The sequence below is a fragment of the Schistocerca serialis genome, chromosome 7, assembly GCF_023864345.2.
Source record: "Schistocerca serialis cubense isolate TAMUIC-IGC-003099 chromosome 7, iqSchSeri2.2, whole genome shotgun sequence".
Taxonomy (NCBI): domain Eukaryota; kingdom Metazoa; phylum Arthropoda; class Insecta; order Orthoptera; family Acrididae; genus Schistocerca; species Schistocerca serialis.
Genome location: NC_064644.1, coordinates 487854962 through 488143319, shown reverse-complemented (window position 1 = coordinate 488143319; position 288358 = coordinate 487854962). Strand labels below are relative to the sequence as shown.

Below are 288358 nucleotides of genomic sequence, written 5' to 3'. Positions count from 1 at the left end.
TCGTCAGGAGGGGAAGGAGACGTAGGAGCCTCTGGTGGATACCGATTGGTCTCCTCTGTGGCGAATGGTCTCATCCAAAGCAAGCAGAACACTGTTGCAGTAAATGATACTCTTCACTCCAACTAACTCCAACATCATTTTGCCCTATTCTCTGTACCAACGATTTGCCATTATATGTCCAAGACACAGACCTCTGCCAATGACTGCACGCATCAGCGTGCTGGGACTGATTATTCCTTCCTGTGAAGAAAGGAAATTATAAATAGGTGAGGATATCACTACAAAATAACAGTTACAATTTTGCTTCTTAACTACCCACAGGGAAAGAAAGACATTCATTTAAGACAATCAAGAGAACAGCCACAACCATCATTTCCCAGTTTTAATGTCCTTTTGGCAGAAAGGGTTCTAACTATGCTTAATTAACAGATAGAGTTAATAACTCATTCACGACAATAAAATATACAATTAAAATCACAACAACTTGTTAGACTTAACTCTTTGGCATAAGGTTTACAATACTCTAGTAGTCCTCAAGATCCATCCCCTCCTTGAACAGCTTCACATGAGATAAATGGAGGCTCAGTATTCGTTGATTCAGTTTTTGGGTATACAGTTAGAGTTCTCCGTGTGTTATACTGATGTCACAGAATTCAGTCCAGCGCAAACACACCTTCATTTTCAATCTTCTCAATTTTCCACATTATCGCGAAAGCTGTCCAACACATACTAAGTATTAGTCCACTATTCTGCCATCTAGAGGACGACACAGTTAACTCAGCTACATTCGTGCATTCCAACAGACCTTTGCATTCAGACAGCTCCTGCCATTAGCTGGAACGTGAATCATTCCCACCACAGGCCATGCTTAGATGGAATCATCCTAGAAAACTGGGCACGTATATGTTTTATCATTGTACTTACAATTAAATGTTACAATTGCAGTTTCAGTTGAATGACATTTGACAATGAGCGAAGTATCGGAAATACATCCTGCTGATGGCCGTGGGTTTGGAAATAGAAATATCTCTACCATTCTTATCAATTGAGATACTCTTCCCTCTGCTTTCATAGTATTCCACTGTCATTTCCTCTGCATATGCCAAAACATAAACACATACTTTATAAGCCTGATGCTCAAGGTGAACCTATCATGCATCCCCTACTACTACTAAGTATAATACTTCGTCAATAACTGATTCCCTATGATACAAAATAATACTGTCCCAAAATCAACGATGGGTGCGCATGTCTCATACGTTTTTCTTGCAAGTGCTACTGCTGTGTCTTAGAAAAAGAGGTTTAATCGTGTTACAAACTGCCAGATGTTAAGAAACCCGATCCCAACAACTACTGTATGTTACTGTCACAAGCAGTCTTGGTTCTACATGTGCACACAAGTATCCATGTTAAAAGCTATACTGGGCTTATAACTCGAGGTATGGCATTACCTCCGAATGAATTTTTTTTTTTTTTTCTAGACAAATACCGAGACGGTGATCGTAGGAGCGTAAATTATCAGACCAGCACTTCTATTACATGTAACCCACAATGCAACATTGTGATAAATTCGCTGAATTTTGAAAATGATTCGGCTAAGGAAAGTGTTATGAAACTGCTATCTGCAACTCCCACATGCTGCCGCGGCTAGATATTTCTATAGTATGTGTAACATATCCTATCTTGATACCATGTCATAGGTTCTGCAATATTTCGACTGCATTATAAGCGATGACTGACTGAGAAGGATCACAAACAGTAGTAGATGGTGTGCTGACTGAGGCCATAAGAAATGTACACTAGCTCTTCAGATTTCTAGTGTTACGCAGTCTGCTAGAAATGATATCTATGATTTGGAATCAAGTCCTTCCATTCAACCACATACCTCCGTTGGATCACAGCCACAAGTGAATCGTATTTCTGACACTCTCATATCTCGAAACGAGTCACCTTTCTCGAACCCATCTGCTAGCATAAAATTGTAATATGGTTTTAGTCAGCCCCTATGCATCTTGCAACTGCGCCCATTTTTACAGCTTTGCACATGTGATCATTTCAATTTAAGTTGGAACTGGGAAGATGTTGGAGAACGCCATATTCACCACCTTCTGCATCCTGTATTGAAACAGAACGATGTTAGTTAGTGCAACAGGACTGTGTTTTGACCACTCGGTGGAAATGTGCGTATTGTGGTGGGTGTCCAAATCAGATACAGATACTACAGCCCGAAGCACATCTGTGACCATTCACATCTATCAGCCCAACATGCTATCATTGTTATTCTGTACCATCCAATAGAGAAAAATTACGAACTATAAGAACTCCTCTAACTTCATCCGATATAGAACTCACCTAGGCACCAATGCTGGCATGATGATGCATAGCTGTGGCAGGGTTCCAGTGTGGAGTGAGAGATGTCTCAGTGCTTCCCAGAATAGCACAGGGTGCATTCCTCCTAGCAATTCTAACAGGGCATCCTGTCCACCCATCAAACTGCTGCTGCTGTCGGAGTGGAACAATCCTATTAAATATACAGGTATTGATCCACTGCAGAGACCAGTTAAAAGTCCCATCACCTGTACTGTAGGAGGATGATGGTATTCCGTGGACTATACTGTAAATCACAAGAGATGCTCCCTGTGGCCCTGTCTCATTGTTTGAAACATAATTTGTTTCTGCTGTAGCATGCTTCGTACATCGCCATACATTTTGTTTTTCTGCCATGACTTCGAGGTCTGTGTCAGATTCTAAACTGACATTAAGACGTTCTGATCCACGGCCTTTCGCAGAAAACTAGACATTGCACCATGTAAATCATGTTATTACTGCTGCTGCCATAACACGACACACACACACACACACACACACACACACAAATACTGGACGATTTTAAATAAAAGAGAATTACAAGTTACAACATAAGCAAATTGGGGGGATTTTTGCGGTGTTGAGGAGAGTTTCCCAACTGCTGTCCGAAAGTGATTCATGAGCTCTATATTTAAACTCATCTGTCACAGTGATGGAATACCTGATGGCTCTGCATTCCGTTTTGACTGATTCCTCACACTGCGATCGCAGTTTCAGTGCTATCCATCCCCAGAAAGTGCTGTCCCTCCACCAAAACTCTCTCTCGTACTCAAACAAGCGATGTCAGTCAATCATTATGTAGTAACCAACAGCGCACCAGTTGACGGATGGGATGGAAAAGACACCATCATTGTACTCTAATGATGAGCATCACAGATGATAGTGCGAACAATTTTAGCAATTTTACAGCAATTTCAACACCGACAAATGCTGAAACAGCATGTTTCCCAATTTCACTATCATAGTTAAACCACCCCTTCTCCACTTTGCGAGTATCATTGCGAACGTGGATAGATGACAGTTCAGTACACCCATTCGTTGTTAATTCCTGAACACATACACCATCAAAGTATATCAGAGAGTGCTCTACATATTTCTAACACCTCAAGCATAGTGATTAATTTACGATCTATCTCTATGCGTATGGGAGTCACAGAACATTCTCGCTGTCTTAGGGTAAAATTAGAGGGTGAAAGGCCCTCCACACAATGTCATTGACCAACCCACCCTGCAGCACCATTACCGATTTAATCTGCAACCGACCAGAAGTAGGCCGCTACTTTCCACATCTCATGAATGAATGGAGCTTGCCGAGTCCTCACCCACTCAAGCTCACAAGATTTCTCAAGATACGCCCATATCGAGGAGGTTAGCACTCCTTACCGATGTATAGCAACAGATTTGAAAGTGTCATGATGTAATAGCAGACTGTTACGAAGATCAAAAAATGAATGATTTTTATGCATGATGGATCTCCAGATGGATGGAGTTCGAAGCATTTTTACGTAAATCAATCAAATTATCAATTTTAAAGTATTATTCCAGAGTCCAGGAGCAGTACCTGGAAGCCATTGGTAAAAGCGAACATAAATACATGCACTCCTAGGGCTACAGCGTTCTGCACTTAAAATGGGCTATAATGTTAGATCACTTGCGTTTCCAACCTATCAGTCGTATGGAATGTAGCGCTGTTATTATTCCATTGTAAGATATACTTTTCAAGCACATGACATACATCCTTCTTCCTGGTTTCTCTACGATAACCTATGTTATCGAACCATCAAACAAGAAAACAGCTTCTGTCAAACATTTGCTCTGCATGATACAAGCACAATATGGCTTTCCAGAGACGTCCACTGTTCACATCCTATCATGGTTCAGAAATTATACTATGCCTGCATCAGGCCTATATAATATGATCATTAGTAACCGGGGATACGTCTTACAAGGAAACAGACAAACCCATAGCAGCATCAGACGTGAAAATTACACGTCATTCTGCCACTAACCCTGTAAGCACCACATCTTTCAGGCAAATGTATACACGGGGAATGCAGTACCTCACAAGAACCTATCACTAACTTAGTTATGACGCTTAAGTCTCGATTTTACACCCAAGATGCGATAGGGGGGAGGGGGGATAAATGATAGTTCGTTTAGAGGAGTGTGTCACATTTCATCACACATGAGATGGAAGTCCTCTGATGACCGACAGGTTTACTGTTAACGATCGTAAGTACACAGTGCTTTAAACCACATGCACAACATGCAGATGTATATGAGTCGAACGCAGGCTATGTCACGTGACTGATGCATGCTGATAGAACAGTGGAAAAATTAACCTGCAGCAACTTCTCCCCCTCTAGAATGCATCATCAGTCTGCCATTAAATTGTACCTCATTACAGCTCCATCTCACTCGATCACCCAGTCCACTCTCTGTTATCCTTTAGCGCAGATGCAAGTAAGGTTAGAGATGGATGGTTCTCTGTTCCTGAAAAGCATCAAATACAGTAGTCAACTCGCGTACATCACTGGTACCTCAATAGACATACAATATAATGCTACCTCGACGGAAAAAAATTGACTGCTTCCCTGATTCCCTTCGCTTCCATGTCGACGTTTTCTCGGATTCCTCTTGCTGCCGCATACTTGTTTCCATGTAGAAATTGCTCTGCGCGAACCAGAAGATACATTTCCTCACATTTCAGTGTATATTAGGTCAGTTTACACCTATTCACCGTCATTTTTCACAATTCTATCGATTTTTTAATGTTAGTTCTATCCATGCGATCATGACATAACCTTTCGTTCTGTGTTCTAAAACTGATTGTAAATGTAGCACAGCTGCCAACACCTAGCCCAAATGCACTGATCGGGAGGCGCAGTATGGCACAGTACTCTACTGTATCCAGTCACCTCAACATTTGGAGAGTGCTTGCTCTGTTTTCTGTATGTGCGTGTATATGCATTTGTTGCGGAAGGCAACACAGGCATCGCTTTCGAAATGCTTACTGAATCATGTTGGGACTCCGTTTAGAAAACAAGACTGTTCGATGCGCGTTTGCGTACCGAAACGATCGGCAAAATGGCAGGAAGATGCAGACTAGGGCCCCTGGTAACCTCCTCCATGCACACAGAAGTCATTATCCGATGTTAGGTTGTACAGTCTGTTAGTAAACGAGAGAGAGAGAGAGAGAGAGAGAGAGAGAGAGAGAGAGAGAGAGAGAGAGCCCACTTTGCCTACCCAACTACGTCAGAAGGCGCTTCCACAGGCTGCTTCACAATGTAATACCAGCCCTGGAGCCCTATTCTATATCGTTCATACCGATCCGTGCAGTAGGTTAGTTGCGGTAGTGACATAATTTTTGGTTCTTTATCCGAATTTCCTATTCAGTAAGCTTCTGAAACCTGTTACCGAATGGTGTTCCCGCAGACTTTTTGACAACTGTGACAAGAGGTTTTGGATTTCAGTATAGCCCTGTCATTAAGTGACCTGTGGTTTATTTACACCTACAATTTATTATTTTAAACATACTGAGATGTTTCAGCTTTGGATTTAGTGATTTTGTTACTAAACAATCAACACATGACACGTCTGGTCGGAAAGTGTGTTCATAATAGACTATTTTCCTTTGTTAGAAATATGGTTAGGTTAGGTTGTTACTGCAAATGATTACAGTGTAGTGGCGACTTCTGCCACCGAATGTATCAGGATGACCAGATGTAGCGGGAAGACATCGAATGTAGTGGGTGGATGCCAGGAGATGCTGTATTAAAACTCAGTGAGAACTTTCCAAATGATCCATTGTTTCCACTACAGTGCTCCGTTCACCTCGGTCCATGTCACAGGGTCCCACAATGCTGAGGCCACTGCCCCAGTGACCCAGTACAACACATTGCTGTGTGTCGGCCTTGTAGGACCACGTCGTCAGGGCTATGCCGCCACTGGTTCAGCGGTCTTCTTCCCTGTTGACTCAGCGCTGCTCCACTGGGAGCCGCCGAGCAGCCCGCTGCTTCCTTCTTCGTTGGCATAGCTGAGATCGCGCCGGCAACGACCGCCCGCGATCCGGAGTCCGAATCTGCGGCCCTCGCCTTGGGAAGTCTCCGGCGTGTGTCGGAGACGCCTACCCGCGGTAGCGAGCTGAAGAGTGGCCTGCCCTGGCTGACTGCGGACCCCACGTTGGCCTCAGAGGGTCGAACCAACGACTCGCCATGCACTGGGATGCTGGCGCCCCAACTGTTGCTGCATGTAGCCCAGTGGTGTAACACATCCCGCCGTCCAGGAGAGCTGCCATACTTGAATGAATTTCGTTAGAAAACGGCACCTATTTATACTCTGTTGTGCACCTCTGTTTTGCTAATGCGCCACTCCGAGTCACGTACACACCACACCCCGGTTGCGCCAGTGGGTCCCTTCTTCCTGTAACTTGCGACATGCATACTGCTGCGTTTACTCTTTTCAGCAGTTCGACGGCCCTGTGGTCTCCATTCAACTTCGCAATCGCTGGTCAACGTAACTTACTGCAATACGGCCCGCACCTGGCTCTAACTTGTATGCTACAAAATATTGCACCAAATCTAACTTCCCTATCTTAAACTGTGGTGCCACTACATTATTCATTATTCCCCTCTTCAGAAAGACGCAGTCCCAGGGTCGACGCTTAACTTGTTTGGGTCGGCACCTATGGCATATTTCCTTACAACCAGCAAACTTAAATGTGGTCTAGTCCCCTCTTAAAACCATGACATGAACCTAAACGTAAAAATTCCTTACTGGACGACCACTGCTCGATCAACCCCTTACCTACTCATCTCACGCCCTCGGTATCCAATCCACTGGGACTTGGACTACCCTTGGTTCGCTTTTGGAATTAGCTCTCCGCCTGATCAGAAAGAAAACAACACTTAACAAAGTTAAGGCTGCCATGACCTGGCTGCACAGTTTGGTTTAACAAGGTCAGATTCTGCCTTGGCAAAACTCTAAAGTGGCTTTTGGCCAGTACAGCTGTGGCTGCGTACTATTCAATTGCGTGACTCCTGAAGTTGACGCTGGCAGATGGAAGATTGGTCCTGTTATGTTACACTTAGTTCCATTGATCAAAATTCCGCTCCCCTCGAGCTCTATATGTTTCGCTTCTGCAAATACTCCCTGCTCAAAATAACTTGCTACTACTACAATTTTGTATCCACGATGTCCCTTGGATAGTTTATTCCTTTCCTACTGGTTAAAGATAACTGCACCGTGCACGTATCCCATATTTGTTACTTCACAGATTTTCCTCCAACATTCACTATTTTTGATCCAAACCCAACACCGATTGTGTGAGCACTTTCATCCTTAAATTTGGATTATATGAACTGGTGCAATAAACACGACTTCCCTGACCCATCACTGTCGATAACTAAAAGTTTAAACAGGAAATTGTACTACTCTGACATCGTTCAACACTTATTTATTACGGCTTTGCCTCTAAATTTACTCTGACGCATTTATTTCTCCAGAACTGTGTTTGATTTCTCCTCCAAGAACACTCCACATATGTCAGACGCTACACTTCTCCTTTCAATGACCTGAGGACATGGATCACCATCACCCTTCCTCCCTCTCGAAAAGGGCTGCTGCCACTAGCAGGCCCACAATACTCGAAACACACATAAAATACAATGCCTAATTAATCTATGCAAACGCAATGATACATAACAAGAAAACAAAAAGCGCCACAAATACTCCTCTACTTTCTAGATCTCAAAGCATATGGTACTTCATGCTGTACTGTATCTTCCTGGTTTTCTCTGTGCTTAGCACCTCTCTTCACTCTCTCTTTCTTCCACTTTCCTTCCTGTGACAGGCCTGGAATCACATCCGGGCAACCCTTAAATGGCCGTAGCCGCCCAATGTGTACTATCGTTGTTCTAGTTGGCAGCTGAAGCTTAACATTAACGGGGGATGTGGTTTCAACAACTTGGTATGGCCCTTGATACTTCGTGAGGAACTTCTTTGTTTTCCCTTTTTGTGTATGGGGGCTGGACAGCATAACCCATTGCCGCAATCTATACTGCGGTAAACTTACTCCCCACTTTACTGCGTCTTACTGCCTTTCCAAAGCATTTGTATTCGCCTTTTGTACCCGTTTCCATACATACCGAATTGTCCTTGTGAATTGACGTACAGATTCACCAGTCCTTCCTTTCTGCAGCTTCACTAAATCAAACGGTGACGGCCTTTTTCGCCCATACACTACCTCATATGGAGACAAACAGGTATTTGTATGGACTTTTGCATTGTATGCGTATAAAATATGCTTCAAATACTCGTCCCACTGATGGTGATGAGAATCCACATAAAGCTCAGCACCTTCCCGATTGTTCTGTGTACCCGTCCTGTCCTTCCGTTGGCCTGTGGATGCAACGCGCTCGTCCTCAACTTCTTTACGTTCAACAACTTACACAGTTCCTTCATTAAATCCCACATGAAGTTGGTCACTTGGTCAGTAATTATTGTCTCTGGTATACCAAACTTCAAAATCCAGTTGTTTACTAATGCCTGCGCGACCATTGCTGCCTGTTGATTTGGCATAGCCACCACCTCCACGTACCTCGAAAAATGGTCTATTATTGTCAGAACGAATCCGTTACCCGATGGTGTTCACCTAAAAGATCCTAAGACATCAATCCCGAGCAGAGAGAATGGACATGTTGCTTCCAGTAATCGTTGCATCTGTATCTGTTTCCGACTCAAATCTGCTCTCTGTGCACATGGTATACAATTCCTGACATACTGATCCACAGCTCCTTTCCTACTTCTCTACCAATACCTTTCCGCCACTCCCCTATTCGTCGCTCTACACCGTCCATCACCAGATAACACATGATCATGTGCTTCCTTGAAAACCTCATCCCTCAACTTCGCTTGCACTACTACCCTTGGCCCTAACTTTGTTTCCCTGCACAGAAGACCGTCGCACATATTAAATTGTGGCTGTGTCCGATATAATTCACAATCGTTGTCCGCGTCATGTAATTCTTGCCAAACTGCTACGTCATAAGCTATCACTTCTACTTTTGCCACCTTCCTACTCAGTGCATCCGCATTACCGTGCTTCTTCCCAGGCTTGTGTACCACCTTGTAGTCGAATTCACTAAGCCTCACAGCCCATCGAGCAAGTCTAGTGGACAGATCCTTCAATCCCAACAACCGCTTCAACTGTCGCTACCAGAAATCTTCTCCCATATAAATAAAATTTAAAATATGTGATTCCATAGATTACGCTAAGCATCTCCCTCTCAGTTGTTGAGTAATTCCTCTCTGATGCATTCAACTGCCTAGACGCATAGGTTACAGGATGTTCTTTCCCATTAACTTCCTAACAAAGAACACACCCCAATGCTTGATTCGACACATCGCATGCTAGTATACTCCTTTTCAAAATCTGGAAACACTAGACCTGGACTTGATGTTAACACTTCTTTCAGTTTGTCAAATGCTTTCTGATACTCTTCTGTCCACTCAAATTTCACACCCTTCCATAACAATCGCATCAACAGCTGTGCTAAATCTGCAAAACCCTCCACGAACTTGATAGAAATTACAAATTCCGATGAATGATTGCACTTCCTTAACTGTTTTCGGTTCCCGAATATCCCGTACAGCCTGTACCAACCTCGGATCTGTTTGCACTCCATCCTTACTGATAATATGACCCAAATATTTTACTTCCTCTAATGCAAAATGACACTTCTCCAGGCTTAACGTCAAACGAGCTGCTCTTAACCTCATAAAGACTCCCCTTAACCTCTGTCTATGTTGCTCCACTATAGTGTCATCCAAATAGACCAGACACTGCTGTGGTTTCAAACCCCTGAAACATTGCCGGAGCGTTTTTCAAACCGAATGGCATTCTAATGTACTGGGAATAGCCTCCAGGTGTGGAGAAAGGAGTTTTTGGACGATCCTCTGGAGCCACCTCTAACTGATGAGAACCACTTGTCAAATCCATCTTACAAAAGTACTGGCACTGTCCTAATTGATCCAAAGTCTCCGATATGTTTGGATTGGGGTATGCATCAGTTACTGTCTTATCTTGAGGTATCGGTAGTCACAAAAGAACCTGTATTTCTTAGTTCCATCCGCAGATTTTTAGGCACAAAGGCAATGCCCGCTCCCCAGCAACTATTACTGTGCTCTATAATACGTCCACAAGCTGCTTATGAATGAAATCCTCCACAATCAGCTGCAAATACCTCGATATTCTGTATGGTTTACGGTAAACAGGTGCTTCTTTCCCTGTTTGTATCATATGTTGAACTAATGGAGTTGCTGGTAACGGCCCTTGTGGAAAAAACAAATCCTTAAATTCCCGCAATAATTCTTTCCTATGCTGTCTTTCTCCTCCTTTCAAATGGTTAATTTTGTAACGCAATGCAGTTCTATCGGCAGTTAGTGGTTGATCGCTTCGCCTGCCTCTCGAACACCAGTCTTCATCATCTGGCACATCCAAATTTGCTACTAAAACTCCTTTCCTCAAATTCGCGTCTGTAGCGCTAAAATTATCCACGTTCACGGGAACTACTGGCCCATCGTTTCTCTCCTGTAGGGTACAACACTACATTTCACAAAACAACCCAATGGACCCAAAACTTCATTATCCTCCAATGCTTCAGTAACACATACCATACCCACAGGTAGATTCGACTCCATTCTTACCCAAAGCGATTTCCCGGTGCCACTAGACATACACTCATGTGAATTAAGTCTTAATGTTTATGTATGTGGTTCAATTGGTTTCTTCATTATATCGAACGCCCCTCACGACAGCTCTGGGTTGACAACAGTTTCCCCTAGACGAAATAACATTCCACCAAGTTCTACAGTTAGTTGTCCAAGGTCAATTTTGGCATGATGCTGATGCAAGAAATCTACCTCTAGGATCATGTCGTAGCCCTCGCTTACCCATGGTACTACCTCCATGCATGCATTAAAACGGACTTTCTCTATTCGAAGTCAACTGTCACCGACCCCAAAGGCGTGACCTCTTTATCGCCCACTCCAAGCAACCTATAACGTGGTGGGTCTAACTTCCTTCGTCCCATTATATTCTTAGTAGCCACTGACATTTGCGCCCCTGTGTCCAACAAAATCTTAAACTTTTTAGTTCCTATGGAGCTTGCCACTGAACATTACACTTCTGCATACGTATTCGTAGCATTGAAATTAAATGCGAGCTCCTTTAGGTGTGCCTTGGGGCCCCTCTGCCGTTTGACGATTGTTCACCTCTCCTATCTCCACTTCTCCATCTTCCACGCAACCGAGTTCCTCCCCTTCCTGTATTCCTTCGTGACTGGGTACATCGCCTCTGCATACGTCCCATATGACCACACTTATAACATTTTATGCCTGCTGTAAACACTGTTTTTCTCTCGCATACCCCTGTTGCCAAACCTATTTCCTCACATTGAATTTTCAGCTGAATGGCCGAATACAAATCTTTCGTAGTCCCTTCACATACTTTCAGTGACATATGCGCCGGTAACCCTCTCAAAAATACGTCAAGTGCCCTTTGCTCGGCCTCCTGCAACAGAACACCATTCGCTTCATCACTCTGACCCAACTCGTAAGTGTACTCATTAATTTCCCTTATCCTGTCCACAAATTTCTCCATCGTCTCCCCCTGTCTCTTTGACATTGTACTTAACCTCTCTCTAAAGTACCGAGCGCTATTCTGCTTTTTGTACCTTTGTAAAAGCCCTTCCCTTAACTGCTTAAACTGTCCTGCCTTCCTTAAGGCCTCAGAACACCTTCATATGTCTTCGCTTCACCCGCCAATCCGATCTTGGCTACATGTTACAACTGTTCATCAGGCCAACCATTCATCACAGCTGAAATTTCCATGTCTTCCACAAACGAACTCACATCCTCAGATGCCTTGCAAGAAAATAGAATAATCAGACTCGTGGCAGCTGGATCGATCTCCTGCACCGTAGGCAACAACGACTGATCAAATGCGGTTTCCTGCTCACTCCTAGATGTTAATTCATTTCTCAGCTACGTATTGTCTGCTGTCAATTGCGAAATCTTTTCCAGCAAGATCCGCACCATTTCTGGTTCTGACACACCTTGCGTCCTTGACTCTGCCATTGTGCTGCTTTTGTTCCCAGTTACTCCCGAAACAAAATATTTAAGTACAAGAACAACCTGACTTCCTACAGCTCCATATCATCACATTCAGGAACATCATATTCAAACCAATACAAAAGTAATTAAATGTCACGAAAACACATACAAATAAAATACATCTTACTGCCTCAAATACACTAATACTTACTCTGACAACAAAAAATACTATGCCTACGCAAAACATCTACAATGTGGCTTGCCAGGAGCCATACACACAAAAAAGAAAGAAAACGTCCAATACTCAATAAGAACAATTTTGTCAGCACTCACCACATTTTGTGACTGTAATGCAGGCGATGGGCTTGAACATCGTACTGTACAGACGATGTCTGCCATTCTGACACCAAATGTAATGGGAGGATGCCAAGAGGTGCAGTATTAAAACTTGGCGCTAACTTTCCAAATGATTCATTGTTTCCACTACAGCGCTCCATTCACCTCAGACCACGTTGCAGAGTGCCACAATGCTGAGGCCACCGCCCCAGTGACCCAGTACAATGTACTGCTGTGTGTCGGCCTTGTAGGACCACATCGTCAGAGCTGCGCCACAGCCGGCTCAGCGGTCTTCTGCCCCATTGACTCAGCGGTGCTCTGCTGGGAGCTGCTGAGCGGCCCGCTGCTTCCTGCCTCGCTGGCATAGCTGAGATCGTGCTGGCAACGACTGCCCGCGATCCAGCATCCAAATCTGCGGCCCTCACCTCAGAAAGTCTCTGGCGTGTGTCGGGAGCCGAGACAATTGCCCACGGTAGCAAGCTGAAGAGTGGCCCGCCGCTGGCTGGCTGCAGACCCCGCGTCGGGCTCAGAGGGGCAAACCAACAACCCGCTGTGGACTGGGATGCTGGCGCGTCATCTGTTGCTGCGTGTAGCCCGGTGGTGTGACATACCCCACCATGAGCTGACACACTTGAATGAATCTTGTTAGAAAACGGCACCTATTTATATTTGGCTGTGTGCCTCTGTTTTGCTAACGCGCCGCTCCAAGTCATGTACACACCACACCCCAGTTGCGCCAGTGGGCCCCTTCTTCCTGTAACTTGCAACATGCATACCACTGTGTTTACTCTTTTCAGCGGTTCGACAGCCCTGTGGCCTCAATTCCACTTTGCAACCACTGGTCGATGTAACTTACTGCAAACCGGCCCACACCTTGCTGTAACTTGTGTGCTCCAAAATGTTGCACCAAATCTAACTTTCCTATCTTAAACTGTGGTGCCGGTACAACAATATAAAAAAAATGTTTTCGGTCAGTATTCTCGCAAAATACCTGCTATTTTTATGCTATAGAGAGTTCAAAGGTCGTTAAATATCAAGACATTGGCTCTGCTTACATATGTTACACGAGTGTTTGCTGAAATTACTAGTGATTTCACATACTCTTTTCCCCAAATGGTTTACTAATACATTAGAAAAATGCGTTTAAAACTGTTATGTAACAATGCAAAGGAATTTTGTGAAGTCTGGTAGAGGAAATCTTCCAAAAGTTCATGTATTTACGGCTTACGACCGCATCATTTGGCAACGAAGTCAGCCTTCATCTCTCTAGAATGGAATTACATGAAATAAAGCACCGACAGCATGCGAGTTGTAGTAGCGAAGCTCATAAGGCAACGAACTGTGGTGTGGTCACATACTGCTGGGCCAAATATGTTTTTTTCCCTCTTCGCGTTTGTAAAACATGCTGAGACTTTGTTAATCGTCGAAGTAAAGTATTTTTCTGAAATATTCATTGTTTCTTACACGTAAGAGCAGCGCACTTTCTCAGTAATTTTCTATGTGTGAAACAACTGACAGTGACATTTATATTTTCTCCTGTCACAAATAATTCACCATTTTTTCTGAATGCGTAACGATTTCTAAGGGTGTGGTCAGACAGAAATCTAAGAGGGCAATTTAAAATTGCTGTGAATGAAACTAGCAGCAGTCCTTTTTATATTTTAGCTTGTTCCAAGTATTTATCTGCAATCGAATCCTTAACAGCAGTAGACAGAGACGAAAGATTCCTGCCACAATATTTTTAGACTATACCACCATATATGAAACATTTTGATTCATCAGGTGCATGTTATAAACTACAGCGAACTTCTATAGCTGCACTTGCTACACACTCTTGGAAAGATGATTTTTTCAAATTTTGTTTTTATGAACCAAATCGTTGTTGTGTCATAAAGGGAAGTAGGCTACTTCATCATTTGGATCTCTAAGAGTTAGTTACAACCACATTCTACGCATCTTCTTATTCTTTGACACTAACAATGCTTCAGGTTCATGGAGATGTGTTACGGCTATGCGACTAATTGAAGGCAGTTTATTCTCATATGTGTTTCACTTCTTTTATTTGTGAAGCATCATCACGAATAAAGGAAGCGAAGCGCGTATGACAATAACGAAACTTTCCAGAATGAGATTTTCACTCCGCAGCGGAGTGTGCGCCGATATGAAACTTCCTGAGATCGAGTCTAGGTCTGGCACACAGTTTTAATATGCCAGGAAGTTTAATAACGAAACTGCCTCCAATTAGTTGCATAGTCGCAATGTACCTCCATGAATTTTGAAGGAACTAAGGTACGGCAGAAAACAGCAAAAATGACTAATTTTTCGGGTATTTCTATAGATGTATTTGTACAATGTGGTACTACACTCCATCCCTAACTCATATTCTGAAACGTAAAATCCAAAACAAGAGGTCGATGTGAATGAGAATAAAATGACATAATGTGACATTTACAACATTTTCCAGCAGACAGTCAATATTGTATCGTTATCATGCATTCATGGAAGCCCGTGGTCAGCAAAATTTGAACAGTATTACGTACTCTAACCACACTTTTCGGTAGTGTGAAGAATGGCATGCCTTTGTTGGCTGCTAGCTGCTTCAAGTTCGTGCCGCTGTAGTGTGCATGCGCGGATCTGAGGCAGCTTTCTTTTCATTGGTTGGCGCGAGGAGAACTGACAACAGTGTTTTGGTTCACTAGGACCAAGGTTATTTAATAGGGAGGTTGGGCCCGAAGCTAAATTGGCTGTGATTTGCTGGCGCAGTGACGTCACTGTAGGAGCAAAGCGATGCAGCGGCTAGCACAGCAAGCGACTCTTACTAAGGACAAAAAACTACTTATAGCAGCAATAAGTTGTCATGAAATTATTTAACAGTTGATTTACCTGTTTAGATGTTTGCAGTGGAAGAAGAGTGCCACTGTCTTGATTTCCGCATCTGTGCTGCTTTCTGCATTTTATGCTTCGTATTGAGGAACCGCATACAAATGAAAAGTCGTGTTCTGACATACAGTTTTATAACTTGTGAAGAAAATTCCGGATATTTAGTTTGGACAGCAGTGCATATTGTTTTCACTATATTTTTTCCCTTGGAAATACTATCCAATCCATTAAATTCATTAAAAATTAGTTCAAACTGAGACACCTTATGTAGCCACTCATCTGTTGGAACTGTAAGCCCACCACGAGTAGGGCTTCAATCCAACCATAATTTTCATTTGTTGGAGGACTTCAAATGTCAGCAGACGGCGTTCCCAGTGTCTTGTCACAGTACTTCGCATGATATGCAAAGTAGCCAGCCAGGTAATGGAATCCTTCCGCAGAGCAGTCACATCCCTCTTTGACAGCAGATTCTTCTGGTGCAGGTTGAAGAGGAAAGTTAATATCTCGTTGCTCTTTTTCACCATCTATCATTTGCAGTGCTTCGCTCATGTCAGGCAAAATTCCTGTGAACAAATGTGACGTCAAAAATCCGTCACACTCATCTGCCTCTACTGATGTGTCACTTGACAGATGAATGTCATGAGCATTGTGTCCCAGCAGTAACAGCCGTAATCGATATTTTACTTCTCTTGGAGAAGGGTTCAAATGGAAATGACCAATTCCTCTGATCTGTGAGAAAAATTTTTCCAGTGCATCCTGGTTCAATCTTACAGTTAAAATATATGTCATTTGTAGTGGCTGAAGGTCTGAAAACGTCCAAATAATGACCGAACAGTTGTCAAAATGCCTTTCTGGAATGGGAGCAGGTGATTTGCATTGCCTACGCGCATTTTTTTGGCATATGGATACAGTCCTCTCAATAATCTTTTTTTAACATCCTTATGTATCCCATAACCACATGATAACGCATTCTTAATGTACCTCTGAGCATTCAGAATGTCAAATGCGTCGTTTGCTAACTGAAAAAAATTTGCTGCTTCCTCTTCAGGCATTAGGTACTTTACAGCTGTAGCTGTGGTACTCGAAAAAAGTTGCATTGCCAAATAAAACCTTGGACGCTCTCTCCCCTTGACATTGAGATGAAGCTATGGCAGTTTAGGACACAACTTCATTTCACTCCTACCTAATGCGAGCAGTCTTTCTGAAATAGATTTATTAACAATTTTCCCACTTGGAAGCTTTAGTCCGTCATCCAGAAAGTGGTCCCTCATTAATTTAAACAAATGTGGAACATCTGAAAACACCCAGATTCGTTTCTTTTCATACTGCGGATTGGAAAAGCACGAATTTGTTTCTGTCACATTAAAATCTTTCCACACAGATCGATTTTTTGTTCCAAGGTCGCACACTACCGCAATAACATCGTAACAGGCATTTTAAGGCAAAACTTTTACAAAGCACCGCGACAGCACCACAAACTAAAGCGAAACAACAACACCGATAAAGAAGCTCTTTTCGCGCCTCGACACAACGTGCTCCTATGCTGATGTCATGCGCAGCATGACGAAATATTCGCTGATCTGCGCAGGTCATTTGGGTCCCCCCTGGCTAGTTTTTTTTTTTTTTTTGTGGTTTTAGGGCGCACAACTTCAATGGTCATTAGCGCCCTGACTACGTTAAGAATGCACCACGAGGCACAAGTTTAAAACAACAACTAAAAGGGAAAACACGATAAAAGACAGACTGACAGGCATAGGATTAAAAAACAGCATCATCAAATGTCCTTAGAGAGGTGTGTCAAATTGATAAAACGAAGAACACGAGCAGCTGCTCGTGGGTCATCCGCTAAAATGGCTTCTAAAGTACATGGTAGGTTAAGATCTAGACGCAGTGTGTTAAAATCAGGACAGAACATTAAAATGTGGCGAACCGTCAGCAATTGCCCACATGGGCAGAACGGCGCCGACGCAGCCGTCAGCAAATGGCGATGGCTGAACCGGCAGTGGCCAATGCGTAACCGGGCCAAAACGACCTCCTCCCGCCGAGAAGGGCGGGAGGAGGACGTCCAAGCCGCGGGAAGAGGTTTCAAGGCCCGAAGCTTGTTGTCTGTAAGTGCAGCACAATCGGCATGCCACAGCGATAAAATGCGCCGACAAATTACCCTGCTACAATCTGATGAAGGGACACAACAAGAAGCTGTCCGAGGCTGGAGGACCGCAGCCTTGGCCGCGGCATCTGCGGCTTCGTTCCCAGGGATACCGACATGACCAGGGACCCACATAAAGCTAACCGGAGAACCGACGTCCACCAGCTGCTGAAGAGAGCGTTGGATCCGGTGCACGAAAGGGTGAACCGGATACGAATCACTGAGGGTCTGGATGGCGCTCAGGGAATAGGAGCAGATGACATAAGCAGAATGTCGGTGGCGGCAGATGTAAAGAACAGCCTGGTAGAGGGCAAAGAGCTCAGCTGTGAAGACCGAACAATGGCCATGGATCCGGTATTTGAAACTTTGTGCCCCGACAATAAAAGAACACCCGACCCCGTCATTGGTCTTTGAGCCATCTGTATAAATGAAGGTCATATTGATGAACTTTGAACGAAGTTCAACAAAACGGGAGTGGTAGACCGAACCGGGGTAACCTCTTTTGGGAGCGAGCTGAGGTCAAGGTGAACGAGGACCTGAGCCTGGAGCCAAGGTGGCGTGTGGCTCTCGCCCACTCGAAAGGTTGCAGGGAGTGAAAAATTAAGGTGTTGAAGGAGGCGACGAAAGCGAACTCCAGGGGGTAGCAGGGAGAGACATACAACCCGTATTGACGGTCGAGAGAGTCGTCAAAAAAGGAACGATAAGACGGGTGGTCGGGCATTGACAGTAGCCGACAGGCATACCGACAAAGCAGTATATCGCGCCGGTAGGTGAGTGGCAATTCGCCAGCGTCAGCATGAAGACTCTCTACGGGACTAGTATAAAACGCTCCGATCGCAAGTCGTAAACCCCGATGTTGTATGGAGTTGAGGCGGCGTAAGATGGATGGCCGTGCAGAGGAGTATACGAAGCTCCCATAATCCAGCTTGGAGCGGACGATCGACCGATATAGACGAAGCAGGATGGTTCGATCCGCTCCCCACGACATACCACTGAGAACACGGAGAACATTTAAAGAACGGGTACAACGGGCAGCCAAATATGACACATGTGGAGACCAGCTAAGTTTCCTGTCAAATGTAAGACCTAAAAATTTTGTTGTCTCCACGATTGGGAGAGCAATTCTCCTTATATTTTTTGTTGTAATATTTCTCTGTATTTAGGATAGGAATTTTTCTGTATTTATTATGTGATTGTAAAATGTGTCAGTATTTGCAATAGCAGAGATATGTTGCCAGAAGAGAACAATATCGTCAATTTGCAAGGAAATGTTAATAGTCAGCAATACTATTTAAGCACAATGCATTATGTATTCTTTGGTCTTCTCTGTTCAGAAGTCATTGCGGTAGGACACTGTGAAAGAGTTTTTTACGAATGGGTAGACTTCTTTTGTCTCTGTCTGGACTTAGCCGCCATTAGACGATGCGTTACGAATTAATGTGAGTTGTATTGTTGTTTGATCTGAATATATTAGAGTTTATCAAAAGTGTGAATTATTTATGTAAATTAGCTTGCCCACGTCATCTATAAAATTTCTTTAAGAATTTTTCAGCATTTTTTAGCGGTGTTGCTGGGCTGTGCCGCGGCCAACAATAGCAAACCCGTAAATCGGGAACAGATGCATAAAAATCAATGGTGAATTAAGAAATTGTTCTTCTTTTTCAGTGATCCTGTGGCTGATAAAATTTGAATTAATTATACGTTTGTGCATTCGTAGGCGGATAGGTAATGTTAGTTAACATTGAAATTTAAACAGTTTGGTTCTTTCAAAATATCTTAAATGTGTAATGAAGTAGGTTTGATCAGTGATAAATGTCGGCTTGGCAATAATTAAAACATTTTCTGCTGATAGAGATAATCTTGTGTTCTATGGCTAGTGCCGGGATAAAATTCAGTAAAAATATTTAACAAAAAAAACCCACTGCATCTGGAAGGTGTATGCCAAGGCCGAATGATTTAAAGGACTCAATTCTCAACCTAATATTCTTAACCAGTTCATATGAGTTCACGTAAATATTTTTTCTTTAGATGTACGTAATTCTTAAGAAAGTAAAAATTTTTATTACCACACGAAAATAAGAGAGTGGTTCTACAACAAAGTTCGCACGAAAGAAAATTAACTTAAAAGCAAAAGATAAAATTTATTATTCTTCTTTAACGAAATTTCAAATCAATTCAATTCATTACGACGATTTCGTTAAATTGGCGCCCAACGTGGGGCACGAATATGCAGTGGCCACTAAATACCCGTGAGATAACTAGGGAATTAATATAGTCGAACTTTATTGCAGAACATTTAATAATTTTTCTATGTATTGTATGTATTGCATAACCAATATTGTGTGGTAATACCTGTGTATGATTTTTTGCATGAGAACACTATGTACCCAGAGGCAAGCTGAAGAAGAGAGCTCAATATTTCGAAAAATTAATTACCTACCACAATATCAGGGGGCAGCTGCACCCAAGATAGATCACCAAAAGGTAAAGCTACAGTGTAGTTGTCCTGTGGGTAGTAAAGTAGCCTCAGTGCAGTGTTCTCGGATCATTAGTGGTGTGCTTGTTGTTAGTACTTTGTTTTAAAATAACAGGACATTTAGGTAGTTAGTCATTGTAGTATATAGTAAGTGTGTATTAGTTAATGTCCATTTCTTGTGTGATTATGTCAGTGAAACCTGAGTGTTAGGATATTTAGTTCAGATTTTATTTCTTTTGTTTACTATGGTTAGATTGCGTAGTCAGAAAGATATCAACATGGATAATGAGCAACAGTCAGTAAGTAGTGATACCGAGTTGGAAAGTGGGACACAAAGTAATGTTAGTGACGTAGTTCAGGAAGTACAATGTGAGAATCTGGGGGCAGAAGGACAAGAAATGTTGCCACTGCCACCCAGTGATTCAGTTGATAGCGGAAATACTGTGCCATCCGCAAGCACTGGACACGGACCAGAGACTGGTGTGATGTCAGAAGTGCAATCATTAAGAGTTATGTTCGAGCGCATGCTCAATTTCCAAGCTGAATTTGTACATATGCAAGCCGAGCGTGACCAGAGATTGGTAGCTGAATTTGCATGCAAACAAGCAGAACGCGATAAAGAACGTGATGCTAAACAAGCAGAGCGTGATAAAGAACGTGATGCTAAACAAGCAGAGCGTGACCGACGCCTGCATGAGAGGGACTTGCAGTTGATGCAAACTTTAGAAGTTATGCAAAGTGAGCTTGTTAGTTTGAAACAAAAATATGAAACCATACCCAAAACAGTGCATGAATTAAGCGAAAGAGTAGACAGTATTCAAGTGGCAAACGCCAATATTGTAGAGGAAATTAGTGTCCTGACTAACAGAGTCGAGCAATTGGAAATTGACACAACTCAAGTAATTGAGGACAAAGTGATCGAGCAAGTGCACAAAGTAGAAAGTGAAGTCATAAAAGAAATAGATCAGAAAGTGCACGCCGCGATTGAGGCCAGAGATGTGGGCTCAAGTGCGGATGTGCAGGATCTAAGAAAGATAGTGCACAAAGACATTCCGCTGTGGCAGCGGAGTGTGGACCGTCGTCTTGCCGAGATGGAGCTTAGCTTGCGGCATGACGAGGCACGGGCGTATGTCACGCCAGCCAGGTCCAACAATGATAGGCATATAAATACGGCAGTAAAAAATTGCGACTGCGAGACAGAACAGGCAACCAATGTAAGCGAAACAAATAAATGTCTTTCCAAAGTAGTGATTGAAGAAAGCTTGATTAGGAACCGACAGTTTCAGATCTTTACAACGGAGAAGAGATCTGTTCACCCTGTAGTGTTTATCAAGGGATTTAGAAACATTTTGCCTAGCGTTTGGAGTCATACCCAGAAAATACAGTCCGTTATGTCTTACATACAAGGAGATGCTGCATTATGGGCAACCGAAGCAGCTGACAGTTGTGATACATATGAGCAATTTGAAAAAGCATTCTTGGCCAAATATTGGTCAACATGTATCCAGGAGAGATTACGGAAGGAGGTATATAATCCAGAGCCGTATTCTCCACGACTAGGCAATTTGCGAAAATATTTCGAGAAGTACATTAATAAGACCCGTTACTGGGACGAACAGATTTCATCCCGGGATTTGATCAGACTTTTGAAATCACACTTGCCGATACATGTAAAGGAAAAACTTATACACGTGCCTGAAAATGATATGGAACATTTCTTGTCTGTTCTGGACTCAATTGACCTGATTCAGGAGGATGTTAAGGCAGCCTCTGAACAGGCTAGAAGTAACGGAAACGGTTATAGAAATGGTCGAAATAACACGCCTCCACCAAGTAATGGAAACGGCGGAGGTAATAATAGGAGACAAGAGTATGCACAAAACGGAAATAGAGGTAGAGACCGGAACGGCAATAGTCCGCCGGTGAATAATGACCGGAAAAGGAGGTTCGATGACCGGTATGAGCCAGGCCCACCAAGCAATAATAGATGGAAAAATGCCAGGGGGCCGAGCAATACTAATACTTATAATGATGCAAACCGAACTTGGCCGCAGAACCAGAGGCCCAGTCCGGACCGGCAAAACAGTGATAGGTATGACAATAACCGACCGCCACCACAAAATGCGCCAATTGCGCAACCGTGGCGGCCGACGCAACACAACGTGCACATAGTGGAGGTTAGTGACACAGAGCAGCCACACCCATCCACTAGCAATAATTCAACAAACTAGATGCAGCCGAGATACGCTCTCCATCGTCGGCTGAGGTTTGGAGTGAGAGCAGCCCGACACAGAACAAAACACCGAACAAAATCTGTATCCTTAGGTATAATGACGGGGTACAGATGGGAGATGAATTAATAACTGAACCATCCACGTGCGTAAAGGAGCACAAAGACAAAGTACAAACGATAATAGAGATCAAAATTAACAATATTGATGTGCAAGCGGTCGTAGATACAGGTGCTACTGTCAGTGTTATGAGTATGGACTTATTCAAAGTACTGGGAAAGGAAAGGCGTATGCTGACTTTTCCCGTGAATAATTGTAAAGTCACTGGAGCCATAAGTGCACAGCGACAAATAATTAAACTCCAAGTGCGGGTAGAGATGTATTTAGGGGATGAAGCCATAGCGTGCTCATTCCTGGTAGTAAAGGGTTTAAAGGTAGCCTGCATTTTGGGGGTAGATTTTTTAAGAGAAAGGGACGCAATAATCGACCTTTCTCGGGGAAAATTAAGCTTGATGAATGCTGGTAGGAGAATAGAATTGTCCATGCTCAGATCTGAAGAGGTACCTGTACCTAATTGTAACGCTATTAATATAAAGTGTAGGAATCAGTCGATACTACATTTAGACAATCATGGTCTAGGACAGAATCTCTATCATCCTGACGTACAAGGTGATCAATTAAAAGCAAATGTGGACGTACTAGTGAACAATGTATCACAGTCCGAGAATTTGAACTCTATGCAACAGCAGGAGTTGGTACAGTTATTATTTAATTATGCAGATGTATTTTCTGAACGACCAGGAATTGTTAAGGGATATCAGTACAATATCGAGGTGAAGCCTCACAAAACTTACTGTCGAGCCTCATACTCCATTCCTTGGCCCAAGAAGGAAAAAGTTTAGTAGAGAGAACATTTGGAGAGTTAAATAAATTTTTCAGGTTATACATTGCATATAAACACACAAGATGGCCAGATCTGATACCTAAGTTTGTAGAAGTTCACAACGCAACCCCGCAGGCTTCTACGGGGTATCCACCAAACGAGATTATAATGAATAATAATAGAGTTTTGAATGAGTGGCTGGCACCTTTGCCTAAGGTCCCAGTCATTCCTGAGCCTAAGGAAGAGAAGATAAGAAAAGCAGGGTGCAACCTTACCAGGTGCGCTCAGAAAAGGAAAGAAAAATATAATCGACATGTGACGAATAACCAAAAATTTAGTGTTGGGGACTTGGTACTCTTACGCAATCATCCTAAGTCCTCGGCACCCTTGAAACAGAATAGCAAGTGGCAATTGGTGTACAATGGACCTTTTAGAGTAGTAAGTGTGCCACATGAGTGTAGCTATCTCTTAGCAGATCCCCACTCAGGGAGAGTACGGGGACTGTATCCGTGTAAGGATGTAAAAGCATTCCTACAGTAAAAGACTAATAGTCCTATGTGGACACCATTCTTTTGTAAATAATGAACATTAATGATGTGTGATCTTTAGAGATAATGTACTAGTGTAGAAGTGTTTAGTTATAAGAATATGATTGACTTTCTCATGTGTATGGATATTTGTGTTATCTAGAACATGCTCTAAATGTTTGCACAGATAATCTGATTAGTGCAATTATTTGTAGTGTTAAGCTGTGACAGAGTTCAATCAAAAAGAACATTTTAGTAATGATTAGTTAGTGTACTACATAATTTTCTATGTGCCCAAATTTGAAATATTTCTTGGCACAATCTTTTCTATTATGTGTATGTATGTAGATATGTGTAGCTGTCAGATTGACAGATTCGAACCCAGAATAATATCAATAATATGAGGCCCTGAGAACTTAATTATCTCACCAATGTTATTAGAGAAAATAATGCACCCAGTAGTGACCCGAGGGCACCACGGGAGGCAAACTTGTTGCAAATTTATGTAATGCAAAGTTACGCACAAAGAAGCTTCAATTGAAGCATGTGTAGATTCAAACAGTAAAAAAGAGCTAGCCAGATACAGTCCAAGTCAATTTTTGCCTACAGAGACTACACTGTAGTTACGTAGGACGTTGATAGTAAAGTGTGACATGAGTTCAAAGGAGTTATTGAACAATATGCCTGAATCCGGTGGAATGCACAAATAAAATCTACTCGAACACGAATATAGATGACTTTTGGGCAAACTAATACCAAATTTTAATATTTTGTTACCATGTACGCAAATATCACACCTTGGTAAAGAGTTACGAATGTGCTATTACAAAGAAAAAATTTGCACAGCGGACATTGTAAATAAAAATAAAGGAACTTAAACAAAAGTGCAGTATTGTGTGGCAGAGACAGACAGTGACTGTTAAACCTGCAGCAATACGTCACGGAGTAGTTGTGTATAAGTGATAAAAAACTGTATCATCGCCGTGTGTGCAAATGGACAAGGAACTAGCACGACACGAACAGTGAACCGATAACGGACGGTGGATCAAGCTAGTGTCAAACTTTAACTCTTTGTGTGTCAAGGGACGCTAGGAAAGCGCATTGACTACAGAGATACATTTTGTCCAAAGGTGAAAACTTGCGTGTGACTAATGACAAGTCATGACATGGTGAAAAATATTGTATGCCCATAAAACGTGTTACTGTGACAACGAAACATTGTGCAAACCAGACTAGTGAAGGCCTACTGAGTAATAACTGCCACTAACTGTGTGCGTTCTTTCCCACAGCAGGAAAAATGCCTATAAGGATAGTACACTGTTTCTGAACTTGTTGCATGTTTCCTGGAGCACTGCAAGAAGACGTCGCACGGGCGAGCGGATATCCAACGCGCATCCGGCTACATCAGCTATGCAGCGGCCGCAGCAGCCCGTAGCAGACCAGACAGACAGCCACGCCCCTCCGCGCCGTAGCTGTCAACGCCGGGGGCGGTGACCTACACGGAGTCAGCGCGCCGCGCCGAGCGCCGCTCAACAATCACTCCGCACCGCTCACCAAATACAGCATTATTGATTTTTTTTATGTTCACATAAACTGAATAACATGTCAATGACTTCATTTCGATAAACATTGAACATTTACTACGTAGGCCAAGTGACCTTGTAGTGTATCACACGAATAATAGTATCACACACAAAACACTTCAGTCGAACTGTATGTGACTGTGATATTGTGTAACCGTTTGTGACGAACTGCATTTAATTCAAATGACCATGAACCAACTGGGATGGCTGGGCTCCGGCACAGTTTTGCCCAGGTTTTCTGTTTGCCTACGCCCAAATGGGGGAGCCATGAACTTATATAACCCTGGGACTAAATAAAAGAGCCATTCCGTAAAATATACAAGTGTAAGGAACGTTACTGGCACCATTGTGTCAAAGTGTAAAAACTCTTTGCCAAATGCTGCCAGGGGGCAATGTAACGTTCCCTGGCAAACTCAAATTATTAAAGAACAAGAGTTTATTTGTACCATATACGCCGCTCTGGGCAAGTTGTATATATAGTAATTATTGAACAAAAATATTACTGAATGTGGTGCAAAAGACATTTGTTATTCTCCTTATATTTTTTGTTGTAATATTTCTCTGTATTTAGGATAGGAATTTTTCTGTATTTATTATGTGATTGTAAAATGTGTCAGTATTTGCGATAGCAGAGATATGTTGCCAGAAGAGAATAATATCGTCAATTTGCAAGGAAATGTTAATAGTCAGCAATACTATTTAAGCACAATGCATTATGTATTCTTTGGTCTTCTCTGTTCAGAAGTCATTGCGGTAGGACACTGTGAAAGAGTTTTTTACGAATGGGTAGACTTCTTTTGTCTCTGTCTGGACTTAGCCGCCATTAGACGATGCGTTACGAATTAATGTGAGTTGTATTGTTGTTTGATCTGAATATATTAGAGTTTATCAAAAGTGTGAATTATTTATGTAAATTAGCTTGCCCACGTCATCTATAAAATTTCTTTAAGAATTTTTCAGCATTTTTTAGCGGTGTTGCTGGGCTGTGCCGCGACCAACAATAGCAAACCCGTAAATCGGGAACAGATGCATAAAAATCAATGGTGAATTAAGAAATTGTTCTTCTTTTTCAGTGATCCTGTGGCTGATAAAATTTGAATTAATTATACGTTTGTGCATTCGTAGGCGGATAGGTAATGTTAGTTAACATTGAAATTTAAACAGTTTGGTTCTTTCAAAATATCTTAAATGTGTAATGAAGTAGGTTTGATCAGTGATAAATGTCGGCTTGGCAATAATTAAAACATTTTCTGCTGATAGAGATAATCTTGTGTTCTATGGCTAGTGCCGGGATAAAATTCAGTAAAAATATTTAACAAAAAAAACCCACTGCATCTGGAAGGTGTATGCCAAGGCCGAATGATTTAAAGGACTCAATTCTCAACCTAATATTCTTAACCAGTTCATATGAGTTCACGTAAATATTATTTTTTCTTTAGATGTACGTAATTCTTAAGAAAGTAAAAATTTTTATTACCACACGAAAATAAGAGAGTGGTTCTACAACAAAGCTCGCACGAAAGAAAATTAACTTAAAAGCAAAAGTTAAATTTATTATTCTTCTTTAACGAAATTTCAAATCAATTCAATTCATTACGACGATTTCGTTAAAGTACGAAGAAGGAAACCTTTACCCGCAGGAGAAAGGTTCTTCAGCATCTGAATATGAATAGAATCAGGCCCTGGAGCGGAGGACCGTGATCGGCCAAGTGCGTTTTCGAGTTCCCGCATGGTGAATGGGGCATTATAACTTTCACGATTCGAGGAGCGGAAGTTAGGTGGCCTAGCCTCCTCTGCCTGTTTGCGGGGGAGGAAGGCAGGGTGGTAATGAGCGGAGCTCGAAACCTCGGCGAAAAAGCGGCCGAAGGCATTGGAGACATCCTCAGGGGCCACAAGGACGTCATTCGCGACCGTCAAGCCAGAAACTGGTGAGTGGACCTTAGTGAAAGATAGCCGGCGCAGGCTACCCCAGACAACAGAAGAAGGAGTAAAACTGTTGAAGGTGCTTGTGAAAGCAGCCCAGCTGGCTTTCTTGCTTTCTTTAATAATACGACGACACTGAGCACGTAATCGTTTATAATTGATACAATTCGCCACTGTAGGGTGGCGTTTAAAGCTGCGTAAAGCACGTCGACGAGCACGTAAAGCGTCTCTACATGCTGCAGTCCACCAGGGGACCGGTACGCGACGTGGAGAAGAAGTAGGGTGAGGGATGGAATATTCAGCAGCAGCGAGAATGATTTCCGTGAGGTGTGCGACCTGACGATTGCAGCTTGTGAAGGTTTGATCCTGAAAGGTCGCCCTGGAAGAGAAGAGCCCCCAGTCTGCCTTGGAGATGGTCCAACTAGAGGAGCACGGAGAGGGGGTATGCTGCAGGAGATGGATAACACACGGGAAGTGGTCGCTCGAATATGTATCAGAAAGTGCATACCACTCAAACCGGCGTGCAAGTTGGGGAGTACATATAGAGAGGTCTAAATGGGAATAGGTGTGAGATGTGTCCGAAAGAAAAGTAGGGGCGCCAGTATTGAGGCAGACAAGATCGAGCTGGTTGAAAAGGTCTGCTAACAGGGAGCCCCTCGGGCAGGATGCTGGAGAGCCCCAAAGGGGATGGTGGGCATTGAAGTCTCCAGTTAACAAAAATGGTGCAGGTAGCTGAGCAATAAGTTGCATCATGTCTGCCCTGGTAACGGCAGATGACGATGGAGTGTAAACGGTACAAATGGAAAATGTAAAAGTGGGGAGAGTAATGCGGATGGCAACTGCCTGCAGGCCGGTGTGCAACGTGATGGGATCGTAGTAAATATCATCCCGGACCAGCAACATAACCCCTCCATGAGCCGGGATACCTACCACAGGGGGTAGGTCAAAACGCACAGAGGTGTAGTGTGCCAAAGCAATTTCATCGCATGGGCGTAGCTTCGTTTCCTGGAGGGCTATGACAAGCGGACGGTGCAAGCGGAGCAGCAACTTCAAGTCCTCTCGGTTGGAGCGAATGCTGCGAATATTCCAGTGAATAAGTGCCATCATAAGAAGAAAGGAAGATGAAAGAATGGGTCACCTCGAAGGCCGCTGAGGGCCTGGCTTCGAGCGAGCACTGCCGCCGCTATCACTAGGCGGACAGTCATCGTCCATTGGGTCTATAGGTTCATCGGCCATCTTGGGAAGATGGCCGGGAGGGGGAGCTTCCTCCGCCAGTGAACGGCCAGATGTTCGGCTACCAGCGGTGCGGCCAGGCGAAACGGATGACGGCCTGGGGCGGCAACCGCTGGGTGGCGCAGGAGAAGAAATGCGCCGTGGCGGAGAAGGAGAACTGTGCTTCCTATGAGCCTTCTTGGAAGGACGTTTGGTGGAAGTACTGGTCGAAGGCTGGGAGGTCGAGGTACGTAGGAAGTCTGCACGGGACGGTTCCTTCTTGAAGGCCCGTGCATCTGACTTCTGGTTCTTCGTCTTGGCAGAAGCTGATGAAGGTGCTTGTGTCTGAGGGGTGACGGGAGGAAGAGGAGACGTCGACCGGGCGATCTTAGCACTGGCCGAACGGACGACCGTGGTGCTAAAGGTCAGATCGCATGTCTGGGTTGCCACCTCCCTGGTAGTCTGAGGAGAGGCGAGGACAGTACTGTATTTCCCCGCTGGGAGCAGCGTGGGCTTCCTACTAGCCAATAGCTTGCGAGCAGCCGAGGTGGACACTTTCTCTTTGACCCGAATTTCTTGGATACAGCGTTCTTCCTTATAGACACGACAGTCGCGGGAGGATGCGGCATGGTCACCCTGACAGTTCACACAACGAGGAGACGGAGGTGGACAGTCACCCTCATGGGCATCCCTGCCACAAGTGACACATTTAGCCGCATTGGAACAAGACTGTCGAGTGTGATTAAAACGCTGACACTGGTAGCAGCGCGTAGGTGTCGGGACATAGAGGCGAACAGAAATAACCTCGTAGCCCGCCTTGATGCGCGATGGCAGCTTAACACTATCGAAGGTCAAGAAAAGTGTCCGGGTTGGTACAAGGTCATTGTTGACCTTTTTCATGACCCTATGGACAGGCGTCACACCCTGCTCAGCGAGGAATGATTGAATCTCCTCGTCAGTCAATCCGTCGAGGGAGCTAGTATAGACCACACCACGAGACGAATTCAAAGTTTGGTGAGCCTCCACCCGTACAGGGAACGTGTACAGGAGTGTGGCCCGAAGCAGTTTTTGTGCCTGAAAGGCGCTCTCAGTTTCTAGTAATAAGGTACCGTTACGCAACTGGGTACAAGATTTGACAGATCCGGCTATGGCATCTACACCCTTCTGGATAACGAAAGGGTTGACAGAGGAAAAATCCTTTCCGTCCTCAGTTCGAGAAACGACGAGGAACTGTGGGGCAGGCGGTAGTACTTTTGTCACTGGTGGCTGGTCACGTTTCCGTTTTTGGGCAGAAGTCGAGACAGATGGAGTGAAATCCCCCATGATTGCCAGCGTCTCCGATGGCGCGCTCCTTCCTTGTGGGGACCCTCTCAGAGGGCACTCCCGCCTTAGGTGAATGTTTACACCCCAGGTCACACCTCCCGAGAAACAGACGGAGGGACCAATCGGCATGGTCAGAAGGTATCAGTTTGGGCAATCACCCCTCCCTGGGCCTGGCCTTTACCAGGGGGTACGTGCGTGCCTTACATGTCTACCCAGGGCGGGGAATTACGCGTTACCCCGTCACCGGCTACGCGTGCGAACGCGTGGGTCGGCCTTCAGGCACGCACAGGGAGGAAGGAAGAAGAGGAAAAAGAAGAGAGAGAGGGAGAGAGAGGACAGACTGTCTCAAACGCCGAGGCGGAGACCAGAGAAGGCAAGGAGAAGAAGGTAATGAGAAGGCAAGGAGAAGAAGGCAAGGGAAAGAGTAAGGAAGACAGTGAGGTGGAAAAGAGCAAAGAAAGGAACCAACCAAAGGAAGGAAGAAACGAGAAGTGAAAAAGCAAAATGACCGCAAATAGAGGTCGTGGAACCGTCCGTCTCCAGACGCAGGCGCTAACGACCCCGTTGATGGGGTGGGACTCCTTTTAGTCGCCTCTTACGACAGGCAGGAATACCTCGGGCCTATTCTAATCCCCGGACCCGCAGGGGGGTCCCCTGGCTAGGACCGTTTGGCATCTCTTTCGAAATGGTTACTGAATAATGTTGGGGTTTTGTGTCGAAAACAAGACCGTTCGGCGCGCTCGCATACTGAATCGGTTGGCTAAATGACGCGGCGCTCGCTTTAAATCTGTGGCAGCGTTTATTTTTAGATAAATGCGTTAAGACCAGACGGCATACAAAAGAAGATGGCTTCTTCGGAAACACAACATTATAGTGTAAATAATATTAACATAGGCATGGAAATCAGGATTCTATTACAAACATAGAACTGAATGCCTGTTCATGTGAACATATGTTCCTCTACTGCCATTCGTAAAACAAACCCCACATAATGCAATCGATCACTGAACGAACGGTCGTAGGTTAGGTACTAACCTAGTGCCAAAATTTATTTTCTTTTTTGTACATCACATTGTGCGGAACAGAGTACAATTTCTTATTGTGAGCATCGTAAATACAAGTTTAAACCATTCTGTACTCTCAATCAGGTTTAATTTTTTACTAGTTATGATAACTTTGTACAGCACCACTCACTATTTTTCGTTTTGTGTGCTAAGAGTGGCAGTTAGATTTCTATTTTGTAATTAAATTACCATTAAACCGTCCTATTAGCTCTTCAGACTTTTTTTGCTGTTCAAATGGATTGGAAACTAAGTAATAGAAATGTAAAATGGAGACAAAAACCGCCAGAAATGAATACAGTTAACTGAGTGGTTAAGTCGAGTTCCTGCAACCTTTCCCATTGCGACCAATATTCTCCTCCTTGTTGCACCTCTCCCTTCGGAAGGAATTCTGTGCAGTTTTCCTCCCTTTTTGTCTTGAAACGAACAGCCAAAAAAAGCACAACACTGAGGCACTATTCTACTTCAACCTTCGAAAATATACAACACTGCTATGCTTCTCATGTAACACTTCAGCCCACAATGTCACGTGACGCGGTTTCAGCCAATCCTTAACTGCAGACAGTGGCAAACGCAGGGGAAAAGGATGGCCCTACTTTTCTTTATACAGTCACCTAGAAAATCAGATATTTGATAAGATAACCACAAATGAAAGTTTCAAAATCATATATTGGTACAGATACGTGGATGACATTATTTGTCTGGTAGATGAGCCAAGTGAAAAAATAGATGCACTCCATTCAGAAATAAACAAAGCTCATCAGAACATAAAATTCACACTTGAAAAAGAAAAACAAAATCAAATAAATTTTCTTGACATTACAATTAAAAAAGAAAATGGTAAACATACATTTAACATCTTTAGAAAACCAACAGCCACAGACACAATAATACATTCCACATCCAACCACCCCCACAGCCAGAAACTTGCAGCACTAAGACACATGTTACATAGATTAAACAGAATCCCACTCAGCAAGAGAAACTATGAACAAGAAATGAGTACAATCATACCAATACCTAGGAACAACGGGTATGACACACATGTGGTACACAAGCTCAATCAAAAAATAAAAACGCAAATAAAAAACAAACACAACAGTTCCACAATACAAAAGAACTCACAAGCTGAAAACTTACAAACACACTCAACAAACACACACAATGACAACACTACACAGAAAAGAACCAGATGGTACACCATGACCTACACACATAAACTAACACACAGAGTTGCAAACATCCTAAAGAGACAGGGCTTCAAAATAGCATATAAGCCTGGGCAAACTCTTCAATCACACCTAAGCTAGCCAGCTACCAAGAGAGACAAACTCCAACAATCAGGAATATATAAACTTGAATGTCAAAGTTGTGATGCATACATAGGCATGACATGCAGGAATTTTGAAACAAGATACAAAGAACATATCAGATGTTGGAAGTATGAAACAAACCATTCCACATTTGCAGAGCATTTAAAACACTACAACCATCATCCTACAAACATGGAACAAGAAATGAAAATAATGAGAATAAGCAACCATGACAAACATCTTATACAAATGCAAGAAAACTTCCACATCCAGAAAGCCATAGCAGAAAACAAACATGTGATAAATGAACAAACACACATCAGCACAGGCTCCCTACTACACTTAGTAAAGGAAATGATAACATAAAACAGAAAATATTTAAAAAAAAAAGAAAACTGTTCCCCACATCATCTGGAGAGAGTCATAAGTTTGGGAATAACATTCGATCTTTGGCAAAAACATTTGACAGTCGGCAACAGAAACCAAAACGTTGCTTTAAAACAAGCGTTCAGTGCATAGTGTTGTGGAATGGGGGGAAAAAAACGCAAATTGGCGTTCATAAGAAGAAGAACAACACCAAAAATGCAACAGGAACGTAATATGTAGGAAATTGTCAACGCAACCTGTAAGTACAGTTCAAAACATTACTACTTAATAGGAAATACAAACCACCAGAACTGTTTATAACCTATAGGCACAATGACAAAAATGTAAATAAAATAGCTAAAATATGTACATATTCCAGGCCACTGATGATGCCTTGCAGAAAATAATAAGTAAAAATTATTAATATACTGTATTATTAACGTTCAATGCCGTGTGCCATATGTTGGCAGAATTTCGCACTTCTCCTTGTGAACCTGTTGTCTAGCTGCGATTTCAGTGACAAGCAGCAAGTAGAAGTCGCAAGCAGCAACTATAAAGCACAGTTTACATTCAACGCCATGTGCCATGTGACGGCCTACGTACGTGCTACTGCTTTTCTTTGTGAGACACTATCGAATCTATCTGCGATTTCCGCAACATGTCAGCAGATAGAAGTCACAAGTAGCAACTAAAAAACGCAATTAACATTAGATGCCATCTGTTGTCCTACGTCTGTACTTCTTTCTAAGGAGTTTGTGTCTCACGATATGGATGTCGTATATGCTTGAGGTCGAAGAAACGAACCAAGAAGATAATTTTCTCTGAGAAAAATTTTATACTCAGTTGAGAATTGGTGCAGCCGAGGACGTGAATGTCGAATAAAGGTTGTGCTAATCGACAGACCTATAGCAGAGCTTGAAATTTCAAAAACAGATTATGGATAAGGTTCTGATGAGTATTGTGATGCTTATTACACATACATATCGTACATAAACCAGTAAAAATGCAATCTGCTGTCTACCATGTCACTTTTACCAAACATTTAACAACTGTATTCACAGGTCTGATATTTTCCTCCAACAGTACAATACACAGTTAAACTTTTGTCTGTATTTTCAAATATTGCATTAGTACTATTCCCAATGTCAACTTGTAACAAAAGATCACTTCTTTCCACTGTTTTCAATTGCACATCATCAACCTTAAAACACGTAACCTTCCAACCTAACCTTTAGCTACGCTACAGGTCAGTCTGTCACCATAACCAACATTCAAGCTGAGGTGTGTGAACGGATCAGTATCACAGGTTAGCAAGTCTTTATCACTACAAGGCAGAACATTTTGGGTATGGGATGAAAGGTCAAAATGGAATTATTATAATTCACTCACAATGTAGTTCATATTATCACCCCTTTCAAATCACATGATGATTTCAATGACACAGTACCAATACTCACTTTGCACACTTATGGTATCAATTATTGCTCTTTTACACTGCTAGTTCTTCTAGGGTCGTTTTGAATCTTCATGACTCTTTCTTCTAGATGTGAATGTATACATAGAGCAGTCAGTAACCGAAATGGGAACTGCATTTGGAAAACCATGAGGATTATTAAACTTTTATACTGTTGCTAATTACTAGCAATACAATTCACACTATACAAGTCCTAATACTTCTGGTAATGAATGCACTGGAATGGGGAGAGGTTTCCCACTTTGCATAAACGATGCCCTTGCGTTCATTCACAAACTTGGAACTGACGAAGACAGTATAAAGATGTTGTGGCATATTTCCCAGTTCTCATATTTTCAATTATTGCTATCTCGAGTGACTGGGCAATGTGGTTCAGATACTTGTGAAGCTGTTAGAATCTGTATTCTAAACATGGTACTGGGTGGTTTTTGTGTTATGATTCTCAACATCACACTATCAATATTTTCACACTTGTTCCATTACTATAAACCTAAAGCCAAAGGAAGAACATAAGTAAAACATACTTAATACTGACTGTTTTGTTGAGATGTAATTTTGTCTGTGGGCAAACCTATTTTTCGTATATCACGTAACAACCGAGGAAAAATAGTTGGAAATATTAATAAACGTTTTGTCACTTGGGTTACTGGAACGTTACATTACGCCTTCATAAATAATCGCTTATACAGGGAGAACTTATTTCTTGGTTGCATTTGACACAGTTACCGAAAAGTAGCATTCACAGAAATCACTGAAACCGGAAAATCGCGGTTTAGCCCATCCCTAATTAACTGGCCGAGGGAGGGAGGGGGAGAGACTAGATGATTGCAACTTGTTTCTAAAGATAATTTGAATAAAAATTTGAGATGTGATGCTCTGAGTGGCAAGTATTAAGTAAAAGCTATCCATCATATTACTATAAAGAATAGGATACCTTAAGTTTCGAAATATAAAAACGGGGAAAAATGAGCCAGAAATTTACGAAAAGTGCATGTGAAAACCGGAGAAGAATATTCTTGCTATGGTGACTAACAGCGCACCATCTCTGGGACCTGATATCCGAACAAAAGAAACAAATGTTTCATTTTACCTTGAGCATCTTTACACGCAATCGGTGTCGTCAAAATGACGGGGTATGTGCAACTCCTCAACAAACTACTAAAAATAGAAAACAAGGAAAATTATTCTGGAAAAAAAACTAGAAAACAATCTCCGTTCTAGAGTATTCTGGCGTCTATGAAATTTCCAATCTGTCGAGTCTGAGGATGTTAATCAACGTATAATCTTTCCCGATTACAGTTGTATAAATAACATTTTTTTTATATAAAATACAAATGAAGCATTGAAAGTTAATTAATCTTCATACAACGACTAAGGACATTCCTTTGAACCTCAGTTATTTATAGCTTCTTTACCTACAGGTACTTTTGTGTTTTCATTTTCTCTCCCCTTTTTATCACAATAAACTTAGCACAAGTTCCCAAACAAAGAGGAGCCATAGCAGACTGCTTGCGCAATGAGGCAACGTCTGGACACAAGGACGTCATTGCACAGATGCGTTCTTCCACAGATTTTTGTGCATGCCCTTTTATTTCCGTGTGTCTGAGACTGCGCGCGATGAAAGAGGCATCGTATGGGCATCTCTAGAACTTCATTGCGAAATCGCTACTGCACCGTCAATCTGCTCGTTGGCAGCGCTTGCAAACGGCACAGCTTACTGTAAACATTCTCAAACTCACATTTTGCTTCCTTCGAAGCATTTTATAAACTTCCCTGGATATTAATTGTTGCATACCGGTACTCTGAGGGCTCGTGACTGAGCACTATGGGACTTAACATCTGAGGTCATCAGTCCCCTAGAACTTAGAACTACTTAAACCTAACTAACCTAAGGACATCACACACATCCACGCCCGAGGCAGGATTCAAACCTGTGACTGTAGCAGCAGTGCGGTTCCGGACTGAAAGCGCATAGAACCGCTCGGCCACAACGGCCGGCGAGCGCTCTTGAAACTGCACTTATGAGGCATTAATCATTGGCGTGGCATACCGGGAAGTGTTAACAACGTTAAAGTATATATAAAAAAATATACCTGTAAACTATACTCGTACAAACTACGCAAGTTTGTCGCAGTGTAAACTAATACTTCCGGCGATGTTACATTATATTAATACATTGTATATTCACCAAGTGCTCTCGATAATGCCCTTTTTTTTAAAAAAATTATGGTTGTATAAAATCAAGAACTTACTTTGCCAATGTAAATCTAAACACTAACATCCGTACCATAACCAAATATTAAATAACTGTAGTAGCCCAGCACATTTCTTCACTGGGAACGAACAGAATGGTATGTTATGTTTACTTCTAAGTAAGTGATGCTCACAGAAGGAGGTACCTGAAGTCACAATTATATACCCCATCTTTCAGATCTCTACGAGACAGCAGCAAACACATTTTAAGCATCTACTCACTTTTTTTAACAATCAGAAAATTTTCCAGAGTTGTTAAAAATTCATTTCTACAACTTGGCACTACACATCATTTGTAGCTTTTTTTTCACAATATAAATTCCAAAACTGTGCTACTTGAAGCAACTTTACGACTATAGTGAGACTTAAAAAATGTTTTGTGCCTGTTGGAATTGTGTGAAAAATATATTTCGTGTGAAACGGCAGCAAAGTGCAACATGTGGAATATAATAGACCTCTCTGGTTCTATTGTACGTTATGTACCATGTTTCTTGGTTTTGTGTTCAACGTGTTTTACCGGGAAGTGCAAATATAGTTACTGGCACTAAATGTGTTTTACTCACTATTACTTATTCACCTGTGTCGACTCTAAACAGTGCCCTTTGGAATTACTTTAATTTCTGTTTTTTCTTGTAAATTATTAAGTTTATGAAGAATAAAAGCATATTATGAGCATGAAATAATATATAATTTACTCAAGACGAGTATCAGAAAACACTCAAATATCTTATTATGTGGGGAATCGGGAAATTTTTCTCTCCAAATTTGGGGAATTTTAGCTAGATTTTTGGGAATTTGAATACTGGCATTGGCAACACTGGATGCAAGGAGAGCTAAGCGGATACTTCCCGTCTATGGTTCACATCGATGACCTTCCTGTTCAGAGACAGATCACCTAGATGGGATCCTAAAACAGCCAATGATGTCGCGTGCACCTTGTCCTTGGATCCATCGCATCAGGTCGTCGCTTACCGCTACCTCCAACCTCTCCTACAACTTGCATCTAATGAACTGTAACGTCTGTTATTTGACAAACGACATCAACAGCAACATTCCTTTTGTTGCGACCACTTTATGTTTCATAACCAAGGGACTTTCTGTTATTTACAGAAACAGTCGCCCTAATAACAAAGCACAGGAAACACTTGCGGGAAAACTAAAGCTACAGCGCAATGGGCTATGTTATGTCAATAATTGTAAATTGCATATTACAGTAAATTGTGTTTGAAATGTATTAAAATTCCAGCTGTTCATACTAATCCCCAACACCTAATTTTCTATTAGCAAGATGTTAAGAAATCCATAATAATTAGCTTGTATAACCAAATTTAATTGTAAGTGAATTATATCTTCCATATTAATAGTTAACTATTTAAATGAGGAGGAAAACTGTTACTTTCCAGATACTTGTTGATAACATAATACTTGATTTAATGTAACTACGTGTACCAACAATTTAATAGAATGGCCCCTGAGAAATGCAGCTGAATGGCTCTGCGAAGATCTATAACATTGTTTTAGCCATTCAGGGGTGCATTGTAACAAATTAATGTATCTCCCTATGCCAGAGATCAAATGGTAATGTATCTGTATCACTGCAAATGATTAGCATCACGTCCATAATTCTGCGTTTCATATTTTTCAAAACAATTGACACATGACAAGTCTCCTTATTACCTTTTGTCTCCTGACAGTCTTCATGTAAGGACGCATTTCTTTGTTCTCCGAGATTTCACTGATTTGTCCTATTCCTTCAGTAATAATGTATACAGATTTAGTTAATCTTTCAGCTACCGTATTTAACTGCAATGGGAAGTCACTGGTTTAGTGCAATGGCAACTGCACACCATCAAATACACATTTGTGTTTTTACAAGTCAAACCTTGCAACCTAAATTTCTTATTATGAAGTTCAATAACTGTTTCTGTGCAATGAAAATCATTTTTGGATTATACTTCATACCACCACAGTCCTCCATCACCTAGCTTTCCCACTCCACAATGACAACTCTGCCCTGACTAAAAGAAATTCAGCCAAGTATGATTTTTAATACTAGTTAACATTAAAATCCACATTATCAGGGTTGTGTGTGTGTGTGTGTGTGTGTGTGTGTGTGTGTGTGTGACAAAGATGATGTGACTTACCATACGAAAGCGCTGGCAGGTCGATAAGAACACAAACAGACACATACATAGACACAAAATTCAAGCTTTTGCAACACTGTTGCCTCATCAGGAAAGAGGGAAGGAGAGGGAAAGACGAAAGGAAGTGGGTTTTAAGGGAGAGGGTAAGGAGTCATTCCAATCCCGGGAGCGGAAAGACTTACCTTAGGGGGAAAAAAAGGACGGGTATACACTTGCGCGCGCGCGCGCGCGCCACACACACACACACACACACACACATATATCCATCCACACATATACAGACACAAGCAGACATTATATAAGATGAGGTGACTTACCGAACAAAAGCGCTGGCAGGTCGATAGACACACAAACAAACACACAAAATTCAAGCTTTCGCAACAAACTGTTGCCTCATCAGGAAAGAGGGAAGGAGAGGGGAAGACGAAAGGAAGTGGGTTTTAAGGGAGAGGGTAAGGAGTCATTCCAATCCCGGGAGCGGAAAGACTTACCTTAGGGGGAAAAAAGGACAGGTATACACTTGCACACACGCACATATCCATCCACACGGATGAATTTTGTGTGTATGTTTGTGTGTCTATCAACCTGCCAGCGCTTTTGTTCGGTAAGTCACCTCATCTTTGTTTTTTATATATAATTTTTCCCACGTGGAATGTTTCCTTCCATTTTATATATATATATATATATATATATATATATATATATATATATATATATATATATATATATATATATATATATATATATATATGCTCCTGCTGTGGTCACTGTGGTGCATCCTACCTCTATACAATCAGTTTTTGGAGGATTTAAGTTCAGTCATTCTATTACATATTCATTCTCTGAGAGATACATTACCACAAATCCATACAACCAACATGTTCAAGATGCGGTCTTCCACTGAAACTGAGCCAGAGACACTCATTCCACCTGTTGGGAGATCTGTGGAGTCTCTTTCAAGGGAGAATAATAGTTCCACATAAAGAAATGCCAGGAATGGATTAGGAATAACTCCATGTGTATGCCTGGGGGTTCATTCACGGTGTTGAAGAGGCTATTATGGCAGCCAATGAGGGAACAGTGTGTAACCAACTGCAAATTGTGGTACACATTGGGATGAACGATGCTGGTCGCGTAGGTTGCTCATGGAGTTTGAACAAACCTCACAATGTACAGGATTGTCCCCATAACTGATTGTGGCACCACAGGTCTGAATTGTGTGGAAGGACTGAACCAGGGACAACAAAGCTTCTGTAACAAGCTAGGCTGCGACAACTCTCCATCCTGTCCAGATTACAACAGCTGTAGCAGACCCAGAAGTAAGAGTGTGTGTGTGTGTGTGTGTGTGTGTGTGTGTGTGTGTGTGTGTGTGTGGGGGGGGGGGGGGGGGGGGGGGGGGGGGGGGGGGGGGGGGGGGGGGGGGGGGGGGAGGTGATCTGAGACAGATGAGAATATAAACTGTCACCGAGAGGGCCACCTGAGAGTGAGAAAGCCGGCCGGAGTGGCCATGCGGTTCTAGGCGCTACAGTCTGGAACCGAGCGGCCACTACGGTCACAGGTTCGAATCCTGGCCTCGGGCATGGATGTGGTGTGATGTCCTTAGGTTAGTTAGGTTTAATTAGTTCTAAGTTCTAGGCGACTGATGACCTCAGAAGTCGCATAGTGCTCAGAGCCATTTGAACCATTTGAGCCAAGAGTGAGGAAACCAACACAGAATCTGTGAGTTTTTTTTTAAATGAGCAGCATAGATGTAATTATAAAAACAATAATTATTCTCTGACATTGCAATGTAAAAAGTAGTAACACTCTTGCATCTTGGCTGGAGTAAAGGAAGTGTGCTGTCTGCTTCTGGAATGGTGATGAAAATGATCTGTGAGATCATGGACACAAAAAAGGATTTTGTTGTGGGACTTTAAAGAGGGAAAAGCATTGAGAAACTTTTCAGAAGATTGTAAATAACAAATGTATGTTAATTAATTGGATGATGGAACATCATGAAGATAACATATCTTACCTTTCATTAATCAGATTGCACGCTGTTTCCTTACTTTCAAAAATTGAATTTCAGCTTTTAGGTGAAAGAAAATCAGTACAAGAGAGTTTTGCTGTTGATGGAAGTAACCTATAACTAATCAGACCACATTGCACATACATGGAACCAGTTACATCTTTATTTTCAGAAAGAAGTGTAGCACGGCATTTATTCTCCGAGTAAGTAAACTAAAAAGCCATTTCGGGACAGTAACTCACATCGTGGCAGTTGGTGTATGTCTTCTTGTTAGATTATAGCAATGAGAGAGTATGCTAGATAGATGACTGACTGACGTGTCTCTCTCTCTCTCTCTCTCTCTCTCTCTCTCTCTCACACACACACACACACACACACACACACACACACACACACACACACACACAATGGCAATCAATTTACTGCTCCTCCCATCATCCAATATCTATAATATTCATGAACACCTGAAACTGAATGGTTCGATACTGCTTGGGGATGCCCACGTATGAATAAGTGTCACCAAATTTCTGGTGAATGCTGGCCAAATATTCTGTGAACAAGGTACACTGCTCCGACCTAATTGTACACTATTTAAAAATCTTCACACGTCACATATGATGATACAAATTTTTTTTTTACAGAAAATGTGGCACAGAACACGTGTTGGCAATGCATGTCTGTATAGAGTTAGAGGAAACCAGTGGGGGCAACAGAATGCCAACGAATGGCTATTAACTAGCTAATGCTGTTAATGCCCAATTGAATTATTTTTTGTGGGTGGCCACCCCTTCACATCAAGTTTTTGGTGTATATTGACATCTGTCCCCCCCCATGAACCATGGACCTTGCCGTTGGTGGGGAGGCTTGCGTGCCTCAGCGATACAGATAGCCGTACTGTAGGTGCAACCACAACGGAGGGGTATCTGTTGAGAGGCCAGACAAACGTGTGGTTCCTGAAGAGGGGCAGCAGCCTTTTCAGTAGTTGCAAGGGCAACAGTCTGGATGATTGACTGATCTGGCCTTGTAACAATAACCAAAACGGCCTTGCTGTGCTGGTACTGCGAACGGCTGAAAGAAAGGGGAAACTACAGCCGTAATTTTTCCCGAGGGCATGCAGCTTTACTTTATGATTAAATGATGATGGCGTCCTCTTGGGTAAAATATTCCGGAGGTAAAATAGTCCCCCATTCGGATCTCCGGGCGGGGACTACTCAAGAGGATGTCGTTATCAGGAGAAAGAAAACTGGCGTTCTACGGATCGGAGCGTGGACTGTCAGATCCCTTAATCAGGCAGGTAGGTTAGAAAATTTAAAAAGGGAAATGGATAGGTTGAAGTTAGATATAGTGGGAATTAGTGAAGTTCGGTGGCAGGAGGAACAAGACTTCTGGTCAGGTGACTACAGGGTTATAAACACAAAATCAAATAGGGGTAATGCAGGAGTAGGTTTAATAATGAATAGGAAAATAGGAATGCGGGTAAGCTACTACAAACACCATAGTGAACGCATTATTGTGGCCAAGATAGATACGAAGCCCACACCTACTACAGTAGTACAAGTTTATATGCCAACTGGCTCTGCAGATGACGAAGAAATTGAAGAAATGTATGATGAAATAAAAGAAATTATTCAGATTGTGAAGGGAGACGAAAATTTAATAGTCATGGGTGACTGGAATTCGAGTGTAGGAAACGGGAGAGAAGGAAACGTAGTAGGTGAATATGGATTGGGGCTAAGAAATGAAAGAGGAATCCGTCTGGTAGAATTTTGCACAGAGCACAACTTAATCATAGCTAACACTTGGTTTAAGAATCATGAAAGAAGGTTGTATACATGGAAGAACCCTGGAGATACTAAAATGTATGAGATAGATTATATAATGGTAAGACAGAGATTTAGGAACCAGGTTTTAAATTGTAAGACATTTCCAGGGGCAGATGTGGACTGACCACAATATAATGGTTATGACCTGTAGATTAAAACTGAAGAAACTGCAAAAAGGTGGGAATTTAAGGAGATGGGACCTGGATAAACTGAAAGAACCAGAAGTTGTACAGAGTTTCAGGGAGAGCATAAGGGAACAATTGACAGGAATGGGGGAAAGAAATACAGTAGAAGAAGAATGGGTAGCTTTGAGGGATGAAGTAGCGAAGGCAGCAGAGGATCAAGTAGGTAAAAAGATGAGGGCTAGTAGAAATCCTTGGGTAACAGAAGAAATATTGAATTTAATTGATGAAAGGAGAAAATATAAAAATGCAGTAAGTGAAACAGGCAAAAAGGAATACAAACGTCTCAAAAATGAGATCAACAGGAAGTGCAAAATGGCTAAGCAGGGATGGCTAGAGGACAAATGTAAGGATGTAGAGGCCTATCTCACTAGGGGTAAGATAGATACCGACTACAGGAAAATTAAAGAGACCTTTGGAGATAAGAGAACGACTTGTATGAATATCAAGAGCTCAGATGGAAACCCAGTTCTAAGCAAAGAAGGGAAAGCAGAAAGGTGGAAGGAGTATATAGAGGGTCTATACAAGGGCGATGTACTTGAGGACAATATTATGGAAATGGAAGAGGATGTAGATGAAGATGAAATGGGAGATATGATACCGCAAGAAGAGTTTGACAGAGCACTGAAAGACCTGAGTCGAAACAAGGCCCCCAGAGTAGACAACATTCCATTGGAACTACTGACGGCCTTGGGAGAGCCAGTCCTGACAAAACTCTACCATCTGGTGAGCAAGATGTATGAAACAGGCAAAATAACCTCAGACTTCAAGAAGAATATAATAATTCCAATCCCAAAGAAAGCAGGTGTTGACAGATGTGAAAATAACCGAACTATCAGTTTAATAAGTCACAGCTGCAAAATACTAACACGAATTCTTTACAGACGAATGGAAAAACTAGTAGAAGCCAACCTCGGGGAGTTTGGATTCCGTAGAAACACTGGAACACGTGAGGCATTACTGACCTTACGACTTATCTTAGAAGAAAGATTAAGGAAAGGCAAACCTACATTTCAAGCATTTGTAGACTTAGAGAAAGCTTTTGACAATGTTGACTGGACTACTCTCTTTCAAATTCTAAAGGTGGCAGGGGTAAAATACAGGGAACGAAAGGCTATTTACAATTTGTACAGAAACCAGATGGCAGTTATAAGAGTCGAGGGACATGAAAGGGAAACAGTGGTTGGGAAGGGAGTAAGACAGGGTTGTAGCCTCTCCCCGATGTTGTTCAATCTGTATATTGAGCAAGCAGTAAAGGAAACAAAAGAAAAATTCAGAGTAGGTATTAAAATTTATGGAGAAGAAATAAAAACTTTGAGGTTCGCCGATGACATTGCAATTCTGTCAGAGACAGCAAAGGACTTGGAAGAGCAGTTGAATGGAATGGACAGTGTCTTGAAAGGAGGATATAAGATGAACATCAACAAAAGCAAAACAAGGATAATGGAATGTAGTCTAATTAAGTCAGGTGATGCTGAGGGAATTAGATTAGGAAATGAGGCACTTAAAGTAGTAAAGGAGTTTTGATAAAATGGCTCTGAGCACTATGGGACTAAACATCTATGGTCATCAGTCCCCTAGAACTTAGAACTACTTAAACCTAACTAACCTAAGGACATCACACAACACCCAGCCATCACGAGGCAGAGAAAATCCCTGACCCCGCCGGGAATCGAACCCGGGAACCCGGGCGTGGGAAGCGAGAACGCTACCGCACGACCACGAGTTGCGGGCGGAGTTTTGATATTTGGGGAGCAAAATAACTGATGATGGTCGAAGTAGAGAGGATATAAAATGTAGGCTGGCAATGGCAGGGAAAGCGTTTCTGAAGAAGAGAAATTTGTTAACATCCAGTATTGATTTAAGTGTCGGGAAGCCATTTCTGGAAGTATTTGTATGGAGTGTAGCCATGTATGGAAGTGAAACATGGACGATAAATAGTTTGGACAAGAAGAGAATAGAAGCTTTCGAAATGTGGTGCTACAGAAGAATGCTGAAGATTAGATGGGTAGATCACATAACTAATGAAGTATTGAATAGGATTGGGGAGAAGAGAAGTTTGTGGCACAACTTGACCAGAAGAAGGGATCGGTTGGTAGGACATGTTCTGAGGCATCAAGGGATCACCAATTTAGTATTGGAGGGCAGCGTGGAGGGTAAAAATCGTAGAGGGAGACCAAGAGATGAATACACTAAGCAGATTCAGAAGGATGTAGGTTGCAGTAGGTACTGGGAGATGAAAAAGCTTGCACAGGATAGAGTAGCATGGAGAGCTGCATCAAACCAGTCTCAGGACTGAAGACCACAACAACAAACAACATTGACATCTGTTACTACTTTAGGAGTATCTGCCAAAATAGGACTCGTCAAATGAAATATGACACCCCCTCCCCTCCAGGGTACTATTTGTATTAACACTTATTTTAAAACTAATAATCTATCAAAGATCTAAAGTAAATATTAAAAATAAATATTTAAACTTCGTCTTTTGTTGAGTATATTACTCTTGGAGAGATGTCTATTACCCATATCCCAGTAATGCTTTAAATAATAGCATAAATGGAAAGTTTCCTCGCCCCAATATTCTGCTAAGTGGCCGGTCTCCAAAGCATTAATACTTTTTTATGTAGTAGAGAAAACATTCCGCATTACGTCTGTAGCAGAAATACTGTTCTGTCTATCTCATAGTGGTAGTGATCTTGTGATATGTTGCTTATTTTTTCACTGGTTCGAATGTGTTGACTTTTCCTGGTTATAAATTTTTGCACCTGAAATATATGTGTCAGCTGTGATTATGCCGATTTATTGGACTCATCAGCTGTCAAAAGTAATATTACAATTAAGAGTCTTCAACATAATATTGAAAACTCCTTGGAACACTTATAGTGTTGTTACATTGAGGATATTTACCTTGGGCTTGCTACACTCCTCTGACAGAGCATATAAAAATACCAAAGAAGCTACTTCATCTCATGGAATTACTGAGACCACCAGCCCACCTTGAAGACACGTGGTGTCCCTCAGCATACCTGCTTTATGAGGGGTGGTGGTGGTGGTGGTGGTGGTGGTGGTGGTGGTAGTGGTGGTGGAAAGAGCACTCTACTAGAGTGATGTATACCACCACAATATATTCTGTAGACACCTCAGCACTGTCACACCAAATTTACGTTTTCTTAGTGGAAATGTACAGTCAACAAGCCAAGTACGTTTATGAGTAGCAAAACTGTCTCTCACCTATCATTCATACCTTACAATTGTACAAGTAGGCTTTACTACAACTCACTTCCAGCACGCTACTCTTTTTCTGAAGCTATGTCTCACTTGCCACAAATAAAAGGGCTAACTACGTATCAACTACAGCAAACTGATTATGTTTACTAAAAAAGTAACTGCTGATTACTCAGTTATAGTAAATGGCTACTGTGTATCATGTTACCAATTTATAAATCAAATGAGCACATCAATATTTAACAAAGCATAATAGTTACCTGCATATCATAAGAAAATCAGCATTGGTACTTGGCATTCTGGTGATAGGAATCTTCATTCTTGAACTAGCATAACCATGTAACACATCACTATGGAACTGGCCATCATGCTATTTTTATTTAAATATGAAAATTTAGTTTGTGGTAAATTCCTAGTGGTTGACATAACTTTGTCATTTGCACTAAAGTCATATGAATGCAATTTCTCAGTGCTTTACACACTGTATTTGTATTTCTAATTTTGTTCCCCTCAGTTATCTTTGAGAAACCAATTTTGTTCTGTGTACAGTCATACTTAGATTTTGAGAAAAATTTCTTGGGCAAATTTTGCTCAGAAATTGAAAGAAAGCCAGGATTATTAGTGAAATTTGAAGTTGTCCAAATTATAGGGAAAGACATGGTAGTATGAAAGAATTTAGCAAAAATCAGATACACAAATTAGCCCATTTGGATGACTTTTTGATGAGCTTTCACAGATGATGCACTGTAAACGTTACTTGTAGAGATGCAATGAGATTTAGTTTATGGTCTAGATGACACCTCTGATCAGTTTTTGAGATATCTTCACACACTAGACAATTATGAAAAAGGTGAATAGACATAATCATAAGTTTTGATGATTTTGAGCAAAGCAAAGGAACAAAAAATTGGAGGAATACTGACCACAAGGTGTGACACATAAGCCTTCAGGAAGGTTTACATGCTTTGTAAACTGTGTTTGCAGCCACAGGATTCCTGCTACGCAGTGCAATTTTTCATTTCTTCGGGAGTTGTATTTGTAACATTGTTTAGAAACAAGTATACAATAGCAATGCCAATGTTACAAAGTTAGTCTGTGGAAGTTCTGTCTTGCTTTATTCACTTATGAGACATCCATACTCACCTCTTAATCATATCGTGGAAGAGTATTATCTGGAAGGTAGGATAAGTCAAGACAGATACTTGTTTAAAACACAAAACTTACACATTAGTAGAGCCTTGAGTGCTCATGCATATGAGGACTGTTTACACCCTGTGATACTGATATATTTTACACTTACAATTGACTTAAAACTCAGGTGATGTCAACCAAAATGCTTTGTTTTATTTACTATACTGTTTATGCACTGTTGCTAGTAAGTAACTCTCTTAGTTTTTTTATTTCACTGTCACATTTTCTATAAACACACAAATAATTACTTACCCTAATGATAGCACAACATGTGAAATAAGTAAATGACAACTTTAAATTAGACAAAATGTTTTCAAGTTTCACTATTACATAATGGATTTTTATAGGAATGGAATCCCTCATTTATTGATAAATTCAAGTTATCATCATGCATGTTTGTATAAAAGTGAAAGTACTCCAGGAGGAATCATCAGTAAATAAGCGGTGTTTCAATGGACTTTTATTCCATTAAAGTTTGTCCTCTGAAAACGTGTATAGGATGTCACATCATAGCACATCAAAATTACCTCCACATATCCAATGGCAATACTAACATAATGGAAAACACGGAAAAGTAACTAGATATGAATCCTGCTGGAACCTGCAGTTTGTAAAAACTTAACATTAGGTAAGTTCATAGGTTGTGGCAATTTTAGGTAGGTCAGGCAGTATATAGCCAATTGTTAATTTAATCCATTATGGAGGTACAGTACATCACCAAAGGCTACTATAATAAACCTAATTTGGTCCATGTTTTTATGAGCATGTTAAGCCTTAAACTTAATTCTGAGGAAACACCGTGAGAAAAAGAACTACTCCAAATCAAAAAGAAGTTGTTGGGTTCTCTTGACATTTCAGTCCATAGACAATGGATGAAGTCTAGAGCTTAATATCTCTTGGCCTCTGTCCCCAAACTGAAAAACAAAGCGGAAACCTGATAATTCTTCTGAATGAGATCTGCGAAATTTTTCTTTATTTATGGTCACCACTACTGTTACTACTATCATGTGGTTTGCACTGACTAGTTAATAGCAACAGGAGATTTTACCAAGTACTCATGGGGGGGGACGGGACCTTGGAAGCCCTTAACAATCAAGTATTCAGCTTATTAAATTTAAGGGCACTCCATAACCCTGGAGATAAATGACTGGTTTGAAAAACAAATGACCAACAAATATTGTTGTACAAATCTGTTATCTTCTTAATAAGAAATGTCTGTGATTTCATAACAGTTATTCTCAACAAAATTACCAACAACAGCAAAAGGCATATGCACTTTTACTACATAAGCTAAATGCTTTATTACTCTTCTTTCTAGATGAACACTATATGTAACAATTAAATGAATGGATGAATGGCAACAGGCAAAGTCTACAATACATTTAATATAAATCAGCAAAACACACACACACACACACACACACACACACACACACACACACACACACACACACACTTATTACACAATCAAATAATTACCAGGTTCATTATTCATTAAATGAGTGGAAATTGGGATGAGATCAGAAATTTTGTGTAATATTAAATTATGCATTTACATATTCTTGAATTCACCAGTTTTATTTAACATTAAAATATTTGGATTTTCACGTTCAAAGTCTGTCATTTCTCGCTCTCGTTCATCCTGACCCCATTCTCCCAATGTCTTCATCACGTCTGGCTGGTTCCTCCGCCACTCTTCCTCTTTCTGCAATCAACAGATTACTTCACAAACTCACTAAAGAATATAGTTCTCCACAGACCAGGCACATTATTCTAAGCGTACTGTAAATAATAAATTATCATAACACAGACAAAAACATTTTGTTAAAAGTAAAACTCAATCTCTATACATACAATTTTGTAATGAGTAAGTTAGAAGATACTAACTGAAAGAATAATTATAGAACAGCTGTACACATGACAAACAGCCACAACATACACTGTAACAGGTGTCAACATTTCACACCTGGCTCTCTACTAATGTCTGGCTCTAGCCCATGATCTTCTTTGATATTTGAGGCTTGAGAGGATGTGTCCTTAGAAACAGAATCTTTAGCATCTATTTCTTCAGATTTATCCTTTTTTATATCTGATGATGGACCTTTTGAATCATTACCACCTTTGGCGACCGCTTTCTTAAGAGGCGTTAGCGATTTCTTAGGAGGCGGTGGCGGAGCGAGTTCATCATCCTTTTCCACTATAACTTTTCCCCCATCCCACCAGCCATATGGCAAGTCACTTGGAACCTAATAGCAGAAGAACATGAGAAACAATACACAAGAAAAACACAGCAACTGTAGGTGTGGAACTCAGGAATTGTATTGTTTCTTCATCATGCTACATTTAAACTGTTTAGAATGGGGAAGGGGTGGTACTTCTGGGAATTATTAATTTTAGTATAACTGGCTTCCAAAACAGTTACTCTCTATTAATCCCAAAATTTACATTAATATCTGATGAGGAAACAGAAACCACATGCACAATGCAAATGAAATGCAATTTGTGTTAACAGTTACTAAAATAGATTTTTATTTCACAATGTGACAAATGATAAAAAATTGATGATTTACTAACATTTTTTCAGCAATCTAACTGCATGCTCTCCACCCACATACTCAATATGAATACAGCTTCACTCTATTATTTGATACACTGCGTACTGAATATAATTTTCCAAGACATGCTTCAGCTACTGATCACTTTGGGTTCTGAAGTGCAGAGGACTAAACTGACAGCTTCATTTTATGACACCCTAACTTAAGTGGAATTAACCAGGTATGATAGTCTGTTACCTCTGTACAACAACAGGAAGACAACATGAAAGCAATGGTGTTTGCAGACGACTTGATGTGGGGAAACAATGCATGCTTGTGAAGAAACTGGGTGACAGTATGGGATGAAATTATGTGAGATTCTTGTTACTTCTAGGGGGGGGGGGGGGCGGGGGGAATATATATATACTTGGGAAGTGTGATACAGGAAAACAGAAGAATGAGAGAGAATGTGCTGGCAGAAAGGCAAAATCATTCATACGAAGTTTTAGGAGCCTGGTTTGGAACAAAGGCATCCCACAAATAAGCAAAGAAGTGATATACATAAGCTACTACATCCTAATTTTGACCTATGTACCTGAAATATGGGTAATAATAAAGAGATGCAAGCAGATTACAGGCATTTGAAATAAAGTTTCCCCGGAAGTAGGAGAGAAGTAACAAGGGGAAACAAGATTAAGAATGAAAGGGTAAGGGAAATAGTGAAAGTGGAATCCTTGCAGAGCAGGATAGAAACATCTAGGCTAGGATGGTAAAGGCACTAAAAGAGAATGGAAATCATGAGGATTCCCAAGAAGATACATAAGACCTGAATGAACCCAGAAAGATGGTAGGAAAACAGGATTAGATGGCGAGGCTTATGTTCCAAATAGATCCAGCCTGAAGCTGGGAACTGCTGAAGATGATAATGATTAAAGATGATAATGATTACAATGCCTTAATTTAACATATTTAGAAAAACATTATTGTAAAGATTTTTCAAATTCATGTGTGCTCTTTTAATTTTTTCAGTCCTGATTGTAGCTCTTTTCCTCTTTTCACTTTTTACATTTATATTTTCACCCAGATATTTCAAATTTTCTGTTTTCTAGATGTTGCCATACTTGGTTTTTAAAATTCTTGGTGAGTTACTTTCATTAGTCATGTATTCTGTCTTCTCAAATGATATTTGTTAACATGCCTCCTCAGCTATTTCCTTCAGGAGTTCTGGTCTATTCTTTGTATTCTATGAGGCTCCATCTAATCATAACGAGATCGTCTGCAAAAGCCAAGCAATTTATTGCTTCTTTTGATCAACCCAACTTTATTAAGTTATTAACCTTTTGTTTTTCTTCTTATAACTTTCTCCAGCATATAGTTGAATAATAATGGCGACAAATCTTCTCCTTTTCTGATTCCTGATACAATTTGAAAAGGAATAGAACTTCTTCCAAAAAAGTTTAATTTTACATTTTGTTTTTGTAAGAGTATGTTTAGTTATTTCCAGAGTTTTCCTATCTACTGCAAATTCCTTGACAGTTTTAGGGTGGGAGCCTGTCTACTGAATCATTTTTTTAAATCAACAACATTAGCACTATCTTATTATTTGATATTCTCATATAACTAATTATTTATTTAGATATGTGTATCACACACAGCCATGCTGAGAGCAACTGTTAGCCATACCCAAAAATATACTGAAGATGCACTTTCATATGACCAACAAGTAACTCTGGACAGTCTTTATGCAGAACATGTCCATTTGTCTGAGGCAGCTTCATATTTATTCCAGTCTCTTCATGACCTCTAGACCCTCTGCCAACTTATTTCAGAAACTATTTCTATTTCACATTGCTTCTTTTTACAACAACGAAAACTCCTGGAGTGAGGACTTAAAAGTAGATAAACAGTACTAGCTTGAAAGCCAGTAGGGTATGTGCTGTTTCCTGCCTGTGTGTATTACATGTCAATCAGCTAAGTTGACATCATCTTGAATTTACTGCAGGATCCTAAAATCAAGATGACATCATATGCTTCAGTGGGACTCAGCAGCATCAGCGTCTCCCTTGAAGATGGCAGAGTGATGGATCACCGAAATATGGAGTTATGTTGCTTTTAGGATCCTGCAGCAAACCCAAGACAGGACTACCAAGAATCAGTTAAGTTACAGGTAAATTATTATTTTCTTAATTTTTATTTATTTCTCACTTTGATTACTAATTGTAGACTTATCTACTGGACAGAAGAGCCTTGTACATTTACCATTCTGTTCATTTCCCAATAAGTAATGTATTTGTCACCTCAGATCCCATCATTCATTACCATGCAGTTTAGCTTTATTAAAAATTCTTGCCATTTGGCCATATGATTTTTTAACAAAGGTGGAATAGCACATGGCCAATGCTCAACAGGTTGCCTGTTTTATCATTGCAAGCCTGGGCAGAAGCTTTTCCTGTCTCCAGCAGCTATTCAACCGTTTTCCAAAACATTTGCATCTCTTTGTAAGTATTCATGGACATCTCTATTACATCTTGTTGTTTGACAAGACCCAAGTTTTCTGTCAGAAAATATTCTGATAATCGTTATACCATACATCAAGGCACGGTCTGATTTGTTCAGCAATTAGCAGAGTACAAACGATCATTTGTCCTATCACTAAAATCTGGATTGTAGGTCATTCAATAGAAGTTGACATCTTCACAGTATTATAATTTAAAGTTGTGGAAACTCTCGCGAGACTGGCATTCAAAAATAGCCTCCTACCAGAAATGAGGCAATAGGCTACAAGTTGTGCTGTCTGTTGGGTATTTGGTTTCACTTTTTTGTTACTAATAAGCTATGTGTGGTATGTGTTTCTAATTGTGATTTTCAAAAATTCTAGAGATGGAATCAATGTGTATATTAAGGCACATGCTTGACATAACAAACCCCCTGCAAACTGACAAATTTAATAGAAGTGCCTAGGAAAAATGTGAATGATCTTTTTCTCCTCATCCAGACGCAGTCTGAAAATATTTACCAAGATCTTTTACTTTCCTATCACAATTATGCATGCTCTATGTGAGGGAATTAACCAGCAGATTTTGTCAGTTAGGCCTGAACTGTTAATGTAAAAGTAATATTTAGTAACTGGCGAGATTCAAACATCAGGCTGAAGTAGTGGCTAGGTCCAACATGTGAAAAGAACAGGACAGATTAATCTGTATGGATTAAGTTCTCAACATGCTTTCATTTAACCGGAAATGAAAAATAGAAGAGCCAATACCAGTATTTATTAGTAGAAACCTCATCAACATTACATGAAGGGCCAGGGAAAAAAAGAGCAGGCAACCTTTTTTTTTTCTTTTTTTAAAGATTTGTTGTTATAGCTCTATTCAGACTGATCATACGCACCTGTTGAGAGGCTAAAATTGAAGGTGGGGAGCCTCAGGTGAGTCCAGAGATATTAGCATATGAAGTTTTACCATAAAGGGAAAGAACCAGGTAAGCCAATTTGTCAGGGGAAGGAAGGAGGCAAATCAGTGGTGACACGAGAGGCCAAAGTAAACGTAAGGTCACCAAAAATATGCAGATATATTCAGAAAAGTCTAGAAACACGTGGATGTACGCACTTGGAAAAAAGAGGAAAGCATCCTACATTCTTCAACTGAGAATCATCATAGCTCGAAGAGCCACTGCAGCCTCAGATTCCGAGAAAACCAACTTGCCTGAAAATCTAAATATAAAGAACATGTACAATACTTTTAATCAAATTCATCCTGGCACGTTTGTATTATATGACATTTCAAAATGCTTTTCAAGCACAAAATCCAATGCTTTGTTTGGATAGCCTTGTGCTGAGTGTGAGGTATTCACAACAAAAATGAAAACTTTAACAATGGAGAAATGTATGGCACAAATTCTTCAGTTAACAACACACATTCCTCACTTGAAAAAAAGCTGAAGTGTTTGATGATTTGAAAATGAGGTCCAAACTGGAGGCAAAGAAAATCAACAAGAAGATGGCTATCTGAACATACTGCAAAAAAAAAAAAAAAGTGTCCCTTCAAAATATAGCATATGATTAATTCACTTTACATGGCAAATTTTAATGTGCTCATTCAAAACCCATTTTCTTGTAACAGGTGAATCCTTTTTTATCTTTATCCTGAATTCACTGTGAAAAAGAGGGTATGTGAAGTGATGTCATTCTTTTTTCACTTCATCATTCATGACTTGAATGAGGCCTCTAAAGAGACCTGTATAATCTGTGGTTCTGCTGGTAATCAAAATAAATACTTAGTCTTCTGCTTCATTCACTAGGCAACTCTCAAATTAGCAATCTGAAGAAGATCAAAATTACATTCCCTGTGTGTGGCCATCCATACTTCGAATGTTGGATTGTGGAACACACAGGCACTGATTTTCAAATGCCTGAAGATTTCAAGGAAATGATCGAAGTATGCAGATATAAGCCATCCTCTTGGATTCCAGTCAGTGTAAATCGAGAAACTGTGTTAGACTGGAAAACACTGCAAAATTCCATTTCAAAATGCAGCCTATTAAGATAATATTATCTGAATCCAGCCACTACTGTGTGCTGAAATATCAAAGGACTTATGGTGGAATGCAAACTGGCATAATAAGAACACCATTATGACAACCAAATCCGGGGTGTTTTAACTGCGCACAACTGTTTATAATGGTGTGCTTGATTTCGGAATTCCTTTCTTGTCTAATGTACAATAGCTTTGCAGTTACCTTCTGTTCACTGTAATATAACAATTGCATTCTTTATGCTGCATTTCCAGGCTAGAATGTAACATTTGCAAACTCTGGCAACCTTCACAGCAGCAAGATGGCAAAACTTCAGCTACCTCATTCCTAATTATGTTAAGTGAGAACTATTGCTGATCTATCATGACCAGAAATTCCTTTAGCCGTGTTTACTATGGAATTGCTGCCTTTTTTGCTTGAGTTACCTGTTTCTTTCCCTTTACAGAGTGACGTTTGATTGCATTTTTGGAAATTATCTCATTCTGGGAACACAATGGATGCCAATAAAACAATTTTCACATGCACCCAACCAAGAAGTTTTAATTGTGACATGAAAATTGTATATGTACTCATATACTGATGTTACCACAATTCAAACATTAAAAGATTGCTTTTTCTGGAGCTTAATAACAATTTATTTACCTGGTTTTCTCCCCTGCCCCTTCATATGTTCAACACTGAACAAAATATGAATAAAATGACCAAGCACAACAAGAACTGAGTGAAATTAATTAAGATTATTTGAACTATTTAAAAATATTATGTAACTGCTGTGCTTAACATTTTATAATTTAACTTTTTCCCTTTTTAATTCAAGATTGAATTTATTAACACAAAGCAAGGAACATTGAGATGTAATGCGGAAACTGTAAAAGGACCACAGCCAGATTTCCTTTTTCCTAACACAATGACAGCATCTATATGAATTGCACATTTGTCAGATTCCCTTTGGAGTTATTATTACAGAATAAATTCTGATGACTTGTCACTAGTAATGAAATGTTATGTGAGAAATGCATAACAAAGGCCGTGTAATTTATTGGCAACTGGCAACTAACAACTAATATTATACATAGGAAATCATAATTTATGGGAAAAAGCTGATGTAAGTGTAAATAAATGACAACACATGCAATAATATTCCAGAAAACATGGGTCCCCAAATGACCCATCTGCCATATAATTGTGACTGTGCTGCCACTGATTTCAGAGTTACATGTTGCCCTAGTTAGTATAAATGTATCCGGATATAAAAATTATGATGAAGTCCCCATCTAGTTGGGCTCAAATTTCACCCGTGTTTTACCTTAACAAGAAATTTACTGCAAATTTGTACCTGTAAGTGATGTTCCACGTGTCATCCTCACATTTGGATGCAATAACGCATTCAACTCTGCAGACTTACTAATTCTTTCAACTACTCCCTAACTGTCTTATAAATCTTGAAAAGTTTGTACAATTCGGGGTTTCTGTTCTACAATCATATCAATGGGTGTGCTGTACACTTATCTTTTGGGATGACCCCACACCCAAAATCCGCAGAGAGCAAGGTCCATGCCCTGTACAAACTATTCCTCTCTGCCCATAATGGTGTGTTAGGTGTCATCTTACATTGGCAGCAATATTTGTCAGTGCCTCATCATGTGTCCCAACAATGGGCCAAGTGCAGAAGTGAAGCATAATTAGTTATAAAGTTGTGTAAGTGGGTAAGCATAAAATTCAGCTAAATAACTGTGAAAGTTTTTGAACAGGGGCTGAAGGGAGGAGGGGGTGAGTCAAATACCACTTATTTTAAAGCATCAGTTACACATAGTAAATTTGTCGAGCAGAAAGTGATATCCACAATTTCAGAGTTTTCACAGTGGCTACCAAGTATACAATTTTCTGTGTTCAAGCCAAGTCATATTTCAGTTAAAACTTGAGTTCTTACGATACTCATTCACCATTTTCCTTATATGGAGGTAACAGTCAGGCTAATGTTATTTTCTTGTATTGTGCTCGTATAGCTTAATGCTGATGGAGTGATTTCACATGAGGTGTGATTTTTATGCAAATGTGGAAAAAAATGAAAAGACTGCAGCCCCTTGCCAACTCAAAGTTATGTGATGGATATCAAATTTCAATCTGGGAACACTCTATTTTTGAAGTACAACCCCAGAGTACAACACGATGATAGCCAATGCCTCTGTCAAATTTAATGGTTCATAGCTAAATTTCTACCACAATCACTATTACGAAGCCCCAGTAAGGTGAAGAATGAGGTAAGATCTTTGTATAAGATCTGATCAAAAAGTAAAGGATATTTTTTATTTCAGGGGCTTTATAATCTGATTTTCAACTTTTTACTATCATTGTCTTGTCGGTACACTTGTTCCTGATTTATGTCTGGATTTTCAGCTGTTATATTCATGTATTTTATTGCTCACAGTCTAAAGGCTGCACATGTTTTCAAAAGTTTGGCAAATTTTTACATTAGAAAAATATGGATCAAGGAATTTGCATTAAATTTTGCTAGAAAAATGTAATATAGTGCAGCATCACATTCAAAATGTCGACTCTAGCTTTTGGTGAATTTACCATGAGTAGGACAACAGTTTAGGAGAGGTATAAATTTTTCAAAGAGGGTTGAGAAGACATTAAAGACGACAATTGCTCTGGATGCCTTAGTGCATAAATTACTGACAATGATGAGGAAGAAGTAAAGAAAATAGTTCTGATAATGTCACCATATCCTTTTGCTGATGATGTTGGTATATCCTTTGGCTCATGACAAGCAATTTCTTTCAGATGTTTTGGGCATGACGTGTAGCAGCGAAGTTTCTTTCTGACATCATCGAATTTCAACAAAAAGCGAAGTTGCTCAGCAATTGTTGAATGAAGTCAACAATAATCCATAATTTCTAAAGAGGGTTACAAAAAGTGATGAAACGCGGGTATATGGGTATGACATTGCAACCAAGGCCCAATCAACCCATGGAAAGAGCCTGAAGACAAATTTGATCACATGTGAAGGTTCTTCTGACTGTTTTCTTTGATTACCATGCGACAGTGCACCAAGAGTTCCTATCTCATGGTCATACGATCAATAACGAATACTACCTGAAGTTACATGCTGTTCCTTTGAAGCAATCCGAAGGAAACTACCAGAATTGTGGCAAAAGCAACTGTAGAAACTGCATCGTGATAATGCTCCCACTAATACCTCAACACTTGCCCGCAATTTTTTGGCAAAAAACAAAACTTTTATGTTGCCTCGGCCATTATACTTGCTGGACATGGCCCCCTGCAACTTCTTTTTATTTCTGAGGCTGAAGAGAACCATGCAAGGAGGTCATTTTGCACCACTGACAAGATAAAAGCAGAATCACTGAAAGAGCTGAACACCATAACTGAAAGTGAGTTCCAGAAGTGCTTGCAAGATGGCAAAAACTGCTAGCACGAGCGTATTATATCTGAGGGGGATTATTTTGAAGGGGACAAAATCACTGACGATAAATGAATAACGCTTCTTTAAGAAAAACAATAATTCCCATTACTTTTTGATCACGCCTCATAACATCAAGAGAGGTACGTTATTTCATAGGCTACATTTTGTTACCACTGACGCTTCCCAATTTTTGAATCTGATACGACATTTACAGTTATCACAGTATACAGAGAGGGTGTGGGTTGTCCAACCTATAAATTTTGACATATTCATAAGACCCATTATAAACACCAGGTACTCTAAATCCAAGGAAGTCCTTTGACAAGCACAGCATACTTCAGTTTTCCGCAGTCATGCGGCTCTGATACCACTTTATTTAGCAGGTCTTCAATTTTGTTTCAGGTAGTACCACAGAATGGAGGCAGTGGCATCAGACAATGTTCGCATGATGGCCTAATAGGTTTAAGGTTTTGAGTTAAGACAAACACATCAGCTTCCTACGTACGCAACAATCCACCAGCTGCCCTCCTCCTGTTCAACTGCCAAGTGCAAAAATGGCAGGTAGTACTGCTCCTTTATCGGCAGTTTCCAACATGATTTTGTTCTCCTGATTTACCAGCAGGTTTGTATGTTATTTTTCTATGAGTAATTTAACGTGTCACTTCCAGCACGTTAGTTTTTCACTGTTCCTTATTATACAAAATCAAGAAATGAATAATGTGTCCATAATTACATGAATATTTCTTGTGCTCCTCAGAGGATACTCTTCAACAGAGTCGAAATTTTTTTTTTTTTTTTTTTTTTTTTGGTAGAGTCAGAGGACAATTCAGTTGAGAAATGTAATAAATATGCAACCGAATTTTTGTTCAGTACTTAAATTTTGTTCAGTACTTACATTCAGGAGCAAATCATTTGTACGGCTGATACACATATAGTTGAATATGACATTATCCTGGCTTTCAGGAGTATTAGTTCCTATGACCACAGAAGTTAACAGGCAATGCCCACGTATATTGCCTGTCGATTAACCAGGTTTCCACACTTACGCCATTCTCTATAACCTGTATCACTCGAGCCGATGGTTGATCCACCAATAGAAATAATCCGAACTACATACTGATGAGGCAGTCACCTCAGATGTATACAGGGAACTGAGGATGACATACATCTCAAAACCTGCCTACTGACAAACAACATATGTGAGCGTCACCTGTTGACCTCTATAGTCCATTTAGTGTGCTTAATGATGCTCTACGCCAATAATATGGCAGATGTGTCACACTAGCTCCTTCCCTTGGGAAGAGAAGGCTGAAAAGAAAAGGCAGTTTACTCAGATCCTTGGCTGCATGGATTCCGAAAATATCTTTCTTGTGAAACAGGCTCAGTATTTTATTCACATGAATTATACTGACAGGGAATCTCAAGTGGATTTCATATTTCTAAATTTCCAGAATGCTTTTGAGACCATTCTCACAAGTAGCCTGAAAACAAATAGTGTTCCTATGGAGTCTAATTTGTGCAAATGGATTTGAGATTTCTTGTCAGAAAGCTCACAGTTCATAGTACTTGATGGAAAGACACCAAGTAAAAGAGAACTGATATCTGGCGTGAACCAAGGAAGTGTTGTAGACTATCTGCTGTTACTAATCTATATAAATGATTTAGGAGACAACCTGAGCAGTCCTCGTAACTGTCTGCAGATGATTATGTCAATTATTATCTAGTGATGTCATGAAGATCTAAACCAGGTGCAAAGTCATTTAGACAAGTTATCCTCCGTACAGTGCAAAAAATGGCAACTGATCCTAAATAATGAAAAGTGTAAGGTCATCCAGAAAGTAATAGAAGAAAAAATGTTAAATTTCAGTGACATGATAAAATCACACAAATATAAAGGCTGTCAATTAAGCTAAATACTTAAGGATTACAATTACAAACAGTTTAAACTGGATCAACCACAGAAAAAAACCTTGTGGGGGAGGTATATCAAAGATGGTATTTTAGTGGCAGGAAATTTACAAGATGCAACAGATATACTATAGAGTCTGCCTACACCACGTTTGTCCATCCTCTTCCGTAGTATTGCTGTGCGGAATAAGATTCTCACTAGATACGACTCACGAAATCGAGAAAGTTCAAAGAAGGGAAGCTCATTATGTATAAGATTGGTAAATAAAATACCCTTATTCTTATTAATTGAAGCCAAAAAGAGGCTTATTACTGTTAATAAAAAACAGGGGAGAGAGTGTTTCACAGATACAATAGGCAAGTTGGGGTTGCAATAAAAAAAAATTAATGCAAGATCTTTTGACAAAATTTCGATCACCAACTCTCTCCCCCGAATGCAAGAATATTTTGTTGACTCTCACCCACATAGGGAGAAACAACCATAGTAATAAAATATGAAAAAGCAGAGCTCACACAGCAAAATTTAAGTGTTTGTTTTCTCATGCACTGGTCGAGAGAGGAGCTGTACAGAAATAGTCTGAAGGCGGTTCGATGAATCCTCTGATAGGCACGTAAGTGAGGACTGGGATCTGTGGCCCCTTTTTAACCATCCCTGCTCCATCACTCTTTCCTCCTAAAAATTATGTTAATTGTAAGATATACAGACTTCTTGTGATACTGCTCTATCAGATGAACTTCCATCAGTGTCCACAAGAATAACTTTTATCACTTCATTTCTGTTGAATGAAACCAGTTTCATGGTGTCTAATATAATTCATTCTTTGAAATAGCTTTATACAAGACGAGAAAGTGTTCGACGATGAGAAGCCTGTATAGTTTCGTGATGTCATGACATGGAATTTCACATTCCACAGTATTCTGCAGAGGGAATAACTACATAAGAGGAGTCAGAATTTTGTTTGGCGGAAAGGACTGTGGCTGACAAGATGCAAGATTGTGTCTTACATTGTAAGCAGAACTCAGGAGACACCTTATAAGATTTTGTAATTTTCAGTTAAAACCCATATTTGGTAGGTTTTACGATGTGATAACTAAATGTTCTATGAACATATGCTGTTCCAAAGCACCTGTATATTGATGGTATCTCAAAACATACATTACTATTGGTACAATTTGATGTAATAAAATGAATGGAAATGTCAAACAGGTGGTTTTAAGAATCTTGCTATTTGGTTGTTTTTGTGTTATAATTTGGGTGTTATGAAGACATGCCATCTCAAGGCAACAGTCCACTGAAGATTTATGAAAATAGCACTGTTCTCAGTATGATATTCACTGTAACTAAATGTCAGTTAATAATACACTGGTGCTTAGAGCCTTAACGAGCTTGTAACATAAAAGACGTATGTTCTACAAGTTTACCACAGTGTAATGGATAGATGCATGGGTTTGTGAAGTCACATGTGATCGGTTCATGACCCAAGCATGAACTGTTAGCGAAATCGGCTCCGGGGAGCGAAATCGGCTCCGGGGAGCGAACATAGCAATTTTATCCCATCCATCTGTAAGCAATCTGTTTGATTTGCAGTCTTAAAAAACATGTTGTCATAGTAGTTGTCTTCAGTCTGACCGTAAATTTATTCTCACTAATTTGATTCAATACTACTTCATTAGTTATCCAGCCTACTCATCTTTCTTATGCTTTCCAAAATCTCTGCTGTACAAGGCTACATTCCAGAAAAATAACTTCATTGAAGATTTTTTAACACTTAAATTAGTATTTCATCTTAATAACTATCTCTTTTTCAGAACACTATTTTTGCTATTGCCAGTCTACATTTTATATCATACCTACTTCCTCCTCTTTCCTTTCTACACAACAGTCTAGAAATTACTTTTTTTTGTCATAGCACTTTTATATATTCCTACCCCCTTTCGCCGTTCCATTCTTTGCTTGTTACTGGCTTGCCATCTGAGCTCTCGATATTCATACACACGCTTCTCTTTCCTCCTATGGGTGGCACCTATCTTATTCACAGTAATGCATGTTTCTACAGCTTTGCTTTTCTCCTCTAGCCATGCCTGCTTCCCCAATTTTCACTTCCTCTCAATTTTTAGACAAAGAGGCAGAAGCAGAGGAGTGAATAACAGACTGTCGATGGACAACTGTGGTAGGTGTCCTATGCACTGAGCTCGAGTAAATGACAAGAGGTATTAAGTTGTGTTTATTGGTAGTTGTTTAGGGTAAGGGTTGTAATACACTGAAGGTAAGGAGTAAGTTGTCTCAGAATAAGTGTTCTTTTAATGCTTATTTTGTCAGAGTATTGGCTGCTGGCAATATCACAGTACTGGCTGCGGCAGCAGTCCTCAGGTTGAAGGGAGGATGATGCTAGTCCGTGTCCTCAAGTTGCTGTACACCGAAGGTAAGGATGGGATTCTAACTGTGCCATTGCTGTAACTCTTCACCTGGAGCAGAGCTCTGGACACTGTGGAATCAGCAACTGGAGAGAGCAGTTCTTGTCACCAAACAAGATAATATGGTGGTCACCGGTCATCAAGTCACTAAGTTAATGCATGGGAGTTAAGGAATGAAGTGAGGAGGATGGACGTGTTTTCTGGGCTTCAATGGGGAGCCATGAGTAGGAGTGTGCTTAGAGAAGTTTCTGGGGAAAGTGAGAAGTTGTGCAAATCTTATGAACATTATGGTAACAGGAGCAGCAAGCACTGGAAGTTGTGCCGCATTCACTATGTCGACTGAAGAGAGTTGAATAGATGCTGAGGGGAAAATTTTGAAGACTGTATTCCAGCCACTGACATCATAGAGTGAAATAGGACTGTAGCAGTGGTGAGTAAGTTGGCACAGGGTAGCAAATCTACAGTGGAGTGGCATATCACACAGATAACAGGCTTGGCGAACGAAGTTTAGAACAATATGCATATGCTACGGAAGCTGACTAGCAAGGTGATGGAATGTGCAAAGACATCGGAGGACGACATAATTTGGCAGCTGCATGTGTTGGATGTAAGACTCACTACAACACAGCTGTTACAATCATTAACAAACAGCATGTGGGACACACAGATGGCAATGATGAGTTTGCAGGAAGCTATTCACCATGCATTACAAGGGCAGCTGACTCCAGTCCTATTATTACCAGAGCAATACTTGCTGGGATCACAAAGGATGCGAGGGAATTACCATCAAAGTTGGGGCTGATTACAGAGCCCAGTAAGCAGAGTTTACCTCCGTTACCATGTTCAGTTGATACAGGTGGGGACTGACCGGCTATGGTACTGGTTTGATTCCTTGTAGCAGGTAGTTTTGAACAGTTTATATGTTACACTATTCACCCCAATCAGTGAGAGTGGGGACCTTAGGGAAATTTGTACAGGTAAGGACTAGTTACTTACTGATCTCAGAAGGAGGTATAGACATGTAGTGGTGACAGAGGAGGGAGGAGGTTACGTGTGTCTGGCCAGAGTGATTCAAACTGGTGCAGATGCATGTATAGTGCAGCTGATTTTGGGCAAAACGAAAGTTGATGAATTTGTACAGGTAAGGACTAGTTACTTACTGATCTCAGAAGGAGGTATATACATGTAGTGGTGACAGAGGAGGGAGGAGGTTACTGTGTGTCTGGCCAGAGTGATTCAAACTGGTGCAGATGCATGTATAGTGCAGCTGATTTTGGGCAAAATGAAAGGATATGATTGTCCAAGGTATACTGTGGAACCTAAACCGTATTTCCAGTAAGCTGGATACCCCGGATTTATTACATATAGAAAACATGGCAGCAGTGGCAAGCTGCTACGACCATAGAAGGCTGTCACAGATAAAGTAAGTGGAGCTGGGGGGGCAGTGGGTCATTAATCAGTGGGATAGCATGTGACTAACAGGGTCACCCTCTCATCTACCAACCACAGTTGCATGAACTACCAAGTTGAACATAACAAAGCCACAGTTGTTCTCACGGATGGACCACTAAGAGGCACTCCCAATGCAGAATTTAACCTTCCTAAATAATACACTGAAACTGAACCTAATCCATTCCCTGAACCAACTGACAGCTCTGCACAACAGATAGATTTCAGCAAACCAGTTGATGAAGCATGTGCAGTGGTATTGGGAAGACAATGACGAGTGACTGGCCTTGAAAGTTATCACATGCAGTGCTATAATGGCAGTACCTCCGTTGTGTGTACCCTTAATCTGTCTTAGGCAGAGAGCCGCCAGTCAACCCAATCCACCTGAAGTGCAAATTCCGTGAGATTGGATCCCTAGAACATGATAATGACTATACATGGAACATTGTAGTGTGAATGTTGGTGAGACATGTATTCCTTAGAGTTTAAGAGGTCACAGAACAAGCCATTAGAGTAAGGGGGGAGATAAATGCCAAGGATACATTACAGCAGGACGAAAAAGTATAAAGGCAAGGTGTGACGTGTGTTCGAAGTCAACTAATGGACTATTAAGTGGAGTAGTAATAAGAAATTTATTAGCCTTTGAGGACATTTAGTGAAGAAGCTTTGTAGTTTAATTGCTGTCTCTGAACCTCGTGGGTTAAGCTCCCAGATAGTTTTGTGATGGAAACTTGTTATGAAAACTTGGGAATCTTAGGTGCAAATCAGTCTCAACTGGGGACCTGAGGGGTGAGGGGCAAATTTGAATACGATAGTGCAGTATCGCAGCAGCCGAAGGCCACCAGCAGGCCCTAGGTGTTGGCATTCCGATTATGGTAAGTGCTTTTGATGTAGTGCAAGACAGGCCCAGCTTGGCTGGGCCAGCATAGCATTAAACACTCTTCTTGCAGTACAGACAAGGAGATTTCTCTGCTTATGGATTTCAGCAGTGTTGTTGAAACCATAACTAGAAGCAGTGCATTGGAACAGGTGTGCTGCAAAATCATCATTTTGGTAGCAAATTCATTAATGACCTAGCAGTTCTACCAGGACATAGGGCCACATCAGGCAAGGTGCAACATGGAGCCACCAGCAGCAGTCATGAGTTCGGGTCTCCCGTCGCGATACCTGGTTCCTCCATTACAGCCACTTTCCAGAGTCAGAGCAAGGCTCATACCATAAGCAAGCAGAACTCCTGCCCAGAGACATGGGAGGGGGCAGGTGGAAGGGGGGTAGTGCAGGTCATATCCCAGGCATGGACGCCACATCCTGTCATCACTTTGTGGATTGTCACCCTTGGTAGAGTTGACTTCCACTGCAAGAATCCTGGTCGTCTTTGAGAACCGCTGACGCCGACTGCTCGTGGTGTGACTCGAGTAATGTGTGCTTGTGCCACCTACTGAGCACAGTCTTCAGCAAATGTTTGAAAATTGTTTCCCACTAAATAGAAAGACATCACAGCATCAAAACATCTTCCTCTGTCAACTTTCCTCTGTTTGGTTTTCGAAAGTTCTCTAACCAGAGAGGAATGAAGTCTACTACTGACACATTTCAACCTGTTACAACGCTGTGTCGTATATGAGAAATTAAAATGTGCAGGCTCAGAACATTTCTATATTATTTTGCACACCTACACACTGAACAGACTGAGCAAAACACACGGGGATGCCAACTGTCCTGTTTTATTCACAAAAATTTCAGTTCTCAGATTTGTATCTTAACTAGTCTTCCTGTCATTGTTTCTCATCTCTGCCACATGTACAGTCTCTCTTGTCACACAGCTCAATTGTTGACCAATGAACAGACAGTGATACACTTGCAGTGAGGGAAAGGACAGACAACATTGTACATGCCTCATCTTTGCCTCTATTCATCCTCATAACAGGAGTGTCCTAGTCCTCAGGTCAGAGTGACTGACATTTTCCCCCCATCTTTTTCACCGCGACACCTGAGAACTCACTGATTTTTCACATTTTCCTCTGTGTATGAATGGATTGGTTTCATTTACTGTAAACAGTGTCTGGTCTTACTGATCCCTTTGTCTGGCCTCATCCTCACAGCAGGTGCCCCCTCTCATCTTGAAGCCTGAGTGACCTACCCCTCCTCTCTGAAATTCCTTGACCTATAATGCTTTCCTCACTGAGGAAGGAACTCTTAGTTCCACAATCTAGGAAAAACATTATCATATGGATATACAATACTGCTCGCCACGTAGAGGAGATGTTCAGTGACAGACAGGCATAAAGAAGAGTGATCAATATATTCACCTTATCGAAGTTCTTCATGGAACATAGAAAACTCTCTCTCTCTCTCTCTCTCTCTCTCTCTCTCTCTCTCTCACACACACACACACACACACACAGATGAACAGCCGGCCAGTCAGCTCTCTGTGTGCTGCAGCCCGACTACAGCTGCATCTGACGTGAGTAGCAAACAAACTGGCTGTTGGCACTTGTCTTGGGTTCTTCCGCCGACGTTTGTCTGATGATTTGCCAGCATGAGTGGCTGGCATTGTCAAAGCTTCACCCTCCATTGCTGTTGGTTGACTAAAGCCGAGCTCACAGCCGCAGACTGTATGTACCTGGCGCGCCAACATCCGAGGGCTTTTCCATTGTCATTTCTGGGGCGGTTCTCCTCTTGCCACCTGTCACATATGTTCGCTGCAGCACGGGAAGCCAGAATCCATTTACCTTGAGGCTTTCCTCTTTCTTCTTGAAGCTGTTCCTGTGTTTGTGTATTTCAACAGCTTCTCTGAACAAGCAGGTGTTGTAGTCATTCTTACAGACAGAACTTCCGTGTCGGCGAACTTCACCACATGGTCAGTCTCAAACAGCGCATGCTCTGCCACAGCAGATTTCTCCACCTGTTTATATTCTGTAATCCTGGTGTTGATGGATCATCCAGTTATTTTAACATGAACTTTTCCGCATGTGCATGGTATGCGGTATATTCCTAGCATTGCATGTGGGACCCTTTTCTCCTTTGCCAATCTGAGACACTGATTTTCTTTGTTGGTTTGTAAATAACCTTTACACTGTTCTTGCACAATATATGGCCGATTCTGTCTGTCACTCTGGGAATGTATGGCAGAAAGGCCGTACCCGTCATTTCTTTTTCTACTTTCTCACTTCGCTGAGTGTTTGGCTCTTTTTTATACTTCTAATATTACTTGTGGAGTACCCACTGCTCCTCAGAACACTCTCCAAGTGTTATATTTCGCATCCAAGGTGCTATGGCTGACTTATTCGTCTTTCCCATGTTATGAGTGTCTTAATCATGCCTCTTTTCTGGCTCGGGTGGCAATTTGACAGTTTGTGCAGGTATTGGTCCGTGTGTGTCGGTTTTCGATACACGCTGTGACCCAGGTTTTCACCATCCCTTGTGACCAGCACATCTACCAATGGAAGTTTTTTGTCCTTCTCTACTTCCATAATAAATTTTATGTTGCCATGGAGACTGTTCAAGTGTCTTAGGAAGTCACCAAGCTGTTTCTCACCATGGCTGCACACAATGAAGATATCATTTATGTATCTGTACCACACTTGAGGTTTACAAGGTGCCAAGACCAGTGCCTGTGCTTCGAAGTGTTCCATGAAGAAGTTGGCCACCGTTGGACTAAGAGGAATACCCATGGTGATGCCTTCCAGCTGTTCATAGAAGTTTTCATTCCACATGAAATAGCTTGTGGTGAAACATGTATGGAAGAGCTTTGTGCTCCAGAGAGTCACTGAGTGGCACTTTTGTAAACAAACAAACAATATCAAAGCTGACCAGGGTGTCGTTTGGTGCAAGTTTTAGTTTCTACAGCTTCTCAATGAAATGTCCTGAGTCCTTAATGTATGTGTCAGTCTTCCCCACGTTTTGCTGGAGCAGAGAGGCCAAGTGTTTTGCAAGTTTATATGTCAGTGAGCCAGGAGCGCTAACAATCAGTCTTCTTAGGTAATCCATACAGCCGAGTTGGCAGGGTTTCTGGGTCTGTATGTCCATCGGCACAGAAAACGTCTTGATTAACCAATTCGTATTCAGTGTGATACGCTGTGTTGGATTTGGGATTGGAGTAGCAAACTTTGCTGAGGTGGGTAGTGAGTATAGTTGAGGTGCTGGGAGAAGAGAGTGAGGATAGGGGTGGGGTAAGATGCTATTAGCAGTTGTTTACGTCAAGAATATCACTTTGGGTGTCACATTCAGCAACTGCATGGTCTAGCTGTCTCTCAGCCACACTTTAGCAGTGGCGACTGGTGCAGACTGACCATTAGTTATCGCGTCCATGTAGAATGCAATACAGCGGTTGCAGGCACATTGGTAGATCACATGGATGCCTTCATCAGTGGCCTTGCCTTTGACGGTGCAGGAGATGCCAGTGGCAGGACTGGAGTAGGTGGTAGTGAGAGAATATATGCAAGTCTCCTATCTACAACTGTCTAGTACTACCCAAGACTGGAGCAACAGAACCACATTTTCTGCCAGGGTTTCAACTAACTCTAGGCATGTCCTGAAACAAGAGAAATCTTCACCACTATTCTCCTGCAGCGGTGCTCCACTGTCCACTCAACCTACACAATATCCTTGTCTGCCCCTATTCCACCCCTGCTCCCAACTCACTTCCTCATGGCTAGTATCTCAAAAATAGACCTAGATGAGAGACCTAAATACATCCTTCCTCTACCACCTGCTCCAGTCCTATATCAAGCCATCCCCTACATCATCAAAAGTATGACCATCTGTAAAATCAGCCATGTAATCTACCAGCGTAGCTGCAATCAATTGTGCCACATTTTACTTGGACGTGACAACTAACATCATATCTATTCACAGGAATGGCCGGCAACTGCCAAACGGTTGTAAGGAGATAGCTGCATCATCCAGCTGCTGAACATGATGCCCAATGCTAAGTGCCTGAGTTCAACGAGTGCTTTGCAGCCTTTGCCATCTGGTTTTTCCCACCAACACCAGCTGTTTTGATTTGCGCATGTGGGAACTTTCCCTACAACACATCCTTCGGTTCATGTAATTCCTATGGCCTCAACCTTTGCTTCCTTATCCATCTGTCTACCCTCTTTCCAGCCCGACATTCATCCTCTACCCAACCTATGAACCTGAATAGTCTTCACCTTCTCTACTGTCCCATCTGAAAATTCCCCCACCCCCCTCTCCCCCTGACTCCCGCGCACAGAATCCCTATGCTGGACCTAGCACCCCACCCCCCCTCATCCTGTTCCCACCATGTCCCTACACAATGACACCGGCAGCACCAGCATCTTCTCCCACCCCTATCCTACTATTCCTCCCCTTCCCACACCTCGTCTGCACCCCCAATACCCACGTTAGCAAGTTTGCGGCTCACTTCAGACACAATATTAGCTGGACCTTAGTGCCAGGAGATGACAATGGCCATATGTGTGCAAGTCATACTCATGGGCATGTGAGCCAGTTTTATTTTATTTACTTATTTATTTATTTATTATTATTATTATTTTTTTACATCAGATGAAGGACTTAACAGTCCTCTTCACTGTGCCTGTCTGCCACTCAATGCCTCCTCTATGTGGGGAATAACCATGTACCTTTTTTTATTATTGCTGTCAATCCATCTTAAAATCGAGGATTAATCCTCCCCCCACCCCCTCACCATTTTTAAATACGGCTTTCACCAGTATGATGGGAATACTCTTTGAAATTCTGAAGGTAGCAGGTACAAAATTTAGGTGGTAAAAGATTATATACAACTCTTACAGAAACACACTACAAGTGTAAGAGTCTAAGACATGGTAGGAGAAACAGTAATTGAGAAGGGCGTGAGACAGATCTGTAGTGTAGATGTTATTTAATCTGTTAACTGAGCAATCATCAGTAAAGGAAACTGAGCAGATTTTGGAAAGAAATAAAAATTTTGAGATTTGTTGATAGCATTGTAATTCTACAGAAATGGGAAAGGACCTGGAAGAGCTGTTTAATGGAATGGAGAGTGTCTATAAAATAAGTAAAATAAATAAATAACTAAAAAAAAAAAAAAAACAACTGAGTTTGAAGTGAAATACAGAAGACAAAAAAGCAGCTCAAACGAGAAGAGAATGGGAACATTCGAAATGTGATGCTACAAAAGAATGCTGAAGATTAGACATGTAGATCGAATAACTAAAAGAATTTATCAGTTGATAGGACACATCCACAGACGACCATTATCTGAACAAAATTCTATCTCAAAAATTATTTGAATAAATATATAATTCAAACATTTTTGATCACAGGTATAGGCTTTATTCATCTCTGTGAGTACAAATAATTATCTTTATTTCTTACTCGTCACTTCAGTAACAAGTAACAGACTGTTACTGCAATTTTTGTCTTTTTTTTCAACTGGCACTCTGTTGCCAACAACTAGTGTTTGTTATTCCAGTACAGCAAGGACTTATTTAATGGCAGTGTGATTTGGCAGCTCAGCAAATGAGTACCAGGCTACATCTCTAAAGGTTTGGGGTTCAGTCCCAAGCACATCCTATGAGTTCTCTGACACTTTTCAATTACTTCTCCTCTGTCAATGATTCATAAATGTGAAAAAAGCAATTTTCACTACAATTCTGAATGCATGTTAAACTACACATCTCCTTATAATGTGGCTAGTAAAGTATTGTGGTATTCAAATGAACCTTTGGTTTGTGGACAATTTTATTTTCTTTAAAGCTCAATAAATATAAAATAGGCAAATGGCCGAAGCAGTTACATTAACAACACAGCCCTTGCACTCGGCAGTACTTCCTCCCCTAGACGACATGTGGAAGCATTAATTTGGAATACCTTCTTCAGTTGTATCAATGTTTCTAAAACTAATGGTTGTGGATCCACTTTATGAGATGGTACAATTCTCTCTTATTTGGTGCTCTACAAAATAAGTGTGTAAAGGACTCTGTGATTGGTAATAGTAAACATTGGCAGACTTTAAACCTGCCACATCCTAAAACAGCAACATCAAGAGGCTCGTATGAAAACTGAATGTCACCACCAACCCTACCAAATTGTTGAGTTTTTCAGACTTCTAATTGAAAGATCAAGCAGAGAAGTATTGTGGCGATATGTTTGAGTTGCTCTGCTAGGATTGTTCAAATTAAGAGAAGAGCTAAGTCATCATCAAAAAACTGGAACCACTTAAAGTGAAACACAGTGATCGAGCTATTTAAGAATACTGCATTTACGTTGTTGTTGTTGATGATGATGATGTGATCTTCAGTCTGAAGACTGGTTTGATGCAGCTCTCCACGCTACTCTATCTTGCTCGAGCCTCTTCATCTCCGAATAACCACTGCAACTGACATCTTTCTGAATATGCTTACTTATTCACCCCTTTGTCTCCCTCTACAATTTTACCCCACCCCCCACTTCCCTCCATACTAAATTGGCGATCCCTTGATGTCTCGGAATGTATGCTATCAACTGATCCCTTCTTTTGGTCAAGTTGTGCCACAAATTCCTTGTCTCTTCAGTTCTATTCAGTAAATCTTCATTAGTTATGCGATTGAACCATCTAATCTTCAGCATTCTTCTGCAGCACCACATTTCGAAAGCTTCTATCCTCTTTTTATCTAAAGTGTTTATTGTTCATGTTTAACTTCCATATATGGCTACACTCCAGTCAAATATCTTCAGAAAAGACTTCCTAACACTTAGATCTTTATTTGATGTTAACAAATTTCTCTTCTTCAGAAATGCTTTTCTTGCCACTTCCAGTCCACATTTTATATACTCTCTACTTCTGCCATAATCACTTATTTTGCTGCCCAAACAGCAAAACTCATCTACTACTTTTAGTATCTCATTTCCTAATCTAATTGCCTTAGCATCACCTAATTAATTCAACTGCATTTCATTATCATTGTTTTGCTTTCTTTGACACTCATCTTATATCCTCCTGCCCATTCTGTTCAACTGCTCTTCCAAGTCCTTTGCTGTTTCTGACAGAATTAAGTCATCGCCAAACCTCAAAGTTCTTACTACTTCTCCCTGAACTTTCATTCCTTCTCTACATTTTCCTTTGGTTTCCTTTACTGCTTATTCAATGTGCATAATGAATAATATTGGAATAGGCTACAACCCTGTCTCACTCCCTTTTCAACCACGGTCTTCCTTTCATGCCCCTTGACTCTCATAACTGCCATCTGGTTTCTATACAACAGTGTTTCACTCCCTAATTTTATCCCTGCTACCTTCAGAATTTCTAAGAGAGCATCCCAGTAAACACTGTCAAAAGCTTTCTCAAAGTCCACAAATGCCACAAATGTAGGCTGGTCTTTCCTTAACACATCTTCTAAGATAAGTCGCAGGGTCAGTATCGCCTATCGCCTCGCGTGTTCCTACATATCTCCTGAAATCCAAAATGATTTCTACCAGTATTTCCATTGTCCTGTAAAGAATGTGTGTTAGTATTTTGCAACCAAAACTGACTGTTTTCTAATTTTCACACCTGTCAGCTACAGCTTTCTTTGGAATTGGAACTACTATATTCTTCTTGGAATCTGAGGTATTTCGCCTGTCTCAGACATCTTGCACACCAAACGGAAGAGTTCTGTAACGGCTGACTCTCTGAAGGCTATCAGTAGTTCTGATGGAATGTTTTCTACTCTCAAGGCCTTGTTTCAACTTTGATCTTTCAGATCTCTGTCCAATTCTTCTTGCAGTATCATATGTCTCATCTCATCTTCATCTCTACCTCTATTTCCCTTTCTATAATATTGCTTTGAAGTAAATCTCCCTTGTATAGACCCTCTATATACTTCTGCCAAATTTTGGCTTTCCCTTCTTTGCTTAAGATTTTTTTTTCACCAATTGAGCTCCTGATATTCATACAGCTTCTCTTTTGCCCAAGGCCCCTTTAAATTTCCTTTGGCGGCATGTATCTTTTCTCTAGTGAAATATGCTTCAAAATCCTGACATTTGTCTTCTAGCAACTCAATTTGCAAATTTGAACTTCCTGTCAATCTCATTTTTTAAAAATTCGTATTCCCTTTCACCTGCTTCATTTGCTGCATTTTTTAAATTTTCTCCTTTAATCAATTAGAATGAATACTCTTGTGCTATCCAACATTCCTACCAGGCCTTGTCTTTTTACCTATTTGATCCTCTGCTGCCTTCACTATTTCATCTCTTAAAGCTACCCTTTCATCTCTTAAAGCTACCCATTCATCTTCTGCAGTATTCCTTTCTGCTGTTCTAGTCAACCATTGAATAATGCTCTCCCTGAAGCTCTCAACAACCTCTGGTTCTTTGAACTTATCCCATCTCCTTAATATCCTACTTTTTTTCAATTTCTTCAATTTTAATCTTCTTCCTATTCTTCTTCTTCATGGACGGATCACTTAGGACCACATGTAATCAACATTTGTTGACCTTCTTTTTCGCCCAGTATTCCTTCATCAGCAACGAATGGGCTAGCTTTCATGGCTTAGACCACGTATGTCTGCTAGTTTTTTTTCTTCCTCAAAACCCCGTTTGTGTGGGATTTTTCTGATTCATTTCTGTCATGTAGATTTGGAGACCCTAATTTTCTCAGGTCTTCTTCCATCTGTTTGTATCGCTTCGGTCTTGTGGTTTTGTTCTTTAAAAATGTATGGATTTTGTGCATTAACCTGTTAAAGTCCATTCTTTCTAAATGCTTCATGAATTGGATTATTCTCATACGCATTGTGTCTGTTATTTTGGATATATTTTTATATATTTCTGCATTGGGTTTTGGATAATGCACACCATCTTCAGTTTTTGGTCCTAGGACTTTCCTCATCATTTTACATTCTTTCACTTCTAATTCCCCTTTTAGTGTTCTGTGTTGAAGGTTTAGTGTCTCAGATGTGTAGAGCGCTTCAGGTTTAATTACTGTTGTGTAGTGTCGTATTTTGCAGTTCTACGAGAGACTCTGTTGTAAACATTTTTGAACTGGACTCTTGATCTGACAGATTTCTTTTCATTACAATTTTCTGCAATCCATTCACCTAAATATTTAAATTCTTTTACTCGAGAGATGTAGTTATTACCAATTTTTAGATCAAAAGGTGCATCTTTGATGTCAGTCATCAATTTTTTTTTTTTTTCAAATTAAATTTGCAATCCTATTTTTGCTGCCTACTCTTGTAATAATTCTAGCTGTTTCTGTGCATCGGTAATGTCTTGGGCGATCAGTGCCATGTCATCAGAAATTTTGATCTACAGTTCATAATCAATCAATTTTGGTCAGAGTCCACATCTGGCCGTGGAAATGTCTTACTATTTTAAATTTGGTCCCTAAATCTCTGTCTAACCACAAACCGTGGACCTTTCCATCAGTGGGGTGGCTTTTGCGCCTCAGCGATAGAGATAGCCATACTGTAGGTACAACCACAGTGGAGGGATATCTGTTCAGAGGGGATATCTGTTCAGAGGGGATATCTGTTCAGAGGGGATATCTGTTCAGAGGGGATATCTGTTCAGAGGGGATATCTGTTCAGAGGGGATATCTGTTCAGAGGGGATATCTGTTCAGAGGGGATATCTGTTGAGAGGCCAGACAAACGTGTATGCCTGAAGAGGGGCAGCAGCAGCCTTTTCAGTAATTGCAGGGGCAACAGTCTGGATGGCTGACTGAACTGGTCTTGTAACATCAACCAAAATGGCCTTGCTGCACTGGTACTGCAAACGGTTGAAAACAAGGGGACACTACAGCCATAATTTTTCCTAAGGAAAGGCAGCTCTACTGTATGGTTAAATCATGATGGCGTTCTCTCGGGTAAAATATCCCACAAGTAAAACAGTCCCCCACTAGGATCTATGAGCGGAGACTATTCAGGAGGATGTTGCCATCAGGGGGAAACAAATCTGACATTCTATGGATTGGAACATAGAATGTTAGATCCCTTAATTGGGCAGGTAGGTTAGAAAATTTTAAAAGGGAAAGGGATACATTGAAGTTAGACATAGTGGGAATTGTGAAGTTTGGTGGCAGGAGTACCAGGAGTTCTGGTCAGGTGAATACAGGGTAATAAGAAGAAAAACAAATAGGGGTAATGCAGGAGTAGATTTAATAAAGAATAAGAAAACAGGAATGCAGGTAAGCTACTACGAACAGCATAGCGATGCTTTATTGTAGCCAAGGTAAGACATGAAGCCTTCACTTCCCACAGCAGTACAAGTTTACATGCCAATTAGCCATGCAGATGAAGAGGTTGAAGAAATGTATTATGAAATAAAAGAAATTATTCAGATTGCTAAAGTATACAAAAATTTAATCATGATGGGGGAATGGAATTCAATAGTAGGAAGAGAAGAAAAAAATAGTAGTTGATTATGGACCGGGGGAAAGGAACGGAAGAGGAAGCCGCCTGGAAGAATTTTGAACAGAACACGATTTAATCATCACTAACATTTGCTTTCAAAATCATAAAAGAAGGTTGTCTATGTGGAAGACACCAAAAGGTTTCAGATTGATTATATAATTGTGTTTATGCTCCCCCAAATGAAATGAGGACAAAACTGACACTGTCAAAGATAGCGATGAATCATCCGAGTATGTTTCACGAGATACATTTGACAGTAATTTTATTTTTTTTCATCCATTCTGTGATCCATCTGAATGCTGTTGAAGACCCATCTTTTTATTAAAATGGTAGACAATCTAAACATTTCAGATTACAGTATAAATGTAATTAGCCAAAGGAACAAAAATAAACCCGAAATTTAATGATTTCCTTAAGGAAAAAATTTCAGAAATAAAATTATTATTGAAGGACACGGGACACGAATGTACAGGAAGTTTTCATATGGTCAAGCTGAAGCACTGGACTGATGATAACCTCAAAATACAGTCTGGAACATCAGCACATCAGAGATTTCTTCAAGCTGATGAACGTGTAGCCATGATGCCAGATGAAATTTACAGAGAAAGTGTAGTTACTACTGTAAATGATGATGGAAGCAACTTTGTGAAAGTTTTCACCACCTAGCAAACAATGGAAAATCCATGATGGAATGTAACAATATTACAAGAAAGAAAGTTGCTACTCATCATATAATGAAGATGCCGAGCGCATATAGGCACAACAAAAAGACTTTTAAACTTAAAGCTTTCAGCCACACATGGTTTCAGTTGCCCGAGACTGCAGGGGTGTGTGTGTGTGTGTGTGTGTGTGATTTAGGATAAACATAGTGTAGGGCTGGCATTACAAGGTGGAATAGTTTGTACAGTACAATCAAACAATTACAGTAACTGTAGATCCAATTACATAGCACTTTGAGTTTGAAAAATGTTATGAGACACACTGAATTTGAGTACATAAAAGAATTTATAACATGTTCACGTCCTATTGCTAAAATTCAGGATATACTATAGGGCACAAAATAAGGAATTACAGACTTTTAGTTCCTGTTTGATGGCTCTATGTAAAAGGACGCGAAAACTGGAGGTTAAATATTGGAGCACACTGGCAACTTGCTATCGAGAAAGTGTTGAGAGACAATTAGCAGATTTTCTTTGCCTTCTACAACAAAGAGAGACCATGCAGGTATTGCAGTAACATCTTAACCACAATTTAAAAAGAAATGGTTCACCTTCATCACTGTCCACAATCAAGAAAGGCTTACAAGAAACTTCACACTTATAGTACCCACTGAATTGTTGCAGAAATCGGGTGATGAGACAGAAAATGACGTTCTGTCAGAAAAAGAAAAATGGCTTTATGATTTTGAATCAGATTCATTATGTTAGACCAAAGGCAAATTTAATTTTTTGCTCAATAAGATCACAATTTAACGTTCTCTGATTGTTACCCTGAAATGAAGACACTCTTCAGAGGATGTAACAGGCTGCTAATTCCCTTATGCACCTGTAAAATCTTCCAAAATAAAATGAACTATCTGATGAAATATTTGAAAAAGAAAAGTAAATCAAAAGCAACAAAATGCACACCTGTATTATAAATGACAAATAAGTGGAGCAGTAAATGTTTCTGGATTTGAAAATTATCTTTTTGTTTGTGAACCATTTTCTTCACAAATGGCATGTAAATATTTGTAATTCGTGTTAAGTAAATAACCATTTCAATAAATATTTTTATTTGTTATTCATGAACAATAATTTGTATCTTACTCATTATCAGTCATCTGAATAAATTTTGCCCAACTCTGGATACATCCTTAAATACCAAGGAATCATCAATTTAGTACTCAAGGGAAGTATGGGGGACAAAAACTGTAGAGGAAGATCAAGAGATGAATACAGTAAGTAGGTTCAAATGTATGTAGGTTGCAGTACTTATTCAGAGATGAAGAGGCTTGCAGAGGGTAGACTAGTGTGGATGACAATGATGACAACATGGGCAGCACTAGAATGTTGCCTCTGGCAGACAAATTTTCGCCAAGTATTTTGACGGTTTGTAAATTTATGGTTTTCTTAAGTGACATTTCTTTTCGATACAATTAAAGAATGAAATTTTACCAGATAGAAAAAGGAAGTTTATGCTAATAAACGTTTAGTTCAGGAGTGTGATGGAATGAGAGGCTACACTGGAGATAAAGTTCCCACCTTTGAATTAGAGAAAAAAACTAATGCTGGTTGGGAGGAACCAAGTGGTCTGTCTGATATAGCAGTGATTTAAGTGCCTTGAATCATGCTGGAGAACATGCTCAGCAACTAGGCACTGACTGGATGTTTGGAGGGGGACAGCTCCGTGCCCATTCACTGGTTCGGCAAATTATTGATGTATTCCATGAGGTTTTGGGATTATGGCCAGAGGATGTCTACATCTTGCTGTGATATTTTGGCTGAGGGTTTTATACCATAGACTGATGGTCCACATCACTAAGTTTACGAAAAAAAACTGGTACACAGGTGAATCAGCACAAACATGTTGTGCCAGGTAAAACAAAGCTTTGCAACTGCAATCTCAGTCTCTGGTAACCCGTCAAGAAAGATGGCACTGCAGCCGGACACAAAGTACTTGAATAATGATAACAAAACCAGCAGTTGTATTTGAATTTTTGTTGTTTAATTTTTTGAACACTGATACTAGTTTTGACACCATTTATCTTCAGGCCCCAAGCCTGAACAATTTTATGTGCAATGAACAGAATCATATGCAGTGGGCCAAAATTAACTGGATTCCATAACTCCCGTGGCAATAACATGACCAGCAGGGTCAGCCAACAACTTGTCTTTCACAACCCAATAAGTCAGCCACAGCCGAAAAAAGAATACATTCTATGGCTTGTGACAATTAGTTTTATTATGTCAAAACCTGAATTTTAGCTATGTGGCTCTCAATCCAACAGAGGGTGTGCACACACAGATGCGCCTGTGTGCCACAGATGGAGCCATATTTGAAGGAAGTGGTGAATTCAACAGAGTGTGCCCAAGCAACAGTAACTTTTGCACATGCACCTCAGGGCCAATTTTCAGTATAAACCTAGTGACATGAACAAGCAACTCCAATATAAAGCACACATATGACGACTGACTGAATGTTGTTAGACTAAATATTCTGGCAAATGACAACATCACCCAGCTGCTATCCTGAAACCTCACTGAATACTCATTACACTGGGGAAACCTCAAAAAATCACAAGTTGATGATCGTCTTAAAAAGCTATGAAACCACTGACGTTATATGCTGACTGACATGTTCACTGCACATGTCTGTCTACCTTCGACATTGTAGAAATTATCAATGGTGGCGATCGAGTAACTGGTAATGGTAGGGTGCTTGGGGCGCAAGTTTTACAGTGAGAACAATTTTAGCATCAGGAATCTTGGGGTAAAGATTGTGGCCTCTAAATATGATATGGTCAGCCAAGGATTTTGTCAAAGTCAAAATGGAGATGAAAGGGAATACTGGGTGGTTTGACAAGAATATCATGGAAAGATATTTCAGAGGTGACAACAGGAAGTGTTAGTCCAGACAGGGTAATCTGTCGACACATTTAGGGCAGGGAGATAAAGAGTGACAAGAAGAGCTGCTTCTGACACTTTTTGTAATTTTTAGATAGGTATAGAAGTTAAAAACCATCTTGTGTGAACAAGACAAATCATGGTAACATGGCAAATAATGAAATGCTCATTGCTTTCAATCAAGCAATGAAAAGTTGACGTGTCAACCTGAGAACTAATGGCAATGACAAAAAATTCCTTTTGTCAACGAGTGTGTCAAAGGCACTTCTCAGTGAACAATAAATTCTATTACCAAATGCATCGCTTTGCCTTCCCTTACACTACTCCACAACCAATCATTTTCCAAACAAAAATCTTGCTGAGTTGTTTGTAACAGAACGATTCAACATGCCTGTTCCACTCGGTGAACTGTTGAAATTCCCCACCAATTCTTTCACAATTTCCTGACTTTTATAAGCAAAATAATTTCCTGAGAATTTCACATTTTCTGACGTATCTCCACTAGAAATAATAAAGCCCATGTGTTTCGGAAATATAACAATGTTGAAGATTCATGTGCAATTTATCAGTTACAGATAAAAGCAAATAACTCGCAAATAGTACATTCATACTCTTAACAACAAAAGAATGACAACAAAGCTTTTACATACACTTACCTCTTTATCTCTCTGAGCAAACTTCTCAAACATGTTGGCATAGATCTTCTTCTCTCGACTCCTCTGCTCCTTTATCTTTACATTACAAATAACAATATTATTTGCTGCAGCTTTGTTTTCTGGTTCCAGTTTTAGAACTGCTTCAAAATCTGTTTTTGCCAATTCTGGTTCACCCATTCCCAAGTATGCCTGTTGACAACAATACAAAAAATTATGAACATATCCTAATGTATGATCAATATTTAGCACTGCTACACAATGCACATTAAAGCAGTGTCTGTGAGTGCCGTTTTGTTTCCTCTCAATTTTACTGCAGCTTAGTTTTATTTGTGGTTCTTCTGGATTCTATACTATAACTTCTTGTGTAATTATTCAGCACAATGTTTGAAACTCTATTGCATACATCTTCATGCATTTCACTAAAAGTATCAAAAGAAGTTGAGAGTTGTGTCTGAACTTACAGTACAACTTCTAAGTTCCGAGAACATTACTCTATGTGTATGCATATTTTACATACAAATAACAAATTCAGGTCACATACAGGACTAGGAATCTTATCAATCCAACTACCAAACATCCATTTTCGGAATCCAATGGGAATGTCAATGCCCTTATTACTGCAGTAATGTATTTATAACTAGTCTTCTGCACATAAGAGAAAAATAATAACTGTAGTTCTCCATATGAGGGTGTCCAACACCAGTTCTTACCACTCACTAGTATCACAATAGAAGATGTTACATTGTTATGCATGATAAGGCCCATAGATCTTAAGAGCCATGGAGTACATATTATTGCATCATTGTGCACAACGAACCAACCTTGAATGTTTCTAACTGTGTGAGGTTAGCCATTTTTAAAGATGTAAGTCCACCTGTGAATAATGCTTGTGCCACCGAACAAGTATTATCATCTAAACACATTACTAATCATCCTTCATTTTTGTGTGACCACACGATTCTCTGAAAACAGTATGATTACCTTAGCCACCAATAAACGTTAACAGCTATTGTTCACCACACACAAAAACAGACTGCTGAGTAGCAAAGGCAAACAATACCTCCATTTATCCCGACACTTAATGGAAGTGGATTCTATGTGACCTCCTTCCCCCTTTTTACAATTTCCCCAGTAAGAAGATTATCTGTGTTATCTGTAATTTATTTCAGCTCATCAGGTTCCCTGAGATCATGTAAGCTACAGCCACTTGATCAAGGAATAACTCAATTGTTTGATCATGAAATGATTCACTACTTAATTCACAGAAAGCTGATAAAAATATGTAAAAATAAAAATCAAAGACTACAATACAAAAGATTTGCAGCAGTATATACAATGTTTATCACCCTGTAAATAACCATAACATATTACGTGTTCATTTTTTCACACAATGTTATCCAACAATATAACAGTGAAAAGCTCTGAATTATTGCAAGAAACTGCTGTACAGGAGAAAATGAGGGCATTATAAGAAAAATACCAATTTAGATTTGAGATCACTAGAAGTATTCCACTCTGCTGGAAAGCTTTTGAGGATGAAACATCTAGAATAGAACACAACTTTTACTACAGTGGTTAAAGAAGTGTGAAGTTATTGTGACAATGAGGAAGAAGAGGAGAGTAGCAGTGGATGTAAGTGGTAGAGGGCAAGTAATAAAGACAATGAAAAGTTTCATGTGCCTGGAAAGCATTATAGGTGAAAGAGAAACGCAGGCCCATGGTTTTCTGCAGGGTGTAACAAGGCTAGCCTGGAGCAAATAGGTGCCACCAAAAAATAAGCAAAAGTTATAAATGAATGTTCTATGCTCCAAATACTCTCATATCCATTAGAAACATGGGAAGCGAAGAAAAAAAAAGGTGATCAAATTTCAAAGTAACAGAATAGGATTTACTAGAAAGGTTAGAGAAAGGAGTGTGTTGATGAGAGAAACATTGGAAGAGAAGCTCATGTAAGAGATTGCACGAGAGACAAGAGTAAGAGAGTATGGACATGTTAAAAGATTGCTATCGGGGGACACTCAAAATGGCTATATGAGGCAATAGATCTAGATGAAGACAGACACACACATGGACTGTGTGATGAAAAGAGGACAAAACTGGGCCAGAGTGGAGATGGAACCATGGTGGATAGCCACCAAAAAGGGGTCTGCAACCTGTACAAAATGGTAATGATGATGGTTAAAAAAGTTTCATCCAAATTCCTTTTTTGTTTGGTGTTCACTTACTGAATAGGGCAGTTCCTTTTGTTTCAATGAATCCATATTACAAACCACAAATCTCTAGAGGCAGTGAAACTACAGGGATGCTTGAGATACAATTCTGAGATGCCTGAACAATGCCCTTCATGAATTTCACTAACTAACACAATGGAGCACTCTGATTGTGTTTTTATGGGCTAAGAACATAATGCGTGAATGTCATGAATTGTTCCAAAATACAATACTGTATGATACAGTCATGAAAAAGAATGCAAAGTAAACAAATTTTTGCTTTTCGGATTATTCTTACAGTAAAGATAGCAGCATTTTGTTTCTGCACAAGATCCTGATTGTGATTGTGATAATGCTAACAGAGTTTTTAATCTGTCTTTAGTATTCAAAAGTTAAAATGATATCTCTCAATGTTTATTTGGTCACTTTTTGATATTAAAATTTCCCTTTTAGAATATCACTGTGATAGAGACAGTACGCACTGTGTTTTGTTTCAGTCGACCTATTTCCTGTGAAACAAGACCTAACGTTATTCACTACCCAATTGGCTCAATTATTTAAATTACATTTTGCGTCTATCATCATGACATAGTGTCGGTGAAAATAGAAAAAAATTCAAATCCTCTGGCATGTTTAGTGTCAGTTCACTGGCATAAGTTTAAGAAAACCTATGGATCCAGAATGGAAGCCTGTGGCATCCTCCCTTTACAAATTTCTAGTTAGATTTAAGTTTGTTTCCTAACTGTTGAAACAAGATTGCTGCCCTCAACTTTCGCAGGGGTAAATGAAATGTCACACACACACACACACACACACACACACACACACACACACACACACACACACACAATTTTTTTTTTATGATGGTGCGACCCTCTTTAACACCAAACTGAAAGTTTGATGACTTACACACATTACATTACTTTACAAAGAAATACGTTGATGAACTGACACAATGTAGGTGCTCAGGTTGTGTGTGTGCGCGTATGTGTGTGCGTGCGTGCACGCACACGGTTTCCCCCTTCTTCGTCCACTTGTATGCATAGCTAGCCAAAGGGTTTCCTGAAAGCTAGTGAAGTTTTCATTCCTTTTTTGTTTGTGCTTGTTGACAACTCAAGTTTATGTTTCAAGCAAAACTCTTCATTTTTACAGACGTTTCCTAACTACACAAGTTACATGTTTGTTTATATGTAGATGAAAGTTATCCATTATGGATGTTTAAAAACCGGTGACTATATTAAACAAATAGTCACTTTTTTTGAAATACTTGTTTATTCCATAAACCAGTTTTCTAACTTTTTCAGGCTAATCTTCAGATAGTGCAAAAGGAAGTTACATGACTATTTATAATTTGCTGCACTTTCCCTAGTGTTTTTTATTGCATTTATGGAAGTGATTATAAAGGAAATCAAAGAAACAGGAAATGGTGATCTCAATGCTTTAGTCTTTGGCTGATGCCGTGTGCATTTACAGAGAAACAAACAGGGAAGATTACGTGAATAGAACTCCAAGTTTAAAGACAGCGTAGAGGAGCAAAACAGTAGCAATAATTATGAGCAAGACACCTGTTAGGGCAACCTGGATTTAGACAGAAAGAAAATTGAATGTGTGGAAGCTTTCAATTACCTGGTATATTAAAGAACGGAATTGCCGAACTAAAAGTACATAACAGAGTAATAGCTGTATCTACATTTCCTCATGAAGTGCAGAACATTGTGTGGGACAAGAGAGTTCCTGTGAGAGCCAAACAGACCATGTTTAAAAGTTATCTCCTGCTGATCATTAAACACAGTGTGAAGTACTGCGTAATTAACAAGGCAGATTTGTGCAAGTTCAGGCAAGTAAAATGAATTTTCTATGATTAGCCTTGCAGAAGACTAGAAGAGAGAAAATTGGTAACAGAGATAAGAGGAGAGATATGCAAGTAGAAGTCAATGACAGAGACTGAGTAGAGCATGGTTTAAGTCATGGTTTGGACATGTGAAGATGATGATGGGCAACTGCCTGACAAAACAATACTTGATAGAAATGTGCAGTAGGAAAGACCAATACGACGACCCAGAAAAAGATGCCTGGATCAGATAAAGGAAGATATGGACACTATAGGAGAAAACTGGGGACAATATCAAGACAAGAAATAAAACAAGCAGAGCAAAAAGGAGGCCAATTGTTCATAAACAGTCTACCCAGCTTGCTGGCAGAATACAAAGATGATGGCGATGACGATGGGTATTGGCTCTTGATGCTGTGGTTGGCTTTGTAATTAGTATCCACTCAGCAGCTTCCACTGAGATGCCCATCACATAGGAAGCTGCTAGGTGGAGACTAATTACAAAGCCACATATCCGGTTGTAAATCAATCTTCAGCATCAAATTATGGAATAGTCAGGTAACTTCCACATGCACCATCTGAAGATGAGCCTGAAAAAGTTTGAAAACCTATTTACAGAATAAACGAGTATTTCCAAAAAAAGTGACTGGTTGCAGTTTTGTGTACTTATAATGTTTGTACATAGTTTGCAGTTTTATTGTTATATGCAATACTTTGATGCTTTAGATACAATTAAAATGAAGAAGACAAGAATTCATACTAGGAGGCACCACACAAATCCTCTGTTAACAGTACCTATAGCCTCAGTAATGGCTGTAACTTCGAAAGGAAAAAGGTTCACAAGTTTCTTCAGGTGTACCATATCCCAGCTGAAGCCGCTCTGTGGATCATTAGATCCCATAGAGCTACAAAGTTGCGGCAATGTCAATTTCTACGTTCCAACTGCTGTTCCAAATAATCTCTGACATTTTCTGTGGGTTTACCATCAGGTGATTTAGAGAGCCAATCGAGATTCAAATGATGACCGAACCATCAGTCAATTGAGACATTTACACATGCAGCCCCTTTGAACCAGCTACTGCCAGCTCAGATAAAGGGGAAGTTCACTTAGTAGTCATCCTGAAGACATATGAGCCTGTTGAAATAACCAGAATTAGTGGGCACAGGTCACAACACAAAAATCATCCTCTAAACACCCAAGACCCACCTGCAGCCGAACTATGCTCCACCATACACTGTGTTAAATGCCTAGTCGAAATGACAGCAAAGTCGACACCTCGTGTCATTTGAAAATGAGCAAAATAACGACTTATCAGAACGCACTACACATCTCCAGTGATCTGCTGCCCAGTTCCCGTGTCATTTAGCCCGATGATGATGATCAATTTTACATGCAGCTACAAGGAATGGCCATTTGCAAGTTATCCAACTACATGTGCCCAACACACACAATTTATTTAGAATCAGAAGGTGGATGGGGGATCAGTTTTGATAGTTACTTAGAATGCTATAACCAATAAGGTTTGAGGCTCTAACTTTTGTTTGTGTACCAAAATGATAACTAAGATAAATTGAGAGCTTTGCTTAGTGACCACTACTATTCACACATTAATTATATGCACGCTGTTTCAGGAGGAATAGTAAATATTTTAAGACACAACCCAGAACATACAACATGTCCAACTTTTACTTGTCAATTTTTGTTTGTTACAGAGATGAGTTTTCATTTCTTACGTTGGTACTCTAGTTCCTATGCATTTATCTATTATCTTCTTTAAGTTCAAGTTGTGTTAGAGTTTACAAAACTGAGTTTCTCAACAGTGACTATGGTTTGTTAGCCAAATGTATTGTATTGTTTAAGAGTGCAATGTAGATAATACAGTGGAGACTTCCTATGCTCATGGTGGTACATTTAAGAATGTTTACTCGCGTTTTCCCTAAACTGCCTGGGACTGGTGGGCAGCAAAGCAGGCATATTTCATTTGAGCATGCAAATAAATACTGTGGGCAAAGTAGATATTACACAGTTGACTGAACATAGTTCTTCGACAAGCTCACATAAATTTCTGCACATATTGGTGTTCCACATATGAGAATATAGTGAATATCATGTATGCACAGTCTCTATCTTTATCATTTACAGTGGATTCACACCTTACAGATGGATATGGTGTAAGACTGAAATTTTGTCTTTGGCTAACAGAAAAACACTTGAGTAATCACATTAATACGGCTTATTAATGAAACCACTTTCCCACATGATAGTACCAACAACACTAATAACCCAAATCTGTAGTTTGAGGAAAACCCACATGCCTTTGTTGAGACATTTTTAAGAACACTTCTCTGTAAATGTGAGATGCAGCGTGATAGACAACCTGTTGATTAAGCCTGTTATGTTACCCCATTATCTTGCAGTATTCTGTATCTAGACTTTCTTGAAAATGAGCAACCAGCATTATTAGATGAAGTAAAAACTCCATGGATGACTGACAAGTTCCCTGTATCTTACCGCTTTGGATTTCAATTGGTTGGGGAGGTTGAAAAGCTACTGATGGGGATGTTTGAAATTATAAAGACTATAAAGAAAAAGGAAACACAAGAGAAACTCATTGTTCAGATGAATTATGCTGCCCTCATGATGACAGAACAGCTACAAGTGGTGTTATCATGAGGATTTTAAATGCATTGAAGACTAAGGTAGACTTTATGAAAATCAACTTGGAACTTGATCATTTGCCTTCTTCAAAAACCTTGCGGAATTATTCGTTTCAATTACATACTAACAGCTTAATCTCTATAACTTTAAATAATAATGACAATATTACGATAGTGCTACTCACCATATAGCAGAGATGCTGAGTCACAGATAGGCACACTTTAAAGAATAGATTTTCTTTGATTTTGAAAGTAGATTGTTCCGTCCCTGGACTTAGATAAACTCTTATAGGTGTGTGTGTGTGTGTGTGTGTGTGTGTGTGTGTGTGTGTAGATCATAGTGTTGACTAGAGGTCATTCTTAGTCAGCGTAACATTATAGTTGGGAAACGGTTTTGGAAATGAAGCTGCTTCAATAACATTATTCTGTCATGCAGTCAGTTACAAACACACTCAGAGCATTTGTTTTTTCTTTCTTATTTTCTAGATAGAGAGAGAGAGAGAGAGAGAGAGAGAGAGAGAGAGAGAGAGAGAGAGAAGGATATTCTGAAAAGTAATTATCATTAAGATGATGATGATGATGATGACTGATAATGACAATGACAAGGATTATGTTGATAACAAGTACTTTGTTAAATATTTTGTGATCAATTTTAACATTATCTTAGTCTTCTTTTTTCCTCCCCCTAAGCCAAATGAGGCAATAGTATTTCTCATAGTGGTAAACATCTGAACTATTTCAAACCAATGGCTGAATTATTTCTGTACTCCGTTCATCATACAAATAAACGTGATGTAAACAAACCACATATGACGATTGGGCAGAAGTCATAGCACATGTGCACTTTGAAGTAGTTCCTACTTATGTATTAGATCTTTCATTATTAAGTTACATTAAATGAAACAAAGATATTATAAAGTATTAACAGCCATCAACGTTATTCTTAATCACGCTTTAGCTATGTGATTTTTATTTAAAAAATTGTAGACAGTCACAGTCTCTGTATTGTGCTCATATTGTCATGCTGTTAATACAGCAGTATGAAAATGACTGAGGCTGCGTCCTGCCCTGTAGTGAAACGCACATGTGAACACTGCTAAAAAGGACAACAAATAGGTTGTTCTTAAGGTTTTTCATAAATTTAAAGAAAAGAAGTCAGTTTTGAAGTTTTCCGGAGGACTATATTTGATACAATTGAGTTTCAATACACACAGGACATGTACTGGAATCTGAAATGTAATAGATTGATAATGTTGTGCAGTTCTGTTCATGGAATGCTGATTTTGAGTCTCACCTTGGTCATACTTTTTTTTTATTCAATTTGAAATACCTACATCTCATAAATAAAATTCATCACTTTTTTAAATGAATAATGGACATCTTCTTGTTTCTAGTTACATATTGCATGCCACTTTCCTGTTTTCATAAACTCTTAATTATCAATGTTTTATGAAAAAAGGGGGTGCTTAATTTAAGAAAAAAAAATTAAATTTTTTATGACAAAAATGAAAAACCAAATATTCTTAATCTGCACTATGTCCATTGTTTTATACCACAGATGTAGTCTCACACGAGCCAGAGTGATAAGTGTCATAACATGAAAAGCAATCCTTTCCACAGCATTGAGCACACCATACAAATGCTGTATTTTTACATTTCTACTGTGCCATTACAATATGAACGCAACAGAGCTGATATGGAGCCCAGTTAAGGGATTTGTCATGAGAAATAATAAGACTGTTAAGCAATCAGGCATACTGGAACTAATGCATGCAGCTTTTGCACATGTCACTACCGAAAACTGGTGGTGGTGGTGGTGGTGGTGGTGGTGGTAGTAGTAGTAGTAGTAGAAGAGGGATTTTGTGGGCACACGACAACAAGGTCTTCAGCGCCCGTTCAGTATCGCAGTGAGACAAGTGTCAAGAAAAAAAAACTCAGAACATTGACATAAAACGGAACATAAAACACGGGGAACAATCATTGAAAAATATGTGCTCACCCACACCGAAGCATTGGATGAAGCAGGGCGTCAGCAGTAAAACATGGACAACACAGGAAGAAAATGGTAGAGGGAGCTAAAACAATGTAGCAGATGGAAGTGGCTGGCTGACCGCAAGGAAAAAAGGGAGGGGTCAGCCACTCTGCAATACACTAAAACCTCCAGCCTAAAAGTTTAGGCCAGAGTCCAGACACATCACAAAACTTAAAAACCCCAGACACACACGTCTCATCGTTAGCTAAAACACAAGGCAGATCCCCAGCAACTTGTGCTTCTGCCCTTGCATCATGGTATAAAATGCAGTCTGTTAAAATGTGCCGGACAGAGATGTGCACACCACAAGCATCACAAAACGGAGGATCCTCCTCCTGTAATAAATAGCTATGCGTCAGTGGACAGTGCCCGATCCGAAGACGTGTGAGGGCCACCTCTTCCCGCCTGAGCAACCGGCAGGAGGAACGCCACGGCCGAGTGGTTGACTTGACCGACCGCAGTTTATTGGTCGTCACCGCCAGCCATTCGTCCTCCCACAACTCCATGCACTTCCTGTGGAGTGCAGCGATGACTGACTGCAAGGGGATAGGACACTGGACCACATCCTGCTCTCTGCAGGCCTCCTTGGCAGCCCGATCAGCCTGTTCATTGCCCCATATGCTGACATGACCAGGCACCCAGCAGAAGGACACCTCTTTATCTCGCTGTTGGAGCAAGTACAGTTGGTCATGTATCAGCTGGACCATCTCCTCAGTCGGGTATAGGTTCTGCAGTGATTGTAAGGCACTAAGAGAATCGGAGCAGAGAAGAAATCGATCGCCCCAAACACGATCCATCTGCTCCAGTGCCTTCAGGATCGCGTGGAGCTCTGCTGCGAAAACGATATATTCAGCAGGGAGGCGAATCCGGGTAACATGATCAGGGAACACCACAGAACAGCCAAGGAAAGTCTCCTGTTTGGAGCCATCAGTATAAACGACAGTGAAACCGTGATGCACATCTAAAATGTTAAAAAACAGAGATTGGAACGTAAAATCTGGTGTGCCATCTTTCTTAAAATTAGTCAAATCTAAAATAAGTTTGGGTATCCGGAGGAGCCAAGGTGAAGATCTGCTCCAACCGCGACGTAGAACACGAAGACCAGCCATAGACATCGCACCTAGGCAATCCTGTGCGCGAATCCCATAGGGCTGCGTCGCACGTTGCTGGTTATGAAACATTCGTGCAAGAGGAGGCTGAGCAACCGTATGGTATGCAGGGGTGTATGGTGTGGACAAAGTTTTATATGCCTGGCGCACTGTAAGTAGCCGACGCCGCATATGAAGTGGCGGTTCACCAGCCTCTGCACAGAGGCTTGGGATGGGGCTAGTTCGGAATGCCCCAGTGGCCAACTGAAGCCCTTCATGGTGCACAACGTCCAACAACTTTAAGTAAGAAGGCCTCGCAGACCCATACACCGTGCACCCATAATCGAGCCGAGATCGCACAAACGCCCTGTAAAACTGGAGCAGACAAGTCCTGTCAGCTCCCCATGTACTGTGGTTAAGACATTTTAAAATACTTAAAGCCTTAAGTGACCGCCGTTTCAGGTCTTTAAGATGAGGTAACCACGTGAGCTTTGAGTCAAAAATGAGCCCCAGAAATCTCACCGTGTCTTTAAAAGTAAGAATAGTGTCCCTCATCCTCAACTCAGGAAAGGTTAAAATCGAACGAGAACGGTTAAAAAGAACACATACAGACTTCTTGGTGGAAAACTTAAAACCACTCTTCTGCGCCCAGTCATCCAAATGCCTAATCGTAAGTTGCAACTGACGAGTTGTCGTTGCAAGGCTTGAAGAAGAGCAAAACAAAGAGAAATCATCCACAAACAAAGAACACTGGACAGGACTTTTCACTATGGACGTAATGCTATTAATACCGATGGCAAAGAGAGTCACACTTAAAACGCTACCCTGAGGGACACCGTTCTCCTGCGCAAAGCGATCAGACAGGACATCACCAATTCGGTATCTAAAATATCGTGGCGAGAGGAAAGACTGAATAAAAAGAGGAAGACAACCACGAAAACCCCATTCGTGAAGCTGCTCCAGGATGAGACGCCTCCAAGTGGTATCGTAGGCCTTCTCGATGTCGAAAAATACACCGAGAAGGTGATGACGGCGTAGGAAAGCTTGCTGTATTGCCGCCTCCAGGAGGGCAAGGTTATCTAAGGTGGAACGAAACCTCCTGATCCCACACTGAAAGCGACTAAGGAGTTGCCGGGATTCTAACATACAGACAAGGCGGCGGTTGACCATCCGCTCCAAGGTCTTCCCTATGCAACTAGTGAGGGCAACACTACGGTAGCTACTTGGGCTCGTGTGGTCTTTCCCAGGTTTTAAAAAAGGGATTAAAACTGCCTCACGCCACGCGTCAGGAAAGTGACCCTACGCCCAAATGGCATTAAAAAGTGCGAGGAGGATTTCTCTGTTGCGCATTGTGAGGTGCCATAGCATACTGTAATGGATCCTGTCGTGACCAGGGGATGTGTCACGAGCTCCAGACAATGCAGAATCCAGCTCCCACATAGAAAATGGGCAGTTGTAAATTGCATGAGAAGTGGACTGGAAGTCCAGACTACATCTCTCAGCAACGGCTCTATGGCGCTGGAAACCTGGATCCTGACTGGTTGTTGCAGGAACTGTGGCAAAATACGCTGCCATAGTCTGGGCAATGTCTCGCGGATCCGTGTGGAGAGTGCCGTTATTCATTACAGCAGCTATGGGGCACCTCCCTCCTCTGCCAGAAATTCTCCTGATGGTCTCCCACACAATGCAACTGTTGGTGGAACGATTAATGGTGTTCAGGAACTGTTGCCATGACCTCTTCTTGCTCTCACGAATAATGCGGCGACATCTTTTCCTCGCCACCTGAAAGGCTGCAAGATTCTCAGCAGTCGGCCGACACTTGAACCGATGCAGAGCTGCACGCCTTGTCCTGATTGCAGAGCGGCATTCGGCACTCCACCAAGGCACAGGTGGCCTCTTCTGGTGGCCTGTGGAATGGATGCTGCAACGGCGTGGTTGACCATTTTGGTAATATGATCCACCCACACTTCAACATTCGCACAGTGTTCGAATTGGGCCTACTGGATATAAAGTGTCCAGTCAGCTCCACTGAGCACTCATTGTGGTGGTCTCTTTTCGGGGCCCAGACCATCTGGCAGGTGAATCCAGATTGGGAAATGATCACTGGCGTGCAAGTCAGCGACCACTTCCCAGTGAGCACTGGGGGCAAGAGCTGGAGAGCAAAGCGAGAGATCAATGGCAGAGAACGACCCAGTCACTGCGCAGAAATGAGTACTCTGTCCTCCATTGAGCAAGTAGGCGCAGGATGACAGGAGAAGCCTCTCAAGTGTTCTACCCCTGGGGCAGGTAATGGCAGAGCCCCAAAGCACATTGTGGGCATTAAAATCACCACAAATAATGAATGGCTGGGGGAGCTGTGTAAGAAGGTTGGTGAGGGCCACTTCATCAAGTGCATCATGTGGGGGCAAGTAAAGCGAGCATACAGTCAATGGAAGACGCACGTGCACAGACACAGCGACAGCCTGTAAAGGCGTCGTAAGTGAGAGAGGCGAGGAGGGGTAGTCCGTCCTGACGAAAATACCTACGCCTCCTCTAGCTCTCTCTCCACGCAGGTCGTCCTTTTTGTGGAGTGTATAGCCTTGTATCTCAGGGGAGTATGATAGATGGAAATAAGTCTCCTGGAGACAGAGACACAGTGGTCTACCCTGCGATAGTAGACGAAGTTCCTCCACATGCGTCCTGAACGCTTGCAAGTTCCACTGAAGTATGGGAGCCATCTATGATGGGGGTAGCACCTTCATCGTGTCTCTCCGACGGGGTGGGGAGACTGCAGCAGGTGGAGGGGCAGGCGTGGGGCGAGATGATTTCCCCACACATACATCGGAATCCATCAACAATGGGGAAGAGTCAGATGAAGCCTCACGGAAAACAACATCTGCATGGTCAGACGGTTTACTACAGGATTTGACCCACTGTTGATGCTGTATGGGAGCTTTCTGCGGTTTGGTGGGCTTTGGGGGAGGTGATGTGGGAGTGGTAATGGCTGTACTGGGCTTCGGAACATCCTCACCTGTTGGAGGCGTTAGGGGTGGGCCCAAGTTCGCCACTGTACCGTTGTCTGCCATTCGAATAGGGGCTACTGGCTCTGAAACACTGGCTGCGCTGCAAGTGCACTGACAGCTGCATGTATTAGTGCCAACACTCACCACCTCTGTCGGCATTGAGGCATCGACTTTTGGAGTAGGCTTCTGAACCAGCGAGGCAAAAGATGTAGCAAATGTGGGAGGTTGCATAGACTTAAAGATCTTCTTGACCTCACCATAGGGGATACGCTTAGTTGTTTTTATTTCCTGGACTTTGCGTTCCTCTAAAAATATTCGGCAGTCCCTACTCCAAACAGGGTGGTTCCCAGAGCAATTGATACATTTGGCTGGAGAGGAGCAACCAACTCCGTCATGAGCAGCTGTACCACAGTTGCCACAAGTCACGTCACCTTTGCATGCTAAGGTGGTATGCCCAAAATGCTGGCATTTGAAACAGCGCATTGGGGTCGGGAAATAAGGCCTCACACTAAGGCGAAGAAAGCCAGCTTTCACATGTTCAGGAAGTTTCGTGCTACTGAAGGTTAGAATAAAGGAGTTGGATTTGACAAGATTGCCATCAACCCTCCTCATGATATGTTGAACATCAACGATACCTGCCGGAGCCCACTCACGTTGCAGTTCTTCCTTGGGAATGTCAACTAGATCCCGGCACGTCACAACACCTTTGCTGTAGTTCAAGGTGCTGTGCAGTTCAGTGTATATGGCATACTCTCCAAGGCATTTAGCAGACTGAAGTTCAGTCGCTTGCTGGGAAGTGGAAGTTTCCACTAGCAAGGTCCCATTAAGTAAGCGCTTCACCGATTTTAAGGAGCCACAGATGCCCTCCAAACCCTTTTGTATATAGAAGGGCGAAACCTTCTCAGAACTACCCTCCTTCCATTTTACAATGAGAAACACGTTCTGATTACCAGAATGCATTCTGTTACTAAAGACTTGACTTGTCAAAGAAGTGCCGGAGTCAGGGGGACTGACTGCACGAGCCCTCTTAAGAGACTGGGTGTTAGAACCTTCCAGCGGCCCACCCTTTCCGCTGGGAGGAAGAAAAGAGGATTTCGATGGATCCGTCTCGGTCCCACGAGCAGCTAGGGAACTACAAGTCCACCTAGACAGAGCCCCGCGTGCCTAGGTAAGCCTTATACAACTGAGGTGTTGCAGGTTCCCCACAGGTTGCCCGCTAACGACTGTTCCACCTCAACAACCATGCATCTCATCAGCGCGCAGCACACCTTGAGTTGAAGGGTTGTTTATAGAGGTTTATTCCATCCTCGCGATCCGGGCGGTCAAGCCAAGATCCCCACTCCCTGAGACACACAACATTCCACCGCCGCGCCGCACAGTGGTCGTTGAAGTACGCCCAGAGCTTACGGTGACAGAGGACAGGCGGCGCTTACCAGTCCCCAGCTCAGGAACCCCGGGGTCGCCAAGCCCATACCCAGCAAATGAATGCTGAGCCCCTGGGAGCCGAAAACTGGTGGGATACAGAATGGCACATCAGGAAAGAGGAGAAAATGCAGCGCCCGAGTGACTCCGTGGATTGTTCATTGACTCATTATCAACGTAGCAGACAACAGTTCCAGAAATGAAATGGATTTCTCGGTTTCGGATAAGGAAGGAGCTAAGAGATTACCAGATGACTGACTTTAATACCTTCAGTTGCTTCAGTATTAAACAACATGGTGAAATCCTTGCAGTTGCTTTTGCATCACACATAACTCACTCACAAAAATTACCCTGTTTTTAAGTTAGGAATTTTCATCACTCTTGTTTGTAATTAGAATACTATGTTAGGTGAGAATGAGAACATCTTATCCTTTCTTCCAGTCACCAAAAAAGCATGCGGTAGAGTTGGAGTTTTGTAGATTATTATTTTATGCTCTTTAAAAGTTAAATGATCATCGAAGCTATGTTGTTTCTCTGCAACTGGTCACATCACTGCAGGTTAGCTGTACCAGCTGACTGATCAGCGCCATACAAGTTAAATGCGCTGGTAAATGCTTGCAAATCTAATCAAATTCAAGCAAACGCGAAGGAATACAGGGTGTAATGTTTATATCCAGTTTATTCTTATTACGAACACAGTATACTACCAATATGTTTTAAGTAAATAATTTTTTTAAAACTACTGCTAATAATGTAAAATACAGTTAGTGAAATCTAGTCCTATGAGCAATATATAAAGGGCCAAAGAAGAGTCGGATATTGAGAGATTACTGTGAAGGACACGGGCTGCCACATACTCACATAAACATTATCAGGAACTGGCAGTTTGAAAGGGTTCTCATTGTGGGCCTCAATTTGGCCAGCTGGTCGAATTATGCATTATCTAGATCTGTGGCATACTCACATGCAACAGTGGCTCAATGTTGAACTGTGTGGGAATGTGAGGGCAGCATCATCATCATCATCATCAAGTTTCCAGTCATCCACATCTAATGGCCACAATGAATGATTGCTTTGATGTTGACCAAATAATGGACTCCCTGCAACATTGTGTGTCATCCCGCACCATTATGTGGATACTAGCAGCAGGTGTACTACAGAATTACAGTTCCACGTATTTGCTGCTGTTACAACAACAACAACATAAAATGCTGCATTTGGTGTGGTCACCTGACTAGGAAGCACGGACTGCTGATTAATGGTACCACATTGTAATTAGCAGTTAATCACAGTTTTGTATTACCCTGGATGATCTTCATCAATGAGTATGGCAGCAACGTGGGGAGAGTTTCCATTCTTCCAATGTTTTAAAGAGGCACAACAGTGTTACCTCTAGTGTCACAAAGTGGGGAGCCATTACTTCAGGTCACAGTTGGTAGTGACTGAGTTAGCTCCAATAGCAGAACAGTACAACACTGACGTCTTGCATTCTCACATGCAACCTATACTGCAACAACATTACGGTGGGATTTTTCAATAGGACAATGCTCATCCACACACGGTTTATGTCTCTATGAAATGTGTGAGGGATGCTGAGATATTCTTGTGACCAGCAAGATCCCCTGATATGTCACTGATAAAACACATGGGACCAGCTCAACCGTCTACTCCATCCCAGCACCACAAAGAGGATATTGAGCACGAGTTCGTCAGCTGTGGATCAGCCTGCCTCTGGAGAAAACATGATGACTTCCCAACCAAATCGGTGAATTCATCCGGGCTAGAAGGGATGCAACAGCATACTGATAAGTGAACTCAGTGTCAAATTCTTTATAAATTTGACTCAATTTTGTATGCACTTAAAAAAATATCACATAAACTCTCAACCTGCGAAGTTTCGTTTTGCTTCTGGGTGCTTCAATTTTTTGTCAGGCAGTTTATGTAGTCAGTAGGCTTATGCCTATGCAGCATTCACATTCTGCCTTTAAACTTCTTTAATGTCTGACTCTACAGTTTTAATTTTGCACCAACAGCTCTCAGTTGTCATGGCGTAATGAATTCTTGTAGCCTTACTGATGCAATTCTTCTGCAGTGTAGTCTGTAGTGAAATTGTGTTTGTCATCATCAACTGCAAAGATAGTCACACTTCTTGAAGGTAAGCAATGGTGAACACATTTCTCTTCACAAGTTTAACATATTCTTACTGGTATTTCCTTTTTATTCAGAAAACCCACCATATAGAATGACATGTTCCTTGTTGTGACTTGGCAAGACAACCAAGCCACTATGAGATAGCCGAAAGGCACGCGTTGAAGCTCACGCAGGCTGGCGTGAGGTCTGGAACAGTTAAAGGAGTTGAGTCTAGTAAAAAAACGTACGTAGCTTCTGGAATACTTAACTTTAATCCATAATTGGTGAACATCGCTCTTGATGGTACATGCATCACAAGATAAATAGCAAATGATAAAGGCGCCTTGCTAGGTCGTAGCAAATGACGTAGCTGAAGGCTATGCTAACTATCGTCTCGGCAAATGAGAGCGTAATTTGTAAGTGAACCATCGCTAGCAAAGTCGGCTGTACAACTGGGGTCGAGTGCTAGGAAGTGTCTCTAGACCTGCCGTGTGGATACTAACGGACCGCGGCCAATTTAAAGGCTATCACCTAGCAAGTGTGGTGTCTGGCGGTGACACCACATTCCTTACTGCTACTTCTTCCAAATTTGTACATATTTCCTCTCATAATTTTTGTTTTATCACTTTCAGATACTGAATCAGAACTTCCAAATCTGAGTGTTCAAGTTCCAAGTGTTCATTTTATGTAAGTCTTCCTTAGACCAAACTTACAATTTGGTGAGACTTTTCGGATATTTTCATTTGTGTGAGCCTGTCTATCTTACCAGACAGCATAAAAACTGAGGTGCTGGGTTTAATAATATATGCTCAATAATCTGCACTAACCTGCCCACGGCGAAATAATCCCTTCTCACTGGATGGTTGTACCTCGAGAGCTTTGTTACACTGTTCACGTGCTTCAAAGTGTTCCTCAAGCTTGAGGTAACACATGGCAAGATTTAAGTGTCCAGCCAGTAGAAGTGATTTTCGTTCTGGTTCCTTCTCTTCTTCAAAGCCTGAAATAAAATAGAGATAATATGGGCATAGTGCAACCACAAATGTTTTTACAGTGCTATAAGATATCAAGCACAGATCAATACCGTGGGGAAAATTATTTATGAGACCACAAACCTTCATGCACTCGACAACAACAAAAAGAATTAGTTTATGAAATTAGTGTTAAGCACGCATTTTTATCATAAGTAACTGTGTGCTGGACAAGTGCTTTGAGCTTAATAAACAGAAAGCACCAACCTTCTCCTACACGAAATTTTGCTTTCCATTTAGAAAAACAAGACTTTTGGTCAAACAAGCAGAAAAGCAAATTACAAAACTTTATCTAAAGGTATTCTTTCAAATTTAACAAATTAAAACATTATTAATTTACTTTGCAACATTTAGGGGCCTGGAAATTTAGCTAGCCTACTTATTTTTGGGCAAAATCAGCATCTGTGAATGATCAGACATATAGTTTCAAAAAGTTGGCCTGCTATATGCCCGAAGACAAAACCGATAGCAAACTCACAGTGATTGAAGATAAAAAAATAATAGAGAATAAATAGTTTTTATTCTCCATAAAAGTGGAATGTTTGCTTTAGTGAAAATTTCAACAGTTACCACCCCCCTTACAGAGGGACCACACTTCCTTACAATTTTCCCAATAAATCGAAGTCAACCATTTGCCTTCCCTACTACTGGCCTTATGTGATCATTCTGTTTCATATCATTTTGCTATGTTATGCCTGGATATGTAATCTACATAACTGTGTCCAGAAGCACACTCTGAATGCTCTATTCAAACATTGTTTCTCTTTCTTATTGACATCAACTTGCATCTTCATATATTTAGAACAAGTTGTAATTCATCACATCAATTAGAAATTTTGTCAAAGTCATCTTGTACCCCTCTACAATCAGTCGACAACACAGTTTCATCAGCAAACAGCCTATCCATTAGAACACTTATGCATATTGAGAACAAGATGCCTGTTACACTTCGTTGGGGCACCGCTGATGATACCATCATCTCTGATGAACACTCGCCATTGGAGGACTATGTAATGGATTCTATAACTTCAAAAGTCTTTGAGCCAGTCAAATAACTGGGAACCTATTCCATACGCTCAGGTCTTCTTTAACAGAGGGGCACTGTGTCAAACACTTTTCAGAAATCTATAAATATGGAATCTGCCTGCATCCCATAAATCCACGGTTCCCAGGAAATCATGCGAGAAAATGGCACAGTGAGTTTCGTCCAAGTATGCTTTCTAAATCCGTCCTTACCTGTGGACAGAACCTTTTCCATCTCAAGCAAATTTATTACATTTGAACTGCGAATATGTTAATAAAGTCTGCACAGAATCAATGTTAAGGTTATTTATCTGCAATTTTGCAGGTCCGTTCTTTGGAGCCAGCTACTTTTTCTTCTAGTTGCTTGGGATTTTGCACAGGGTGAGAAATTTGTGACAAATGACGTACTGTATTCTCTGTAAAACTGAATAGGGGTTCCATCTGGATCCGGCTTATCACAAATGAAATTTTTTCAGGTCGTAGTGACATAATATTTTCTGAGTTCCAAAGCAGAAGAAACCTTTAAACTTCGCAGCACATTAAAACTGTGTGGCAGACCAGGACCAAAGTCTACAACCTGGTCTTTCAAGGGCAGCACTCCTACCGACTGAGCTATCTGGTTAGGACTGGTGACTCTAAACAGTGCACACCCCTGCAAATTGAGTCACCCTGAAAATAATCCTCTTGGCTATGGACAGTCTAGCAAGATACACACCAGAGCTGCTGTGAAGTGAGGGAGCAGGAGGGAGGTGCCAACAGTAGTGACACTACGAACACAGGCAATGGTCACAGCTCGGTAAAGACACAGTCTATAAAATCTGTGTGTCCAGATTCCAATTCCTGCCTGGCATGCAGTTCTAATCTGTCAGCAAGTTTCAAAACCGTACACACACTGCTGCAGAGTGAAAGACTCATTCTTGAAGAAATCTCATTCTGAGCTGTCTCCAACCGGGAATTTTATTGTTTTCATCTTCCTTTTGTGATAATTCTTTAAGTGAAAAATTTAAATCTTACAGACATGTAGCACTAACTTATTAAAGCATTTAGGGGTTTAATAATAATTATTTTAAATTTAGAGTGCACAACATCTGGATTGTTAGTGCCAATATTGTTTCAATGGGGAGGTGATTAATTACACGATCTAAAATGGTACAGATAGGTACAGTTATACAGGCACACCCCAAAAACTTCTACGAACAGTAAGTGTCATTTACACTTACAGGTTACCCAAATCTAAGAAACTGCAGGTGTCCAAGACCGGTGTCAAATTCAGAGGCTACTTGAAACAACTCTGTTTTACTTTGGTGGCTAGAGAAAAGTAAGCCACACACAGACTTCGCTGACCACAGCTCATTGTCCATCATTTCCAATTACTCATCCTTCAAATGATGTGCGGCCTCATGCAGTAAGTGAGACTACCACATATGGGGGAATTGTATACTGTACCGCAGTAAGCAATGTGAGACCGTACTCAGTACCCACATTTGCTAGTCCATTTCTCCAAATTCCTGTATGGCCAGGAATCTGGCTTACTTTCACCTTGTCCTCCGATGTTACAGGCAAAGGAGAGTACTCTGTATCGAATGAACCGATTTCTGGACCCCAGCACAGAACTCAGTCAGGTACTACAGGCACCTCAAGCAGTGTTAGTCCCCTACAGCAGACAGTGTTTGTGTGCTTCACCTGCATAGGTCTCCTAGGACCTGTGGCTATGACAATTCAAGATTTTTAGAGGTTTAAAAGCCTCAATTTCTTAAATTCCCTTCCAAGTGGCAACATACCATATCATAACTAAAAGAATGGTCACAGATCCTACCTAACACTTATCATACTCAACGCTGCAAAATGGGTTAATTAAGAATGTGTAGAAAAAAACTTTAAATCGACATGCAATCATTTCTCTGTGAGCACCGAAAGCTTTTACTCTGATGCAATTTTGTCTCCAATCAGTATGCTGCTATTGCAATAGTGGATGTAAGGTAACAGTTAAGAAACTCATTTTTTGTAATGTATATTGCGCTGGCCTTTGACAATGGACATAATATGACTGACAGCAATAGCAAAGATAGAAGCATTGGGGATCCCTCGAGGGGAACTACTGTGCAACTCCAACTAGTCTTTACATACTGTAGGCCTTACTGCATAGTTGCCAATGAGGTACTGTCTGCAGCAGAGTCACGTTATTGATCGTAGAATGACATCATCTGAACTAAAACTGAAAGGGAAATTTAAGACGTCAGTTTGTGATCCAATCCAATGTCATTGTTATACAGCTACTGAGCACAACACCAAGATGACCAGCAACACAACACATTGACAATGACAGAAGTGTTAGGGAGACTTTTTTTCTCCAAATGTCTAGCAAGTTTCCTCTCAACAGGATGAAAACAATCAGTTATTGACAACATACATAAAAGACAGTTGTAATTGGCAAGCTTTCAGAGCCAGTGACTCCTCCTTCAGGCAGAAAGGTTGAGCGGGAAGGAAGAGGGATGAAGGAAAAGTAATGAAGAGGTCTAGGAAAAGGGGTAGATTTGGGCAAAGTCACCCAGAACCGCAGGTCAGGGGAGACTTACCGTACAGGATGAGAAGGAAAGACTGATTGTTGGGGATTGCATTGGACGAAATTTGAAAACCTGAGAGCTTAAAGGTGGAAGACAAAGTAATACGCAGACAGAGATTACTGCTTAAATCTCATGCAAGAGCTAATATGAGTGAAAAACTAAGTGCATTGTATGTAACAGAGGTGGGAAGGAGGCGGTGAAAAATAGACGGGAAAGACAATGAAAGATGTAGAAAACTGTACGTCACAGTGAAGAAATGTTGAGATGGAAAAAATTAAAATAAATTAAGGCCAGGAGCCCTATTCTGTATCTTTCCATCATTCTGCCAATTGGTTTGGTACGCAAGCACACCGAACGGTCTTATTTTCGAAGGAGAGCCCCAACATTATTCTGTAACCATTTCGGAAGCGATGCCAAAAGGTTCTAGCAAACCTAAACGCTCAGTTCTCCTCGCGCCAACCAATCATTTTTTCTGTTTTCCGTTGTTCCTTAGTTGCTTCAAAATTCATGGAGGTATGTTCGGTCTATGCAACTAATTGAAGGCAGTATGTTTATTGCAATATGCATTTTGCCTCTTTTATTCATGATGATGATTCACAAATAAAAGAAGCAAAACAAGTATGGGAATAAACTGCCTTCAATCAGTTGCATACACGGGACACATCTCCACAAACCCGAAAAACTGTTTAAGAGATTGTCAAAGAATAAGATGCACAGAATGTGGTTGTAACTTGTTCCTAGGGATCCAAATGATGAAGTAGCCTACTTCCCTATATGATGCATTACCGATTCTGTTCTGAAAAACAAAATTTTAAAAATGCATTTTCGAGAGCAGGTGGTGAGTGCAGCTATAGACGTTCGTTGTAGTTTATAACATGCATCTGATGAATCAAAATGTTTCATATATGGTGGTACGGTCTGAAAATATTGGGGCATGAATCTTTCATCTCTGTCTACTGTTTTACAGGATTTGATCACAGATAAATATTTGTGACAAGCTAGAGTATAAAGACGATTGCTGCTAGTTTCATTCACAGTAATTTAAGTTGTGCTCTTAGATTCCTGTCTGACCACACTCTTGGAAATTGCTATGTATTCAGAAAAAAATAATGAATTATTTGTGACAACGAAAAAGTATACATGTCACATAAATTTTATCTTTCATTTCTCAAACACATGGAAGTCATGAAATCGAAGATAATCATTACTGAGAAAGCGCACTCTTACTTGTAAATAACGAATATTTGAGAAAAACACTTAACTTTGTTAATATTCAAAGTCTCAGAATGTGTTACAAACATTACAAACACGAAGAGAGAGAGAGGGGGGGGATTGTGCCCATCAGTGTGCGAACAGATGAACTTGTAGTTTGTTGCCCTACCAAATTCGCTACTACAACTCATGTGCTTACAGGGCTTGATTCCACATAATTCCAGTCGAGAGGGACGCAGGCTGACTTTTTTGCGGAATGATGCAAGCATAAGCCATAAATGCACGAAATTTTGGAATGTCCCCTAACACGTTTAACAAAATTCCTTTGCATTGTTACTTAAACGTTTTAAACCCATTTCGATCATTAATAAGCAAGTCATTTGCGGAAAAAAGTATGCCAAGTCACTAGTAACTTCTGCTAACCCTCATGTGATATACGTAAGCAGAGCCAACCTTTTGAAATTCAATGATTTTTTAATCTCTTAATTACGTAAAAACAACAGGTATTTTGTGAGAATATTGACCGAAACTATTTTTTTATGTTATAATCATTCACAGAAACAACAATACAAACCATATTAATAACAAAGGAAAACAGTCCGTTATGAACTCACTTTCCACCCAGACACGTCCTGGTGGTTCTTCAGTAACACAATCACTAAATCTGAAGCGAAAACCACTCAATTTTTAAAATAACCAACTCTAGGTGTAAATAAACCACAATGAACCGAACAAGAGGGCCATATCGAAATCCAAAACCTCTCGGTACAGTTAACGAAAAATCACCAGGAGGACCGATCGGTAACAGGTCTCAGAAGCTTACTGAGTAGGAACTTCAGATAAAGAACTGAAAATGACGTCACTACCAAGGCTAACCTACTGCACCGATCAGTATGAATGATACAGAATAGGGCTCCAGGTGGGTGGCAGGAACCAAGGACATGTTGTTGTGCTAGTTCCCACCTGCGGAGTTCTCGGAAACTGGTGTCAGGTGCCAAGGTAATGAATGTCATGTTGTAGAGCATGCTCTGCAACAGAATATTGCGAGTTGCCAATATACACCCTCTGCCTCTGGCCATTCATCCTAATCAATTAGCACTGATTAGGATGAATGGGCAGAGGCAGAGGGAGTACACTGGCGACTCGCAATATCGTGTTACATCACATTAAAGATGTCTCCAAAATGCACCACTTTTAGTGTAGTTTGTTGAACATGTTACCAGTTCATATTGTGATATCTTCAGCCTCATGGTACATTGCAATTATCAACGAAGTGATAAGGGCGAGGGAACCCTAACAAGAACTCCCTCACAATGCAACTATAAAAAGAAACTTGCTAATAAACACATTTTACTCCTCAAATGCCATCAGCAAGCAAAGAAATTCCCCAACTGATGGTAACGGCACATTCTGTGTCTTTTTTTTTTTCTCTAATTATTCATACAACTCATGCTAGGTGGTGATGTTTCACCATATTCTCGTGCACTCTACTGAGACATTTGTAAACTTGGTGTGTCTTTCGTATGTAAATAGAACTGCCAATGCGAGAAACAATAAAGTACCTTTAACAGTATTAAAACATCAATTAATGATGCACCAATGCATAATTAGATGTACAGATTTGAGAGTGAAAGTTGTCACTATGCAGACTGTCTTTCAATGCAAACAGAAGAATGTGAAAATCAAGTGGAGACTGGTAGTACATCCTCAGGCTATGCAAACTGAGTCTTCTGGAAGCCCATAAAATCTGTAGTCCATATAACCTATGACCCCAACCTCTAAGAGCTAACTGGAATTTTGAGGCATAGCTACTACCTGTCCAAACAAAAGAGTCACTCGAGATGAACAATTCCAAAATAGTTGCTGTTATTATTTAAGCCTGTGTCCAGCTGATATTTAAGTCTGTATCCCTCTCACAGCCTTTAACTATGAGCCATGCCTGATCAGGATGTAGCAGTTTTTCCACAAAGTGGTGACTTTCCTTCAGCTGGCATAATCATAATCACTAACATTATTAAGCTATATAGTAAAAGCTAACCATTGATACAGTGAACATCTTAATGAGTTGTTTCTCTCTTGTTAATGTATATGTTGGTTCATTCAAATTTGTCTCTGATGGGATCTAAAGAATGCAATAAATGCCTGCCCACTGTTTTGTCATACCATGCTTTTGGTAAAAAGATATTGCTGAAGACGACTTTCTTGTTTCCAAAAAACAAATTCATAGCTGAAAGGCAACCACTAATGACACCGAAGAACATTCCAAACGAAGCTCCCCAACCTGCACAGTGAGGTGGAGCCTCACTGGGAAAGTCATGTGAATAGAGGAGGAGAGTACACACAAAATAAAATTATTATTTAAAAATGTTTGGCTAGTATTTGAATAAATTTTGTGTATTGGCTGACTGAGTTCCTAAATGTTATAATGAATACAGCATGTTCTAATTAACTGCCAAGAAGCATAATATTCCCTATTTTCAGAAATGAAAGTGGCGCAGTTAAATATTTAACTACAGTAAGTTCACCTTCTGCTTTATAAAATTATGTTTTTGAAAAAAGTCAAGCGAGCAACATTTCAGCTAACCAGTGTGGCTTTGTTAAAGAGTGCACTGCAACTGACCTCATATTTTCTCTGTATCAGTTCTCTCAAACACAAAGAGAAGACCATATCATAAAGAATGGTAGAGTTGAAGATGACAGAACAAAATCCAGTTTGAGCTTTTGCTCTAACAACAGTTCGGACAGTCACTGAGCACAGAAACAATGGACAATCAAAGTCTGGATATCAGGACAGGGACTGGACAATGAGCCCTCTCAATCTAGGTCCAGATTCTCAACTACTGCACTATCTAACTTCACATACTGTTAAAACACAAAACACTGCTCTTCTAGATTGGGAATAAATCATCTAACCAAGCTCTACACCACATAATCTGGTGGGATCTACAGGACAATGCACCCCATCTCTTAACTGATTGGGGTTGAATGTTTTACAAGAAAATCAACACCCATGTACACATCAAGGGTCGTCATTAGTCACCACCACCACCACCACAACCAGCATTTTCATCTACTTATGTACCTGGAAACTCTTCCATTTGTGAAATATTTTAAATTAAAGATTGAAATTTACGAGACTTCTTGCCACATCAGTTCAATGTAAAACCTCGAGCTTTCACCCTGAACTGACGCGGCAAGAAATGTGAGAATGTTTTGTACACCAGTGCAGTTGCGAAAGGCTTCGCTCTCATTGAAATTTACCGACTACAGTTGACTGTGTTTCCATCTACAAAGTGATGGAATGTTGGGCAACAACATTAGACACTGAAAGGCACATCTATATTATGAAATTCATTGTTCCACACCCATACTCAACTACATACAATAAAACTTTACTTACCTCTCATAAAAAATTGGATTATTACACAAACATTATTTTGCTTAAGTCTGTTTCCTGACAGATCCTTGCAGATATTGAGCCACTGAACATGAATCTAGCACTTATTATTCTATAGTGTTTGTATTTTGACTGATACTGATTGTTTTACTATCTGAAAATAGACTTCAGAGAAAGAAGTTGTATGTGTTGACTGCAACATCCGCTATATGGCAGTGAGTTTGTGTATTAGATTAGATTAGATTAGATTAATACTTGTTCCATAGATCATGAATACGACACTTCGTAATGATGTGGAACGTGTCAGATTAACAAAATATGTCTGTACAAGATATTACATTACACAAAATATTGCAGGACACTAATGTTTAGGTTGTTTTTTTCTCCCTTAATTTATATTTAAAAATTCAGCCAATGAGTAGAAGGAGTTGTCATCTAGAAATTCTTTCAATTTATTTTTAAATGTTAGTTGGCTATCTGTCAGGCTTTTGATGCTGTTTGGTAGGTGACCAAAGACTTTTGTGGCAGCATAATTTACCCCTTTCTGTGCCAAAGTCGGATTTAACCCTGCATAGTGAAGATCATTCTTTCTCCTGGTGTTATAGCTATGCACACTGCTATTACTTTTGAACTGGGTTGGATTATTAACAACAAATTTCATAAGTGAATATATATACTGTGAGGATCCCTAGATCATTAAATAGATGTCTGCAAAGTGACCGTGGGTGGGCTCCAGCAATTATTCTGATTACACATTTTTGAGCAATGAATACTTTTCTACTCAACGATGAATTACCCCAGAATATGATGCCATATGAAAGCAGTGAATGAAAGTAGGCATAGTAAGCTAATTTACTGAGATTCTTATCACCAAAATTTGCAATAACCCTAATAGCATATGTAGCTGAACTCAGACGTTTCAGCAGACCATCAATGTGTTGCTTCCAGTTTAACCTCTCATCAATGGACACACCTAAAAAGTTTGAAAATTCTACCTTAGCTACAGACTTCTGTTCAAAGTCTATATTTATTACTGGAGTTGTGCCATTTACTGTACGGAACTGTATATACTGTGTTTTATCAAAATTTAAAGACAGTCCGTTTGCTGAGAACCACTTAATAATTTTGTGAAAAACATCATTTACAATTACATCACTTTGTTCTTGGTTTTTGGATGTTATTGCTATACCTGTATCATGAGCAAAAAGAACTAACTTTGCATCTTCATCTATGTGGAATGGTAAGTCATTAATGTATATCAAGAACAGTAAAGGACCTAAGATCGAACCCTGTGGGACCCCGTACTTGATTTAAATAGTTGGTCATATTACACATTCATCATATTAATTTCTTTGCAGGTGAGTGTTTTATAGCCTGGCCACACTTTCAAAAAAGTTTGACAAAGAGACACACTGTAACATCTTATTAGCTGAGATAGCATATAACATACGAGTAAAGCTATTCATTACTTTCTGTTTATCTTTGATTGAGCTTGCAATTGTCACCACAAACATAAGCACATTTAATCTTTATTTCACAATGCAAATTACAGGCAGACTCTTTCTGCTATGTGTGCGGCTCTTATATTCGACCAAAATAAGTTATAAACCATATTATCCCTGGAAATATGTTCTGTTCTCTTTGGAAAGCTAATTTTGGTTTGGCCATAACAGATCTCGATAAACGATGGGTGTCACATGTAACATGTGGTAACTGTCTATTTACATTGGAACAATGTTTGCCTAGTAGAAGAAAAAGTATGACATCCACTATGCCAAGAGTGTGGAGGAAACCCAGTAACCATCATAATTATTGCTATTTTTGTATGGTGGACTTTAAACATTTCAAGAAGGGCAAGAGCTGACATCAGCTGCAGTATCCTGTCATACCGTCCTCCAGAGCATCAACCTCGCATGATGAAATTCTGACGATTCCTTCACCTTCAGCTGAAATAGTGTATGCCGCAACAACAAACGACACAAATAGTCCAGATTAATATTTTAGCGACAGTGGCACAAAGGAACCTCATTTGCTGAATCAGCAGGAGTTACATGATTTAATCAGAGATTATATCTGTCCAAAAGTAAGTCTAAATTTTTAGTTTCACAACTCAATCCTTCAACTGCTACAAAGTCGCTCACTGCTTTCTGTGGAGAACGCAGCTTTGTTGTTGCACTATACAGTTGGCCATGCTGCGAGACCTCCTTCCAGCCATTACCTGTATACTGGTTCTGTCACATGGACTGGTTTTTCTCTGCTGAGCAGTTCTGGAATGCTGGGGATGATGATTTCATCTGACACTCTGGGTTTTGCCGCCACAAATATAAAATAATTATAGCTACTCTAACAACTTAAATTTTTCACAATAAAACTCCTATAGAAATGAATCACTGCATAGATAAACATGCAGGAATGTTAATATTGTGTCATGTCTCAGATTTACACCTTTCTTGGGAGTTTTTACTAGGTTGTTAGAAGCCTACGATGAATGCAAAGTGTCATTTTCGAGTCATGTCAGTAACTTCAGTGTTCTTTCACAGTTTCTTTTCCATAAACCTGCTGTCATATTTCTCCAGCAGGGACACGACTTCCTCAAATCCTGCCCTGAAATGAGATCCATCCTTCATGAAATTCTCCCCACTCCACCAAGAGTGTCTTTCCGCCGTCTACCTAACCTTCGTAACCTCTTAGTTCATCCCTATGAAATCCCCAAACCACCTTCCCTACCCTCTGGCTCCTACCCTTGTAACCGCCCCCGGTGTAAAACCTGTCCCATGCACCCTCCCACCACCACTTACTCCAGTCCTGTAACCCGGAAGGTGTACACGATCAAAGGCAGAGCCACGTGTGAAAGCACCCACGTGATTTACCAACTGACCTGCCTACACTGTGAAGCTTTCTATGTGGGAATGACCAGCAACAAACTGTCCATTCGCATGAATGGACACAGGCAGACAGTGTTTGTTGGTAATGAGCATCACCCTGTGGCTAAATATGCCTTGGTGCACGGCCAGCACATCTTGGCACAGTGTTACACCGTCCGGGTTATCTGGATACTTCCCATTAACACCAACCTGTCAGAACTCCGGAGATGGGAACTTGCCCTTCAGTATATCCTCTCTTTTCGTTACCCGCCAGGCCTCAACCTCCGCTAATTTCAAGTTGCCGCCACTCATACCTCACCTGTCATTCAACAACATCTTTGCCTATGTACTTCCGCCTCGACTGACATCTCTGCCCAAACTCTTTGCCTTTACAAATGTCTGCTTGTGTATGTGCGGATGGATATGTGTATGTATGCGAGTGTATACCCGTCCTCTTTTCCCCCTAAGGTAAGTCTTTCTGCTCCCGGGATTGGAATGACTCCTTACCCCTCTCCCTTAAAACCCACATCCTTTCGTCTTTCCCTCTCCGATGTGGGTTTTAAGGGAGAGGGTAAGGTGTCATTCCAATCCCGGGAGCAGAAAGACTTACCTTAGGGGGAAAAAAGACAGGTATACACTCGCACACACACACATATCCATCCGCACATACACAGACACAAGCAGACATTTGTAAAGGCAAAGAGTTTGGGCAGAGATGTCAGTTGAGGCGGAAGTACAGAGGCAAAGATGTTGAAAGACAGGTGAGGTATGAGTGGCGGCAGCTTGAAATTAGCGGAGGTTGAGGCCTGGCGGATAACGAGAAGAGAGGATATACTGCAGGACAAGTTCCCATCTGACAGGTTGGTGTTAGTGGGAAGTATCCAGATAACCCGGACGGTGTAACACTGTGCCAAGATGTGCTGGCCGTGCACCAAGGCATGTTTAGCCACAGGGTGATCCTCATTACCAACAAACACTGTCTGCCTGTGTCCATTCATGCGAATGGACAGTTTGTTGCTGGTCATTCCCACATAGAAAGCTTCACAGTGTAGGCAGGTCAGTTGGTAAATCACGTGGGTGCTTTCACACGTGGCTCTGCCTTTGATCGTGTACACCTTCCGGGTTACAGGACTGGAGTAGGTGGTGGTGGGAGGGTGCATTGGACAGGTTTTACACCGGGGGCGGTTACAAGGGTAGGAGCCAGAGGGTAAGGAAGGTGGTTTGAGGATTTCATAGGGATGAACTAAGAAGTTACGAAGGTTAGGTGGACGGCGGAAAGACACTCTTGGTGGAGTGGGGAGGATTTCATGAAGGATGGATCTCATTTCAGGGCAGGATTTGAGGAAGTCGTATCCCTGCTGGAGAGATCGTCCCGGAAAGTATCCTATCACAAGTGGGGCACTTTTGTGGTTCTTCTGTGGGAGGTTCTGGATTTGAGGGGACGAGCAAGTGGCTCTGGTTATTTGCTTCTGTACCAGGTCGGGAGGGTAGTTGCGGGATGTGAAAGCTGTTTTCAGGTTGTTGGTGTAATGGTTTAGGGATTCCGGACTGGAGCAGATTCGTTTGCCACGAAGACCTAGGGTGTAGGGAAGGGACCGTTTGATGCGGAATGGGTGGCAGCTGTCATAATGGAGGTACTGTTGCTTGTTGGTGGGTTTGATGTGGACGGACATGTGAAGCTGACCATTGGACAGATGGAGGTCAACGTCAAGGAAAGTGGCATGCGATTTGGAGTAGGACCAGGTGAATCGGATGGAACCAAAGGAGTTGAGGTTGGAGAGGAAATTCTGGAGTTCTTTTTCACTGTGAGTCCAGATCATGAAGATGTCATCAATAAATCTGTACCAAACTTTGGGTTGGCAGGCCTGGGTAATGTTTGGTGCAGATTTATTGATGACATCTTCATGATCTGGATCACCCTGTGGCTAAACATGCCTTGGTGCACGGCCAGCACATCTTGGCACAGTGTTACACCGTCCGGGTTATCTGGATACTTCCCACTAACACCAACCTGTTAGAACTCCGGAGATGGGAACTTGTCCTTCAGTATATCCTCTCTTCTCGTTATCCACCAGGCCTCAACCTTCGCTAATTTCAAGTTGCTGCCACTCATAGCTCACACGTCTTTCAACATCTTTGCCTATGTACTTCCGCCTCGACTGACATCTCTGCCCAAACTCTTTGCCTTTACAAATGTCTGCTTGTGTCTGTGTATGTGTGGATGGATATGTGTGTGTGTGTGCGCGAGTGTATACCCGTCCTTTTTTCCCCCTAAGGTAAGTCTTTCTGCTCCCGGGATTGGAATGACTCCTTACCCTCTCCCTTAAAACCCACTTCCTTTCGTCTTTCCCTCTCCTTCCCTCTTTCCTGATGAGGCAACAGTTTGTTGCGAAAGCCTGAATTTTGTGTGTATGTATGTGTCTGTCTGTGTTTCTATCGACCTGCCAGCGCTTTCGTATGGTAAGTCACATCATCTTTGTTTTTAAATATATTTTTCCCGCGTGGAATGTTTCCCTATATATATATATATATATATATATATATATATATATATATATATATATATATATATATATATATATATATTTCAGAACTGTAACAAATCAAGGAAAGGATGAATCTACCAGGATTATCACTCTAATACATCAGCAGTTGTTGGGAACCGAAGTAATAACAGTTTTGTTCAAATTTCTTGATTCTGCTAATGAATTAATGACGCAATTGTAGCAGCTATGCAGGCTGCTAATGAATTACTTACTATCCAGTTTTAACCCTTTCAGACCCTCTAGCTACAATTGTGGACATTTAACTTTTACTGTGTCTTAGTTGCAACTGAAGTATTTTTCTCCAATGGAAACCTGAGGTACACATTTGTGAATGTTCAACCTTTTCACCATGCACAAGTGCTGCCAACTATTGGCCATCACTACGAAAATATCGACAAGTCAATGAAGCACTGCACAGCAGCTCGTGATCACCAGACTATATGGATGTGGTTGGTTCATTGTATTCCACTGTATAATTGAATACTGTTATTGTTATTTTGCATGGCAATTATTGAATGATCATTTTGCTATTTATTACAATACAAAATAATTCTTAATTAGTTATTTTAGTCCATAAAGTGAAGCCAAATGTGAAAGTATGTTTTGAAAATGAGTACATATTTTCACTAAATAATCACCTAAGAGCATAAATAAAGATTTTCCTTACTCCAGAGAAAATTCAGGTCTGAAAGGGCTAAGAATACTATTTGGTGAAAAAATTTGGTTCTTTCACATCCTACAGTATATTTTCGGTCGATAAAGGACTGAATTTCTTTTTGTTCTTCATTATAGTTACTGTGCTACAACAAGTTAAACTGAACAAAATCTTAAGATTTTTGCATAGGTCAAAAACCATTGCATATGGTTCATTTTACATCAGTGACTGTGATGTTTGAAATGCAGATAACATACTGAAATTGTATTTAAAGCTGTGAGCAGAGCTATATATATACACTGTTCTGAAAATATTTGTGCTTACTGCTACGGGAGGGGTTGCACTTATGTTCTGGCCCAGCGCAACATGAACTACGTGGTTGTAGCACTCGTCATAATTTATTAATGGTTCAAGATATCGAAACAAGTGTGTGTATTGCCATATGATTAATACTCAAAACTTTTTTTTATCTATTGACATACAGTAGTAACTGCAATTTTTTTTCAGTGGGAAGATGAACTTTTCTACAACATTTAATATCTCATCAAAAAAGAATGTTTTGGCACTGTACACATTAGTATTTACGATATTCTATGTGGGACACACAGCTTTAATCAAAATCTGCTTGTTGTTATGTCACAAGATGTATTTATTTACAACTTATGGAATGCATTATAGCTGCACGTAATGATATTAGCTTGTCAATTACTCTGTACAGCAACACTACTGCAATGGTCTTTATAATGAGGCGTCTGATTACTTCAGTTTCTTTTAAACTGTGACATCAAGTATCATGTGTAATTGCCTGTCACCATCTTCACGATTTCTTCATCTGTACAACCACAACAGCATGCCATTTTCTCAATCATAAACGAAGATGAAAACAGCAACACAAGATCACGGCAGCAAATACACAGATGCTGATCAATGAAGAGCATCTGAGCACCAGGGCTGAAATGCAGCTACTTCGCTGCTTTACCTGACCTTTAAGTGCCTCGAGTATTGACAGGTCCAGAACACACAGAGACCCAAGTGGCTTGCCATGTTAACACGTTGAGATCACAAATGCAGCATTCTAGAGCACTGACAAAAGGACTGAAGGTAGAGGTAAATGCAGCCAGAGCATCGCAGGCCAGGGGATGCATTAACATGTCCAGAACAGTCAAAGGATTAAAGAGTGGAACACTCTACTTCCTTCCAGTAAAATATTGAAGTATAAAATCAGACACACACAGTTTTCAAGCTACTTTGTAACACAAGATTCTCTGTTTTACTGTTCTGACATAAGTCATCTGTTTGATCAAAACAGTTTTCTGTACAAACCAAACAAGTGGCATTTGTTTATGGACAGTTCCAAAAGTAGTTTAAAGAGCATACTGTCACACAATGGAAACCTGCATCCATCTATTCCAGCTGCACACACTGTCCATCTGGAGGAAAATTACTCCCGTGTGAATTTGGTGCTGAAAAAAATTCTGTACGATTATCACATTAATGTGATCGCCATCAAGGGCCTGAAAAACCACCTTTTGCAGTGTGGGCCACTGCAAGATGTGCAGAAAGAGTGTCAATGAGGTTCTAGAAGATACTGACAGGGGTTTGGAGCCATCTCAACTCCAACGCCATGGCCAATTGTGTTAGGTTTCTCGGCTGAGGGACCTACGGAATGAACAGACCAACTGAGGTGGTCCCACTGATTCTTGCCTGGTTTTAAATAGGTGGAGTTTGGTGACAATGGCGGTACTGTAAACTTATCCTGGTGCTCTTTGAAACACACATGTACAATGCAAGCTGTGTTACATGTTGCATTGTCCTGCTAGTAGATGCTATCGTGTCAAGGAAAGACAAATTGCATGTAGGAGTGCACTTGGTGCCCAAGGATAGAGGCATATTCGTATTGATCCATTGTGCCTTCCAAAATGACGAGTTCGCCCAGGGAATGCCACAAAAACCTTCTCGAGAGCATAATGTCCCCTCCTTCAGTCTGGAGCCTTCCAACTATTGTTGCCAAGTGATTGCTTTCAGATGTTTCACGCCATACATAGTGATTGCCTTCTACCCGATGGAGCATAAAATTTGCTTCATCTGAAAAAGCCAGCCAGCTGTGGCCACTCAGTTGATGTCCAGTTGCAGTACTGGTGTGCAAATCCAAACTCTCATCATCGAAGAACAGCAGTGAGCATGTGTGCATGAACCAGGCACTTTCTGGGTAGGCCCATATGAAATGGTCATTGATGAGACACTGTTGGTAGCTCTCTGCTTCATCTGGCCAGTCCATTGCTCAACAGCTGCACATCTATTTGCCTGCATATATCTCCTCAGCTGTTGTTCACCCAAGTCACCTATAGCCTGTGGTGCTTCACAGTTGTTTTGGCATCGGATTTTGGTAACGCCATTTTGCGATGCATGTTATACTCTAACCATTGCACAGGGTGTATACGTGGACAAGGAAAAGAAATTCCCGGGTTTTTCCCAGATACCCCATTTAAAAAATATACTTTTTCCTGGGCGAGAATACAATTTTTCCATGCTAAGTTTTCTGTAGATTTTTCCTTTGGAACTGTAAAACTTATCACTCCTTTGAATGATTAACGTTTTAACACTAGCATAGAACTAAAAGAGAAGTTTTGGAAAGACCTTTGAGGTGCAGCAACATAAATGCTGCAGATTTTAGCATTACGAAAGTATAAATTCGAATTGTACCAAACACAGCATGTTAGTTTCCGGAGCGTTGAAATCGAGATTGCGATGTCCTTTTGTAAGCTAATCATATCTCATGCCACGTGATCTCGCCAGCCGATGACAGCAGATATTCAGAGCATAGGACACGTGATGTAGTCAGGCAATAGCAAGATCACTGTTACGTAGTGCGAACACACAAAGAGGAAAAGTTAATGGTTTACCTTAATATAAATCCCACAGCTACAAGAAAAGTTAAGTTTTCACATATAATATTGGTCTCGAATATTAATAAGCTAAGCTTTCACGTGTAATATTGATCTTTTTTGTGTGTGTTACACTTTAAGACACGTCACACAAATGTGTCAGCAAATTTACAATAATGACATAAGTGTCTGGTCTCCCGGGCTCGAAATTCCTGTACGTGGCTGGTCCTCAAAGCGTTCACTTTTAAACGCTCTGTGATTTAAGAAATTCATCACACTTTCTCACACGTAATGTAATTCATCTTGCGTAAAAATAAATTTACTTTAAAAGTAACGCTTTTCGAACCACAGTTCGCAATACTATCCCGAGACTGTAAGAAATAGATTCGATTTAGCAGCTGCCAGAGAGCGCCAGGAAACAGGCATTATTGCGCGTGCACAGCTGCAGTGGTGTAGGAAGTCTGCATGTATAAAGCACTAAGAGAGCTTACATTACGCCATAAAAGATACAGGACATCAGAGGATATTCCAAAAGCATCGGATTTTCGTGAACCATACTAAAATGCATAATTGGGCTTGAAGTGCACATTGTTTTTTTTTCCAGATCCACAATGAAGCAGGTCCCATCTGATATTAGGCTTTTCAGTGTGGTTTTTGGGCTGTAAATTTTCTGGGAGTACCAGTACAGTACCATCTCATATTTGGTTCTTTATTATGGCATAAGGCCATACACGGCAGAAGATGAAAACGTGCACTTGAAATTCAGCGAACAGTTGGAACTATCCAGTAATGTGGAACGAAACACTTTGTTTCAAATAAATTGATTGCCTCAGTGAAAAGATTAATAAAGCCAAATTTCTCTTTAGCAAACTTACAAAAATAACTTCACTGTTCCACAAGGCGATTAATGCTTAACTGCTAATAATTTGGAAATAAAATCAGAAAACTGGAACTAATAATATATTATTGCCCTCCGTAATTATGTGAATGTATTACAATTCATTTGACAGCTCCGGGCTGCAGAAATCCGTTTTGTTTTAATTTGACGTGGGAGCTGTAAACTAAGAGGAAGTAGTGAAATCACTTGATGCAAACAGGGGTCAGGTGGAAAATAGCCCCCTCCCCACTACAACTCAGAGAACTGTGCACATGCGCGAATGTGGCAGATAGGGCGAGCGAGAAAAAATTTTCTCGTTAGCATCTGGCTGTTTGCTGCCGACACAACTAACAGCCACATTTCAAGTAGCGGGAAGCGGGAGAAGGTCTTGCTTATACGCGAGTCAACTGCGCATGCGGATGAGCCCGCTGGCAACTGCTCAAATGAACCTAATGTAAACAGTTGTGACGTCACGCTCAAAGAAAACAATTTATTGTTACTAAGTATTACATAGTCTTCACCGTAAGGCCTTGACATATATTTGCTGTTTGCAGACGCTTGTGCATGCGTGGTGTTTTGTTGTTGCAAATGGCGCAGTTACTTTGACATTTAAGTTTTATTTTTCCCCCCCCCTCTCGTTTATATTTTATTGCTGCAGTATCATTCTCCAGTAGCAGGATACAGTAACATTCTTTGCTAGAGCAGCAATTCTTACCATTCAAAATTTCAAAAATTTAACTGAAAGCTAAATCAATGAAAAATTCCAGGAACTCCGAAAAATTCCCAGGTTTTTCCCGGTTTTCTCCCGGATGAAAAAATTCCCGAGGTTTTCCCAGTTGTCCCGGGTCGTATACACCCTGTTGCAGCATGTAAACAGTTCAGGGGAATATTAACTATTTTGGAAATATTTCCATTTTTGGACCAAAAACCAATGATCATGCCCTTTTGGAAGTCACATAAAACAATCCGTTTCCACATTAAGACAATGACTGCACCATTTTCCGCGACCCCCACCTCGCTTTGTATACCCTCCTCTGCTACTGCTCCCATTTACCATCTGTGAGTGATTATTGCACACTGACATCTAACATAGACAGTGGCCCCATTAATTTGACTGGGTCATGTAGGTGGTGACTTAAAAATGCTTAGTTTCCTATTGGGTTTACAAAGTGGATTCACAAAATCTCTGGCTCTGGGATAGTTTGGTCAACAAGCAAACACTGTGTACAAATGGTATGACCAGAAAGAAAAAAAAATCTAATTCCAGACAGTCACAATGTAATAAATCCAGCTCTTGTACCATGGGATAAGGTCTTGCTACAGACTCTGCATATAAAACACAGACTGGTTGAACAGTTGATCCAGTGACAGTTTAAAAAGCAAATGTTTCCTAACTTGTCACCAGCTAAAACTGTGGGCTGCATTTTCACAGGGCTTCAGATTTGTTCAATGTTGAATAGTGATGAACTGACACAAAAAATGTCTGACATAAAGAAAAAAAAGAATGGGAAGCCTTTCATGCTTCAGTAACTTGATTTCTTGTGCAGAATCAAAGTGAGACATGTAATGGACAGTTTAAATCCCTCATTGAATGATATAGAACTCTTGGTTGTAGAAAGTTTCTCGAGCTGCACATGCTTCATCCACACCTGGACTTCTTTAGGGAAAACTTGAGAGACTTAAGTGAAGAACATGGAGAGTGCTTTCTCAAAGACATGGAAAGCAGATATAAAGAAAAATGGGACTGTGTTATGATGGATGACCATATTTAGGGACTGGTTTGTAACAAAGAGATGGCTGCCCATAAAAGAATAAGGACAACAAATCTTCACTTCTTATTGAATTTTCAGTTTAGTTGTGATTATGCTGGGGACACCGACAGTTAACATTCTTTTACATGTGTGTGCTGTGCTTACAATGACACTTTTTGAGTTTTCATTAGCAAATTACAGAAGTAATGACACTGAATATACTAAAGTAATGATGCCCAATTATTTCATTATTTTATATACTCTTTACTACTGCAGTGTAAAGAAATCACATACACTAAACCATTGAAACTGCGGCAAAGCAGATGCGATATCTGTGATCAGCACACAGGCAGATTAACTACAAACCACCAAAAAATAAATATAAGCAGAAATTGATAAAATTAGCGTATTTGTGTTATTAGTACTATTATTGTTAACAATGAATAACAACCGTAATCATCTAGAGTAAGATAGTACACGGCTGCTATAAACGATTCGATTCATTTCCAAGTTCTATGCTTTTCAAAGTATTATATGTACAAATGTGACCGACGTGTGAATGGAACTATACACTCACCAAGTTTGCATTGTGCCCACCAGCTGTTGTTATGAGTAGACCATATTGACAAAATGGCAACAAAGCAAGAAAGAGTTCTTGTGCACTGGAATCTGCAAGATGTTTATCTTTTAAAACAGTGTAGCATACACATTCAGAAGGAATTATGGGAAAAAACTGCCATGTAAACAGAAAAGTACCAATCTAGCAAGAAAGTGTATCAGATGCAACTGTGGAGAGGGTGAGGGAGAATTTTGTATGCAGACTGAAACAAACCAACGATCCACACAAGCGACGAACTTTAAATAATGCAGAAAACTGTGTAGAAATATTTTACGATGGCAGTTATATTTCAAACCATACCAACTGCAACTCTTGCAACAATTACAACTGGAATATTATGGGGGGGTACCTCCAATTTTGCATCACAATGGAGGAGGAACTCAAGGATGATCATTTCACCTCCAAGTTGATATTTAGCAACAAAGCGACCTCCCATTTACATGGAAATGTTAATAGCCCAAATGTGACGGTGTGAGACACTGAACATCCTCACAAAAATTGTGGCGCATGAATAAAGTTAACCGAAGTTTAATGTTTTCTGTGCACTGTCACAGATGGAGCTGCACTTGCAACTGATGCTGTTTCCACAACTGACTGCTGATTCCAAGAATTTCATCTTTCAACAAAATGGAGCACCATCCACATTGGAGCATCAATGATCATCACTACCTAAACAATGAACTTCCACATCACTGTTGGGTGTAGTGGTGAAGATGATGTCGCACTACAGCCTTGGCCCTCCAAGTCGTCTGCTCCAACACCTTATGAATTTTTCTTTGTGTATACATTAAGGACTGTGGATACGCTCAGAGTGCTTGAATGCTGCTGTGATGACCACAGATATGGAACAAACTAGACTACTGCTTGGACGTGTGCCTTGAGAGCAGGGCAGCACTCTTAGAACATTTGTAGAGTGCAAAACGTAAACTTGGTGGGTTTACAGTTCTATTCGTGCACCATTTTTGTACAAGTCACACTTTGGAAAACACAGATCCTTTAAAACGAATGAATCATTTATTGCAGCTCTGTACAGTTGGAATTAATTTGTACATTGCATTGAAGTACTAGTACAACTACACTCCTGGAAATTGAAATAAGAACACCGTGAATTCATTGTCCCAGGAAGGGGAAACTTTATTGATACATTCCTGGGGTCAGATACATCACATGATCACACTGACAGAACCACAGGCACATAGACACAGGCAACAGAGCATGCACAATGTCGGCACTAGTACAGTGTATATCCACCTTTCGCAGCAATGCAGGCTGCTATTCTCCCATGGAGACGAGCGTAGAGATGCTGGATGTAGTCCTGTGGAACGGCTTGCCATGCCATTTCCACCTGGCACCTCAGTTGGACCAGCGTTCGTGCTGGACGTGCAGACCGCGTGAGACGACGCTTCATCCAGTCCCAAACATGCTCAATGGGGGACAGATACGGAGATCTTGCTGGCCAGGGTAGTTGACTTACACCTTCTAGAGCACGTTGGGTGGCACGGGATACATGCGGACGTGCATTGTCCTGTTGGAACAGCAAGTTCCCTTGCCGGTCTAGGAATGGTAGAACGATGGGTTCGATGACGGTTTGGATGTACCGTGCACTATTCAGTGTCCCCTCGACGATCACCAGTGGTGTACGGCCAGTGTAGGAGATCGCTCCCCACACCATGATGTCGGGTGTTGGCCCTGTGTGCCTCGGTCGTATGCAGTCCTGATTGTGGCGCTCACCTGCACGGCGCCAAACACGCATACGACCATCATTGGCACCAAGGCAGAAGCGACTCTCATCGCTGAAGACGACACGTCTCCATTCGTCCCTACATTCACGCCTGTCGCGACACCACTGGAGGCGGGCTGCACGATGTTGGGGCGTGAGCGGAAGACGGCCTAACGGTGTGCGGGACCGTAGCCCAGGTTCATGGAGACGGTTGCGAATGGTCCTCGCCGATACCCCAGGAGCAACAGTGTCCCTAATTTGCTGGGAAGTGGCGGTGCGGTCCCCTACGGCACTGCGTAGGATCCTACGGTCTTGGCGTGCATCCGTGCGTCGCTGCGGTCCGGTCCCAGGTCGACGGGCACGGGCACCTTCCGCCGACCACTGGCGACAACATCGATGTACTGTGGAGACCTCACGCCCCACGTGTTGAGCAATTCGGCGGTACGTCCACCCGGCCTCCCGCATGCCCACTATACGCCCTCGCTCAAAGTCCGTCAACTGCACATACGGTTAACGTCCACGCTGTCGCGGCATGCTACCAGTGTTAAAGACTGCGATGGAGCTCCGTATGCCACGGCAAACTGGCTGACACTGACGGCGGCGGTGCACAAATGCTGCGCAGCTAGCGCCATTCGACGGCCAACACCGCGGTTCCTGGTGTGTCCGCTGTGCCGTGCGTGTGATCATTGCTTGTACAGCCCTCTCGCAGTGTCCGGAGCAAGTATGGTGGGTCTGACACACCGGTGTCAATGTGTTCTTTTTTCCATTTCCAGGAGTGTATATGGAGTGGGATTGGGGGGGGGGGGGGATGGAGAGGACAAACTCTTCAAGGAGATTAAGTGATTGAGTACATTATTCTCTGCGCCTTTGTCAGTGTATGACTTCGACATATATTATGCAGATCACCTCCTCCCTCCGTCTGTCTGCTCCTTCCCCCTCTGCCTGTCCATCTCCTCCTGTACAAACTGCCAACCTCATCCTAAGCACTCAATACTGTCCACATTTTGTTGATCTTACAGGTTGATGTAAAGTGACAACTGCGCTTCCTACCCACAAATCATACAATGTATTTAAATGAAATGATTGCCAACATTTGACATGTTTTATTTCACAACTGCAGTTTCAGCTGTAGAGCCATTTTCAAGCGCAAGGTATAAAACAAAAGTTGTAGGGCATAATGTGAAACCATTCGGTAAACAATACAATGATAGGAGCAGTACAAAGTTGCAACCTTGCACTTGAAATTGGCTTTACAGCTGAAATTGCCACAGTGAAATAAATGAATAATAAAAACTTCCAGTCTAATGGTGGCAGTGATTTCATTTAAAAAGTATATTATGACTGTGATCCCCAGCCAGGGAAAAAATCATCATACATGATTTCCACGTTGTAAAGCCTGATGTGTACAACACCGAACATGAGTAAACCAGTATGAAGCATTAGTTACACCACAGTGAATGGAAGTGAACACAAGCAATTCAGCATTCAAAGACAAATCACCAGCATTCATTACCATTCATGAACAAGTGGTTACAAAAGAGAGGACAAGAGAACGAGCTTCGTGTACCAACTCTACTAAGTAGCTTTTTGTTGAAAAAATATTCTCATACAGGTTCAACAGCACTGGTAGTGTGAATGTAAATCTTTGATATTGAGACAGGATTATTTTTCCGGCCGTTTTTGACAAAGAAAGCAAAAAGGGGTAGGAAAATGAGGATGTCGGTACCTGAATTTTTATGTAATTGTGAAATATGTTGAGATAGTGCACATAAACCTGAACTGCAGCTCCAAGCTTCTTTAGGATTACTCCAAAACTTTGCACATACATTGGTTGAGGCTTTTCATTGGTTGCTCATTATACCTGAGAAGGAAATTTAAATGCAGAGCATCATTTACCAAAAATGTGCAATTGGATGATTGATTGGTGCTACAAAATTTCTACCATGCTTTAACAAAATCTTTTTAGGCAACCTGGTAAGAAATATGAGGCACAAAACATGTGCATGAGGACATGTGTATGACGAGGTGTTGATAATGTAGCATTTGAATACACCAAGATTCAGGTTTAGTAGGTCTAGAGGATTTGGGCAATAGGGGAAGGAAACCACTTCCTGCTGATTATGCACGTTTCTTTATGATTTGAGTATCCACAGTAACTGGAAATTGCCCATTTCATATTTTATGTCTAATTCGGGACTAAATATGTGGATTTATTGGGACTCTTACAGGAGCTAATTATTTTACAGCAAAACAAAATTGGTCGTTTGTGATCCGAAAGCCAGCAATCAAAGCCTGCCAAGCATTTATAGGTTACACCAGAAAGACTATTTCAGTGTAAATGGATAGTGAGTACTTGCTACTTATGATGCTCCAGAGATATATATAACAAATCATACAAAACAATCTGCTTATTAGTAACACAATTTTCAACAATGCTGTTGTTTCATTTGAAGACATTACACTGGCACATAATACCAACCAGATGATGAAAAAAAAAAAAAAAAAAAAAAAAAAAAAAAAAAAAAAAAAAAAAAAAAATATGCAGGAAGTTGTTAAAACCCACTGACCGTCATTTACAACCTGATTCATTGAAGAATGAACATGAAAATGGCAGTTTAAATCCTCAGTCACTGTTGCTGCAGCTGTCACAACACGTACAGGAACCAAAGATTTGCAGAGCGATGTAGCTGAAAACACATGTGGTTTTATCGAATTTATGAGCAATTTGTTTGCTGTTTTGAATAGCAGGACAGCAATTTCATCTAATCCATATAGGGATTCATTACTACAACAGTGCCCAGCACAGCGTTTTCCTCTAATTCATGTAGAGGTTCATTACTACAACAATGTCCGCTAGTAATGGCTACAATAGGTCAGACAACACAAATTGTAGAAGTGACAAAATGACAGGTAAAATCACAACACCGCCATGCATTACAGGACTGATAGACTGTTTGTTAATGATATGGCTCAGTTCTTTTTAGAAGAACAATCTGTTCGCGTTAAGTTTTTACTGAACAGCAGGTTGAAGCAAGATGACCTAGAGAATTTATTTCCAGAGTCCCATCAGAAAGATGGCTACTATTGGAACCCAACAGCAAGAACACTAAGGTGTTTGTTCCGAACCAGCACTATTAATTCGCTAACTGACCTTTCAAACTGTGTGAGTGACACTGATAAGACGCTATTACCGAACACATGGGATTTGGAAAAGGCAGATGAACTTCAGCACTTAAACAGCTCTGGAAATGTGGAGATCCGTAACACTCCCTGTTCCTTTGTGGATGATCATGTCAGTACCATCAAGGCTGAAGAATATCCGTCTTCCACTCAGAAAGCCCTTTCTTCTGAACAGTGTTCAGTAGCATATTTTGCTGGCTATTTAGCACATAAATGCATACATAAGTGTGGCCTTTTAAGATGTAAGGAGACACTTACTTGTAGCAAAGAGGTTCAAGAGAAGAGAGAATTATTTATTCTCCACTAAAGTTATGTAACTGGCAATTGTCAAGCAGTATTATTGAGACATCTTTACAGGCATATGAGTCTTATTTTTGTGCAGTTTACTTTAAAGAGAAATATGAAGTGTAGGATCTTAACAACATGAAATCTGGAAGCAGCTGGTTAATGATATATGTGGAGAACACAGACTTTTTATCTTAAATCATGTTGCTAAATGCAAATTATTTTGCAGTTTTGAAACTATGCTCAAAGACAAGTTTTGTAAAACTCTCTCAAAACTTACTTAAAATTATTTATATTGTGTTGAAGAGACAAATAAAAAATCTGGTACACTTTACTAATTGATTCCCTTGTCTTTTCGTAATCACTCTGCCCTATTTAACTTTAAGAAGTGACGTTAAATGTGAGCAAAACAGTATTGTTTGTGAGAGTAGTATGTGTGCTGGCCATATGCTGAAGAGGTTTACAGACTCTCTTAAGGTTAATAGCGTTCTTTAAGACATAGTTCTTCAGTGTATAGGAGAAATGACATTCATTTCCAACTAACTATAATCAGAAGCAAAATATGGTTGTCATTAAGAATGCATGCTAAAATTTCTTAGTAAGGAAACCAAAAACTGTTTCTTAAGCTTCTTTACTGCCTCAGTGTGCATGAAATGTCCATTTAAACTTCAGGTAATTTCCTTACATCCAGTGTGCTAAACAGAGGATTATGTCTGGAGTGTCAGAGCGTTGATACCCTATGATACCCAAGTTTCATTCACCATAGGAACTTCGCCCAAATAATTTGCTTCATTGAGTCTTCTACGTCTGTTATTCATCACTTCAATTTTATTTGATGTACTGAAAAAGTGTGTATTTTATTGCACATGTTCATTTTAGCATCAGGCAGGAGCTGTTGGATGCAAAAACACAGTGAATGGACCAGTGGTGGGTGCCTGTATACTTGGGTCATCCACAACTGTGTAGCACTGAAACTTATGGGTGATAGCTTGTATTCAGAAACTGGAAATTTATTCACGCTGTTGCTAGCATGAATTTATTCATATTGTTGCTAATGTCTGATAAGCAGTACTTTGAACCCAAAACCTGTCAGCTTCTGACAAGTAACTATAGTTTGTTTATAGTTGCATTGGTGCAATGTATGTTCAATATTTGTCACTACATTAACTGATTAAATACAAAAAAACTCAAGAAAAAATAGAAAGCTTTTTAGTGTTACATCTGCATGTGGAGATTTTTTTTACCCCATAATCCACATCAAATAAGCTGCAGAACAGAGAAGGTGGCGAGTTTACAAAATCTGACAATTTATCCAAAAGCTTGTATAGCAATACACCCTGCATTCAAACATTACATCGTGAGATATGTTTATCATCATTACTTTTCATTTATTTATTTATTCTGCATGTAACTGTAAGAAATATCCCTGCAGTAGAAATAAACTTCATTTGTAGAATTACTGGAGCTAACATGTAACAGAGGTCCCAATGCCATGACACCTAGGTCAATGAGTGTCATAGCGTCAAGTGCAACATCTGTTGTCCAATGGAAAAATTATTTATGCAGTACCTGTTCTGCCCTTTTATTCTCGTGTTCGACACACATACTGCACACATCCCCTCTTTGTGTCCACCCCCTCCTGACCCATCTCTCTGTCTGCTCATCCCTCCGCCCACCACATCAACCTGTTCATCTCCTCCATCCAACTGTCTGTTTCTCCATTTCTCTCCCTCTGTCCATCTCTTCCAGCCACTCTCTCCAATCATACTTCCTTCCCCTCCCTATGTCCAACTCTTCCTCCGCACTCTCCATCTCTGCCCATCTCACATCTCCCCCCCCCCCCCCCCATGCTCTCCCTGTAACCCCATCTCTCTCTGCCCATCACCACCTCCTCCCTCCATTTGTCAACCTCATCCTCTCCTCCCCCTCTCTTGCTATCCACCTCCTCTGTTCCCTCACATTATCGATCTCCTGCTCCCATCACTCCATATTCAGCGGTTGCCCCTGCCCCCCTGCCATAACCATTCATTTCCATCAGCTTTCTCTTTCTCAGTGTCACAACGCTCCTCCTCCTGCCCCCTCACACGTATCCAGCCCCTCCTGCTGCCCCCCCCCCCCCCCCCTCTAGTCCTCCTTTCATCTACCACTCTCAACCTTCCCTGCCCCTCCCCTTCTCCTCACAGTACCCATCAACATGTACATCAACTGCGGGGCAATCTTCTACTACTAAGTAAGATTTTTATCCCTCGAGTGTGGGTGCCGCACAAAGCAGGTGGATATGGGTGGCCAATGCTACTACTACATTTAATATGCCTACACACTGGTGGCTGGCAGGCCGATTCCCACACAACACATCTGTCATGCAGGGAAAAGTGTGTGGCAGGGACTGAAAACACACATGTTGGTTTGTATCTAACACTTCTTTTGCAGGCTACAAAACCTCACAGTGCTGATACTTGTGAAGTTTACTCTTTGCATACCAAATTTGGTTGAAATCTATTCAGGGGTTTGGGAGGACACACACACACACACACACACACACACACACACACACACACACAATCACACATACATTGCGCAATGCCAATAACTGATTCAACATTTTGTAATACTTATGTGACCGTCTTGTATAATGTAATAACTAAAACTCTACTGATGGAGCACTAACAAATACTTACCTGTCTCATGCTCTAAGAAGTTCACTATCTTTTTATACATTTTAACAGCCAATGCATATTTGCCAGCTTTAAAATAATTCGTTCCCTTCTCTTTGAAAAATTTTGCTTGTTCAATTTTCTCATCAGCGTCTAGAGACCATGCTTCTTTTGCCTAGGAGTAAAATAAACAACCATTAAAAACCAATTTAGCTCATTTTTCTTCATAATGACAAGAGAGGCAATAAAGTGTACACTTTCATCACTGGCCTCTTCACACCCAGATCTTGGCTGTGAATTGGCACAACTTTGGGTTGCTTTTTATGACACTGCAAAATAAATGTAATAGGAATATGGTTCTTGTATCATTTAACAGGGAAAAGAATGAATGTTACAGGAATATAACCCACAATTTCTGTATAGAATGTTAGGGATCTATAGCATAGGATCTCTGAGTTTCTGCTTAATTTTAGTGATTTCAGTTGCTTCTCAATGCAATCAATATGAATTAGAATAGACCCTTCTTCACCATACAGAGGATGTATTTAATAGCAGACTGACACAATTAATATTAGACTGTTATACTTTAGTTATCAGACCAAATCCTTCATTAGAATTCTATCTATTATGCATTCACTGCATTCTCTGTGCTGTGAGTAGCAATCAAACCTAATTTATATTATTATTTCAGTATGGGTTTTCCATTGTTTATTATCGATAAAGGCATAGTCCATATCAATTCAGGCAGGCTAGGAAAAAATCTTACCTTCATAGTCTCTGATGTTATTGAATTTAACATATGTTAAAATGAAGGACTAAGTAAGGAACACTTTTTTTTGTTTTCTCCAAAAAATTTCTGCTTTGAGATACAGCCCTCCAAAGATAACACTGTGCATACCATTTTGAAGATGCGAATCTTGGAAAAAGTTTTAAAATTCTGTATTTCTAGAACAGTTCTAAATATTTTGTTAGTTTTTTTATTTGAAAGATAATTGCTTTATGATTACAAAGAAATCCTCCATTTGGACTTATCTGTCAAAGTTCTTTTACTATGGCGTTCTGAACTTTTTTTATAATTTATGGATTTCTTTTTCAAAAATGCCAATCCATAAAGTTTCGAATTTTTTCCCTTGTCGATTAATACCATATAGTTTCACAATCCCTGAAAAGGAGAGCTTCCACTTTTATGTTGAACAGGTTTTATAAACAACTGAAATTTTTCCCATACATAGAACCTGTTTTATTACATTATCACATAAATCAAAACCTAGCCTTATTGAACATAATTTTATTTCTGCAAGATGAGCAAGAGACTCATTTTTCAAGCATTTTAAATAGTTCCAAAATGTATGTGAAAGATCCATGACTTAAAAGGTTTCAATCTAAGCAAACTTCTGTGCCCTCAGTTTTGTACTGAAATTAGGCAGACAATGAACTAAAAATGTGTTCCACTGCTTCAGTATCTTCCTTTGATATAGAGTGATGCCTTCCTGTTGAACCAATAACAACTGGAGCACTTACAATCTAGGAAGTTAGCACTGATGGCGGCATTTCTGTCCTTCAGCTGGAAACCTATATCCAGCAGCTGGTCCATGTGGTAGCATGAAGTTCACCACAATTTCATTGAACTCATAACTGGTGTCTATAATCTCTGAAATTCACCGGTCACACACACACACACACACACACACACACACACACACACACACACACACACACACCCCTTCTCAGGTTGTGAATCTGAATATTATCCTGGTGCTGCTGAGGTGTTGGCCGAACGAACGAAATTTTTTCTTTCTTGCTCCTTAAAGTGCGTGCAATAAGAGTTCGCCTATCACTGAGTCCAAAAATGTGTCTTCTGAATTCTCTTCACAGGAGTAGTTTGTGTGGAGCATTCTTTTTTCTGCTCACAAAATTCTTCGATTTCCTCTTTGGACAAAAGAATGAAGGCCATGGAAGTGTAAGATTTCACGACCCTCATAAAATCCTGAGCATTCTGAATCACAGCTGTATTTGGTTTTGAAAGATTATGTTTTGTAGCTTGGTGCTTCAGCAGGCCTCCTACACCATCACAAGGATCCTTCCCATGACTAGTAGCACTGTATACCCAGTCAGTTGGCATAAGCGACTTACTTGATTCAAAAAGTTGGTAACGATTTTTAAAATGACTAGGAGCACCATCAGAATGATGATGATCTTCTCTGCCCCTGTTTTCAGTTGAAGAATTTTGCAGATTGATAGCAAAGCATGTGCCGAGTCATGTCCTGTGTCATCACTTACAGCTGCAACACTTGTGGTCTTATTCTGAAAATATGTCACTCCTATAAAAATTGAAACCTGGTCATTACTCTAATGATGTCCTTGTACTTCTTGTGGGAGAATTGCTGACCAGTTCTCAGCAAAATCACAGTGAAGCACTAAACATAGTTCTCCAGAATTTGTTGTTGCAATTTCTTCAGATGCTGGTGTGTTACTGCTTTCACTGAACATTTACCAAGTTCATCAATAAAACTGTCAAAGGCAACATTTTCTTCGTTAGTTTATTTTCCTCACATGTCGCATAGGTAATTTCTGCGGAGTTATCTGCTACATCTTCCAGGCCAAGTGCCTGTAAAGACAGTCCTCCCTTTCCAGGGCAGTCACCACATTCTTGAAACAAACAAGTCTCTCACTTTACATCACACGCCCTACTAAGGTGTCACATGTCACATGCTCCAGTAAGTTCTTCAAAGTCACCACACAAAATTCAAAATTCGCGCAGTACGCACGTAAACAGACATCTAGGTGGGTGTGGAACTATCCATTTAGGTCGTAGTGCACAAGATTTTTATCTTCCAATATGGGAAGTTGTATAGTTGCTCATATAAATTGCAAGTTTCTTTAATACTGCGAGTCATGTACCTCTTCACTTTCACAGCTTTTTGACCTTCAGCTGTTACAGTTACAGTGTCTTTTGTTGGCACTCTGGTGAGAACAGTCCCATTTATCTTCCACATAAAATGCCAGCACTATTTGAACTTTAGCTGCTTCTACAGAATGCCCATAATAGAGATCTGGTCTTCCAAAGACTCCTTTACAGACCTCACACTTCTTGATTTGTCTACCATGTACTTTGATACTGATGGAACGTGGTTCAAAATTGTTTTCTTTGAAAATATCTCTCGAATAATAGTTGAAACTTGCACCTTTTCACTGAAGAATGCACAATATCCAACAGCTGAATTTATATTTGTGAAAAATTCCTGGCAAGAGGTGCAAGATTGCTTTGGTTCATTTTCTTCTGAAGATGGAATGTCTACTTTGAAGAGTGTGGTCAGTTTTGCTGTAGCGTATTCATCTATAACTTTAGTAATTTCTCTGGGCTTTCTTGATGCATAGAGCTTATGACTCACTTCACTGACCACAGTTTCTTAACAGGGCTAACACCCTCCTCTGTAGTTGACTGATTCAGGGTATTTAATTTTTTATCTATTGATGCAAAATCTGCATCATCTGCTCCATGGGAGGCTTCACCTTGTTCTGATACTGTCACTGTTGTTATTCTGTCAAAACATTTAGAACACAAAAAGTCGTCACTGGAAAGATCTTCACTTTGAAACAGAGTCTTCAAATGAGAACACTTATTCCCAACCTGAACAAAGTCTGTTATTTTGTTTGTTCTTATATCTCACTATTTTATGGATATCAAACATATAACACAAATTGGAAAGAAAAGAAAAACCACAAGAACAAAGGAAAGGCAATGAATCCTAAAAGGAACAAAAGAGGACCAGAAAACAACAGAGACACTAGAAACAGAAGTGAGTAAAACAAGAAAGCAGATTACAATGGCTGGCTGACCACAATTTTTTTTTTAAAAAAAAAAAAAAAAAAAAAGCCACATTAAAACTTCCAGCCTAAAAGCACTAGGGTGCAGGACACAGAAGGACAAAGGACATGTGCTAAAACCTACATAGATGTATAAAACTCACTCTAATGGATAAAACTTAAAACTAAAGCTGCAGCTGAGGCATCGTCGCCCAACATCGAAGGTGGGGAGCTGGGAGAGTTAAAAGTCCGCCGAAGAGCGGTTAAAAGTGGGCAGTCCAAAAAGAGGTGGACAACTGTCGTTTGGGAGTCACAGTGACACAGAGGTGGGTCCTTGCGACAGAGTAGGTGACCATGTGTTAACCATGTATGGCCAATGTGGAGCTGGCAGAAGACAACTGATTCCCTGTAAGAGGACCGCATGGAAGATTTCCATACATTCCTCCACTAGATTTCCACACATTCGCTGTCTCCTTAATGATATGTGGCTTGTTGCGCGTACTGTTATGCCATTCCGTCTCCCAAAGCCTGAAAACCCTGCGCTGTAAGACAGAGCGCAGGTCAGCTTTGGAGATACCCGTCTCCAGAAGTGATTTCTGCGTCGCCTGTTTGACCAGCCTGTCAGCAAGTTCATTGCCTGCGATTCCAACGTGTCCAGGGGTCCAGACAAACACCACTGAACGATGGGACCGCTCCAAGGCATAGATGGACTCCTGGATGCACACTACCAGAGGATGGCGAGGGTAGCACTGGTCGACAGCTTGTAGGCTACTCAATGAGTCAGTACACAGCAGAAATGACGCGTCAGGGCACGAGCGGATGTGCTCAAAAGCACGAGATATGGCTGCCACCTCTACAGTGAAAACACTACAGCCATCTGGGAAGGAGTGCTGTTCAATATGTCCTCCATGAACATATGCAAAGCCTACGTGACCATAAGCCGTCGAGCCGTCGGTGTAAACCACTTCAGAGCCCCGGAACACGTCAAGAATCGAGAGGGAGTGACAGCGGCGAGCCGCAGGGTTAACGGAGTCCTTAGGGCCACATGAAATGTCCAGACGAAGCTGAGGCCGAGGCATACACCATGGAGGCATACATGATAGGACTGCAAGTAGAGGTGGTAAAAGGAAGGACTCCAGTTCGGAGAGAAGGAACTGCATCCGAACCGGAATCATTAGCCCCAACCTGAAGCACCAATGCGGGGACATGGACTGCCATGGGCGGGAAAAGGAGATGGTAATTCAGATGCTCAGGAGAACTACGAATGTGTGCAATGTAACTGGCAAGCAATTGTGCATGTCTAATTTGCAATGGAGGGACCCTAGCCTCCAACAGTACACTGGTCACCGGACTCGTCCTAAAAAGCTCCTGTCGCTAGTCGAACCCCGCAGTAGTGCTCAGGGTTGAGTAAATGCAACGCTGAGGGTGCCGCCGAACCATAAACCACACTCCCACAGTCAATTTGGGATTGGACAAAGGCTCTGTAGAGCCACAGCAGCGTAGAGCGGTGCCAGCACTTCTGATTAAGATGACGAAGATGAGGAAGCCAAGTCAATCAAGTGTCAAAAACAAGTCCTAAGAATCAATATGTCTCCACTACAGTGAGTGGATAGTCATGAAGGTGATGTTCTGGGACCAGATGAATGGCACGATGCTGACAGAAGAGCATCACACATGACTTTGCGGCTGAAAACTGGGAGCCTTGGGCTACAGACCATAACTGAGCCTTGTGGATGGCTCCCTGTAGGCAAAGCTCAGCAACACCAGTACTGGAGCAGCAGTACGAAATGCAGAAGTCGTCTACATACAGAGAAGGTGAGACGGGCGGCCCTACAGCTGCTGCTAGACCATTTATGGCCATAGTGAGACGGGCGGCCCGACAGCTACTTCTAGACCATTAACGGCCATTAAAAATAGAGACACACTCAATGGATCTGATCAGGCCCAGGAGCTGTGTCAGGGCAATGTGCAAGGGCAGTGAGGAGCTCCCTCTCTGTAAATGGGGCATTATAGGATTCACTGTGGCGTGTAGTGAATTAGAGGACGTTCCCTTCCGGCCACCGTTTGAGAGTGCTAAAAGCTGGGCTGATTCTTCGATGCAGAGGCTCGAGCAAAGTGCTTGGAAATTGCGTTTGCGTTGGTAGATAACACGCCATTTATGGTAACACCAGGAACACCTGTTTGGGCCTGGTACCCGAAAAGACATATGACCTTTGCCAGACTTGGGAAGGCGACTTATGGCACCCAATGTTTGAGAAATATCTTTCCCAACACTCCTGCTCCTGTCGCTTGATAAGTTTGCGGATTCGGGCACGGAGCCATTTAAAGGCTGTGAGGTGCTCCGGGGAAGGGTGCCGCCTATGCCGCTGTAGAGCTCGCGAACGTTCCTTAACTGCTTCAGCGTCTTCCGGTGACCACCAAGGGACTACCTTACGCCTCGGGCACCCTTAAGTGCGAGGGATCGCGTTTTCTTTCACAGAAACAATTGTTGTAGTCACCTGCTCAACCATCACATCGATGTTACCGTGTGGGGGAAATTCAACAGTAACATCAGAGGTGAAAGTTCCCCAGTCCGTCTTGTTTAAAGCCCATATGGGTAGGTGTCCGTGGGCCTGAAGCTGGGGCAGTAATAGGAAGATGGGAAAGAGTTCACTACCCCACAGATCATCAAGTGCTCACCACGGGATAGATGGGAGAATTCGTTGGCTGCAAATTGATAAATCAATGGCCCAGTAACTACCATGAGCCACACTGAAATGTGTGGCGGCCCCAGTATTTAAGAGGCAGAGGTCGAACTGAGACAGTAAAGTTTCGACATCTCTGCCTCGGCCAGTAAGCACAGTGCCACCCCACAAGGGGTTATGGGTGTTAAAATTTCCCAAAAGTAAGAAAGGTTTAGGAAGTTGATCAATCAGTGCAGCTAATACATTCAGGGTTACGGCACCATCTGGAGGAAGATATACATTGCAGACAGTTATTTCCTGTGTCGTCCTTATTCTGACAGTCACAGGTTCAAGAGGGGTTTGAAGGGACACACAGTGTCATCACAGACTGAATTTAGGACATAAACGCAAACTTCCACCTGACACTCATTATAGTCGCTACGGTTCCTGTAATATCACTTATAGCTGCAGAGGAGAGGGATCCGCATTGCCAGGAACCAGGTTTCTTGGAGGGCAATGCAGATAGCATGAGTAAAGCTTAACAGTTGCCGTAGCTCAGACAGACAGTGGAAAAAACCGCCGTAATTCCACAGGAGGATGACATCATTGCGAGACTGGGAAGGCATGGAACATACAATGAGATAGTTTATGCCTCAGAGTCACATGCTGCCACCGACTTATTGCCTGAGCAGTCTATGTCCATTTTGTCTGAGGGTCTGGCAAAATCTAGGTCCTCAGCAGATGCCACAATCTCCACCCCATCCTCAGACAGACCTTGTGGGTAGCGGTGGTGTGGGCGCCACCAGAATTTTCTTGGTCTTCGGGGTTTTCTTTTTGAATTTCTCTCACTGCTCCTTGGGTTCCCCTAGCTGGGAGGACTTCACTGGCTCAGTCTCCGGGACTGAGGATGAGTGTGGAGGCCTATGACCAGCTGCTTTCGGTCTCTTCAGCCACTGGCAGATGTCATCTTTCCCACTAGCATAAACCTGGGAAGGGAGGGACCCAATGGACCCCTTCCTAGCGAGAGAAGCCGAAGAAGACTTACACTTCTCCGGCTTGGATGTGGGGACGGACGTCCCCCATGGTTGGGGGGGGGGGGGGGGTTGTGTTGCTCCTGAAGCCGGGGTGCAGGAGCAACAGGGAGGGAAATGCCCCCCACCATCAAAGGGGCAAGTGTAGTCTTCCAGCTCTGAGAGGTGACTGGGGTTGTTGGAGCTGATTGTGCCAGAACTGTTGTAGCGGCGGCATAAGACGATGTCACACAGTCATACATACAGGACGCAGGCACTCAAATTTTCTCTTAGCCTCAGTGTAGGTCAGTCGGCCCAGGGTCTTGTACACCAAGATTTTCCTCTTTCTGGAGAATACTGCAGTCTGGTGAGCAAGGCATATGGTGCTCTCAGCACATGACACAGATGGGATGCGGGGTACGTGGAGTAATGGGATGTGATGGGCATCCGCAATCTCGACATGTGATGCTGGAAGTACAGGAAGTACTGGAAGGCGAATGGCCGAAATTCCAGCACTTAAAGCACTGCATTGGGGGAGGGATATAGGGCTTCACATCACAGCGGTAGACCATCACCTTGACCTTTTTGGGCAATGTATCACCCTCGAAAGCCAAGATGAAGGCACCGGTGGTAACCTGATCATCCTTAGGACCATGGTGGACATGCCGAACGTAATTTACACACTGCCACTCTAAATTGGCGTGCAACTCATCATCAGACTGCAAAAGAAGGTCCCTGTGAAATATTATACCCTGGACCATATTTAAGCTCTTATGTGGCATGATGGTTACAGAAACATCCCCCATCTTGTCACAAGCGAGTAACACCTGTGACTGGGCAGAGGATGCTGTTTTGATCAAGACTGAACTAGATCTCATTTTGGACAAGCCTTCCACCTCCCCGAACTTGTCCTCTAAATGCTCAACAAAAAAGTGAGGCTTCATTGTCGTGAAAGATTCCCCATCAGCTCTTGAACATACAAGGTAGCGGGGCGAATAAGATCCGCTGCCATCCTTAGCCTGCCAATCTTCCCATGGTGTGGCCAGGGAAGGGAATGGTTTGAGATCGTACTTCTGTGCACAGAATTGAGCTCATGAATGCTTAGAAACTGTTGGTGTTTCACCACCAGCAAGAGATGATGGACAACGCTTCATCGTGTGTCATCTGCCCTGATGTCACCCACTCCCACCAGGGGCCCTCCACACAGGCACCACCCAGCTGCAGAAAAGGCTACCTGGTAGGATGGCCATTGTCTGGAATCCCGATGCCCCAGGGGGATGGGCATCTACCACTTGGCATACGTGGGGAGTTAACGGTGCAGGCATCATCAGCAGAGCGATCCCTATGTGGTCAGGGGGCTACAACCCTGACAACAGGGTACATGGCGGCCCCAAGACAACGGACTGGCTACCGTGCTGGATATCAGGTGCAAAGAAGTCCATGGTCATTGTCGACCCTACTGCTATCGAACACTACCTTTCCAGACGCCCTATGGATTCCAAACCAACAACCTCCTTCCTAGTCGCCATGATCAACTATATCCTCACCCACAATTACTTCTCCTTTTAAAGTATTACCTACAAACAAGTCCAGGGTATGGCTATGGGCAACCACATGGCACCATCCTGTGCCAACCTATTCATGGACCATCTAGAAGAATCATTCCTAAAAAACCTAGAATCCTAAACCCCTCACCTGGTTCAGATTCACTGATGAAATCTTTGCTATCTGGATTGAAGGTGAGAACACCCTTTTCAAATTCCTCCAGAACCTCAACAACTTACACTCTTCGCCAGGGTTTCAATTACCTCTCATCATGCCCTGAAATGAGAAATTTCCTGCACACTACGTTTCCCACCCCTCCTACCGTGGTATTCCACCGTCCACAAAACCTACACAATATACAACACAACCCCTAGTCCCAATCCCTTACCTCATGGTCATACCCCTGTAATAAGAGCTAGATGCAAGACCTGTCCCATACATCCTCATACCACCATCTACTCCAGTCTGGTCACTAACATCACCTATCCCACCAAAGGCAGGGCTACCTGTGAAACCAGTTATGTGATTTACAAGCTAAGCTGCAACCACTGTGATGCATTTTGTGTAGGCATGAAAACCAACAAGCTGTCTGTCAGTATGAATGGCCACCGACAAACTGTGGGAAAAAAACAAGTGGACCACCCTGTTGCTGAACACGCTGCCAAACATGATATCCCTGATCTCAATTTCTGCTTCACAGCCTGTGCCATATGGATCCTTCCCACCAACACCAGCTTTTCTGAATTGAAATTCATCCTATGTTCCCGTAACCCTCCTGGCCTCAACCTTCGTTAGTCACTGTCTTCACCCATCCAGCCCCCTCCCTGTTCCCACTCCAGCACTACACAGCCATCATTGCACCGCCACACCCAGTCTTTTAATTTCTTTTTATGTCTCTGATTTCTGCACTTACCTCCCCTCCCCACCTTCTCTCCTGCCCTCCGTCTAAACTGCAACACTTCACTGTCCGCCACCCCCATCATGCTATCCCTCCCCCTCCCTGCCCCAGAATTCTCCTTACCCTACCCAGTCGCCACTCCCATCATGCACTGGTGCTGCTGCTCGCAGTGTGGTTTCAATCATCTGAGACTCCAGACATGTGTGCAAGTTGCGTTCGCATTTGCGCGCGCGCGCGGGCGGGCACACGTGTGTGTGTGTGTGTGTGTGTGTGTGTGTGTGTGTGTGTGTGTGTGTGTGTGTGTGTGTGTGTGTGTGTGTTGCTGACAAAGGCCTTAATAGCCAAAAACTATAATAGTGAGACTCTTTTTGTTGTGCCTAAAGCAACTCAGCATCTCCGCTATATGGTGAGTAGCAACTTTCTTTCTCTGATATTCTTCTATGGATGTGCAAGTAGTCAGCATACTTCACTCTCCTGTGGCCCCAGTCAGCAGACATTTCAAACAGACAGTAACTGTGTCAACTGGCAAATACCTCACAAAAACACAGAACTCACTGGATGGTCTCATATTTCTTAGAAGCTTCTTCAGTAAACAAATTAATACTGAACAACTACAATACAGAAAACTTCAATGAACAACCATGACAAAGAAACTGACAAGAAACTACAATAAAGTGTAAGGAGTAACTGCAACAAAGAAAGTTATAAGAAGTAATTGCAACACAGAAATTGATAAGAAATAACTGCAACAAAGAAAATGGAAATAAACACTGTAACAATGAAATTAGTAAGAAGCTACTTCAGTAAGACATACACTACCCCTGAAAGTTAAAAAAATGATTTTTAAAAATAAAACCTGCCCAACTTAAAAGTGGAAGCTCTCCTTTACAGAGAATGTAGTACTACATTGTACTAATCAACAGAAAAAAATCTAACTTATCTGGATTGGCATTTATGAAATAAATAAATAAAAATCTGCAAATTATAAAAAAATCAAAAGGCGACAGTAAAAGAACTTTGAGAGATATGTCCAAATGGAGGATACCAATTATCTTTCAAATAAAAAAAAACTCTTAACAAAATAACTAGAACTGTTACAGAGATACAGCATTTAAAAATTTTTTCCAAAATTCGCACCTTCAAAATGGTGTTGGCAGTGTCACCTTTTGAGGCCTGTATCTCGGGGCAGGAATTTTTTGGAGAAAACAAAAAGACACTTGTTTCTTACTTATTCCTGAATTTTAACATACAGTAAATTCAATAACATCCGAGACTATGCCTGATGTGGTACAGATTATGCCTACAATTTTTTTTTTTTTTTGCAGTGGCATGAATTATACCTGCATGGTGCTACTGCAATTTCCTTTACAAAGGAACATTTCAAAACAGTATTTGGAAGCAGAGTTCAGCATTTCTGCTTTTCATTTGCTGCCCTCAATTTCAACTCTTGTGTCATTCATTAGCGTCTGGGCATTAACTTTGGTGCCAATGACAGGCTTTACATATGACCAGAATTTCTTTTTTTACAAGATGTCTTTCTATAAGACTATGCTAGTTGTTGAACGGTTTGTGCATAGCCTCTTTATAGCCAAACTTTTTCCATTTAGCATTTTTATAGCAATAGCCCTGTATCACTTCACACGTGTATCTTTGTAAGACATAGCTATGTATTTTTCACACAAAAATCATGTTTTTGTAAACAAACAACACACACCTGTCAATATGTTGGTATGCAAACAATATCAATATGTTGGTACGTAAACAAGAAACAGTCAACCTGTCACATGGCCATCTAAATAACAACCAGCATGTATATTACTCTGTAAAACTACATGGGAAAAGTTGAAGTATTGGAGATGTCAACCACTACATTTAGCTTCTCACTACTACATAACGTTTCTGCATAATATTATCCTCCTCGCGTAATGGGCTCTTCTCACTGTTTTCCAAACTTTTTTGTTACATTTAGAGAACTTCTCTCTTCCTCTCATTTTGAAAAAGGAGTGCAAGTAAAAATATAAAGCCACTTTTATCAAAAACATTTGTAACACTTCTACAACTGCATTTTCAAACTATACATTTACTTTCATAAAATTACATGGATATTATAAAAGTATTGATGATGAACTAATTAACTGCTCAATTAATCACATGCATGATAGAAACAATGTAAATAAATTAACATAAAATGAAATCCCACTATCTTCTCGAGATCTTTGTGTTGAAGGCCCATTTGTCAGTTCCCAAGCAAATCGTATCTATCACACAGCAAATAATTAAGTTAAATTATGTTACCTTTTCAAAATTTTTTAGTTCCACTTCATACTCAATTTCAGCATTTCCTGGTATGTTTAAGTCAGGCTTGCCTTCCTTTTTAAATGCATATTTTGGTTTTATGATGATTCTTGACTTTTCTCCCTTTTTAAATTTTTCCAGGGCTTTTTCTACACCTTCACAGATTCCATATTCACTTCCTTCACCAAGTGGAAAAGTAACGCTTCTTTCTTCGAAAATATTCCCGTTGTGTTTACCAACCAAATTAACTGTTGAGAAAATAAGTTAATGAAACTATATCACAATACCGTCAGCAAATAAAAAATGCCAGCAGTTGCTGAAGAACCATCCTTTATGAGTAATTACCTTCAACTGTTGCCCCATCATTTGGACTACTATAGCCTTCACCTTGAATAATTTGGTATCGCGTTATACTGCCATCCTTTTTTGGCGATATGTCTTCTCCTTGCCAGTCAATAACCTCAATCTGAAACAACAGTGCACCAATGATCAACTATTAATGTTTATATCACCTATCAATATATCTTATACACACACACACACACACACACACACACACAAACACACACACACACACACACATACAAAACCACACCACTTTGGATAACTGAGTATTTAAGGCAGTCATACTGGAGCTATTTGAGGTACAGAAAGTCTGTAGCTTTTCCACTCTTAATTTTCTCAAATCTTCCTTGGGAAAGATTAATACAAATTACAAATGCTTACATTTATGTTCTTCATTTGCTACAAGCACTGTAAAAAATGGTTTCCCTCTGAATCACAACACTGCATTGTGTTGTCTTCAAGGCCAAGCACAAGTGTCACGTGATCAGGATATTTTGAACACTATTCACTGTTACACAACACTTCACGTGGTTAAACATTTAAAAATGAGTACACAAAATAGTGAAGCATAGCAATAAGTATGTTGTTCTTTTACATTACGCATTCAACAAGTTTCTATATGAAATTATGCTTCAGGAATAAGAGGAGTTTAAGAATAAATATTCACAGTTTCTTTTTAACGTTAACTTTTCTCGCTATCAAGCATTTTAAATCATTGGAAAGGGATCAAAAATTGTCTATGGGATATAATTCGCTTATTTTTAAGCTAAAGTTGATGACACTGGAAGTATCTTTATGCAGTGCTGACCAATCAATACCATTACCTGCAATGAATTTTTAAAATAAACTTTTCAGACAATATGAATACTATTGTGACTGAAATATCTACCTATTTAAAGAAGCATTGAAAAGTAGATTGTTTTCAAGCAGTTCATGACAATATATATATCTCATTGCAAAATAAGAAGTGTTACAAGCGAAGGGTTTTTCACTTATTAAATTTTGCTCAAAAATATTGCTAAATGAAAGGAATAGCCCCCGTAAGTGAACACTCCAGTGTTGTCAGTAAGAAACAAAATAAAAGACCAAGGACACAACCAATGAACCAGCACATTGAGTAGAAAAAAATTATTTTGGTTCTGCCGAACTGAAGCACAATAACTGGCATAAAAATTGCAATGTTGAGATGTAATTATTTATTAGCACAAATATAGCCATGGTTTGTTGAAAATTCTAGGATTTGGTGGCCTACTACCAGTCAAAGAAATATCCACTATAGTACGTTTAAAATAAGTTGCAGATTTTCACAATTCAATACGGTGCAAGTGGAGAGAAGCATATTGTTGAGAGTGTGAGTAGTTCATGATAATACCAGATCTATTCATTGCAGGACCTGGCAGGCTCACTTGACTGCGTTAACAGAAAGCTGTGCAAGCTGGACAGTCTGAGATCTATCTCAAACGATTTTACAGATACTATTTGGTAATAAACTCTCATTGTCACACATCTTACAGTTTAATTCATCAGCTTCATGACGACGTGTCTATCATTTTGACAATGGTCATAGTAGTTGTGGTATTTCAATAGTAGGTAAACTACTGCAAGAAAAATAAGTATCGCTATGAATTCATGTTTGTTGTGTGTTAGGTTACATGTTGCTGTATATTAGATGTAGATAATATATTGAATTATTCTTTAAGCTTGGAAGGATATCACAGCCTGTTCCCAAACTTGAGAAAATGGAATGTATGTAAAGTGCTCTGTCAAACTTGCCCATCAGCGAAAAAACTAGAATGAAATATTCATAAATTCCTCGTATCTCATAAATGGTAGATATAGAAACAAGATTTTGGCAAGGGACAGCAGACAGAGATGAGTGTGTTTTGCCATACGATTAATATGCAAAACTTCCGCATCTGCCACGATAATCAAGCGACTACAGATTTTTCCAATAAAATAATGTAATTGTTGATGGCCATCAAAAGATGGTGAAATGAAAACTGCTGTAGGTTTTGTAACAATACAAGTGAAGAAGTTATAAGTTTACTTTTATGCTGAAAATGAGCTGTTTCATAAACTGTCGACCTGTCTTGCACCAAGTTGTTAGTCATAATACACTATATCGGCATTCTGTCACAATTTTGACTGCATTAGAATGTTACTGAGACAAATATTTCTATACTTGACAAAGACACTGCTTTCAACATGGCAACAAGAGAAGTTATGTATTCCTTAAAACTCATCATGGTCCTCCATGAATCAATGTCTCCTCAATTACCTTCTTGGGAGGGCCGACAATTCAAGATCATTCCTCTAGTGTAACATTTGCAGTGGCTTCTTTCACCAGCATTTCAACCTCAGTGAGCACAAACCTCTTGTTCGTTATGACAGTTTCGGCAATGTCAGTCATCCAAAAAGGGTGAAAATGCCTGAAAACATCATGCAGACATGCGCTGTGTTTCAAACCAATCCCAGGAAATCGCTCAGACGAGCAGCACAACAGACCGGGATCAACCAGAAGACACTGCGACAAATGTTTGTTCAAGATGTGCATCGCTTCCCATAAAAAATTCAAACCAATCAGCCATGAAGCCCCAGGGCCACGGAACAGCACTTGTGTTCCGCCAACACTATTGTACACAGAGTTGATGAACAGGACTTTGATGTGAATACAGTTTGGTTTAGCGATGAAGCCCACTTTCATTTGAATGGGTTCATCATTAATCAAAATTTGCACATTTCATGGACCGAGTAGTTTCGTCACCCTCAATGAGTGAGTGGCTGTGTAGTGTGCAATTTCCAGACACAGAACAATGGGTGCAATATTCCTCGATGGCATGGTGACTACCGAACAGTACGTGAAGGTTTTGGAAGATGATTTCATCCCTGTTATCGAAAGTGACCCTGACTTCGACAAGATGTGGTTCATGCAAGACAAAGCTCGAACTCATCGAAGCAGGATGGTGTTTGATGTCCTGGGGGAGCACTTTGGGGACCTCATTCTGCCTCTGGGATGCCCAGAGGCCACTGGCATATGCCTCGATTGGCCAACATATTTTCTGGATCTGAACACATGCGGTTAATTTCATGTGAAATCACCCAGTGGCCATTGCCCTTGTGTCACAGATTTTTCTGAAAATTTGGTGTAAGAATATGTACATAAAGAGTTATGGTTAAAATATTTATTCTGGATTTTTTTGACCAAAATTGTAATTAGGAGACCATTTTGAAATGTGGGCCCCTTCTACCAACTGGCATTGAGAAACAAAGTGCCTTGTAAGTTTGTAACCACTATAACTTTTTTTATTTATGAATCAATTTTATACAATTTGGTGTCATTCGAAAGTAAAAGAATAGAGCTATAACACAAAAATTATTAAAGTGCTGTATCTAAGCAACAAATATTTGAAAATTTGTAATTAATGCAATTTTTCCCCAGCCGAATCACAAGTTTCACCATCAGAATTTTTGTTTCAAATAATTTCTACTGACATACTTTTCAAAAGATCAGAAGGGTATTTGTCCTCTCTTGTTAGATCTTACACTTTTTCAATAATGCTGTAATAATTAATTGCTTCAAATAGCTAATCAACAATACATGAAACAACAATGAAAAATTCAGTCCAGTAGCAACACACACATGCAACACAGGCTGTGTGCGTTATGTTTTTTGTCTCTGTGCACTTCATACATCTGGAGGACTTTTTTGTCTTGATTTTGTGCTTCTTACATAAGCAGCCATTCTGTCTGATAAGTTATTTGAAAGTACAGCCGAACCCCTCAATATAATAACGTTCGGGAAATAGAGCCCCTCAATATGAGATAGTGAAAAGGAACGATTGAAATTAAAAAGAGAAAGAATTCATCTAATCCATGCATAGTTGCGCAGTAACATATAACCCGGGAGACTTAATGTAACTTCGATAAGTGCAAGGGTTGCAATTTTTCAGCGTATTACAGTGCTCTCTGATGTATAATTTTTATGAAGCGACGCTAGACCACCCAATCATATTATAACCTACAAACGGTTGTTGTAGTAGATGCTTTGTTTAATTGTGACTCGTTATCGGATGTTTTAGTGAATTTTATTTATCAAATATTATAATGAGTCAAAAAAGATTACGTATTTTATTTAATGTCATTTTTCCGTGTGTTTTTTTATATCAATTATCATTAGAAATAATGATATATTCATGTATTATTATTATTATTATTATTATTATTATTATTATTATTTATTAATAATAAATAATTTTGTTTCATACAAAATTATATTATGATCAATGATAATTCATTTAAAAATACATTGCATTAAAATTTAGTGATATTTATAACACCACAATGAAGGTTTTTTTTATTAGTTATTACTTTTTATTTTATTATTTATTCACTATAAATTTATAATTCATTACACACACACACACACACACACACACACACACACTTGAAATATATATTAACTTCAAACCAATTATTAATCCACTCAATTTTAACAATATATAACCAAGTAATCAATAAATAATTATTAATTATTTTGTCATTGATTTTGTTACTGACAGTTGAAAGTTAATTTTTAGGTATTTCATTTTAAAGGCCGTTAAGACTTTATCAATAGTACATTTTTACAGTTATAAGTGTCTTACATATTTTCACAGAATTTAAAAAAAATATTTTCTTTATTTATGTAAAATTTATTACTTATAGACAATAATTCAAATAAAATAAATAAAACAAATTATAATAAACATAATTCAATTCCACACGCGGAGGTTTTATGTATAATAGCATCTGATTGACTGCCATAAAATACGTCACACTATCAAGTTGAGGGGTTTTAGATTATCATATTGGGGGTTTTACATTATCATATTGGGGTTTTACATATCGAGGGATCCGACTATAATACAAAGTTGTTCCTTAATGTGAATATTAGAGATCACTTAATAAAGTGGTCTATAAACTCTTTCTCATTTCCCCCTTACAGATTCTTCTAGTACAGTCTTGAATAATTAGAGAACAAGAAAAAGTTTCAAACCATCCAGTTCTTTTCTGGAACATATATAGTTGATTAAAAATCACAATGGAAAACAAATGTTCTTTAGGTTTTGTGTCGGCAGTTGTGTGTCAGAAGAAAAGTAGAGGCAGTGAAGAGCTTGATTTAATAGATATGTCAAGCCTGAATCGCGCTTGTGTGTCAGAAGAAAAGTAGGGGCAGTGAAGAGCTTGATTTAATAGATATGTCAAGCCTGAATCGCGCAGATATTGAATTACTGAAGCTAAAAAGCACCTGTGAAAATATTGAGAGTGTTTGCTCTTCTCACAAAACGCTCTATTTAGGATAATTTGAATACAGACAAAGAATTTGCTCTGACCCTTTTAAGAAACACAGTAAAACGACTGCTAAGTGATCTTTGAAACCTAATTCTTTAACCATGGCAAGGAAATATAAAACCCTTGGACTTATCCCAGGTACCAAGCTGTGCATAACATACTGTAAGGACATTTTATCTCCTACAGGGATAACCTTCCAGGGATGGATGAATGTGAAGTTCAAGACAAGAATATACACCAGATCCATCTACAGCTATTCAAAAACTTAATGAAAGTTGTGAATTACTTGAAATTTCACAATTTAAGATTACCAAGAGAGAACCAGACAGGCATCTCTAATACATTCAATCCAAGTCTCGTCGCTTAGCTTTAAAATTCCAGCAAACAGCATAAGAAGTGCTACATGTTCCAGTGAAAAATGTGTCTGAAGAAACTGGCAGTGCTGAATGTACAGACTGTAATATTTTAATGCAAAAACTTAAAGAGAAATTCAGCAGAAGTTCTATTAAAGAAAAACTACAAATACTTACCTTAGCACCAGCTTCATAGATAAAGAAAAAAAAATCCATTTTTTTAACACTACCTAATACATGGTAAAGAAATCGAGGGTATTGTTAAAAGAAGATTGTATTTTGTCAAAAGGGAGTTATAAAGTGGGAAACAGAATAGGTGAGGATGTGGAAAAACATGTCCAGAATTATTACTGTGAAGATTATATAAGTCGCATTTCTGCAAATAAAAGAGATTGTCTGTCCCTTCAGAAAAGGCAAAAGAGTGTATGAGACAAAAAGACTAATTTTACATAATCTGAAAGATGTATACTTAGCTTTCAGAGAAAAATACCCTGAAGATAATATTGGGTTTACTAAATTTTGCGAACTTAGGCCAAAAGAATGTGTTACTGTAAACAGTCCTAGAATGCATAACGTATGTGTATGCAAGTATCACCAAAACGTAAAACTGTTGATGCATGCTGCACATGTGAAAGAACCGTACACTGAACTTCTACAGAAACCTGTGTGCAATCTGCAAAATGAGGAGTGCACGCTGCATCGCTGTTCTCAGTGTCCTGACAAATATGAACTGTGCAATTTTTTAATGGAGCTGGAGTCCTCACAAGATTGTACAAATGTTGTATTCAAACAATGGATGCAAACTGATTGTCCTACACTGGAGACATTAATGAAGACAACCGATGAATTTGTTGAGTATCTCATGCAAAAACTTCAAAACTTAACATCATTATGTATCAAAATCTCAGAGTCACTACTTCAAATCAAGCAAAGAAACTCTCCCTGATACTACATGCATCATCATAGTGGATTTTGCAGAGAACTAAACCTGTTTGCTTCAGGATGCTGCACAAGGACTTTGCGTTCAAGTGGTTCTCTTTCACTTTAAGCTCCTGATCTTTCAGGGGATAATGCCGTATTTATTTCTTTGTAAGAATAGCCTTTTGTTTTGAAGGCAGTTCTTCAATGAATGACCTTGTCCTTCAAGCACTGTTGTTCAGATTCTTTTAGCTTGTTGTTTTGATAACTTCTCTTTTATGCTTTAGATGGTGACTGGAATTTCTGTGAAGGTTTCTTAAGTTCCATCGGGTTCTCTAAGTATCTGTACAGCCATAAGTAAATTTGATCTCCTTTCTCTTTTTCCACAGTGAATTATATATTTAGAAAATTTAGAAATTCTCCATGTTCTTTTTCTCCACGAGGCTATACCCTCTCTGTCCAAGAAGTACCATGTTCTTGGCATATAAATAATGCTGACATCTTTAACAACAGGTGTCATTCAACCAGTCAGTTGTGAGCAGACAGTGTTATGTAGTGGACGTGGGACTGTTATGTGTTGACACTGTTGTGTCACAAATCACAATGAGATGTCGTCTCCAAATCAAGGGCGACGTATCCAAGGCCTTCGCCTGGAACCACAGCAATACAGGCACACTTTACACATTGCCCTGTTCTGGCTCTGCAGGAGACACTGTCTTGGCATACAGAAACAGCAACAGTACAGCAAGCATAAAGTATCAACCAAACCAAGTTGTACAGGGTCCAAAATATGCCAGTCTGTTTTGAAGTGGAGCTCCAGCCAGCATATGGGAATGTGTAGCACTAGCTTCACCACAAGGTGTGTCAGCCTTGATACCGGTGACTTGTACATCCCGCACCACAAGCAGAAGCACTACTTTGCCTCTGCGAATAACGCACCATCCAAGCATCTAGCAGATATCACTCCATCGGGCTCATATTTAGGACGGTGCCAGGCCACACTCAGGCAGCTAAGTCTGCTGAGCCACTACAAGTAATTCCGAAGCAGAACAATTACCAGAATCTACAAAACATGCTTCCAGCAGGAGCCATATATGGAGGATACTGCACTGCAGTCACCAAGAGCAGGCAGTCATCATCCAGGGAACTTCTGACTTTGCCTCTGGTGGACTCAGCCATCACCATACTACCAACAGGACTTAAACTTTGTCATATTTGCTGCCTAGCATCCAGGGGTAACCGATTATTATCCCTATTGTAAACTGGTTCAGAGACTCCCAACATTGTGATTCCTTTTGTGGAACTTATAATCTTTGAAGCGTTTTCATGGACAGAGACTATGAGATCATCATCAAACACTAATTTGTGTTTAAGTCCAGCCAGGACACTAAGTCAAGGCTGAATAAGTTTGTTTGTATTTTTATGTGGAGTTAAAACGAATACTAATTGACTAAAATCTGATGCAATCTGTTACTAGCTGTGCGCTAGCATGTGTGACACTTCAAGGTATTCAAGACATTTTCCAGAATGTTTCGAAGAAGAGAAAAGCGTGTGCAAAGTTTGTCCTGCACACTTTGACAACCCACTCAAAAACAATGACAAAGACTTGACTGAAATTAAAAATGCAGACAATTCCTTTCTGGAAAAATCATCACAAGTGACGAGACTGTGTAATCAACACAAACCTACAACAAAACAACAAAATGGAGAACAGGTCTCTGATGGTTCGCCATGTCTGAAGGAGGTGTGAATGCGATGTGCGAATTCAACAACATCCCAAAGGACTTTTCCGATAGCTCTAAATGGTTGTATCAACATTCTGTGTTGTACTGAAGTGCGAAGAGACTATGTAGAACACCTAAAGCATTAAAACCACCAATTCAAACTTTCGCCTATTTCTTACTAATTTACTCTGTAATCTTTTTGGATTCATGGTATATAATGAAAGTATCATCAATGTACTGAAATGAAAATAAGGATTTCTTCTTCACCCTTCCAAGCGCAGCTTCTTCAAATTTTTCCGTACAAATATTCGCCACAACTAAAATGAGTGGGTTCTCTATAGCCACATCATCAGTTTGCTCATAGAATTTGTTCTCCCCTTGCAAGTATGTTGATGTGAGAATGTTTAACGAGATTCGCCATATCCTTTGTGAAAATACTTTCCAACTGTGATGTGACCTCATCAGGCATAGCAATAGTAAACAGTGATACAATACTGAAGCTGCCCACATCACTTGAATTCAATAAAACACACACAGATCAACCAGGATATTTCTTAGGACCAAACCACCTAGTAGTAACTTAATGAAAGATGAGGTGAAAGCTCTCCAAGATTTAAATTCTGATAAAGACTTTCTAATTCTTCGAGCATATACAGGGAATGCTACAGGGATAATGAAGAAAGGCAACTACTCAAAGAAAGTCTGGATGTACTAGAACTAGGAAGATACAGAGGGCTTAAGTGACATCCCATAACTCCTGTCCTTAGGGCAACGAATAATCTACTAAAAGCCTCTTTGATTTCTCCAATTGTCAAGAAAAATTTCATCAAATCAAAAGCGTTGCCACCAATATTTTTTTGGTTTATCAAAAATTCATGAACCTGCATTCCATTAAGACCTAATGTTAGAGTTTATTGACTGACTGGCCTATGGAACTGCTGACATTTGGCCACTCTCATACGGCCATTTATGAATAAAAACTGACAATCTTAAACATTATGGTAATTTTATCATAAAATGAAAATCCTTTAGGTTTAGGAGTAGATAAACCTGCCTTAAAAAATACAAGAGCATTTGCCATCTGAGCTACAAGTATATAGTGACAGTAACAGATTGTGCACTGGGACCAAATTCATTTCCTCGTTCCTATGCTTTCATTAAAATTCAACCATTACTACGGCATGATATACAGAGAGGCCACAGAAATTCGGAAGCTCAAAAACAACTTCAATAGAAAAGGGAGGGGACTGACAGACCAGTTGTCGGTGCTAGTGCTAAATAAAGCAAATTAGCATCAACTCTTCTCTTCTATAATCTCCATAAAACATGCTGGGGTGGCTCCATAATCTGATAACATTATATATCACCCGCTGCATGGACACAAACAGTTTGGCTTACTGAGCTTTTAACTACTTCCAGAATCCTAACAGCCTCTGATTACTTTCAGAAACCTGACAGCCTCTGATTATGTCTCCAACATTGGAAGACTACATGCCAGGCAAACACTTATACCTTGGAGCACTGACTAATCACAACGCAACAGAAAGTCACTATATGCAAATACCAGCTGTGAAAGTGTGCACTGTATGGGCAAATAACAAGAAACATACCTCAAACACAAGTGTTGCATCTGGTGGGATTTTTGGTGGGCTTCCTGATTTTCCATAGGCGTATTCAGACTTGCATGTCAGAACAGCTACTTCACCTTTCTTCATAGTTGCAACACCAATGTCCCATGCTTGTATGACAGTTCCTGTAAGTATATTTTTTATGAGTTGCTTTTTGTTGTGCGACTTACAGCCAACTTATCATGCAATAAGAAATATTAGTCAATGACAACTCCTCTTTTTATGTTGATGACTTACAGTGTTTCAGATAATACAATGAGATTAGTCTTAACTTAAAAATACAAGACTTAACTTTACATTCTGAAATTACTAGCAAAAGAAAATCAACAGTATGGGAGGAAAAAGTATACGAGGTTTGTGAGAAAAGTAATGAGACAGATTTTTTTATCTAATAAAGCTTTTATTTTTTTCAAACAACGATATTGTCTTTTTCAAAGTAGTTCCCTTTGGCAGCTACACATCAGCAGATTAGTTGTTCCAGTCCTGGTAGCAGAACTGAATCGTTTCAACTGGTAGGACCTTTAACATGTCGGTCACATTCCTCTGAATGCTCTCCTGACTCTAAAAGTGAGGTACTTTTAAGACATTTTTCAATTTCAAGAAAATAAAAAATCAAAAGGACTCAGCATAGGTGAATAGAAGGGTCTTGGAACAACAGGAGTGAGGTCAAAAATCCTGTGATGGAAGTGGCCATGTGACATGGGGTGCTACGGTGCGGCATCCATTTGTCTGGTCTCATTGATTCACTCTTTTCCTGAACTTCTGAAGGATATCTTTGCAGAACATTTGGTTGACAGTTTGTCCTGGAATTACAAATTCTTTATGCATGATACCCTCTACTGTCAAAAAAGCAAATCAGCACTGTTTTGCTCTTTGATTTGTTCATTCAAACTTTTTCTGCCAATGAGATGTCTTGGTAAGCCACTCTCACTTCGCTGCTTTTTTTCAGCATCATCCACAAAAATACAGGATTCCTAACTTGTGATCACACAACCCAAACATTTGTGGTCAGTGGCAATCCCCTCAAAAAGACCAACACACAAATTTCTTCGACTGCACTTCTGCTCAGCAGTTGTAAGGTTTTTTTGGCTTCATTTTGGCATAAACCTTTTGCATGTGCAAATCTTCAGTCAAAATGTGATGTACAGTGAGGGTGTTTAAGTTTAACATGTCACCCATCATCCTTACTGTTAAATGTTGATATGATCTCACAAGAGCAGGCACACATTCGACGTTTTCATCGGTTTCTGAAGTTGGGAGGTCTCCCAGAGCAAGCTTCAACATCTTCAATGTCTCTTGGCCTTCCAAAAAATGATTTGCGCCAGCAAAAAACTTGTGCTCTTGTTAAATAAAGTCCCCCATATGCCCATTTCAACTTTTTGAAGAAGTTCGCACTCACAGATTCCACAAGTTTAACACAAAACTTGATAACGATGCTCTAAATACTGCTGGTCTATATCCATAACACACAACAAAAACCTAACTTCACTGATGGCTCTCAAAAGTCACACGACACCGGTATGGAGCTGAAACTCTGACTGAACAACTGGAGGGAATGAACACATTGGTCTATCCAAGTAGAAGCCCAGCATTGCCAGACCACTCACAGTGTTGTCAGTATCATTACTTTTCTCACACACCTTGTATACCTGTCAATTAAGTTAAACAATAAAAACTGAGCTCCATGATTTGTTTCAGGTAGTGAGTAGCTTACAGTGAGCAGCGAAAAGATATAAATACCATGGACTTACATATAACCTTCGCATAACACCATGATTCCTACCCGACCACCTCATAAGACAATTTCCTAACAAACCACTATTTTGAATGGGAAGGCAATTAGCTTACCTCTGAACTTTAACTTTCAAATTTGTGTGTGACTGCTATGACGCTATCACTATCTGGACAGTTGTGAAAACTTACCATGACAGCTCTTTCCTAAAGTGACAGCATTTACTCTACAATTAAATGAAGTAGGTAGAAAGCACACTGTTATAGTATTATTCAGCTACCAGTTTACTTTAGAAACATACAAAAATGAATAGCTATAGTGTTGCTCTGTTTTCTAAACAATCACTGGGGATCTTGAGAGTGCAAAAAGCACAATTACTAAAATTCCTGTTTGCACAACCATGAGAACTATTAGCTGTATCCTAATGTAAAGTATCTATATAATAGTGAGCAGAAAGCTTTACAGTCTAAATGTTTAATTCTCTGGCAAACAACAGAGATACATCACCTACACCTACAACAACATCACCACTACCAGTACCACCACCACCCATTTCACATGTACTGCAGAATAACTGTCATCATTCCACCTTCCAAGAAGGTACATATACGGAAAAAAAAAAAAAAAAAAAAAATTATATGATCTGCCTTGAAGACTCTCCACAAATATGGTCTGAATGAAACAATAGGATACATTTTTGAAGACTACCTTCTTTGTACATTCCCACATTTTCTCTTAAGAGATTCACAAAGCATCAGTAATCACATTATACCAGTAACCCCATCCACCCACACCCTACTCACAGTTCATTAAAAAATCAAACTCCTTTCTATATGAGTAGTTTCAAATGTTCGATACTTTACAAATGAGTTAATTTGTTCAATATTTGACAACCATGCGAAACACTCAATGCATTGGTTTTATTAGCTTTGGATTACTCATCCACAGACTAATGAAAAAGTTTAGGAAAGGTTCAAAATTATATTTAAACAACTGCTGGAATTGGAAGTCAGAAAGTGCTCTAATTTTCAAACATCGGAGGAGTATAGTCTGGGTAATTTGTGCAGCATGAGTTACATTATCTCAAGATAAATATATATTTTCTAACTTTTAACACCTGTTGTACCATGTTAGATGTGTAACGCTAGATTATACCTTTTAATGAGTACATTACTACATTTTAAATTGGCCAATAACTATATGAAATATTGGAAATCCAATTTCAGTTGCCCTGGAAGCTGTTATATAGGCAATCTGCAACTGGGATTGTGAACCATTTCAGTAATTTGGTAATATAGGTAGAGCCTTTACCCTCTTTTTAATTGTGGTGCAATAGTGCCAAGTAGCCAACAGCAGCACAGTTTTAAATGCACTTGCACCTGGAAAAAGCATGAACCTACAAATCTAAATATCTGTTGCACTACATGTTTTCATGTAATTTCGTACAAATCTGATTCATGTACATATTGACTGGCACGGCCCGAATATGTTATAGTGAAATGTTCAATAGGAATGGAAAATGGTATGGCTTGTGATGCGAATATCTGCGAGGACCATTTGCATGCCTGCAATAAACAATGTTTTTGTTCTGATTTCTGTATGTATTATGCAATGTGTGCAACTATGAGTTTCACGCTACTTAGCATTGAAAATAGCTTAATTCTGACTGCAAAGAAGGACAGATAACATGTTTATAATGTGAATCTTAAAAGTTAAACAGGTTTATACACTGGCATAATATTTCTATTTTAATAGATCACACCGTACAAAAAAGCACATGTCTTTAATAGCATGTTACTGCATCACTGCATCTAAGCATGGCACTTTCTATGCACACATATTGTAATTTGAAAACCATTACATACACCCCTTGGCTTTGGAACTATGGATCCCGTATGTTGATAATTAGTGCTATAAGTGACCAAACTATGGACAATAACACTTATTCCAGCCGTGAGAAAAACCTCCAACAATTGAATGACTTAGCTCTGAATAGGTCATCATCGCTCAGTTCAGCCTATAATACATACTGTAATTACAACTGCAAAAAGTGACTGTTCACTGAAAAACAGAGCCACAGGTAAACCAAAAGGTCACACCTACAATTTATCAAGCCTTATTAATTAGTGTAAAATTTGCATGATAATGGTGATATACTTCTCCAAAATGCATAATGATTATAATGTCCGGCATCTGGTATCCCGGCCTGACGAGTTCGAAAGGCCACCAGAACCTACAAGACAGCCGCTAGGCAGCACTCCTGTCACCACCTCAGTGCTAGGAGCGGGCCAAGCCCCACGAACCAGCCTATCGGCACCAGTGGCTACACTATAAAGCTAGCAGCAGAAGAGCTATCCTATATCTCATCCAGAGGACTTCCTCACAAACCTTGTCAGCAGTGCATATTTTTCCAAGAGACCTTGCCAATGTTTATTTACAGATGCCACGGGATGAAGAATCGCAACACATTATCATCAGTACAGCATTAGGCTTGTACAAATACAAATGTCTGACCTTTGGAATCTCTTCTGCTCTGGCAATTTTGTAGAGTTACTTGAAACAGTTAACCACGTCCATTCCCACTGGTACCAGCAACTTAGATGAGTTACTAGTTAAGGGTGTTACGCACCAAGACCACCTGCACAACCTCTGCACCCACTCTACTATGTTGCATGATGGAGGGCTCAGGTGCTGCCTACACAAATACCAATTTTTTCAGGAGCCAGTGGAATACCTTGGACACTTGCTCACCATAGACGGGATTCAGCCCAATGATTGCAACATTTTGGCCGCTGACTCCCATATCTCCAAAACCGACACTAGTTGCAATTTTTTTTTTTTTTTTTTTTTTTTTTTTTTTTTTTTTTTTTTTTTTTTTTGTTGGGGGGGGGGGGGGGGGGGGGTAAAACAAATTATTAATCTAAATGGAAGAAGAGCATTCAGTTCCGTTGGTTGAATGCCTGTGAGCATTCTCATGTTCTTTTAGGGACTCTGAGGCAGTACCAGGGCTCCTTCACGGGACCGCGCCCGCGTGCTGCAGGCCACTCTTCTTCCGCACCTCCTTTAGGTGCCGCGCTTGCACCAACAGCGCATGTTAGCAAAATGTAGGGAACACCCACTTCAATAGGGAACAAGAGACACTTCTCTCGCCTATTGAGAAAAGCAAAATTGTCGTTTCCCCCCTTCCACCTAATAAATAATCCTAAGTGCGAGATGGCGGACGCTGCTAGCACTTCTCCTGCTGTTACCCGCAGTGAGACTGCAACACACGAGGCGCGAGGATCGACTGCACCCGCCGAAACTCGCGCCCCGCCCGCAACCGAAGGCAAGGGAGTGGCTGGCGACGCTCGACAGCTTGGCGCGAAAGCGCAAAAGCAGCTTGAGTCGTGCCGGCTAATCACTGGACTATTCGGGGCGGACGTCTCACCCACCAAAACAGCAACACTTAACATAACCTTACACTCCCCTGTCACTGGACAGTCATGTACCATTGTCCCACTGGACAGTCATGTACCATTGTCCCACCGACGCCGCAGCCTCAAGAGATCGAGGCAGCGGCAGCGGAAGTGGACACAAAACCACTACACAGAGCCCTGGCAGATGGAGGGCCCAAAACGCAGACCCAGAAAAACACCAACACAAATAAGCGAGCAACCAAACTTGCTAGGCAACTGAAAGGCGCTGTTGCCTGCACCTACTAACTCATCTCAGGCTAGCAACAATATTAACACAAAACAGAACACAAACACAGCTGTGGTGAAAAACAACAAAGCACACAAAGCCACAGCGGTGCCCACACAACACAAGACTGGTTTCCCCCCCAGTCGTTATACAAAACTATGGGAACCTTAGTGCCCTTAACACTGCATTCATGGAAAGGCACATAAACAGTACACTACATGCAAAGTACTCGGGGGATAGGGCCTCACTGTACGTTGCCACAGACAATGAATATAAAGATCTTCTGACCTTCCTCGAAGATAGAACACTACACGTACAGAACGCTGGATGTGAGAACCCAGCAGAACGTGATGAACGGAGTGGATCCCAGTACCCCCAACGAGACAGTACAGGCGGCGCTTTGTTATCTGGGATTCGACTGTAAAAGTGCCTCCCAGATGACAGGGTTCCGCACACACGCACCGCTACCACACTACATGGTTGAGTTAGCCAACATGGCTGATTCCCGCACCATCCTGCAGATAAAGAGCTTTCTGCTGATGGACGTACGTGTAGAACTTTACGAACCACCCAACGTCCCCCAACAATGTAACAACTGCCAGCGGTTCGGCCACTTGGCCCTCCGCTGCGGCCTGGCAACTCGTTGCCGTGGATGCGCTGGCAGTCACAGAACCAACATCTGCACACAAACACAGCCAAACCAGCGACGCTGTGCCAACTGCGGTGGGCCCCATGCAGCAAACTTCAGACAGTGCAGTACATACAAACAGGCGCTGAAACGTAAGACAAGAGCAGGGTACAGTACGAAATACCACGCCCAATGCCAGCGCTGAACCCAGTAAGGAACGGCGTAACGTTTGGCACGGTTGCACGCCCTGGCGGAACGGCACAGGCCGTGGAACCTCAGCGCCCTTCACACACACGCAAAACAACCGCTGCAACAGCTACACAACAGCCACAGACAACACCTGAAAGCCAACAAGCATCGGTACCAACACCTATGCCCCCAAACAACACGACCCCACTCCCTGAAATCGCGTGCTGCGAAGAAACGTACGCTATACAGGAAAACACATACACACAAGAACCCCCAGAACCCCAAGCCCAGAGGAGGAATAGACGTACACGTAAACACAGGGCGGGGAACACGAAATCACCACAACAGGCCACCCAGCAACAACAGATCAAAAACACACAGGAAAACGGTCAACAAGACACAGAGACTGTAACTCACACTACCATCCCCCTCATCACAGAAGTAACACAGGCGCCACAACCTCTGTCACAAAACAAACACAAATGCCACTCCTAACAACACACCAATACCCGGACAAGTGGCCGCTAACCCCACAACAGTACCTCAGGTTGCCACACCCAACACCAACACATCACCTGGGGGAATACTGGAAACACTATTCCCTCGACACACGACCGTTCAAATCCTTACCAAGGTACTGATGGCCGTCACTACACTCATCACCCAGCTCATAAGTGCCGAACCCGGGCAATACTGGGCTATCATACACACTGCCATCACAACACTCTTTCACACTCTTACATGAATAATATACCACACCCGGCCCATAACGCAAACCCGCACACACTATCACAGATCCTGTTCTGGAATGCAGACTCAATCCACAACAAAAGGGCAGAATTTGCCGCATTCATGGAGCGCAAGGGAATCCTTGTTGCGCTATTGAGCGAGACTAAGCTTAAACCGCACAAACAATTAAACTTTCCTGGCTACTGCGTCTATCGTACCGACCGACCGGGCGACGCTGTGGCAGGTGGAACTGCAATCGTCATACACAAAGACATTGAGCACACAAACTTAGAGCTCCCTGAACTGGAAAAAAATCGAGGCTACGGCCGTCAGAGTCAAGTTCAACGGAGCCTACACCACACTGATATCGGTTTACAAAAGCCCTGTAGGCATTTCAACACGCGATATCAGCACACTACTCAACATTTCACCGCGAGTAATAGTCGCTGGAGATCTGAACGCAAAACACCCAGAATGGAATTCACGCATACGAAATCCCAACGGCAAAAAACTGTACGACTGAACCGACGCACATTCCCTATCAGAGGGGACACAGGCCAGACGTGATAGACATGGCCCTCATCAAGGGCATTACATCGACACTCCACGTTGCCGTTGAAAACGATCTGCCCTCAAACCACCAACCTGTAATACTATACATTGAGGAAACACTGCAGCACATGGAACAATGCAAGATGTTGGACTACAGGCGTGCGAATTGGACATTGTTCAAGGAAACGCTCTAAAGCCACATCCCACCCATACACGAAATTAATGAAACAGCATAAATTGACGAGACAGTAGAAACCCTCACTAATGCTGTTCAGGACGCAATGGCGGGCACCATACCTGATCGCACCTCACAACACAGTGTGGCCCTGCCCCAGGAAATCATGGGCCTAATCTCAATGAGGAATCGCCTCAGGAGACAATGGCAGCACACCAGGCGTCAGTACTTCAAACGGCACATTAACAGGCTACAGGGCATCATACACGATAAAATACAAACACATAGAACACAACAGTGGAACCAAAAACTTGAAGGGCTGGACACCGCACGACCTGGCATGTGGCAACTAGCCCGACACTTCACCAGGGAGAAAATATACACCCCAACGCTTCAAGGGCCTGACGGATCTGCATACTCAGCGGAAGAGAAAGCAGAACTAATGGCCTGCACACTTGCAGCGTCATTCACACCAAACCTTGTACCATCAGATCAAGTGTTCACACTTTTTTTTTTTTTTTTTTTTTTTTTTTTTTTTTTTTTTTGGGGCGCAAAACTGCTATGGTCATTAGTGCCCGGTCAGTGACTTAGGAAACAGTACAAACCGAAAATGGAAACCAGCAGCAATGGGAATAAAACTCAAAAAATTGGAGAAACTAAAAGCAGAAGGAAGGCTTAAAAATCCACTACAGAAAGGGGTTGGTTGTCCCCAAAAAAAAAAAAAAGCTTCAAATGACTGACGTCGTTTCACTGGCACTAATAAACTCGAGAACGTGATCGGCCGAGCGCGTGTCATCTGCTAAAATTGACGATATATCAGGCGACAGCTGTAGACGGGCGCGTAACAGAGTAAAATAGGGGCACTCAATTAAAAGGTGTCTTACCGTCCACAGCTGAGAGCAGTGCGGACAGAGTGGGGGAGGATTGCTGCTTAAAAGATGTCGATGGCTAAAAAGACAGTGCCCTATCCGGAGTCTAGTTAAAATTACCTCCTCCCGACGACGGGTTCGGGAGGAAGAGGTCCAAGCACAAGAAAGAGCTTTCACGTCCCGTAATTTATTATGGGGAAGTGTCGACCAATGTGCGTGCCATAAAAGAACAACACGACGACATAAAAACGCTCCGTAGATCGGCGAAGGGAATCGATTGAATAGCTGGCCGAAGAAGAGAGACTGCAGCCTTGGCCGCAATATCGGCCGCCTCATTTCCACAGATACCAACGTGTCCCGTGAGCCAGAGGAACGCCACCGAGACGCCCCCCAGGTGGAGCAAGCGCAGACAGTCCTGAATCCAGTGGACCAGAGGGTGCACAGGGTAAAGAGCTTGGAGACTGAGGAGAGAGCTGAGAGAATCTGAGCAGATAACATAATGTATCCGCTGATGGCGGCGGATGTAGTGGACAGCCTGGAGAACAGCGTAAAGCTCCGCAGTATACGAGGTGTGGCTAGAAAAAAACCGGACTAATACTGGTGAAACAATAAAACGAATGCAATAAGGCTGAAAGTCGAGTGGCCTGTCACGTGACTCTCGCTCCGCCTACTGCTCGAGTTTCATCTGCATCCTGCACTCAGTCTGCCCGTGGCGTCTGTTTTAAGTAGTTGACGTTTTGTCTGTGCGTCGGAAAATGTTGAGTGTACAGAAAGAACAGCGTGTTAACATCAAATTTTGTTTCAAACTAGGAAAATCTGCAAGTGAAACGTTTGTAATATTACAACAAGTGTACGGCGATGATTGTTTATCGCGAACACAAGTGTTTGAGTGGTTTAAACGATTTTAAGATGGCCGCGAAGACACCAGTGATGACACTCGCACTGGCAGACCATTGTCAGCAAAAACTGATGCAAACATTGAAAAAATCGGTAAACTTGTTCGACAAGATCGCCGTTTAACAATCAGAGCAGTGTCTGAGTTAACAGGAGTTGACAAGGAAAGTGTTAGGCAGATTCTTTATGAAAGTTTCAACATGAACAAAGTGTGTTCAAAAATGGTTCCAAAGTGTCTCACAATTGAACAGAAGGAACGCCGAAGAATGATTTGTTCTGACATCCTGCGAAATATTGAAAGTGATCCCACCTTCTTAGAAAATGTTATTACTTGCGATGAATCGTGGTTTTTTACTTACGATCCCGAAACTAAACGCCAATCGATGCATTGGAAAACTCCTGGTTCTCCACGACAAAAAAAAGCACGAATGTCAAAATCGAAATTCAAGGCAATGATGATTGTTTTTTTTTGATATCAAAGGGATTGTGCACATTGATTGGGTACCAGAGGGACAAACAGTGAATCAGCATTACTACATTAGCGTCCTGGCTACCCTACGTGAGCGAGTACGGAGAAAATGGAACGATTTGTGGAGAAAAAGAGTCATGGATCCTTCACCAAGACAATGCCCCAGCACACAGTGCGTTGTCAGTGAAGACGTTTTTGGCAAAACACAACATTCCCATCTTAGATCATCCACCCTACTCACCTGATTTGGCCCCCTGTGACTTTTTTCTTTTCCCTAAAGTCCAGTCAGCTTTGAAAGGAACTAGATTTGAGACTGTTGAAGCAGTAAAAGAAAAAGCGATGGAAGTAATGTATGGACTTACTGAAAATGATCTACAGCATTGCTATGAACAGTGGAAAATTCGTATGGAGCGGTGTAGAGACCGAGGAGGAGAGTACATTGAAGGAGATAACATGAAATTGTAAATAATTGTAACTAAATGTTTTTTCCAGCATCAGTCCGGTTTTTTTCTAGCCGCACCTCGTAAACCGAACACTGGTCGGGAAGCCGAAAATGATTTGGGGTGTCGCCAACAATATAGGCACTCCCTACACCTCACGATGTTTTCGAGCCGTCGGTGTAAATAAATGTGGCTTCCTTCATTTGTGCACATAGAGCAGCAAATGCCTGACGATAAACAAGTGAACGGGTACCATCCTTGGGAAATTGACAAAGGTCACGGAGCAAGCAGATCCAGGGACGGAGCCAAGGCGGTGCTGTACACCAAGTTGTCAAGAAGGTTTTAGGAAAGCGGAAGGAAAGAGAATGGAGCAGTTGACGGAAGCAGACTCCCGGAGGTAGTAGGGAGGAGGGGCGGCCTGCATACCCTACATCAAAGGAGGCGTCGAAAAAAATGTCATGGGCTGGATTAGCAGGCATGGAAGACAGATGGCTAGCATAATGACTCAGAAGTACTGCTCGCCGATTGGACAGCGGAGGTTCAGCAGTCTCAGCATAAAGGCTTTCCACAGGGCTGGTGTAAAAAGCTCCAGACACTAAACGTAATCCACGGTGGTGGATAGAGTCGAGACGACGAAGAATAGACGGCTGAGCAGAGGAGTAAACTATGCTTCCATAGTCCAATTTCGAGCGCACTAAGGTGCGTTAGAGGCGGAGAAGGACCACTCGGTCCGCTCCCCAGGAGGTACCATTCAGGACACGGAGGGTGTTGAGCGATCGCAGACAGCGAGCCGAAAGATAGGAAACGTGGGAGGACCAGCACAGTTTTCTGTCAAACATAAGACCCAAGAATTTAGCGACGTCCGAAAATGGAAGGTTGACAGGTCCTAGATGTAAGGAGGGTGGAAGAAACTCCTTACGTCGCCAAAAATTAACACGAACGGTCTTACTGGGAGAAAAACGGAAGCCGGTTCCGGTGCTCCAAGAGTAGAGGCGATCGAGACATCCCTGAAGACGTCGTTCAAGAAGGCTGGTCCGTTGAGAGCTGTAGTAGATCGCAAAATCGTCCACAAAGAGGGAGCCCGAGACATCAGGAAGGAGACAATACATAATTGGATTTATGGCAATAGCAAACAGTACAACACTTAGCACAGAGCCCTGGGGTACCCCGTTTTCTTGGGAGAAAGTACAGGAGAGAGTAGTGTTCACCCGCACTCTATATGTGCGCTCTGCCATAAATTCATGAAGAAGAAGGGGCAGCCGACCTTGAAAGCCCCAAGAGAACAGTGTGCGGAGGTTGCCTGTCCTACAACAACAGGTATCGTATGCTCTCTCCAGATCAAAAAATATTGCTACTGTTTGGCGTTTCCGGAGAGAATTGTTCATGATATAAGTGGAGAGAGAAACAAGATGGTCAGCTGCAGAACGATGCTTTCGGAAACCGCATTGGGCAGGTGTTAAAAGACTGCGGGACTCCAGCCACCAAGCTAAACGGCAATTCTCCATACGCTCCAAAACCTTACAGACACTACTCGTGAGAGAAATGGGGCGATAGCTAGAGGGGAGATGTTTGTCCTTTCCAGGTTTCGGAACAGGAACGACGATAGCTTCCCGCCATCGTCTGGGGAAAGTACTGTCGGTCCAAATTTGATTATAAATGCGAAGGAGGTAACGCAGACTATGGGTTGATAAATGCAGCAACATTTGGATGTGGATACCATCCGGTCCTGGGGCGGAGGAGCGAGAAGAATAGAGTGCATGTTGGAGTTCCTGCATGGACAATACAGTATTATAGCTTTCGCGATTTTGAGAGAAGAAAGCAAGAGGTTGCACTTCCGCTGCACGTTTCTTTGGGAGAAACGCTGGCGGGTAATTTGAAGAGCTCGAAATCTCAGCAAAGTGTTTACCCAAGGAGTTAGAAATTGTGACGGGGTCCACTAACTTATCACGCGCGACAGTGAGCCCAGAGACTGGGGAAAAACTAGGCGCGCCTGATAACCGTAGAATCTGACTCCAAACTTTCGAGGAGGGAGTGAAGGTGTTAAATGAGCTGATAAAGAATTTCCAGCTTGCCTTCTTGCTATCACGGATGATACAACGGCATCGCGCACGGAACTGCTTATAGCGGACACAGTTGGCCAAAGTAGGATGGTGGCGGAAAACGCGAAGAGCACGTATTGCGTCACGGCATGCCTCGTTCCACCAAGGAACTGGGGGGCGCCGGGGCAATTCGGAGGTCCGTGGTATTGAACGTTCCGCAGCTGTAAGAAAAACGCTGTAATATGTGTGACCTCATCGTCGACGCTAGGAAAGTGACGGTCAACGAATGTCGCTAGAGACAAAAAAAGTGTCCAAAGGCTTGGGCAAACTTCCAGCGTCGCGGGTGCATACAGGGCAGTTGAGGCTGCAGTCTAAGGACACATGGAAAGTGGTCACTCGAGTGTGTATCATCAAGGGCGAACCATTCGAAGTGCCGAGCTAGCGGAACAGTAGCGACCGCAAGGGCCAAATGAGATAAATTTGCCGTGGAGGCAGACAAAAATGTGGGGACCCCAGTGTTGAGGCAGACTAGATCCGCTTGGTGGAAGACGTCTAGCAATAGTGAGCCACGTGGACAAGGATGTTGAGATTCCCAAAGCGGGTGGTGGGCATTGAAGGCCCCAACCAGCAAATAGGGGAGTGGAAGCTGACCAAGAAGATGAAGGAGATCAGCTCGTGCCATTGGTGTGGACGATGGAATGTATACAGTACAAAAAGAAAAGGTATATCCAGAAAGGGAAAGACGGACAAATACAGCTTGGAAGGAAGTGTTTAAATGGATTGGGTGATAATGGAGAGTTTCATGGAGAAGAATCATGAGTCCTCCATGGGCTGGAGTGCCTTCAACAGAGGGGAGATAAAAATCGGACGGACTGAAAATGGGGGAGAACAAAGCGGTCATGGGGACGCAGCTTTGTTTCCTGAAGACAGAAGATGACCGGCGAGTAGGATCGTAAGAGGATCGACAATTCATTCCGATTGACTCGAATGCCGCGGATATTCCAGTGGATAATGGACATAGGGTGAACAGAAAATGGAAGAATGTGACCAAGGTTGCCGTCAACTCAACGACTGCTCAGAGCTTGCAACCGACAGCATGGAATGGCATTCAGCCGAAGGCAGAAGATCCTGATCCATAGGTTGTTCAGGAGCAGCTCCTACCACCAGCGATTGGCCGGTTGATCGGCCGCCAGCAGTGCGCCTCCGCGACACAGAAGACGGCCGAGGGCGATTTCCGCCAGGTGGTGCTGTAGATGAGACACGTCGTGGCGGAGAAGGAGAGGAACTGGGTTTCTTATTAGCTTTCTTGGCAAGAATGATGTTTAGATGAAGGAGGAACTGATGGTTGTGAAGTTGGGGTATGTAAAAAATCTTCACGAGTATGGTCTTTTTTCAAAGTCTTGGTGTCTGACTTTTGGGCTAGAGATTTAGAAGAACCCGATGAAGGGTGAGCCGTAGAGTGGGCAGCCGAAAGTGGTGAGGTTGAACGGGCGATCTTTGCGCTGGCCGTTCTGACGACCGTGGCACTAAGGGTGAGGTCGCAAGTCTGCGTGGCCGCCTCCTTTGTTGGCCGAGGAGAAGCAAGGACAGTGCTGTATCTTCCTGTCTGAGGCACGGTGGGCTGTTGACTGGCGAATAATTTTCGAGCAGCAAAGGTCGACACCTTTTCCTTCACTCTGATTTCCTGGATGAGCTTTTCGTCTTTAAAAATGGGGCAATCTCGAGAGGAAGCAGCGTGGTCACCCATACAGTTGATGCAGCGAGGGGATGGAGGTGGCCAAGCACCCTCATGGGCATCCTTGCCACACGTAACACATTTGGCCGGATTGGAACAGGACTGGCTGGTGTGATTGAACCGCTGACACCGATAGAAATGCATAGGGTTTGGGACGTAAGGGCGAACGGAAATTATCTCATAGCCTGCTTTGATTTTGGATGGGAGTTGAACTTTGTCAAATGTCAAGAAGACAGTGCGGGTTGGAATGATGTTCGTGTCAACCCTTTTCATAACTCTATGAATAGCCGTTATGCCCTGGTCAGACAGGTAGTGCTGAATTTCGTAGTCAGACAATCCATCGAGGGAGCATGTATAAACGACTCCACGCGAGGAATTTAAAGTATGGTGCGGTTCCACCCGGACAGGGAAGGTGTGGAGCAGTGAAGTACGCAGGAGGGCACTGACTGTTTCTAACAACAAGGTCCCATTCCGTAATCTGGAACAACACTTTACAGGACCTGCAATTGCGTCGACACCTTTCTGAATAATGAAAGGGTTGACCATGGAGAAGTCGTGACCTACATCAGACCGAGAAACAACAAGGAACTGTGGCAACGATGGAAGAACTGTCTGTGGCTGAGACTCAGTGAACTTACGCTTGTGAGCAGACATAGTGGAAGGTGAGGAAACCATTGCGGAAGAATCCCCCATGATTACCGGCGTCTCCGATGGTGCGCTCCTCCCTTGTGGGGGCCCTCTCTGAGGGCACTCCTGCCTTAGGTGACTGTTCACACCTCAGGTCACACCTCCCGACAAACGGACGGAGGGAGCAATCGGCACTTTTGGAAGGTATCAGCTCGGGTAATCACCCCTCCCTGGGCCTGGCCGTTACCAGGGGGTACGTACGTGTCCACCTGTCTACCCGGGGTGGGGAATTACGCGTTACCCCGTCACTGGCTACGCACGAATATGCGTGGGTCGGCCTTCAGACACGCACAGGGAAGAAGAAAGAGAAAGGGAAAGAGAAAGGGAAAAACAAAGAAAGGGAAAGGAAAGAAGAGAGGTCTCAAACGCCGCAGCGGAGAAAAGGGTAAAGAGAAGAGGTAAGGAAAAGAGAAGGACAAAGGAAGGATGAAGACATACAAGCAGAGAAGGCGAGGAATGCGTTACATTTACGAGCGTCCGTCTCCGGACGTAGGCACAAACCATACTCCCAGAGGGGGAGAAAGGGAAGGAAAGAGCCAGAGGTGAGGGGAGGGGCAGCGAAGATAGGGGATAGGGAAGGATGCAGAAAAGGAAGGTATGCAGCCCTGAAAGGAAGGAGGGCCACATTAGCTCGGGGTCCCGTGCTCGTTACGCACGTATCCACAAAAGAGTTGTGGACCCCCTGGGGGGATGTGTGTTCACACTTGCTACTGACCAAGAGGTTACACGCATTCTAGCCCAAGCATCGCGCAATGACATTCGACATGCTAGCACAGCCGAAGTCTCCTGGGCTATAATGCATTTTGCTGCTAGGAAAGCCCCTGGTCATGATGGCATTCAAAACCGTGTCCTCCAGGAGTTCACAGATAAAGCAACTGAGTACCTAACACACATAACGAATGCCATACTAAAACACCAACACTTCCCCGCCTTTTGGAAGACGGCCAAGGTCCTGATGTTCAGGAAGCCGGGGAAAGACCACAGCCTCCCACAAAATTACCAACCCATCAGCCTTCTGAGCTCGCTCAGTAAGATTGTTGAGAAGGTGATCCTCAAACGCATCACTAGGCACTGCATAACAAATGACATCCTGAGACTGGAGCAATTCGGCTTCAGGAATCACCACTCCACAACACAACAACTCGTACGGGTCGTTGAACATATAACATATGGCTTCAACATAAACAAAGCTACAGGGGCGGTGTTTCTGGACATCGAAAAGGCTTTCGACCGTCTATGGCACAACGGCCTCATTCGCAAACTCAGTGACGCGGGATTCCCCGGTGGGCTGGTGCGTCTAATACACTCATACCTCACAGACAGGAGTTTCAACACTGATGTGCAGGGAAAACAATCAACACGACATGGTATACACGCGGGAGTACCCCAGGGAAGCATCTTAGGGCCCCTACTGTTTAACCTCTACATAAACGATCTCCCAACCACACACAACACACTAATGGCAATCTACGCGGATGACACAGCCATCCTCTGGCAAGATTGGAAACCATCAAACATTACGTCACACCTACAGACTGCACTCAGAGTGGCTGAGCCTTGGTTGGAGAAATGGCGTGTTAGAGTAAATGTCGACAAGTGTGAAGCTGTTCTGTTCATTAGAAGACCAAAGCAACTGCGCAAACACCGATACTCCAGACCAATAACTCTACATGCACGCCCAATACGTTTCCGTGAGAAAGTAAAATACCTCGGTGTCTGGCTGGACCGGAAATTACTCTGGGGGGACCACATACAACACATGACCAACCGAGCTAGCGCGAGGCTCAAACATCTCTACCCTATGCTCAACAGGTGTAGCACACTGAACAGAAGGGTGTCGAGGTCCATGTACATGACACTTATCCGACCCCTGATGACGTACGCAGCTCCTGTCTGGGGATACGCTGCGCCTACACGCCTGCGCCGTCTGCAGCTCATACAAAACAAAGTACTCAAAATCATAAGCAATGCTCCACGATACACACGCATTGCGAACCTTCACCAGCAATACCGACTTGAGACTCTCACGGGGGTAATCCACAAACTCACCACAAGACTATACAGAAACTCCAGACACTCGCAGAACCCGTTTATTCTGAATTTGGGGAACTACGACCACAACCATAGATGGAAACATAAAAGACCAAAAGACAAACTTGTAAGGACCTAACATCTATGGCCAAGCATACGCAAACATAACGGTACAGGTGAGCCTGTGTTAATCAGACGTCACTACTGGATATCCAGCTGGAATACACTGCCGAATAACTGGCACCACGCAGGGAAGCCGTACCGTAAACTGCATGCAGACAAGCTCCACACATCCCCCACACAGTGATATGATCTATGGCCGATCTCCCACTACTGTATAATGATCTTGATTGTTCCAGGAATGTGGCGGCTGCAGCAACTGGGATACATCGCCATCGCTTGCCACAGTAATGATGCATGATACCCATACTAACAAATCCAACCTTGCATGAACTATCGCAGCTAGTAAGCCACTACTGCCCATACTACCCATCCCACTGTCGCAGAGGTTTCTTTCCCCACAGCACGAGCCATGGTACTTTTTTCCCTCTGCTCTTCAAATCACTACCCTCACTCGCGTTTCGTCCACTATCTATCACCTGATGGACCGTGTTAATGCGTAGTCTTACCCAGATGCACGGATAACATCACAGCCCAGCATCCTGTGATCCACTTACTACATAAGTAACATGTTTACGGAGGTGACAGTAGAACTTTTGGTTTGGTCACCACATTGGTGCGGGCGTGGAAGGGCCCCATCTCTTTTAAAAAAAAAAAAACCAACTGAAGCAAATGTTACACTCTGTGCCCTGCCTTGTGTTCTTTCCTCCACTGCATCTCCTTGTTTTGGCTGCTGACACTTCCACCTATGGCACTGGTGCAGTGATGGCCCCCTGTAATAATGATGATACTGAGCAACCCATTGTCTATGCATCGAAGACAATGATGCTTGCTCAAAGAAACTACTCGCAGACTGAGAAAGAGGATTTAGCAGTTACCTCTGCCGTTAAGAAATTCCACATATACCTATTTGGGACTAAGTTTACTCTCATTACTGACCACAAACTATTAGTAGCACTCTTTGGGCCACATTCTCAGCATAAAAAGCAAATGGCTCAAAGGTTTCAGCGTTAGGTTCTTTTCCTTAGTTCTTACAGTCATACCATTAACAACCACCCTACCAAATAACACGCAAAAATGGATGCACTCTCTCATGTAACCTCATGACCAGACTCGGCATTTGACCAACATTAGATCTCATTTCCACATTGACATGTATCAATGCACCTTTGATAGTTTCTCCATTACTGCTACCCACATCGCTGCAGACACGCACTGTGATCCTACCTTATGGCCTGTCATGCATTACGTGCTACATGGTTGGCCCGCTTATTTTCCCAAATCTGGTCCAGAACTCCGGACCTGGGTTCCCCATTCTCATAGTTTGCCTGTTGTCAACAATGCTCTTCTCCTGGATGCAGATACCCGCCATGCCACCATCAGACTACTTTGCGCCCTCATATATTTGAACTACTCCATCATGGGCATTTGATTATGTTGCCGATGAAAGCTCTTTCTAGGCAGCATGCCTACTGGCCAGGACTGAACAAAGACCTGGAGGCCATGGTGTGTAGCTGTTCTACATGGCCCAACATCAGGCTGTTACTCCTCAATCTTTCATCTCCTGGCCCACTCCCTGTCACCCCTGGGACTTCATTCATTTGGACTTTGATGGTCCCTATCTGGGCTCTAGGTGGTTCATTGTAATGGATGGTTATTCCAATTACCCCACAAGGTTAGCACGGCATTCAACCTTATTAACACCATACTCGATGCACTTACCCAGTTTCCCGCCACTGAAGAGCTGCTCCGTACCCTCGTGTGTGACAATGGGCCCCATGTCCTGGCAACGGCCTTTGAAAAGTTCTGCAATGCCAATGGCATTAAACACCTGTTTAACCCACCTTTTCACCCATTCTCCAATGGCAAAGCAGAGCAGAGTTGGTTGGCTCGCTGGCTGTTGGAGTTAATAAGATCAAACTGCAAGGTCATCAGTTCCTTCATCCTATAGGTATCAAACCAACAATAACCCTCAGAAGAAGGGTATAAAAGGCAATTCCTGGGAAGCCTGATTTTAAGCAAGATACAATAAGACAGAGCTAAAATCAAAGAAAGTATGAAGGAAGCGAGAGGGGGAAAGGTGGGTGGGTCACTTTGCCCAGAATGCAGTCAGAGGTTCCCAGAGGATGGTATGCGGTGGGAGACCCACCCTCTGCATTGCACCGGCACCACCTCAGCTTCTGTTACTCCAAGGAAACGAGCAACACAGACAAGATGACAGAAGCTTAGGAAAGATAAAATTTTAAAAACAGGAAACACAAGAGAACAAGGAAAATAAAAAAGTGAGAAGGGTAGGGGCCAGGTCAGACTGCTGAGCACAGCCTGCCATGGGAACCCTGGGCCACAGCAATGTCATTGTTCAGCCAGGTGGTGGAAAAATCCACTGCAATTCCATTGGAGAATCATGCCGTTGGTACACTGTGAAGATGTGAAGAGACCAAGCGGACAGGTTATGTCCCAGGGTCACTTGTTGCCACTGGTTGAGAGGGTATGGTATCAAGACATAGGTTCTGACGCACCTTGTGTTGTACGATCTGCAGCCTCAGAGGCCACCGGGTTCACAGACACGGCCACGAAAGCGTAACATGTGGGAGCTGGTGGAGTGGGGGCCACCAGAATTTCCTTTGTCTTTGAATACTTCTTTTTGTCTTGCTTTCCTTTTGGTGGAATATTGTGGGAGGAGGGAGGGCTTCCCTGAATTAGCTTCAAGGACTGAAGAAGATCGTAAAACCCTATGACCAGCATCCTGTTGACTGCCTGATTGAGGGGGTTATGGCAGTAATCCACGAGGTCATCAGTCCCACAATTCAAAAGTTATGTGTATGAGATAGAAGCGTCCATGGAAAGTGGATGGATCAAGTCAGAGGGTTCAAACTATAAAGTGATGAAGCTACAAAGACACACACTAAAAAGCATAAAAGGATCGGTCAAATCTTCTGGATGAAAGAAGGATAAAAGAGTGATCATGGGCCTCAGACCCAGAAAACATGAAGAGAGGCCCCAACCACAACCACCCTGCCCCTGCTCCAGGAGGAAAGCAAAACCCTATAACTGAAAAGAAAAACCACTTTCCCAAAGCAAACCCGAGGTCCACTGCAACCATAAATGAATTGTCTACCAATATTAAGGACAAGGAATTTGGAAGGCTATAATTAGTACAAAGGGCCAAAAGAAGGGGACATTCCATCAATATATGGGATACTGTCAGTCTAGCTCCACAATCACATTGTGGGGGAGGCTTGTTATGTAAGAGAGAACAATTGGTAAGCCTAACATGACCGATGCTTAGAAGCATAAGACAGTGGACTCCTCCTGAGAGGAACAGAAAGAAGAGCACCAAACTGCAGTAGTCCCCTTGATTGTGCAGAGTTTATAACAGAGCAGTAGCACACCAGATGTCATTCCACTTTTAGACAAAAAGAGATTTTCTGTGAATACGCATATCTGCACCTTGAATCATGAAATGGAATTGGCGAGGCAGGTGGGGTGGTGGTGGTAAATATCTACCTTTCTAGCCAACAGGTCAGCCAGCTCATTCCCTGGGACACCCACAGGACTTGCGACCCAGAGAAAGACAACTGAGCAAGCGGCATAGCCAAAGGCAGAGAGGTCATGGATAGCAGAGATCAAAGGGTGATGAGAATAGCATCAATCTATAGCCTGCAGGCTGAACATTGAGTTGGTACACATTAATACAATGTGGCGCTGTTAATGGCTAACAGCTCTGCTGTTAACACACTCCATGGTCCCGGCAATAAATGCTGTTCCAAGCCAGTAGGAGTCATAAAAGCATATCCCTTCTTATCTATTGTTTTAGAACCAGCAGTTTAGAAGATGGTAGCACCCTGGAACACCTCAAGGATGGTATGTACAAGATGACAGAATACCATAGGGACGACATAGACCTCACACCCCTGGAATAGGTTGGTCCTAATCTGTGGTTGAGGCACCATCCAACGGGCGGCACAGGAAGAAATACATGGGGCACTTTCCAGGGACTGGATCCCGACAGAGGGAAGTGAGACGCATTCCAACTGCCAATCTCAACCAAGGGCAGGTATCAGGTGGGAGACATCCCTCATTTGCAAAGAGGGCAGGGAACACGGGATGGTCAGAAAATAAGTGAATGCATAAGAAACCATGAGATGTCTCCTTTATATTTGTAGAGGGGGAATCCTCGGTTCTGCGAGGAGGCTGTCGATGGTAGCAGTGTGAAAGGCACTCACCACAGTGATGAACACGGCAAGTACATTCAGAGTGGAAGGAGCTGCTGAGCCATAAACCTAACAATAATAATCTATTTGAGAAGACTATCACGTTCTGCACCCCAAGATGTGTGGGCCAGAAGGCAGAGAGAATTAAGCTTCTGCTTGCATGTAGTTTTCAGGTAGCAAATATGGGGCAGACACGTCAGATTTTTATAAAAAAGAAAGCCCAAGAAACGGAACTGAGCTACAACAGCAAAGCCCTGGTCACCTAAATAAAGTTCTGGATCCGAGTGTACTGTTGGTCTACGGCAAAAATGCATAACCTGCATCTTGGAGGAAGAAAAGAGGAAGCCATGGGAAAGGATCTGCGCAGAGGCCCATCGGATGGTGCCTTGGAACTGGTGTTCAGCAGATGCTACAGAGTGGGAGCTGCACCACATGTAAAAATCTTTGACATACAACACTGGGATACAATTCTCCTGGGTCTGAGGGGTGCCGACCAAAGTGCCAACTAAAACAGAACAGCTGGTGGGATAAAAACAAAAATTGGAAGATGGCCACAAAACCCCAGTCATGGAGGGTAACTAAAATGTGACAGCGCCAAGCTGTGTCATATGCCGTATGTAGGTCAAAGAAGACCACAAAAATGTGTCAGCAGTTAGTAAAAGGCTATCAGACTGCTGTTTTCAATCTGAGTAAATGGTCAGTTGTAGATCTTCCTTCTTGGAAGCCACACTGATATGGGGATAAAAGGCCCCAAAATTTGAGTACCTGGGGGCTAACCACCCTCTTGAACAGTTTACAAAGTATGTTGGTCAATCCGATTGGTTGTTAGCTGTTGAGAGACGAAATGTTCTTCCCAAGCTTAAGGACAGGGATAACTTTGCTGTCTTGCCACAGCAATGGGGAGACACCTGTGAGCAAAATGCGGTGGAAGACTCCGAGAGGTTGCCTCTGGATAATGTCCAAAGTGTTCGATCACCTGGTTGTGGATGGAATCTGGCCTACAGTTATGTCATGAGAAACGGTAAGACTCTGCACGAATTCTCACTCAGTGATGTGTTCATTACTGGCTTCGGGCTGGTGGGAGTTGAAATAGAGGGGGATTTCTTCAATTCATTACTTCTGCCAGAGAAAGGTAGCACGATGCCAATGCTGTCGCAAAGCGTGTTGTGAGGTGTTCTGCAAGGACCGATGGATCAGTACACAGAGCACACTGTCTGATAAGACCCTGGACAGCTGATTGTCGCTGGTGGTTCAGAAGGCTAAGGAGCTTGGATCAAACCTGCGATGAAAAGGCACACATCCCCAGGGAGGAAACACAGTGCTCCCAGCATTCCTTTTTACTCTGCTTAATAAGGTAGTGGTTGTTAGCATGCAGACAAGAGGGAGACCTGTGGGTAGGGGGATAGCAATGACAGTGGCATGAAGGATAGTGTAAGAGATGTCTTGTACGACCACATCAATACGTTCTGAGAGAGAGAGATGTCAAAGTGCACAGCAGACATGTATAAAGGCCAATTGGCTCTGCAGAATGTCCAATGTGAGGCCTGTGTGCCTGGCAGATGCAGGGGAACAATAAAATCACTGGAAAGTGGTCACTCACAAAGACAGTCATGCAGTGACCAACGCAGGAAAGCCACAAAAGCAGGGGAGGAAATCATGAGATCAATAGCAGAAAAGATACCATGAAAGGCAGTGATGTGGTTGGGGGAACCATTATTGGGGCGACACAAATCAAAGTCTATAATAAGTTGGTCAATATAAGACCCCTACCTGTTGAAAGGGCACTCCCATACAGGGGGTGGTATGCACTGAAGTCCTTGAGGAGGAGATACGAGGCAGAAGTTGCTGTATTAAGGTAGGGAGTTCAACATAAGAAAGTGTCTACCTGCAAGGAGATAAGACATTGCAAATAGTGATTGCTGGGGTCATTCACATTCGTGCTGCTATTTCTTCCAGGTTGGCATATTATGGAAGTGTGTTTCTTGAAGAGCAAGACAGAATGCAGAATAAGAGGAAACAAGGCATTGTATTTGCAGTAAGTGACGATAATATCTGTTGCAATTCCACTGGTTAGATGTAAAGAAGCTGAGCGCAGGTCATGCTACTCTGTCAGCGATTGTCACCGACATGAATGGGGTGACATTTATCAATGAGATCAGACTCAGGTTGTGAAAGGGGAGATGGCACATCCAGAGGCACTGAGAGGGGGGGAGGGGGGGGGCCTTTTCCTGGAACTTTCTTCTTCTCTTTCAGAGGACAAGGAGGGCAGGGCACAGAGGGAGATCATGCTTCTGCAAGATCTGGGATCAAAAGAGAGCAAATCTCCTTGAGCGCACAGAAACAGTGCATCTCATAGCAGAGTTGCGGTGGTAGCAGGCTTCCAGCCTGTGAGATGCCACGAGGAGGGATCCCACGGATGGTGGGGGAGGGGGTGGGGGAAGCAATCACCAGTGTGTACCACACAACGGGGCCTTTCTTCAGTTGGGGAGGGGAAGCAGCACCCGGAGAGAAGTTATCCTGGCCTGTTGAGTTCGAAATCCTGTCAGAACATGTAGATATACACAAAAACCGCTAGACAGTACTCCTAATACTTGTGAGTGCTGTTGATGCCCCTCAGTTGCAGGCGTGGGCCGCACCCTCCTACCAGCTGTGCTATAAAACTAGCAGTGCAGGGGCCCACACCTGTCATCTTGTGACTGCTCTAGTACCGTACCTCGTAAGCATCATTGCTTCGTTCCAGATACTGCTACATCTCAGATCTCGAGTTTGGTTTACACTCCAGACTTGTCATTCTGTCTTATTGCCTAGTTGTTCAGCCCTCGTGTTGCATTTTGTGACTTTCAGTGACTCACTGTCGGCGCCCTCGGCTGGTCGATCAGTGTCTCCTGGTCGTGTAAGATACCAGTTCCTACATGGGTAAAGTGGCCAAAGACCGCAGTCATAAGTGCACGAGGTGTGCCTGCTTGTGTGAATGTGTGTTTTCCTTTCTTTTATGGAGAACACTTTGGCCAAAAGCTTAGTCTGTAACAGTATTTTTGCTGTGACTGTTCGCAACTCAGTGCCATCTCTACGGTGAGTAGCAATCTATGCTTTTAATAATAGTTGATATTTGAACCTGGACTTTCAACTGTTTGTTTGGTTACAGGAATTTATATTCTCAACTGATATTTGTAACTCTCCAGCATTATCTATGTTTGCGTTTCAAATTAAATTTTATGAAATCCCTGAAATTCCCCAAATTTTCCAGATAAAATTTAATTCCCTGAGAATTCCAGATTTTGCTGAAGAATCGCCACCCTGCATTTCTACGTTCCAGGTATGTTTTGACGGGTTTTGTGACACAGGGTCGAGCACTGTCAAAAAAAAAAAAAAACATTTTTCATGTCTGTCACTGTATTGTGACCATTTGTCATTCTGTGCTCAGCTCAAATGCATCAACTGCTTGCAATAACAATCTCCTTCGACTGTTTCCATTAGTTTCAGTAGCATCAAAAACCTCTTCCAACACCATGCTGGTCTTCAAAGTAAAATTCACCATTCTTTGTGTGTTTAAACTATTCTCTGCAAGTTCTTTCACAAACAGGGTGTGTCACACTAGGTCCTACCCAGCATTTTATGAGCCTCAGCCACAGATTTCTTCACATTAAAGCAGAAAATTAAAACTTCCCACAAATGACAAGAACTGGTCTGAAAGCTGAAATATTCAATTGAGATGCAATCACAAATCAAGTGATATTTTATGGTACTATGTTTACAAAAGACTAAGTTTATCATGTGACACAATCTACAATCTGCAACAATCCTTACTGCTACTGTCATCTACTGCAAAACAGCACAAGCCAAGTTGTGGATCTAACAGCATTATACGTTTCCATGGCACAAAAGTGTAAGCATCATAGAATCAAACAAATTCTTAATAATAAATATTGAAGCTAATGGGACTTCTGTGGGTAAATAGCAGTTCTGGGCAGGGACAAATTAAAACCTGAAATAAGAGCAGCATGATCATGACGACAGTAAAATATGCAAAATGAAACAATAATACAGACATGGTAGAACATTAGTTCCAAAAAGCAAAAAACACACAATTAGAGACACAAACTGTGATTGTCATGGCCTATACAGGTCAAATAACCGATACTGATACAAAATCCAAAGGACATCAGCCAAAAGGCGATACCATTACACAGATCTAAAAATCATGAAAACTAACGACAGGCAGTATCCAAAACATCAGTTGACTAATGGAGTTCAAGTTAAAAGACCAATACCAACAGAGAAACCAAAAGCTTACACAACAAAAACGGCTTTGTCAAAACTAAGCATCACACTTAACAGACACAAAACTTTGCCATGGAAGAGAAATATAGATTCATGAGCAGAAATAACATCAAGGGATAGAGAAATATCAGGCAAACATTTTACCTATCAGCTAGGGCACATACATTTTCCCTATTACCTTCATAAACCACCAGAAAGCACAATAACTGCTACGGAAGCAAAGGGGAATTCACAGCAAACATAAACATAGCCAAAACCTTGCAGACAAACAAAAATTACACAAATTGAAATGTAGTGTGAGGAGGGCTATGCAAGAAGTGTTCAGCGAATTCCAAAATAAGGTTGTATGTACTGACTTGACAGAAAATCTGAAGAAATTTTGGTCTTGTGTCAAAGCGGTAGGTGGATCAAAACAAAATGTCCAGACACACCCTGACCAAAATGGTACTGAAACAGAGGATGACAGACTAAAGGCTGAAATACTAAATGTCTTTTTCCAAAGCCGTTTCACAGAGGAAGATAGCACTATAGTTCCTCCTCTACATTGTTGCACCAATGACAAAACGGTAGATATCGAAACGATGACAGAGGGATAGAAAAACAGTTAAAATCGCTTGAAAGAGGGAAGGATGCTGGACCTGATGGGATACCAGTTCGATTTCACACAGAGTACGCGAAGGAACTAGCCCCCCCCCCCTTCTTGCAGCGGTGTACCGTAGGTCTCTAGAAGAGCGTAGCATTCCAAAAGATTGGAAAAGGGCACAGGTCATCCCCATTTTCAAGAAGGGACGTCACACAGATGTGCAGACCAATATCTCTAACGTCGATCAGTTGTAGAATTTTGGAACACATATTATGTTTGAGTATAATGACTTTTCTGGAAACTAGAAATCTACTCTGTAGGAATTAGCATGGGTTCTGAAAAAGACGATCATGTGAAACCAAGCTCGTGCTATTCGTCCACGAAACTAAGAGGGTCATAGACACGGGTTCCCCAGTAGATGCCGTGTTTCTTGACTTCCGCAAGGCATTTGATACAGTTCCCTACAGTCGTTTAATGAACAAAGTAAGAGCAGATGGACTATTAGACCCATTGTGTGATTAGATGAACAGTTCCTAGATAACGGAATGCAGCATGTCATTCTCAATGGAGAGAAGTCTTCTGACGTAAGAGTGATTTCAGGTGTGCCGCAGTGGAGTGTCGTAGGACGGTTGCTATTCACAATATATATAAATGACCTTGTGGATAACACTGGAAATTCGCTGAGGCTTTTTGCGGATGATGCTGTAGTATATCAAGAGGTTGTAACAATGGAAAATTGTACTGAAATGCAGGAGGATCTGACATGAATTGGCGCATGGTGCAGGGAATGGCAACTGAATCACAATGTAGGCAAGTGTAATGCGCTGCAAATACATAGAAAGAAAGATCCTTTATCATTTAGCTACAATATAGCAGGTCAGCAACTGGAAGCAGTTAATTCCATAAATTATCTGGGAGTAGGCACTAGGAGCGATTTAAAATTGAATGACTATATAAAATTAATCATCGGTAAATCAGATGCCAGACTGAGATTCATTGGAAGAATCCTAAGGAAATGCAGTCCGAAAACAAAGGAAGTAGATTACAGAACACTTGTTCACCCACTGCTTGATTACTGCTCGCCGGTGTCGGATCCGTACCAAACAGGGTTGATAGAAGAGATCGAGAAGATCCAACGGAGAGTAGCGTGCTTCATTACAGGATCATTTAGTAATCTGTAAAGCATTACGGATATGATAGATAAACTCCAGTGGAAGACTCTGCAAGAGAGACGCTCAGTAGCTCGGTACGGGCTTTTGTTTAAGTTTCGAGAACATACCTTCACCGAGGAGTCAAGCAGTATATTGCTCCCTCCTACATATATCTCACGAAGAGACCATGAGGATAAAATCAGAGAGATTAGTAGTAGAGGGGTTTTTTGGGCGCACAACAGCAAGGTCTTCAGCGCCCGTTCAGCAACATAGTGAGACGGGTGTCAAGAAAAATCCCAGAACAGGAATATAAAACGGAACATAAAACACGGGGAACAATCGTTGAAAAATATGTGCTCACCCACACCGAAGTGTGGGATGAAGCAGAGTGTCAGCAGTAAAACAAGGACAACACAGGAAGAAAATGGTAGAGGGAGCTAAAACAATGTAGCAGATGGAAGTGGCTGGCTGACCGCAAGGAAAAAAGGGGAGGAGTCACCCACTCTGCAATACACTAAAACCTCCAGCCTAAAAGTTTAGGCCAATGTCCAGACACATCACAAAACTTAAAAACCCTAGACACACACGTCTCATCATTAGCTAAAACAGAAGGCAGATCCCCATCAACTTGTGCTTCTTCCCTTGCATCACGGTATAAATCAGTCTGTTAAAATGTGTCGGACAGAGATGCGCACACCACAAGCATCACAAAACAGAGGATCCTCCCGCCGTAATAAAAAGCTATGTGTGAGAGGACAGTGCCCGATCCGAAGACGTGTGAGAGCCACCTCTTCCCGCCTAAGCAATCGGCAGGAGGAACGCCACGGCCGAGTGGTTGACTTTACCAACCGCAGTTTACTGGCCGTCACCGCCAGCCATTCGTCCTCCCACAACTCCATGCACTTCCTGTGGAGTGCAGAGATGACTGACTGCAAGGGGATAGGACACTGGACCACATCCTGCTCTCTGCAGGCCTCCTTGGCAGTCCGATCAGCCTGTTCATTTTTTGTTTTTTTTTTTGTTTTGTTTTGTTTTTTGTTTTGGTTTTAGGGTGCAAAACTGCTATGGTCATTAGCGCCCGGTCCATGACTTAGGAAACAGTAAAAAACCGAAATTGAAAACCAGCAGCAATGGGAACGAAAGTCATAAAATTGGAGAAACTAAAAGTAGAAGGAAGGCTCAAAAATCCACTACAGAAAAGGGTTGGATGTCCCCAAAAAAGCTTCAAATGACTGACGTCATTTCACTGGCACTAATAAACTTGAGAACGCGGTCGGCTGAGCGCGTGTCATCTGCTAAAATCAACGATATATCAGGCGATAGCTGTAGACGGGAGCGTAACGGATTAAAATAGGGGCACTCAATTAAAATGTGTCTTACCGTCCACAGCTGAGAGCAGTGGGGACAGAGTGGGGGAGGATCGCCGCTTAAAAGATGTCGATGGCTAAAAACACAGTGCCCTATCCGGAGTCTAGTTAAAATTACCTCCTCCCGACGACGCGTTCGGGAGGAAGAGGTCCAAGCACAAGGAAGAGCTTTCACGTCCCGCAATTTATTATGGGGAAGTGTCGACCAAGGTGCGTACCATAAAAGAACAACTCGACGACACAAAACGCTCCGTACATCGGTGAAGAGAATCGACTGAATAGCTGGCCGAAGAAGAGAGACTGCAGCCTTGGCCGCTGTATCGACCGCCTCATTCCCACAGATACCAGCGTGTCCCGGGAGCCAGAGGAACGCCACTGAGACGCCCCCCAGGTGGAGCAAGCGCAGACAGTCCTCAATCCGGTGGACCAGAGAGTGCACAGGGTAAAGAGCTTGGAGACTGAGGAGAGAGCTGAGAGAATCTGAGCAGATAACGTACTGTATCCGCTGATGGCGGCGGATGTAGTGGACAGCCTGGAGAACAGTGTAAAGCTCCGCAGTATAAACCGAACACTGGTCGGGAAGCCGAAAGTGATTTGGGGTGTCGCCAACAATATAGGCACTCCCTACACCTAACAATGTTTTCGAGCCGTCGGTGTAAAGAAATGTGGCGTCCGTCATTTGTGCACATAGAGCAGCAAATGCCCGACGATAAACAAGTGAAGGGGTACCATCCTTGGGAAATCGACAAAGGTCACGGAGCAGGCAGATCCGGGGACGGAGCCAAGGCGGTGCTGTACACCAAGTTGTCAAGAAGGTTTTAGGAAAGCGGAAGGAAAGAGAATGGAGCAGTTGACGGAAGCAGACTCCCGGTGGTAGTAGGGAGGAGGGGCGGCTGCAAACCCTACATCAAAGGAGGAGTAGAAAAAAAGGTCATGGGCTGGATTAGCAGGCATGGAAGACAGATGGCTAGCATAACGACTCAGAAGGACTGCTCGCCGATTGGACAGCGGAACTTCAGCAGTCTCAGCAGAACGGCTTTCCACAGGGCTGGTGTAAAAAGCTCCAGACACTAAACGTAATCCATGGTGGTGGATAGAGTCGAGACGCTGAAGAATAGACGGCCGAGCAGAGGAGTAGACTATGCTTCCATAGTCCAATTTCGAGCACACTAAGGTGCGATAGAGGCGGAGAGGGACCACTCGGTCCGCTCCCCAGGAGGTACCATTCAGGACACGGAGGGTGTTAAGGGATCACAGACAGCGAGCCGAAAGATAGGAAACGTGGGAGGACCAGCACAGTTTTCTGTCAAACATAAGACCCAAGAATTTAGCGACATCTGAAAACGGAACGTTGACAGGTCCTAGATGTAAGGAGGGCGGAAGAAACTCCTTACGTCGCCAAAAATTAACACAAACGGTCTTACTGGGAGAAAAACGGAAGCCGGTTTCATCCTTGAAGACGTCATTCAAGAAGGCTGGTCCGTTGAGAGCTGTAGTAGATCGCAAAATCGTCCACAAAGAGGGAGCCCGAGACATCAGGAAGGAGACAATCCATAATTGGATTGATGGCAATGGCAAACAGTACAACACTCACCATGGAGCCCTGGGGTAACCCGTTTTCTTGGGAGAAAGTACGGGAGAGAGTAGTGTTCATCCGCACCCTAAATGTGCGCTCTGCCATAAATTCGCGAAGAAAAAGGGGCAGCCGACCTCGAAAGCCCCAAGAAAATAGTGTGCGGAGGATGCCTGTCCTCCAACAGGTATCGTATGCTCTCTCCAGATCAAAAAATATTGCTACTGTTTGGCGTTTCCGGCATGATATGAGTGGAGAGAGCAACAAGATGGTCAACTGCAGAACGATGCTTTCGGAACCCGCATTGGGCAGGTGATAAAAGACTGCGGGACTCCAGCCACCAAGCTAAACGGCAATTCTCCATACGCTCCAAAACCTTACAGACACTACTCGTGAGAGAAATGGGGCGATAGCTAGAGGGGTGATGTTTGTCCTTTCCAGGTTTCGGGACAGGAACGACGATAGCTTCCCGCCATCGTCTGGGAAAAGTACTGTCGGTCCAAATTCGATTATAAAGGCGAAGGAGGTAACGCAGACTATGGGTTGATAAATGCAGCAACATTTGGACGTGGATACCATCCGGTCCTGGGGCGGAGGAGCGAGAAGAAGAGAGTGCATGTAGGAGTTCCCGCAAGGAGAAAACAGTATTGTAGCTTTCGCGATTTTGAGAGGAGAAAGCAGGAGGTCGCACTTCCGCTGCGCGTTTCTTCGGGAGAAACGCTGGCGGGTAATTTGAAGAGCTTGAAATCTCAGCAAAGTGCTGACCCAATGAGTTAGAAATTGCGACGGGGTCCACTAATGTGTATGCGCGACAGTGAGCCCAGAGACCGGGGAGAAACTAGGCACGCCTGAGAACCGTCGAAGCCGACTCCAAACTTCCGAGGAGGGAGTGAAGGTGTTAAATGAGCTAATAAAGAATTTCCAGCTTGCCTTCTTGCTATCGCGGATGACATGACGGCATCGCGCTCGGAACTGCTTATAGCGGATACAGTTGGCCAAAGTAGGATGGTGGCGGAAAACGCGGAGAGCACGTCGCCGCTCACGTATTGCATCACGGCATGCCTTGTTCCACCAAGGAACTGGGGGGCGCCGGGGCAATTCGGAGGTGCGTGGTATTGAATGTTCCGCAGCTGTAAGAATAACGTCGGTAATATGTGTAACCTCATCGTCGACGCTGGGAAAGGGACGGTCATTGAATGTCGCTAGAGACGAAAAAAGTGTCCAATCGGCTTGGGCAAACTACCAGCGTCGCGGGCGCATACAGGGCAGTTGAGGCTGCAGTCTAAGGACACATGGAAAGTGGTCACTCGAGTGTGTATCATCAAGGGCGAACCATTCGAAGTGCCGAGCTAGCGGAACAGTACCGACCGCAAGGGCCAAATGAGATAAATTTGCCGTGGAGGCAGGCAAAAATGTGGGGACCCCAGTGTTGAGGCAGACTAGATCCGCTTGGTGGAAGACGTCTAGCAATAGTGAGCCACGTGGACAAGGATGTGGAGATCCCCAAAGCGGGTGGTGGGCACTGAAGTCCCCAACCAGCAAATAGGGGAGTGGAAGCTGACCAAGAAGATGAAGGAGATCAGCTCGTGCCATTGGTGTGGACGATGGAATGTATACAGTACAAAGAGAGAACTTGTATCCGGAAAGGGAAAAACGGACGGCGACAGCTTGGATGGAAGTGTTTAAATGGATTGGGTGATAATGGAGAGTTTCATGGAGAAGAATCATGAGTCCTCCATGTGCTGGAGAGCCTTCAACAGAGGGGAGATCATATCGGACAGACTGAAAATGAAGGAGAACAAAGCGGTCATGGGGACGCAGCTTTGTTTCCTGAAGACAGAAGATGACCGGCGAGTAGGATCGTAAGAGGATCGACAATTCATCCCGATTGGCTCGAATACCGCAGATATTCCAGTGGATAATGGACATAGGGTGAACAGAAAATGGAGGAATGTGACCAATGTCGCTGTCAACTCAATGACTGCTCTGAGATTGCGACCAACAGCATGGAATGGCATTCAGCCGAAGGCAGAAGATCCTGATCCATAGGTTGTTCAGGAGCAGCTCCCGCCACCAGCGATCGGCCGGTTGATCGGCCGCCAGCAGTGCGCCTCGGTGACACAGAAGACGGCCGAGGGCGATTTCCGCCACGTGGTGCTGTAGATGGGACACGCCTTGGCGGAGAAGGAGAGGAACTGGGTTTCTTTGTAGCCTTCTTGGAAGTATGATGTTTAGAGGAAGGAGGAACCGATGGTTGGGAAGTTGCCATACATAAAAACTCTTCACGAGTAGCTCTTTTTTCGAGGTCTTGGTGTCTGACTTTTGGGCTAGAGATTGAGCAGAACTCGACGAAGGGTGAGCCAGAGAGTGGGCAGGCGAAAGTGGTGAGGTTGAACGGGCGATCTTTGCGCTGGCCGATCTTACGACCATGGCACGAAAGGTGATGGCGCAAGTCTGCGTGGCCGCCTCCTTTGTTGGCCGAGGAGAAGCAAGGACAGTGCTGTATTTTCCTTTCTGAGGCACGGTGGGCTGTCGACTGGCGAATAATTTTCGAGCAGCAAAGGTCGACACCTTTTCCTTTACTCTAATTTCCTGGATGAGCTTTTCGTCCTTAAAATCGGGACAAACTCGAGAGGAAGCAGCGTGGTCACCCATACAGTTGATGCAGCGAGGGGATGGATATGGACAAGCACCCTCATGGGCATCCTTGCCACACGTAACACATTTGGCCGGATTGGAACAGGACTGGCTGGTGTGATTGAACCGCTGACACCGATAGCAATGCGTAGGGTTTGGGACGTAAGGGCGAATGGAAATTATTTCATAGCCTGCTTTGATTTTCGATGGGAGTTGAACTTTGTCAAATGTCAAGAAGACAGTGCGGGTTGGAATGATGTTCGTGTCAACCCTTTTCATAACCCTATGAACAGCCGTTACGCCCTGGTCAGACACGTAGTGCTGAATTTCGTCGTCAGACAATCCATCGAGGGAGCGTGTATAAACGACTCCACGCGAGGAATTTAAAGTACGGTGCGGTTCCACCCGGACAGGGAAGGTGTGGAGCAGTGAAGTACGCAGGAGGGCACTGACTGTTTCTAACAACAGGGTGCCATTCCATAATCTGAACAAGACTTTACAGGACATGCAATTGCGTCGACACCTTTCTGAATAATGAAAGGGTTGACCATGGAGAAGTCGTGACCTCCGTCAGACCGAGAAACAACAAGGAACTGTGGCAACGATGGAAGAACTGACTGTGACTGAGACTCAGTGAATTTACGTTTGTGAGCAGACATAGTGGAAGGTGAGGAAACCATTGCGGAAGAATCCCCCATGATTACCGGCGTCTCCGATGGTGCGCTCCTCCCTTGTGGGGGCCCTCTCTGAGGGCACTCCTGCCTTAGGTGACTGTTCACACCTCAGGTCACACCTCCCGACAAACGGACGGAGGGACCAATCGGCACTTTCGGAAGGTATCAGCTCGGGTAATCACCCCTCCCTGGGCCTGGCCATTACCAGGAGGTACGTACGTGTCCTACCTGTCTACCCGGGGCGGGGAATTACGCGTTACCCCGTCACCGGCTACGAACAAAAATGCGTGGGTCGGCCTTCAGACACGCACAGGGAGGAAGAAAGAGAAAGGGAAAGGAAAGAGGAGAGGTCTCAAACGCCGCAGCGGAGAAAAGGGTAAAGAGAAGAGGTAAGGAAAAGAGAAGGACAAAGGAAGGATGAAGACATACAAGCAAGGAAGGCGAAGAATGCGGTACATTTACAAGCGTCCGTCTCCGGACGTAGGCACAAACCATACTCCCAGAGGGGGAGAAAGGGAAGGAAAGAGCCAGAGGTGGGGGGGGGGGGGGGGGGGGGGGCGCGAAGATGGGGGACGGGGAAGGATGCGGAAAGGGAGGGTATGCAGCCCAGAAAGGAAGGAGGGCCACATTAGCTCGGGGTCCCGTGCTCGCTACGCACGTATCCACAAAAGAGTTGTGGACCCCCTGGGGGGGGCCTGTTCATTGCCCCATATTCCGACATGACCAGGCACCCAGCAGAAGGATACCTCTTTACCCTGCCATTGGAGCAAGTACAGTGGGTCATATATCAGCTGGACCATCTCCTCAGTCAGGTACAGGTTCTGCAGTGATTGTAAGGCACTAAGCGAATCGGAGCAGAGAAGAAATCGATCGCCTCGAACAAGATTAATCTGTTCCAGTGCCTTCAGGATCGCGTGGAGCTCTGCTGCGAAAACGGTATATTCAGCAGGGAGGCGAATCCGGGTAACATGATCAGGGAACACCACAGAACAGCCAAGGAAATTCACCTGTTTGGAGCCATCAGTGTAAACAACAGTGAAACCGTGATGCACATCTAAAATGTTAAAAAACAGAGATTGGAATGTAAAATCTGGTGTGCCATCTTTCTTAAAATTAGTCAAATCTAGAATAAGTTTGGGTCTCCGGAGGCTCCAACCGCGACGTAAAACACGAAGACCAGCCATAGACATCGCAGCGAGGAAATCCTGCGCGCAAATCCCATAGGGCTGCGTCGCACGTTGCCGGTTATGAAATAACTGTGCCAGAGGAGGCTGAGCAACCGTATGGTATGCAGGTGTGTATGGTGTGGACAAAGTTTTATACGCCTGGCGTACTGTAAGTAGCCGTTGCCACATATGAAGTGGCAGTTCACCAGCCTAGAGGCTTGGTATGGGGCTAGTTCGGAATGCCCCAGTGGCCAACCGAAGCCCTTCATGTAGCACAACGTCTAACATCTTTAAATTAGAAGGCCTCGCAGACCCATACACCGTGCACCCATAATCGAGCTGAAATCACACAAACGCCCTGTAAAACTGGAGCAGACAAGTCCTGTCAGCTCCCCATGAACTGTGGCTAAGACATTTTAAAATACTTAAAGCCTGAAGCGACCGTCGTTTCAGGTCTTTAAGATGAGGTAACCACGTGAGCTTCGAGTCAAAAATGAGCCCCAGAAATCTCACCGTGTCTTTAAAAGTAAGAATAGTGTCCCTCATCCTCAACTCAGGAAAGGTTAAAATCGAACGAGAACGGTTAAAAAGAACACATACAGACTTCTCGGTAGAAAACTTAAAACCACCCTTCTGCGCCCAGTCATCCAAACGTCTAATAGTAATTTGCAACTGACGCGTTGTCGTTGCAAGCCTTGAAGATGAGCAAAATAAAGAGAAATCATCCACAAACAAGGAACACTGGACAGGACTTTTCACTATGGACGTAATGCTATTAATAGCGATGGCAAAGAGAGTTACACTTAAGACGCTATCCTGAGGGGCACCGTTCTCCTGCTCAAAGCGATCAGACAGGACGTCACAAATTCGGTATCTAAAATATCGCGGCGAGAGGAAAGACTGAATAAAAAGAAGAAGACAACCACGAAAACCACATTCATGAAGCTGCTCCAGGATGAGACGCCTCCAAGTGGTATCGTATGCCTTCTCGATGTCGAAAAATACAGCTAGAAGATGATGACGGTGTAGGAAAGCTTGTTGTATAGCCGCCTCGAGGATGGCAAGGTTATCTAAGGTGGAACGAAACCTCCTGAACCCACACAGAAAGCGACTAAGGAGTTGCCGGGAATCTAACATCCAGACAAGGCGGCGGTTGACCATCCGCTCCTAGGTCTTCCCCATGCAACTAGTGAGGGCAACACTACGGTAGCTACTTGGGCTCGTGCGGTCTTTCCCAGGTTTTAAAAAAGGAATTAAAACTGCCTCACGCCACGCGTCAGGAAAGTGACCAGACGCCGAAATGGCATTAAAAAGTGCGAGGAGGATTTCTTTGTTGAGCATTGTGAGGTGCTATAGCATACTGTAATGGATCCTGTTGTGACCAGGGGATGTGTCACGAGCTCCAGACAATGCAGAATCCAGCTCCCACATAGAAAATTGGCTGTTGTAACCTTCATGAGAGGTGGACTGGAAGTCCAGACTACATCTCTCAGCAACGGCTCTATGGCGCTGGAAACCTGGATCCTGACTGGTTGTTGCAGTAACTGTGGCAAAATACGCTGCCATAGTCTGGGCAATGTCTCACGGATCCGTGTGGAGAGTGCCATTATTCATTACAGCAGCCATGGGGCAGCTCCTCCTCTGCCAGAAATTCTCCTGATGGCCTCTCACACAATGGAACTTTTTGGTGGAACGATTAATGGTGTTCAGGAACTGTTGCCATGACCTCTTCTTGCTCTCACGAATAATGTGGCGACATCTTGCCCTCGCCACCCGAAAGGCTGCAAGATTCTCAGCAGTCGGCCGACACTTGAACCGACGCAGAGCCGCACGCCTGGTCCTGATTGCAGAGCGGCATTCCGCACTCCACCAAGGCACAGGTGGCCTCTTCCGGTGGCCTGTGGAATGGATGCTGCAGCGGTGTGGTGGACAGTTTTGGTAATATGATCCACCCACACCTTAACATTCGCACAGTGTTCGAATTGGGCCTACTGGATATAAAGTGTTCAGTCAGCTCCACTCAGCACCCATCGTGGTGGTCTCCTTTTGGGGCCCACGCCATCTGTCAGGTGAATCCAGATTGGAAAATGATCACTGCCGTGGAAGTCAGTGACCACTTCCCAGTGGGCACTGGTGCCAAGAGCTGGAGAGCAAAGCGAGAGATCAGTGGCAGAGAATGACCCAGTTGCTGTGCAGAAATGAGTACTCTGTCCTCCATTGGGCAAGTACGCACAGGATGACAGGACAAGCCTCCCAATTGTTCTACCCCTCGGGCAGGTAATTGCAGAGCCCCAAAGCACATTGTGGGCATTAAAATCACCACAAATAATGAATGGCTGGGGGAGCTGTGTAAGAAGGTCGGTGAGGGCCACTTCATCAAGTGCGTCATGTGGGGGCAAGTAAAGTGAACAGACAGTCAATGGAAGACGCACATGCACAGACACAGCGACAGCCTGTAAAGTCGTCGTAAGCGAGAGAGGCGAGGACTGGTAGTCCGTCCTGACGAAAATACCTACACCTCCTCTAGCTCTCTCTCCACGTAGGTCGTCCTTTTTGTGGAGTGTATAGTGTCGTAGCTCAGGGGAGTATGAGGGATGGAAATAAGTCTCCTGGAGACAGAGACACAGTGGTCTACCCTGAGAGAGTAGACAAAGTTCCTCCACATGCTTCCTGAACCCTTGCAAGTTCCACTGAAGTATGGGAGCCATCTATGATGGGGGTAGCACCTTCATCCTGTCTCTCCGACGGGGCGGGGAGACTGCAGCAGGTGGAGGGGCAGGCATGGGGCGAGACGATTGCCCCACACATATGTCGTATTCCATCAACTCTGGGGAAGAGTCAGATGAAGCCACGCGTAAAACAACATCCACATGGTCAGACGGTTTACCACAGGATTTGACCCACTGTTGCTGCTGTACAGGAGCTTTCTGCGGTTTGGTGGGCTTTTGGGGAGCCGATGTGGCAGTGGTAATGGCTGTGCTGGGCCTCGGAACTGCCTCAGCTGTTGGAGCCGCCAGGGGCTGGCCCAAGTTCGCCACTGTACCCTTGTCTGCCATTCGAGTAGAGGCTACCGGCTCTGAAACACTGGCTGCATCGCAAGTGCACTGACAGCTGCAGGTATTAGTACCAATACTCACCACCTCTGTCTGCGTTGAGGCATCGGATTTTGGAGAAGGCTTTTGAACCAGGGAGCAAAAGATGTAGCAAATGTGGGAGGTTGCATCGACTTAAAGATCTTCTTGGCCTCACCATATGGGATACGCTGGGTTGTTTGTATTTCCTTAACTTTGCGTTCCTCTAAAAATATTCGGCAGTCCCTACTCCAAACAGGGTGGTTCCCAGAGCAATTGATACATCTGGCTGGAGATGGGCAACCAACTCCTTCATGAGCAGCCTTACCACAGTTGCCACAAGTCGCTTCACCTTTACATCCTAAGGTGGTATGCCCAAAACGCTGGCATTTAAAACAGCGCATTAGGGACGGGAAATAAGGCCGCTCACTAAGGCGAAGGAAGCCAGCTTTCACATGTTCAGGAAGTTTTGTGCTACTGAAGGTCAGAATAAAGGAGTCAGATTTCACAAGATTGCCATCAACCCTCTTCATGATATGTTGGACATCAACGATACCTTCTGGAGCCCACTCACGTTGCAGTTCGTCTTTGGCAATGCCGACTAGATCCCGGCATGTCACAACACCTTTGCTATAATTCAAGGTGGTATGCAGTTCAGTGTCTATGGCATACTCCCCAAGGCATTTAGCAGCTTGGAGGTTAGTTGCTTGCTGGGAAGTGGAAGTTTCCACAAGCAAGGTCCCATTACGCAAACGCTTCACTGATTTTAACAAGCCACAGATGCCCTCCAAACCCTTTTGTATATAGAAGGGCAAAACCTTCTCAAAACTACCCTCCTTCCATTTTACAATGAGAAACACGTTCTGATTACCAGAATGCATTCTGTTACTAAAGACTTGACTTGTCAAAGATGTGCTGCAGTCAGAGGGACTGACTGCACAAGCCCTCTTCAGAGACTGGGTGTTAGAACCTTCCAGCGGCCCACCATTCCTGCTGGGAGGAGGAAAAGAGGATTTCGAAGGATCCATCTCGGTCCCACGAGCAGCTAGGGAACTAGAAATCCACCTAGACAGAGTCCCGCATGACTAGGTAAGCCTTATACAACTGGAGTGCGGCAGGTGCCCCAGAGGTTGCCCGCTTGCGACTGTTCCACCCCAACAGCCATGCACCTTATAGGCACGCAACACACCGTAAGATTGAGAAGTTTTTATAGAGGTTTACCTTCCTCACAATCCAGGCGGTCAAGCCAAGATTACCATTCCCCGTAGCACACAACATTCCACCGCCGCACCATGTGGTGGTCGCTGAAGCACGTCTGGGGGTTACGGTGACAGGAGACTGGCGGCGCTGACCAGTCCCCAGCTCAGGACCCCGGGGTCGCCAAGCCCGTACACAGAAAATGAATGCTGAGCGCCTGGGGGTCAAAGAGATTAGAGCCCACACAGAGGCATACCGACTTTCTTCCCACAAACAGTACGAGACTGGAACAGAAGGAAAAACCGATAGAGGTACTCAAGGTAACCTCCGCCACACACCGTCAGGTGGCTTGCAGAGTATGGATGTACATGTAGAACCCTGAGGAACACACTTTTGCCAGCAGTGCTCATCCAGATGCAAGACATTAGAGCACCTTATGCCCTTCTCAACAAGATTTGATGATGATGTTGGATGTGGGATGCTCAACAGTATGGTCATCAGCGTCCTAACAAACTTGGCGGAGAGTTGGGTGGGGAGGGGTAGGAGGGGCAGATGTACACGACGGCTATCTCCACAAACGGAGTTGTTTATAACTCAAGTCCACCTTCCCTCCCCACCACTTTAGAGATGAGGCCTGAAAGTTCATCAAATTTCAAAACCCATGTGATACTGGTGTAAGTGTCAGCGAGGATGGTGCGCAGATCTCCTCCCAAATTGAGGACTGTCCTGATACTAGTGTATAAAACAGATGTTGCCAATATATGTGGAACCTAAAGTAGTACCACAAACTTTACAGAGTGGTGGATCCTCCTGCCAGAGGAGGAAACCACGTGTCGAAAGGGTACATCTTCTGCACAGTGTGACACATAACACACTACCTTGACGGAGTGTGGTGAGTAGTACCCAATTCTATTAGTGAATGACCTGAAGTCCGTCATGGTTGTGTAGTTGACTTGGCTAACAATAGTTTGGTGTCCACCACTTCCAGCCGTTCGATCTCCAACTGACGCACAATTCTTCTGTCAGATAATGAAATAACAGTGGACAAGGGGATGGCACATCGATATACAACACTATCTCGACATGCTTCTTTGGCTGCTTTGTTGGCTAAGCCATTTCTCTGTATCCCAATGTGTCCAGGTGGCCAGCAAAAGACCACTTCCCGGTAGTAGTCATATGTTGTTGTTGTTGTGGTCTTCAGTCCTGAGACTGATTTGATGCAGCTCTCCATGCTACTCTATCCTGTGCAAGCTTCTTCATCTCCCAGTACCTACTGCAACCTACATCCTTCTGAATCTGCTTAGTGTATTGATCTCTTGGTCTCCCTCTACGATTTTTACCCTCCACGCTGCCCTCCAATGCTAAATTTGTGATCCCTTGATGCCTCAAAACATGTCCAACCAACCGATCCCTTCTTCTAGTCAAGTTGTGCCACAAACTTCTCTTCTCCCCAATCCTATTCAATACCTCCTCATTAGTTACGTGATCTATCCACCTTACCAGCACACTGAACTTGAAATTTAAAATAGGGTGCGACATTGTGAGCTCTAGTGGGTAAAAACTACAACAAGCACAGTTAAAGTTCACCAAAACAATCCTCTAATGTGAGAAACTAAAACCAGTTTTACTGGTCCAACTTTCCAGCATAATTATGGTTAGGTGAAGTCACCTTATCATCACCAGATTGGAAGAAGATTTGAAGATCGTAAAGTGATTCAAAAATGAAGAACTTTTAACTGGGCTTCTGGCTACAGAGAAAATGCCACTAATAGCGATTGCACAGAGTGTGACACACAGTACACTGCCTTGAGGGACTCTAAACAAAGCACTCAGGAAGGAAATCACCAGTGAGAAATAGAAAGCGTCCGCCATCAAGGAAGAAGTGGCAGATGTCCACGTAGTCCCCACACCAGACACTGGCGAAGGATGTTGTATCTCCAAGTCATGTTATATGTCTTTTCAAGTGTAAAAAACACATTGACTAAATGGTTGTGGCGTAAGAAGACTCCTCTATTGCCATCACCAGTAGAATTAAGCTGTCAAGAATGGAGACTGGAAGTGTCTGAAACCACAATGTGGGCAGCACAGGTGGCCCCAGGAGTCTAGATGCCACATGAGGTGGTGTTGACCATATGCTCAGGAGGACTACCCACACAACTCATAAGGGCTACACACTGGTAGCTTTGGCAAGATCTTTGCCTGGTTTCCATAAAGGTATTAATATTGCTTCCTTCCAAGTGATGGGGTACTGTGATCAAACAAGATCTGACTGAAACAAGATATGAGCTTGTCTTTGGCTCCAGGGCACATATGACCGTACAGTATAATGAATCTGATCAGGTTGTGGAATAGCGACTCTGGCTGTAGACAGAGCTAATTCCAGTTTCCACCTCGAAAATGGAAGATTGCAGACCACCTCATTACATGAGAAGGGGCAGAGCCTCCTATGTCCATAGTCCTAAAGAATCTCTGAAACTCATGAGTTTGTCCAGAACATGCAGTGACAGTATAAAAAGTTTCAGCTGTAACCTGAGCCATGTCTTTAGGAGCATCCAAAAAGGCTCTATTTCTCAACACTACCAGACTCAATTTCTCAACAATACTGTAAGGCAAGGTGTACTGCTCTTGCCTGCAATCCGTCTTCTTGAGCCCCAAACTTGTGCAGTGGAAGTTGACCGATTAACAGAATTCTGATATTTCTCACAGGAGCTCTTTTTCCGTTCCTTTACCAATCGCCTCATTTGTGTTCTCACAGACATGAAGCCACAGTGATTTTCTGTAGTTGTATGGTGTTTAAATTGCTGCAAAGCTGCTCATCAGGCTCCGATTGCTGACAGACATTTGTCGTTCCACCAAGGGACATGCCGTTGTCTGAAGTGGTTGCTAGAATGGAGAATGGAATCAGCGGAAGGTTGTTGGACCATGCATGTAACATGATTCCCCTTCTCCTGGGCACATTCCTGCTGTTCAAAGATGACCTACTGACTATAACACAATCAATTTGCTCTTTGAAGCATCTATCTTTGCAGTCTCCTGTTGACCGCTGTCTGAGTAACCAGGCAGATACGCAATGGTAAGTGTGTCACTGAAGTGCAAACCTGTGGCCACTTCCCAATGAACTGAGTCTGCAATAAGTGGGGAGCAGAAACACAAGTCAATGGCTGATGCTAACGCTGTAGTTATAGAAAAGGGTGTCACCTAACTGGAGTTCAACAGGCTGATACACTTTAAATGGGCGAGATGCTCGATAATTTGTCGCCTGAAGCATGTGGTAGCCAAGACCCACATCACATTATGTACACTGAAGACAGACAATGGGCATGAGACTGTGGGAAAGAGTTCTTGAGTGCCTCTGCATCCAATGGGCCATGAGATAGAAGATATGAAGAACATGTGATTTTTTTACGAGTACTTGCTCTGAAGGTGATTGTATGGCTGTGGTAAGAGGGACAAGAGAGGCGTTGTAGCTGCTGTCAACAAAAACAGCCATTCCACCATTAGCTCTGTCTCCAGTAAAATCTCCCTTCCTGTAGGGATGATGCAAGTGTGTCAGTGACGAAGTACATGCAGAATAGTCTCTCACGAGCTGTAATTCTTGGGATCAGTATCCATTCCATTGGAACAGAGATCTCTCTGTGAGAGCCACTGATTAATGACAGTTGCCTTCCTCCTCCTCACTTGTTGGTGGTGATTTACCTGTTAGGTCAGAGGGAATGTTAGACAGTGCCTTGTTCTCCAGTACCTGCATGTGGATCTCAATATCTTTGACAGTAAAATCACCATCAGAAAGGGAGATGATCACCAATCTGAAGGTTTTCCTGCCCGTGCAGTTTAAACATTTCGAATAAAGTGTACAAGAGTTGCCCACCTCATGAGCTGAGCCTCCACAATTTCCACATGTAGCCCTCCAGTTGCACGCCATACTGATTTGACCAAATCTGTGATCTTTGAAAATCAAATTTGTGTTGGTAACAAATGGTTGAACCTTAAGATGGACACAGTTTGCAAAAGTGTGTTTAGGTAATTATAGAGACTTGAACATTAGAATAAATTTTACATTTTTTCCAATGTGCCACTGACACTTCCTATAATTCTGCAGTTCCATGACAGCCATATTTTCCCATTCTTCACATAATTGCCTGGGTCCATCTCCATTGTGGCAGGAAACCACGCTTTTACAGAAATTATGAGTGCATTGCAATTCACCCTGAACAGGATAGTCACCTAAGGTCTAGCATACCCTGATGTGGCTGTTTCGACTAGAACTGTTCAATTATATCTACATCTCTACTCTGCAAATAACTATGACGTAGTTTAACACTAAATTGATTTAACACTTTTTAAGCACCAAGAAATACCCCCAATGTCTCGTGTATACAGAAAGGGGAGTCCTGCTCAAAGGTTCCCACTGCCCTCTTCATTACAATGAAGCATTATGGTAGATTAGATCCTGTTATAATTCCGAGACCTTCTCGAGCAGACAACAGAGTTCTCTTTGTTGGATGGGTATAGGTACTGGAGGACAGTATACCCACCTTAGGTCGCTACACAGGTATCCCATGAGCCGCTAGGGAAACCAATGTTGATCCAAGAAGAGCCTTGTGTGACTGAGCAAGCCTTATACAATTGGGGGGAGGAGGGGGGGGGGGCAGAGGGGGGTGGGATGGGGGGAGGTGGCTGTGCTAGGTGCCCCAGGCATTTCCCAGCAGAAGCTATGATCTCAACAGCCACTCACCCCATCAACACACAGCACACCTCGATACAGGCCCCTGTTCTCTGAAACACACTATGTCCACTACTGTGCCCAATGAAGTTCTTAAATATGCCCAAAAGTTTACGATAAAAGAAGTCTTGCAGTGCCAGCTCATGAAAGCCATGGTCATCATGCCCATACGCAATCACGGCTGGTGGTTTGTTCTGTGAAAAAACAAATCCTCTCTGTTCCCTCAGTTGTGGGGCACTGTATGTAAGCCAACCCCCCCGCCCCCTGCTGAGGCATGTATGGCTTGGGTTGCTATGCTACCACTGGCAAAACCCTCAGCGTCTTAGATGCATGCAAACTGTCCTGCCAAACACTGAAGGCGTCTATGATAATGCTGTATCCCCCAGGAGAAACAGCAAATTTTTCAGCCCTGCAGAAACCATCAAGAGATTTCATTCATGCACCAGTCTCACAGTCACTAAACTTCAGGGTGTGGTTCACAACAAAGTGATTTTAGTATTACAGCCCTGCCACATTTAAGAAACTAGCCCAGGTAAGCTCATTCAGACACTTCTGCTATATATTCTTAATTGATTGAAGTTAAAACATGCACTCTACAGTTGTCAACACCTGAAATGCATCAGCAGAATCCCCACTCGAAGTAACAGTCCCAAAAACGAAAAGATGCACAACATGATGGCCATGTGCACCATTTCTCTTAGCGTACCAGAAAGAGATCCATCAACTTACATTACCTATCACCCCATGCCCCTGTTGGTCTCCTACATTTAATAACTTTGCCACATATCTCCCAACAAAAACAAAAATAATCTATTACTGTTCATACACAAACATATTTTTCCAAGGATGGCGTACCTGATTGAGGAATCTTAATAGGAATAGTATTCAACATAATTATAATGAGATCGGGTTCAAATTCACTAAAAGCATGTAACGCACCTGATGGACCATCACCACATTATCTTGGCAACATATCCACATGTAGTAACAATGCTGTTGTGCAATTCACATCAAGACCAGACAGTATAAATACACTAAAGAAAGTTCTGAAAGAATGCAAATAATTTAGGAGTGAAAAGTGAAATTGCCTGCAAAGTTTCTCTAGTTTTGCAAAGCAATAACTATTACTGGGTTACTCAAAGTTAATGTACGCTATTGTGACTGCTACTCACAAGCCATCCTACCTTTCCCCAACTGGAAGTCAAAAGGTTCTCCTCTGTCCCTGCTTGAATCGAACTTAGTTCCATCAGTTAAAGTGCCAATATAGTGCACAAAAACTTTACTTCCAGGAGCTGGTGTTTCAGAACCAGTTCCTTCTTTAATAATTTCCTTAAGAATTCCATTGTCTTTTTTTGGTGATATATCAACCGCGTTCGGCCCTGGCACATGCGGTTTACACTCCGATGTTTCCATTGCCTCAACAGTCATTTCTGCAAGAAATATATATTACACAGAAAAAAACTAACTGTACAATGATCGGCCACACACTCGTTCTGATTAACAACGAAACAAATTATTTTTCTTCACCGGCAAAATAATAATCAACTGTAAGGTACACACACAGAGCACTATTCCAAAACAAATGCTTGTTACAACGAAATCAAAACAAATCCTTACTTCGGGTACTTTAACTTCTCAAACTTGCGTAATAACAAAGCGAAACAGTCCCGATGAATTAATAAATGAGCCAGCCAAGGCGTAATATCGCCTCACGTCCTTCGAACTTTCTGCGTCTTGCGATACTGAGCTCTGCTACACTGTTTCTGTTTCCAGAATTTTCGCGACAAACGATGCCAACCATTCACAATTCAAAACAAATCGTTAACTGTTGATTAAAACGCTTTCTTATCATTTAGACTTTCACAATTAAATTATTTATGACTTTAAATAGATTTATTATTAATAACAACAGCTAAATCTGCCTCTTCGATTATTTTCGTGCAGGAAACGTTAATTTTTGTTGTGTTCTGCAGTTGGGTAGCAGCTAGCAGTGACCCAGCGTAAGTTGGGATCCTGACGAACTGTCTAATCGTTGTTTACCGGCTGACGGTGAATGATAACTGTAACTGAAGTTGAGCTATGCGCTTACGTAAACACTGAGCTCCACGATCTGAAAATTGTTTTTCGGGTAATGTCTACAGGAATTCATTACTTATTACGAGCATAAAATTTAGAATTATGTGAATGTAATTCGGATACCGGTAACTGTCTGTGCCACAAAACAGCTGTTCGCTCGAGAAATATTATTCCTGAAAGGCTTTCAAAAGAGCATTTTTTTTCTGTGATGTTGATAAATAATTACTGAATTATTAGGTTTAATGTGGATGCAGGCCACTAGAATTTAAGAGCTTTAAGTTCTTATAGTAGGCAACAAACCATAAATTGACGTGTAGTTAATTTTTTATTACCTCTCTGGAATTGTTGCGGTTTACGATGCGAGATCGTGTAGATTTTGCCTGTTATTCATCATTCCCACTTTGTGTACCGCCCATCTCATCATAAAGAAGAGCCTTCAGGGATGTGGCTACTTTTGTAAAGTAAACTGACAGCAAATTATGACTAGTGCTAATCGACTCAAACACATATTCTCTCCCTTTATATTACATTATACTTGTATGTTAGGGGAAAAACCAACACTTTCAAAAAAAGTGCTGTTATTGTCGAATATTTCAAATAAAATATTTTATCTTTATGTGTTATTCCTCTATAGATGTAGCCAGGACATACAAAATTTCAGTTACATGTATACATGTAATGTAAATCATATCTAATGCAGTCAAAACTTAATCACTCATAGATGAGTACTCAACATCAAATCCAAGCTGTCCCTAACATAAGCTGGATGAGATAAAAGGCATGAATAATCACACTTTTGTGTCCAAGTGAAATTACTCATCTTCACAATTTTAATCTTTAACCATTTCACTTTTGCAATGTACACCCTGCACTCACTAGTCTTCTCTGTGTTACACTATGTCAGCCTCACTTTGTAGGACCATGTCTATCCTAGGCACTTTTTTTTTTTTTTAAAAAAAAGAGAGAGAGAGAGAAAGCAGCATCAGTATCATTCTATGTAATGACCAGTCGGTATATTTTAAGAGTTTTTCCATTATTTCAGCATTCTGACGATTGAAGATATTGATGACAAAATTTGTTTCTGTACATTCCTTCCTGTCTTTCTCCATAAAATATATTACTGCCACATTTCCTGTGAGAACCTTTCCTACACTTTACATAAAATGGTATTAGCTGTCTGTAAGCTGGCAAAATCGAGATCTACCTGATACTGATATTTAGAGTTAGGCAGAGTTTACCTTCTTGAGGCCAAGTATTGAAAAGTATTGGGGAAGGAGTGGCTGGAGAGAGAGTCTTTTACTTTGTGTTGAGTTTTCCATTTTCCAGCCTGATGTCCACTGGCAACCTGTTAGACTTTTGCACCAGAATATAAATCACCATTCTGAACCCAAGGGAGGAATACATAGTCTACACAAAAATTATTTCTACTTCTATTATTGCAGTTGTTAAATGCTCAGAAATGTAAAATTTTGCACTTTAGAAAACAGAAAAATGTAGTATCACTGTTGGAATCAACTGACTCTTACAAATACTTGCGTGTAACACTTTGTAGGGATATGAAACAGAACGATCACATAGGTTCAGTCATGTTAAACAGCTGGTAGACTTCGATTTATTGGTAGAATACTGGAGGAGTGCAATCAGTCTACAAAGGAAATTGCTTACAAATCTCTCGTGCAACTGGTTCTAGGACATTGCTCAAGAGAGTGGGACTCATATCAGATAGGACTAACAGAGATGTTGAATGTATATAGAGAAGGGCAGCATGAATGGTCACAGGTTCGTTTAATCTGTGGGAGAGAGAGACAGACATACTGAAGGAACTGATGTGGAAGACTCTTGAAGATAGACATAAACTAAGTCTGTTTATAAGTTTCAAGCACTGGCTTTAAATGATTACTCTAGGAATATACTACAACCCCCTATGTATCACTCACATACACGTTATGAGGATAAGATTAGAATAATTACTGCGTGTACTGCATTCAAACATTCATTCTTTCCATGCTCCATACATGCATGGAACAGGAAGAAACCCTAATAACTAGTATAATGGGACATACCTTCTGCCATGCACCTCAGGGTGGTTTGCAGAGTATAGATGTAGATGTAGCAACTATCCTTTTCATAATATTGTTGCATCCATCTTGGATTTTCCACTGTTGATGTAGAGATAAAGACACGACATTGTTTGATGTTATTACTAAAAAAATCTCTGAAAGTGCTTGACCAATCTACTTCAGATTTTTAACCCTTGCCTTATTAAGCATTTATACAGAATAGACTACATATTTTTAATATATAAATGTATGTAATACAGATAGTATACTTGAAGGAAAAACATTTTTAAAATTTTGTGACCCATTTACTTCAGATTTGTACACAATACTCTAATAAACATTTGTGTGGGTATAGACTATACATTTTTAATATATATGAGAAAAGTTGTTAGTAAAAATAATGCAATGATTTATTTCAGATTTTTACTCGATACACTAATAAACATTCAGACAGACATAGGCTTTATACTTTTTTAAGCAACAATTTACAGGTTTTGTGTTAAAACAGGCTACAGGAAAGAAAATGCAAACCTGTACTCTACTGTGCTGGCAAAATATTAAGTTTAATTTTCTTTCTCACTCTCAGTTTTAACTACGATAGGGGGCATTTAAACCACTAAACAGATTGTGTCTCCCTTATATACTCTTTTTCCTTATACATAATTTTAAAGAAAAGTTTTACACAGTACATAACAGTGTGGTGCTTTTTTTTTCCCTTGGATTCTGTTTTAACAGAAAACAGGAAAGTTGTATTTATCTTTTCGACTTATGATTAGGATACCATTACAGAATAGGGATTATTTGAAGCTTTGTAATGTTACTCCTTTGCAGATTAAAACTATGTGAAATACTGTCATTCAAGCTGCTATCCTCACATATTGAGCAGCAGGAGAGGTGTCTGTCATACCCCAATTATGAATGATCCTGACTGATTCACCCACTCATTTTAATTACTTCAATTCCCGGTGAAGGTACTGTTTGCAGTAACAATAAACAAGGCTCTAGAGTGGGGGAGGAAGAGAGGACAGAGACAGAGGTGGGAGAGAATGGACATAGAGAGGGGGAAGGATGTGATGGGCAGAGAGGGAGGGGGGGAGGATGGGATAGAAAGAGATTTCATGGGCAGAGAGAGAGAGGGGGGGAAGATTAAGATGTATATCCAATTTGAATACATATATTAACTATTGTGAAGCATTTCTGAGTCTGCTAGTAAATTTTATAAACAGCAATAGTTGCAAATGTTAATAATTTTGCTAATAATAATTCTATAAGCATGATATAAATTTCATATAGGTTGTTGTTAATAACATTGCTAATAATAATTTTATAAGCATGATATAAATTTTATATAGGATGCGCTTGGGCCACGACTGCACTTTTTATTTGTCCACCACCACTCCTTGGCACACAGTTGAGGCAACGGATATTTTATATGTTTCTTTCGTATGTATATGAGAAGTCTACATGATGTTGTTTCCCATGAGTGGAAAGTGTTTTCATTGTATTGGTGGCACATATACATGTTAATAAGAATTTTCAGGAGCTTTGATAATGACAGCAAGATCCTGTCAAAACCAGTCATTGAGAAATAAAAGAAAAATGCCAGGCAATATTGGTTGCAGAGGATTTTCCTTTTCGAGAATAAATTTTAGTGCACTCGTGTCACTATTGCAAATCATTTTGGTATTTTCAATGAATATATCAGGTTTTTATTTTATACATTCAGTCAGTCAGCCACCTTTTAACTTGCTCAACGGGCACGTCGCCCGAGTCCCCATGCTACTGGGATTTTCAACTCGCTGACTCACTGTTATCTGCTGCACAGCACCTAGCCTGTACTAACCCTTGCCACAATGGAAATGCCACTCTGCCTAGACACTCAAAATGTCACAGATAGGGTGATAGGGCAGAGGATGGGCTGTCGGGTGGAAGGCACGAGTACAGTGTGTATGTGGAGATTGAAGCCAGGAGTAAAGGATGTGTTGCAAGGATGACTCCCATCTGACTAGTTCAGGAAAGCTGGTGCTGGGAGGGGGGGGGGGGGGGGTATCCAGATAGGACAGGTTGTGAAGCTGCCACTGAACTCAAGCATGTTGTGCTCAAAAGTGTGTGCCACCACTGGGTGGTCATCTCTGCTCTTGATCACAGTTTGGCATTACCCATTCATTCTGGTGAAGAACAGATTGTGGGTGATTGTATGTGGCATAGCTGTTTTCATAGGTAGCCTTGCCTCTAACAGGACTAGAGTAGGATGTGCCAGGTGGGTGAATAGGGCAAATCTTGCACCTGTTTCTTTCAAAGGGATTTGCAGGGGTTTGGGAGCACTAATGGCTTAGGGATGGACCAGTATGTTGTGTAGTTTGGATGGGTAACAGAAAACCACTTTAGGAAAGGTGTGAATGATCGTGCCATCTGGATCCTTTCCCCTAGCATCGGGTTTTGGAACTAGACAAGTGGGAGTTATCCTTGCAACACATCCTTGGCTCCCGTGATTCTCCTGGCCTCAGTCTCCACCAACCCACTGCTCATCCCCTTCCATTTCACTTTTCCATGTCATTGTCAAGCTAATGCACCCCCCCCCCCTCTCTCTCTCTCTCTCTCTCTCTCTCTCTCCTCTCTCTCTCTATCTCTATCTCTATCTCTTTCTTTTTCAAATTTTGCTTTGGTGTTAGACATTTTATATCACTGGGTAAGTAATCAGAAGTGTTAGTTGCAGCATTGTGCACCCATTTTTGTGCTAAAGATATTGTAGTTGCTCTTCTATTCCACGATCAGTTATCTCAACATTTTGGCATTTGTAAGGTGATTAAGGTGATTGGAAGGAGAGGTTGTGTTTATGGTTTTCCACGGAGAAACAATTTCAGGAGACCAAATTCAGTATTTCAGCCTTCTCTGTGTTATCTTCAATTTTGCAGCAGTATGAATGAATAGAGGGTTTCGAACCACATACTGATTTCACTTAAGACCAAAACATCGTAGGGTTTTTTACTCAGGTCAGTTGACAAAATTTTACTTTCAGTCATTGAAATCTTCTCTCATTGCTCTCCTTACTCTCATTTTTCCTTCATTCAGCTTTTGTTCATCAGCTAGATTTGGCTTCTGTTCAATCTGCAATGAAGCTCTCTTTGTTTATATGTACCTGTTTTCTAACATGGCCATTAAACCATGGTGGGTGTTTCCCATATCTTTTGACTTTGCTCGAAACGTACTTTTCTAAGGCATATTGAATGATGCTACTACTCAGATATTCTGCAAAAGTCCTGGTCATAGTTGCTAGCACAGCCTTATGATCACTGATACCTTCCTCTACATTAACTGATTTGATAATTTAAGGTCTGTTAGTTGCTAGGTGGTCATGGTGTTACCTTCATGAGTTGGTTCTCTAATGATCTGTTTAAAGTAATTTTCGGACAAGAGATTCAGAATATATGTCACATGAATCCTAGTCTCTGGCACCAGTTTGTGATAGCATAACTCTTCAGTGTGTACTTGGCAAGTTGATGTCACCCTCAATTACAATAGCATGAACGGATAAATTAGTAATGATATTCTGCAAGTTCTCTCTGAAGCACTCCACCACTTTAGCTCCTGACTCTGATGGTCTGTAAAAGCATTCAGTTACCATTTTTGATCGGCCTTTGATGCTAAGCTTCACCCAAATAATTCACATTTAGAATGTGCGATACCTTTGCTAGATATTATTGAATTGTTTACTGCAATAAATATGCCACCACCAATGGTGAATAACCTACCCCACATGTGAAATATTCCAATCTGAATGTAGGATTTGTCCCATCTAGAGGTCTACTGTATTTGCTACTTTCAATTCTGTTATTCTGTATTATATCATCCTCTCAATTTGTAACTTCCAGCATATACTTCATTCTGTGATGTGTCTGCTTCACTCTGCAGAACTCCAGAACAAGTTTATGAAGTTGAGAACTGCTTCTGAAAATTGTTCTGCATTCATTCAATCAGCACTCTCATTACAAATTGATTGGTATAATGCTTCATTACAAACATTCTCATTAGTGCTACTTTGAAAAACCCATTCATTACCATTACATGTGTGCTAATATCATGAAAAGTTTCAGGAGCATTCTTGCCAGTCAGTCACCACAACCAGTAGCAGTCATAGTGATTGTGCTAATTACTTGCTCATGCCACAACTGGTGGATATAAAGTCTGGCCTGCATCGAACTTTACATTGGATAGTTAACTACAAAAGAATGCACTACTGTAATATGAGGAATCAGTATATTCCAATTATAGAACATGTATGCAGCTAGTGTTCCGTATTTTCCATATCATGTGTTTCTGTAGTTTATATCAGCTTGTATCCTCCTGTATAGTTTTGGGTGTCCACTGACTCTGTACAAAATGAGAGGACAAATAAATACAGCATTACTACTACCAGCAACATTGCTCCTGCTCCTGCTTCTGCTTCTATGTGACTTATGGAAAGCATACAGTTACTAAAAATTTAATTGTTTTTAATGATAATAATAATAATAATAATAATAATAATAATAGTAATAATAATAAATTTTCAGAGCATTAATCAAATGTTATGTAAGACCTTTTCTGTTTCAGCTGATCCTCTGTCTTCTGTAAGATATGGCTGGTAGAAGTCTGTTTAGTGTTCTGAGACAATCCTGCTATGTTACCAGCTTTCACACTCGTTTGATCAGCAGTGGGACATTTAGATGTAAGCAAGAAGACTAATTCTTTATTGAGTGTTCTCCTTTTTAATAATTTGAACTAATGTGGGATCTTTTAAAATAGTGAGGGGAGTCCTTCCAAGTGCAGAAAATTACCAGCAGGGAAATCCAGTTGTAAAAACTGCTTTCCCATCAGGTCACCAGACAATAAAAGTATTGTTTGACAACCACAAAACAGCTGACTTCAAAACTATATGGGTAAGTTCATTTTTAATTTTCCCCTCCTTCGTCATCTGCTGTTCATGAAGTCAAGTGTGAGTTTCTACTGGTTGTTAGGCTCATCACCTTAAACTTTTTTTCTCAGATAGGCTATAATTATCATCAATAACATCAAGATTTTTCTGTGAAAGGTGTGTTTTGTTTAAAATGTAAGCAGGAGAAAGTGTCAAAATCAGCATTTCTCAAATGTGTGCTATAATGTGAGAAATCCGACAATTGTCGTGTAACTTCTTTACAATTTCAGCAAATTTCAGAATAGTAGTTTGAGAAATGCTGTAAACATTGGTATTGAGTGAATTCTTGTTTCAGTTAAGAGACAACTGCAAGTGTCCTCTCTGTGTTCACGAGGAGACTCGTCAGAAACTTTTAGACACTCCCTCGTTGGATGTGGGTATTAAGCCCAAGTCTTTGACAGTCACAGACTCTGGAAACCTGGTCATATCCTGGCAGGAAAAAGGGCAAGACCACATTTCAACATATGATTATAGTTGGTATGCATTGCTCCATGTTGACAATATCCCTTGGTTTTATTTTACGTTGAATCAAGGGAATTATTATTTTCTTTACCAACTTGTCATTTGTAAAGTGTTATTACAGGTAATGTTACATTACAGACAAAAATTTTGATGGATAAAGAAATGTTTGCTAGCTTTCATGGTACTGCTGTGTTCTGTTGTTTCAATCTGTGGCTTGTTTTCAGGAAATGATTCCATGAGCAGTAAGTTTAGAGAGTACTGGCCTTAATTTTATGGCTTCTGTAATGATTTACATAGTCACTATGTAACTCTGTTTTATAGGTTATACCGTTATGGGCAGAGTTTCATACATGAAACCTTTGAATCTGAATCTGATGGTCATCACATTTCACGCCCTCCATTAGTCTTGTGGGACAGAACAGAAATATGGAAAAATTTGCCAGAAATTTCATACAATGAAGTAGTCAGCAGTGAAGAAGGACTGCGTTCGTGGCTTGAAATGTTTTACAAATATGGAATAGCTTTAATGAGAAATGTACCACCAGTGCAGGTACAATTTGTTGTTATTCTCAATAAACTTGAAATTATATTGAAGCAGTTTGGACCACTTGAAACAGAAACTCAAATCTGATTAAAGTTTTGTTGCTTAAGTAAACAAAATTCTCTTTCCAGGGCCAGCTAGTTGAACTTGTGAAACGATTTGCATATGTGAAAGAGACACAGTATGGCCTGACATTTGATGTAGTCAACGAGCCTGACCCTCATGCTCATCCTGCATTCAGTGGCTTGTACCTGCACCATCACACTGACATGAACTATAGAGAGAAGAGCCCTGGAATGCAATTATTACACTGTCTGAAAGTAAGCATACTACACAAGATAATTATATTTTTCTATTGTCATTTGAAGAAGATACAGTACATTTTTTGGTAAAATTTGACTGAACATTGTTGACGAACCCATCCCGAATTATTTGTGGGTGGCAGTTATTGTGAACAGTTGTGAGTGGTTTACATGGCAGAGCAACTGTTGAACACAGTAGGTAGTGACGTAGTGAAAATGTAATGCATTTTCCGTTGCAGAAAAAAGAGTTGGCACTGTAAAGCAGCAACAGCCAGTGTGCAAACAGTTCACACTGAGTGAAATAACATAGTGTACTTTCCGGTATGTAGGTATTATCTGGTTAAAACCTTATTATTTGCAGCCTCATACTGTCCTCGCGCCATGCCATGGATTGTGTGGCCTCTCCTGCGGGTGGTTTGAGTCCTCCCATGGGCATGGGTGTGTGTGCGTTGTTCTTAGCATAAATTAGTTTAAGGTAGTTTATGTAGTCTGTAAGTCTAGGGACCGATGACATCAGCAGTTTGGTCCCTTAGGAATTCACACACATTTGAACATTTGAACTGCCCTCCCATTGGATGACCCAACTTGACACTTTGACAAAATTGTGGAAAGTATAACATGTGGGAGGCCCTTTGTAAAATTTAGTCCAGTAACTTATATACATATGAAGACATTCACACTGTAATAAAGTTAGCGTTGTGATGTCAGTTGTGTATGGCTGAGGACATAGTCTAGTGATGTGCATTGGTGAAGGAGGCCTGTAATGGGCCTCACAGGCAGTTTCCTAGAAGAGACAGCTGTCACAATTAGATTAATAGCACCACTATGAATAGATCCAAAGGAAAGTGTGGGGAACAATCAACATTATACAGTAGGACAGCTTGCTTTCCAAATAACCCAGAGGACTACTTATGTCTGTCTTAACAATTCGACAAACTCTTCTGGGGATTTGAAGCAGACAGATTATTAATAGTATGTTTTTGAGTGTTCTACTAATTTATAATTTCCATTTCATACACAATATTTCGATGACCGACTCAGCCGATATCTTAAGGTACTAAGAGTTTTTCTTCTATGTATACTCGCTGCCTGGGACTCGTCGAATTGTAGGCAGGGAGTACACGAAACAGCAAAGCTTGTAGCACCTGACAAAGATGGATGACCCCCCCCCCAGGGGGTCCACAACTCTTTTGTGGACACGTGCGTAGCGAGCACGGGACCCCGAGCTAATGTGGCCCTCCTTCCTTTCCGGGCTGCATACCATCCCTTCCCTTTCCGCATCCCTCCCCGTCCCCCATCTTCGCCCCCCCCCCCTCACCTCTGGCTCTTTCCTTCCCTTTCTCCCCCTCTGGGAGTATGGTTTGTGCCTATGTCCGGAGACGGACGCTCGAAACTGTTCCAAATTCCTTGCTTTCTAGACTTGCAAGTCCTCATCCTTCCTCTGTCCTTCTCTTTTCCTTCCCTCTTCTCCTTGCCCTTTTCTCCGCTGCGGCGTTTGAGACCCCCTCTTCTTTCCTTTCCCTTTCTCTTTTTTCCTCCCTGTGCGTGTCTGAAGGCCGACCCACGCACTGCCATGCGTAGCCGGTGACGGGGTAACGCGTAATTCCCCGCCCCGGGTAGACAGATAGGACACATACGTACCCCCTGGTAACGGCCAGGCCCAGGGAGGGGTGATTACCCGAGCTGATACCTTCCGAAAGTGCCGATTGGTCCCTCCGTCCGTTTGTCGGGAGGTGTGACCTGAGGTGTGAACAATCACCTAAGGCAGGTGTGCCCTCAGAGAGGGCCCCCACAAGGGAGGAGCGCGCCATCGGAGACGCCGGTAATCATGGGGGATTCTTCCGCAATGGTTTCCTCACCTTCCACTATGTCTGCTCACAAACGTAAGTTCACTGAGTCTCAGCCACAGACGGTTCTTCCATCGTTGCCACAGTTCCTTGTTGTTTCTCGGTCTGACGAAGGTCACGACTTTTCCACGGTCAACCCTTTCATTATTCAGAAAGGTGTCGACGCAATTGCAGGTCCTGTAAAGTCTTGTTCCAGATTACGGAATGGTACCCTGTTGTTAGAAACACACAGTGCCCTCCAGGCTCAAAAATTGCTGCGTACTTCTCTGCTCCACACCTTCCCTGTCCGGGTGGAACCGCACCGTACCTTAAATTCCTCACGTGGAGTCGTTTATACACGCTCCCTCGATGGATTGTCTGACGAAGAAATTCAGCACTACCTGTCTGACCAGGGCGTCACGGCTGTTCATCGGGTTATGAAAAGGGTTGACTCGAACATCATTCCAACCCGCACTGTATTCTTGACATTTGACAAAGTTCAACTCCCATCAAAAATCAAAGCAGGCTATGAGATAATTTCCGTTCGCCCTTATGTCCCAAACCCTACGCGTTGCTATCGATGTCAGTGGTTCAATCACACCAGCCAGTCCTGTTCCAATCCGGCCAAATGTGTTACGTGTGGCAAGGATGCCCATGAGGGTGCTTGTCCACCTCCATCCCCTCGCTGCATCAACTGTATGGGTGACCACGCTGCTTCCTCTCGAGATTGCCCCATTTTTAAGGACGAAAAGCTCATCCAGGAAATAAGAGTGAAGGAAAAGGTGTCGACCTTTGCTGCTCGAAAGTTACTCGCCAGTCGACAGCCCACCGTGCCTCAGAAAGGAAAATACAGCACTGTCCTTGCTTCTCCTCGGCCAACAAAGGAGGCGGCCACGCAGACTTGCGACCTCACATTTAGTACCACGGTCGTCAGATCGGCCAGCGCAAAGATCGCCCGTTCAACCTCACCACTTTCGCCTGCCCACTCTATGGCTCACCCTTCGTCGGGTTCTGCTAAATCTCGAGCCCAAAAGTCAGACGCCAAGTCTTCGAAAAAAGAGCATTCTCGTGAAGAGTTTTTACGTACTGCAACTTCCCAACCATCGGTTCCTCCTTCCTCTAAACATCATACCTCCAAGAAGGCTACAAAGAAACACAGTTCCTCTCCTTCTCCGCCAAGGCGTGTCCCATCTACAGCACCACCTGGCGGAAATCGCCCTCGGCCATCTTCTGTGTCGCCGAGGCGCACTGCTGGTGGCCGGTCAACTGGCCGATCGTTGGTGGCAGGAGCTGCTCCTGACCAACCTATGGATCAGGATCTTCTGCCTTCGACTGAATGCCATTCCATGCTGTCGGTCGCAAGCTCTGAGCAGTCGTTGAGTTGACAGCACCCTTGGTCACATTCCTCAATTTTCTGTTCACCCTATGTCCATTATCCACTGGAATATCCGCGGCATTCGAGCCAATCGGGATGAATTGTCGATCCTCTTACGATCCTACTCGCCGGTCGTCTTCTGTCTTCAGGAAACAAAGCTGCGTCCCCATGACCGCTTTGTTCTCCCTCATTTTCAGTCCGTCCGATTTTTATCTCCCCTCTGTTGAAGGCACTCCAGCACATGGAGGACTCATGATTCTGCTCCATGATACTCTCCATTATCACCCAATCCACTTAAACACTTCCTTCCAAGCTGTCGCCGTCCGTCTTTCCCTTTCTGGATACACGTTCTCTCTTTGTACGGTATACATTCCATCATCCACACCAATGGCACGAGCTGATCTCCTTCATCTTCTTGATCAGCTTCCACCCCCCTATTTGTTGGTTGGGGACTTCAATGCCCACCACCCGCTTTGGGGATCTCCACATCCTTGTCCACGTGGCTCACTATTGCTAGACGTCTTCCACCAAGCGGATCTAGTCTGCCTCAACACTGGGGTCCCCACATTTTTGTCTGCCTCCACGGCAAATTTATCTCATTTGGACCTTGCGGTCGGTACTGTTCCGCTAGCTCGGCGCTTCGAATGGTTCGCCCTTGATGACACACACTCGAGTGACCACTTTCCATGTGTTCTTAGACTGCAGCCTCAACTGCCATATATGCGCTCACGACGCTGGAAGTTTGCCCAAGCCGATTGGACACTTTTTTCGTCTCTAGCTACATTCGATGACCGTCGCTTTCCCTGCGTCGACGATGAGGTCACACATTTTACCGACGTTATTCTCACAGCTGCGGAACGTTCAATACCACGCACCTCCGAATTGCCCCGGCGCCCCCCAGTTCCTTGGTGGAACGAGGCATGCCGTGACGCAATACGTGCTCTTCGCGTTTTCCGCCACCATCCTACTTTGGCCAACTGTGTCCGCTATAAGCAGTTCCGTGCGCGATGCCGTTGTATCATCCGTGATAGCAAGAAGGCAAGCTGGAAATTCTTTATCAGCTCATTTAACACCTTCACTCCCTCCTCGAAAGTTTGGAGTCAGATTCTACGGTTATCAGGCGCGCCTAGTTTTTCCCCAGTCTCTGGGCTCACTGTCGCGCATGATACGTTAGTGGACCCCGTCACAATTTCTAACTCCATGGGTAAACACTTTGCTGAGATTTCGATCTCTTCAAATTACCCGCCAGCGTTTCTCCCGAAGAAACGTGCAGTGGAAGTGCGACATCTTGCTTTCTCCTCTCAAAATCACGAAAGCTACAATACTGTTTTCTCCATGCGGGAACTCCAACATGCCCTCTCTTCTTCTCACTCCGCCGCCCCAGGACCGGATGGTATCCATGTCCAAATGTTGCTGTATTTATCAACCCATAGCCTGCGTTACCTCCTTCGCCTTTATAATCGAATTTGGACCGACAGTACCTTTCCCAGGCGAGGGCGGGAAGCTATTGTCGTTCCCGTTCCGAAACCTGGAAAGGACAAACATCTCCCCTCTAGCTATCGCCCCATTTCTCTCACGAGTAGTGTCTGTAAGGTTTTGGAGCGTATGGTGAATTACCGTTTAGCTTGGTGGCTGGAATCCCGCAGTCTGTTAACACCAGCCCAATGCGGATTCCGAAAGCATCGTTCTGCCGTTGACCATCTTTTTGCTCTCTCCACTTATATCATGAACAATTTTCTCCGGAAACGCCAAACGGTAGCAATATTTTTTGATCTGGAGAGAGCATACGATACCTGTTGGAGGACAGGCATCCTCCGCACACTGTTCTCTTGGGGCTTTCGAGGCCGGCTGCCCCTTTTTCTTCGCGAATTTATGGCAGAGCGCACATTTAGGGTGCGGGTGAACACTACTCTCTCCCGTACTTTCTCCCAAGAAAACGGGGTACCCCAGGGCTCCGTGCTGAGTGTTGTACTGTTTGCCATCGCCATTAATCCAATTATGGATTGTCTCCTTCCTGATGTCTCAGGCTCCCTCTTTGTGGACGATTTTGCGATCTACTACAGCTCTCAACGGACCAGCCTTCTTGAAAGACGTCTTCAAGGATGTCTCGATCGCCTCCACTCGTGGAGCATCGAAACCGGCTTCCGTTTCTCACCCAGTAAGACCGTTTGTGTTAATTTTTGGCGACGTAAGGAGTTTCTTCCGCCCTCCTTACATCTAGGTCCTGTCAACCTTCCGTTTTCTGACGTCGCTAAATTCTTGGGTCTTATGTTTGACAGAAAACTGTGCTGGTCCTCCCACGTTTCCTATCTTTCGGCTCGCTGTCTGCGTTCCCTTAACACCCTCCGTGTCCTGAATGGTACATCCTGGGGAGTGGACCGAGTGGTCCTTCTCCGCCTCTATCGCGCCTTAGTGCGCTCGAAATTGGATTATGGAAGCATAGTCTATTCCTCTGCTCGGCCGTCTATTCTTCGGCGTCTCGACTCTATCCACCACCGTGGATTACATTTAGTGTCTGGAGCTTTTTACACCAGCCCTGTGGAAAGCCTTTATGCTGAGACTGCTGAACCTCCGCTGTCCAATTGGCGGGCAGTCCTTCTGAGTCGTTATGCTAGCCATCTGTCTTCCATGCCTGCTAATCCAGCCCATGACCTTTTTTTCGACGCCTCCTTTGATGTCGGGTATGCAGGCCGCTCCTCCTCCCTACTACTCCCGGGAGTCCGCTTCCGTCAACTGCTCCATTCTCTTTCCTTCCGCTTTCCTAAAACCTTCTTGACAACTTGGGGTACAGCACCGCCTTGGCTCCGTCCCCGGATCGACTTGCTCAGAGACCTATGTCAATTTCCCAAGGATGGTACCCCTACACTTGTTTACCATCGGGCATTTGCTGCTCTATGTGCACAAATGACGGAAGCCACATTTATTTACACCGACGGCTCGAAAACATAGTTAGGTGTAGGGAGTGCCTATATTGTTGGCGACACCCCAAATCACTTTCGGCTTCCCGACCAGTGTTCGGTTTATACTGCGGAGGTTTACGCTGTTCTCCAGGCTGTCCACTACATCCGCCGCCATCAGCGGATACAGTACGTAATCTGCTCAGATTCTCTCAGCTCTCTCTCCTAAGTCTCCAAGCTCTTTACCCTGTGCACCCTCTGGTCCACCGGATTCAGGACTTTCTGCGCTTGCTCCACCTAGGGGGCGTCTCAGTGGCGTTCCTCTGGCTCCCGGGACACGCTGGTATCTGTGGGAATGAGGCGGCCGATATAGCGGCCAAGGCTGCAGTCTCTCTTCCTCGGCCAGCTATTCAGTCTCTTCCGTTTACCGATCTACGGAGCGGTTTATGTCGCCAAGTTGCTCATTTATGGCATGCGTATTGGTCAACACTTCCCCATAATAAATTGCGGGAAGTGAAAGCCCTTCCTTGCGCTTGGACCTCTTCCTCCCGAACGCGTCGTCGGGAGGAGGTAATTTTAGCTAGACTCCGGATAGGGCACTGTCTTTTTAGTCATCGACATCTTTTAAGCGGTGATCCTCCCCCACTCTGTCCCCACTGCTCTCAGCTGTGGACGGTCAGACACCTTTTAATTGAATGCCCCTATTTTAATCCGTTACGCTCCCGTCTACAGCTATCGCCTGATCTATCGTCGATTTTAGCAGATGACGCGCGCTCAGCTGACCGCGTTCTACAGTTTATTAGTGACAGTGAAATGACGTCAGTCATTTGAAGCTTTTTTTGGGGGACAACCAACCCCTTTCTATAGTGGATTTTTAAGCATTCCTTCTGCCTTTAGTTTCTCAAATTTTATGACTTTGTTCCCATTGCTGCTGATTTTAAATTTCGTTTTTTCTCCTGTTTTTTACGTCACGGGCTGGGCGCTAATGACCATAGAAGTTTTGCGCCCTAAAACCACAAAAAAAAAAAAAAAAAGGTGGATGGGTTGGTCGTCAAAATACTGTGCATAAAATGGGAACAACCATTCTGTAGAACACATGGAAATGCATCATTAGTCAACCACACTAAAAAAAGCTGAGAGACTGCAGGCTGACTATATCTTAACAAATATTGACAGTGGCACTTTAACATAGATGGCATGAATCTGTAATTAAGCAACAATACATTAGTGCCAACAGAAAGGAGTGTACCACAAGTAGGGATATCTCTTAAGATTTTCACTGTGAGCAGTGTGTGGCTGACATCAGCTAAAAACATTCAAACTTCTGCTAGTATCAACAATGTTACTGAAGAGTCTTCTTTCTGAGTTGCAGCAGTGGCAGAGTTCCTCCTTTAAGAGTGAGAGGAAAAGATTGTGTTGCATAATTGGCTGCATGTCTTTTTGTTTGATGCAACGACTTGCTATGTTGATGAAAGATGAGATGAAACGATTAACACCCTGTCCCTGAGAGAAGAAATGTCCAACTTGGCCAGGAGCGACCTTGGGGCAGTGTCATTAACCACTAGACTGCATGCTGCAGACTCTTTAAGAATGGTAACTGTATTTCAAAGTACATCTCATTTTGAAATCTGTATTTCAAAGTACATCTCATTTTGAAATCAGTTGACACCATTTAAAAATACATCCAGTATGGAAATACACTTCACACAATCCTCCTACCATGTTATGTGGTTCTCATATGCTGATTCCTTTGGATATAATATTAAGTATCATCGAATTATATTGTACATTTTCACCAGTTTTGCTGTTGGTCATATGGAATACATCCAAAATTGCAAAGCAGTCACGCACGCAGCTCGAGGGAGGGTGTCCTTACCTGTTCCTTCTATTTCATATTGCTTTACAAAGTTACACATAGATATTTGATCGACATGATCATGTCAGGCAGTACACTACTGAGGCTGCATTTGACATTACTGGTTTGTTTTTCCTACTAGTCTACAATAACTTAGATTTTCATACATCTAGAGATATGTCATTCATCACATCAATTAAAAATTTTGTCCAAGTCATCTTGTACCATCCCTACGCTCCCTCAACGATGACAACTTTCCATACACTACAGCATCACCAGCAAACAGCCGCAGATTGCTGCTCACCCTGTCTACCAGATCATTTATGTACAGAGAAAATGACCGAGTCTCATCACATTTCCATTGGGCACTCTAGACAATACCCTCATCCCAGTTGAAAACTCGCCATCAAGGATAACATACTGGAGTCTGTTACTTAAGAAATCTTTGAGCCACTCAGATGCCTGGAAATGCCTGGGAACCTAGTCCTTCATTAACAGTCTACAATGCGGCTGGATGTCAAATGCTTTTTGGAAATCTAGGAATATTGAACCTTCCTCTTGACCTTCATTCTTAGGTCATAGGATGTCATGTGAGAAAAGGGCAGCTGAGGTTTGCACGAGCGATGCTTTCTGAAACCGTGCCAAGCATTGATAAAAGTTGTGCTTTCTCAAAGAAATTTATTATATTTGAACTGAGAATATGTTCAAGAATTCTGCAGCAAGCCAGTGGTAGATGCACACAATGCAGAGAGTGCTTAGTCCTGTACAGCATGTTAGGATTTCTTCTCCTTCCAGTGGTGTACAGAGCACATGAAGAACAGGTGCTGTAATTAGCCTGCTGTCTACACCAATGATATTTAGGGGGATGAAGAATACGTCCAGCATTTTTGTGTCATACTTGATATCAAATTTTTACAAGTAGGTTTCAACATAATAATTTATGTCTATCTTTGAGAGGTGCCCAGTCCCTGTTTTGCTACATTTCCAGACCACCTCCTGTGATTTAAACATACCTGTCATCATTCATGCTACACCTCTATATGTATATTTCATATCCCTCGTTAGTCCTATTTGGTGTGGTTGCTCACATTTGAAAAATATTCTAATGTCGGGTGTGCTAGTGTTTTGTAAACAATATCTTTTGTGGAGTGACCCCTCTGCAGGCCTCAGGTATTCCTGCCTGTCGTAAGAGGTGATTAAAAGGAGTCTTACACATTTCGGCCTTTATGTGATGGTCCCCTGTAGGATTTGACCTTCATTTTTCAAAATTTTCCCAAAGAGTGAACCAATTTAGGAAGGGCCCCTTACATGGTGCATTGTGTCCATCATGCGCTGAGCCCCATCACATCCTTCGTGGATCTGCACCTCTGCTCATTCTCCAACTGTTGGACAAGGTCAGCCTCCTGGGTGTGTATTTTTTCATCAACTGTGCAGTATCATTTTCTATGCTGATAATGATAATACACTTGTTTGCTTGGTTGCACCTAATATCCAGCACGGTAGCCAGTCTGTTTTGGTGGGGTCGCCATGTACCCTGTTGGTTGTAGCCCCCTGACCACACACGGATCATCACCGAGCAAGGTGGCGCAGTGGTTAGCACACTGGACTCGCATTCGGGAGGACGACGGTTCAATCCCGTCTCCGGCCATCCTGATTTAGGTTTTCCGTGATTTCCCTAAATCGCTTCGGGCAAATGCCGGGATGGTTCCTTTGAAAGGGCACGGCCGATTTCCTTCCCCATCCTTCCCTCACCCGAGCTTGCGCTCTGTCTCTAATGACCTCGTTGTCGACGGGACGTTAAACACTAATCTCCTCCTCCCACCTCACACACGGATCACTCTGCTGATGCCTGCGCCATTAACTCCCCACCTATGCCGAGGAGTAGATGCCCATTACCCTGGGGCGTCGGGACTCCTGGCAATGGCCATCCTGCCAGGTGGCCTTTGCTGCGGCTTGGTGACGCCCATGGGGAGGGCCCCTGATAGGAGTGGGTGGCATCAGGGCAGATGACAAACGATGAAGTGTAGTACATCATCTCTTGCTGGTGGTCAAACACCAGCAGTCTCTAAGCATTCACGGGCTCAGTTCAATGCCCAGAAGTATGATACCAAATCGTTCCCCTCCCTGGCCACACCATGGGAGGAATGTCAGACTAAGGATGGCAGTGGCTCTTATTCGCCCCTGTACCTTGTATGTTCAACAGCTGATGGAGGATCTTTCATGACAACGAAGCCTCAGTTTTTTGTTGAGCATTTAGAGGACAAGTTTGGGGAGGTGGAGGGCTTGTTCAAAATGAGATCTGGGTCAGTGTTGATCAAAACAGCATCCTCTGCCCAGTCACGGGTGTTAATCGCTTGTGATATGTTGGGGGATGTTTCTGTAACCATCACGCCTCATAAGAGCTTAAATATGGTCCAACGTATCATATTTCACAGGGACCTTTTTTTGCCGTCTGATGATGAGCTACACACCAATTTAGAGTGGCTATGTGTACATTTCGTTTGGGTGTCCACCAGGATCTGAGGGATAATCAGATTGATACTGCGACCTTCATCTTGGCCTTCGAAGGTAATGCATTGCCCGAGAAGGTCAAGGTGATGGTCTACCGCTGTGATGTAAAGCCCTATATCCCTCCCAATATGCAGTGCTTTAAATGCTGGAGGTTTGGCCATATGTCTTCCTCCTACACTTTCAGTGTTACATGTAGAGATGCCAATCACATCCCAATATTCCATGTGCCCTGCCTCCCATCTGTGTCAACTGTGGAGAGCAGCATTCACCTTGCTCGCCTGACTGCAGGATTTTCCAGAAATAAATGAAAATCATGGAGTACAAGACCCTGGACCAACTGACATACATTGAGGGTAAGAGGAAATTTGAACTCTTATATCCTGTACGTATGACATCATCTTACGCTGCTACTGCAGCAGTTCTTGCACCATCAGCTCCGCCAACTCCAGTCACCTCTCAGAGCCGTAAGTCTACACCTGCCCCCTTGATGGTGGGGTGCACTTCCCTCCCTGTTGCTCCTGCACCACCTACTTCGGGAGAAACACCCCCCAACCATCAGGGATATCAGTCCCCACTTCTGAGCCAGAGAAGTGTAAGTCTTCTTCGGCTCCTCTCGCTAGGAAGGGGTCCCTTCTTGGGTCACTCCCTTCCCAGGTTTCTGCTAGTGGGAAAGACGACACCCGCCAGTGGCTGAAAAGCCCAAAAGCAGCTGATCATAGGGCTTCACACTCATCCTCAGTCCCGGAGGCTGAATCAGTGAAGTCCTCCCAGCCATGGAAACTCAAGGAGCAGCGAGAGAACTCCAAACAGAAGATCCCCAAGACCAAGGGAATTGCGGTGGCACCCACATGACTGCTTCCTAAAAGCTCTGTGCCTGTGGATGAGGTGGAGATTCTGGCATCCACTGAGGATGTAGATGTTGCTGGACCCTCAGACACAATGGGTATAGACTGCTCAGGCAATACGTCGGTGGCAGCAGTTGACCCTGAGGTGTAAACTGCCTCATTGAATGTTCCAGGCCTTCCCAGTCTCACGATGACATCATCCTCCAGTGGACTTGTGGCGGTTTTTTTCACCGCCTGGCTGAGCTCCGGCAACTGTTAAGCTTTACACCTTCTTTCTGCATTGCCCTCCAGGAAACCTCATTCCCGGCAATGCGGACCCTTGCCCACCGCGGCTATAAGGGATATTACAGGAACCATAGCGACTTTAATAGAGTGTCAGGTGAAGTTTGCGTTTATGTCCTAAACTCAGTCTGTAATGAAACTGTGCTCCTTCAAACTCCTCTTGAAGCTGTGGCTGTCAGAATAAGGACGACACAGGAAATAACTGTCTGCAATGTATATCTTCCTCCAGATGGTGCAGTAACCCTGAATGTATTGGTTGCGCTGATTGATCAACTCCCTAAACCTTTCCTACTTTTGGGAGGTTTTAACGCCCATAACCCCTCGTGGGGTGGCACCATGCTTACTGGCCGAGGCAGAGATGTTGAAACTTTACTGTCTCAATTTGAAGTCTGCCTCTTAAATACTGGGGCCGCCACACATTTCAGTGTGGCTCATGGTAGTTACTTGGCCATTGATTGCAGCTCAGGGCTTCTCCCGTCTATCCACTGGTGAGCACATGACAACCTGTGTGGTACTGACCACTTCCCCATCTTCCTGTGACTGCCTCGGCGTCAGGCACATGGATGTCCTCCCAGATGGGCTTGAAACAAGGTGGACTGGGAAACTTTCACCTCTGCTGTCACTGTTGAATATCTCCCACAGGGAAACATTGATGTGATGGTTGAGCAGATGACAACAACAATTGTTTCTGCGGTAGAAAATACGATCCCTCGCACTTTATGGTGCCCGAGGTGTAAGGCAGTCCCTTGGTGGTCGCCGGAAGTGGCTAAAGCAATTAAGGAGCATCGGCAAGCTCTACAGTGGCATAAGCAGCACCCTTCCCTGGAGCACCTCACAGCCTTTAAATGGCTCCATGCCCGTGTTCGCCAACTTATCAAACGATGGAAGCAGGAGTGTTGGGAGAGATACAACTCGATCATTGTGAGCTGTACATCACCATCCTGAGTCTGGGCAAGGATCAAACGTGTTTTTGGGTACCAGACCCCAACAGGTGTTCCCGGTGTTAACATAAATGGCGTGTTATCTACCGATGCGATCATGATTGCCAAGCACTCTGCATCGGAGATTTACCCCCAGCCTTTAGCACTCTCAAATGGCAGCTGGAAGGGAAAGTCCTCTTGTTCAGTACACACCACAGTGAATCCTATAACGTCCCAAATGCAGAGTGGGAGCTCGTCAGTGCCCTTGCACATTGCCCCGACACTGCTCTTGGGCCAGACTGGATCTACAGTCAGATGATTAAACATCTCTTATCTGACTACAAGCGACATCTCCTCATTCTCTTCAACCGGGCCTGATGTGATAGCACCTTTCAATTGCAATGGTGGGAGAGCACCATCATTCCGGTGCTCAAACCCGGTAAAAACCTGCTTGATGTTGATAGCTATTGGCCCATCAGCCTCACCAACGTTCTTTGTAAGCTGCTGGAACGTATGGTGTTCCAGCAGTTGGATTGGGTCCTGGAGTCACACGGCATACTGGCTCCATGTCAGGGCGGCTTCCGCCAGGGTCACTCTGCTATTGATAATCTTGTGTCCCTCGAGTCTGCCATCTGAACAGCCTTTTCCAGATGCCAACACCTTGTTATCATCTTTTCATCTTTTCTGATTTACGAAAAGCATATGACACGACTTTGCAACATCATATCCTTGCCACATTATACGAGCAGGGTCACCAGGGCCTGCTCCTGATTTTGATCCAAAATTTTAATGTTGCTTCGTACTTTCCATATCCAAGTTGGTGCCTCCCATAGTTGCCCTCATATCCAGGAGAATGGCGCCCTGCAGGGCTCCGTATTGAGTGTATCTCTATTTTTAGTAGCCATTAATGGTGTAGCAGCAGCTGTAGGGCTGTCCATCTTTCCTTCGCTGTATGCAGACGACTTCTGCATCTCGTACTGCTCCACCAGTACTGGTGTTGCTGAGCGGCGCCTACAGTGAGCCATCCACAAGGAGCAGTCATGGGCTCTAGCCCACGGTTTCCAGTTTTCGGCCGCAAAGTCGTGTGTTATGCATTTCTGTCAGCATCATATTGTTCAATGACGATCCACTCACTGTAGTGGGGACATATCAATTCTTAGGACTGGTTTTCAGCACCAGATTGACCTGGCTTCCTAACCTTCGTCAGCTTAACCAGAAGTGCTAGCAGCATCTCAATGCTCTCTGCTGCCTGAGCAACACCAACTGGCGTGCAGATCGCTCTACGCTGCTGCAGCTCTACAGAGCCTTTGTTCAATCCTGCCTTGACTGTGGGTGTCTGGTTTATGGTTTGGCGGCACCCTCAGCATTGCATTTACTTGACCCAGTGCACCACTGTGGCATTTTCCTAGCGAAGGGAACTTTCAGGACGAGTTGGGTGACCAGCGTCCTGTTGGAGGCTGGAGTCCTCCCATTGAAGGTTAGGCATGCACAACTGCTGGCCAGTTACGTTGCACACATTCGTAATTCTCCTGTGTATCCGAATTACCATCTATTTTTCCCACCCATGGTGGTTCATCTCTGGCATCGGTGACCCAGGTCAGGGCTTCCAATTGCAGTTCGTGTCCAATCCATTCTTTCTGAACTGGATCCCTTGCCTTTAGCATCTATACTTGAGGTCCATTCACGTACCCCTCCATGGTTTGTACCTAGACCACAGATTCACCTCAACCTTTCATATGGCCCTAAGGACTCAGTTAACCCCACAGTTCTCTGCTGCCACTTCCTCTCAATTCTTGACATATACCGAGGCCGTGAAGGGTTTACTCCAACGGCTTGACGGCAGATGATCACGTCGGCTTTGCGTATGTCCATGGAGGACTTATTGAACAGCATTCCTTGCCCAATGGCTGCAGTGTTTTCACTGCCGAGCTGGTGCTCTTGAGCACATCAGTTCATGCCCTGGGGAGTCGTTTCTTCTGAGTACTGACTCCTTGAGAAGCCTACAAGCTATCGAACAGTGCTATTCTCATCACCTTTTGGTAGCGACCATCCATGAGTCCTTCTATGCCCTGGAATGGTCCAGTCGTTCAGTGGTGTTTGTCTGGACCCCTGGTTACGTCGGAATCCCAGGCAACGAACTTGCTGACAGACTAAGCAGAAACTGGTTATGGAGATTGGCTTTTCTGCAACTAACCTGTGTTGAGTACTACGCCACAAGGTTTTGAGGCTTTGGGAGATGGAATCACATAACTTCAGTATGCACAACAAACTGTGTGCCATTAAGGAGACTTCGAATGTGTGGAAGACCTCCACGTGGGCCTCTCGCAGGGACTCTGTGGTTCTCTTCGGCTCCACATTGGCTACACTTGGGTGACGCACGGCTACCTGCTGCGCCGTGATGACCCATCTCACTGTCGGTGCGGCACCTGGCTGACAGTGGCCCATATCTTGGTGAGCTGTCCTTCTTCGGCTGCCCTGTGACAGACTCTTCAATTACTGGACTTGTTGCCATTAATTTTAGCTGACAATGCCTCATTGGCTAATTAATTTTACATTTTATACGTGACAGTGTGTTTTATCATTCTATATAAGTCTTCACGCATGTCCTTTGTCCCTTTGTGTTCTCCACTCTGATGCTTTTAGGGTAGATGTTTTAATGTGTCGCAGAGTGGCTGGCTTTTCCTTTTTATTTTCATGGTTGGCCAGTCACGGTCATTTGCCCTTTTGTTTTTATCCCTTATTCCTGTGTCTTGCTTCTCTCTGTGGTTTTCTTTTCCTGTTTTGTCCATAGTAGTGTTGGTTGTCCTTCTGTCGTTCTTCTGGTTTTTCCTTTCTCCTGTTATTGTGCTGTGCATCTCCTTTCTTTTCTTCTTTCCCTTTTGTAATTATTTTACCGGGAACAAGGGACCGATGACCTCACAGCTTGGTTCCTTCCCCCCTCCTTTAAACCAACCAATCTTTTGTGGAGTGACTGCATTTTCTCAGCATCTCTTGAGTGAACTGAGTTCTGCCACTGGTCTTATGTACATCTTAGCCTGTGTGGTCATCCTACTTGATATCAGTATTAATTGTTCCACACAATTATTTGTATGAGTTGACCAATTGTAATTGTGAATGATTGATATTGTAGTTGTAGGACACAAAGAACAGAGGCGTTCGTGTGCACCCTCCTGTGCATGCGTGTGCAAGCGCACATGTGTGTGCATTTGTAGGACAGTACTTCATTAGAATAACCACATCAGCTGTGAAAAGGTTACTGTTAACCCCTTAATGCTGAGTGTCATGAATTCACATTGTACCAATGCTGTGCTAATAATTGTAAGGTTAAGACGAAAATTTAATAGTCATGGGCGACTGGAATTCGATAGTAGGAAAAGGAAGAGAAGGAAATGTAGTAGGTGAATATGGATTGGGGCTAAGAAATGAAAGAGGAAGCCGCCTGGTAGAATTTTGCACAGAGCATAACTTATTCATAGCTAACACTTGGTTCAAGAATCATGAAAGAAGGTTGTATACATGGAAGAACCCTGGAGATACTAGAAGGTTTCAGATAGATTATAGAATGGTAAGACAGAGATTTAGGAACCAGATTTTAAATTATAAGACATTTCCAGGGGCAGATGTGGACTCTGACCACAATCTATTGGTTATGAACTGTAGATTAAAACTGAAGAAACTGCAAAAAGGTGGGAATTTAAGGAGATGGGTCCTGGATAAACTGAAAGAACCAGAGGTTGTACAGAGTTTCAGGGAGAGCATAAGGAAACAATTGACAGGAATGGGGGAAAGAAATACAGCAGAAGAAGAATGGGTAGCTTTGAGGAATGAAATAGTGAATGCAGCAGAGGATCAAGTAGTTAAAAAGACGAGGGCTAGTAGAAATCCGTGGGTAACAGAAGAGATACTGAATTTAATTGATGAAAGGAGAAAATACAAAAATGCAGTAAATGAAGCAGGCAAAAAGGAATACAAATGTCTCAAAAATGAGATCGACAGGAAGTGCAAAATGGCTAAGCAGGGATGGCTAGGGGACAAATGTAAGGATGTAGAGGCTTATCTCACGATGGGTAAGATAGATACTGCCTACAGGAAAATTAAAGAGACCTTTGGAGAAAAGAGAACCACTTGCATGAATATCAAGAGCTCAGATGGAAACCCAGTTCTAAGCAAAGAAGGGAAAGCAGAAAGGTGGAAGGAGTATATAGAGGGTCTATACAGGGGCGATGTTCTTGAGGACAATATTATGGAAATGGAAGAGGATGTAGATGAAGATGAAATGGGAGATATGATACTGTGTGAAGAGTTTGACAGAGCACTGAAAGACCTAACTCTAAACAAGGCCCCGGGAGTAGACAACATTCCATTATAACTACTGACAGCCTTGGGAGTGACAGTCCTGACAAAACTCTACCATCTGGTGAGCAAGATGTATGAGACAGGCGAAATTCCCTCAGACTTCAAGAAGAATATAATTATTCCAATCCCAGAGAAAGCAGGTGTTGACAGATGTGAAAATTACCAAACTATCAGTTTAATAAGTCACTGCTACAAAATACTAACGCGAATTCTTTACAGATGAATGGAAAAACTAGTAGAAGCCAACCTCGGGGAGTTTGGATTCCGTAGAAACACTGGAACACGTGAGGCATTACTGACCTTACGACTTATCTTAGAAGAAAGATTAAGGAAAGGCAAATCTACGTTTCTAGCATTTGTAGACTTAGAGAAAGCTTTTGGCAATGTTGACTGGAATACTCTCTTTCAAATTCTGAAGGTGGCAGGGGTAAAATACAGGGAGCGAAAGGCTATGTACAATTTGTAGAGAAAGCAGATGGCAGTTATAAGAGTCGAGGGACATGAAAGGGAACCAGTGGTTGGGAAGGGAGTGAGACAGGGTTGTAGCCTCTCCCCGATGTTATTCAATCTGTGTATTGAGCAAGCAGTAAAGGAAACAAAAGAAAAGTTCAGTATTAAAATCCATGGAGAAGAAATAAAAACTTTGAAGTTTGCCGATGACATTGTAATTCTGTCAGAGACAGCAAAGGACTTGGAAGAGCAGTTGAACGGAATAGACAGTGTCTTGAAAGGAGAGTATATGATGAACATCAACAAAAGCAAAACAAGGATAATGGAATGTAGTCGAATTAAGTCGGGTGATGCTGAGGGAATTAGATTAGGAAATGAGACACTTATAGTAGTAAAGGAGTTTTGCTATTTGGGGAGCAAAATAACTGATGATGGTCAAAGTAGAGAGGATATAAAATGTAGACTGGCAATGACAAGGAAAGCGTTTGTGAAGTAGAGAAATTTGTTAACATCGAGTATTGATTTAAGTGTCAGGTAGTCATTTCTGAAAGTATTTGTATGGAGTGTAGCCATGTATGGAAGCGAAACCTGGACGATAAATAGTTTAGACAAGAAGAGAATAGAAGCTTTTGAAATGTGGTGCTACAGAAGAATGCTGAAGATTAGATTGGTAGATCACATAACTAATGACGAGGTATTGAATAGAATTGAGGAGAAGAGGAGTTTGTGGCACAACTTGACTAGAAGAAGGAATCGGTTGGTAGGACAAATTCTGAGGCATCAAGGGATCACCAATTTGGTACTGGAGGGCAGAGTGGAGGGTAAAAATCGTAGAGGGAGACCAAGGGATGAATACACTAAGCAGATTCAGAAGGATGTAGGCTGCAGTAGGTACTGGGAAATGAAGTTTGCACAGGATAGAGTAGCATGGAGAGCTGCATCAAATCAGTCTCAGGACTGAAGACCACAACAACAACAACAACAACAACAACAACAACAGTGTTGGTATGTTCTGATTCTGCATGAAGCTACCAGTGCTGCATTCTCCTGACTGTTTTGGGTACCTCCAAAGCACCACAATTTTTTATTTTTACCTTCATATAGAAATTTATTCTGGTATTAAGAGGTTAATATTGTCTGGCAACTTATTGATCTACAACACTAGCTATGCCCTGCAAGTACTGCTGTGCTTATTGTTCTTCATAGATAGCTTTTTGCCCACTGCTTCATCCTCATACGTATATGTCTGTATATGTCACACACACACACACACACACACACACACACACACACACACACACACACACACTCTCTCTCTCTCTCTCTCTCTCTCCCCCTCCCCCCCCCCCCCCCTCCCCGCAAATGTATGTGCTTATGTGTGGGGGAGGGGGGGAGGGGTGGGCAGGGACATTTGGTCCATACCCCCGTCCCATACATTCAAGATATTTCACACACATTTGTATTCGAATTTTGTCTGCATCGTCATCTGTTTTCTGACGAAACTTATCATTCAGCCAGTAACTCATTGTCATCTCGAGAAAAAGGGCTGTCACTGGCAACTGACCAACTCTCCACTTTTCTACTCTGTGCAACTCTATTCCACACTATATCTTCTGTGATCCCACTTCAAAAAAAAGGAAACCTAAAAAGTTACTAAACAAAAAGATCCATAAGAACACCTCTGTCAAGAGACATGAAATATCTAAGAATTATTAAAAAGAGGAAACAGAACACAACATATGAAAGATACGTACTTAGGAAAGCAATAGCAACTGTTGTCTTGCTTGCCTGGCCATACTGTCAGGGAAACAGTAAATGGCTGAGGGGATTGACTGGTGGAGGTGCACACCACATGTGACACAAAGAAAGTTATTTCACACAGCTATGGTAGGTGAGATGTACATACGATGAATGGGAAAACCAAATAAAAGAGTATGAATACTCTAAAAATAGGAAGAAGAGCATATGTACACCTAGCTATTAAACATGAAGGTGTGTAACCACCACATAAACAGATTTAAAAGAAAAAGTTAGAACCATCAACAAAATTATAATTAAAAGAGGAAATGCTCCAAACAAACAAAATGTTGATAAAACTTAAGTGGTAACCTGAAGTATGTCGTTGTTGTGTTGTTGTGGTCTTCAGTCCTGATACTGGTTTGATGCAGCTCTCCATGCTAATCTATCCTGTGCAAGCTCCTTCATCTCCCAGTACCTACTGCAACCTACATCCTTCTGAATCTGCTTAGTGTATTCATCTCTTGGTCTCCTTCTACGATTTTTACCCTCCATGCTGCCCTCCAATGCTAAATTTGTGATCCCTTGATGCCTCAGGACATGTCCTACCAACCGATCCCTTCTTCTAGTCAAGTTGTGCCACAAACTTCTCTTCTCCCCAATCCTATTCAGTACCTCCTCATTAGTTACGTGATCTACCCACCTAATCTTCAACATTCTTCTGTAGCACCACATTTCGAAAGCTTCTATTCTCTTCTTGTCCAAACTATTTATTGTCCATGTTTCACTTCCATACATGGCTACATTCCATATAAATACTTTCAGAAACGACTTCCTGACACTTAAATCTATACTCGATGTTAACAAATTTCTCTTCTTCACAAACGCTTTCCTTGCCATTGCCAGTCTACATTTTATATCCTCTCTACTTCGACCATCATCAGTTATTTTGCTCTCCAAATAGCAAAACTCCTTTACTACTATAAGTGTCTCATTTCCTAATCTAATTCCCTCAGCATCACCCGACTTAATTCGACTACATTCCATTATCCTCGTTTTGCTTTTGTTGATGTTCATCATATACCCTCCTTTCAAGACACTGTCCATTCCGTTCAACTGCTCTTCCAAGTCCTTTGCTGTCTCTGACAGAATTAAAATGTCATCGGCGAACCTCAAAGTTTTTATTTCTTCTCCCTGGATTTTAATACCTACTCCAAAAGTATGTCGTAATTAGCTCAAATATTTCTGTGGTACAAATCTGTATGTTCGTTAATAGTTTTATGGGTATGAGAGTGAAGGCTTTTTAGAATTTCTATCTCTTCAAGTACATTAAGTTTACTGCCTTTACCTATTGTGTTCAAGGTTGCCAAATTATTATTAATCTGTTAACTGATTATTCATCAAATGCATAGTCAAAGCTGACTTGGAATTTGCAACATCCTTACGTTCTTTAAATCTAGTAAGAAACTCTTTTCCCATTTGACCAATATATCTACTGTTACATTCCTGTCCTGCATTACAATTAGTACAAAATGCACCAGAGTTAGAAAATGGATCCTTCTTGTATGCTTCATGATTTATTAATTTAGTGCCATAACTTTTTAGTACAAGATATGCCGGAAGAATATTAGCTGTCAACAGCTTTCATCCAATCTTCTTGGATACATAACCATGATGTGGTATCCTGGAGAACCTAATATTGCTCTTTCATTCACCTGGGATGAGAGTGATGCCATTCTGTGTTTTGCCCACTTTCATTGGTATTCTCTTGTTCAGTTTATCAACCCTGGTTAGAGAGTAATGATTCTTTGTGGCAGTATATCTAATTATATCCAATTCTCTATCATATACCTTAGGCTTAAGCAGAACACTATTTAATCTGCCAGGAAGGGACCTAAAGATAGCAGTTTTGTACTTACATGGGTTGTCGGAAGCCATGACTAAGTGGTGGACTCCTTTCTATGTGTGTCGTACTGTAACGTTGCCATTTAACTTGATCTTCAAATCTAAGTATGGTCAAGTCCCCTTAATCTGATGTTGAACTGAAAAGCTAATTTTCCCATTGAATGTATTCAGTTTTTTGTGTGAACTGTTGCACTCTTCTTCATCAATCACATAGAGTACAAGTAAGATTCTCTTACGGTAGTCACTGAAGGCTTCTGCACTGCCCTGTCACCAGACAAATGTGTTATATTCTACATGTCTCTCTACCAGTTGCCCTATATGTTGTACACTTATTATGCAATATAGTCTGTTTCTTTAGAAGTGTCTTTATTGTGATTGTATACCATGAATGCTTCCTCCCATCATGAACTGTTCTGCTATGAATGTATTTATCCAGTGCATGGTCAACTATTCGTTTGAAACTTAAAGCATAGTTGTTCTACAGTCTCTTGTGCACAACTCCTCACTGAGATCTGACACTTCTGCCTCTTTGTGTAGTTTGCTGAACACAGAAATTTTGAACTTTTTTTTAGTTGCCCTTTGTACTTCAGTAATCATTGTTACTACTACTGCCTTATTATCACTGAGTTTCAATTAAGAAATCCTTGGACAGGTAAGGGTCTATTTGTTGCCATTAGATTCAATATGCTTCCATCACGAGTAGGCTTCCAAACTATCTGTTCTAGGTAGTTTTCAGAGAAGGCATGTAGTTTCCTAGAATGTATGTCATACTCACCACCTACTAAATAGTGAATGAAATAATTAATTGTGGGCTGATTACAGTTTTTTGTGATGAATACGGTACAATTGGGTAGCATATGTACTAGCAAACTGAGTTTTTCTCTAAAGTTTTTACTTGCATCTGGGGATGAGTGTGGTGGAGAATAGAAAGCACCAGTTAAAACTTAGGCGCAGCCTTCGTACTGAGTTGTGCCCAAACAATCTCAGATGCATCATCAGCTTGTATCACAGTGACCAGTTTTCTTGTCTGATTTAAAAAAACCTTTCGTGAGAGTTGGTAAATCTGTGTGAGCAGAGGAGTTGTCAATAGAGAGAACAGTTTTTCTTTATTTTATTATCAGCCTCCTTCAACTACATCTTAAATGTCTCTTATCCTCCAAGTCTTCGTGTCTCTCTCATAGTCAGTGTGTGGGGCCTTTATACATGCGGATAATTAAATTAAATTACTGTACTGTAAATTTAGATTGTACTTTCCCTTGGTCTTCCTTAAAGCTACTGAAAATTAACCCCATTAGAAAATTATAATTACTCAAACAGAAATGAAGGTGTCCTGTTCAGTATGAGAGCAACGTTGGCAGAAATCACCATCAGCCAGCATGGCTTGACCCCTCTATCAACATTTATTATGGCTGACACTTTTAGATTTTCATATGAGCATGTGACCTCCAGCAGTTAGCACTGTAATTGTTGCATTGGTAGTTTGTTTGGTCTCTGTGTGAACATTGTTGTGTGCAGTCATAGACGAGCGTCGTCTGTCCAGTTAAGGTACAATTACATTAAACTTAGCTTTCTCCCATTGTTGATAAACAAAACACAATTAAATAAATAATGAAAATTTATGTTACAGTTAAAAAGTGAACAACATATTTTAACAGAGGACTAAGTATGCAGTTAGGTGATGATATCTTTTTGTCGCTAAATTCGTCATTCGTGGGTGTTTCACTGAAAGATGTACTATATTGTTAGATTCATTATGGCAGGTTTTGTGAATGAACACTGAAGTGTCTGCAATTTTTTTTCGAGATTTGTGGATCTTGCCAAGGTGCAAGAAACAATAAGGTATGTTTTGTTTGCTTTAGTATTACTGTACTTTAGTCAGAGACTGCAGATAACAGTTTGGCACTAGGCACAAGTGGTCTGAGTTGGCAGTTTGCTGCTGCACTGTTATATTCCCACTCTCGTACAAAATGGGACACTCGATACAGTATATTAAACTGATGTGAACACTATTGTGGCAAACTTACCTTTGAGACAGCTTGAGCATTTTGATTTCCCTGTGACAAGAAAAGGCAGTTTGTCTATTCAAGTCATGTTTGCACAGAGAAAAATAGTGGGGTCCTACTTACATTTAAAATTATTGAGGCTTTCATGGGCCCTTGTTGACATATCGCATGTCAGCTTTTGTCTCAGAATCCTCAACCAATGTTTAATGATATTCCTAACGCTTCGCCAACAAGAATTGGCATTGTCCAAGTTTCCCCTCTACAGTTCACCACAAGTGATGAAACAGCTATACCCATTTACTTCGTCTGGCCTGGAGGTCTGGTGGTAAAGCACATGCCTGGAAACCAAAAGGCCATGGTACTGAATCCAGGTCAGACCACAGATTTTCGGTTTTTCCTTTAATCTGGGTTTCACCTCTCAATAGTACAGAGACTTACCAGAAATGCTATATGGCTTGGATTCCTCATTGAACTGTGAATAGTTCATCTTACATGAATTTATTATTTATTTATTTATTTTTTTGTATCAGTTTAACATTTAGCAATGAGACATATATTTACAGGTTGTTCAGAAGTAACTACATCTCTCAATTTCCACATTAGGTACATTACACTTTGACATTCTTTTGCAAACATGGCTGATGTGTTCTCTTCATGTTAACTTGTTAGCACGAAATTTTAAAAAATTTAACTGAGTTATGATTTGACAGTCCTAGCAGAAGATGGTGTGTCTTATCTGGGCTACACAAGTTTTTGGATGGGAACAATTTTGCTACATCATCAGATGACACAACAATAATTACTACCCATCAAGACACAAAGTACTGAAACAAATGTAACTGGGATCATTAGATGTTGTTTGACTGTTTTCAGTTTTTTAATTTTCAGGTTTTGTTCAGAAACTGTGAAATACAATATATGTAATTATCAATCAGTATTCTATTATTATTATTATTATTAAGAGTATATAAATCATAAGAAAACAGAGAAGTTTCAATTGACACTGACCTACAGATGATTGTGCTTCTTGAGTTAACTGAAAGCAGATTGCATGATTTGCAGTCAGTTGTCGAATTCCCGCTTCATGTTACTCGATGGCAACTATTTTGTAACACAATGACACTAGCATCTGTATAAGGTTGTTGACAGCTGCTCGAATACTTCCTTCACAATTTGTGGGAACTGACAGATGACCCTTTTTGCTTTGTTTGAGTTACTGTATGGTACTTTCGGATATTAATAGATATGTGTAATAATGCAAGAAGACACTTTTCTGGAAATGACAAGTAAGTGAAGACAGATGGCACTTCTTCAGGTTTCATGTTGCTGCACTTTGCTCAAGAAGGAATGTGATAACCGATCAATAATTGATAGCATTCTGTGGATAATTTTCCACCATTGACAGACATATTTTTGTCTGATAGCAGCTTATGAATCCTATTGTTATCTGCATGTCATACCAAAAGATTTGGTGATCGCAAGCACAGCAAGATACGGTTGGGAACATGTCAGTGTGTGCTAAGAATTTTCTCATTACTCTTTTCAGGTAATCCACACTCCTGGATGAATTTTTCCATTCTTATTTCCTCTCACTTGCTTCTCTGCCTTCAATATTGCTGGAAGACCTGCCACATTTACCAGGTGTCTTTGGTGGCTGGCCACAATTAGGCACATCAGGTGATGTTTGAAACATTCTGTAGTCAAGTCAGCATAAGAAGATCCCTGACAGCTAGCAGCACTTTTGAGCTGCAGGAGAAACAGTAGTCATCTTTAGAGCTGTGACTGCACTGAGCTGTTACCCTAGAGATGTTTTCAAAATCAGTTTCCTGATGTCTTTTGGTCTCATCATGTTCTGAAATTAGTGCTTGGTTTCAAAGAAAGCCATTTTGGGAGTTAGATATCACACCAAAGCAACTTATGTCCAAAATAGCTAGGCCTTGAAGAGATGAACTTTTTGACATCCTGTTTATGTGAAATATTTCAGATTTCTGCTCAAACTGATAATTAAGTGTTTCTTAATTACCCTGATTTCTTTCAAGCATTCAGACATTTTTTTGTAAAACTAGACCTCATGCTGTTCAGTTTGATACCCCATTTTTCCATTCCCCAGCCTATGTTTGGCTATGCAAATTTGGACAAAATCTCATTGTGTAACTAAGTTTTCAGTACACTCATGTATTTGACCAAAAAAGTACTACAAATAATGTGTAAGGTTGGCCTGAAAGAACATTATCATCATCTGTTCCCTAAGGTAAATAACATTGGCAGCTGTCAATCCTTATGCCTCACTGATCTATGTTCAGAACAATGTAACAGATTTTGACAGTAGAGAGACTGTACTACCATGAAACCATACGCAGAATGAGTTTTGATATTCCAAGGCACAGACTGTCAAAGACAGAAAATTCACCAAAAATGAACTGCTTGAAGTTCTTTAATACTTTAACAAATTTCCACTTTCTACTCTAACTGCATGTTTAAACAATTTCACGTTAGTTGACAATTCGTTATACCTATAAAAGACTTCTTTGATAATGTGATGTTAGTTAGTTAAATTTTCCGTACAATATTATTGCGCAAATGATCAAAAATTTTTATTGCTGCATATTGAACTCCCCTCTGAGCGAATGACAGTTTTAACAGTGGTTAATAAAGGTTATTTGTCCCCTCAAGTGTTGTAGGTATGTGCGTCACTGTTCTTCTCAAATCATGATTGGTTATTTATGACCAATTTTGTTAATGAAAATATGTGTTGTCATGGTGCAGTTAAAATGTGTAACTTCTTGAACAGGTGCCTAAATGACATCTGTAGGCAGACACCCCATGTTATTCTTACTGCTCACTTTTGTGCAATCACTACTTTCTTTCTAAGTGATGAGTTACACCACAAAGTTATTCTGTATGACATTGTTGAGTGGAAATATGTAGAATATGTCGGGTGCTTGATGCATTTGTTTCCAAGATTAGCAGCTATATGAAGAGCAAAAGTAGCTGAACTTAATTGTTTGAGAAGCTCAGTAATATGGTTTTTCAGTTAAGGTTGTCATCGGTATGTACAGCCAAAAATGGAGCATTCCCCCCCACCCGCTGGGGATAAAATTTTTGTCTTTTTGTAAAACATGCGATGCCCCATGTCCAGGCAATGCTCAGCTACCACTGAATTGTCAGGTTGCCCTAGATGTGTATGATGATGGAGTTTGACACAACGTTCTTGCATAGTTTGACACATCTACCCAGTATAAGATTTTCCACATTGCAAAAAGCACACCTTATGTCATTCCTTTGGCAGATTCTTTCTATTCTTGAAGACATGCTGACAAAATAGGACAAGAATGCCATTGAAATGGGGCCGTCCACTTCTTAATTTACATATGTGCTTTGAATTTGCTTAGAACAGAATGCACGGCGCATCTATCAGAATGGCCATTCTGTTGGAATACTGTTCTTAGGTGTAGCTCAGGAGGTAGACTGTTGGCATCTGAGACTACATGCTCCGTATGCGCAAAAGAGCGGAAGACACTACTGCATTGTGCATGGTGATGCCAACTTGGTGGCCTCCAAATATAACTCCATGTGAGTTGGTCTGCTATAGACACTATGTCTCACTGTAACATCAACTTTCTTTCGATTATGACATCCAGGAATGGTAAAATACCATCTTTTTCCACATCCATTGTGAACTGTATATTCGGCTGGAGCGAGTTAGATTCTGGAGAAACACAGGTAATGTCTTTATTCTGTGGGGGCACACCACAAATGTATCATGTACATATCATTAGAAGCAGGAAGGTTTGAGAGTTGCCAACTGCAGTGCTATTTCCTCGAAGTCTTCCATAAAATAGTTGACCACCATTGGAGGGAGAGAATTTCCCATGACGACACCGTCCCCTTGTCCAAAATACTGGTCATTCAGTCACGTCTTGCAGCAGCAGCAACCAACACATTTCAACACAAGCCCCACCAGGAAAGTTTAACATCAGCTCAGAAGAAAGGAAGGCTGTGTGAGGCTTGAGACTTCATCATTTTACGTGCTGACATGGTAACATCACTGTCCTTCTCTCATGAGCTGAATACAACAAGAAGATGGAGGAGATTCTTGATGTTCGTGCGTGCCCTAAGCTAAGAAAGGATCTGACTGGCAAGATCCAGAGAAAAACACTAGACCTTCTTAAGAAGAGTTTTATTCTTTCTAAAGTACTTAAGAGCGTACGCCAACTGGCTGCAGTCCCCCTCCCCCCTCCCCCCCTCCAAGACTCTACGGCCTTTCAGAGACACGTAAGGATGGGACTCCTCTTTGCCAAGTAGTGAGCAGCATTGGAGCTTCTACTCATTTTCTGTGCCAAACATCTTACTACACTGTTGAGACTGCTCATAGGCAAGTGTGACCACCATATCCAAAATTCAGAGGACTTCATAGGTCACCTGAAAATCCATAGCTGTTGGATTTTTTGGTTAGCTTTGACGTTGTATCTTTATTTATGAAAGTATCTCAGCAGGACATGTTAGAGCTTATCAGAAACTAGTTTGAGGAAGACATAGTGGCATTATTTAAACATGCACTTTCCTCATCTCGTTTCTTATCCAGTAACCAGTATTTTGAACAAGTGGGTAGTGTCTCCCATGGTGACCAACTGTTTTATGGAAGATGTTGAGGAAAAAGCACTGCAATCGGCAAGTCTCAAACTTTCCTGCTTCTGGTGGTATGTAGACGATACATTTGTGATGTGGCCTCACAGAATAATGATATTACACGTGTTTCTCTGGCGTCTGAACTCCCTCATCTGAACATTCAGTTCACAATAGAAGAGGAAATAGATGATATTTTACCATTCCTGAATGTCATGATCAGAAGGAAAGCTAATGGTACGGTGGGACTTAGTGCCTGTCGCAAACCAACTCCTACGAAGCCGTAGTTGGAGGCCACAAGTTGTCATCATCCTGTACAATGTGGTAGTGTCTTATGCTCCTTGGTGCATACAGAACATGTGGTCTCAAATGCCAACAGTCTACCTGCTGAGCTACAACACTTAAGAATGGTATTTCAACAGATCGGCTATTCCAATAGACAGATACGCCGTGCATTCTGTTCTAAGCAAATTCAAACCATGGATGTAAATGAAGATGTGGAGGCACCCACTTCAGTGGTGTTCTTACCCTATTTTGGCAGCATCTCCTCAAGAATAGACAGAATTCGCCAAAGGCACGACATCAAGTGTGCTCTTTGGCCACCAGCAAAATTGAGGGATTTATTGTGCTTGGTCAAAGATAACCTTGGCCTTAGGAAACGTGGTATGTATAAGATCTCATGCCAATGTGGAAAATCTTATATTGGGTAGACGTGCCAAACTGTGCAAGAATATTGTATCGAAAACCATCAACATACACACCTAGGGCAACCTGATAAATCAGCGGCAGCGGAGTATTGCCAGGACATGGGGCATCACACGCTTTATGAAAAGACGGAAATTTTATCCCCAGTGTCATCTTTCTGGGACTGTGTTGTTAAGGAGACTGTACATATCCATATGGCGGACACTCTTATCAGCAGGGATGTAGGTTTTCTATTAAGCACTGCCTGGAATCCAGTGCTGGCTGCCATCACATCAAAACAGGGAAAACCAGAACTTCCAATTCATGATTTGATGCAATGTAGTGCTGAGATTTAATTCAGCTTTTAACCACAGGAATGTCCGGCAGCACAGTCATCGCCCACAGCACATGCGCCGAAGGCCTTTCTGTGGCTCTCAAGTAGGGGGCACTAGGAGTGCCATTTTTTTTGTAACTGTGTGCATCTTCCCATGCACGCGAAGTGCCTGCTCTTGAACTGATAAATTTTGAAGCTGCTTCACAATTATCATAGGTTGTGCCTTGCAGCAGTAACACCAGCAACTACCATTGCCTGAAGATGTTGAGCTGTTGTATTGATGAAATATTGTGAGATTTACATAAAACGATTCGGTGGCAAGGAAATATAACATGCTGTCACTGACAAAGACTATGCCGTTGTATGTGGTCAGTGGCAAATAAAGAATAAACCTCAGTAGAGGATCTCTCTCTCTCTCTCCCTCCCTCCCTCTCTCTCTCTCTCTCTCTCTCTCTCTCTCTCTCTCTCTCTCTCTCTCTTTCTCTCTCCCTCCCTCTCTCTTCCTCCCCCCCCCCCCCCCTCAATAATAGTTGCACATTTTTGTTACTCATTGTCTTTGTCATAGTTATGAATTGAACATTAGTCTTATCTATTATAGAATACTGTTTTTGGAGTCATCAAAGCTTACTCATGCCATTGTCTCACTTTCAGGCAACAGATCCAAAAGAACTAGGCTGTGATCCTGGTGGTATGTCATTTTTTGTTGATGGGTTCCGTGTTGCTAAATGGCTGGAAGACAATGAGCCCGCAGCGTTTCATATTTTAACATCAACACCAATCAGATTTCAAATAAAAAACAAGGGGGTAAGTTCTTGATTCATCAAAGTTCCTACCAGAGCAAATGTGCCCTCAGTTTACTTATGCACTATGGCACACTCAGTGGCAGACTAAATTTGTTGGCGGCCCAGGGCAGCAAAACTAAGTGAGGCCCATGGTATGCTTAGATATTGATGTATTTGTAATGTACACATTGTAAAAAAAAAAAAAAAAAAAAGTGAAAAACATATATGTAATGGCTGACAAAAAAATTCAAGCATTTATTATGTGTGTATTCTATGCTGTAGTAAATGTAATACACATACTTGTAAGTTGTAGGTGAGAAACTTAGAATATGAATCAGCATTTAGAACACCAACCATCAGGTAGAATGCAAAGAAATAATAAAGAATAGACTAAGAAATTTACCTTTTATTTTATATGTCTGGAAACAAAGTTTGTACAATTATAATATCAGTTAGATTTGTAAACTTAGTATGTTTTTGTGTCTTTATTTTACCAAAATTATCGATAATATCATTGAAATCTATTTCATTTGTAAATTTTCTTTCGGTAGATAAAGTGGACAGATTGGCTAGCTGTTCGTGATTCATCCTCAAGCAAAGACAATTTTTTTTTAGTTTCAGTTTAGAAAAACTTCTCTTACATGATGTGACTAAGAGACAGATTGTCAAGAAGTACTCGATTATAAGTGGTGTACAGTGTAATGATTCACTGAAGTCGCATGTAATTATAAATTGAGGGATTTTTTGAGCTTTCCATCAAGCAGCAACATCCACACTCGTATCAGTTCCACATAGACGCCTACAAGACCTTTTTATATCTTGCAGCATCTGCTCCTTATCAAACTCATAATAAATTTCTACTGGATTCTCCGGTGCTACAGCCAGTGTGTCATCAGAAGTTTAAAGCATAAATATTATTTCAACAATGTGGAAAATTTTGGTGATTTCCTTCATGATCTTGTATCATTGTGACAGTTATTATATAAGTTGGTCTATGCATCCAGACATAGATTGATGAATTTCTTCTTGTATCAGTAGCTCAGTGCCATGAGTTACTTCACCAGCATTATTTTATTTACCTTCCTTCATAGCAATGGACATTGTTAATGCCCATATCATTGCATCTTTTAGTGCCAAAATTAATAGCATTGCTCATAATTGTAATTTGTTCCATCACTAAAAAGTCATTTTTGGAGACTGTGGATATTGTTGGGCTAAATTTACTTCCTGCAGTATTGTGTATTAAAAGTTGATGTAAGTCAAAAGGTTAAAATCACATATAGCTGGAAGGGTCAAGCTTGCTGCAGGTCTAGTATAAGGTTGGCTGTGATGAATCTTGCATGTCTTCCAAAATGCTCACCAATGTTAAACTGAATTCTATTGAACACTCCAGTGAGTGTCGGAACTAGTTTTAAACTTATTCTTTTTTATCTAAAAGTGATTCCCATGTATATGTAGAAAACAAGAAAAATGAATATTACTTCTCTGCAGTTCCAGATGATGCTAGAGGGAACACATGAGAATGTGTGAAGTCCACAAGGAATGCTTAGCACAGGGATCGAACAGAGCTTTTGGATTGACTTTTCGAATTTTTCATTGTACTCCTCCATGTAAACCCGACATTGATGCAGCATTGCCACACATTTGAGTTCTGCACAACACAATATCCCACCAATCTTTTTCCAGCTGCTGTTGAATATCTTTTAGCATATCCTGTGCAGTCTTCCCCAATGTAAAAGAAAAAGAAAAAAAATCCTAGGAAGGATTCTTTAACTTCCACAGTCTTGTCTTCTGTGTGGACATATCTAATTATTTGACTCATTTAGTTAGTTCCTTTTTCATCGGGAATGCTGTGAAAAGTTATTCCATAATATTTAACCTTTTTTATGTTTGCAGTAATTTTTTCCTTAACATGTTCACCCAAAATAAAAACAAATTCATTTTTTACCCCTTTTGAAAAATGAGGAGGCACTCCTTTGGCCTTTTAACAGACTTTTTAAGTTTTAAACACTGCTCTTTCAATATTGGATCATATTTTTCCATGAATTGCACCAGTTATAGGAAATGTCATCTGCTTTCTGATGTAATGTCTTCAAGGTGTCCAAGGAAAGCAAGGTTCTGCTGGGTTAAAAATAGTGCAGTATATGAAAGGTGATGTTTCTCTATTTTGTAGTGTCATTGACAAGCTTCTGATTATCTTTGACAATGGTTTTATTAAGTTTCAAGCCCATAGAGAGCTCTTTACAGTTTTCTAGATTTGATAGTGTTCAGGTGATGATTCAGGCTTCTATTTCTTTGGATTCAATTTCCACTACTGACAGAAGCCAGAAATAAATTTACTTTTGTTGGTATCGGCCTGTAGGCTCATAGTAGAGAGTAAATATACAACATTATGATCATAAATGCATGGCCATTTTGAATACTGTGTATAGCATTTTATTGTGACTGACAATAAAACCATTTTTTTTCAGTGGATAAAAAGGTTATTTTTTTTTATTTTACTGCTGTACTTGACAAACCATTGTTTGTTTGTTAAACTTTGTGGTTCTACAATTTGTGACACAACAAAGTGTTATTTGCTGTAAAAACAGTATAAAGAAAGAATTGAAGTTTTCAAAGGATTATAGACATTAAATGGTCCATACATTTCAGATCCTGATAGTATGTACTAGAAAATTTCAAGATGATGATAACCTAATTATTTATTTTTAGGGCTTTTCTTAATATATGATAATACAATCACTGTTTAAACCCTCTTAACATCCCATAACAAAAATCAGAGAAATAATCATTACATTAATTTCACAGTATTTGTAATTATTGAGCATTATGAAGAATGAAATGAAATGAAGTTAACAAGAAATTCAAGGTATTCTAAAGCACATGCCCACGCCAATTGTTTAGATCAGGGGCGGGCAGGAATCCTGCACGTGTGCGGTGCACTTGCACGTGTGCAGTAAACAGGTGCTCTGCGTGCACACAGGGGCAAGCTGGCCACCCGCTTCTCTCCCCTCCCCACCATACCGTCTCTCCACTTCCTCCTCTGTAATAAGTTTTGCTTCCTGGCCTGCTTTATTGAATGATGGAATAAGGTTAATACGAGTGCTTGAAAGAAATCATGGTTTGAAAGAGTACCTATTGCCTACGATACATTGTATTTAATTATCACAGGTGGAGTTTACAATATGTTTAATGTCTGGAACAAAATTTCTACATACAGACAAACGCAAACAGTTACGTAAATTTTCATTACTGATGTTTGCTCTTAACCGAGACTTATTAATTTTCATAACAGAAAATAATCTCTCGCAAACATATCTCGAGCCTAACATATTATCTTTGCGGCTTCACGATGGAGACAAGGAAACTCTTGCTGTAGAAAGTCGTGATAAAAATCTATTACATGTCTTGCCAAAAGGAACTTGTCTCTCATACAAGAATTACGCTGTAGAATCTACAGTGTAAATCTATTAATTCTATTTGGAAACTGGGATGAATATCATCTACAGAAACAGCAAATTGTCTCGAGAACTATTATAAACCTTGGGATAAGTATGATATATCCCCAAATCGCTTAAGAAATTCCTCTTTTATTGCACTAAGTACGGGAACATATTGAAATTTATTATAATGGCGTTCAATATTAAACTTCCGCTGACCAGCGAGAATACTGTCACATATTATACGTTTCGAATTTTCGCATTTTTGCACAAAGAAAAAATGATTCTCCCACTCCTTTTTAAAAGGTAGCAAATCTCCACTTCTCCGTTTCCTTGATTCACTCTGCTTTTTCTGGTTCTTGAAATACAACGTTCACTATGTAGTGGTCGCTCGCTTCAGTGTCCACAGCTTAGCCTGGTACTACACTGCTGCAACCTGCCGGCTGTCACCACTGTCCCATTCGACGATTGCACGCGAGCAGCACACCACACGTGCAGCGCTGTGTGCTCATGAGCCGTGTGCAACATTTGCCTGCCCCTGGTTTAAATTATCCATTTTCTGACAAGTATTCCTAGTGAGTTTCAAGTGGAAGTTGAAGGGGAAGTCCCACAGTGGCTTCTATTATCAGTTGGTCTCCTAACAAGTTAAAAGTTACAGCCCAATTTTATGACAATAAGGCCTGAAGAACGATTTAGGTTTCTTTCTATATCCTTACAGGGCATACATGGCTAAGCATTGCACCAATTAAGGAAGATGACCACAAATAATGGGACATGCTGCAGGAGCCGCGCAGGCTGGATCTGAGATATTATTCCTAAAGGCTAACAACTACAGTAAAATACCTCTTAATCAAGGAAGGTCTTGCTGTGGGTTGAGTATTTGGACAGGGCAGACCATGAATGGCTTGCAGCTTTTGCCTGGCATCATCTGGTGGTGTGGGTGTGACAAAACACTCTTCAGTGGCGCACTTGGCGGCAAAAGGGTTGCCAAGGTGACCAGGGATGGAATAGTAATAAACCCGTGCAGTACTCCTGGCATGCACTGCACTTCACTGCACTATTTACACTGCACTGCACACAGTATTCCAATTGCTTCTACTGGGAGGATGAACTGGAAATCTGGCATCAGACTTTGTACACTTGTAGTGAATTGAAACACCTCGAGGGGGTGCAGCTCGGGAAGACGGCACGGAAAAAGACGGTTGCACTCCGTTTAATAAACACACTGACACGGAACATGGGGTAAGAATTCTGCTGTTCGCGCACAACCTGGAAAAATGTGGCAGACGACAATGCGAGCCATGTGGTGTTGTGCAGCCAAACTGCAGATAGCATGACGGAGCACTGTTGCTGCATCGGAACAGAACAAGAGACTGCTCGAGCTTGGTTTGGCGTGAGTGGTGTCCACAAAGTATGGCCGTCCAAGCTCTCCCTCTGGTGGAAGTGACCAGTGAGGGTGTTGGAGGGGGCTGGTTTCTGGTCTGTGCAGCCTACTGTATGCTGCTACAGGTAGAAGCAGTGGAAGGAGTCACCAACAAGTTCCCTCCCCCCCCCCCCCCCCCCCCCCGTCCCCCCTCCCTCCCCTTTTGAGAGGAAAGCACCTGTGCCAAGTGCACAGAAAGTTGTTTGAAGCTTACTGAGGATGGTTGCTGGAGGGGCATGCACAAGGTTTTGCTGCCATGGTCATGCTAATGCTCATGCTCCCCCTGTGGGTCCGGGGTAAGAATAGGCCCGAGGTATTCCTGCCTGTCGTAAGAGGCGACTAAAAGGAGTTTCAACCGTTTCGGCCTTCTATGTGATGGTCCCCCTTGGGGTTTGACCTCCATTTTTCAAAATTCTACAGAAGTACGAGCCTTTTGGGGAAGGACGCCTTACATGGTGTACCACTGGTCCTAAGTGCACTAAGACCTTGGCACTCAGCATTGCACCGGCGTTGTAACCATACCCACTATTCCTCAAATTGGGCCTAAACGCCTGATGGGTTGTCCAAGTTACGCCCATAGTGCATCTCTATCTGCACCAGCGATCATGATGGACTTTCCATGGCACCAGAAATCCAGCACGGTAGCCAGCCCGTTGGGGTGGGGTCGTCATGTACCCTCTAGGTTGTAGCCCCCTGACAACACAGGGATCGTACTGCCGATACCTGAGCTGCACCCTCCCCACGTCGGCCAAGGAGTAGATGCCCGTCTCCTTGGGGCATCAGGACTCCCGGCAATGGTCATCCTGCCAGGTGGCCCTTGCTGCGGCTGGGTGGCGCCCGTGGGGAGAGCCCCTGGTCGGAGTGGGTGGTATCGGGGCGGACGTTTCGCAGATGAAACGTCAACACGTATCAGGTCGCTCTGCGGCCGAGTCTTTCAAAAGAAAAGGTACCGTTTCTAGTTCTGGTTCTCCTGCCCTTTCCCCCTTGGCCACTCCATGGGAGGAGGGACAGGCCCGCCGGCTTGGGGCGAAGTACTTCCCCCGCTATTTGGTCTGTTCTCGAACCGATGGGGGGACGTTCGCCACCTCCAAGCCCATGTTCTTTGTTCAGCACATTGAGGACGTCTTCGGGGAAATCGAGGCTCTCAGCAAGATGCGATCAGGGTCCGTTCTTATCAAGACCACCTCCGCCACACAGTCGGCGGCGCTCCAGGCGTGCGACCGCCTAGGGGACATCCCAGTATCCATTGTCCCACATCTGGCACTAAATAGGACGCAGGGGGTTATTTTTCATCGTGACCTCCTGCTACAATCTGATGAGCAGCTCAGGGCCAACCTGGAGCGCCGCGGCGTGCATTTCGTCCGGCGAGTGCAGCGCGGCCCCAAAGACCGTCGCATCGACACCGGGGCCTTTATCCTCACCTTCGAGGGGGACGTTCTCCCGGAGAAGGTAAAGGTGATGTGCTACCGGTGCGACGTGCGACCTTACGTCCCGCCTCCTATGCGCTGTTTTCGGTGTTTGCGCTTTGGGCACATGTCGTCACGGTGTGAGGCTGAGCCCCTTTGTGGCGATTGTGGACGTCCTCTTCGTGAGGAACATACATGCACCCCACCACCTCGGTGCATTAATTGTCCTGGCGTCCACTCGCCTAGATCCTCAGACTGCCCCGCCTATCAGAAGGAGAAGAAGATACAAGAAATTAAAACTTTGGATCGGCTCTCTTATTCTGAGGCCAGGAAGAAATATGACCGCCTTCATCCCGTGCCATTGACCACTTCGTTTGCCTCAGTTGTGTCCACTCCTTCCGCGGTATCCTCACCCCTATCCTGTCCCCCCTCCGCCTCCTCCGCCCATCAGGGGGCTCTGCCTCCGCCTCCCAAATCCCTCCCTTCCAAATCCTCCTCCCCCGTGGCCCCCACCCCCTCTGCCCCAGGGGCCACCCTTCCTCCTCCTCCTCCCCCCACGCCACCTGAGAAGCGATCCTCTTCTCAGGCGTCCATCGGGGAAACGTTCTGGACCCCAGCTTCCGAGGTCCGGCGTTCCAAAACGGACCCCGCGTGTGAGGACCTTCTTCGGGTCCAGCCCACCATTCCTGTGCCTCCTCGGCCTTCCAAGACGGCCTCCAAGAAGAAGTCTCTATCCCCCTCTCCACCCCGGCGCGTTTCGTCTGACGCCTCATCCGTGAGTCGCTGCTCCCGGCCGTCCTCAGTTTCGCCGGGACGCTCTGCTGCCAGGCGCTCCACCGGCCTTTCGTCGGCAAATGATGCGGCCCCTCCTACACAATCAGGGACAGCGGCCGCAGCTGGCGACGAGTCGATGGAACCGGATCCGCCTCCCGTCGGTTGTAGCGTTGTTCCCTCGCAACCTGGCCCTCCGCGGCCGTCGAGGTGACCAGCTCTTCCCCCGTCTCGTTCCCCCAACTTTTTGACTAGCGATGGCGTTGTTTCATTGGAACATAAGAGGTATTCGATCTAATCGGGAGGAATTACAACTGCTCCTCCGCCTGCACTGTCCGCTCGTCCTTGGTCTCCAGGAAACCAAGTTGCGCCCGACTGACCGTAGTGCCTTTACCCACTATACCTCGGAGCGGTATGACCTCACCCCTGTGTACGGTATCCCAGCTCATGGTGGGGTCATGTTGCTCGTTCGGGACGATGTCTATTACCATCCCATCCCATTGACCACCCCACTCCAAGCAATAGCTGTCCGCATTACTCTTTCTGCTTTTACTTTTTCAGTTTGTACCATCTACACTCCACCGTCATCTGCTGTTAGTCGGGCTGACATGATGCACCTGATCGTTCAGTTTCCCCCGCCGTTCTTATTGTTTGGCGACTTCAATGCCCATCATCCCCTTTGGGGCTCTCCTGCATCCTGTCAAAGAGGCTCACTCTTGGCAGATGTCTTCAACCATCTCAATCTTGTCTGCCTCAATACCAGCGCCCCGACTTTCCTCTCGGACTCTACTCATACCTACTCCCACTTGGACCTCTCGATCTGTTCTACCACTCTTGCCCGTTGGTTAGAGTGGTATGTCCTTTCTGACACCTATTCGAGCGACCACTTCCCCTGTGTCGTTCGTTTCCTGCACCACACCCCATCCCCATGTCCTTCGAGCTGGAACATACTGAAAGCTGACTGGGGACTTTACTCCTCCCTGGCGACCTTTCCGGACCACGATTTTCCCAGTTGTGACAGTCAGGTCGAATACCTCACGGCTGTTATCATCAATGCTGCCGAACGTTCCATTCCTCGTACTACTTCTTCTTCACGTCGCGTTTCCGTCCCCTGGTGGAACGAGGCTTGTAGGGACGCTATCCGTGCTCGACGACGTGCTTTATGCACCTTTCGCCGCCATCCTACGTTGGCGAATTGTATTGAATACAAACGACTCCGAGCGCAATGCCGTAGAATCATCAAAGACAGCAAAAAGGCTTGTTGGGCCTCTTTCACCAGCTCCTTTAACAGTTGTACTCCCTCTTCCGTCGTTTGGGGTAGCCTGCGCCGGCTGTAGGGCATTAAGGCCCACTCCTCGGTACCTGGCCTGTCCTCAGGTAACGAGGTCCTTGTTGATCCTGTGGCTGTCTCCAACGCCCTTGGCCGCTTTTTCGCGGAGGTTTCAAGCTCCGCCCATTACCACCCTGCCTTCCTTCCCAGGAAAGAGGCAGAAGAGGCTCGGCGACCTTCCTTCCACTCGCTGAATCTAGAAACTTGTAATGCCCCCTTTACTATGCGGGAACTCGAACGTGCGCTTGCACTGTCCCGATCCTCTGCTCCGGGGCCAGATGCCATTCACGTTCAGATGCTGGCACACCTTTCTCCGGCGGGCAAAAGCTTCCTTCTTCGTACCTACAATCGCGTCTGGACCGACGGTCAAGTCCCCAGGCGTTGGCATGACGCCGTTGTTGTTCCTATACCCAAACCCGGGAAGGATAGACACCTTCCTTCTAGTTACCGCCCCATTTCTCTTACAAGCTGTGTCTGTAAGGTGATGGAGCGCATGGTTAATGCTCGGTTTGTCTGGATTCTTGAATCTCGACGACTACTTACTAATGTCCAATGCGGCTTTCGTCGCCGCCGCTCCGCTGTTGACCACCTTGTGACCTTGTCGACATTCATCATGAACAACTTTTTGCGAAGGCGCCAAACGGTAGCCGTGTTCTTCGACTTGGAGAAGGCTTATGATACCTGTTGGAGAGGAGGTATCCTCCGCACTATGCACAGGTGGGGCCTACGCGGTCGCCTGCCCCTTTTTATTGATTCCTTTTTAACGGATCGAAAGTTTAGGGTACGTGTGGGTTCCGTATTGTCCGACGTCTTCCTCCAGGAAAACGGAGTGCCTCAGGGCTCCGTCTTGAGCGTAGCCCTTTTTGCCACCGCGATCAATCCAATTATGGATTGCATTCCACCTAATGTCTCAGGCTCTCTCTTTGTCGATGACTTCGCGATCTACTGCAGTGCCCAGATAACATGCCTCCTGGAGCGCTGCCTTCAGCGTTGTCTAGACAGCCTCTACTCATGGAGCGTGGCAAATGGCTTCCGGTTCTCTGAAGAGAAGACGGTTTGTATCAACTTTTGGCGATATAAAGCATTCCTTCCGCCATCCTTACATCTCGGTCCTGTTGTTCTCCCATTCGTGGACACAACTAAGTTTCTAGGGCTCACGTTGGACAGGAAACTGTGTTGGTCTCCACATGTCTCTTATTTGGCGGCCCGTTGTACACGTTCCCTTAATGTCCTCAGAGTTCTTAGCGGTTCATCTTGGGGAGCGGATCGCACTGTCCTGCTTCGCTTGTATCGGTCCATAGTCCGATCGAAGCTGGATTATGGGAGCTTCGTCTACTCGTCCGCTCGGCCATCCCTCTTACGCCGGCTCAACTCCATCCACCATCGGGGGATACGTCTTGCGACCGGAGCCTTCTACACTAGTCCTGTCTAGAGTCTTTATGCTGAAGCTGCCGAATTACCATTGACCTACCGGCGCGACGTACTGCTGTGTCGGTATGCCTGCCGGCTGTTGTCTATGCCCGACCACCCCTCTTACAAGTCCTTCTTCGCCGATTCTCTCGACCGTCAGTACGGGTTGTATGTGTCTGCCCTGCTGCCCCCCGGAGTCCGCTTCCGTCACCTGCTTCGACAATTGGATTTTGCCCTCCCTACCACCTTCAGAGAGGGTGAGAGCCCGACACCACCTTCGCTCCAGGCTCCGGTTCATATTTATCTCGACCTTAGCTCACTCCCGAAGGAGGGTACTCCGGCTGCAGTGTATTGCTCACGGTTTGTCGAACTTCGTGCTCGCCTTGCCGGTCACACCTTTATTTACACCGATGGCTCCAAAACTGACGATGGTGTCGGCTGTGCCTTTGTCGTCGGGGCCGCCACCTTTAAATACCAGCTCCTCGACCAATGTTCGAGCTTTATGGCCGAGCTTTTTGCTCTCCATCTGGCCGTTCAGTATGCCCGCCGCCACCACCATTCATCGTACGTACTCTGCTCTGACTCACTCAGTGCTCTTCAGAGCCTTGGAGCTCCCTATCCGGTCCATCCCTTGATTCAACGGATACAGCAGTCCCTCCATTCTTTCGCTGATAATGGTGGTTCTGTCAGCTTTCTGTGGGTTCCCGGACATGTAGGAGTGCCTGGGAATGAAGCTGCGGATGCTGCAGCCAAGGCTGCAGTCCTCCTGCCTCGGCCAGCCTCCCACTGTGTCCCGTCATCTGACGTTCGTGGGGATGTATGTAAGAGGCTTGTGTCGTTGTGGTGGGATGCTTGGTCATCCCTCCAAGGAAACAAGCTCCGGGCAGTAAAACCGCTCCCAACTGCTTGGACAACATCCTCCCGACCATCTCGGCGCGAGGAGGTCCTTCTGACCAGGTTGCGGATTGGGCATTGCCGGTTTAGCCACGCTACCTGCTCTCCGGTGACCCAGCCCCGCAGTGCCCTTGTGGTCAGGAATTAACAGTGCGCCATGTTTTATTGTCGTGTCCCCGTTTTAGTCAATTTCGTGTTGTCCTGTCCCTGCCATCTACTTTACCGGATGTTTTAGCTGATGACGCTCGAGCAGCGGCTCGTATTCTGCGTTTTATAACTTTAACTGGCTTGTCCAAAGACATTTAACCTTTTTACTTATTTTATCTGCATCTTTGTCAGGTCCTTCTGGTGTCCCCCCATCCCCTTGAGTTTTAACAGATTCCATGTGCTCTAACAACAGTGACTGGGCGCTAATGACCTCAGCAGTTGAGTGCCCTTAAACCCAACCCAAAAAAAAAAAAAAAATGCTCATGCTGTGGTTTCTGGTGAGCGGAAGGGCACAGGCAGCTCCTGTGTGCAGCATTTAGTGTGTATGTAGTAGTGTCGCTGCTCCAGTGGTGCAGGTGCTAGTGGCAGTGGTGACGACACTGTGTTGGGAGTGGTGGGTGCCTGTGGGGGCAGGGCACTGTCTGCTTCAGCTGGAGGCTGCAAAAATAGTAGTGCAGTGGTGAAATCAGGCTCCCAGGCTCTGAGGGGTGTGTCAGTCATGTTGCTGATTGGCAGTGGACCAGAGCTGCAGCACGGTGGTAGCTGGTGGTATTATAGGAAATGGAAATGCAGGTGGCTCCCAGAGACTGGAAGAGGCCAAGGTGAACTGGCATCCACAATCTGTAGTGATGTTGTGAGGACAACCAAAGCGGGACACACAGATCCGAATTAAGGCTGCAGCCACAGTTTCAGCTGAAATGTTGGGGGTAGAGGTGACCGCTGGCCATTGAGTAAATCTGTCAGTAATTGTCAGTTGGAGGAGGGTAGTGGACCAATAATGTCAAAGTGAAGGTACATGAACTGGTGTTGTGTGGGGGAAAGGCCACCACAGGGGAGTGGACGTACTGTCCGACCTTTGTGCACTGGCACGGAACACAGGATGGAGCCCTATTTCTGCAGTCACATATACCCAGCCAGATGAAGCATTGTTTCATGAGGGGGGCAGAAGCACAGATGCCTGGGTGTAAGAGGTCATGGACGCAGTCAAACGGCGGTTTTCGAAAGGCGGGAGTGAGGAAGGGGTGGGAGCGATCACTGGAACAGTCATGTTGTGAGGGATCCACAAGGACATCACACCAGAGCTTATGGTTGGAGCCAGATATGGATCTTAGCTGGAGAATGAGGCAAGAGTCTGCATTCTGAAGGGTGTGGGATAGGTCTGTTTCCCAATCTTGAGCAGTGGCCAGGGCGTTGTACCCTAAGTGTCAGGTGATGGCGCAGGAGCGGATAAGGCAATCTGCCACAATGTTATCGATACTGGCAACATGCCAGACATCAGTAATGAATTGTGTGATATACTCCTGTAGCCTAAGTTGTCGAGGCGAGATCTGGTCTCTGTCTTTCCTACAAAAACCAGAGGCGAGGGGATGGTGGTCTGTAAAGACGATGAAGACTCATCCCTTGATCGAAGATCCTAAGTAGTGAACGGCCTCGTGGACTGCAAGCAGCTCATGATCGTATCCATCCCAGCAATGTTGTGCATCAGAGAGCTTGGACAAAAACAAGGCGAGCAGTTTCCAGACATTTTCCATGTATTGTTGTATGGATGGCCCCATTAGCCATCTGGCCCACGTCTTCCACAATTGTGAGGGGGGCATTAGGATGGGGGTGGGCCAAAAGGGCCTCTTTGGTGAGGTCCCTTTTTGTTTTTTTGAAGTTCTTGATCATGGCCTGGGTCCAAGGGACCAGCTTGTTGCTTTTGTTTTTATCGCCATAGCGTACTGTAGTAAGGGGTTTTTGGTTGGCGGCGGTATCCTTAAGATGGTGACAAGAAAGGTTGACTGCCAATGAAATGCTGGAGGCTTTCGAAGATAGTAGGGCATGGAAAGTCCGCTACTTCTTATACCGTCATGGGGAGGGAGTGGGAGCTGGCAGCCGAGACTAATTGGCCAAGGAATTTGACCTTGCTCCCCCTAAAAATGCATTTTGCCTTGTTGAGGATCACTCCAGCTTTCTACAAGCGGGAAAAAATTTCGCGTAGATGTCAGTGATCTTCAGTAAGGTCTCAAGTAGATGAGTATATCGTGTAGGCAGGCAAAACACCCAGTGCGTGCCATGGGATATTGACCAAAAACTGCTGCCATGTTGGTGCAGCATGGCATAGATTGAACATCATGAATGCACTCTCAGGCGGGCTGAAAGGTGTGATTATGGCAGTTTTCTCAGTGTCTTCCAGGGCGACTGGTATTTGTATATACTTCAGCGCAATCTGTCTTACTCAGGGTAGTAGCTCCCAGGATGGCACCGTTGTAGGTGCAGAGGAGTGTTGACCAGATAGCAATCAGAGACGGTGCGGGCATTGAGTTTACGGTAATCACTGCAAGGGCACCAGGAACTGTCCTTGGAAGTGAAGAACTGAAGCCCAGGGACTTTTTGAAGGGAAAAGTACACTGACATGAGCAACTCTTCAAACTCCTTTTGTGCAGTTTTGCGCTTGTGCCGGGGAGGGCAGACATCCCAGAAAACCAAGGGGCCAGGGGTAGTGGCGAGGTAATGGATAGTGTCATGCTGAACATTTCAGGGGGCCTGAAACTGCCGGCTGTTTCATGGTGGAGCATTGTAGTGCTTCAAGAATTTTGGCGTAAATTCTAGAACCACTTGACCTTCCACCGTCTCGAACACACAGCATTTTAGATGTGAGTGGGGAGAAAGGAACCCTGTCTACTGCGCGTCACCTGTCTGTGTGTCTGAAGTTTATCGTGAGAAGACTGTAGACACGGCAGTTGAACAGCACCGACAAGTACTTGTTGGTCTGCCCATGGAAGTCGTAATGAAAGTGCGCAGCAGAACCAAGGAACTTCTATGTTTTCCTGTGCTGTTTTGTAACTCTGACTATTGTTAGTGACGAAAGAACAGTTGAATTGAAAAAAGATTTGTAGTAACTTTTAACTTGAACTTGCTAGAGGCAAGACAGGTGTATATTTCTGTATAATAGAGTTGTGATCAGCAAGCCAACTCTGTTGTAAATGTAACTGTGTTTCTAACATTTGGACACCCAAGGAGACTTACTTAACAGTGTTTATTCGTGTGGAGAGTGAGATTTGTAAAAGTTTGATGTTTAAATATACATCGTTAAGTGAAGCAAAAGAAACTGTGTACGTCTACATATTTTTATAAGTAGAAACAGTCTTGAGAAATTCTTGTTCCCAGCAATATAAGGCGGAGAAAAAGAGGAAGGCAGTTTACCACAGCAGACTAGCCAGCTAGGAAAGTCGGCTGACCATCTCAAGCAAGTCGTATTGTTAAAGAACTTGAAGTTTGCACACATGCTTCACCACTTCAAGTCGGCCAAAACGTTAGAATGTAGTGACCAGTGGAAAAAGACTCGATAAACAGGAATTATAAGACCAAAAATGAGAAAAGTGGATTTTGTATGTTGCCATAGCAACTAAACAAAATGCGATAAAGAATTTGCTCCGAAACTTCGGAACATGCTCGAGTAGTCAAAAGAGCAAAAATTTGGATTGAGAAATAGTGAAGAAGATTCCAGTGTATTTCTCTAAGAAGAAATATGCCAAGATCACGTTGACTAAGAAGATCTGGTGCGGGGAGTGGATAGCTCTCACACACATCACGGGGATGCAGATGCGGAAACCAATATCCGTCACTGCTGGCACCAGTTGCTGTTCATCGGTGGTGACCTACTTCCACATCTGCTCACCGACACCTATGCGGAAACCAACAACCAACACTGCTCACCGATGCTGATTCCACATTCGCTCACCGACGCAGCCCAAATTCTACGCCGGGTGAGCGTAAAACAGTACTTTATTGTTTTAATACAACATGGTATAAACTGTTGAATGAACTTTATTAGTGTAGTTATTATACTTAAAGTTAAATGCTCACAAGGACCAAAGCTGGTAAAAATATGAATAATGAACAGCAAGTTGGGGAAACTTCAGAACCAGTCATGGCTATGAGCGTTACAAATGATGGACCTGACTGGTCTGAGTTAGTAAATCTAATTAAGACTCAATTAAAAGCAACTCTAAGTGAAGAATTAGGTGTAATGAATTCTCGATTAGATGATCAATGTAAAACTTTAAATGCTAAGTTAGATGACCAGAGTCAACAGTCAAATGCTCAGAATGAAACTGTAAGGAAAGAAATAGGTTTGATACATTCTAGTTTAAATGCTCAGAGTGAAGTTCTAAATAACCAGAATGAAGCCTTGAATAGCCAAGCAACAAATCTAGTTTGTTAAATGCCAAAGTTGACACACAGAGCAAAGAATTTAGTAATCTATGCGAAGGCCTGGATATTTTAAATACTGAATTTGACACCCTAAATAGTAAAGTAGAAAATTTGAAATTAGATTTAAAGAAGGAATTGACTGATTCTTTAAACGTTCTTGTAAATCAAATGTTTACTCACTTCAATCAAAAACAGAAGGATAATTTTCAGGATCTGACAAAAAGATTAAAATTGAATATTGAGGAGAAATGTAATGGTCTAGAATTAGAGATTAATGGATTGGACGATATATGTAATGCTAAGTTTAATGCTGTAAATCAGGGATGGCATACTTTGAAAGAGAGCATTGATAAGCATAGTGAATTAATGCCTGTCATTCAGTCGCAAATTACGCGTGTAAGTACACAAGTAGACAGTGTAGAAAGAAGCTTCAAAGAGAAGATGGCAAGCTCTGATATCATAAATGTAAGTAGTTTGGAGGAACAGCTAGAGGAAATGATAAATTGAAAAGTTGCCATGAGAGTAACCTCCAGAACGTGTCACCTATTGTTTCTTCTGAACTTTCAGATACTCGAAAGGATATAGATGACATGTGGAAAGAATTCAAGCTTATTCAAAACAAAGTAAGAAAAAATGTATTGTCCCCTAATGTTGTGTTACCTAGTGAAGTGGTGATTGTTTTGCAATGGAGAGACTTTCAAACAAAATTTAACTAGAAGTACTGGTCTGCATTTGCTCAAGTGAAGTTAATATCAGATCCATGGGATCCAGGCGGAGTCATCTATCCCCCAAGGACGTTAACATTCTGAGTTAACAGGCAGAGTGATGACCGTCGGATCCCAAGTTGTTTTCGGTGTTTCTTCCAAACTAGTTTCCTTCAAATCTTAAACTATTCTGTAGTCTATTCCTACAATCTTAAACTATCCAATAATCTCATTACCTAGAAAACTGGATATGACTACAACTTAGGAGAATCACAGAATAAGAAAGTAAGTGATCTCTAAACATGAAATAAATGGAATAAGAATATTATGTCTGTGGAAAATATAATATAATGTGACAAACTCAACGACTGTTAGACTGTAGTGTATAATTTTCTATTTTGTATAGAATATTTTATGCCTTTTATGAGATGTGATGCAGATGGGAGGGTTTGTATCAGTTTTGAAAGGGGTGGGTATTGTGGATAAAAGCATGGTTTATGAGAACACATAAATCATGACTAACACAAAACAAACACCACACCTTTCAAACAACCCTCGCAAACAAGTGTGACTGATTCTTCACCATTATCCATTTCCATAGGGTTGCTAAGATTTCCTTCGGGGACCTCAAGGGTGAAGGTGGGAATGTCTGTTCTGTAGGAGACGATTTAACACCAAACCTCCTCTGGCATCTCACTCAAGTACCTCTGAGGTAGGGATCCTGGGGAAGGGGGGTGGGAACGGTTTCCTGTCTTTGGGGCTATCTTCTTTCTCTTCTTCGATCTTAGCAACCATTTCTATTTATTTCCTTTCTTACTTCTCATTTGAGGACCTATTTATTTTTTCCCTCTTCCCATATTCATCTACTTCCATTGCAGACATCCTTCCTGGTTTCTGTGGTTTCCAATAACCTACATCTTATTTTCAGATAAGAAGGCCAAAGAATCAGACTACACGAACACACATCCGCATACACACAAAATTACATTTATACACAAACATTAAAATTGCACACTAAAAACCTGTCACGATGTGAGAACTGTCAGGTATTGTAGGGGAAAGAATATGTGTACATAGGGAAACATAGACAAATAGGTACACAAACACTATGACGGTTCTACATCGCCTATTTATATAAAAACTATAAGGAGGATGCATGAGTAATGAAAGAGAACGCAAGCAAGATTGGAGTTAATTGCGATGCTTATTTAAGAAAAATCAGTGTAGCAAATACTCTGATAAATTGATGAATAGTAGAATAGTGAGACTTGAATTATAGGTAGACATAGCATATGGTAAGGGTATAGGAGTTGAGAAGTAGAGGAGGGCTCCAGGGATTAAATGATGTATTATAAAAGTGAATGTGAAGTGTAAAATAGATTTGTAGCTTTACCAGAAAATACTTAATTACAGTATACATAGAAATGTATACTAGGGTAATGAAGATAGGATAACCTGTGCTCTCAAAGGTGAACCAACATGCGACGTATAGGTACTGATCATAGGATATGGGGACAGTATCATGACAGAAGTCCTACATTTTATAGGGATTATTCTGGTAAGTTTGAATTCCATGCACAACTAGCATTATTACGTTTTATGTAAGGTTACGAGTGGCAAAAGGAACACTTTCAAAATTCCCAGGGTTCCTCCAAACTATAACAGATAATGAATTAGTACATACTTAGGAAAGGTAGTACAAAAGGTGAGAACTGAAAGTAAATTACTCATGTGTCATAAACACCTGAAATTTACGATTGAAAAATGAAGATAGTGTTCACGATTCCTAGATATTAAGAGCTGACTAAAACCTTGAGTGAAATGCTCACATTTTATTATCAAAGTAAAATGCGAAAAGAATATCTAAATAGTAAACAAAAGATTATTCACGATTATTAAAAGAAATGAAATGTATACTTTTGAAATGTGAATTGTTATTCTGTGTGATATTAATGTACAAAATGATTGTATAAAATAACGCGTGTTCGATCTGCGGGTGGGGGGTGGGGGGGGGGGGGATATGTAGTGCTATGAGAATTTTGGCATAAATCCTAGACCCACTCAGCCTTCCACCGTCTTGAACACACAATATTTTAGGTGTGAGTGGGGAGAAAGGAATCCTATCTACTGTGTGTCACCTGTCTGTATGTGCAGGTCCGAAGTTTATCGTGAAAAGACTGTAGATACGGCGGTCGAATGGCACCGACAAGTACTTGTTGGTCAGTCCATGGAAGTCATTATGAAAGTGCACAGCAATGCCAAGGAACTTCTGTGTTATTCTGTGCTGTTTTATAACTGTGACTATTGTTAGTGACGAAAGAACAGTTGAGTTGAAAAAAGATTTTTAGAAACTTTTAACTTGAACTTTCTAGAGGCAAGACAGGTGTATGATTTCTGTATAATAGTTGTGGTTAGCAAGCCAACTCTGTTGTAAATGTTTCTAACGTTTGGACACGTGAGGAGACTTACTTAACAGTATTTATTCATGTGGAGAGTGTGTTTTGTAAAAGTTTGATGTTTAAATATACGTCGTTGAGTGAAGCAAAAGAAACTGTGTACATCTACTTATTTTTATAAGTAGAAAGAGTCTTGAGAAATTTCTGTTCCCAGCAATATACTGCGGAGAAGAAGAGCGAGAGAGTTTGCCGCAGCAGGCTAACCAGCTAGGAAGGTCGGCTGGCTATCTCACATAAGTTGTATCGTTAAAGAAGTTGAAGTTTGCACACATACTTCACCACTTCAAGTCGTCCAAAACATTAGAGCATTAATTAAAAAAAATTAATTAATTTGCTATGTATTTGCTATGTATTTTTATAGGGTTTCTTAAAATTTCATTCTGATAAAGACATCCTTAGAGGTGTCAAAACCTAGGTCGATGTATGAAACAGTTCTTTGCAACTGTTTGGCTGTGTGATTTCTTTGCTGAAACTTATATACAGTTGCTGAGAGTTTAAAACTAAGATTTGTACCAGCCTAGGTATCTAAGTCTGTATCAAAATACAGAAACATCAGAAGAAAATTTTTAAACACACACATAGCTTTTGATTTTAATAAGCAGTGTAAAGAAAATGGACTTTTCCAAGTTACGTTAAATCCTATCTCAACATCAGACAGTGCATGAAAGAACCAAAAACTTTCCAGTGCTTAATACAAGAAAAAGGATGGATTAAATGAAGAGGCCTATGTTTTGTATCTTGAGCTCACCACTTTTTTGCATAGATTTTAATTTTCAAATTGATGCTTTTTCGCATTTTATTGATGGCGGAATGGATATCTAAAAGAATTGTGTTACAAAAAGAAACGAGAGAAACTAGCTAATCTTAAGAGCATTTTACCTGTAAAAAAAGCCTATTGTTAGCAGTTTCCAAAGGTCTGAGCATAAATTTTTCAACAGAATTCTGAACAAGACTGAGATAGATTTTACACCAGAAGAAACTGCCCTTTTGGAAAAAGGGCTTAAGTACAATGTAATGCCTAGGTCGTGATGTGTGCAGAATTTTTGAGAAACATGAAGTTAAAAACTCCTGTCATTGTGATTTTGATAAACTGATTAAAATATTAATGTCAAGCTAAAAGAAAACAATGCCCTTATAATGAATTCTGACCAAGGGAATGTTGTAATCATGCTACTCAGAATGAATTTGTATATAACTTTACAATTTTTTGAAGAGAATAACGTGTCTGAGGTAGATGAGGATCCAAACCACACAATTAATAGTGCTACATAATTGCTCAAACTGTTTAATAAAAAACAGCTTATTTATATGAATCCACAGGCTCCAAAATTGCACTCCCAGCTTAAAGTACATAAAATTCACCATAAAATATGTCCGATTATAAACAGTATGAATAGTGCATATCATGAGTTAGCAAGGTTTCTGCACAAAAAATAAAAAAGTCTATTTTGTACATAATTATTGTGTCATCACTAGCCAAAATCAAAGATTTGCAGTGTGATCAAGATACTAAATTATTTTCACTAGATATTACAAACCAAATATACTAATATACCTGTTTAAACAACTGTTAACATCGTTGAAAAAAACTATGTACTTTTAAAAAGGGTATTTTTGATGAGCAAATCACTGACCTAATTTGTTTGCTAAGAATAGTAGTAAAATACAACTATTTTGTTTTCACCATCAGACGAACGGCAGGCATCTTTGCGATTATTTTCATTTACTCACTGGAAGAAAAATTCTTCAACAATTGTTCATATGCTGATCTGGGTATTTTGGTGTATTCTTGGTATGTAGATGACATTCTGATCATATACAGCAGTTCCCTGGAAAGAATTGAACAGTTATTTTAAATTATTGGTAGTCTTCATGAAAAAATTAGCTTCACTTATGAATTAGAAAATAATAACTGTCAGCTTCATTACTTGGACCTGAGCATTGCTATTGATGACAGATTTTCCTTTTGCATTATTCAAAAAGCCACTAATACTTAGATTGTGCGCTCTAGTTCACTGCATCCTCATTTCCATAAAAAAGCAATTTTTTCATTCAGCCATTCATTGTACAGCTTCTGTACCATTGTCACCTAACAAGATGAATTTAATAAAAACTATTACAGCAGATAATGGCTATGGTCCCTCATTAGTTGTAAGGGTCGTCAAAGTTAAAACTGATGCTAAAGTGACTACTTTACGCATCAGTGCTGTTTCTAACAATAATGAGTACAAAAATGTGTCTTCTATTCCATTTTCAGGCCTTATTTTCTATAGAATTCATTGTCTTCTAGTTAAAAAATATGGATGCAAAGTTACCATTTCCACTAACAGTAACTTGTAAAAAAAAATCTTATTCACAATCTCAAGTCAACAGTTGTTCTTATAAACAGTTTAGGAATTTATAAAATCACTTGTGATACTTGGCCTGTTTGTTATGTAGGACAAACTGGAAGATCTTTCAGTGTCAGGTACAAGGAAAGTTAATTGGGAAAAAGAGGCACTAATCTGTGAATTGAACTTTTGCTGATAATCTATTAATTTCCAGTCACTAACCGAAAAGTGCTGAAAAATTTCCATTTTGCTTAGGGGAAAGAAAGGTTGTAGGCTTGATGTACTTGAAGAGCTGGAGATTTTCAAACATATTTCTAAGACCCATGGCCTCATCCTCAATGAACAGTTGCAATTAAGTAACAAAAACTTTTTCAACATGTTAAATCCACTGCTTGTGGAAATTTAATTCCTTTATTTTTTTACTATGTTTTCTTGCCTCTAGTTTCGAAACACCTTTTTCTTCGATTCTCATAGATGTATACTACTAAAGTTACTTTCATGCAGATATTTTTTGTGTTGTACAAATGTTCGTATAAATATTCTTTAATATCCTGTGTTTTACGTAAGGGTAATTTCTGTATAGCCTAATAGATGGCTCTGGTATACTTCATTTGTTCAACTTTTTTGTCATTTCAAAAGTAGAATAAGCTCTCTTCCTTTGTATTTTGTTTTTAGAATGACCTGTTGTTTAATTAAATTATTTCTGTTATATATCTCAGACGGCACATATGTCACTGTCTGCGCCTGATCGGTGGCGCAACTTGTAAGCCTTTTGGCCGATTGGTCCGATGTTTTTCCTAGCAAGGCATATGCACTGAATTCTTGAACATGTTTAATTTTAATTTTTGATTTGAGCGTATCTGCTTGAAACTCTGACCATCGCTTTCTCACAATATAATTTTATGCAACTAACCTATATCATGACAGTCGTCATCTTGGTTAGTAATTTTCTCAAACTTAATTTTCTGTTTATTATTTCACAGGGTTTCTTAAAATTTCATTCTGATGAAGACGTTCTTAGAGGTCTCAAAACCTATGACAATGTATCGAACAGTTATTTGCAACTGATTGACTGTGTGATTCCTGTGTTGGAATATGGATAAGTCGGAGCCAGTGTTGACAAGGTTGTGAACAGGAAACTAGTGTCATTGAAGCCCCATATGAATAGGCACTGTGAAGTGTCACAGCAGCTGAGTGTATGTACTCCCACTGGTTGCCAGGGTTTGGAGACTAGGAGCACAGAGGGCTGCATTTCTCACTAATCCTCTGGTGGTACCAGCAAGCTGTGCCTAATTCAGGGTGGTTGTGGTTGTCAGGGTATAGTTAGAACTGTGCCGACGGGAACAGCTGTTTTCACCCTGTTGGAATCGTGTGTAGAAGGCGGTCAGCACCTGGCAGCGGGTGCATGAGCTGTAGTTGGACCATGCTGGAAGTAAGTGCTGCCATCTCAGAGCTCAGGTGTGTCAGAGCTTGAGGTGAGGAGGGGTTGGTTGGTGAATAGCTGGCCAGAGCCACAAAGTGGTAGCTGACATTCTGTCTACAGCCATAGCGAGGAAGGAGTTCAGGGTTTTGAGCAGTTAATTGGCCAAGATCGTTGCATCACCTAATGGTAAATGGGTGTGTGAAGCCAGGGCAGCCTATACAGGGGCAGGAACGTGCAAGAGCCAGCAGTTTAGGAGCAAGCCATCAGGGAGGATGTGTGGTTTGGCTAGTGCTTGGATCTGATCCAGCAACAGGGACAGTCACATGTTGGTACACTGCTCAAATGATAACAAATTATGTGTCTGTTGCAGCTTCAATGGCATGATGCTGGATATGATACATTTTTTTAGTTAAGTCTAGCTGACAGAGGGGGATGGGTGTGAAACAACATCCCAGACTTGGGCAGTAGTGACCAGGTCAAGGTGGCCGATAACCATCTTGAATTTTGTTGAGTTGCTCGTAATAGAGCTACCTGTGAAAGCTGCCTCGATAGAAGCAAACCACAGGCAAGGGTCTCACAGGTTGAAAGGGGGCAAGTGAGCAGCAGCGCAACTGGAGGGGGGGTCTGCAGAGTCAGCTTGTGCTGGGTGCGCTGCTCAGTTGGTAAGCTGAGTCAAGCAGTTCTGTAGTGCTGACAGTTCCGTGTGCAGAGTTCCGACACCTCCGAAATGCTCGTAGGTGCTGGGGTGGGAGGAGTAATGGGGAGCTGCTGGCTAGAGAGCTCATTAGGCATGACAACTGTAGGGATGGGAACATGTGGCAGCAACAATGTGACTTAACAGTGCAGGGAGCGTGTCGTGGTATGTAGGATGGTGCTGCCAAGCAGTGTTGTGGAGAAAGAGGTGGCAAGACAGGGGAAGCAGGACACGCACACTGTGGACTGTGCAATACAATGTGAGCCATGTGTTGTCGTAGGAAGGAGTGTTCATTACACCTCATAGTAACACTGGCTTGACTAGGTGTGCAGCTGTTGGCTGCAGGAGGAGTGTGGATGGACCCAGGGAGGGGTGCAGAGGTGGTGTGCATGAAGGGAGTGTGTTTATGCAGGGGTGGTGAAGGCAAGGTGCAGATATGGGTGCGAACGGGATGCATCCAGCTGACCTAACGATTTCTGTACTTCTAAGGGGCATACATGCCTAAACAGTATGTTAATTATGGAAGATGACAAAAAATAGTGGGACATGCTGGAAGAGCCATTTGGGCTGGTTCTGAGATATTATTCCTAAAAGCTAACAACTACAGTAAAGTTCATGAGTTAATATCTTGTAATCAAGGAGGGATCACACTTGGAGGTGGTGTCTCTGGACAAAGTGGACCGTGAATGGCTTGTAGCTTTTGTCTGGAGTCATCTAGTGGAGTGGGAAAACTCGCTTCAGTGTTGCATGTGGCGGCAAAGGAGTTGCCAAGATGGCCAGGAATGGAATAGTAGTAAACCCACCTGATGCTCCTGGTGCACACTGCATTTCACTGCACTATTTACACTACAATGCAAGCAGTAGTCCATTTACTTATATTGGGAGAACAAACGAGGTGTCCAGCATCAGGCTTTGTACACCCGTAGTCAATAGAAGAACCTTGAGGGTGCGCAACTCAGGAAGATGGTGTGGAAAAATTGTGGTAACACTACTCTTAGTAAACGAACCATGACAGAACACTGACACTGAATGTGGGCTAAGAATTCTGCTGCGTGCACTTGCCCCAGCAAAATACAGGATACGATAATGTGAGCCATGTGGTGATGTGCAGGCGAGTTGGCGAGAGCAAGGCGGGAAAGTGTTGCCTTGTTGGAGCAGAACAAGAGACTGCTCAAGTGATGGTTCAGCCTCCGACGGAAGTGACCAGTGAAGGTATTGGGTGGGGGGGCTGGTTTCCTGTCTGTACAGCCCATCGTCTGCTGCTACAGGCGGTGGCAATGGAAGGAGTCACCCCAGGATCAAATTGATTGCCATTCTTTACTAGGTTCTTTACTGGTTGCAGTCTGCAGTCCAGTCACAGTAACCAGAGAGAGTGGTTATGTGCTTGTGAGTTGTGCTTGTGTGAATGTCTGTGTGTTTTCTATTTTGGAAGAAGGCATTTTTGCCAAAAGTTGAAATGTACAGTATAGCTCTCTTTTTATTATGCCTATCTGTGACATGGTGAGTAGCAATCTATCCTTTTCATAATATTGTTACTAGGCATATTGTTCCTTTTACGAAATCCAGTATCATATAATTTATATATTCATTGGATCTGTTATGTACTTTTTATGCTAAAGACCCCCAATAGAGTGAGTGAGCTGCACCCCTTATAAGGCAGCAAAAAATGATGTTGCAAAACGTTCCATTGTATAAAGTGTAGGTGATTCTGATGTTGATATTGGTGTCTACAGTTGGTAAAAACCATTGCTTAAATACAGATGACTGTTCTCTGTTCATCTAGTTGGATTCTCATATTAATAAAATGATCTTTATACTACTTATGTATAGCTTTTGAAAAAGTAATTTGTAGACTGTAATACTTTAGTTAAAAAATTAATAAATCACTGAGGCCGGCCGGAGTGGCCGAGTGGTTGTAGGCGCTGCAGTCTGGAACTGCACGACCGCTACGGTCGCAGGTTCGAATCTTGCCTTGGGCATAGATGTGTGTGATGTCCTTAGGTTAGTTAGTTCTAAGTTCTAGGGGACTGATAACCTCAGCAGTTAAGTACCATAGTGCTCACAGCCAATAAATCACTGGTAAGCAGCACGTACACACACATTGTTAAACTGTATTTATAGTGCATCTATGTGTTAAGTATTAGAAAACGTTTCAGGTAGAGTATTGCAGCTACAATTTTTACAGTCTTTAAGTTACATGCAACATTTTACAAAAGTTATAACAGTTCTGACCACACCCAGGGGCAATTGCCATAGCTGATAATAGGTAAGTAGGTACCTATATTTCTGTTTTCCAAATGTATGGAGTCTTTTATTCCAAACTGCCTCTTATTTGCTGCACATATTTTGTCTTGTTTGGGATTTAATTAAAAATGGTCTGGTCCTGGGAGTCTCCAAATCTCAGGGCTCTCTGCTTAGTTTGCCACTTGGAATACTGTGATTGCAATGAATGCTAGTGGGAAAGAATTTGTAGCAACCAGCCATAATTTTACTTTACAAATTAATTTTATTTCTCTTACTTTTTTTTTAGCCCAGGTACAGCAGGTGCACATGAAGAGTGACGCTACAAAAAATGAGTTAAGAGCCTTGACGGTTGCTTTCAATACTGGCATTGTTTTCTTTAGTCCAATAATTGTGTATACAGAAGCATTAGCAGAACTGATAGCTGCAGGCTAATTTTATATCAATCTGCAAAGTATTTATCAGTAGACTGTGATTTTTTTCAGTGTTACTTCTATAGCATTCAATAATTCTAATGATAATTTTTCTATGCCCTATTTGTATACAGAAGAAGACACATCTCCACACCACCTTCAGCAAGAGCTGCTCTCCACTGCCTCTGACAACCATGTACCTGCCAGCCCTCCCTCACGCATTACTAACTGGCAAACTTGCTGCCTTGTCAAAGCTTTAGTCCACGTATATGTATAGTTGTATTAATTTTCTTCTCTTACTATTAAAAGATAAATACATACGTTGATATAAATAGTGAAGATGATAAATTATCAGTTTCCTGTTTCAGGAACAATCTCATGGTTATATACATTAACAGTTTTAAAAGGGAACATTACACTTTGAACTCTTCTGTTGTATAACAGCAATTCTCTATTAAGTTCATCAGTTTATTCTTTGAGGTATTTAAATTAGCTGTCTTCATAATCATGTGGTAGTCTGCTGTAAAAGGAAGAAGAAGAAGAAGAAGAAGAAGAAGAAGAAATTATCCCTATTGTATGCGGGCTGCAATCTGCAGCCTTTTTATTACTTGTAATTCTCTGAAAGTTTTCCTGTAATGTACTTCACTGTTCATAACTCCATGTTCTGTTTTTGGTTTCACAATCATGATTACCTACAATATTTATGAAGAGTTGATGGTAATTATTTTATATTTTCTGAAAAATTTCTACAAGGCTGGGTGTTGTTTACCTTAGCTACCACTCTAACTGCCCTTTTCTGTAGTTTAAAAAGTTTCCCAGTGGAGACTGCTCCCGGCCCCTTCCTGGACCTCAGTACCATACCAAAGATGTGGATTTATCAATCCAAAACAAATATGATGTAAATGCTGTTTCCGTGACAGGTGTTCATCCACTGTGATACCCAAAAATTTGTGTTTATTTGTATAGCTAAATGCAACAGAGGTGTAAGTGGACTAGCATAGATTATAGTGAATCAGGAATTGCATTGTCATTTTTTCTTGATCTACAAGTAGCTTATTTGCAACAGGGAGTATTACTCAGATGAAATAGAAACTTTGATAACAACAGTAGTGTTCCAGGAGTTAATTTAGATCTTTCTAAAGCTTCAGTACTGTTAGTCATGAATTTTTTTTTTTAGATAAGTTGGAACCAAGGAGGATAAAAGGGATAGAAAACAAGTGCTTTTGATGATATTTGCAAAATAGATTGCAGGTTGTGGAACTCGCATCAGTGTAATAGTGATCAATGTTGAGGAATCTGTATTCACAACTGGTCAAGTCCTTAAGTCATTTCATTCTTGGTTCAGTGCCAGTTTGGAAAAATGAATCGTAACCACAGTCTACAGCTGATACTGGTCAGAAATGAGTTATAAAGAGTACAATGCACATAACTTTTAGGAATGTATGTTGATCAAGACTTCAGCTGGAAAGACCAGGTAGCTAAACTCTATTAGAGACTCAGTCCTGCATGTTTTTCTCTGAGAATTGTTTCTAAAGTTTGCTCCTCAGATAGTGCTAGAATGGCTTATTTTGTTTACTTTCTGCCCTTTGTAGCTCATGGAATAATTTTTTGGGATAAAATTAAAACATCTACATCTATACTCAGCAAACCACCGTGAGGTGCATGGTAGGGGATATGTCCCATTGTACCAGTAATTAGGATTTCGTCCTGTTCCATTCACATATGGAGCATAGATGCCTCCATGCACGCAGCAAATATTGTAATCTTATCCTCATGACCCCTGTATGAACAATTCATAGGGGGTTGTAGCATATCCCTAGAGTAATCATTTAAAGTGTTTCTTGAAACTTTGTTAATATACTTTCTTGGAATAGTTTATGTCTGTCTTTAAGAGTCTGCCATTTCAGTTCCTTCAGTATCTCTGTGACACCCTTTCATGGATACCACTAACCTGTGAGCATCGGTGCTGTCCTTCTCTGTATACATTCAATATCCCCTGTTGGTCCTATCTGGTACAGGTTCCACACACTTGCACAATATTCTAGGATAGGCTGTGCGAGTGATTTCTAAGCAGTCACGTTTGTAGACTAATTGCACTTCCCCAGTATTCTACCAATAAACCAAAGTCTACAGTCTGCTTTACCCCCGACTGAACTTAAGTGATTATTCCATTTCATATCTCTACAAAGTGTTACACCCACATATTTGTATGAGTTGGCTTATTCCAACAGTAGCCCATTGACATTATAGTTAAAGGATACTACATTTTCTCATTTTGTGAAGTACACAGTTTTACATTTCTGAACATTTAGAGCAAGTAGCCAATGTCTGCACCATGTTGAAATCTCATTAAGATCCAACTGAATATTTATGCAGCTTCTCTAAGATAGTACTTCATTAAAGATAACTGCATCACCTGTAAAAATAAATAAATAAATAAATAAATAATAATAAAAAAATGAAATAAAATTAAAAAAAAGTAAAAACACCTGATTTTACTTTTTATATTACATGCAAGTTCATTAATAAGCAACAGGAACAGCAAGGGTTCCAACACACTACCCTGGGGCACATCTGAATTGATTTTCACATCTGATGATGACCCTCCATCCAAGATAACACGCTGTGTCCTCACTACCAAAAGGTCCTCAATTCAGTCACAAGTTTCACTTGATACTCGATATCATTGTACTTTTGGCAATAAGCGTAGGTGCAGTAATGAGTCAAATGCTTTTTGGAAATCAAGAAATATTGCATCTAACTGACTATCTTGATCCAAAACTTTCAGTATGTCATGTGAGAAAATTGCAAGTTGGGTTTCGCATTATCGATGCTTTAGAAAACCATGCTGGTTGACATTGAGGAAGTCATTCTGTTCAAGATACCTCATTATGTTTAAGCTCAGAATATGCTCTTAAAATTCTGCAGCAAATTGATGTCAAGGATATTGGACAGTAGTTTTGTGGATCACTTCTACTACCCTTCTTGTAAATGGATGTGACTTGTACCTTTTTCCAAGAACTGGGCACGGTTTTTTGTTCGAGGGATCTACGATAGATTATTGTTCGAAAAGGAGATAACTCATATGCAAATTCAGTATAGAACCTGACAAGGATTCCATTGGGGCTTGGAGCTTTGTTCAATTTTAACGACTTCAGCTGTTTCTCAGCACTACTGACACTAATACTTATTTCATTCATCTTTTCAGTGGTAGTAGGGTTAAATTGGGCCACTCTCCTGGGTTTCCCATTGTAAAGGAACATTTGAAAGTGGAGTTAAGCATTTGACTTTTGTGTTGCTACCCTCTATTTCAGTTCATGTCTCATTTGCTGATGACTGGAAACTAGCTTTGGTGCCACTAACAGCATACAACCACAATTTCTGTGGATTTTTGTGAAATGTCGTTTGACAATATTGTGCTATGTTAGTCATTGAAGGCATCAGGCATTGCTCTTTTGCCAGCCGAACACATATAATTCAGCATCTCTCTATGTATAACCCTATGCTTTGTTTTACACCTATTGTGCAGTAATCTCTGTTTCTTTAGCAATGTCTTTACAGTGACTGTATAGCATGGAAGTTCCCTGCCATTATGAACTGTTCTACTGGGTACATATCTATCCAGTGCATGGTCAACTATCCTTTTAAACTTGATCTGGAGTTTCTCTACATGCTCCTGACCTGTGCTGAAAGTTTAAAGTTCCTGATTGAGATATGACATTACTGATTTTTTATCTAGCTAACTGAACAAACATGTATATCTTTCTTCCAGTTTTAGGCTGTTGTACTTTGGTAATCATTGTTGCCACAACCGAATCATGGTCACTGATGCCAGTTTTGATGTGGACATCCTCAAAGAGGTCAGCTCTATTTGTCACCATTGGATCAGTATACTGTATTTCCATCATGAGTGGGGTTCCCAACTATCTGTTTTACATAGTTTTCAGAGAAGGCATTTAGTAAAGTTTCACAGAATGTCCTATCATGTCCACCACTAACAAAACTTTAATTTTCCCAGTTAATTGTTGGATGATTAAAGTCTCCTCCAGTGTTTACAGTGTGATAGGGGAACTTATGTACAAGTTAACTGAGGTTTTCTCTAAAGTTTTCAGTTACATTAAGAGATGAGTCTGGTGAGCGATAGAAGGACCCAGTTATAATTTTATAACTGAGTCTTGCCCTAACAATCTCGCATGCCGTTTCAATTTCTATCTTGGTGAATTTGAGTTTATTGTCTACTGCAACAAATACACCACCTCCATTTCCCATTTGCCTGTCTTTTCAATATACATTTAAATTTCCCCCAAAAATCTCACTGCTATTAATTTCAGGTTTCTACCAGCTATCTGTACCTAGCATTATGTGAGCTTCACTGCTTTCCAGGAGTACTTCAAATTCTGACACTTTGTTGCGAATGTTTCGGCAGTTTACCATTAGGGTTTTAATACTCTCACCTGTGGGAGGCATTTCTTTTGATCTTACACTGATTCTTCGGGGTTTCCTACAGGTATCATTTCTGGATTGGATGGGATAAATTAAATGAAAGTCTCATACACAAGGATAAATTAGGTACTTTTATTATTTTACAATTGATGATTTACGCGTGCAGGGTTGATGTTTATTGTACAGGGGAAACAGTAATTTTCTCACAATCTTTTATAAATGCCACATTTTTACAGCTATGCGATTGTTTTAAAGTTTATTTAGAAAAACAAATTTGGTGTACATTCATAAAAAGTTTTCTCATCTGGTAGTTTGGCACCAAACCACACGTAATGCATTATCTCGCCAAAAATTGACAAAGATAGCTGATGGTGTGCAATGGATTCTGTTTTGATTCAGCCTCCTTGGGATTTGACTTCTTTTTTCTCTCTCTCAATGAGATAAAAGCAGAAGCTTTTTGATCATATTCTTTATCTGATGTTAAAAACAGGCATTACAGGGTTTCACTAGTGGAGGGCATTTGGCAGGGGAGTGGGGGGCAGGGCGGGGGGGGGGGGGGGGGAATTCAACTTGATGACTCTCAGATTATAATTCTTCACTCTTTCCACTGTGCCAACCATTGCATGAAAACCACGCTAACATAAATGACTCGTGCCTCACTTGAACCCTGCCAGAAATGCTGTTTTTTCTCCTAAATGCTTGGCCTTGTGGAAGTCCTGCTTCTGTCACTTTCATATCTGGCCAACCCCTGCATTTACTATAAATCTCGATGAAACTGGTGATGACGAGAAGGCGCAGTCCCTTTGTAAGGATGAATGAATAGATAAATAAAATAGAAAATAATGGTAATAATTGACAAAGGATGCATCATCTGCATTCCTTACAACCTTGTGATGTTGGTGTTCAGTTAAATCATTAAAGTACGTGGGGAATGGGAAAAGTCCGTATCTACTTTCTTGAAATGTCCTTTTGACTGATTTAGTTGTTAGTAACTGCTCATTTCTTTTATGCACTATCTTAACACACTGTTTCTTGACATTTCATGTAAGGTACCAAAAGAATGCAGAAGACGTTTAATGAAGCCTCTGACATACCTAATGAATACCTCCCTCTCCCATGGAGTATTCCCTGAACTCGCAAAAATCACAGACATTCTACTCGTGTGTAAGGAGGACATAAAAATGGATGTAAAAAAACTACAGACTAATATCATTAACCATTAACTACTATGGACATTGACAGGAACACAGTTACTGTGGTGGGGCCTCTCATACCACCTTTTTATTTATTTTATTTTATATAAACCCAGTGTTTTGATGAATACATATTTTCACGACGTTTTGTCATTCATTAAATTTCTTAGAAGTTGACTTTGTGCAAATTTGGATTTTTTCAACAACAATGCAGAATTTTAAACATTTAGACAAATAAAACAAAGCAAAATATGTGCCCCACCCCCCCCTCCCCCGGGGGCTCCCAGTTCTTTCATGAGTTCATGTGTGGCGCACATGGGGACCCGAGCTATTGCAGCTCATTCTTCATTCCCTAGCTGCTTTTCCTTCTCCCTGCCCCCTCCCTCCCTATCCCTGCTCCTTCCCCATTGCCACCTCCTTCCCCTCTCTTGGTGTTCTGCTTTGTGTCGACCTGGCTATTCCCCTGATGTCCTGTATCAGTTGCAATTTTTTTCCTTTTGCCTGTTCTTTCACCCTCTTAGTGTTTCGGTCCCCACTTGATGTTTGACCTCCACTTCAAAATTTCCAGTTTTTAGTGTGAGCCATATGGGCCTAGAATCTACGGTGGGGATTCCTCTCCCCCCTACCTTCCCCTCTCTCTTCCCCACTGTAGTTCCCCACTAGGTCACTAGCATGTGTAACCAGTCCATGTGGTGGGGCTGTTATGTACCCATATGGCTGAGCCCCCTGACAACACAGGGATCGCACTACTGATACCTGATCTGTTCCCTTCCCTTGTATGCCAAGGAGTGGTTGCTTGTCTTCTTGGGTCACCAGAACTCCCGGCAACGGCCGCCGTGCCAGACGGCCCTTGCTGTGGCTGGGTGGCGCCAATTGGGAGAGCCTTTGGTTGGAGTGGGTGGTATCAGAGCGGATGCTTGGCACGTCAATTGTATCAAGCTGCAAAAATCTGGCCGTTCTCACACACAGCCATCTCTTCGAATGATGAAGGATCCTTAAATGCTGTCTTGAATGACTTGGCAGCCTCCCCTTCCCTGGCTACTCCATGGGAGGAGGGCCAGGCTGAAACCTTTTCCCCGTTACCTCGTCTGTACTAGGACGGATGGAGACACATTCACCACCACAAAGCAATTGTTTTTCATGGAAAATATTAAGGACAAGTTTGGTGAAGTGGAGTCTATTAGTAACATGCGGTAGGGCTCCCTGTTGTTCAAACCTGCTTCTGCCACCCGGTTCACAGCTCTTCGTGCCTGTGATCCATCTTGCTAACGTCCCAGTGTCCATCACTCCTCACCAATCTCTGAATATGGTCCAGGGAGTGAGTTTTCGTAGGGACCTCACCCTGCAAACTGATGAAGAACTCTGGGCTAATCTGGAGTGGCGTGGCATTCATTTTGTTCGGCGTGTGCAGAAGGGTCACAAAGACAACCGCACCGATACTGGCGCCTTCATCCTGGCTTTTAAGGGGGAACCTGTGGTGTGGTGACTGTGGCCACCCCGTCCATGAGTGAACCCCTTGTGTTCTGCTGCCTGTGTGTGTTAATTGTGCTGACCACCACTCCCCTCTCTCACCGATTGCCCAGCTTACAAGAGAGAAAAGAAGATACAAGAATATAAATTCCTGTATCACCAGTCTTACACTGAGGCTCGCCAAAAGTATGAGAGACTCCATCTGGTGTCACTATCTTCATTTTTCCGTTACTTCCCCCCCTCCTCCCCCCTTCTCCTCCCCCTTCTCCTCCCCCTTCTCCTCCCCCTTCTCCTCCCCCTTCTCCTCCCCCTTCTCCACCCCCGTTCTCCTCCCCCTTCTCCTCCCCCTTCTCCACCCCCGTTCTCCTCCCCCCTTCCTCCACCCCCTTCTCCTCCTCCCTCCTCATCCTCCCCGTCCTCCTCCTCCCCCTCCTCCTCCTCCCCCTCCTCCTCCTCCCCCTCCTCCTCCTCCCCCTCCTCCTGCCCCTCCTCCTGCCCCTCCTCCTGCCCCTCCTCCTGCCCCTCCTCCTGCCCCTCCTCCTGCCCCTCCTCCTGCCCCTCCTCCTCCCCCTCCTCCCTCCTCTCCTCCCCCTCCTCCCCTCCTCCTCCTCCCCTCCTCCTCCTCCTCCCCCTACCCCTCCCCCTCTTCCCCCCTCCTCCTCCCCCTCCCCTCCTCCTACCCCCTCCTACACCTCCTCCCCCTCCTACCCCCTCCTACACTTCCACCCCCTCCTCCTCCCTCCCCTGCTCCCCCTCCTCCCCTCCTTCTCTTCCTCCCCTCCTCTTCCTCCCCCTCCTCTTCCTCCCCCACCTCTTCCTCTCCTTCCCCTCCCCCCTTCCTCCCCCCCTCCCCCGTCCCCGTCTTCCTACCCCTCCCCCTCCTACCCCTCCCCCTCCTACCCCTCCCCTACCCCTCATCCCCTCCCTCTCCTCCCCTCCCCTTCCTCCCCTCCCCTTCCTCCCCTCCCCTTCCTCCCCTCCCCTTCCTCCCCATCACACCCCTCCCCCTCCTCCCCTCCCCCTCCTCACATCCCCCTCCTACTCTCCCCCTCCACCCCTCCCCCTCTCCCCTCCACCTCCTCCCCAAACCCTCTTCCCCTCCCCCCTCTTCCCTTCTTTCCCTCCCCCCTCTTCCTTCTTTCCCTCCCCTCTTCCCTTCTTTCCTCCCCCCTCTTCCCTTCTTTCCCTTCCCCCTCTTCCCTTCTTTCCCTCCCCTCTTCCCCTCTTTCCCTCCCCCTCATCACCTCCCCCTCTTCCCCTACCCCTCTTCCCCTCCCCCCTTCCCCTCCCCCTCTTCCCATCCCCCTCTTCCCCCCTTTCCCTCCCCCTCTTCCTCTCACCCTCTTCCCCTCCCCTTCCTCCCCTCCCACTCTTCCTCCCCTCCCCCTCTTCCTCCCCTCCACCTCCTCCTGCCTCCTCCTCCTGCCCCCTCATCCTCCTCCTGCCCCCACATCCTCCTCCTGCCCCCTCATCCTCCTCCTGCCCCCTCCTCCTCCTCCTCCTCCTCCTCCTCCTCCTCCTCCTCCTGCCCCCTCCTCCTGCCCCCTCCTCCTTCTCCCCCTCCTCCTCCTCCCCCTCCTCCTCCTCCCCCTCCTCCTCCTCCCCCTCCTCCTCCTCCCCCTCCCCCCTCCCCCTCCTCCCCCTCCCCCTCCTCCTCCTCCCCTCCTCCTCCTCCCACTCCTCCTCCTCCCCCTCCTCCTCCTCCCCCTCCTCCTGCCCCCCTCCTCCTGGCCCCCCTCCTCCTGCCCCCCTCCTCCTGGCCCCCCTCCTCCTGGCCCCCCTCCTCCTGGCCCCCCTCCTCCTGCCCCCTCTTCCTGCCCCCTCTTCCTGCCCCCTCTTCCTGCCCCCTCTTCCTGCCCCCTCTTCCTGCCCCCTCTTCCTGCCCCCTCTTCCTGCCCCCTCTTCCTGCCCCCTCTTCCTGCCCCCTCTTCCTGCCCCCTCTTCCTGCCCCCTCTTCCTGCCCCCTCTTCCTGCCCCCTCTTCCTGCCCCCTCTTCCTGCCCCCTCTTCCTGCCCCCTCTTCCTGCCCCCTCTTCCTGCCCCCCTCTTCCTGCCCCCTCTTCCTGCCCCCTCTTCCTGCCCCCTCTTCCTGCCCCCTCTTCCTGCCCCCTCTTCCTGCCCCCTCTTCCTGCCCCCTCTTCCTGCCCCCTCTTCCTGCCCCCTCTTCCTGCCCCCTCTTCCTGCCCCCTCTTCCTGCCCCCTCTTCCTGCCCCCTCCTCCTGCCCCCTCCTCCTGCGCTCTCCTCCTCCCCCCTCCTCCTGCGCTCTCCTCCTCCCCCCTCCTCCTGCGCTCTCCTCCTCCCCCCCTCCTCCTGCCCCCTCTCACCATCCTCCTCCCCCTCCCCCTCCTCCTCCCCATCCCCCTCATCCCCATCCCCCTCCTCCCCATCCCCCTCCTCCTCATCCCCATCCCCCTCCTCCTCATCCCCCTCATCCCCATCCCCCTCCTCCCCACCCCCCTCATCCCCATCCCCCTCCTCCCCACCCCCCTCATCCCCATCCCCCTCAACCCCATCCCCCTCAACCCCATCCCCCTCAACCCCATCCCCCTCATCCCCATCCCCCTCATCCCCCTCCCCCCTCATCCCCCTCCCCCCTCATCCCCCTCCCCCCTCATCCCCCTCCCCCCTCATCTGCCTCCCCCCTCATCTGCCTCCCCCCCATCTGCCTCCCCCCCATCTGCCTCCCCCGTACTCGCCCTCCTCCCCCTCGCCCTCCTCCCCCTCGCCCTCCTCCCCCTCGCCCTCCTCCCCCTCGCCCTCCTCCCCCTCGCCCTCCTCCCCCTCGCCCTCCTCCCCCTCGCCCTCCTCCCCCTCGCCCTCCTCCCCCTCGCCCTCCTCCCCCTCGCCCTCCTCCCCCTCGCCCTCCTCCCCCTCGCCCTCCTCCCCCTCGCGCTCCTCCCCCTCGCGCTCCTCCCCCTCGCGCTCCTCCCCCTCGCGCTCCTCCCCCTCGCGCTCCTCCCCCTCGCGCTCCTCCCCCTCGCGCTCCTCCCCCTCGCGCTCCTCCCCCTCGCGCTCCTCCCCCTCGCGCTCCTCCCCCTCGCGCTCCTCCCCCTCGCGCTCCTCCCCCTCGCCCTCCTCCCCCTCGCGCTCCTCCCCCTCGCGCTCCTCCCCCTCGCGCTCCTCCCCCTCGCGCTCCTCCCCCTCGCCCTCCTCCCCCTCGCCCTCCTCCCCCTCGCCCTCCTCCCCCTCGCCCTCCTCCCCCTCGCCCTCCTCCCCCTCGCCCTCCTCCCCCTCGCCCTCCTCCCCCTCGCCCTCCTCCCCCTCGCCCTCCTCCCCCTCGCCCTCCTCCCCCTCGCCCTCCTCCCCCTCGCCCTCCTCCCCCTCGCCCTCCTCCCCCTCGCCCTCCTCCCCCTCGCCCTCCTCCCCTCCTCCCCCTCGCCCTCCTCCCCCTCGCCCTCCTCCCCCTCGCCCTCCTCCCCCTCGCCCTCCTCCCCCTCGCCCTCCTCCCCCTCGCCCTCCTCCCCCTCGCCCTCCTCCCCCTCGCCCTCCTCCCCCTCGCCCTCCTCCCCCTCGCCCTCCTCCCCCTCGCCCTCCTCCCCCTCGCCCTCCTCCCCCTCCCCCTCGCCCTCCTCCCCCTCGCCCTCGCCCTCCTCCCCCTCGCCCTCCTCCCCCTCGCCCTCCTCCCCCTCGCCCTCCTCCCCCTCGCCCTCCTCCCCTCGCCCTCGCCCTCCTCCCCCTCGCCCTCGCCCTCCTCCCCCTCGCCCTCGCCCTCCTCCCCCTCGCCCTCGCCCTCCTCCCCCTCGCCCTCGCCCTCCTCCCCCTCGCCCTCGCCCTCGCCCTCCTCCCCCTCGCCCTCCTCGCCCTCGCCCTCCTCCCCCTCGCCCTCCTCCCCCTCGCCCTCCTCCCCCTCCCCCTCCTCCCCCTCCCCCTCCTCCCCCTCCCCCTCCTCCCCCTCGCCCTCGCCCTCCTCCCCCTCGCCCTCGCCCTCCTCCCCCTCGCCCTCGCCCTCCTCCCCCTCGCCCTCGCCCTCCTCGCCCTCGCCCTCCTCCTCGCCCTCCTCGCCCTCCTCGCCCTCCCCCTCCTCCCCCTCGCCCTCCTCCCCCTCCCCCTCCTCCCCCTCGCCCTCCTCCCCCTCGCCCTCCTCCCCCTCCTCCCCCTCCCCCTCCTCCCCCTCGCCCTCCTCCCCCTCGCCCTCCTCCCCCTCCCCCTCCTCCCCCTCGCCCTCCTCCCCCTCGCCCTCCTCCCCCTCCTCCCTCTCCCCCTCCTCCCCCTCCCCCTCCCCCTCGCCCTCCTCCCCCTCCCCCTCGCCCTCCTCCCCCTCCCCCTCCCCCTCGCCCTCCTCCCCCTCCCCCTCCTACCTCTCCCCCTCCTCCCCCTCCCCCTCCTACCTCTCCCCCTCCTCCCCCTCCCCCTCGCCCTCCTCCCCCTCGCCCTCCTCCCCCTCCCCCTCGCCCTCCTCCCCCTCCCCCTCGCCCTCCTCCCCCTCCCCCTCGCCCTCCTCCCCCTCCCCCTCGCCCTCCTCCCCCTCCCCCTCGCCCTCCTCCCCCTCGCCCTCTTCCCCCTCGCCCTCCTCCCCCTCGCCCTCTTCCCCCTCGCCCTCCTCCCCCTCGTCCTCCTCCCCCTCGCCCTCCTCCCCCTCGCCCTCCTCCCCCTCGCCCTCCTCCCCCTCGCCCTCCTCCCCCTCGCCCTCCTCCCCCTCGCCCTCCTCCCCCTCGCCCTCCTCCCCCTCGCCCTCCTCCCCCTCGCCCTCCTCCCCCTCGCCCTCCTCCCCCTCGCCCTCCTCCCCCTCGCCCTCCTCCCCCTCGCCCTCGCCCTCCTCCCCCTCGCCCTCGCCCTCCTCCCCCTCGCCCTCGCCCTCCTCCCCCTCGCCCTCGCCCTCCTCCCCCTCGCCCTCGCCCTCCTCCCCCTCGCCCTCGCCCTCGCCCTCCTCCCCCTCGCCCTCCTCCCCCTCGCCCTCCTCGCCCTCGCCCTCCTCCCCCTCCCCCTCCTCCCCCTCGCCCTCGCCCTCCTCCCCCTCGCCCTCCTCCCCCTCGCCCTCCTCCCCCTCGCCCTCCTCCCCCTCGCCCTCCTCCCCCTCGCCCTCCTCCCCCTCGCCCTCCTCCCCCTCGCCCTCCTCCCCCTCGCCCTCCCCCTCCTCCCCCTCCTCCCCCTCACCCTCCTCCCCCTCTCCCTCCTCCTCCCCCTCGCCCCTCCCCCTCCCCCCTCCTCCTCCTCCCCCTCCCCCCTCCTCCTCCTCACCCTCCTCCCGTCCTCCTCACCCTCCCCCTCCTCCCCTCCTCCTCCTCACCCTCCTCCCGTCCTCCTCACCCTCCCCCTCCTCCCCTCCTCCTCACCCTCCCCCTCCTCCCCTCCTCCCCCCTCCTCCCGTCCTCCTCCCCCTCCCCCTCCTCCCCCTCCCCCCTCCTCCCGTCCTCCTCCCCCTCCTCCTCCTCCCCCTCCTCCTCCCCCCTTCTCCTCCTCCCCCCCCTCCTCCTCCTCCTACTCCTCCTCCTCCTACTCCTCCTCCTCCCCCCTCGCCCTGTCATTACCCCAGCCCCATCCCACTCTCCCCTCCACCTCCCATGCCATTCGTGTGACCTCTCCCCGGCTGAAGAAGTGCCCCCCTTCTTTGGCATTTGCCAGTGATTCGGCTCCCTCCCAGGAACCCTCTCCCTCTCTCTCAGGCCAGAAGACTGTTACCACCACTCGACCACGAGGCGTACCATCTGTGGGCCCCAAGGTTGCCTGCTCTCTTTCAGATCCTGATCTTGCAGATGCCTTTACTCCCCCTGTGTCCTGTCCTCCTCCACCTCTGAAAGAGAAGAAGAAGAAACTACTGACCAAGTGAGCTGACCTCCTCCTTGGCTCCTTCATATCTGCCTTGGACTCGCACCACACGATCATCCAGTGGAACTGCAACGGCTACTATTGTCACCTACCGGAAATGCAATGTCTTGTCTCCTCTTATTCTGCGTTCTGTCTTGTCCTCCAAGAAACGCATTTCCATGATGACCACTCTCCCACTTTACGTGGTTATTGGGTGTTCTGTCAGAACCGTGCTGGCCCTGGGATAGCATCTGGTGAGGGTCTGCACTTTCGTTCGCTCCAATGACCTTAGTGACTGGATCCCCCTACATACCACCTTGGAAATGATAGCGGTTAGAGTGCAAATGACTCCGGCAATCAGCATTTGCAATGTCTACCTCCCTCCAGGTAGGCCACTTGCTTATGTTGCACTATCTACCTTACTTCAGCAACTCCCACCCCCGTTTTTGCTCCTTGGGGATTTCAGTGCCCACCATCCACTGTGGGGGAGTGTTACATCAATGGCTCGAGGTATTCTAATCGACCAACTTATCATGGACTTCGATTTGTGTCTCCTCAACGATGGTTCCCCTACCCACTTCAGTGCCGCTCATGGCAGCTTCTCTGCTATCAATCTCGCAATCTCCTCCCCTGCACTCGTGGCTTCCCTACATTGGTCATCCCATGATGACCTTTGTGACAGTGATCACTTCCCAGTGCCACTGTCGTTCCCCTGCTGCCGCCAGGCAGACAGGCCCCCATGTTGGGCATTCTGCAGGACCAATTGGCCTTTATACATGTCTACTGTCCACTTTGACACCTCCCTCTCGAATTGATGTAGTCACGCACGTCATCTCTGCCGCTCTTCACCATGCTGCTGGCACTGCTGTCCTGCTATCCACATTACCCCCTCGTCATCGGCCGGTGCCATGGTGGACCAAGGACATCACAGTCACTGTCCAGGACCACTGATGGGTGCTGCAGCGATTTAAGCGACACCCCTCTCAGACCACCGTCCTCACTTTTAAGCATTGTGCTAAGGCTCATTACATTATTAATCAGAATAAAAAGGAGTGCTGGGAGTGTTGTGTTTCCTCCCTGAGGACATATGCCTCTTTATTGCAGGTTTGGTCGAACGGCCATAGCATTCTGGGCCGCCAGCAACAGTCAACTGTCCAGGCTCTGGACATCAAAGGAGCTCTGTGCACTGATCCATTGGTCCTCACAGAACACCTTGCAACACACTTTGTGATGGCATCATCGTCCGCTTCCTATCCTCCTGCCTTTCTCCAGCAGAAACGCAGAGTTGAACAGACCCCCATCCATTTCATCCCACATAACGTTGAGCCCTACAATGCTCCTTTCAATGAACGGGAATTGGTGCAGGGTCTTAGCTCTTCACGAGACACAGCCACAGGGCCAGACTCCATTCACAGTCAGATGATTCTACACTTAGATGTTACCCAGAGGCAACAGCTCCTCGGGGTCTTCAATCACATCTGGCTCACGGGTGCTTTTCCATCACAAAGGCGAGACAGTATAGTTATTCCTGTCCTTAAGCCCGGGAAAATCCCAACGTCTCTAGACAACATTAGCCTTACAAATGTGCTTTGTAAACTGCTTGAAAGGATGGTCAACTCCAGATTATGTTGGGTACTCGAATAAGTGTGGCTTCCAGGCAGGGCCGTCTCCAACTGACCATTTACTCCGATTGGAATCAACCATCTGACAGGCTTTTACTCACCGTTGGCACCTTGTCACAGTGTTCTTTGACCTACATAAGGCGAATGACATGGCTTGGTGCCATCACATTTTAGTTACCCTCCATGACTGGGGCTTCCGTGGTCCCCTTCTGATTTTTATGCATCAGTTTTTATCTTACCGGCTCTTCCGGGTTGGAGTTGGCATTTCACTCAGCACCCCTCAGGTTCAGGAGAATGGTATTTCACAGGGTTCTGTGTCAAGCTCTTCCTCATTGCCATAAATGGGCTTGTAACCTCTGGTGGGCCTCTGTTTACCCCGGCGTTGTACGTTGACAATTTTTACTTTTGGTGCAGCTCCCACTTGATGGTGTCTGCTGAGTGCCAGCTCCAAGGTGCCATCTGATGGACCTCTATGTGGGCCACCGCCCATGGCTTCCAGTTTTCCTCCTCCAAAATGTGGGTTATGCATTTTTTGTCATTGACCCACAGTACACCCTGATCCAGAACTTTATTTAGGCAACGAGCTCCTTGATGTTGTAACACGGTCCCATTTCTTGGGCCTTATTTTTGATAACAAGCTGACATGGCTTCCCCACATTCGTCACCTAAAGACTACATGCATGCAGAAGCTTAATGCTCTCCACCTCCTGGCCCACACATCTTGGGATGCAGACTGTTCCACTCTTCTCCATCTTTACCGTGCTCTGGTTTTGTCCAGAATCGATTATGGTAGTCAGGTTTGTGCCTCAGCAGCTCCTTCCACTTTGAAACTCCTTGACCATGATTGTGGGGTGCCTCTGGCTACTGGTGCCTTTCACTCTAATCCTGTTGATAGTCTCCTCACAGAAGCAAGGGTTTTCCTCTACATGTCCAACGGAGCCAATTCTCTGACCATCCTGTATACCCTGTGCTCTTCGCCAATGAGGGATGTCTCCCTCTTAACACCCGCCCACGGGTGAGATTGTCGGTTGGCATGCTTCTCACTACCCTCTGCCAGGATCTCCATCTGCACTCACTGGACTGCGCCCCGTGTATTTCCTCCTGTAACCCCCCCCCTCCCCCCCTAGACCACAGATTAAGACCGCTCTCTTCCAGGGTCCTAAGGTCTCTGTTGCTCCTATGGTTTACTGGCGTCTTGTACGTGCCCCTCTCGGAAGGAGTCCACTGTTTTATGTCGTTTACGCATTTTCCATACCCGGCTCACCTATTGTTTACTCCTACGTAATGACCCACCCCATAATGTGGTTATGGCACCAGACTGAAGATATCTCACATATTGGTGGCATGTCCCCTTCTTTCGACCCTTCATCCTAAGTATAGTCATCCTGCTTCCTTAAATTTAATATTAGCGGTTTCCTCTGTGAAAGTGATTTTTATTTCCAGGTATAAGGTTCTCCTTTCGTCTTGGGGCAGGGGCTTGTTGGTTGTGATTGGGACTCCTTGTGCAGTCTTCATGTGACCCCCCCCCCCCCCCCCCTTTACCAGTTTTTAGATTTGGTCCCACCTTTTATGCATATACTGTGTGTGTTTAATGTTCATTCTTTTATAATTTGACTCTTCTGACTGTAGCAGTTCACTTTTAGCATACTCTATCTTATGTAACCCCCTTTGGAATTTCGTTTCTGATGACCTCGCTGTATGGTCCCCATTCTCTCTCAGTTAATCACTCAATCAAAATATGTGGTGTATTTTTAATTTGTGTGTTACAAAAATAACAGTAGATAGTCAGCTCTCTACTCACTCAATGATTATTGTCAGAGACATAATATTACAGGTTCGCAAAGTAACTAGTTGGAAAAACACACCTCATTTATGAGAAATTGGATGCAAATTCAGCTTTGAGTTTACTGCTCATTATTTCAAAATAGAGCATCTATTCCACTCTGTAATTTAATAAAGGGAAAAAATTATGCCACTTTTTACTTTTAAAAGTTTTTGTTTTTCAAATTGTTCTTTCAGCGTCTGCGGCTCATCTTGTATGTGAAATATTCTTGTGATGGTGTCACTCAACTGTCGTGGGGAGCATCCTATAGAAGGTTTATGCTTCATACGAGTCTCAGCAAGATGTCTTGCTAGTCTTCATGAAGATCAATTTCACCTTTATTTCTCCTTTTGGATAAGCTTTATGTACCACATAAGAATTCACATCACAAGCATCATTCACTAATCTGAAGAAAATGGCCAAAGGTGTCTTCTCGTTCGACAACTTGAGAAATGGGCAGTATAGACCACCTTTTAGCATATTATATTGAGGATCTTTCTTTACTGCATGGTGCATAGAAGAGATCAGAATTGCAGCTTTTGGCTTCTTGAGCACAAAGGAAACATGTTTCATGTTATCTGTAAAATCATAGACAGTTGTCTTCAAACATAGTTTCTTATTAGGTGGAAACTGATGTGGTATTTCCTTTTTATTTCTCTTCAGTGTGCTGACATATGTGAGGCCCTTTTTTTTAAAAATTCATTGACAAGTTCTACTGATGAGTACCAATTGTCACCTGTAATATTTCACCGTGTGTTTTCAGTAAGTTTCACCAATCGAAGTACAGCCTGTGTGGGAACACTGTGACCTCTTTCATAGTTTGAAAGAGTGCTTCTTCAGTTTCAGCACTGAATAAACTTCTCTCGTGTTGATTATTCAAATTACTTTAGCCAGTAGCAATACGTGAGCCCATCCATATCTTCTTAGTTATTGAATTGTGTTGCTCGCAGCTATGTCATACCTTCTTCTCTTTTTTTCAATAAAATGTCTTGGAAAATCGCAAATACCATCTCCTTTACTCACTTTCAATTTGTTTCCTGCACCGGGGAGCCAAATGAGATGTTCCATAGTGTTGGGTTAACGAATGTTGTACCTTGTGAACAGTGTGTCACCCAAAAAAATGTACGAGGCGCTATCCAAAATTTTCGGGACTGGTGCTGCCATCTGTTGAAACCTTACCTTTGGACTAATAGTCACCATCACCCTCGAAGTAGTTCCCATCCACACGTACACATCTGTCCCAGCACTTCTGCGACTGGAAGTCCTGTTTTCTGGAAGTCCTGTTCTTTGAGGGTGTTTATTACCGCCAGTGATGCTTCTTGATTCCTCTCTAGAGTGTCGAACTGACGGCCTTTCAGCTTGAGTTTCAGTTTTGGGAATAGTGCGAAGTCACAAAGTGCCAAATCAGGCGAGTATGGTGGGTGGGGTACAACCGCTATATTGCTTTTTGCCAAAAAGTTCCTGGTGAGCAAGGACGTGTGACAGGGTGCGTTGTCGTGATGCAGCAGCCAGTTCCCTGGATGCCAACGTTCGGGCTGTCATCGCTGCATGCTTTCATGGAACTGTCACAAAATGTCCCAGAAGTACGCGGAATTCACTGTTTGGTTGGGTGGGATGAATTCTTTATACAAAATTCCCTTGGTACCAAAGAAAACGATGATCGTGCTCTTCACTTTGCTCTTCACCTGTCTCCCTTTTTTGCGTCTTAGAGAGTCGGGGCTCTTCCACTGGGACGATTGTTGCATTGTCTCTGGGTCATAACCAAGTCATTGCAATGGTCTCCATAGCACTTTTCCCAAGATTCACGCAGAATTTAATACACATGTGCTGTTCTTTTTGCGGATCCATCGTAAAATTGCTACACACCAAACACAGAGTATCACGGTAATTACTGTGGACACGCAACACATTCTCCCAGCTGAATGCCACTCGCTCACTTACTCATCAGATATGCACCTAATGCCACCTAGTGGTGCAAAGGTCTACTACTCCTACCTTCCAGATGGCAGCATCAGTCTCGAAAATTTTGTATTCCACCTCGTATGTTCACTTTACGTTGTAAAGCAATTTGGGTGGCTGTTGTAGTTAATCACTTTTGTGAGCCTACCATGCAGCGTAACAGGGCTGTGTTGGAATTTGTAACCCTGTCGTGACATGTCGGTGCTGGAAGAGAGCTGTAATCTGCCCAAGCTACCATATGACATTAATCATTTAGCGTTACCTCTTCTGCATTTTATGTACAGTTTCAGTTACAGTAGCTGATGAACAGATCTATCTAACTTCGTAGCTCAGTGACAGATTCCAAAATATATGTGGCTTGCTTTGACATCAGCTATTAAATCCATTCATTCAATCAATGTTATTTTTATGTATCCAACTTTCAACTGTTTTAAAATCATTTACATTCTTGCACACACCCTTTTGCTCCTTGGCCCCCAAGGCACCATCAAGCTGCTACAGCTAAAGAGAAAATGCTCCACCACAGTAGGTGGAGGGGTTTACTCACTGTTGCATCTTGGCAATGTCTGGAGCAGATGTGACTTACACTTCACCTGTACATTCAAAATGAGAGCGCACTGTGGGATGTCACACATTTAACAACAACCTGAGACTACATCTTCAGTATGCATGAACATCTTTCATCAGCCTAAGACGACAAAAGCGCAACATGTTATCCTGTAGAATCCCATGTTACACAACATTTGGGCTTCTATTTGCCTTGTGAATTGTAGATATAAATGTGCAAATAGTCATCCAACACTAATAAACTGTAATAAAATAAATTTGAATGCTGAACTGAGACTGGTTGCTGCAACTCTTTCCTCATTAATAATTTCTCATGTTATGTGTTTACCAATTGCACTGTTACTCAGAGTAAAGCTTTGCAGCCATTCACATTGTAACCAGACAACTTAGACTCACATTTTTCCATCCACTGTAAGGCAGATAAATAAAATTCTTTCTTATAATTTGGCTTAGATTGTAAATCTTTCTTTCAGAAACGTTATTCGCAGTTGTGGCCAGTAATTTGCTTGAATCAAGATGGCGATATTACAGAGATACATTACAATAATCGAACCATGGGACCTCTCCAAACACCATCTCACATAGTTGTTCCCTTTTACCATGCCTATAAGGTAAGTTAAAATACACTTCATGTCAGTGAAGATCATCAGCATTTATGTATTTATCAAATGTATTTTTCCCCTTAAAATAACATTGAACTAGTGTTGAAAAAATGCATTGGTTCTTGTTATCTCATTGCTGGTACTGCTTCCTTTTTTGTGCCAGGAACAAGCACCAATACCAAATTATAACTGAGTGGTGGCATGAATAGTAGCACAAGGTGCAGTAAAAGTGTTTGACAAGCCAAATACATATGCAAATTTACTTAAAAACAAAGCTTATCAAATAGTATGTTATACAGTGAAGACGATAAAATACATTTTTACAGAATATCAAAAACAAGAGAAATACAATAAAAGAAATGAAATCTAAGGTAAAGAAGGGGAGTGGGGGAGAAAACAAGTGAATGCTAGGTGGTACAGTATACTTGTCATATCATATAAAAAGGAAATATGTCTACATTAAGTTCTACTGCTAAAATAAAGTTCACATGGCTAAAATGAAGAATGAGAAGAGGAGGGGATCAGAGATGCCGATTGACAACCTTTATTTATTACATATATTCACAACAAAAATGCTATTATAAAAGAAATTGACATTACTGTTGAAGTTGGTGTGGCCAGTGGATATACTGAAAACTTTATTCGTGCAACGAGAAATAAAATTTTTAACAGGCGAAAACCACATACAGTACCGTCTATTGAGAAAACCAAATTTAGTTCCTTATCTTACTTTTGCTCAGTTTGTGAAAAAATAGGCTAGAGCTTCAATTAAGCCAATGTAAAAAATAGTGTAAAAAAAATAAAAATAAAAAAAAATCTTCGGTTACTTTTATGCTTTTGCCTTGGTAGCAGGACACACAAACTTAAAAACTCTGGAATGTACAAAATTGATTGTGGTTTGTGTGACATACTTGTAAAAAAAGTATATGTATGGAGTGTAGCTATGTATGGATGTGAAACATGGAGGATAAATAGTTTAGACAAGAAGAGAATAGAAGCTTTCGAAATGTGGTGCAACAGAAGAATGCTGAAGATTAGATGGGTAGATCACGTAACTAATGCATAGGTTACTGAAAAGAATTGAGGAGGAGAGGAATCTATGGCACAACTTGACTAGAAGAAGGGATCCATTGTTAGAACATGTTCTGAGGCATCAAGGGATCACCAAGTTAGTATTGGAGGACAACGTGGAGGGTAAAAATGTTAGAGGGAGACCAAGAGATAAATACATAAGCAGATTCAGAAGGCTTTAGGGTGTAGTAGTTGGAGATGAAGAAGCTTGCACAGGATAGAGTAGCATGGAGAGCTGCATCAAACCAGTCTCTGGACTGAAGACCACAACAACAACTTATAAAAACAACAGCGCCCTTTGTCCACATTCAAAAAATGAAGGACGCATTCTGTCCTCAATTAATGGCCGCTTGGAAGTCTTGCATATTGCTTCCAAAGGATGGGATTTGGACATTCCTGAGGAGTCTGAAATTTATATTCATCATTCTAATAGCTCTCTTCAAACAGTTAACGAATAAACAGGGTCAGCTCACAGTTGATTGTTGATTGTAATTGATGGCCTGTTGCACATGTAGATTATTTCCAGGTTCTACTGTATATCCTTCTTTTTATTTTTCCTGCATAGTTTCATCCTTTTTATATGGAGTCTTGTACTTTTGTTACTCCCCCCCTCCCCCACTTTTAATATGATGTTCAATGTAACTTTACTTTTTGTTACAGTTTGTTGACCAATTTCTGCTTTTGCATGATAGTAAATTGTTGTCTTATGCCACCATTCTCTTTATCTCCCATCCATGTTGTCCCTTCCTCTTGGACGTGGCCGATGTCCTTTCCCATCCTTCCCTAACCTGATGGGACTGATGACATCACAGTTTGTCCCCTCCCCCAAATCAACCAACCAACATTCCTCTTGAGCTTTTTCTGTTTCTTTTTCTTTTCTTCTTCTTCTTTTTTCTTCTTCTTTTTTAACTAACCCCAACCCTCCTACTCTTATTTATTTCCCCCTCCCCACTTTTTTTATCTTCACTCTTTATTGGCAGTCACAAATTACATACACAGCCTATGTAAATCCAATATGGACTACATTCTGTTGTTTGTCATTTTGTTAATGTTCACTCATTTTGCAATGGTATATTTCAATCAGAGTTTTGACAATAATTTACCTTCATCCAAATTTTAGCATCATATAATTAGTCATGTAAACTGATTTTACTCTTTAACCTCTGCAATGTAGCTGCACACATTTCTTTATGCTTTTTATCAATGTTATCTAGTACTAAAATTATATTTATTTTAATTAATTATGCCATGTTATTCACTGTTCGTGAATATGTCTAACAAAAAAAAAAAACTTTGTCAATTGGCACCTCTTTTCCCCACATCTTTCCATTCTTAATTTTAGCCATTTGAACTTTGTTTTAGCAATGCAGCTTAAGAAGATTCTGTATTTTGTAAAACATAATGTACGTGTTATGTAATACGACACATTTTTACTGTGCCATCTAGCTTTCCTGGTTTCTCCCCCACCCTTATGCTTTAATTTAGTTTTGGGTTTCATTTTCATTATAATTTTCCTGCTTTTGATATATTGTAACAATGTGTTTTAAGGTCTTTGTTGTATAACATCCTATTTGATATGCTTTGTCTTTAAATAATTTTGCATCTGTATTTGACTGTTGAACATGTTCAGTGCTACCTTGTGGTACTATTCATGCCACCTGGTGACAGAGTTCGTTTCTTTCAATGTAACATCACATTGTCTCACTCAGTTGTACTCTGATGGCATTACTTTTATATGATGCTATACCTTGTGTATGAAGCTTCTGTTTTAATTTACATTCTTTTAAACTGTTGTTAATTTTGTTAAATGGTAATTAAAGAAAAGCTGTGTTCTGCATGACTTTTTGTAACCTTTCTGCATGTATTTTGAAGAGGAAACGTGTCAGTAAATTTGAGTTGCTGAATGGCAAGTGACTAAATTTTTTTTCAGCAGCCATAACAGCAGCTTATACAAAAAAAAAAAAAAAAAAAAAAAAAAAAAAAAAAAAAAAAAAAAAAAAAAAAAAAAAAAAATGTTTTATATAATGGACATCAAAATCTTGTGATTCATTACATGCTTAAACTGCAGATCCTTATCTTTCAAACATGTCTTCCATAGTGGTTGAAAAATGTTTTTGCCCTTCATGATAAAGCAATTCTGGTTTTTACAACACTGTAGTATTCTTGAAATTAATGATTGCTCTCAATTTCTTCAAAGACTTGCAGCTCTTTCAACTCAAAATGTTGTAATGGGAAGTGTTGTCAATGTGTTCCAGATCAAACAGAAAAGTTAATAATTTGTGAGTAAAGGAAAGAACTCGCCAAATAATCGTCATGTGCAATAAAAGAATGAAACTTCACTAGCTTTTGAATGAATCCTTTTTCAAGCCAGAGTATACACATGTCTGTACAACCTCAGGAGTTTTTTTGCAAAGTTTCATTGTTTCTTGTGTGCCTATTGATTCAACACTTCCACTATTTGGTGAATTGCTTCCTTTACTCACAGATTGTTTCCATGCTGCCTGAGCTTCCCATATCATAGACAAAAAAATGATTAGAAGTTGTGTTTCATATATTTCTTTTTCCTCCAGAACTGTAGAAAACAGTTTGTCCTCCATCATCATAATAACAGAAACTCATTATATACTTTGAGGAAGTTTCATTTCCATTGCTTTATAACTGTTATTGCAACTGTTCCACTTGCGACGACTGATTTTGTGTCCTGCTTTTTATTGAAAGTGATAACAATGTGAGTGGCATTAACAGCTTTTTCTGCTAACAGTGTGGTACTCTACAAATGTGTTAATTCATCGTGAAGGTATTATTCCTTTATTTTGGGTTCAGTTTTGAGTCTATAAGAATATAGAAAAGTTTTGGATGTTATATGGAGTTAGCTTGTTCAGTCTATTTCAGTTATTTTCTGTGTTCCATCATATAAACTCATGAAAATATTGGTGGAAGTTTCATTTTTATTATTTTATGACTGGTGTTGTAATTTTTCCGCTTATGATTACACTGTTAGTTTTTAGTGATAATTTTTCTGTTTTCCATCAACTTTGGTAATGCTACTCAGTTTTGGTGTATTTATTGATTTTTTTCCCCCCCCAAAATTTCAACAGCTGTTCTCCGATCGAATGCGTCAAGAATCATCAGAACTGCGATTTCATTTACTGCCCGGAGATGTTGTTGCCTTTAACAATCGTAGAGTTTTGCACGGGCGAACGAGTTTTGATCCGACAAAAGTTTCAAGGTAATTTTCACTTTTATCACATTAGTAAGGCTGATAGAGCAAATAATAAAATATGTTTCTATGAGAAATGGAAGTAAGTGATTTAAATGACATATACTGTTCTACATGTCTTAGGAAAAAATGTCAACTAAAGCTAGGAAAATATCTTAATTACCGTGTGGAAGCAGTCTACTTTTTCGACCGTGCGTTCACTGAGCAAAGAATGGGGAAGTAGGTGTATTCAGATATTAGGTTGGAAAGTCAAACACGATCTACAGCATGAGAGGAGAAAATCTTTCATTAGAGGTAACTAATAGAATGTAACAATGTAAAATCCAGGATGGAATGTAACAATTTTATGAAAGGATACACAATATTATAAAGGCCACCAACAAACTGTGGCCAACAAACAACTGGACCACCCTGTTGCTGAGCACGCCGTCTAACACGACATTATTCATTTCAATGACTGCTTCTCAGCCTGTGCCATATGGTCCTTCCCACCAACACCAGCTTTTCTGAATTATGCAGGCAGGAATTCTCACTGCAATGTATCCTATGTTCCCATAACCCTCCTGGCCTCAGCCATCTAGCCCTCCCTGTTCCCATTCCAGCCCTACATAGCTCTCCCCCATCTCTCCCCCGCCCACCATCTAACCTCCTGACTGCACTTAGCTGCCGTACCCTCTCTCCACCTTGTTCCTGCATGCTCCCCAGCAGCACTTCACCATCCCCCATCCATTTCCTGCTAATCCTCCCCCTCCCCACCGCAGCCTCCTCCTCACCCCCAACCAGTTGCCTCTCCCATCATGCACTACTACTACTACTACTACTGCTGCTGCTGCTGCTGCTCCTGCCTGCGAGTCAGCATCTCCGTCATATGATGATTTTCATAATATTAATGTAAGTATGGTAAAGAAAGTTCCAGGCACCTTCACATCACCATCACTGTTGCTGCATGACTCACCAGATCCAGTGCCCATGTGTCTCATTCATGTCCTACACACTTGCCACCACTCCCTCCAACATTCCTATCTCGCACACTGACTGTCTCCCTACGAACCTCCATATACCAGTCCTCCCAGTTCTAGCCACCTTCTTCCTGTAGCCACCCTACCCCATCCCACCCAACACAACACCTCACCCCAGTCCAATTGCTGAACTGCAATCCCGGCATTGTGTGTTCAGCCAGCACAGTGTAGCTGCATAGAGGTGTGCAAGAGAGATACTTGTCTCTAACAGGTGGGTCATCTCTGGCCCTGGGATCTGAGTGACCTGCTTTTCCTTTTTAAACTACAGTGACCTATCCCTTTTTTTCTTCCTGTAGAAGGTACTAATAGTTTCAAAGGCTAGGATAGTATCTTATACTTTTATGTCTGTGTCGGCAGTCCTAATAACTTCACTTCCAGAAGCTAAATACTGAACAGCATTTCTAGCTTTCTTGGTGGGCGGAGGGGGGGGGGGCCGTTTATAGAAAAAAAATCTACATTTAGCTTTAAGATATTTAGAAAAACAGGAAAAATTTAGAGTGCATCATAAATATGCATTGAGATGCATTAGTTATAGTTCTGTTACACAAATTCATAAGGAAAGTGAGTAATGACGTCATTGCAGGTGTAGGCAGCTGGATTCCTTAAAGCCTAATTGTAAAACTAGATAATAATACAATCCCATCAATACCATAATCTGAGGTAAATAACACTAAGCTTTTCCTCCCATCGGGCTAAGGGAGGGACATTTCTTTCTCTTCATACTTTTTTGGGTAAATATCATAACAGTCAGATAATTTATAAATATAGTGCAAACAGGCTCTATTAAATTTTGGTTTAATGTTCTGTGTTAGTGTCTTACTGTCACTGTTCAGAAGCAAACAGCTGTTCTATGTTTGAGATGTGGTAGCTCAGTGCCTAAAGTATAGAAGTTCAGTAGCCAATTAGATTTTTTTCTACCTCTTTTCATATCATTTCGTATTCCATTGTGGGTTGCTAGGTGATTCAGAGTGCAAGGTTGAAATGAAAAGTCTAAAAGTTCAGGATTTGAAATCAACATTGTTTGCCACTTATCTTTTCTGGTAATACTTTCTCCCTGGTTCAGATTGTACTTAAATTTAAGGGCCCACGAGCTGTATCTTACTTTGTCAGTCAGTTCACAGGTCAGAGGAAGGTGTACTGTTTCCAGTCTCTCTGTAAACTGAAGAGTGAGCAAGCCAGTCCCCACTCTGATCCACTATGTCACAAGAAGCAACTAAAAGGTGTTTCCTGAGGTTATGCAGAACTTTTCACAGCACGTTTTAAATCTGTGGTGACTCAGTGTGCAGCATCCAAGAAGTGTATATTTTTTACTAAATGCATTAACACTATCATCAATACAGAAATTAGTATTTAATGTAATTAACATGAGAAACTCTCGCCTACCTGATCAAAAGGTTCCAGACACCTCTGTGTAATGGATAACTGACTACTAGATGTTATGAGAGGCTTATCCACCTGCATAAAAGAAGGTGAGGAGTATTGTGTTGTCAGAAGAGAAAATATAATAGCGGAATGATTCAATCAGAAGAGTGGAGCATCTTGGAATGTGGACTAATCATTGTATGTCATTAGACTAACAAATCCATTAGGTAGATTTCTACCTTTCTAGAGCTGCCCGAATCAACTGTTGGTGATGTGATTGTGAAGTGTAAACGTGAAAGAACAATCACAGCCACACACTAAGTGGACCTAATGTAGTGACATACAGATACTGTCAACCTGAGTGGTTGTAAAAAATCACACAAAATCAGCAGAAGTAATCATTCATGATAAGTGCCATCAGGAATCCAGTTAGCACAATGTCTGTGCTGGTGTAAAGACTGATGCTGCTAGGCAGTATATGACTGGAAACAAGTGATTTTGAGTGATTAATCACATTATGTCCTTGGAAATCTGTGCTGTGCTTAAGAGAATGCTAAAAACAGAAGGATACGAGCACATTTTATGCCATTGTGTACTCATAAACTATAGGAACAGTTCAGAGATGATGATAGTTTGTATCAGCATAACAATTTACCCTGTCCTAAAGTAGCATCTGTAAGACAATGGTTTGTGAACAGTAACATTCCTGAAATGAATTGACCTGATCAGAGCACTGATCTGAACACAGTGGAACTCTGGGATGAGTTAGACGACTGACTGCCTTCACTTGAGATCCATGTGTTCAAAATCACTACCTTTTCTGGTTTTGGATCTCGAGGAAAATGGGCTGGCATTTCTCCACTGACATGAAAATGTCCCCAGCAGAGGTCAAGCAGTCATAAAGGCAAAGTGTGGGCACACCCTATATTAACGTCCATTAATAGGTGTTCATATACTTTTGATAAGTTTTAGCATTTGTTCAAGTATATGTTTATGTAAACATAACTTTTATTACTCTACCCTGTGATATTTTAGCTATTAACAAATGAGTAAACTTATGATTTAGTTACTATAAATTTTCAGTGTTAGTTTTACATTTTTAACTCAATGAAATTGCTGTGTGTGTTTTCAGGCACTTGGTGGGATGTTATGTCGATATTGATGAAGTAACATCCCTGTATGATGCCTTACTTAGTAAGGGGCAACAGGTGCAGTAATACCAGAACTATCAATAGGTAATAAAACATTTGCACAGTGTGCATGGCACCTGTAACATTTTAATGTATTTCCTGAATGTATCTTTGAAGATGTATTTCATGTCCTGCAACTGATTTTCTGCACACCTTGAAAATTGTGATAAAATGGCACACTCCAAAAAGGATTGGTTTAAATTTGAAATTATGCATGTTTCTTGTAATTGCTTAAATGTTTATCAACATAATATGTCAACGTAATAGCACATATCTTTTGACGTTAATCATATACTTGTATTTCATGTTTAGCAAATGTCAAACTTCCACATTGAATAATATTCATATATAACAACCCTAGAGTACATAAACTGACAGAAATTTATATTGTCATGACACTGTTTATGGTAATTCAAAGCTTAAAGCATTACTTGGATGAGAAAGCTCTAGACAGGGCACTTTGGTTTATAGAAATGTTGCACTATAGAATTAAATACAGAAACTGCTAACAAAAACAAAACAGATTAGGCCATTTCACAGGTACTGCACAATAACCAACTATGATGAACGTATTTGAATATAAATCTCAGGCTTTCTGAATGACGGGATTCTTAGTCCTAATTCTTAAGTTGCAAAGGGAAAACATCTAGAGTTCACATTTTATTTGTTTCTGTGCTGGACTTGCTATTCTTTCGTCTGTTGTAGGCAGGAAAAAATGTACTTTCTTGTTGAGTAGTACAAGCAGTTAAGTTTCCTGTTGGAAGTAACAAGTCAGGTTTCATCATTAATTACAGTTAAGCTATTTGTGATATGAAGTGCACACTGTCTAGATTTTTAGGAAAGATTCTAAACACATCAGTGCAATATCGAAACACAAAACACTGTTGTCTGTGGATTGAATAATGCTTCAGCAGTTATGGCACACTTGACAGGTGTATATTGTATTCTTGCAGGACAAATGACAAATAATGTGATCGGAGAAATTATACAGTGCTTTCGCCATGCTTCTGAAAGAGTGACCATCATGTGTCGTGCATCAGAGTAGACACAAGGTATGTAACTTTGAGCACACAACATTCCTGAGAAATAGTTCCCAATTTCTTGCCCTGCCCATCCCGTTTTTCCCTATGGTTTTATTGTCTGCTTTTCTTACTTATATATGTGAGGTCGCAATATTTCAGCCCTTCAGCTCGACTGTCCCAGACAGTGTAATAAAACGTGTATCCAATACAGATGTTTTTCTCATCGTTCCAACAGTAGATAAGTAACTAGAAAATTCAGAAGAAAAGTGACTATGTAGTGTGCCAAACATTCCTTTTAAAAGTATGTATAGATGTCTGTCAAGTAATTGTTTATATTTTCCGCTCATATTGTAAACTTCATAATTGAGGAGCATTTTTTTGAAAGCTCGTAAAGCTCAGTTGTTGCTTGTTGCTTGCATAATCTGTTGAAACAATCTTGTCAAAAGATGATATCCACTGCTGTTGTAGGACATTGACAACTAGGAATTTTTACAAAACTCAATATTTGCTCTCAGCTGATTAAAGCAAAAGTCAATAAACGCACTCTGTGCTTCGCTTCTGAGGGACATGAAGAGAGAATAACAATGTGGGGGAGAGTTTTCCGGGGGGGGGGGGGGGGGGGGGGGGGGGACTATTGGCAAGCACTTGCTGCCAGCAGAAACTATCAACAGAAATAAATTAATGATATACTCCTGATTATTGCTCAGTCCAAGCCAGTGTTGCCAGGGAGCAGGAACATCAAGAAAGAAGCAAAAAGGAAGAATACTCTTTCGATAAAATATTGCACAAGGAAAAAATGGCCAGACTGAGCCTGGATGTGACACAACATTTCAGGCAATGTCAGAGATATCCAAAAACACTCTAAAAAGCAACAAGATTTGAAGAAGGAAAAAAGAATCAATTGATAACAAATGACTGGATGCACAGACTTTGTGCAAAAAATGTTCTATGCAGTAGTGGAGGAGAAAATCCAAACGTGGTTAAAGTCTGTTTTGATATGCAATAATGAAGGGGGGGGAAATCCAAATGTGGTTAAAGCCTATTTTGATATACAGAAGAATAAGCCAATACCGAAGCTATCCGATTGTGAAGTTATTATTCAAGACTGGTTTTGTTGTTCAGTTTGTGCATTATGATTAATTACTAAGAACAGACAAAGGATTGCTTTTTATACTTGGCTTGAAACAGAAGGACCGAAAGGATGCTACCAAATAGCCTCTGCTCTATTGTATTTTCTTAGAAATCCTAAGGTGTCCCAGCTAAAGAATGGTTGATATGAAATTTGTTTAATTTCTGGCTACTGCACCAGTCAAAATAAACAGTACGGTAATGATGTGGCCACTAATGGCCATCCTGAAAGAAAGCAGAAAATTTAATTAGCTGGTACATCATTTCATTATTCATAGTCACAGCTTATAACCCTGACAGTGTGTTTGGTAGAGTGGACAAAGACTACCACAAAAAAGGAAGATAATCTTTTACTGACTGAATACTATAAGGTGCTGGAACAACATGGCATCATTGAGATATTAAATAAAGATGGGGAAGCAAAGGATCTCAAGTTCAGTGCACTAAAAGCCACATGATCTAATAAGCCTTTCAAAATAACTTCTTAGTGAATGATGGCTTATGAAGAGTCTAAGAAGAAGGTATTGTCAATGTCAGACACTTATAAAAGATCTCTTGTAGTAGTTTAGGTACGGAAATCTGGACTACTGCCACGAAGTGAGGAAAGCAGCCACCTTGGAAAGAAGAACATGTTCATCAAGCAAAAGAAAAAGTATGTCTTAAAACTTACAAGGCATTTCAACATACCAGGAGGGGCAGATGAGTTTTATAAGGACATTGTTGAAAAGGATCAATGGATTTCCATTTTAGTATCATCATAGTCTGTATTTTTTGTTGTATTTGAATACGTTTGCCACTATTTTGCATTTCTGCATGTCAAAACTTTATGGAAATGTATGATGCTAAAGTGTTATATTGTAGCACATTATTCTGTTTCAATGGAAAATGAATACCTTTGTTTGTAATTAATGTTCAAGATAAAAAAGTAATGGAAGAAAATCAATTTAAATGAGTACATTAACAAAACTTTTAATGTCCATTTCTGCATTTATCGACTTTCGAGAAAACTTGGAAACTTCGTCCCTCTATTCTCAAATAAAATTTGAAAATTTTTGAAAGGTCAGACACACAATCAGAAGTGCCTATAAAAGCTATGTAAACGTAAAATTAGTATTTTGTTATGGTATTTCAAAAATATGTTTCCTGAAAAATTTACTTTTTCGCATTTATCTGGTTTTGAATAAAATGCTCCTCAGTTGAGAGGTACATGTGTAAATAGTTAACAACTTGGTACTTACTACCAATATCAAGCCATCAGGTTGTACCTGCAACGTGTAATTGCAAAAACTAAGATATTAAACAGCATTTAATGTCAACTTACAGAAATATTTTCCATTTAGTTGCAAGGTTTGAGGCCTTCCAGATGTAAGGTATTTTGTAGAGGCTCTTGAATTTGAAGGTACTGTACTGCAATAGTATCCAAAGTAATGACTGAGAGATTCAGTTGTTTAAAATTACTTGGAAATTAATATCTGAATAGTAGCTATGAAGGTATCATTAATTCGTATACTGTGCTATAACATATCTTTTAATGTTTTTATTTTACATTACTGGGCCACTTCCATTTTGGAGGGGAAACTAGTACTGCTACTGCTACCACTACAGCTTTCATAATTTCCTCCTTGTCACACATAGCAGTATATTTAAGAATTTGATATGTAGTAGACAAATAACCTTAGTTCATATGAGTAGAGTACATGCAAATTTGTTTAGCAGTTAAAATATTATTACTTGTCTATGCTTCACCAAGGCAGTTAACAGCACATTCCATTAACATTTAAAGACTGAAGAGTCACAAGCTCTGATGATTATTAATGAAAGTGTAATGATAATTTTATGACATTTAAAATGGAGTCAACATTATACAAAATTTAATGTTCATGTTCATTTAATTATACGAGTGTTGAAGATGTTTCAAGTCTATGTGTTACATGTTCTGTAAATTTTATGTATTGTATTTTATGTATTGTTACTTAAAGTAGTGATTGGGCTTTTTATACTCAATTTTGAAATTGGCTGTGGTACACGTATATGTTGTTGTTAAAACATTCTTTTATACTGAGCAAGAATTAAAACATCTGTCATGGTTTTCTTACAGTAGTCATAACTGTTAGTCACTCAATAGATTGTATATAGTCCTGTTGTATTAAAAATTTTGTAGCAGACATCAGATCTTTATTTTCAAAAACATATTCTTTAGTAACAGTATTTTTTTCCTAAAGCACAAACACATCATGATGTATTATGTAAATTAATAGAACTATTTGTGTCAGTCACTTTTATTGACTTCCAAGATGTGTTTTGAAGACTTACAGTCTCAACTCCTGGTGAATTGCATTAGAACTTCTTTTTGTTGATGTGGCCATTTATCTCTCCTATCCTATTTTCAATGGAATGATGGATTTTATGCATCACTTGTTCTAACATGTCACTGAAGTTGCACATTATGAACAACATCATAACACAGATGCTTATGATTCGTTCCAGCAAAAAAAACGCTGTGAATAGTACGCAAAGATGGAAGAAAAAACAATCCATATACCATACAGCTATAGAAATACAGTGTCTTGAAAGCCAAAGAGCATAACCAGTTTATGTTGTGAATCAAATATACAGACAGCATGCATATACATTGTTACATCTTCAGAACTTTTTGCATAAACAGAGCCTTATTAAAAACAAGCTTATATTCACAGATTTCAGCATATGTATTTGTCAAATATCCTGTCTTCAAGTGTAAAAGAACACTATTGAAATACAACAAAGTTGCAGCAAGTAATTCTTGACTTGCCAAGCCGATACCTTATTCAGAAAATAAAGTCTGGAGTAGTGATGAAACTCTGTGAGAACAAGGAGTAATTCACCTGATGGGTGTGGCCAAGTTATCAAAATACAACACACTCACTTTACAAATTTTGCTTTTGAAAACCCATAGAGTAACAGTCATGCCATGTTTGTTTCAGATGAGATGATGACGGATGCATAACATGTTATTAACTACGGATAGCAATGGCTACTAACAAGTGAACTCTCTTAATTCAATCCAGTAACACGAAATTACCATATTTCACCTTTTGGAGCAACATATAACTTTATTCATAGTTGTAAATAATTTAGTTAGTTAATTAGGTTGTTGTTAGCT

The 288358-nt window shown here is 42.6% G+C and overlaps 2 protein-coding genes across 5 annotated transcripts; one reads left to right on the top strand and one right to left on the bottom strand.

Annotated features, from left to right (window-relative positions):
- Positions 1-48558: 48558 nt before the first annotated feature.
- LOC126412783 (peptidyl-prolyl cis-trans isomerase FKBP4-like) lies at positions 48559-192511 on the bottom strand. 3 transcript variants are annotated; one of them, XR_007575341.1, is made up of 10 exons: positions 192277-192506; positions 191844-192089; positions 147035-147177; positions 137099-137219; positions 136754-137001; positions 124560-124710; positions 96103-96272; positions 78903-79091; positions 48931-49289; positions 48559-48748 (listed from the first exon to the last, which is right to left on the bottom strand). XR_007575341.1 is itself a non-coding variant. In XM_050082553.1 (10 exons), exons 2-10 carry the CDS (start codon positions 192085-192087, stop codon positions 48681-48683), a joined length of 1614 nt encoding a protein of 537 aa, XP_049938510.1. In that variant the 5' UTR covers positions 192088-192089; positions 192277-192511; the 3' UTR covers positions 48559-48680. The 3 variants fall into 3 exon arrangements, 2 of the variants coding, with proteins under 2 accessions (XP_049938510.1, XP_049938511.1); XM_050082553.1 differs by having other exon boundaries at positions 49010-49289; positions 192277-192511; XM_050082554.1 differs by lacking the exon at positions 48931-49289 and having other exon boundaries at positions 192277-192486.
- A 136-nt stretch (positions 192512-192647) lies between these two features.
- Positions 192648-284699, top strand: LOC126412784 (gamma-butyrobetaine dioxygenase-like). Of its 2 annotated transcripts, XM_050082556.1 has the most exons (11): positions 192648-192787; positions 199389-199503; positions 199581-199714; positions 200045-200226; positions 200533-200761; positions 200884-201072; positions 230312-230464; positions 275076-275213; positions 279374-279504; positions 283009-283111; positions 284020-284699. In XM_050082556.1, the coding sequence occupies exons 2-10, from the start codon at positions 199413-199415 to the stop codon at positions 283091-283093; spliced, it is 1332 nt and encodes a 443-aa protein (XP_049938513.1). In that variant the 5' UTR covers positions 192648-192787; positions 199389-199412; the 3' UTR covers positions 283094-283111; positions 284020-284699. The 2 variants fall into 2 exon arrangements, with proteins under 2 accessions (XP_049938513.1, XP_049938512.1); XM_050082555.1 differs by having other exon boundaries at positions 283009-284699.
- Positions 284700-288358: the final 3659 nt, after the last annotated feature.

Coding starts and splice junctions, on each gene's coding strand:
- LOC126412783 (XM_050082553.1), bottom strand. CDS start 192,087: ATGACTGTTGAGGCAATGGAAACATCGGAGTGTAAACCGCATGTGCCA. Junction 137,220..147,034: donor ATGCAACACTTGTGTTTGAG/GTATGTTTCTTG, acceptor CTGTTGTTTCAG/ATTGAGGTTATTGACTGGCA. Junction 48,749..49,009: donor AGACATTAGTAGAGAGCCAG/GTGTGAAATGTT, acceptor TGTTGATTGCAG/AAAGAGGAAGAGTGGCGGAG.
- LOC126412784 (XM_050082556.1), top strand. CDS start 199,413: ATGGCTGGTAGAAGTCTGTTTAGTGTTCTGAGACAATCCTGCTATGTT. Junction 200,227..200,532: donor TCAACATATGATTATAGTTG/GTATGCATTGCT, acceptor TCTGTTTTATAG/GTTATACCGTTATGGGCAGA. Junction 279,505..283,008: donor GATCCGACAAAAGTTTCAAG/GTAATTTTCACT, acceptor GTGTGTTTTCAG/GCACTTGGTGGGATGTTATG.